At 37.7% G+C, this 288,358-nt stretch overlaps 2 protein-coding genes across 34 annotated transcripts; one reads left to right on the top strand and one right to left on the bottom strand.

The window, feature by feature from the left end:
* The first annotated feature begins 73,999 nt into the window (after nt 1-73,999).
* Smlr1 (small leucine rich protein 1) lies at nt 74,000-81,952 on the top strand. The gene is made up of 2 exons (XM_020162576.2): nt 74,000-74,245; nt 80,985-81,952. Exons 1-2 carry the CDS (start codon nt 74,089-74,091, stop codon nt 81,062-81,064), a joined length of 237 nt encoding a protein of 78 aa, XP_020018165.2. The 5' UTR covers nt 74,000-74,088; the 3' UTR covers nt 81,065-81,952.
* Nucleotides 81,953-85,571: 3,619 nt separating this feature from the next.
* Epb41l2 (erythrocyte membrane protein band 4.1 like 2) lies at nt 85,572-284,758 on the bottom strand. Of its 33 annotated transcripts, XM_074074674.1 has the most exons (26): nt 284,600-284,727; nt 261,138-261,217; nt 226,103-226,142; nt 194,566-195,050; nt 193,106-193,321; nt 173,943-174,047; nt 162,703-162,735; nt 162,070-162,112; nt 160,550-160,625; nt 156,458-156,676; nt 155,203-155,290; nt 150,753-150,905; nt 150,166-150,263; nt 134,450-134,622; nt 129,392-129,561; nt 124,743-124,805; nt 122,809-122,955; nt 121,481-121,582; nt 118,008-118,178; nt 115,867-115,920; nt 115,099-115,662; nt 113,483-113,605; nt 112,528-112,626; nt 110,879-110,959; nt 102,526-102,634; nt 85,572-86,762 (listed from the first exon to the last, which is right to left on the bottom strand). In XM_074074674.1, exons 4-25 carry the CDS (start codon nt 195,034-195,036, stop codon nt 102,527-102,529), a joined length of 3,357 nt encoding a protein of 1,118 aa, XP_073930775.1. In that variant the 5' UTR covers nt 195,037-195,050; nt 226,103-226,142; nt 261,138-261,217; nt 284,600-284,727; the 3' UTR covers nt 85,572-86,762; nt 102,526. The 33 variants fall into 33 exon arrangements, with proteins under 33 accessions (XP_073930775.1, XP_073930797.1, XP_073930756.1 ...); XM_074074696.1 differs by lacking the exon at nt 226,103-226,142; XM_074074655.1 differs by lacking the exon at nt 261,138-261,217.
* Nucleotides 284,759-288,358: the final 3,600 nt, after the last annotated feature.

Below are 288,358 nucleotides of genomic sequence, written 5' to 3'. Positions count from 1 at the left end.
ACTTTGAGGAACATACACTCACACATACCATAAAATATTTATTATGTTTTACTGCTATTTCGCCTTTAGGATTTAATAGACTATACAGCACTCTACAGAATAAGCCACCTGGAGCGCAAGTAGATACAATAAAAACAACCAGAAGCAGAGATGTGACATATTAGGGCTTTTTTATCATGCCTCTGTGCCACAAGAGAGCAAGGACTGCTTTAATTACTAGTCATTTGAATTTTCTGATAGATATTATGGCAAAATTTAAATCTTGTTAATTTACTTTGGCAGCTTGACAACGGGCTCATTTCCAATCCTTTGAGAGAATTGAAAATTTCCCATGCTTCCATTTGAGGTGAGGTGGCACTATTCAGCTAAGAGCACGTGATGGAATTCAAACATTAGTCAGGATGTATTTTTAACCCATCAGAAGCCAAAGTCATATTTTTAATATTTAGAAGAAGCAATACAGTGGGGAAAAAAGCTTATAAAAATTTCACAGTCCAACTTTGATGTTAACAACTTTTTAATCTAATATTGAGCAATACTAACTAATTCTCTTGACTAATATTGACTAAGCTTTTTTAGTTTTTTCAATGGAGACTCCATAACACTAGAAATATCCTTTTCTTCATATTGCCTCCATCCAGGCCCCCAGTTCAGCCCATGAATACTTGGAATTTGAGTGAACTTCACTTTCTTGGGGTGGGGCAGAGATGGGCCCTAGCCAAGTCAAAGAGAAAAACCCAAGTATGAAACAATTTGACAGTGTATCTGTGGATGTTTTGAGAGCTATCAGTGAAGTCTTTAAATATGTAAAAGATTTAAAACTTTCAGGTTGTGTTTTAGAATCCTCACACAGTATGTCAAAAAGGCCTTGAGTGAATATTTATTGAGCATGAGTATTCATCTCAAGGGTAAAAAAGATTCAAAGTAAAAGACATTTTAATTTCTTTTTCTCTTTCAAAATGCTAATTTATCCTTTTCATGGCTGTTGTGTCCATGGGTGGCCCTTTGCATATCAATACCAGACATCTTCCTTAAAAGTCAACAAAGCATAATTTCACAGGATAATAAAAGTAAGTGGTAAAAGATGATCATATTTCCATTTCAAAGTTTTTGGAACATAAGAAAATCAACCCATTAAACCCACAACCAGTGGATGAGTAAGTTTCCTACTTATTCATCCAGTTGGAACAAGGTACTAGCTCCCTGATGGTAGTGTTTTCAATTTGATTCCCACCCTCTCCAGTTACTAGGCACATCTTGATGTAATTAACTATCTGTTCATGCTTTACATTATTCAAAATTGACAGCCTGGAAAAACTGACAACACACAGGAAGAAATGTGCATTGGTTCACCATGTCTGTTCATTTCCTCTTCTGAATCTCTAATCTCAGAGAATGTTCAGCTAACATAGAGGAAAATACTGAATAAGTAAATGAAACGCAAACACAGATATAAATAAATTATAAGTTTTCATTATTTAAACATCAATTTGAACTATGCAAATAAGCTCAATCTGCCAACTTTGAATGATTTTTACTTGATTCTATTTTACTTTAATGTTTGGGGTTCTTGGTTTTACAGAACTGGTCATCCAATTACCAACTCATTTATTTGATGCGATAGAGTTCTGGCCTGAAGAAAAGGCCCTGCTCCCCTTTCTCTAGCTCCGGAAACTCTCAATGTCCTTGCTTAAGGCATCATTTCATCTTCATCTCCCTGAGCATCAGTCTCAACTGGACAGTTCAACACTGTGGCACATAAGAGTCAACCATTGATACTTGTACGGACACTCAAGTCTTCAGCAACCCAAGCCTGTGAGATGATTCCCACAAAATCCCATGTGTATACAGGGATGAACACAGCTTCTGTAATGAGACTGACAGCTGTATTTCCTCTCCAGTGTGGATCTATGATTTTAAAAAAATGAAAACAAAGCAAGGACTGTGAAGAAATCTCAAAAAGTCCCTCACAAATGCAAAGAGACTGGTAATAAATTTAAGAGTTTCCATCTACTTTGCCAGGAATCACTTAAAGCCCCTCAATGGATTAAAGCAGTACAATCCACAGAGAATGCTTTAGGAAAGGTCCTGTTCTTATCTCAGCTATACAAACCAAGGCCCTAAAGACTTACATGATGTATCCACAGTTACCCAGCAAATAAACAAGCATTAAACCAGGTGCCAGTGGTTCACACCTGTAATCTTAGCTACTTGGGAAACTGAGACCAAGAGGATCGTGGCTCAAGGCCAGACTGGGCAAATAGTTCATCTCCAAAATAACCAGAGCAAAAAACAGACCAGAGGTATGGCTCCAGAGGTAAAGTGCCTGTTTGCAAGTGCAAAGCCCTGAGTTCAAACCCTAGTTCCATAAAACAAACAAAACCAACAAAAAACAAGCACTAAGAACCTGGATTCAAATCTGGTGTGGACTCAGAACCCAAGCTCTGAAGCACTATGGTGAGCTACTTTTCTGTGACTGCCTTGTTAGTATCACAGTGGAGTCTGTGATCAGAAGACTTCCAAATTCTTTGTGTCCCACTAGGAAGAATCCATGGCAGCACATGTGGGTGTGAATGGAGTTTATTAAAAGTTAGGGAGGAAAATACAAAAGGGAGCCTGGTGAGATCATGACTCCACCAGAGGGGTCCAGGTAGAATCTGGAGGCTGAGTGCCCCCCTTCTCCAGGTGCTTTTAAAACTTAAGCTGACCTACGGGAAGGGAGGAACCAGGAGATTCTCATCCAGTAACAATGAGTGGAGAGGGGCATGGGTGGTGCCTGGGCCAGGAGTGGGCAACCTGCAAACACATACAATATTAAGTCATATATTTTTTGAGTCCTGAATTCTAGCCTGCCTCAGCCTTACACCAACACTCCCCCCCCTCCCCCTTTTTTAATGTAAGACATATATTCACAATGAAATTCAACCCAGAGTGCCTGGTTAAATGATTTTTTTTTATTTCCAGGTTTAAACCTACTTTTAAAAAAACTACAAAAGTTGAGTTATTTAGTTATATGATAAATGTATCACCTTAATTTGAAAGAATCAAGTCACATAGAAAGCTAGAAAGTTTGATCATCAGAGTCACAGGAAAGTCATAAACTTTTAAAATTTATGTCAGCAACATCATTCTAAATTTAGCTCACAGATGAGTTTCTTCCCTTTTTTGGAAAAAAAATAAAGGCAAGCATGTCATCAGCAGACATGTATAAGCTTAAAACATTTTCATTAAGAATTAGCCATTAAGAATTAACCTCCTCATTTTCTACCTATCATTTGCTCTGATCTTAGTCACATCACTTAATTTCTTAGATCCTTAGGACCTACAGGTTATGGAATGATGTTGGGATAATGTGTATGAAAGACTTACATGGTACCTGCATATCATAATTGAAGTTATTGCAAATGTTGTCATTTTGTTATTAATAATGCAGGACAAAGGTAGAAAGGAGAAAAATGGAGGGGATGAACCAATTCAGGATACAATACATATACAGATATCATAACAAACAAAAATGTCTTTTAAAAAAAATGGAAGACAGGAAGGTAAAACATGTCCCGTCTGGGGGTTGGTATCAGTGGGTGCATGGAGGATATAAGGAAAGGGTATAGGAAGGTTAATATGGTAGAAAATGAAAAAGTGAGACCTGTTGAAACTATTCTGAGAATTGGGGTGGAGGTAAAGGAGAATGATGGAGGGGGTGAACTTAACTAAGATACATTATAAGCACTTTTGTAAATTTCACAATGTACCCCAGTAGAGCAATAATATGTTAATAAAAAATTTTAAATAGCTTTTGGTGAAAAAATAAATAATGCTTTCCTCTAGAGGATGTGTTGGACATGCTGTCCAAGCTCTGTTCTTACTTCAGTAGTGCACTTCTACTCCTTCTGAGGGATTCTTCTTGGCTCCAGGGGGGGGCTGTCACTCACAATGGCCATCCATGCTGACTACTATGGTGGGTTTATGACTCACAGTAGCTCAAGCAGAGACTTACCTGGAAGTCCCAGGTTGTAGGGGATATAAAGTCCTTCTCATACTCTGAATTCAAAATTCTAAGAACATAACCCCATAGCTGTCTAGAATAGCCATATCTTGTTACATGCCTATAAAGGAGCCAGAGAGAACCTGATTATTGACAGGCAGCTAATACAAGGACAGATGTACCTGTATACAGCCTGGCCCTTATCCTTCTAGGTATTGTAACCATTAATGTCACATTCATTGTAGATTTTCAGAAGCTTGCAACTGAAAATCTCCCAATCAAATATGTGATTCCCTCATCCATCTATTAATTATTTCATGCATTTATTCAACAGTTTATTAGATGTCTACCATGTACTAGGTTTAAATGGAAAATCATATATCCACTTCTTGAGACTTAACAAGAAACTGAAAAGCTGGACTGGGCACAAAGGAAAACCACAACCCTGAGCCTGTTTGAATTTTTTTTTAAAGTCTTAGGTTTTAGGGATCATTTAAGGCTTTTGGAAGCAGGACTCAGTCTCAAGCTCCACCTATATGAAAAATAGGATACCAAAGACCGTATCTACTTGTATCTCATCTTTTTAAAAATTTGAGTGCAAAAAGTAACTTGCATTATTTTTAGACTACAGAAAGTACCAGAATAGCATAAACAAGAAAACAAAACCACCCTAGACCACCAAGAAGCAACCTCCATTAATGTATCCATCTATATCTATCCATCTATGTATATCCAGTAAAATTTTTCATTTTGTGGGCAAACTCATTGGTTCTGTATGTTGGAATTATTTTGACCCATCAAGACATTCTATTCCTTTCTCTGCTCTTCTGTCACAACTAAATTAGATGGCAGATGAGGCAGAATAAAGATGCTTCCACTGGATAATCAGAGCAGCATTTTGCCGGACCTCCTCCTTAGGGGCACTAGTTCTGCCTAACTGACACCTGTCACTGGTAATTGCTTATGTTCCGCAGGAGATAATTGGAAAAGCTGCTGCTTGAGTGGTTAAGAATGACACAAGAGAAATTGTCCATCCTAGTAGAACAAGGAGGAGGCAGCAGAAGCCTGGAACATCTAAGTCGTAAGGCTTAACAAGAGCTCCAGCCTCTTCTCACATTCAGAGAAAATCAACTGATCAATTAATGTGCTCCAAAATTAGTTCTACCGGGGAAATGAGTCATTAGTTCTCTCATAGAAACTAGTCCCTCAGTCCTGTTTAGATCTATCCAGAACACCAGGGGAAGTCATGATGTCCAGTTCAGGACTGGGTTAATTAGCAGACATCAAAAGTGAACAATTTTTCAGCATCCTCAGTCCTCACATTCTCATCCCAGTAAAACAGGCATCCCAGATAGCAAATGGTTAAAAATAGGCTCTACAGGCATATCCAAGGTTCGAGTTCCTGAAGCTGCTACTAGTGAGTAAACTCTCTGTTTTGTAAATAGTGGAAAAATTAATACATTAAAGCCTTTCTAATGGTACCTGGTACACAATTAGTGCTTAATTAATGTCAGCTATTCTCATTATTGTCTATTTATCCAGTAACTGTGAGCATGACAGTACAAACCCCAGTACTACCAAAAAATAATAATTAAGTGTTGTGGGTTTATTGCACACCCCAAGGCAAACATTATGAAAACAGTGCAAAAAGTGAAGAAGATATTAATGGAACTATGCTGTCATGAGAATCTTGCACTACATGAAAAGTGGTACAAAACTAATTCAAGTTAGAATGTAATTGTCAAGGATGCTGAGTGTCAGCTTTTTCTTGCGATGACAGATACCTGAAACAATTTAAAAGGTGGAAAGGTTAATTTTGGCTCACAGTTTCAGAGTTTTCAGCCCATGGTTGATTGACTCCATTATTTCTGAGCCATGGTGAGACAGACCATTACAGCAGAAGGGCACAGTCAAGGAAAGGTGCTCACCTCATAGCAGCCAGGAAGCAGAGAGACAGAAGACGGGGCTGGGGACAAAATACACCATTCTAGGACATAGCTCCAGTGGTTCACTTCTCAAACTAGACTCCATTGCTACAGTTTTCACCACCTCTCAATCATCCATTCAATTAGCACCTTCATGATTCAAACACTGTCAATATTGGCACAAGTCTTCAACACATGAGCCATTTGAGACCTTTTATACCCAAACTGTAACAGATGCATATTATCATGCTGGAATAATTCTTTAAGGTAGATTAACTACTACTTCAATTTAATAGTATTTCCATTAAAACTACTTTAAAAAACATACGTAAGTTACTCTAAAAGCAACACAACTCACTGGAAACCATTACAAAATTATAATAGTTTATGTGTATTTTTAACAGAAAAATCAGACTTTCCTCTAAGTTATTCAAAGATGTTCTAAGTCTTTCTCTTTCTTAAAGACTCAGAGATACTCAAAATAATTGGGGTGATATATTTGACTAAAAGGCACAGGCAAAAATACCCCCCCAAACTGTCAAGTTTGACTAGACTTTTGACCTTTCCCCATTTGTATCCTTACAAAATTGGATAAATTTAAAATATACACTTTTTAAAAGTAGAATTTTTTTTTTAATTTAAAAAATTTTTGGAGTAGACATCAAAACTCTTCATGGGGAACCTACCCTGGAAACCAGGTAATATTTTGTGAGTTTGTAGTAATAAAAGTAGTAAATACTTATTGTCTATTATAAACACCAAAGATTAAGAGTTAAGCATAGAAAAAATGACAGCCCAGAGCTTCAAGGAACTCTCCATTAAAATAAGAAAAATTGGGATGGTAGAATGGCTCAAGCAGTAGAGCACCTGCCTAGCAAGCATGCAGCCCCAAATTCAAACCCCAGTACCACTAAAAAAATAAAATAAAATTAGGGGAATAAAACAAATATACGTGTAACTATAGTTCAAGACAAAGGCACAAAAACAAATCCAACAAGGAAATTCTCAAATTTAAAGGAGAATGAGATCATTTCTAGCAGCAGAGATTAAGAAAATCTCTAGGGCAGGGTGGGGGGTTAGGGAGGGGTTGAGGGGAGGGGGGAGAAATGACCCAAACATTGTATGCACATATGAATAAAAAAAAAAAAAAGAAGGAAAATCTCCAGAGCACTTAAGATGAGCATTGGAGGGTAAGCAGGATTGTCTTAATGAAGAGTGGCAGCTGAAACAATGTGCACAAGAGTGGGAAACTATGGAGTGTGAGAGGGGATGGTCCAAATATTCAATTTGTCTCTTTAGTAGTGACCAACAGAAGAATTTACAGAAATAAGGAGGGTCTGGCAGAATCACACTATATTCTTGTGGAAGATCAGTATGGCACATGGGCTAGAGGCCAAAGGGATTACGATCAGGGTTCCATAAAAACATACTGCTCCCTGGAGGTCATAGCATGCCAGAGATTAAACTAGGATAGTGTTGGCTCAGAAACCAGAGCTAATTCCTAGGGATATCCTGCCAAGGAATCAAACTACTGAATGTTATAGACTGAGTGCCACCAAGGTGGCAGGTTCGCATTAGACACTGGGTAGCATATAAAAGTGACTAGAATCTGACTGTCAAAGAGCTTGATACATGTGAAAAATCAAAACACACATAAATCACCAAATCATAACTTTGAATGAACAGATGCTACAGAGTTTTTCCATCTTTCAGGACATGACCTGGTACTGCTTAGACAATGGCAGCTAACCAGGGCAGACTAGGAATAGCTCTACTGCAATGGAGATACACTAAAAGAACAGACTCAGATTCAGGTGGAAAAGGAAGTCTAGTCTGGCAAACTGAAGGTAGAATCCAGAAAGTACAGCCACTAACTATAGGGAAAATCCAGATACATAATCTGACCATCAGGAAATCCTATCTTCAGTAACACTGTGCCCTTCCCTTTATACAGAGCAGAAATAGGGGAATCTAGAAATAGTCAATAATCACAGACATAGCAAAGAGGCAGGCCACAGGGCACTGGCACATTCTGTCATCATGCAGAAGAGCACTTCTTATTGGGCTTGAGTTCAGGGGCAAGTTGCCAAAATGTAAGAGGACAACAGATGACTACAAGGTAAAACCCAGAGAGTGTCTACATCATAGAGATGCTCATCTCACAGTATCTAGTCACGTTAACAACAGGTTCTAAGGCAAAGAGGACAAGACAGGAAACCAATTACCAAAACTGAATTGCAAATCTGAGAATATGTTTGGGAACATAATCATCAAACTGATTAGAACTGAAATCGAAAGTCAGTACCAGTCAGAGCTATTAAAGCTGAGCATCATTCTCTTCTCCACTCCTACACTTCTGGTCAGGGTCTGTCCTAAAGAGTAAGATGAAGTTGAGATTAAAGGAGAGTAAATCATATCAACAAGGAGGAAGGGAGGGTGGTCAAGCTGGGGAGCCAGGGCAAAGTTGGAAGGCAAATGCTGTAGAAGAATCTGTGATTCTCACCCAAAGATCAGAAAGAAGCTCCACTGGGACTTCAGATTTTGTAACATGATAGAGGGGAGAAATAGACTTTCCAGACCACAGAAAATTCCTGTGTGAAGGATGAAGTTATTACATTGCCAGGTCCTTCAGAATGGCTAGAACATCAATGATTTATTTGGAGGGTAGAAGAGAAGAGTGAGTTCAGCAGGATCTGGATAACTAAGGCCTCAATCTAAGAAATTGGGATTTCATTTTATAGGTAATACAAATGCTATTCTGGACAAGTCTGACCACTGTACCTGACCTTTACCTCTCTATCTTGTTTCAAGACTTTCAACCACAGGAATATTTCCGCTGCCCCAGCTGCTCCAATATTGGGCCAAATGGGCTCCTAGGAACTCCTGGCCTGGCCTAACCTCATGTTTCTTCTCTGTCCTACCTGCCCACTCTGATAAGGAGTACCTATTCCATTTCTTATCATTTCCTATCATGGTCTCCCCAGCTACCTTTATCCTTTTCTCCTTTGTCTCTGGGTCTTGACTCTTTTCTGTCAAGGCCTTGTTCCATGGACTGATTTCTGGATATGAGTATATACATTACCTGCCAGGTCAGCCTTGCCCAAGGAAGACTTCCCTTTGAGAGAAATCTTGACAACATTATTGTTTAAAAAGGTTGTGGTGCAATGGAATTTTATGCAGCCATGAACAAGAACGAAATGTTATCAGTCACTGGTAAATGGGTGGAATTGGAGAACATCATTCTGAGTGAGGTTAACCTGGCCCAAAAGACCAAAAATCATATGTTCTCCCTCATATGCGGACATTAGATCAAGGGCAAACACAAGGCAATTGAACTTTGATCACAAGATAAAAGCGAGAGCACACAAGAGAGATATGAGGATAGGTAAAGACACCTAAAAAATTAGTTAGCATTTGTTGCCCTCAGCGCAGAGAAACTAAAGCAGATACCTTAAAAGCAACTGAGACCAATAGGAGAAGGGGACCAGCAACTAGAGAAAAGGTTAGACCAAGAAGAATTAACCTAGAAGGTAACACACATGCACAGGAAATTAATGTGAGTCAACTCCCTGTATAGCTATCCTTATCTCAACCAGCAAAAACCCTTGTTCCTTCCTATTATTGCTTACACTCTCCCTTCAACAAAATTAGAGATAAGGGCAAAATAATTTCTGCTGGGTATCAAGGGGGTGGAGGGGAGAGGGAGGGGGCGGGATGGGTGGTAAAGGAGGGAGTGGGGGCAGGGGGGAGAAATGACCCAAGCATTGTATGCACATATGAATAATAAAAAAAAAAATAAATAAATAAATAAAAAGTTGTGGTGGAAAAACGTCCTACCAGGTGCTTTTGTGTTGATACCTCATTATCTTCTCCAAACTCTGACTTTTACTTGGTCCACTGACAAACCAAAGTGCCACATTAGCCATTTACATGGATTTTATTGTGTTGTACTGAGTGAAACCAATCATATGCCAGTTCAAGCCAGCAAATATAGTAAAAGGGTTTTAAGATTGAAAAAGGACTAGAGGGGTTGGGGGAGCAGAAGAAGCACCAATAAGCAAACAAATAAACAGGCAGAGTTTGTTCATAGGTTTCTGACTGGGAGCCTAGAAAGCAGGTTATTCAGCAAAGAGTTGAGTCATTCTACTAAATATTGCATGACTCTATTGTTTTATTCTCAGGGATGTTTCAGATAAGGCTATGAAAAAGTTTTTATCTTTAAATAAAGATGGAAAAGGGGAAACATCACATAGGTAATATAGGTACCTGAAACAAATTACAAAAATAAAAACTCAGGCTCAATCCTTTTGGCTTAATTAGGATACTACATTTGAGTGTAGAAACATTTATTATGTCCATGAGAATGTCTATGGGCTCTTTAAAAATTCAAAATATTGATTATAAGGGATGTTTTGGAATAAGAATATAAACTATGAGATTCTCCATATCATGAATTGAGCAGTTTGAATTAATGAGCTAATGAGTATTAGACGAGGTTACAAATCACACGTGATCCATCTGGTCACACACTCTGCTTCCAGAAGGAAGTGTGAATACTTGGCTTCTCCTTTTTTTGAATAGTTCTAGGAAAAATTTTCGTCAACAGTGATAACATAAAAATGTGATATTCTGCGCTTCTGATTCTCTGATGAATGAGATACTGTACTGAAAAACAGAAAAAGTGAAATTTAGAAACAGGAACAAAACCCCCAGGGATACTGTGGCAGGAAGGCAAGAAGGGGCAAGAGAGATAAAGAGTGCAGCAGTGAAACAAACAAATTTAAAAAATGGATTTAAGAAATATCACATAGCACCTGGGGTGAGACCAGAGAAGGGTCACCTCTTCCCAGATGTGAAAATGGCCAATGAAATAGTATATGACCACATATGGGACAAGCCATAACCCCCATTTTCTGTGACCTGCTTTAGATAGTATATAAGAAAAGCTCCCTTTGTTCTCAGGGCTCAGCCTTTGGATGTGAATCCACTGAGTCACTGCTGGCCTGCTTAACAAACTTCCTTTCTGAAAGCTTTGGTGTCCCATCTTTCTGTCTGAGCCATCCTACAACATTTCTGAGGGCTCATCTGGGATTCAGAAATAGTGTTTTCACCTCCTTGTAGCCAGCTCAGTGTCCCCAGGCTGCCAGGAGGGCTGCTGCTTCCAGGTGCCACTGGACATGCTGATCTGAGGGGAGGGAGCCTCTCTCCCAGTGAACCAAGGAGACAAGTTTCAGTCACACAAGGGAAAGTCTTGGGAACCAACTTGGGAACCCCACTTAGCAGACTGGTAAGAACCTGGGTTTGAATTTGGGCCTGCCTTAGGAGGCAGAGAGGGAGTCTGATCAACTCCCAGGGACACCTGAGTAACTCCCTTTTGGGATGAAACCATGTCTCTCAGGTTCAGGGAGCAAGATGGAAGTACTGTGCTGTGTGAGAGTGTGTGAAAGTGCAAACCTGAGATGCAGCCCAGCTATGAAGTGAGTGTGGAGTCCCAATCCTCAGGTCCATGGTGAACTCATATGGTCTAGGGTGAGCCCTAACAGGGCCTCCAGTCTGGGGTTTATAGGTCTCACCACAGCTAAGAGATGCCTAAATACCTATGAGGAGAACAGTCAGAGAAGGATGAAGCAAGTGGTGTTATTTGTTTTCCCCTGTATGCCAGAAAGGAGGACCCCCTTACATCCTCTCCACAGCCCTCATCCCTTAGGTTTCTGTCTCTGTCTTGATGTCTGGTAACAGGAGGAATGGGAGGAGGTCAAAGTAAGAACACCCCCTTGGGTGCATGCTTAAGAACTTTAAAAAGGGATTTAATGGAGATTATGGAGTCAAGCTGACTCCCAGCAAACTTAGGACCTTCTCTGAAATACACTGGCCTGCTTTTGGTATAGGATGGCCCTTGGAGAGGTCATCAAATAAGGTCACATTCAATAGTATTTTTGAAGTGGTTGTAGGGGAGCTTGGACACCCAGATAAGTTTCCTTATATTGATTGCTGGCAGGATACAGTCCTCAGTTGGCCTATGAGGCTAAAGCCCCACCTAGAGGAAGCATGTAGGATCATGGTAGCTAGGGTGGCAGGAGCTTCCAAGCCCAGGGGAAAATGTAAAAAGCCAGAGAAACACATATTAGCAGGGGACCCTGAAGAGACCCTCTCTTATGTACCACTGTACTCACCTGTCACCACTTTCTGCCCCTTTGCCTCCACCCTCAGAAGGGGAAGCAGCAGCAGACAGGGAAGTGCCAGCAACAAATGCACCTACAAGGCCAGGCCCAGGAGTTCTTGAGACTGCAACAACCCCACCTTCCTCAGGCCCCATGAACCTCATGCTCACTCCAAGCCCACCAGTCCTCACTCCACAGCTCCCTGCAAGACAGGCCCCTAGGTCCAACCAGGAACATTTGAACAGTCCCAATACAGGTCTAGCCTCCCCCCTGGGACCCACCATCTTGCAGATGTCCCTGAGAGGTCCAGGGCCCAATATATTATGACCAGACAGTCAGATACAAGGAGGAAGGAGGACATTCGTCTATCAGCCCTTTACCACCAGATGTCCAGTACTGGAAAGCATGAAGTAAAGCATGAGTTCCTTTACCTTCCTAATAGCCCCATGGCCTTGATGGGCAGAGACTTGTGTAAACTAAGGGCACAGATAACTTTTGACTCTGATGGCACAGCAATCTTAAAGCTGAGAGAGCCTGAAGCCAAGATTCTAACTCTCATGGTTGTGCAGTAGGAGGAATGGCAAGTCTATGCCTCTAAGAAAGAGATTCCTTAGACGCCTGAGCTTCCCTTTAAGATTCCAGGAGTATGAGCTGAAGACAATCCCCTCCCACCCCAGACTGGCTTGGAACAAACCTCTAGTAGTGTTAGAATTAAAGCCAGGAGCCATTCCTGTTAGCCAGAGGCAATACTACGTTCCTCACAAAGCCCAAATTGGGATCCAAAAGCATCTTGACAGACTCCTAATGTATGGGATCCTTTGACCTTGTCAGTTTCCCTAAAACACTCCCTTACTGCTTGTCCAAAAACCAGGGACTGAAGACTTTAGGCCAGTTCAGGACCTCTGTGCAGTCAACTCAGCAACTGTTACTCTATACCCTGTGGTTCCAAACCCATACACACTTTTGGGCCTTATCCCAATGGAGGCAAAGTTCTTTACCTGCCTAGACCTTAAGGACACATTTTTCTGCATCTGCCTGGCCCCACAGAGCCAACCCATCATTGCCCTCTAATAGGATAGCTCTTGTACTAGAGAAAAGGGACAACTGAGTTGGACTCAGTTGCCACAAGGCTTCAAAAACTCTCACACTGTCTTTGGGACTGCCTTGGCATCTGACCTAAAGACTTTCTCAGCAAGCCAGTATGGCTACATGCTCCTTCAGTATGTAGATAACCTTCTGTTGGCTGGACCAACTCAGGAGGATCGTATGGAAAGAACTCACCTCCTTCTCTCCCTTTTGTGGAAGACAGGACATTAGGTTTCCCAAAAGAAAGCTCAGATTTGCCAGGACACTGCCAAATACCTCAGGCTTCAATTGTCACAAGGACGACATAGACTGGTCCCTGAGAGGAAACAAACCGTCTGTTCCATTCCAACCCCCAACACCCGTCAACAGAGAACTTCTAGGGGCTGCAGGTTCCTGCAGGATCTGGATCCCCAATTATTCTCTCTCTGCAAAACCCTTTTATGAGTCCACAAAGCAGGGGGAATGGGAACCCATGGTGGGGAGAGGAGCAAGAAAAGGGCTTTAAGAATAAGAGGGCACTCACAAACGCTCCTGCTCTCAGCTTGCCAGATGTGATAAAGCTCAACCTCCTATATGTACACAAGAGACTGGGGGCTGTAGGAGTTTTGACCCAGCTGCTAAGTTCCTGGCACCACCCAGTGGCCTATTTATCAAAGGAACTTAATGCAGTTTCCCAACGCTGGCCACTGCTGACCACTGCTGACCACTGCTGTCTTGGTGGCTGAAGCAAACAAACTTACTTTGAGATGAAAACTCACAGTTCAAGTTACCCACTCTGTTTTGACTTTTAGGGACTATAAAGGAAATTATTGGTTGACAAACTCCTGAATGGTCAGATATCAAAACATGTTATGTGAAAACCCATGTATCAGATTAGAGGTTTGTTAAGACTCTAAACCTGGTTACCTTATTGTCAGTTGGTTCAGTCCCTCACTCCAGAGAATGACTGTTTAGAGGTTATGGATGAGGTGTTTTCCAGCCAGCCAGACTTGACTGTTTGAAGGTTATGGATGAGGTGTTTTCCAGCCAGCCAGACTTGTCTGATCAGTCTACCAGTTATCCAGACATTGAGTATTTCACAGATGGCAGCAGCTTTGTCCAGGACAGCACATGATTTTGCCAGATATGCAGTAGTGACTCTGGATGCTGTCATTAAAGCATGTTTGCTGCTGGTCGGGACCTCTGCACAGAAAAGCTGAGCTCATTGCTCTCACACAGGCACTCCAGCTCACTGCAGGAGTACAGGTAAACATCTACATGGACTCAAATATGCCTTTACTACCATTCATGTCCATGGAGCCCTATATAAAGAAAGGGGGCTCATTAACTCGAGAGAAAAAAGTGTTAAGTATGGACAAGAAATTCTGGAATTGCTAGAAGCTGTATGGGCCCCTAAATGAGTAGCAGTCATGTACTGGTAAGGGCACCAGAAGGGGGAGACAACAGCTGTTTGGAGTAACTGAAAAGCTGATAGGGAGTCCAAGTGAGCAGCCCTCACAGGAGGACAAACCTCAGCCTCACTGGTTCCTGTGCTCTTTATCTGAATGGGACCCACAATATACTTCCCAAGAACAGGCTTGGTTTGAGACTGAAGAAGGAAGTTTCCTGCCAGGCAGGTGGTGGAAATTTGCCGATGGTTATATTGCAATTCTAGAGTTGCTGGGTCCCACATTCGTCAAGCAGTTCCATGAAGGAACTCACTCAGGGGAGACAACTCTGGAGACCACCTTGGCCCAGCATTTTTATGTCCCCAAGTTCTCCAGCATAAGTAAGACAGTATGTGAGAGTTACAGTTTATGTGCCAAAAACAATCCCCAACAAGGGCCAAAAGCACCACCCCAGGTGCAAAGTGTTGGAGGAACTCCTTTTGAAAACCTGATTGTGAACTTTACTGAGATGCCACAGAACCAGAGGATATAAATACTTGATGGTGTTTGTCTGCACCTTCCCAGGATGAGGGGAAGCCTTCCCTACTTGAACTGAGAAAGCCTGGGAAGTGACCAGGTGCCAGTTAAAGGAAATCATCCCTTGGTTCAGAATACCTGTGTCCATTAGATCAGACAATGGGACGGCCTTCGTGGCTGAGATGGTACAGTTGGTGGCTAAGGGCTTAGGAATAACTTGGAAGCTACACACAGCCTGCCATTCCCAGAGTTCAGGGAAAGTAGAATGTATGAACAGGACTCTAAAATTGCAATTGGGAAAACTATGCCATGAGACCCACCTACAATGGGATCAGTTATTGCCCATAGCCTTGCTCAGGGTTAGGTCTAGCCCCACCAAACAGACAGGTCTTTCTCCTTTTGAAATTCTTTGTGGGTGCCCACCCCCTTTAGTCAAGGACCTGTGAGGGGACCTTAAGGAAATAGGTAACCTCAACCTGAGACAGCAGATACAGGCTCTTGGGTTGACTCTCTCAAAAATCAGTGACTGGGTAAGAGAGAGACTTCCCATTAGCCTGACAACTCCCACACACCCTTATAAACCAGGGGATGCTGTTTGGGTAAAGGAATAAAATGTTTAACCACTAAAGCCCCACTGGAGGGGCCCTTTTGTTGTTTTAGCTACCCTCACCACAGTTAAGGTAGCAGAGATCATTCCACCACAGCTGAGTGAAGCCACTCCCTCAAATGGGAATGTATCCCTGACCCAGCCTCACCATGCAAGATCACCTTCCAGAATGCCCGTACCCTTCCCCGGCAGAACCCTCTTTCCCAGGAGAAAACAGGAGACCATGAACAACAAGGTGTCAGCCCTGCTCTAGTAACTCCAGAATCTGACTAGTCTACACATGGCAGAGGCTTGAGGAGTCACCCATCTCACCTTTGAGGATGAGTCCCCTCCGTGTTTACTTCTTGCTAGTCTTGGTCAGCTGTCTACCTGGGGACCCCCAGGCCTTGGAGTGTGACTCATGCATGCCTACTACCTGAGCAGGAAGTGTTGTTACCAAAACTCTGGTTGTCCATACTTATTATTCTTGTGCAGGCACAGTTGTTGGGTCGTACACCCAAAACCATACCACCTACTCATTGTGCTCTCATTATGGGCAGTGTATCTGTTTTAATACCATCTATTGCTCCCTGGATCAATGGCTAGAGGTCCAAAGCTTCACTAGCAATGGAGAGCTTATTAGCTGGACACAGGTTTACAATCCCAAAAGGCCAATATCTGTGTACTTTGATGTGTGCCTCATAATAGTTAAAAACACTGTCTATTGACCTCAGGGTACTGGAAACACCTGCAGAGGCCTGGCCTGGGAGAAGGCTTATATGTCAAATGATAAGTATATGTGCCGGGGAGACAACTCTTGACCATGTAATGATGCAAGTTGAAACTACTGCCCACACTGGAATTGTGTTTCATGGACTACCTGGCAAAAGGCAGAACCCTCCACCCTCCTTCAAAAAGGAGTAACAACCTCTAACTGCTCCCTTGGCACCTGTAACCCCATAAATTTTACTATACTTAAGCCCTCAGATTGGAAATAGGGACATAAGATTGGTATGATAAATGAAAAGGGGCTTGATCTCGGAACTCTACTATCCATCAAATTAGTAACTATAACCCATGAGAGTTTCTCATACCAGGTCCTTCACTCCTTTTACAAGGAGGTGCAAAGTGAGTTTCCCATCTCAATTAAAACCAAAAACCTGTTCCTCTCACTAGCTGAGGCCCTAACCCAAATTCTAAATGTAACTTCATGTTATGTTTGTGGAGGAATGAATATGGGAGACCATTGGCCATGGGAGGCAAGAACTAAACCCACAGGAGCCCTTTAATGAAACCACTTTCCCTAGCCATGGGGAGAGTATTTGACTCTGAAAAACCTCTATTATTGGGAATTACTGTTCAAAAAGCCAATTCTCCACCCTGATAGGGGACTTGATCTTTTTGGGACAAAAGTTTTACAATGACACTACTCAGAAGACTCAGTGGTGGGGGGGTCCCAATCACACGGAGCTCCAGCCTCACCTGCTGGCTGACTTCCCTAATTCACAATAGCCTGGAACAATCTGACCACAGGCATGGAGGCGCGGGTGCCTAAGGGGCTATATTGGCTCTGTGGGGAGCAAATTTACACAATCCTTCCCAATGACTGGTTCGGATCCTGTGTGCTGGGCACCATCTGGCCTTCTTTCAAAATTCTTGCTCCCCCTCAGACAAGGTGAAAAATTAGGAGTCTCCATATATGAGGAAAGGGCAAACAGAAAAAAGTGAGATGCCTTACAAATAGAGGACTGGAAGGACAACGAATGGCCTCCAGAGTGGATCGTTCAATATTATGTCCTGCTACATGGGCAGAGGATGGCTTCTGGGGACGTCGCACCCCAATCCATAGGCTCAACCGCATCATTCAGCTTCAGGCAGTGGCTGAGACTGTAACTAACGAAACAGCTAAGCCCTTAAGATTAACCAAACAACTAAAATATCAACACCATCTACCAAAACCGTTTGGCTTTGGACTATTTGCTAGCCTCAGAGGGTGGGGTATGTGGAAAGTTCAATCTGAGTAACTGCTGTTTACAGGTTGATGATGAGGGGAAGGTAATTAAAGAGATTACCCACAAGATGAAAACGCTTGCCCGTGACCCTGTGCAGACCTGGAAGGGATGGAGTCCCAGTGACCTGATGGGGGGGCTGGTTCTCAACCCTAGGTGGGCTCAAGACCTTAATAGGGGCAACGCTCCTTGTCTTGGAGCAAGCCTGATATTACCCTGCCTAATCCCCTGGTACTGAGGTCATCAGGACCATTATGGAAGCCACTCTAGAAAGAAAGACAGCTGCTCCTGTAATGACGCGGTGGAAATACAAACCCCTAGATCTTTGACCCAGAAGTGAGTCTGAGCATCAAAGGGGGGAATGTGGCAGGAAGGCAGGGAGGTTCAGGAAGGGAGATAACGAGAGACAGTGAGTGCAACAGTGAAACAGAAAAATCCGGATTTGAGGAATGCCACATAGCACCTGGGGTGAGACCAGAGAAGGGTCACCTCACCCCAGAGGTTAAAATGGCCAATGAAATAGTATGTGACATGTATGGGACAAGCTGTCACCCCGCATTTCTGAAACCTGCTCTAAATGGTATATATGGAAGGCCCTCTTTGTCCTCGGGTCTCAGCCTTTGGACACGGAGTCTGCTGAGTTGCTGCTGGCTTGCTTAATAAACTTGCTCCCCAAAAGCTTAGGTGCCCCATCTCTCTTTCTGAGCCATGCTGCAACATTTCAAATTAGTATTCAACTGAACTCAGACAATTCGATTCTCCACAGTATTGAAAGACCTCTTAGCAGAAAACAAATTAATGTTTTCAACTTTGGCACACAATATTCTAAGTTTCAGCCACAATATTCTAAGTTTAAGAACTAAAGTTATTTTTTGGATTTAAATAACTATATTTTTGGTTGAAGCAACAGATAGCTAAACCTGACTAGCCGAAAACTAATTTGCTGGAAAGATTGAGGGGTTATTGAATAAAAGCAAGGCTGGAGGCCAGATATGGAAAACAAGAAACAATGAAGGGCTCCCACTGGACAGTGGGAAATTCAGCCTAAGCCAGAGGCCACCACCATTATCACACTGAGATGAGTGAGTCTTTTCCATCTCCAGATTCTTGAGTCATTTTTCCAGGTGCAACATTCCAGAGAGAGAGAGTCTCTAACTGGTCAAACTAAGTCACATGCAATTGCTTAGCTGTAAGTCCAGGGACAGGGAGAGTCTGACTCCTTTAGCTTCCAAAGAGGAAGGGTCATTTCCACCTATGCACCATATAACTGAGGAGCTCCCAAAATGGAGAGTGGGGTTTATTAGTCACTGCCACTGTGACAAAAGGCCTGAGAAGAAGGAAAGGTATTTTTGGCTCATGGTTTCAGAGGTTTCGTTCCTGGTCGCTTGGCTCTGTCGCTTTGGGCCTGTGGTAGGACTATACAGCATGGAAGGAATGCGTAATGGAGTAGGGTGCTCACTCGTGGGAAGTAAATAAAAGAGAGGAAGTGGTTGGAGCACCAATATCCCCTTCAAGGGCACAGTCCTAATGACCTAACTTCCTCCACAAGTCCCACCATCAAAAGTTCCACAACCTCCAAACAGTACTTACAGGAATGAGCCACCTTTAACACACAGGCTTCATAGGAGACAGTCAATGTCCAAACGCTAGCATGAAGTATGACAGAAAAGAATATTAGATATTGAACAGTGAGAAAAAAATCACATATTCGCTACAGTCTACCCTTTTGATCCATATATGCTTTTCCTCTACTCTTTTGGTTCACAATGTTTTTTCTTACCTAATAAAACCAATTATCCCTTATACAATGAAGAATAAAATACACTCACTCCTTTTTAAAAGAAAATAATTAAGTAGTTACTGCATCCTAATTCTTCATCTAGGATCTCTAGTTGTTGTACACTTTTCCCCATGTCTGAAACATGTGACCTAGATATAAATATAACCACAAATAATGCATATGATGAAGTATGGGAAAGAAGAAAAGAAATCAAGGCCGGGCATGGTGGCTCATGCCTATAATCATAGCTATTTGGGAGGCAACGGTCACAGCCCTGGCAAAAAGCCTGGGCGACCTCATCTTAACCAGTCACCTATCATCCCGCTATGCAGCGAAGCACAAATGGAAGGATTGCAGTGCAGGCCAGCCCAGCATAAAGCAAGATCCTATCTCAAAACTAATCAATACACACACCCAGAAGGGCTGGCAGAGTGGCTCATGCAGTACAGCACCTGCCTATTAAGCACAACTCCCTGAGTTCAAACCCTCGTGCCACCAAAAAGGGGTGGAGGCTAAAGTACTGGAGCAATCAAATACAGCAGAAGCCTCGTTTCTGCAAACAACCATAAAGCTATCGCTCCTACTCTTGGCTTTCCTTCTTTGTGCATCCCATGTTCCCTTTCCCCATTCAGCACAGGTTGTAAGCGCACTTGACTTTGTGAAGTTGTCTAAAACTTATTAACTGAGGGAGCTGAGCCCCTGGTAGTACTAGTAAGGCCAACACTTCTTTCTCAATTCTACACACAGTAATATTGTCATCCTGCTGGCCCTGGGGCATGGTGAAACTGAACTGATCAAGTGGAAGTGTGGCATCCAATGCACTAATATTGTTATTTTATCCAAGTAGGAAGCATTTGTACCTTGAGGGTTAGAGAATTTGAACACCCAGCATGCAAGGATAAGAAGTAAAAAAAAAAACAGAAAGAAAAAGAAATTACAAGGTTATTAGAAGTAGTTATCCTTTGATTTTTAAACCTCTAATCTGGCTATTTTGGTCTCAGAGAACCCTAATATCAATCACCAATATTGCAAATCTTTGGGTCAGACCATGTATATCATGCTGACCCAACTAACAATTTCAGAGACAATGCTCATTTTGTTTCTAATAGCTCATTAGAGCTGACTGCCTCTGCCACTCCTGGCTCCTTCTATCAACACTGAAATCAGACAGCCATTTCAATGGTGTGATTCCCTCCCAGAATCCTCATCTCCAGAGGATAGCTCTTTCCAGAAATAGTCTTTCTTTTACCATGTATGGCGGATGATGTTGGTGAAGAGAGTGGATTTTGAAACAGGTTGGTAAGGGTTGTGGTTAGAATATAGCTGGACAAGAGGCTCACAATTGATCATTCTATATTTCCCATTGCTTAAAGTTTCTTTAAAATATGTTCCTTTACTCTATGCTAAAAAATGTTTTCATCTGGCCCAACATTTTGTGGGCCAGTGTTGATACTAGATTGGGTTTAAACAGTCAAATTGTTGGAACCATGAAGTTGCTCGGGCTTACTCCGAATGCAAAATATCCAGTACGTGATCCAAGTCAAAAAATCAGATATTGTTCATACACAAACTCATTCCCACACATATGTCAAGAATTTTTCCTAAAACCTTAGTAAAATCTTGTTATTCTTAAGATTGTCAACATTCCCATCCAAGGAGTGATAAGAATCTTATATCCCCAGGTCATGTTAGGATTTAATTGGAGTCATTCCTCAAGCAAACCAAGGATAAGACAGATGGAGAACAAATTTCTTCAGGCAAGAGATCAAGATTCTTCAAAAAAGAAAAGAACTGTCTTGTCAGACCAGAGAGAGACAATTGTTCCTCAGGAAACAGAAACTCCACATAGCATGGGTTTTAGAGTTACTCAGATGCCTGAATCTTCCCAGGGACCCCATCCCATTGCCCAAGGGCCTCCTCTTTTTTGATCACTGCCTGTACTTCCATGAAAGTGATATACATAGTGACAAAGTTACTCAGTTGATGTCCCGTTTAGAATTAAAATCTGAGTTTGAGTTTTGCCTGTTGTAGTTTTACAGCTGCCAGGATGATGAACTCTTTCATCATGGTTATAGAACATTCCTGAACCAGTCCATGACTTAAACTGAGAAATTTAGGGATTTGAGGTTATTATGCTCTGCTTATGCCATTTGCTGTTATCAGAAGCAGGCACTCATCAATTTTTCATATCTTTCATACTGTTTTTATAGTGACAACATGGTCCACCAGAGCTTTCTCAATGGATCCTTGATTGTAGATGTCCACGGGCAATTGTTCAATGTGTTATCTTATCATTGTAAGCTATGTCCAGCTAGATTGCCACTTTAGGAAAACAATAAGACATTCAGTTCCATCTCTCCCACCTCAGATTAAAAACCAGTCTCTAATTCCCCACATTCCCTTGAAAAGTTACTTAAAAGCTCACTTTCTCACACAAATTTCTGAATAATGTGGTTAAGACACTGTAGTTTCAAATCCTAGCTCTGCCATTAATTAGTTAAGTGATTAATAGAAGTTCACCTCCTTCATATTTCCTCCTTAGTTTTTATGGGAAGTCACTTTGGAAGAAACAAGGTATCTACAACAAACAAAACTAAGTTTTTTATTATAAAATCAAACAGCGGTGAAATCCACTGAGATTATTAGGGATCTGGGTTATAAAATAGATTAAAATATGTAGACGACAGCAATTTAGATAATGTCATCAGTGGTATAACGGAAAAACTGACAAGACAGCATGGCAGATTAGCCTATTTAAAAATTATCTGTCTTGCCCTCAGCTGTAGGATCATCTCTCCTCATTCCCACATTCCTGTGATTTGTATGTGGTCTGGACTTTCTCTCCTTGAGGTTGAGGGTGAAGAGACAGGCAGACAGATGCTGACAGCCCTTTGTGGGGTTGTAGAACGTATTACGGATTGTCAGGAGAAGGACTCTACCAAGAAGGCAACGCTTTAGAAAATTTTTTTCATATCCCAGGCCTATTAGGCATTAAGCAGAAGTATCACAAAGGGGAAGGGATGGACGGAAGGACATAGCCCAGTCACAGTGAAGTTGTTGGTTTTGCTGGGAGGAGTGGGGACCTAGGCCTTAGGGCTTACAGAGCTGTTTCCATTTCAGGTCCTGATAGGCTGAAACTGAGTGGACTTGGGTTCCTGCACGAGGGTGTCAACTGCTCCAGTTCAATTGAGACTGAGGAATTCTTACTATTCAGGACATTTTTCAGGAGATTCCCGGGGAAATCTAATTGATCACCATACTTTTGGAGATCTGTTCACAGAGAAAGGAGCACTTCTCCAGAGTTGTCTGTCCTCAAATGTGGTAATGTACCAGTACAGTCGTCCCCTTGGGTACAGATCCAGAACTGTGTCATTTTCCTGTACTGAATAAGCTCTGGAGTACTTGTGTAACACAGGGGAAGGAGAGCCTGGATTTCATTTTTCTTTTCTTTCTTTTACTCTTTCTCTTTCTTCCTTCCTTCCTTTCTTTCTTTCTCTGTGTCTTTCTTTCTTTCTTTGAACTTCAGTAGGTAGAGAGTTTATGTTGAGTCAGAAAATTAAGGAATGTCATAGTTTTTGCATAACCAGTACTGTGAAGCAATTCCTATTTCTTCAAATTATATTACTTTTTTCTTAAGCCCTTACCATGTGTTAGGCACAACACAGTAATTTACATGCATTATGTCAATTACTTCTCACAACAACCTTATGGCTTGGGTACAATGATTATTACTGTTTACTATTTACAGTTGAAGAAATTTAGGCTTAGATAGTTAAGGAATTTATCCAAGGTCAAACTGCCACATGAAGTGACAGAACCTGATAGATTTTTTGAAATCCACAGCAATATTTGCTAAATTACACTGTCTTATTTATAGACTAAAACAAATGTTGCCAGGTCTAAAATTTATCAAATTAGAGTAAAGCTTTTTTGTCTTTTTAACTACTAATATTCATTATTCACAATGTCCATTATTGTTTAAACTATTTTAATGGCTAGGAAAACCCTTGTGATCTTACAGAATAGTCCCTAGCTTGCTGGAGAGAAATTCACTGATTGGGGTTCTTATCTGTGGTACAAACTTTTATCCTTCTCTGGAAATTTAATGTCAACACATGGACAGAATAACAAGACATATGCAAACTAAGGATGACTATGATTACATTCTAAAGTATCCTTTTTTAAAAAACCTTTATATCACTGTCCTAACAGCAGTGATTACTTCATCAACAACCACACCATCTCCTCTTTGTAACTGCTCAGCTCTTCTCAAAGCAGACACTCAGAGAAAGCTCCATCTCTGGCATGTGCAGTGATTATCACCGTCTCTTTGAGGACAGAAGGGTTCTCATCAGACCTTAACTGCCAATACAAGATTGCCTTATCCATTTGAGAGGCAGCATACATTTGATGGGAAAAATCTCTGAAATGAAGAACTTAGAATGGAAATAGTTAAAGTTTTACAGTGTTCTCAGCTCACTGGTGCATGATAGAGAAATGGGACCTTTCCAGGTCTGCATTCTCAATTTTATGTCACAGGAGTGGAGGGCATTCAAGAACAAGGACATTGACATATCCCAGAGTCAGTGTGTCTTCCTACTTGTCACAGGGCCTTGGAAAGTTAACCTACTCTGAGAAGTTCAGAGCCCCTGAGGATGGGTCTTATCCAGTTGTTCCCTGTGGTTCTGTCCTCATGAATGGGCTTGGGTCAGACAAGACGGATGCAGAAGGTGGGAAGTGTGACTGAAGAGCCAGGGCATCAGGTCAAATGGCTTTGGCAAAAGGAACCAGCTGTGCTTACCAATAGTGCCATGGCAAGTACTGGTTTCTGAAGTAAGAGTGAAGATGTGATACTCAGATCTCCTTCCAGAGAATCTGGCATGAGGAGGGTGGTTGGCCAGCATCCTCCAGCTGCTGCCTCTTTGCACCCCTCACTCCTGAACATGCTTTCCTGAGGGTAGTCGCAGCCTGTGGTAGACATGCTTGGGGCACTCATCCTAGCCACTCCTGCACACTGTGAGACTCTTCTCAAGGACAACTTTGGCTTAAGGACTCCCCAACTGCCAGTCTCTTTCTGAGAGCTGCCTTATCAATTCCTTCTACCTGCTCCTCCTTCCCTCTCTCTTTGCCTGAGTGACAGACCTACAGTATGGCTTGAAGCAGAACTGCTAATAGAAATATAATGTAAGCCATATGTGTAATTTAAAAATTTTGAAGTAGCCACATTTTAAAAGAACAGGTTAAATCAATTTTAATTTTATGCATACATATTTAATGATGTATTTTACTTGTTCCAAGATATTATTTTGATATACAGTGTAGCCCATACTTTTAAAAGAGGTGTTTTAGATTCTTATGTATATGAAAGGTTTTTCCTTCTGTTTTTGTTCTTTGGCATTAAGTGTTAGCCATCCAGAGCATGTTTTGTACACCTCAATTTAGCCTGACCACAATGCAAATGTTCAGTGGTCTCAGGTCATTATGGGCTTCCCAGTGGACAGTGCAGATCCCAAAGCTCAGACTATCACTCTTGCTTCACCCCCCTTTATCTTTCACAGACATCATCCTTCAAAAGCCCTGTCTTAGTATCTGCTTCTTAGAGGATGTGAACTGGCAGAATTTGCTTCATTGTTCCTGGTCCAAATACTACTATCAGATGCAGATTCCTTAAAAACCATCATAATCGTATCACTCTCCTGCTCAAAATACAAGGAAAATCTCTTCACTTCACTTCACTTCCCGTGGCCTCCACAATATCGCTAGAGTCAGTTGTACTTAGAGCTCTCCCTCAGTCACCAGGTCAGTCTCCTCACTGTCCCTCAAACAAACCAGCCTCACCCAAGACTACTCATGTTTTTCCCCTGTCCTAAAATGCTAGTTCTTTCCATTGGACATCTTTGCAGTGTTGCCTATGTGTACATTTCATATTTTAAAATTTTATCTGGATACCACTGGCATATTTATGTGTGAAGTTTTATATACAGATAGATAGATATAGACAATTTTCAGAATACAAAGGAAATATATTAACTTCCCACACTTATTCAACCATGTACATTTACTCAGCATCAACTTATTCAATGGACAATAAATACTGCGGTAAACACAAAAAACAGGAATACTCTGCTATTCCTGTTTTTGAAGTGTGATGATTAATTTTATGTGTCAACTAACCTAGTTTTATGCCTAGTTGTTGGGTCAACCATAAGCCTAGATGTTGGTGTGTGGTATTTTTTAGATATCATTAACATTTATAATCAGTTGACTTTATATAAAGCAAATGACCCTCCAAAATGTGGGTGAGCTCCATGCAATCAGCCAAGATCACAGAACAAAGAAAGAAGGAATTCTGCCTTAAGACTACAGCACAGAAATTTTGCCTGTGTCTCTAGTCCACTGGCTTGCCCTGAAGATTCCACTCCAGATGGCAACATCAGCTCCTGGCTGAATGTCAGCTACACAGCCTGCCTTATAGATTTGGGACTTGCCAGTCTCAACATTCCCATGGCTGATTTCTTAAAATAAATTTCTAGCTAGATGTCTGTGTTCTATAGGTTCTGCCTCCCTGGCGAGCCCTGATACACATGAACATTTTTTTCAGTTGAGGCGATGAAACAGAAAAATGTAGAAAACTAAATAACAGCACAAAGCAACACTGTGTTGCCACAATAAATCAGACCCCACACACACAGGTGTTCAAAGAAAAGACGAATCATAACAGGCTAGAGCTCTGAATGAAAGTCCAAGTACATAAGCACTTTGGTGTTTCAACTTGAAATGGTTTAGAATTATAAAATCAATTTGTTAACATCCCAAACACACCTTTATGAAAAGCACATCCCACATTTGGTCTGTTTCAAGTTTTAACAAACTATGTTTTTGCTGAGATAGAAGGGAGGAAAAACTACTTAAACTCAGGGGAAACGAATCTTGCAAGTTGATAAAAAAAAAAAAAAACTTGCAAAAATTCCCTTGTTAAAGTGTCTTGAGAATACCCTAGTAAGAATTGAAAAGATCCCAGTCTAAATTGGGACACAAAACTGTCGTTTTCCAATGTTTCACAAAAAATTGCTTCATTAGAGGCAATTTTATTTTAACGTGACATTTTTATCATTTCCCCATTTTCCACATCCACATTCTCTTCTGAAAAACATTTTTAAATTTGGAAAACTCAGCTTTACCTTGCCTTTACAACACAGCAGACAAAATTGACATTTGTGATCAGAATCAACTGATGTGATACACAACCCAGAAAACAAGATTAATAAAAAAGCAAATAATTTTATGTGATTCTGATAAGGGACTCTTCTGGAAATTCACACAGAAGTCCTAAAACTTAACGATAAAAAATGACTTGAACAGACCCAAGAACACCCAAGAAGGAAGAAAGTAAAGAGGACAAGTAAGCAGATAAAAAGATATTCATTCAATCCCAGCACTGAGGGGGCAGGGAGGGTTTAGGAGGTTCAACAGCACATGTTATTAAGGAACTGCAAATTTAATACAAACCTTTTGAAATGGACAAACTCCAAAACACTGGCTCCATCAAGTGAGAATGTGGAACAGGATGAACTCCCATTCACTGCTGGTGGTAATGCACAATGGTACAACCACTTTGGAAGACAGTTTGCAGTTTCTTCCAAAACGAAGCATAGTCTTACCATTAATTCCAGCAAGTCCATGTAAGTTGAAAGTATATGTCTACACAAAAAAGTACACACACGGATGTTTATAGCTACTATACTGATTGCCAAAATCTGGAAGTTAACATAATGTCCTTCAGTAAATAAATTGATAAATAAATGTCCAAACAATGGAATATTATTCAGTACTAAAAAGAAAAGCACTATCAGCCTTGAAAACACATGTAGGAAACTTAAAGGCATGCTATTAAGTGAAAGAAGCCAATCTGAAAAGATTACACAGTGTATATCCTAACTACAGGACATTATTGACAAGGCAAATCTGTGGTGACAGTAAAACAAACAAATCATTAGTAGAGCCCAGGCATAAGGAGGAGGGTGCTACTGGTCAAGATGTCCCAAATCTGTAATTCCAGACTTTGTGATAGCCACCAGTGATTGAAAAAGTAAGCTCTTACATGGGTTGAGTTTAGATTGTACCAGGACACCTCTCGGTGAACAGGCCAGTCGGGTTAAGGATTTCCATGAACCCTATAGGTTCTGTCAACCATCTCTCCTCCTCCTTCCCACAAAATGACAGTCTGTAAGTTACTACCTGTATTAGTCCTTCGAAATATGAGCAGGCTAGCATTAAGAGTATGGCTTTAATGTCTCGTTAATGAATTGGCTTTATGTGCCATGTGCCTGGGAAAAGCTCAGCATATACCTATTTTTCTGCAAAATTATTAATAGCTTTCCCTTTTACTCTTGAGTACCCCATTTGGGGCAATAAATAATGTCACTGCATCTGTGAAGGAGGCTAACCCAGTGTTTTAATACCTTATCTAAATGCAGTGAGAAGGAAACAACAGATTTAGAGCTACTGTGTCAGTCATGGCTCTCCAGGAAAACAGAATGTGTAATATACAAAGAGATTTGTTTTCCAAACAAATTGACTCATAGTCTAGAGAAACTGACAAGGATATTAGGTATTGAATGGTATTTTCAGAATTCAAATGGTTTTCCGTTGAGGGACAGCAAAGCAGACAAAAACTTCTGCCCTTGTGAAATGTAGAGTTGGGCAAATATTAACAAAGTTCATGTAAAAAGGGTAGTATTTTTCAATTTATGTCTTTGTCATGGAGCCTTGTTATAACAGATCTATCAAAATTATAGAATAAACATTTATCTCCTTCAGTACTTGCAGTGCTAATCAACATTAGATTCTCAGAGTACCTGACAGTTGACAAATTCACCATATTTTGTCTGTGAAGAATAGCTTTAACACTTCTTGATCTCTTAACACAAATGATAATAACTATTATAAGTGAGAAAGAGAAAACTTAGAATCATTTAAAAATATATTATACTGACCAAAGAAGATAATAGTTTCTCTATATTTTTTGCTAGCTAGATTTTAACTTCATTTTCCTTGATTTTGAAAAGAACATTATTTTTATCAGCATGTAATAATTGTACAGGGGGATACATTGTGATATTTACATATGTGCTTACAATATATCTTAGTTAGATTCGCCCCCTCCACCATTCTCCCTCATCCTCCTTTTCCCCTTCTTAGAACAATTTCATCTGGTTTCATTCCTCTATTTTCATATGTCAAAACAAAATGCATTCACCATATTTACCTTCATTCCCCCTTTCCTTAGCCCACACCCCTCCCACTGGTACCCACTCCTGGAAAGGACCTGTTTTACCTTCCTGTCCTTCATTTCTCAAGTGTATATTGATAGTCCAAGGGGGGGATTCACCTTGGCATTTCAGACATATATGGATTTTTATTTAATAGGATTAATCCCTTCATTACTTACTCTTTATCACCCTGCTCCCCTATTATTCACCAGCTTACAGTGCATTTCATTATATTCTAATCAAATACAGATGGAATGTTTCTGCATTTTTCACTCTCTAACATTCTCTTTTCCTCTCCTACCTTATGTTGTCCCCCCAGACAGACCTACTAATACAACCTTGTTTTCTCTCTTTCTATATATATATATACATATTTATATATATGTGTGTATACTTTGCTTATACTTTGCTTAACATGATGTTCTCCAGTTCCATCCATTTACCTGCAAACAACATAATTTTATTCTTCTTTGTGGCTGAATAATATTCCATTGTGTATATATAACACATTTTCTTAAACTATTCATCAGTTGTGGGTTATCTGGGCTATTTCTAAAGCTTGGCTAGTGTGACTAGTGCTACAATGAACATGGGTGTGCAAGTGGCTCTATCATATCCTGGAGTACATTCCTTTGGGTTTATGTCCAGGAACGGTATCACTGATTCTTATAGTAGCTCTATTTTGAGGAACCTCCATACTGCTTTCCATAGCCATTGTACTAAATTACATTTCCACCAACAGTGTAGAGGTGTTTCTTTCCCTCCCCGCCCCCATCCTCGTTAGTATTTGCTGTTTGCATTATTGATGAGAGCCATTTTGACTGGGGTGAGGTGGAATCTCAATGTAGTTTTGATTTGCATTTCCTTTATGGTCAAGAATGTTGAGCTTTTCTTCATATGTTCATTGGCCATTTATACTTCTTCTTTTGAGAATTGTCTGTTCTGTTCATTTGCCCATTTATTCTATGAGTTATTGACTCTTTGCAGGGTTAGTTTTTTGAGCTACATGTATATTCTGGCTATTAATCCCTTGTCAGATGTATAGATAGCAAAGATTTTCTCTTATTCTGTAGACTGTTTCTTCAATCTAATGACTGAGGCTTTTTTGGTTTCATGCAGTCCCATTTGTCAATCTTTTCTCTTAATTGCTAAGCTATTAGAATTCTATTCATGAAGTTATTATGGATGCCTATGTGGTCCAGTGCATTCCCTATTTTTTCCTGGATTTATTTCACCATTTCAGATCTTACATTAATTTCTTTAATCAACTTTGTATTGATGCTAAAACAAGGTGAGAGACTGGGATCTAGTTTCAGTCTTCTGCAGGTGGATATCCGTTTTTTCCAGCACCATTTATTGAAGAGGCTATTTTTTCTCCAATGGCATTTTGGGCTCCTTTGTTGAAAATCAAACAGCTGTAGCTGTGTGGGTTTGTCTCAGGGTCTTCTATTCTATCCCACTGGTCTTCATGTCTGTTTTTGTGCCAATACCATGCTGTTTTTTATCACTATAATTCTGTAGTCTAATTTAAAGTCAAGTATTGTGAGACTTTGCATTGCTTTGGCTATTTGTGGTCTTTTGTGACTCCATATGAAATTTAGAATTGATTTTCCTATCTCATTGGAGAATGTGATTGGAATTATGGTAGGGATTGCATTGAACATACACATTGCATTTTCACAATATTGATTCTCCCAATCCATGAGCATGGGACGTCCTTCTGTCTTCTAGTGTCTTCATTGGTCTCTTTGTTTAGTGATTTATAGTTTTCACTGTATAGGTCAGTCACCTCCTTTGTTAAATTTTTTCCTAGGTATTTTAAAGTTTTTGAAGTTGTTGTGAATGGTATTTCCTGACTTATTTCTCAGACTGTTCATTGTTTGTATAGAAATGCTACTGATTTTTGTGCATTGATTTTGTATCCTAATACTTGCTAACATGCTTATGAGATTAAAGAGTTTTTTGGTTGAATTTTTAGTGTCTTTCAGTATAAAATAGTATCATCTGCAAATAGGGACAATTTGACTTCTTCCTTCCCTATATGAATCCCTTTCATTTCTTCTTCTGTCTTATTGCTCTAGCTAGAAATTCCAGTACTATGTTAAATAAGAGTAAGGAAAGTGGACATCCTTGCCTCATTCCTGATTTTAGAGGAAATGGTTTCAGTTTTCCTCCATTTAGTATGATTTTGGCTATAGGACTATCATATATATTATTTAATAATATATTATATATATTTATATATATAATATTTGTAATATTTAGAAATGAGCCTTCTATTCCTAGTTTCTTCATGAAAAGATGTTGAATTTTGTTAAAGGCTTTTTCTGATCTATTGAGATTGTGATGTGGTTTTTGTCCTTGATTCTGTTTACGTGTTGTATTAAATTTATTGGTTTGTATATGTTGTACAACCTTGCATACCTGGAATGAAACATACTTGATCATAGTGTATGTTGTTGGATTCAGTTAGCAAGCATTTAAGAGATCTTGATGAAGTATAGAAGCTTTAGAAAAATATAGCAAGAATTATAATTGAAGAAACACGGACCATCTAAATACATCAGTCGCTCAATGTTGCCAAATGTCAAAGTTGTAGGACATTACATCTTGGTTTGGTATAAGGAAGAATTTCAGAGGTACTGTAGTACTATACACTACCTCACATAGTTACAAACTCACACTCTTTGGAAAGGTCTAACTACATCCGAATAACCTTTTTTAGTGATATCTTTTGTAGACAGATGAATTCTACATGACTTCCAAGTTTCTTTTTAATTCTGAGCACTTACTTTAAATAACCAGTAATGAAAAGTTATTATTGCCACAAGAATTATTATTTCATAGTGAACTGACATCACATTCCATACCTGCTTGGGTTGGATAAGATCATATGAGAGGTTGGCAGATGCTAAGACCTGTAAGACATGCTAAGGCTATTCCTCCCAAGACTAAAGAATTCAGTAAATTTGCCAATTGTGAGATTCCTTGAGAATATAACACTGAAATCCTGAGAAGCACCCCAAATACTGAAAGAAGTAAATAAGGACTGGTGGTATGGCTCAAGTAGTAAAGCACCTGCCTAGCAAGCACAAAGTCCTGAGTTCAAACCCTAATACCACCCCAAAAATATATAAACAAGAACTAAAAGAAATAAATATATTTATTCTACTATTTTCGTAGATCTATGACAGAGGGCAATGACAAAGACATAAACTGAAAGATTTAGAGAAAATGCCATAATCTAAATTTAGGGTATTCAGGAATTAGGTATTTCAAAACTCTACTAAAGAAAAATTTTCTCACTGTGAATCTGAGTACAGAAAATACCATTTAGAATTGCAAGTTTCCAAATGCTCAATTATCTCTCTTCTGGTGTTAAAAAATAAATTTTAAACATTTGTCAGTCTTTACACTGTTATTTATCCAACCACTTCATCTTCTCTTGGCCATATGTGTCTATCAAAAACAGCTCCCTTTGCACCTCATGTGGTACACATTAGGAGAAGCAAGCCACTCTTAGCCTGAAACATCTGTGCACTTTTCTGCTGGTTCACTAAGAGTGCAAGGCCCTGACTGCTTCGACCACACCACTTCTCAGGGGGAGGTTTGCAATCTTGAGAAATGAGGGATCATCTCCTAGATGACAAATAGCAGGCTGGCTGCAACTTACTATGAAGGTGGCAGATTCCTCAAGCTTGGTGTGTCTCTCCTCTCATGCAGTCAAATACATGTGCAGTCTCCATCCAGGTCCTCCTGTACCACCCACTGGGTGCAACTCAAAGGCATAGAGCTCTGGCTTCTGCTTTTGCTGTGAATAATAAAATTGTTGCTGTTATTTTTAATCTCAGACCCAGGAGTTTCATATCTTCTACCAGGAGCCATAAAACAGAAACAGGCTATTTGTTAGTTTGTAAAATCTGTTATCACTCATAGTTCTCAATAGTATAATTGAAGAAGTGCTAATAACTGCATTTTTCCTCCCCTCCAAAACTGATCCTTGCATTGGCTCAACCAGATGTTAGCTGTTGAATGGGGGCAAATATTGAAAAGAGAAGATAAGAAAATAATTTACCATCTAGAAGAGTTGGCTACCACTGGTCCTACCATGGAAATTCTGAATAGACTAAAATGGTGGATGAACTCCATTAGCTGTTTCTTGTCTACCTTTTTCAAGAAAAGTGCCAAAGTTTTTATTTTTTTTCTTAACATTTCTTTTGTTAACTTATTCATTTAATGAATATTTTTCAACAGGTCTCTGACAGATTAAAGGGAGAAAATTTTCAAAAAACATCTATCAGGTTAGGTTAGTTGGGATTCTAGCTTTTATTCTATAAATTCACATTCTAAATTAAATGATCTTCCTCCTGTTCTACATTTGTTCATATTCTCACCAAGCCCCTTTTCAGGATCTCCTGAACTCTAGCTTACCTCTATCTTTACTCTTCATCTCTTTATCTCCAATACTAGTGCTATAAATGTTATTCTCCACTAAGATTTTCAAAAATGCAACTCTTACATTATCTACCTAGCTCAACACTCCCCTTACCTGGAGGATTCCCCATTTAGGAGAACCCCCTATATTCATGCAGTCACTTCTATTCAACAAATATTTGTTAAGTGTCTTCTAGCTGCCAGGCACTATTGTAAAGAAGTAGAAATCAGCAGTAAATAAGACAGAAAATAGCCCATTCTAGTAGGAGTAGGGGGCTGGAGATAAACAATCAGAAAGGAAGCTATAGATGTCTGTTCTCAGATATAGCAAAGATAAAACACAGTTATTGAACAGGGGATCCAAAAGTAAAGGGTGTTTAATATTAATTGACTATAGAAAATGCCATTGAGATGATGTTATAATTGATAGGAGGTGAGAGAAAATCAGGAACTTGGTCCCCAGGGGTAGAATGTTCCAGACAGAGGAAACCCAAAGGAATAAGTATCTTATCTGAGAGTTGGAATGGAAAGAAGAGGAGAGATCTGAGAGGTGTACTAGATCCTAGGAGTTCAGAGAGTAGAACAATTTTCAACCTGTCTCTCTTAAATTACCAAATCACCAGAAACCATAGTTCCAGAGGCAATCACTTTTTCTCAGCTTGTCCTTAATGGATACTTGCCAACATTACAACAAATCACAGGACACACTATGTTACTGCATTTTCTCAGCTTCATTGGTGTCCAGCATAGCCCTATTATCAGAGGTAGAAATAACCAAGAAAGCACAGAGAATAATTCTCTAATATGATTAGATAATTAAATATTATTATTGCTAATTAACACCAATGAGCCAGAAAACACAATGTACACATCTGTGAGTCCTGTAATACAGAGAAAAGACAGAAAGGCTGTTTCCTCCAGGCAACCAGCATTAGATCCTGTAAGCGTTTTAGGGCCTTACTAGAAAAAGGATGTCATTTAGAGAGGAGGAGAACAAATTTGGTTCACTCTTTATTTGTCATGGATCCATCTTTCCACTGGAGGTAAAGACAGAGGAACATCAAATACAAGCTGTTCCTAGAAGCAAGTTTGCTAAAGACATTAAAATTGATTCTGGGTCTTACCCAAGTAGTACAGCTACAGAGGATGGAAAACTCTCTTCATATTTTTATTTGTTGCTAAGCATTATCTTAAAAACCATGCGAATTTTAAGACCAGAAGTAATTGATTCATATATCTACTATTTTAATAAAATTTAATTTGGCAAAATTTTAATTTTTTCTGTCTTCATTTCCAATCCTTTACACAGGCATAAGCTCACTTGTGTGTTAAACTGTTGAAATAACTGTTTTCAGATGCACTGTTGTGCTCTTATAAAGATCAAGATGGCTCCATTTCTAGTCAGCCCAGATAAAAGGGACTGCACTGTCTGGGTAAATTCTCATGACAAAAGGACAACTCTACTTTCTATGCATCTGGTTCTCTCAGCAACATAGAAATCATGCAGAACAAGCACTTGCCACTGCAATCCAAAAGCTCCCTCATGTTCAATATGGCAGACTCTGCTGGACAAGTTCCTATTCTTTCTTCTTTTCTATTTTTTGGCAGTACTGGGGCTTGAACTCAGGGTCCTGTGCTTGCTAGGCAGGTGCTCTTACCACTTGAGTCACTCCACCAACCCTTTTTTGTGTTGGGTATTTTTGAGATAGGGTCTGGCAAACTATTTGCCAGGGAGCTGAATTCAAACCATGATCCTCCTGATCTCTACTTCCCGAGTAGCTAGGATTATGAACATGAAGCACTGGCACCTGGCAAAACCATCACTTATTTTGGGTTTCCCAAACACTACCTTAGTACTTTTGGATCATACAAAAGTGTAGCTCCAGAATCACACTATGTCAGCTCTTTGATTTCACACTATAACTTTCATAAAGAGTGGGTTTTGAAAGATTTCATGTTAGAAACATGTTTGTCTTCTTTTTCACTTTGAACTAGACTTACCTATGAAAAAAAGAATCACTATAAACATATTGTGAGACTTGTTCCAAAAAGACATTGCTCTCTGCTTAGCTTTTTCATCTGTTTCATTTTCTAAAAATTAAAGCAAAAAAATGATGATGTAATGCAATGTACCTTGTGGTCTGGCTCAGCTGCCTGGAAAGTAAGCTATATTTGTGGCCCATTATAACAAACATTTCACCTCTGACTATCTGTTGACATCTCTTCCTGCTCTTTATAAATAATTTTCTTTTAATTTCATCATCAATTTTACACCGTTAACTTTTACAAATCACATTAAATCTCTTAGATGCAATGGCTATAACAGATATAATACATATCAAAAGGGTGGTTAGACCTTAGAATATAAAGGAGTAGCTCAGAGAATCAGGAAAACTCTGTGGACCAGAGAGGCTAAGCATTGGAGAAAGGAGGACATTTCTGTAGGAGAAATGCTTAAACAAATTTGGGGAAGAAATCTCTGTAGCAATGAATACATGCTTAATCATGGTGAAAGATCATTAGGGGTAGGAGATGGGGATAATGAAACATGAAGTAGAGAAGACATCAAGGTCAGCTGTAGTGTGCTTTGGATAGCAAATTCATGAGTTTAACTTCCATCCCTAAGTAATTTTTGAGTGAGAAAGTGACTGATAATGTCACCTGGATAATTACAACCAAGATGGCCCATCAATAGATCTCTGGCTCTCTGGAGAATGGCCCATTTGTTGGATGGATGTTGAGAAATTGTTTTTCAATGTTAAATTTTAAGTCCCAGCAGGCTATCTTGGTGAAAATATCCAATAGACAGTGAGATAAGAGTCTGGAGCTTGATACGGAAGTCAGAGAGAGATTTGGAAATTATCCACATAGAAGAGAACAAAAGAAGCAATAAGAGAAGATGAGCGCCCTGGGCTCCTCTCTTTCCACAAACACTTAAAATAACCCAGGGGCTGTGATATACAGGAAGAGAAAGATTAAGTGCTTTTGAATTAGAGGGCTTGGGTGGACAACAGGACACTGAACACCCTCAAAATTGCTGCCTTTTCTCCACACAATAAAGACTAAATTTAGAGTAGTCTTTATTTGCTTTTTACTAGTATTAGAGAGTTAATGAGTTTTTTTTCTTTTCTTCTTTTTGGCAAGGGTGTAATAAATGATGTTGAGAGGCTGACAAAAGAAGAAAATGTATGTTATCTATAAACTGAGAATACAAATTCTTTAGAGACTAACAAAAGAATAAAGCTGCCAACTCAGCTGGGAAAAAAATGAATAGGAAGCAGTGCCTCGAGGTTGTTCAGTACAACCTTATATGGCAAATATTGTCTGATGTCAAGAGGAATAAGCTCACACCACGAGAAGCTACAGCCCTCTGTTAAAATCACTAGAGAGAATGAGAGAAAAGCAGAAAATAGAAGTAATATTGGCACCTTTATAGCAAAGATAAGACCTCTAGGATGTGGGACCCAGATGTTATTAATGAGTGATGTAAGTTAAATTCAAAAATAGCTTGGTGCTAAGGGTGAATTGTCAGAACTGCTTAGCCTGAAATTGGCTGAGTGTAAAAGAGAGAATGTTACAGATTGGGATGCTCAATGTGCCCTGCAGGGAGAGGAACAGTAGAATGTAGGAGGAAACTGGAAAGTAAAGGACCGGATGGATGAATGGCCAATGAGTTTGGACGCCACCTCGTAGATAAGGGAAAGTATCAGAAATTTTAAGAAAAGGATAACAACAGTGCAGGTGCACTCAATTGCCTGGCTGGGGAACAGCAAGAGGGCAGCTAGTTAGTTAGAGGTCCATATATCATGGTGAGCAAAAGCTGATGAGGCCTAAGCTAAGGGAACTACAGCACGGCAAGGGTGGGTAGGAAGAAGATTATTTGATGTTATTCCCTCAGCAGTCATGGGCTTGAGAAAGCAGTTCTCTTGTAATCAGTTTTTGAGTCACATCTCTCTCCTTTTCATGCCATTTTATAAATCAGTCTGCCAGCCATATGGCTTTCTCAAAGGAGAGGAAAGAGGGTGTGTATAAGCAATAACACCTCACTTAGCAAAACAGAACGCAGACTTCCCAGAGTGTGCCGTAGAACTTAAGAAGGGTGCTATGTGTGGGCTCTTTGTGATATTGTCCTCAGTGTTCTCTTCCTTTCAACAGTTTTTCTTGTGATTGTCATGTCCCCAACATATGGGCCCAAAAGCTATATCATCCATTTTTATCTTCTAACTAGTGCTAGCTAAAGCTCTTTACATGCTCCTTCTTGGCACTGCAAGGAAATGCTTTGACCATTGAGATTTGAAATTGAAAACTAAGAGAAACACCAACACTAAGCTCAACCCCTGTATCAGATCGTAAGCACAGTGGAAAGCTTGACACTTGAACTCATGCTGACTGGAGTTGGGTTCAAATTCTAACTCCCCTAAATATTCTTATGACCTTTGCCAGGTCCTCAAATGCTCTAAATCAGTGACATTTGACTGAAAGAGGAGTTGATATATCGGGAATAACATTTGAAGTGCAACTGGCGTGTGCATCAGTAATTCATGTGGCTACCAGCAAAAGAGACCCAGTGCCACTGAGTTTTTTCTCCTAAAAAAAGAAACCCAAAGGTACATAGTCCAGGGCTGGGCTGACAACTCCAAAAATCTTCAGGGACCCAAATGCCTCTGATCTTCAATCTTCAAAGCCACTTCATAGCCAGCAATACTGTTAAGCACAAAGAAGGAAGAATTTATCCCTCTCTGTAAGGAGTCTTCCCAGAAGTAACTTTCACTTACATGTCACCTGAACTCAGTCACAAACTCATACCAACTGCAAGGTGTTCAAATCTAGCTAAAAGTCTCACTTTTCGGTTGGGCACATTGCCTTGGGTTCTCTTACAAAAATAGAGAGATGACATTTGGTTAGTAATTAACACTGTCCACTATAACTTTTATTAAATTTTAGTACCCTTCTCCCTCAATATAAAAAGTCCAACATGGAATTCAATACCATATCTTTGGTTTTATTGATCAGTGATATAGTAAATAGTCAAATGAATATTTCTACATCTTTTATGAAATTATTAATATAGCTTTCAAAATGTTCAGTGGTCCTTGACTTAGGCAATAAATTAGTGCCAGACTAGTAAGTAGTCCATTTCTTCGGAGTAAATGGACTTTTACATTTGTTTTTCCTTTTATCTCATTAGATTTATATTTTTAATTTTGTCATATTTTGTTTTGGCTTGCCAATTTGGATACAATTTTAACATGCTCCTTAGTCTAAATGTTAATTATCTCTTTTTCTTTTACCCTTAGTTTAATAATTCTCATGGCATTTGTTCCTTGGGCTCTTTTGAAACTTAAAGGAGCCTGAAATAACAAATTCAAAGGTGCGGCACTTGTTCAAAGCATTGCTTTGATTGTTCTTCAGCTCCACTGCTTAAATAATTAATTGAGAGTTGAAAAAAACTTAGCTTCTAAGGCACTCTATGAAGAGAGTTTTCATTAAATTAATGTCAATAGTGTCCTCAGATCTGGGAACAAATAAAGAGTTTTTATTCATTTGAAATATGATACTACTGAATAAGCAAAACTATAGTGAAGTCCATTTTAAGGAACATTAAAGCCTTGTAAAACTTTCCAGAACGAGAATTGAATTGTGGCCAAATACTTTTAAGAAACTAAACCTAATATGACAAGAAACAGGAACTGCTGCGTGAATGCATTTAATAAAACAGACGTTCAAGAGAGGGAAAAATATCCCAAGAGAAATGGAAAAACTCATAGGACGAAAAGTAGAATGTGATCTGTGACATGGCTTAGAGGGGAAATGCTGGAAAACGCACCAGTTAGGACTGCTCTCCTCTCCTGAGGACAAGTGAAGACAGTCGCTTTTCCTTTCTCAGCTGCTCATTGTCAGAGACAGCATAGCAAGAAGGGAAGGAGGAAGCCAAGGCAAAAATGAGTTCCGGCCATCTCTAGCTAGAAAGAAAACTGAATTTGAAAATAATCTGCTATTCTGCCTCCCCGCCTCATATGCAAGCCGAATTTTCCACTGCACACTCTGACTCCCTACCACCTCTTGATTGACCTGTTCCCTAACAGACTTGCAGGTGGCCCGTCCTTCATCAACTTCCCTCCTCAAGAAAGTTTTCACAGGGCTGTCTTAACCATCCTTCCAGGGTCAGCTTGAGCCTGTGTTCTCTGACAGTACCTGCACTACAATCTTCTCTGTAATTTGGACTCTGTCACACTTAATTGTATGCAGACTGCCAGCATTCAAGGCGATTTTGCCTATGTTGGTCTTATAGCTAGAAGGGATATCATCTGGGAGAGATATGTCTCTGATGACCTGCTGGGCCTCATGCAAAAGCTAAGCACAAATTGCTGGCAACCGCAGAGAGGGCAAACCAGAACCAGTGCCTCTTTTTATGTGTTTCTCTTTTCTTTTTGAATGACACTTAATATATTCAATTACTAGCTTCCTCCTAGGTAGCAATCTACCACTGACACCTGACCAACTTTTTATTTTCTTGGTGGCTCTCCTCCTTCAGAACCAAAGCAGTAGGGGAAGGAAAAAGGTGAGTTGAGGGCGCTCAAATTTTAAACACTGAATTGACTTTTTTCTAAAGGCATTTGACCTTTGATACCAGCAAAAGAATATTCTGCTTTATCCTGTGGGATTCTAACAGCTACACTGCCATTTTATTTGGTATTTGCCAGGAAGTTTAGGAAATAATTGCATTTTGTGCCCTTTTTCTCCTTGTATCTTTCACCAAATATTTGTTGAACACTATCATATCTCCTAGAAGCCATTCTGTCTGTTGGGAATGCAGTATTGATTAACATAGTCAAAGCTCCTGCAGTGAGTAAAAAAGACACATCTTTTAGGATCCTATAAATATGCTCTTATTTGAGAAAAGTGTTTTTTCAGATGATTGAATACTGGAAGCTTTACACGGCAAGATGAGACAACACTCGCACCTGCTCCTTGTCTCTCACATGTGACGCCAAGACCAGACATGGCCCCCAGCCCTGAACCCCTGGAACCACCAGCCAAAATACACCTCTTTTCTCTAGAATGTACCCAGTTTGTGGCATTATATTAAGCAATAGAAAACAGATTCAGACACTGATCCAGGAAGTAGATAATAAACTTCATTGTAATTCAACATTGTCTACACTGTATTTCTTCATGTAACAGTTGAGTAGCAATTGTTTTTATAAAGAATACAAATGTTGGGGAGTAAAACAAATAGACATGGATCTGGGATAGGACAGTGTGCAGTCTGATGACATTGAGTACATAATTTCAAGTTCAAATGGATGTTTAAAAAAAGAAGATAATGGTAGAGAGTGGGGGTCATACAGGTAATGCTGAAAGCAAAACCTCTCTAGCTCATATATTTCCTTTATTTAGCAAATATTTATTGAGGGCTTACTACATGCCTGGTACTATTTTTGTTGCCTGAGATATATCAGTAACAAAAAAAGGAAACAGATCAAGAGCCCTCTTCTCATGAAGAATCCAGGAAAATTTCATATCAATGAATAGAAGAGCTTGCCAGAACTCTGACAGAAAAGTGGCATTCATTTATTAAAGGTGAAAAATAAAACCCATTCACAAATCAGAGTGAGCTAATTTTGAAATGTAACCCAGCACACTGTCACTATGGGAAGGAGTGGAAGTGCAAATGAACAGACTTCCAGTTGACACAGGAGTGGGGCAACATCTGAGCCCCAAGCCAAATGCCTCAGTGTTTCTCCTCCTGCCAGCAGTACAAGCAAAAACTAGGCCAAGGGAACACTTTTCACTTTAGTAAGATGAGAAAAATTAAACTGAAATGTGAAGAGAATTTCTCTTGTTCTGAAAAAATATTCGAAAGCAGGGCTTGACCCAGAGACAAGCAGTCTTTGATATGGACTTTCCCAAGACAATTCTAAGAAACAGGACTGCTCTGCTTACACAGAGGACAGCCATTAGGTGGGTGACAATGTTACAAGAAGTCGTTCCCAACAACTACTCTTTTATTAGTCTTGGGTGAGGCAGAAAGGCTGCACTGATTTCCTGTGTAAATTTAAAACAAACTGCTTTGGTCTCATTCTTTGTGAATTCTTTGTAGGTGTCAAGTCTGACAAACAAAATAAGAAATGCAATTCAGAGGACATTTCCTTTTTGTATGTGAACTGCTGACAATTACTGTGAGTTAGAGATCATGGTCTCCTCGAGCAGAAGGGGTCCCTTCCTCTATTCCTACTTCCGCCATTTCAATTCAGTTCCTCATAAGCTAAATCTATTGTCACGAGTTCTTCATGCTAATACCTACTTATTTCTCTAGATTCTTCCCTTAGCTCTCCTCAATTGCATTTCCACTTTGCTAACTCCAAATTTCCTTCCCAACCATCTCGCAGTGTTGTTTCTACATAACTTTGCTCAAGTTGTTTCCCCTGTGGATCAGCCCTCCCACCATCTTTTGCCTGGTCATCTCTAAGCATGTCTACACTCAGTGAAGGCCCTGAGGAAGTCTCTCTCATCTCCTCAGTCCACTGGCTACAGGAAGTGGTCCTCCTTTAAGCCAAAACACTGCATGCATTAAAAATTATTTAGTTGTCTCCTCCTGTATAACTATAGCGTTCTCCAAACCATAGTAATAGGAGTCCAGGATATCAGTAAACACATCATGCCTCCAGATCTGGGTACTTATCAACTCCTGAAGCAAATGAGGAGTTAATTTTCAAATACTCACCACTGGCTATAATCCCTGCCAGGGAACATCTTGATTTGGTTATAATTTTATCATCTGATCCCTGCTTATGAGCGACAAGTTACAATTCTAGTCTCCCTCAAATATTTAGCTTTGAGATTCTGTAGCCAGTCAGAAAAATCATGTTGGACAATGAGTAGTTTAAATATTTAAAATATCTGGAAGTAAAATTGCCCTTGCTTATAGGTGTGGTCAGCCATGGTTGCTTGCCTGGGTGACATGCATTGTGATAACTGCCTCAGAGGTAGAAAGACCACCATGAGAGATAAATTCTGACCAGTCAACTGATTCAGAGAGGATTATCTCAGCCTGCCTCAAATTATTCAGTCTTATTGGCAGCATTAAATCTCACTGGTCTTGCATGGTTTCAAATATTATTTGGTGAGTCAGATGAATGGCCTTTCTTAGATCATTCTTAGATAGAGGATGCAAATGGACATGGGTCTCTGATTCAGAGAAGGCTCTCTCAAAGTCAGGTCTAAAGAAATATTGAATGGCTGGTGCTTAAAACCAAAAGTTGTTTGTATGTTGAATAGAATAAAGTATACAAAAATATTGGGAAAGCTGTAAAGCACTAAGTAATTATCACAATTAACTTATTCCTCTCCAATTCTCCCTTTTCTAGATTCTTGAGATGGTTAAAAAAAAATCTTCTTTATTTTTTTAAAACATTTGATAATGATTAGCACAGAGCAGACAATTGAAAAATTATGGAGTAAATGAATTGATGAAAGAGCAAGACAAAAACAAATAAAGATTGAATTATCTATTTAATACCCGGAAAGCAACTCTCACACTGACTCACAAAATCCTCATCTTTCCATGACATAGTTGAACTACACAATCTTGACGTTTTATTCATGAGGTTTTTTTTTTAATTCATTTATTCATATGTGCATACATTGTTTGGGCCATTTCTCCCCCATACCCCCCCACCCCCTTTCTCTCCTCCCCACCTCCCCCTCGCTTCCAGGCAGAATCTGTTCTGCCCTTATCTCTAATTTTGTTGAAGAGAAAGTATAAGCAATAATAAGACAAAGCGTTTTTGCTAGTTAGGTAAGGATAGCTATACAGAGAGACTCCTAGCATTGATTCCATGTACAAATGTGTTACAACCCAAGTTGATTTATCTCTAACTGATCTTTACACTGGCTCCTGACCCCCTTCCCATATTGACCTCTGTCACTTTAAGATTTCTCAGTGTAACGTGACGTGGAGAAGCTTTGTGCAGGCTGGGGGGTCCGGGTGTAAGAGTTTTACTTATTCTTGGTGGTTTTTTTCTGCCAAGTGTGGCTCCAGAGTCTCAGCAAGATTTTTGATTTACGGATCTCGCGCTGTCTGCTTCCTCCCTCTAGTCGCCATCTTGGATCTCTCCATTTCCCGCTTCTGATGTGTCCAGGTGACCTGGCTATGGTCCTGTAGTCAGATTTCACACACCTGCTGGAGCTGTGCAGCCCAAGCAATGTCTCACCAGCAGGAACATGGCAAATATGGCAATAATGAGGTAGGCAATGTGAATCTGTTCATGAGTTTTTTAACCCTACATTCCTCTGACTATGGCTTCCATGTTAACCAGCTCTTCCTTATTTGTTTGTAATTGTCATGATGCCTTTATTCTTTAACATGCTTTCATAAAATGCTAAAATGCCTGTTTTTACAATAATTTCTCACTGGGAACTTTTGAGATATGTTATTTCCTTATAGCATCAAGACATTTAATATTTCTTCTATCAATAAATCCTATATGTACATCACTATAGGTGGATTTCCTCCAGAGAGTTGATTTTGTACAAGCATAGACTCATAGGAACTTCAACCAACAGAGACGGCATATATTGATTAAAAGACCAGACCTTTCCCATTTTTCTCCCCACACTGGTACCCATCCCCAGAAAAGACCTGTTTTACCCTCCTGTCCTTTATTTCCTTTATAAAATATCTATTGATAGTCCAAGAGGGTTTCACTATGGCATTTTAGATATGTATATATAAAAGTTACAATATCCTTGATTCACAGTCTATATTTGACTATTTATGTGTGTATGAAAATCATAAATATTAATTAGTTTCCTGAATGTAAATGAACACCTAGACAGCCTGAGATTTGATACCTTAAAATGCTTTTGGTCAAATATGTATCTTGAAACAGACTCATAAGGCTTAAAAAGCCAACAGATCCCATAGGTTAACACTCAAGTCACAGAAGCAGGGCCATAGGCTGCAACACCCCTAATTTACCAGGACTGGTGACCATGACACATTCATTACACATTACCTGGACCATGTACGAGAGAGGTGTGTGTATCCATAAGAGAGGTGTGTGTATCCATAAAGAATCTCAAAACCCTGTCCTGCCTCCAAGGACTTTATGACATTGTGAAGAATTCTTTATTTAGTCAAATCTCAACTCTGTTGAAGATCAGCAAGCCCCACATCGTGACAAAGGCAAGTGTCCATGTAGCTCTGGTCTATAAAGAAAAAATACATGGTAACTTGAAATCAGAGAAGTAGATAAACTGGCAGGCAAGCTGGAGATCTTGTGATTGTGCAATCAACAAAGGATCAAAGTGTCCTGGTGAACATTTACTTAGGTCATCCCAGAAACCTATGCCACTGCCAGTCACTGTTGTGGGAATTATACATTCTTGTACTAGAATAGGAATAACCACACAGACCACAAAATACTATCAGTGTGGACTATGTTATATTAGCTTAATTCACTCTAAAGCATATAGAGACTAATTCTTCCTAATCTTTCAGAAGGAAAACATTTTCAGTATCACATTTGTAATACCAATATTGAATGCTTCACTTTAAAAAAAATCAGATGGGGAAAATCCCTTGTTACTTGTTTGGTATACTAGTGAAGAAAGAGATTATAATTGGGGAAAGGTAAAGAAAAGTGAACAGAGAATGAAAAGGTGTCAAATACTAAAGAACATTATGTCAGGTAGATTTCCAGTAGTCTGGCTCTGATCACTGAAAGCTACATGACAACAGTTATAGTTGTATAAGAGTCAAATCTCATTAGTTTGTAATTCAGCAAGTAGGAGAAAAAAAATCAATTTTCAGCACTGGTGTGAACAATGCAGTATGCCATTTTATCTGCACAATAACAAGACACCTAATAAGCCCTTCTTTGGCCAGGAATCGGTTGAATAAGACAAGCTGATAATGAGAGGAATTAAATTACTGTTGTTTACTTTCCCCTCCTATTGACAAACATGATCATTGCCAATCTTTCCTTTTCCAATCTTGGCACCTGATGCTATATTTTAAGCAGTCCATTTTAAATATCTGTCATCAAAACGTTCAAAACCCTTTCTTGTTGGCTATGAGATGGTCTGAGCTTTGAAGAAAGCATTACTGAATTCATCAAAAATCTACAGGTGAAGTAGTTTCTACTTCAAAAGAAATACAACTTTTCTAAAGCAAACAAATATGGGAATATAATATTTTCAGGATGAGGAAGAAAGAGAAAAAGGGAAAAAAAGAAAATAATGTCTTACATAAGAGTTAAGATAATGGAAAATGAAAACCACTTTTATTTCTTGGATTGTAATATGTATTAACCTTTTTAATTCATTTTACTTGTGTAATTGGTTATCATGAATTTCCAAATTCAGCTACAGATAAGAAAAATCCAGAAAGTACTCAAGCATTGTGTGGTAGTCTTTCAAGTACCTTACCCACCCATCCCTTTCAAGGAAGTATACTACACAGACAACACAAGGAGAATAGAGAGCTGTCAGTGTTATGCCTGACTCTCCTCCTAAGGACTGGCTGACCTTTGATTTTCTATTTTCACATTTCTAATTGAACTTCTGAGACAACCTTGAACCAGCCTCCCAGGTTCCAGTCTTTTCTCTGCTCACAGTCCTTCTCCATGTGGCTTCCAGGGAGATCTATCCACAACATGCTCCAACTCATGCTACTACCATGACCAAGATATCTGTGGCCTTCCCAAACACAGGATAAAATCCAGCTCCTTGGCAGACCCAGTTAGGTGCTTGACAGTCTAACCCAACTGTTCTTACAATCTTTACCCGCTGCCATCGTCTTTCATCCCTCACACCATCCTATGTGTTCTCTGCTCCACAATGCACCACACATTTGCTTTTATATGTGCTGGTCCCTTGCATGGATCACCCCACTGCCCTTCTCCCACACCTCTACTGTGACATCACAGACACCCACCTTCAAGGTCCTTTAAACCTTGAATCTTCAGGGACACACTTTGTCCAAACACTCAGTCCATATCCCTTTACTTTTAATGCAGGTTTTAATGTTATTCAGGACTGTGAGGCCACCAGATCAGGAGATGATTGCCATTGAAAAGATAGTTTGTTACACTCCCAACAAGGAGGGGCAAACTGTACCATGCAGGGTTACACGGGGAAGCACCAGGGTAGATTAGGAGGCAAAGGGAGTATATTGTTTGCATTTGAAATGTCCCCAAAAAGCACTCATGTGTTTGGGGCTTGGTCCCCAGCTGGTGGCACTATTTTGGGAGGTTCTGGAGACTGGAATGTAGAGCCTAGCTGGAGGAAATGGATCACTGGGGGTGTGACCTTGGGTGCTGTGTCTTGCTCCCGCTTCCTGCCACCATGAGGCGAAGAGCCTCTTTCACCACATCCTCAGGCACCCACGTGATCTGCCTCACCAATGGCCAGAATCAATGGAGCCAAAGGACTATGGACGGAAATCTCTGAAATTGTGAACTAAAATATCCTCCCCAACTTAAATTGTTTACATCAGGTATTTTGTCACTGTGACACAAAGTCTGACTCCTACAGGGAGCAAGGAAAAAATGTGGGTAAGAATTTTACTGTGATCTCTGAAGAAAAGACAAGGCAAAGCAAGCAGGGTTAGGATTGGGTAGTTTTCATGACCTCTGCAAGCCCTAGGGCAAAGGGGCTGGTTCTAGTTTTTTAGTACCTAGCACTGAGGCAATTAAAGCAGAGAAATAGTGACCCAAAAGAGGGAATGACTTGGGGGTAGGTGCTGGATTGGTGAGGTTGCACACTTCCAGGGGACTATTTATTGTCCCTACATTTGGCTAATCCTAAGAAGCTCAGTCTTCCAAAATCAGCACGCCTCCAAGATGTCAAAGCATCAGAATTGCAGAAAATAAAAAGCCACAATCAATACCTCTGTTGCTACACAATGATCTTAGCGCAAACAAGTGAATAAATGAAAGTAAATTATCCTTTACAAACAACCAGAGATAAGTATTGCAAATAATTCCTGTATGTGAACTTCCCCCAAGATTTTAATATCACAGTGTTTAAAGTGATATCTTTACATCTGGGAACATTTGCATATCTATCTATCTGACCATTGGAGGTTCAGTGCAGCTCTGTGTGGCTCCTGCCAAAACCCAAATAAACATTCGAGGACAGGCCATCACGTGTATAAACTGAGCAGCACCTTATATTTACTGTTTAACACAGATTAAATCAATCCCAATAGTAAATAGTCTGTTCTTCCCTTGTATCCTTTACTCAACCTCCCAGGTGAATATCCCTTAGCCACACTCTGCTTTAACAGGAACAATAAGCCAGAGATTGCATAAGACAAAGAAACCAGTTTTTCTGTGAAGATATTTTCCCTTTAAGGAATGAGATTAAAAATATGCAAAATTTAATTGCAGAATAGATCTCTCTTAATGTGCTTGATTGTAACCCATTAAATAAGACCCCCAGAGAGCAGTGTATACATCTGGTGAGGCGGTGATTGGAAGAGAGTGCCATACGATAAATGAGGTCTGAGGACCTGGGAAAAACAGCAGGCTATTGATACATGGTGCTCACTAAAAATAAAGGAGGAGGGGGCAAAACAGATCAAGAAAATCAGGAGGGGGAAAGAAAACAGACCACCAGTCGGTAGAAAGGTCAGGAGTACCCACCAACAAATGAGACCATTCATTAAAGGACTTGGTCAGGCCTAAATGAAATATATTACTTCCATCAAGCAAAACTGGTAACAGGAGCATTAAAATGGTCCTTTCTGCCATTTACAACATCCTTCTCTTTAGGCTAAAGAAAAGCATTTAAGGGTCCAAAGAGCAAATGAGGTTATTCAATAACTGGCAGTACTCTGTTTCCTTCCCTACAAGCAATCTGAGAAATGGCTCCAAAGTCATTAAGACCTGTGGTCAATGAATGAACAATAAACTTATCTCACCAAAACTGCATTTCATGGTTGGTAAGAAACTCAAGACTTCAGAGTAATTAGTTTACAAAGAGACTCAATGTGTGGTCCTTCCTACAATTACTAGGGACTTTCTGGCTCTGTCCTTGTCTTCCTCACTGGCAGCCCACAATCTCTGCCTTTTTCTTTCTGCCAAGGGCTGAGCAAGTACATGTCCATCTTCTTGGCAAGGGTGGTGTTTCTTTTGGGTCTTAGTCAACCAAAACATGCCACTAATGGAAGTCATTAGCCAAAGCATTTCCAGTGCCCTGGCTCCTTCCTCCCATGTCCCTCATCCCTGGCTAACATCTGGGCTATGAGAGGGAAACAGTGTTCCCTCATTTTCCATTTTTGATTTCCACTGAGCTTTTACCTACAAGGAATAACTGCAGCTGAAATTTAGATGACTGTAATGAAGTATTCTATTTTTTCCTTCCAGCTATATGACTGACAAAAATTATATATGTTTAATGTATGCAGCATGATACTTTGATATACTATGAAATGATTGCCATAATCAAGCCAATTAGCCTACCCATCACCTCATATAGTTAGCCCATGTGATTGGGTGTATGTAGTGAGAATACTACTTTCTTAATGAATTTGAAGTATATAATATATTGCTGTTAACTACAGTCACCAGGAGGTAAATTTGATCCCCTGATCCCCAGAACTATTTATCTTATAACTGAAAGTCTGTACCCTTTTAGCAACATTTGCCCCCTTCCCCCACACCTCAGCTTCTGGAAACCACTATTCTACTCTGGTTTTGTTTTGTTTTGTTTTTTTAGGTTAATTTTTTTTGGATTCTATATAAAAATAATAATTTGAAGTTCTGTCTTTCTATTCTTGGCTTATTTTACTTAGCATAATGTTGTTCAGTTTCATCCATATTGTCACAAATGACAAGATTTTCTTCATTTGTGAAGGCTGAAGAATATCCCACTGTGAATAAACACTATATTTTCATTACCCATGCATCCATCAGTAGAGATTTAGGTTGTTTCTATGTATTGGCTCTTGTGAACAATGCTATAATGAACATGAAGATGTATGTATCTTTTTTGCATACTGATTTCATTTCTTTTGGACATATATCCCAAAATGGGATTGGTAGTTTTATTTATTTATTTATTTGAGGAAAAAAAATCCATACTGTTTTCCATAATGATTGTACATTCCCACCAACAGTATACAAGGGTTTTCTTTTCTCTACATTCTTACCAACAGTGGTTATTTTTTGTCTTTTCTTTTTTACTAATAGCTATTCTAACATGTATAAGGTGATATCTCATTTGTGGTTTTGATTTCTTCATATAACTGTTGGCCATTTGTATGTCTTTGGAAAAAAATGTCTATTGAGGTCTTTCCTCCATTTTTAAATATTTGGTATTTTTGTTCATTCAGTGTAAGAACTCCTTGTATATTTTGGAAATTAACCCTATATAAAACATATGGTTGGCAGCCTGGACATGTGACTCAAGTGGTAGAGAATTTGACTAGCAAGGATGAGGCCCTGAGTTTAATCTCCAATACTGCCAAAAATAAATTAATTGAATAAAATTTTTAAAAATTTTAAAAGCTATATGGTTTGTAGATATTTTCTACCTTTCTCTAGGTTACCTTCTCATTCTATAGATTGTTTTCTGATCTGCACAGAATTTTGTAGTTTGAAGCATTTTGCTTTTGTTGCCTATGCTTTTGGTACCAACTCCAAGAAATCACTGTCAAGACCAAAGTCAAGGCACTTTATCTGGGTTGTCCATCTAGAAATTTTATAGTCTCAGGTCTTATGTTTAAATTTCTAATCCACTTTAAGTTGACTTCTATGTTTGGTGCAAGATGACAGTTGAATTTTATTTTTTTCTATGTGAATGTGCAGTTTCTCCAACACTGTTTATTAAAGAAACTATCCTTTTCTCATTGTGAATGCTTAGTGTTTTGCCAAAGATGAGTTGATTTTATTTGTGTGGTTATTTCTGGGATCTCTATGCTGGTCTATATTGGTCTGGTTTTTATGCTGGTACCATAATATTTTGACAACTATAGCTTTATATTATAATATGAAATGAGGAAGTATTTTTTTTCCTAAAGTTTGCATTGGCTATCTTGAGTCTTTTGTAGTTCCATGTAAAATTTAAGATTGTTTTTCTATTTATGTGAATATTTTCATTGAAATGTTGACAGGAATTATATTATTATATTGATCTATAGATAGTTTTAGACAGTATAGGCATTTTAACAACATAGATTCTTCCAATCAATAAACATGGGATATGTTTCTATTTATTTGTGTCTTCTTTAATTTCTTTCATAGTTGATTTGTAGCTTTCATTGTACAAATCCTTCACCTCCTTAGCTGAATTTATTCCCAAGTATTTTGTCCTTTTTTATGTTATTATAAGTGGGATTGTTCATAATTTTTTTGGATGGCTTGTTGTTAATGTGCAGACTCAAACAGCTGATTTTTGTGATGATGTTGTATCCTGATACTTTACTGAGTTAATTTAGTGGGGCTAACAGATTTTAGGGGAATCTTTAGGGTTTAGTTAGGTTATTGATTTGAAATCTTTCTTGTTTTTTAATGTGTTTACAGCTATAAGTCATCTTGTTAGCATTGTTTTCACTGGTTCCACAAGTTTGGGTACATTGCATTTTCAACCATTACTAAGTATTTTTTCTAATTTCATTTGTGATTTATTCCTTGATACACTGGTTGTTTAAAAATGTGTTATAGTACCAGGAATAAGGGTTCATGCCTATAATCCCAGAAATTGGAGGTAGCCTGGGCCACATAGTGATACCTTGTTGCCAAAAAGCAAAAGAAAACAAAAAGAATAAAAGCATGTTGTTGAATTCCTCCCACTTTGTGAATTTTCCAGTTTTACTTCCATTATTGGTTTTTAGCTTCATCCCACTGTGGCCAAAGAAGATACTTTCTATGATAGCTACCTTTACAAATCTGTCCTGGAAAATGTTCCATGTGCACTTGGGAAGTATGTGTACACTGCTGTTGTTAAGCAAAAGTTTCTACAAATGTCTGTTAAGTCCATCTGGATCTGGTAACTGTTTGGCCGGTGGGCAGCCACCCCATGGTGATCAGGGACTCTCTGCTCACTTTCCACTCCATCCCCTCCTTCCCTTCATGATTACCATGGCAGCTCCTGCTGGCAGGCAATGGGTCCTGACCCATATTACCCCGAGCTCCTCCCCACCAAACCTCGACCTATCCCGATGCCCCATAATACCTTAAGCTCTTGACTTCACTCAGGATATAAAAACTGGGCTGCCATTTCTCCAGCACGACTTCTCCGGCCCTGCTCTTTGGGGACGGTGAACCTCCCCGAGAGCACGCTCTCAATAAAGCCTGCTTAAAGCCTGCTTGCTTTGTTATTTGGCTTCAATTTGGCCTTCCCATCAGCGTCAACCTAACAGTAACATTGATGATAATGTTAAAAAGAATAAGCATGTGAAGCTAGGTGTTATGTGGCTAAATTTGTGATGCTAGTAATAATATCAATTACATTTTGCATATTCTTTCACATTATCCCTCTAGAAATTCATTTTCCATATAATTTTCAAAGATATTTGCATGGAAAAAATACAACCTATTAAAATTCTCTGGACTTAAAAAGTTGCAATGGGGGGAAGATAAAGGAGAATGGTGGAGGAGGTAAACTCTAATTATGATATATTTGATATATTGTAAGAACTTTGGTAAATGTCACAATGAACTCTCATCCAGCACAAAAATAAAAAAAAATAATAAATGGAATTATAGCTGGCAGAGAGGCTGAAATAGTAGAGTGCTTGCCTAACAAGCACAGGTCCTGAGTTCAGCCCCCCAGTGCTGTCTAAATAAATAAATGAATTGTGGGAGAAAGGTTGCAATGGGTCTAGAGGTGTGGTTTCAGAACCTCCAATACTACCCCAGCCCCCAAAAAATCTGGAATGGTATCCACAGTACAATTCATCAAGATCAACCAATTTTATTTCTGAAATATAAATACCTAAAGGTAGAAAGGCATTACCAAATTCTTTTTCCTAAAGGACAAAATTAAGTGTAAAAAGAGATTAGTCATGAAATGATTTCAACACTGCTATGAATAATGTAATATAAAATATAGGCATTTTATTCCTCCTCCATTCAATTGACTTATAGAATCAGAAAACATTCTTTAACAGAATATATTTCCCATATAATAGGAAATATTTTTACATATAGAATACTTTTAAACATTAAGTTCCAAAACAGCCTGCCCAAATTTAATAAATATTAAGTACTAATATTGGTCAAAAAAACTGAACTTGGAACTGAACAAAGAGTTACCAAAAAAACCAGTCTCTGCCGTCCAGGAACTAAAATATTAAGTAGAAACTTATTTTAAAATTCTAATATTGTTGTCAAGAGGTACACATGTCATGGAACAGAAAGAGCTGGGAAGGAAAGAATATGGCTCCTGAAAGGTCAGAGAAAGGTTTTGTGACATTTAGCTGAACCTGAAGGTAAGAGAGACAAGAGGAGCTTTTAAAGCTCAAAGTCCCCAGACCCAGCACACCCAGGTAATGACATTTGTGTAGCCCACAGGATAAACTGAGGAAATTCACCACGGCTGGGACAGCCAGCCAGGGCTAAGACTGGCCATCCCAGGGGTGAAGAGACTTCACCATTTTGATCACATTCAGATGTCATGAAAACATACTGGGAAACTGTGTAGAGTTTTGAGAGTAAATTGGTAGCTCTCAATTTTAGCAATGCATTATAATCTACTGACACCTTAAAAAAAAATACAGGTGTCATTCAAAGAATCTCTTGGGAAGCAGCCTGAATATGACAGCCTGTATATCTGAAGAGTAATCAAACAATCCTAATGTGTCACAAGCTCAGAACCACTAATCAAAACTTCCCTTCTTTTACCAGCACAAAACTGGCTGATCACATCAAGTTTTAAAATTAAAACAATAATCATAATAACAACACTGGTGGACAATTAAATATTGAATAGTATAGTATTACTTCCAGTCCTAGCCTTGACAGAGTAACAAAGTATAGAATTATCATCCTGCTGAAATAACTAGAAAATTGGACAAAGTATAGGAAAAATCTAACTTCACATACTGGATAGTAGAGGACTGGAATCCTTAAAAGCAAGGTAAAAAATAAGGTGAGCCCAGGATTTCTGCTGGAAGATGATTGCCAGACAGAGAGGAAAAATCCAATCAGAGCCTGGCAATCTGGTATGCTGAGGATTCAGACTGAAGACTGGGAGGACAAGGTAGCCAGAAACTGCAGGGCAGAGTCCCCAAGACAAGAAACAAAAGGAGAGAAAGAGTTCTGAATATATTTGCCTAAGGGTCCCCTTGCCAGTACAAACCTGTGCATGCTGTGTGGAGGAGCGCTCCTAGTGGTAGACTATTTGCCTAACAAGTGAGAGCCCTGGGTTCAATCTCCAGTGATGTGGAAAACAAAAACAAAAACAAAAAACCCCAAAACAGCAAAATGTATGCATAATGCATAGGGTAAAGAAAAGGGCAAAACACTTTTCAAGGAAAGAACAATTTCCCACTCTTATCCTTTATTCAACATTATACTGGAGGCCCTCGTCAGTGCAATTAAGCAAGAAAAAGAAATAATAAGGATGCAGGTGGGAAGAGGTAAATATGAACAGATGGCACATAAAAACACCAATGAATCTACCCAAAAAAAGCTCTTACATCTAATAAGCAAGTTTAGAAAGGTCTCAGATACAAGGTCAAAAGACAAAAAATTATTTGTATCTATATACACCAGCAACAAGTAATTAGAAATGAAAAGTTTTCAATTCTATTTATAATAGCACTCAAAACATGAAGTACTTAGGGGTAAATTGAATGAAATGTGTACAAATCTGTACTCTGAAAACTAGAAAAGATTACTGAAAGTTAGAAAGGCTTTAGGAAACATTTTTTAATTGAATTCTAAAAATATTCTAAAAAGAAAAAGACAGAGTACTCAATTCAAAGTTGGAAGACTTACACTATTTGATTTTAAAACTTAGTATAAAACTATAGGTCAGAAGGATGGAACAGAGCATAGAATTCAGAAATAGACCAACATGTACACGGTCAATTGAAATACCAACTTAGTGCAACGTGGAAAGGGAAGATTGTTCAACAAATGTTGCTAAGGGAAAAAATAAACTTTGGCTGTTACCTCAGGTCATGGAAAACTTTAGCTTAAAATGTATCATAGACCTAGAAAAAAAAATAGGAGAAATTCCTGATTATCTTTGGTTAGGCAAAGATTTCCTAGCTAAAACACACAAATAATGCATCCTAGGAGGGAAAAATTGATAAATGGGACTTCATCAAATGTAAAAACTTAAGTTCATTGAAACACATTAAGAATATAAAAAGACAAAGTACGAAACAGGAGAAATTATTTGCAATACAAGTATCTGATAAAGGACTTGATTCCAGAATATGTAGGAATTTAATTAGCTAAAATGCATTAAGAAAGCCACAAAATGAAAGAAAAGAAATGCTGGGCAAGAATTTTTAAAAGATTTGAACACTTTACAAAGTGACCGAAAACCAGTGAAAAGATGCTTAACATTGCCAGCCACCAGGTACATAAATAACATCTTTTTATTATATTCTCTTCATTTGTTTTGTTTTATTTTTTGGAGACAAGTTCCCATTATGTAGCGCAAGCTGGTTTCAAACCCACAATCCTCCTGCCTCAGCATCCTATGCGCTAGGATTATAGAGAAATGCCACCATACCAAGCTTTGCTCTGTATCTCTGTCCTTTCTTTATTATTTTTCATTTTTGTTCTTGTGGAACTGGGGTTTGAACTCAGGGCTTCACACTCGTGAAGAAGGCACTCTGCTATTTGAGCCACTCTATCAGCTGTTCTGTATTTTTGATGCTTTGACATCTTGGAACTTTGTTGATCTCAGAAGGACTCTTCCCCAAGAACTAGCTAACTCTCAAAGGTAGCAAACTAACCAACTCAGAGCCCAGTACAGGAGGCAGTTGTGGGTATAGCATAGACTTTGATTTGGTTGATTTGCATGAGAAATGTGTTCACGGGTGAATAGTGAACATAAAAGCAATCTTTTCAATGACAGTTATCTTCTGTTTTGCTGGTCTTGCTATATACTAAATAATACTAAAACCTATATTTTAAAACACTGAAAAAATTAAGTTTGATGAACTGTGAAATATCACAATTTATACCTTGCATGGATACAATTTTTAAAATACAATGATTCCACATGTGCGTGAGGATGAAGAACAACTGGTACCCTTATGCATTGCTGGTGAGATTGTGAATTGAATGCACATTTTGGAAAGCAGTTTAACAGGTTTTTTAAAAATCAAGTTAAACATATACTTACCATAGGACCTAGTAATTGCATTCCTAAGTATTTACTCAAAAGAAATGAAAATGCACGTCCATGCAAAGACTTACCTATGGTGACTCATAATAGCTTGATATCAAATGTCCATCAACAGGTGAACAGATAACATTGTGATGTTTAAAAAGAGGCATTAATTGCTAAAATATGCAACAGCATGGATGAATTATAAGAGTCAGATACAAAAACTTACATACTATAAGATTCCATTTCTACAAAACTCCAGAACAGATCAGTTTAATCTACATTGACAGAAGATTGGAGATTTTTCCTGGTACTGGGGTAGGAAAGATTAACTGAGAAGGACTGTCCTTGTCGTAGGCACAAGGAAAATTTGGGGGCATGATAACCTGTATCCTGATAATTATATGAGTATATAAATGTGTCAAAACTCATTGAAAAATAGACAAGTGAGTTCATTTTACTGTATGCAAACTTTACCTCAGTAAGTTGGTCTTTAGAAAACATTATCCTTGATTTAAAATCAGGTTTTATGTCAGCCTTTATTTATTATTCTTTTACCTATAATGAGTTATTATGTCTGAATACTTTGAAAATATTATGAAGAAAAATAATACATGGAAGCAATTACCAAGACAAGATGATTTTCTATTCTTTTAAGAGTAAAGACGACATCAACAATATTGCTTTATGTGTGTATAAAGAGCCTTATCTCTGTGTACTTTGTATTACTGTGTGTCTATAAAATATTACTTTATTGCAGAATTGTCCTTTGCAAATCTCTTTTTACATGGCTTAATTGTTCATTCTGACATACAGACTCTGTTATCCATCCTCCCATTCTGATATGGAGGAGACTTTTGCTCATCAACTACAACCCAAAAAACACACACCAGCTCAGGAATCCAGGAATCTGCTTTCTGTATAGACAGCTGCCCTGAATCCCCCAAGAGGAGGGCTGGGCACTCTGAGCAGCTGGAGAGACGACCGTGAAAAGAATGCCCCTGTCTCTGCTGCTTTTTAGAGGAGTGGGAAGATAAAATAGGACTGCCAGATGGCTACCGCTCATTACTGCCTGGCAGCATTCAGGGTGAAATGAGAGTAAATTCATCAGCATTCGGGGGGAATGAATGGCAAGAGGAGATGTATATTGATGCTATTTTAGTGCAAGGCAAATTAAACCTGAGGAACTGACAACTTGCATTAATCTCCCTATAGCCCCCAGGAGCCGAGCAAATGAGCTCCTAGTTTCTTTATACAAACAGCTGTTATTTTTCTGTTACTACCTTGGTAAAATGTTCTAGCAATGGCCTGGTAGTTTACCCCTAGTGATTAATACAGACATGCCTATTATGCTTACACTGCTAATGAGAGAATGAAGCCTATGTTGTAGCAATAAATCTCTAAACCCAAACCATGAATGGAGAGCAGGGCTAGCCGACACTTTGTCAGTTATCTGCAAGCACTCAGCCTAAATGAACACTGTGGATTTACTGTTAGGGTACTGCAGAAGTGGCAAGGATCTCTTTTCCTAAAAGGCAACTGAAAGAATATTGGGGGATTGAGGGGGGCTGGTATTTCAATTTATATTTGTGATTACATGTAGTGGCATTAGGGTGGATTATCTTCTTTGTGATATGTCTGTAGGAATAGTACTATCCTGTAGAAGAAGGATTCTCATTTGAAAACTAAAACACCAAATCAGTTAATGGCACCTGAATTATTAATTCCTGCCCAGTTAAAGTTCCATTCTGATGTATCTCATGGGGTCTCTGCTGTTACTTTAGCTATCCTTTTAATATTGCATATGGCCTTCTTTCTGGTGGTCCCTCTGTCAGGATCCTGCTGACATGCCTTCCAGAGACTTTGAATAACCAGAGAGACCAATAAGAGGTCAGCATTCTCCCAAAATTATAGCAAGAAGCACAAATTAGAGAATTTACACATCACAAAATGAGCTGCAAGGCTCTCTGGCACTTTTCTTAGGATTTATTCACCTGGAAAACTTTGAATCTTACTTAGCAGCAGATCTAAGTTGTAAGGTATTTGAAGCTTACACATTTGGAGGGGAGTCCTTTTTAAGAGAAAAGAATACAGAATTGTAAAAACAAAATTCATCCTCTACTTCCCACACACTTCCGGAGTCGAGTACAGAGGTGTTCGTGCAGCAATGTGACCTTTTGTCACTGCACCTTTGAGTCACAACCCCAGGAGTCGGCATGGCGGGAGGGAGGAGTATCTATGGAAGGCATGGCTGTACCACAACAGCTAACGACAACTTAATGGTGTGCAGAAATGACTGCAAACCACATAGACTAAATGTTCCCAACTCACCATCTTTCCCCAAAGCCTTGCCCACAATGTCCACGACTGCTCCAATACTCCATGACACGGGAATGTCACAGAAGAGAAGCTAGAATGGAAAAAGGCAGAGCATTAACTAATTGCAATTAATATAGTTTTCTTTTGTAAAGTTTAAAACCTACTATCATCTGTACATATCCCCAGTGTCACTCTCTGCATCTCAGAAGGGCCCAGGCAAATAGGGGTACTGAAATTTAAACTTCATTGGCTTCATGGTAGATTTACCTCTGTTCTAATCTCTTATTTCATAAACACAGTGATTGGCCAAAACCTACTAGGTAAAAGGAGTGAAAACCTAAATCACCAGGACTTCCATATTGGACATTCTCAGTTCAAATAACAAATAACTTCTTGGTGTGTCAAAGTGCCTCCTCCCTGCTGTAGGTACCAGAGTGCAAACACTTACCTTACAGCTGTTCCCAGAGAACCACCACTCCTAGCGCAGCCTACTGGCAATGACTAGAAACATCTCCTATGTGTCCCCTACCACAGAGAGGATGGGGTTACAAGGAATTCATGTGCAGGTGGATGGCATTCCAATGGTCATTTCTCTATAAACAAAATAACTTTGCTAAGTGGGAGGAGAGGACACTGGAAAACTTCATGAACAATGAGACAATATGGATGCTTCCTGAATTGCTGGGGCCAAGCTGTGCTAACAAAATTTACAAAAACAAAAATGAAAGCCAATAAACCACCCCAAATAGTTTCTCAAAATAATTTGCTCCCTATGTACCTGCTACCTACTTCAGAAACCTGTGTGTTCAGAGCACCTGGACAAACCTCCTCACATTGTACCCTATACCCAGAAGTGTGTTCTGCAGACTCTAATGTCCTGTGATTCTCCTGGCAGAAAGGACTCAGTGGTGCAGTGAATTTGGGAAAGATTGTGTGCTGTATTGTCCTTCAGGATTTTCAAAGCACCTGACCAAATTAAAGCTCTAAGAAACTTTGCTATCATTACTTACTTATCCCAGTACTCGCTAAGCTAATTTAACCATTTTCCAAGCAAAGTTTAATTAAATGTAGTAGAATTAGAGCTTCATGAACCACACATTGGGCACATTTCCTTAACCTGTTTTCAATGTTGAGTTTCTAAATCAATGATGCTCAAATATGGAAGCATTTTCCCTTCATCAGTGTGCCCTACTCACAAAAGGCCTCCTTCCTCATTTTCCACCATGCCAAAAACATTCCCGGTGTAGGATGTTAGTATTTTCTGTTCCCTCTGTCCAGAACTGTTCCTCCAAATACATGCTGGTTTATTTTTTCACCTCATTCAAGTTGCTGCTCTAAAAATAGCTGTTCAGAGAAACTTTGTTATGGACTGGATTGTGTTCCTCCTGCACCTAAATTCGTGTATTGAAGCCCTTACCCCAAAGTCATTGTATTTCAAGTTCAAACCTTAATAAGGTGTTTAAGGGGGAGATTCCAAGATGGCGGCTAGAGGGAGGAAGCAGAAAGCGAGCCTCCTATAGTGAAATCTTGGAGAGATGCTGGCGACACACTTTGCAGGCATAATCACTGAGAAGAGGCATAACTTTGACCCCTCCACACCTCCAGCCAGCGCAGAGCATCTCCACTTCATGTTAAACGGAGAAACCAGGAGGGCCCCTGGGCCGCCAGTCGCCGGCGCCCAGATGGCTTGGGAAGACGTGGACCAGGTGAGCTTTGTGGTACCCCGGTACTCCCACAGACAAGCCTGGGCCAGAGCAGCATAGCCCCCTGGACAGACTGACCTCCACCTGGGGAAAAAAGAGAAACTGAGTAATAAGCAATAAGAACAATAAAGATACGCAGGAAAGAGGGTGGGGTGCACTGAGCTCCGAAGATTGGGGGAAGGGAATCCTTCCTGGGACTGTAAATAAACAAGCCAGGCAGGCTGGAGAGGCTCTGGCAGGAGCGGGGGCAGGGTGTGCACCCAGCAACCAGGAGCGGGAAAGCTGGTGAGAGTGGAGGAGGGAGGAAAACTCCACAGGAGAGGAGGGAAGACCCACGTCCCACGTGAGCTGTAAACAAACATGGTGGCTGGCAGGAGCAGCAGCATCACCCAGTAATCAGGAGCAGGAAAGCTTGTGAAAGTGGCAGTGGGAGGAAAACTCCACAGGAGAGGGGGGAAGACCCACCTCCCACATGAACTGTAAATAAACACGCAGGCCTGACAACGCAGGTGCAGTGTCACCTTTCCCAGTGCTTGGAAAGGGGAAAGCTTGTAGCAGAGGCTCACCCACAGGAGAACTCTGAACAAACAAAGCCTGCGGGGCCAGGTGAGTGCTAAGCTCACCCCAGAGATCTGCATAAAAATGCTGCCAGCAACAGCAGGCTGACAGCAGCGGGCAGGCAAGCCACAGTTGCAGATACCATTCTCAGAACTGTCTCCAGACTCTTTTTTTTTTTTTCTTTTTCTCCCTACCTTTGATGAGAGAACAACCGAATTACACCTGCAAGCCAAAAAACTTACTGAAACTGTATTGCATTTGAACTTGGGACACTTGGTGGGGTTGTGTGTGTGTGTGTGTGTGTGTGTGTGTGTGTGTAGTTTTGTTCTACTTTATGCATCCCCTTTGATGAGACAACTACAGAACAACATCCGAGGCACCATCTCCAGGATTGGAGACTGAGACAGACACCCAAATTATTAAGACTGAAACTTCATTGCATTTGAACTTGGAGGTTTTTTGGTTTTTTGGTTTTTTTTTTAATTTTCTATTTTCTATTTTATTTTAATTCATTTTTATATATAGATATTTCCTTCATTTACTTATTTTTTATTTTTATTCTTATCTTTATTTTTTTATTTTTGATTTTCAATCCTCTCTCTGTCTCTCTAATGCCTGTTCAGCTTACTGTCAATTAGTACACTAATGCTCCCTGTTTATACCTTTGAAACTTTCTTGTCTGAAACCTTTTTCTGCTTTCTCCCTCTTGTCTGTGTATTTGTTTTCCCCTTTTCTTTAACTTCTTGCTTTCCATCTCCACTCACCCTTCCATTCTAAATATTACCATTGTTATTATTACAAGCTAGAAAATACTTAATTGCACACAGTACAGGGACAGTAACAACACCAAAGACAATGATGGGAAGACAGAAAAAACAGGGAAACCAGTTTCCCCACTGCAAAAAATTAGTACAGGAACCAGAGGGGAATGAAGAGAACAGATACTCAGATCCAGACTCCAACAAAATGAAGATAAACTATGCCAAAGAACCCAATGAAGCAAACAAGAATAATTTAAAAGAAGACATACTACAGGTACTCAATGAGAATTTTACAGAGATGATACTGGATAGGGTCAACCAAAATGTACAGGAGACACTCAAGAAATTCCAAGACAACAAAAATAGAGAATTTGAAAAAGAAAAAGAAGAAATAAAGGAAACCATAGAAGCACTGTATAAACACCAAAGTGAAAGAGAGAACACAATGAATAAACTGATAAATGAATTCAGGACAAAAATAGACAACATTAAAGAGGAAACCACCCAGGATATGGAAAACCTCAGAAAAAAGAACGAAACAGAACTGCAAAACAAAATGGAAGGCCAATCCAGCAGAATAGAACAAACAGAAGACAGAATCTCAGAACTTGAAGATGAAATGGTAATTAAAGGAAAAACCAAAGAACTATTAATTAAACAACTCAAGACCTGTGAAAAGAAAATGCAAGAACTCACTGACTCCATCAAAAGACCAAACTTGAGAATCATGGGCATCGAAGAAGGAGAAGAGGTGCAAGCGAAGGGAATGCGTAATCTATTCAACAAAATAATAATGGAAAATTTCCCAAATCTAGAGAAAGACATTCCCATACAGATGCAAGAGGCCTCCAGGACACCAAACAGACCAGATCAAAATAGAACTACTCCACGACATATCATTATTAAAACAACAAGTTCAGAAACTAAGGAAAGAATATTGAAGGCTGTAAGAGAGAAAAAACAAGTAACATACAAAGGTAAACCCATCAAAATCACAGCAGACTTCTCAACAGAAACATTAAAAGCAAGAAGAGCGTGGGGTGAGATCTTCCGGGCACTGAATGAAAATAACTTCAACCCCAGGATACTCTACCCAGCAAAACTATCATTCAAAATAGATGGAGCAATAAAAGTCTTCCATGATAAGCAGAAACTAAAACAATATGTGACCACAAAGCCACCACTACAAAAGATTCTGCAAGGGATTCTGCATACAGAAAGTGAAACCCAACTTAACCATGAAAAGACAGGCAGCACCAAACCACAGGAAAAGAAAAAGCAAGACAGTAGAGAGTAACCTCAACTTAGGTACACACAGTCAAACCTTCAAACAACTAAGACAACTAAATGACAGGAATCACCACATACCTATCAGTACTAACGCTTAATGTTAACAGACTTAATTCACCCATCAAAAGGTACGGCTTGACGAAATGGATTAAAAAGGGAGATCCAACAATTTGTTGCTTACAGGAGACCCACCTCACCGACAGAAATAAGCATAGGCTTAGGATGAAAGGCTGGAAGAAGATTTAACAAGCCAATGGCCCCTGAAAACAGGCAGGAGTAGCAATACTTATCTCTGACAAAGTAGACATCAAACCTACATTGATCAAACGAGATAAAGAAGGACATTCCATACTAATAAAAGGGGAAATAGACCAAAAGGAAATAATAATCATCAATCTGTATGCACCCAATGTCAACACACCCAATTTCATCAAACATACCCTGAAAGACCTAAAAGCATATAAAAAAGCCAACACAGTGGTTGTGGGAGACTTTAACACCCCATTATCATCAATAGATAGGTCATCCAAACAAAAAATCAATAAAGAAATCCAAGATCTAAAATATGCAATAGATCAAATGGACCTAGTAGATGTGTACAGAACATTTCATCCAACCTCTACACAATATACATTCTTCTCAGCAGCCCATGGAACCTTCTCCAAAATAGATCATATCCTAGGGCACAAAGCAAGTCTCAGCAAATATAAGAAAACAGAAATTATACCATGCATACTATCTGATCACAATGCAGTAAAAGTAGAACTCAACAACAAAAGTAAAGACAAAAAACATGCAAACAGCTGGAAACTAAATAACTCATTACTTAATGAAGAATGGATCATTGGTAAAATAAAAGAGGAAATTAAAAAGTTCCTGGAAGTCAATGAAAATGAAAACACAACCTACCAGAACCTATGGGACACAGCTAAGGCAGTCCTGAGAAGAAAGTTTATAGCCATGACTGCATATATTAAAAAGACTGAAAGATCCCACATCAATGACCTAATGATACATCTCAAACTCCTAGAAAAACAAGAACAAGCAAATCCCAAAACAAATAGAAGGAGAGAAATATAAAAATAAGAGCTGAAATCAACGAAATAGAAACCAAAAAAGCCATACAAAGAATTAATGAAACAAAAAGTTGGTTCTTTGAAAAAATAAACAAGATCAATAGACCCCTGGCAAACCTGACTAAAATGAGGAGAGAAAAAACCCAAATTAGTAGAATTAGGAATGCAAAAGGGGAGATAACAACAAACACCATGGCAGTCCAGGAAATCATCAGAGACTACTTTGAGATCCTATATTCAAATAAATTTGAAAATCTTAAAGAAATGGACAGATTTCTAGATACATATGATCATCCAAAACTGAACCAAGAGGAAATTAGTCACCTGAATAGACCTATAACACAAAATGAAATTGAAGCAGCAATCAAGAGTCTCCCCAAAAAGAAAAGTCCAGGACTTGGCGGATTCTCTGCTGAATTCTATCAGACCTTTAAAGCAGAACTGATACCAACCCTCCTTAAACTGTTCCACGAAATAGAAAGGGAAGGAAAACTGCCAAACACATTTTATAAAGCCAGTATGACACTTATCCCAAAACCAGGCAAAGACACCTCCAAAAAGGAGAACTATAGGCCAATCTCCTTAATGAACACTGATGCAAAAATCCTCAACAAAATAATGGCAAACCGAATTCAACAATACATCAAAAAGATTTTTCTCCATGACCAAGCAGGCTTCATCCCAGGGATGCAGGGGTGGTTCAACATATGAAAATCAATAAATGTAATAAACCACATTAACAGAAGCAAAGACAAACACCACTTGATCATCTCAATAGATGCAGAAAAAGCCTTTGATAAGATCCAACATCATTTCATGATAAAAGCTCTAAGAAAACTAGGAATAGAAAGAAAGCACCTCAACATCATAAAAGCTATATATGATAAACCTACAGCCAGCATTATACTTAATGGAGAAAAACTGAAACCATTCCCTCTAAAATCAGGAACCAGACAAGGATGCCCACTATCTACTCCTATTCAACATAGTACTGGAATTCCTAGCCAGAGCAATTAGGCAAGAAGAAGGAATAAAAGGAATACAAATAGGTAAAGAAACTGTCAAAATATCCCTATTTGCAGATGACATGACCCTATTCCTTAAAGACCCAAAAAACTCTACTCAGAAGCTTCTAGACATCAATAGCTGTAGCAAGGTAGCAGGATATAAAATCAACATAGAAAAATCATTAGCATTTCTATACACTAACAATGAGCAAACGGAAAAAGAACGTATGAAAACAATTCCCTTTACAATAGCCTCAAAAAAAATCAAATACCTAGGTGTAAACCTAACAAAAGATGTGAAAGACTTCTACAAGGAAAACATAAACTTCTGAAGAAAGAGACTGAGGAAGACTATAGAAAGTGGAGAGATCTCCTATGCTCATGGATTGGTAGAATCAACATAGTAAAAATGTCGATACTCCCCAAAGTAATCTACATGTTTAATGCAATTCCCATCAAAATTCCAATGACATTCATTAAAGAGATTGAAAAATCTACCATGAAATTTATATGGAAACACAGGAAGCCACGAATAGCCAAGGCAATATTCAGTCAAAAGAACAATGCTGGAGGTATCACGATACCTGACTTCAAACTATATTACAAAGCAATAACAATAAAAACAGCATGGTACTGGCACAAAAACAGACATGAAGACCAGTGGAACAGAATAGAGGACCCAGATATGAAGCCACAGAACTATAACCAACTTGTCTTTGACAAAGGTGCTAAAAATATACACTGGAGAAATAGCAGCCTCTTCAAAAAAACTGCTTGGAAAACTGGTTAGCAGTCTGCAAAAAACTGAAACTAGATCCATGTATATCACCCTATACCAAGATTAACTCAAAATGGATCAAGAATCTTAATATCAGACCACAAACTCTAAAGTTGATACAGGAAAGAATAGGAAATACTCTGGAGTTAGTAGGTATAGGTAAGAACTTTCTCAATGAAACCCCAGCAGCACAGCAACTAAGAGATAGCATAGATAAATGGGACCTCATAAAAGTAAAAAGCTTCTGTTCATCAAAAAAAATGGTCTCTAAACTGAAGAGAACACCCACAGAGTGGGAGAAAATATTTGCCAGCTATACATCAGACAAAGGACTGATAACCAGAATATATAGGGAACTTAAAAAACTAAATTCTCCCAAAACTAATGAACCAATAAAGAAATGGGCAAGTGAACTAAACAGAACTTTCTCAAAAGAAGAAATTCAAATGGCCAAAAGACACATGAAAAAACGCTCACCATCTCTAGCAATAAAGGAAATGCAAATTAAAACCACGCTAAGATTCCACCTCACCCCTGTTAGAATAGCCATCATCAGCAACACCTCGAACAACAGGTGTTGGCGAGGATGCGGAGAAAAAGGAACCCTCTTACACTGTTGGTGGGAATGTAAACTAGTACAACCACTCTGGAAAAACATTTGGAGGCTACTTAAAAAGCTAAACATTGATCTACCATTTGATCCAGCAATACCACTCTTGGGGATATACCCAAAAGACTGTGACACAGGTTACTCCAGAGGCACCTGCACACCCATGTTTATTGCGGCACTATTCACAATAGCCAAGTTATGGAAACAGCCAAGATGCCCCACCACTGACGAATGGATTAAGAAAATGTGGTATCTATACACAATGGAATTTTATGCAGCCATGAAGAAGAACGAAATGTTATCATTCGCTGGTAAATGGATGGAATTGGAGAACATCATTCTGAGTGAGGTTAGCCTGGCCCAAAAGACCAAAACTCGTATGTTCTCCCTCATATGTGGATATTAGATCAAGGGTAAACATAACAAGGGGATTGGACTTTGATCACATGATAAAAGCGAGAGCACACAAGGGAGGGGTGAGGATAGGTAAGACACCTAAAAAACTAGGTAACATTTGTTGCCCTTAATGCAGAGAAACTAAAGCAGATACCTTAAAAGCAACTGAGGCCAACAGGAAAAGGGGACCAGGAACTAGAGAAAAGGTTAGACCAAAAAGAATTAACCTAGAAGGTAACACCCACGCACAGGAAATCAATGTGAGTCAATGCCCTGTATAGCTATCCTTATCTCAACCAGCAAAAACCCTTGTTCCTTCCTATTATTGCTTATACTCTCTCTACAACAAAATTAGAAATAAGGGCAAAATAGTTTCTGCTGGGTATTGAGGGGGTTGGGGGAAGAGGGAGGGGGTGGAGTGGGTGGTAAGGGGGGTGTAGGGGGGAGAAATGAACCAAGCTTTGTATGCACATATGAATAATAAAATTAAAAAAAAAAAAAGAACAATGCAGGAGGTATCACGATACCTGACTTCAAACTATATTACAAAGCAATAACAATAAAAACAGCATGGTACTGGCACAAAAACAGACATGAAGACCAGTGGAACAGAATAGAGGACCCAGATATGAAGCCACAAAACTATAACCAACTTGTTTTTGACAAAGGCGCTAAAAAATACACGATGGAGAAATAGCAGCCTGTTCAACAAAAACTGCTTGGAAAACTGGTTAGCAGTCTGCAAAATACTGAAACTAGATCCATGTATATCACCCTATACCAATATTAACTCAAAATGGATCAAGAATCTTAATATCAGACCACAAACTCTAAAGTTGATACAGGAAAGAGTAGGAAATACTCTGGAGTTAGTAGGTATAGGTAAGAACTTTCTCAATGAAACCCCAGCAGCACAGCAACTAAGAGATAGCATAGATAAATGGGACCTCATAAAGCTAAAAAGCTTCTGTTCATGAAAAGAAATGGTCTCTAAACTGAAGAGAACACCCACAGAGTGGGAGAAAATATTTGCCAGCTATACATCAGACAAAGGACTAATAACCAGAATATATAGGGAACTTAAAAAACTAAATTCTCCCAAAACTAATGAACCAACTAGCAAAAACCCTTGTTCTTCCTATTATTGCTTATACTCTCTCTACAACAAAATTAGAAATAAGGGCAAAATAGTTTCTGCTGGGTATTGAGGGGGTGGGGGGGAGAGGGAGGGGGCGGAGTGGGTGGTAAGGGAGGGGGTGGGGGCAGGGGGGAGAAATGACCCAAGCCTTGTATGCACATATGAATAATAAAAGAAAAAAAAATAAGGTGATTAAGGTACAGCAAGGTCATTTGTGCCCTAAGTAGACAGGACTAATCTTAGAAAAGTTCAAAGAACCTGGGCATGGTGGCACACACTAGTATACTGGGAGGTTGAGGCAGGAGGATTGAGGCCAGCCTGGACTATGAGGTCCTGTCAAAAAAAAAAAGGAAGGATGAGGAAGAGGAGACAAGGAAACACCAGAAACGTGTGTATACAGAGGAACGGCCACGGAAGGACACAATGAGAAGCTAGCTGTTGACAAACCAAAGAAGGAAGTCTTGGCAAAAACCAATCTGCTGACATTCCGGTCTTGGACTTCGAGCTTCCAGAACTGTGAAAAAGTAAATTCCTGCCATTTAAGCTACCACATCTGTGGTATTTTATTACAATAGCCCTAGCAAACTATATACATTTATATAATATACATTTCCTGACAACTCCACATAAAATTTGCACTTTCTACTTTTCTCTCATCTCCTTGTCCTCCTTTCTTTTTCTATAAAGCATTTATCAGTATTCAACACTATATATGTATTTCTGCAAGAGGTTGAGAGTCAGTACAGTGTTTGGGCTCTGGGTTCAAATCCTGATGTTGCTTCCTAATGATTTGATCCTTGACAGGCTATGAAAGCTCCACAAGATTCTCCACTTATAAATGGTCATGATAGAAATGGTTTTTGCTTCAAAGGCCCTGTTATAAGGATGGAAAGAGTTGAAGCATGTGCAGTGCTTGGGCTGGTACTTGGAACCCTAAGAGTACTCACTAACCAATACCTACTGTTGCTTAGTGTCTGTCCCCCAGTGGAACATATGCGCCATAAATACTTTGTCTTATCATTGAATATGTTCACAGCTCCCAAAACAGTGTTTTTGGGGCACATGTCAAGCCTTGTATAAATATTTGTTACCTGCAGATATGACCAATGAAGGCCTGGGGGCCTTTGCTCCAAGTTTACAAAGCAGGAAGCATTTTATTATTTATAACCTAACTCCTGATTTCAGAGTCCTTATTATGTTCACTGCAGGATTGCTGCCAAGTGATACCACTTTAATTGACAGGCTAATGAGCAAAGTTCAGAGATGCAGTTAGGAAACACGAGCCTTCCTGCCAGAACAGTTCACCCTAGGATCGTCATTGTTAGCAATGCTCCATTTCAACAAGATATTTTCCATACAATTAAATAAAGCCACTTCCATTTGAAATTTGTTCATTTTGTAGCCTTTTCTGTGCTTGGGTTTTTGTATTGGTTCTACAGCTGTATGTAATTTGACATCCAGATCTCAGTCAATGGCCCTTTGGCACCTTCTGCCAATGAACTTCAGAACTTTCATTGCTCTGTGGCATGTCATTGCATTGAGTCATTCTTTATGGCTCTGTTAAACACATGCAAAGTCCAAATCAGATGCCTATGGGCTTAGCATTTGCTTCAGTAGGCTGTGTTTAGCTGCGGTAGATTTTTAGCCAGCTGTACCTAAGAGTTCAGTGTAACAGACGGTAAGACAATAGTTTCTTAGGAGTTTTTTTTACTAAATACCGACTTTTGCAAATCACTTGTGTCTTAGATTATCATGTAAATCAACAGTGGAAAATCAAAAGGCTACAAAATATGACCATTTTTTATCATCGGTGTAGATTTTTTTCAGTGATATTCATGATGATTCCTACATGGCAAAAAGCCATACAAAGAATTTTCTTCTGTTACAGAAGCAAATTGCACACTCTGTGAAAACTCACCTCAAAATCTGATAAATCAAATAGACAGATTACCAGTTTTAAATATCTTTTAATAGCTTCTGTGTCTACTATGTGTAACCCCAAGCAACCAGTTTGGTATTGGGATAAGAGCCTTTATAGATAAAAGTTCTTAAGCTTAGAAGGATGTTTTAATAAATTCTAATACTGAATCTACCACAAGTCCTCAGTGATGAAAAAATTGTATATATTAAGAAAACCTTCACACTAGCAATGAACAGTCTGAAATTAAAATTTAAATAGTGATAATCTTTACAAGTGCATAAAAATATGAGCTACTTAGTGATAAAACTTACCAAACATGTTCAAGACTGATATACTACAAACTATAAAACAGTGTTGAAAGAACACTCAAATAAATGAAAAGATACATATGCTCAAGAATCAGAAGACTCAATCTTGTCAAAATACCAATTTTCTCCCCATATTTATCCATAGGTTCAACATAGCAAATAGGTTCAATCCTAGCAAATCTTTCTTACTGAAATCAGTAAACTGTTTCTAAAACTCATATGGAAGTGAAAATAACCTACATTAGCTAAAACAACTTCAAAAAAGAAAATAAAAGTTAAAGGAATAACAGTACTTGGTTTCAAGATGTAATTTAAGGTGACAATAATCAAGACAGTGGTTTTGGTGCAAAGATTAACAATTAGATCAATAGAGAAGAATAGGGAGTCCAGAAACAAAGGCCCAGACAATTAACTTCTGATTTTTGACAAAGGTACAAAACCAATTCAATGGAACTAGATTAGTCCTTCAACAAATAGTACATATAAAAATCTATATGCAAAAAAGAAAAGAACTCTAATCCATATCTCTCATCATACACAAAAATTAACATGAATCAAAATGCTAACCTAAAACTATAAAACTTCCAGAAGTAAACATAGGAGAAGATCTTTGCAACCTTGGACTGGTTAAAGAGTTCTTAAGCAAGAGAGGCACAATCCATAAAATAAAAAACTGGACCTCAAATTTAAAACTATATGCTTTGACAAAAATGTCAATACTTTCTCTTTTACAAAATCAGGGAACAGGAGGGCAGAACAGGTCCTGTGGGGTGGTGGGGCGGGGGGGGGGGGGGTGCGGTTAGTACCAGTGGGAGGGGAAGGAGGTGGTGAAAGGGCATGGGAGGGTGAGAATAGTGCAAATACTGTGTAGACATGTATGCAAATGGAAAAATGAGACCTGTTGAAACTGTTCCAGGATTGCGGTGGGGGGATAAAGGGGAATGACAGAGAGGTAAATTCAAGTATGATACATTTGATATATTCTAAGAACTTTTGTAAAAGCTACAGTGTACCTCCACCCAGCACAACAACAACAACAAAAAAAACCTTTAAACTATATCCTTTGAAAGACACCATTAAGTAACTGAAAATAAATGGCATGGACTGGGACGAAAATTCTTGTAAATCATTTATCTGATAATTGACTTATTTCTCAAATAAAGAACTCTTAAAATTTAATAAGAAAAGAACACAAGGTTTTTTTTCTTAAAATGGGAAAAATATTTGAACGGACTTTTCACCAAACCAGTCACACGAATGTCAAACAAGCACACAAAGGATGTTCAACATCATTAGGGAAGTACATATTAAAACCACATTGAGCTACTGCTTCATATCACTGGAATGGATAAAATTAAAAATTACCATACAGTTACTGTGTACGTGAAGGATCTGGAATTTCATACACTGCAGGTCAGAATATAAAATGGTATCACCACCTTGGAAAACAGTCGAATAGTTTCTTAAAAAGTCAACATATACCTACCAGATAATTCAGTCACTCTACTAGGTAATTACCTCAAAGAAGTGAAAGCACATGGTCATAAAAAGATGTGTACGGAAATGTTCATAGCAGCTTTGTTTTTAGTAGCCTAAAATGGAAACAGCCCAAATGTCCACCAACTGTTGAACAGATAAACAAATAGGTTATCCATACAATAAAATGCTATCCAGCAATACAAGGCAATGTATGATTGAATGAATTTCAAATAATTATGATGATCAAAAAAAGCTAGACAATGAAAAGAGACATACTGGATTATTTCATTCATACAAAATTCTAGAAATTACAAACTGATAGTAACAGATGATAAGTCAGTGGTTGCCTGGGAACTGAGGAATGAGAAACAAAGATGGGAAAAGGACACAAGAAACATTGGGAACAATTGATATATTTATCATTTGATCATGATGAAGGCTTATGGACACATACACACATCAAAACTTACAAAATTGTACATTTTAAGTATGTGCAGGTAATTATATGTCAATTGTACCCCCAAAGAGCTACTTAAATAGAAAAAAGAAAACCTTGACGTCTACCTCAAAGATTATGCTGTCTCAAAATTTGATGTGGGTCAGAATTACCTCAATCAGGAAATGATTCCAATCCTTCTGCAATTCTTGCCTTCTGTCCTGAACTCCATATTCCTACCAGTTTCCCACTGAAAACTTAGCTCTACTCCACTTCCAACTTAAGGCCTACAAAATTCCATATCTTTCCCATCCAAACCTGCTGCCAGATGGTGTCAGGTCTGATTGCAGCACTGCCATCACTGGCCATCACTATCACCTAAGCCAGACATGGCACAGTGAGTAAGGGAACAGGCTGTGGATTGGAATCCCAACTTAGTTATTTAGCAGAGATGTGTCTTAGGCAAGGCACTTACCCTCTCTGTGCCTTGTTTCTTCATCTACAAAACAAGGCTCTTCCTCACAAAATTCCTGTGAGCATTAAATAAGATAAACATTATCTCTATTTATATAGACCCTGACACATAGGTAAAGTGCTCAATGACTGTTAGTGTCACTGGTGATCTCTACCCCTCTCCATTAATCATCCATCAAGAGCTGTTCTTTTCAGCTCTGCAGCATCTTTGTCCCCTTCTCTCTTTCCCCTCTGCTGTCTCCTAGCTGAGACCCCTTATCTTCATACTTTGTTGAGACAGGCTAACCTCAAGTCTTCTCTTTAATCCATCCTATAAAGTGATTCCTAAATGCTTCCTAAACATGTCAGATCACATACATCCACAATCAAAGCCTTCTGGCTGCCCTCCCCCCACACACACACACCTTGTTCAAACAGCATAGTCCATAGCAGGGCATTCCAAAGTTCACAGGCTTTGATGCCTCCCCATTTTTCCAGCTTCAACTCTTAAGACACTCTCTGACTTGAGCCCTCTCTCATTCAGCTACTCCGAAGTCTTCCTTTTCCTCCAAAAATTTTATCTGCCTGTTGCCTTGTATTTGTTGGAAGAAGGCTTCCTCAGCTACCCTTCCCACAGGCTCAGCTCAGAAGTTACGTTTTTAATGAACTCAGCCCAATTCCCGACTGGAATTAACCAGTCTCTTCCACGTTTCCTGTGCACACTGTTTATATCTTGATCTGGGAGCTAACAGCATTGTCATTCACATGTTTTCCTCTTCCCCTTACTCAGCCTTGTTGAATGGAATGAAACAGGAAGAAAGAACATGACTGTCGCCTAACAACTGCCTGCTCATGGACATTCTCTGAAGATTGACATTTTACAAATTAGTATCCTGTTCAAGCTGAAAGAGCACCAGAAATCCATCTCAAAGAAAAGTTTTGTACGAATCCTAGCAGCAACACCACTCATGGGGTTGTGGATCGGGAGAAGCAAATGAAGTACAAAGAATGCAGACTTAATCTTGAGTGTTCTAAATGGTTTGTTCTGAAATTAACATATCTGTCTTCTAAAAGGGAAGCTGTTCCCTGCTCAGAAGGTCCAGAGACCCTCTCCAGTCTTACTATTTTGAAATGAAGGTGGAAACTTCACAACAGGGACTGACTTTGCATGAGCAAAGTCCCCAGTGGAAGAACTTGGGAGGTACTGTCTACCATGGACTTGTCTGCCAGCCACTCACCAACAGCTGCCCAGGGGGTGGGGACAGTGACAGGGCAATGAACCTCAGAAGGTGGCTGCCAATACCCCTCAAAAATTTCAAAACTCTCCAAGGGATCCTTTGAATAGAAAAATGGTTCTTTGGGTTTTTGTTTGTTTTGTTTTGATGGTACTAGGGGTTGAACTCAAGGCCTTGCACTTGGTAGGCAGGCACTCTCCCACTTGAGCCATACCACAAGCTTGAGAAATGATTCTTTTAATCACTTTAGGTTTAGTAGTTTGGCATCTTTGGAAATCTTTCACTAAATTAGTCCAAGGTAACTCAACACAGTTAACAGGTCAGGGTCAACTTTGACATTTGTCAGTTTATTGTACTTTTCCCAGAGACTTTGGAGTTATCAGACAACTTTCATTCAGGACCCAGGCAGGTGTAAGCAGAACAGAGCTGAGAGTGTGAGCTGTGGAAGCAAGCCAAGATGGATGCACACCAAAGGCAGAAAAGAGCCACATCACAACCCACTGACCTGTACCACTTGTGGCTATTATCTATGCCTGTCCCACTCTTAGAGGGCAAGACCCATGACTTACTTTTCAACTCCATCTTACTTACCCATCAACTCCAGAGACTGGATTCTAGTAGAATTAATTAATCATTGAATAAATCAACACATTATTCAAGAAAGTACTCAGTGTGTAATACACTTAGGAAGAGTTTTTACACATGAAAATATCTTGTTTATCCTTCTTTGATACCTGTTGTATCAACTATCAATTTAGTGAACTAAAATTCACTTTTTCTAGGCACAGATATTAATTAGCATGACTATTAAGTAATTTTTAACTGAAATTTAGGAAATGTAGAAAAAGTTGTATGCTATAGTAAAAATGAGGTTGCTTGAAGTCAAGTACTTCTCATTAAACTGAATAGAAAGAAATCTCAACTTCCTGGGGTCATTCCCACCCCTGCCAGATAAAAACACCACTCTAGAAGAGCTAGGGAGATTTACGTTCCAATTCCTCTACACTGCAGCTGAGTTACAGAGTAACCTGCCAGCAATCCTCTCAGAAGTCATGGAGCTATTTAGATAGAGCAAAGTCCACAAAAAGTTCTGCACAGATGTGCTGAGCAAAGGCCAGAAGAAAATAGGTGCAGACTCTGAGCAGCACAGCCCTGGTCCTGGGCGGGAATCCCATGGTCCCAGCCGGATCCATGCAGTTGGCAATGACCCCTGTGCTGTCAGTCTTCTTGAGAGAGCTCCCTGGTGCCTTCCTGATCTTCGGGGTCTTCCTGCCTGTGACTTTGCTGCTGCTCCTCTTGATTGCCTACTTCAGGATCAAACTGATAGAGGGTGAGTATGTAGCCACACAAGGAAGGGGTTAGATGTGATTTCCCACAGCTCATCCCTGGAACACACCAATGCACCGCCAGTGTTCTGGGAGGCCTCAAGAAACACAGATTTTTGATTTGTAGGCCCCTCCCCCTTAAAGGTCATGGTGAATTGGGCAAAGTTTGGTCCTTTTAGCGCTGTAGATTGTGTGCCAGGATGTGAAGGGTTGCTATGGAACCCCTCTCACAGAAGGTCAAACTGTGGGCCAACAATTTTGACATGGAGTTACTTGTGTAAGGCAACAGATTCACAGACATTAGAACACTGTGGTGTGCCTTCTCTATGTGACAGATGTATATGTGCATGTGCCCGCGTGCATCTATGTACCCACGAGTGTCTATTCAGACACATCAAGGAAGTGTACACTTCAATCATGGTTGTGTATATACTTCTTACTCAGCCATTGAACTTCTAGTCAGGAAATGTTCCAAACATTGTTTGGCAAATATAAAGCCCTAAAAGATATTTGATGTTTGTGCAAAATTTCCACGAGAACACAATGATAAGGTATTAGAAAAGGAAGTAAAAAAGAAAAGAAGAATGTACTTCAGGAAGCTCCTAGTGGTTTGGAATGGGTGTTTGGGTCCTGTATTGAGAATGCTTATTCTGACAAAATTAATGATACTGGGCTATGACTTGATAGACTACTTGTTACTTCTGTACCCAGTAACTATTAGATATCATAAAGCTTAACAGCTATTTCAGTAATATCAACAAAAATCAGCCTATTTCTTAATTTAGATGATTCTCTTATTAAAGACACTAAATCTGAAAACTCTTCCTCTTCCACAAAAAATTGCCAAGTTCAAGCAATGCCTTTATGTATACAAATAATCTTAAGTGACTAATACCATAATATGTAACTTAAAGTCCAGCAGCAGAGCAATTAGGGATGTTTGTGTCTAGGGCAAGATTTAGACTATAGCGAGATTTAGAGGACATGGAATATATTACAGGATCGCATGTTATCCATCACAACTTACTCAAAAACCCTGTAGCCTTTCATTTTATTTGTGTCTCCTTTTTATGAACATCTCTTATGTTGGGTGATTAAGTTATATTCTGTCTCACTCTGTAGGATTCCTGTGATAAATTCTTTCCTAAACTGTTTATCCTCTACTGTTCCAAGTCCTGTCTGCTGGCTGTTGCCACCCAGTCATTGATGACTGAGCCCCAGAAAAAAGCCTCCAAACAGGAAGAGAAAATCAGAAATCTCCAAAATCCTAGGTACAGCTTTCCTTTAGTATTCCAAACTGGTTTAATGCCCAGCTGCTGCTGACCACTGTCAGTAACACATATCCCAGGCTCCTACGGACACTGTGTGCCCTGGGAAGAAGAAAATGGATATAGCTGTCACAGCAGGGGACTTGCATACTTCACATAGTTCCCAAGTTTTATCTGTGGCTGTATCTTTGGCAAGATAAATTTTCAGTATCTCAAAAATGTATCAAGCATGAAATGAGGCAAAGACCAAGTGAAGATAGCCTTATGGATTTCAAAGTCTCTTACTGGCTGTTGTTCTCCAGTTATTATAAATCAGATAATTCTGTGGGATGTCTGGTAATTGATGCAGACTCTGCAAAAGAGGGCAGAACTTGGGAATACATCTGTAACATAAAGCATAAATGAGCCTACAGTATTTTATTTAGATACTTAGATAATTCTGAGGTATATCAGACACACTCCTTCAAGATTCCCTAGAAAAGCCAACTTGCAGTTGGGAGTGGGGCCTGGCATCCAGAAGGGATGGTACAGGGGAAATACAGGAAAACTGCTGGTCAATCACAGAGCCAGTCCCCAATGTGTGCACATCACTGTGACTATTGCATGGTGGCTCCTGTCTTCGGCACATTCCAACCCATGTTAGTTGTCTAGAGATGAAGTCATAGACAAAAATTATACCTTAAGTTTACAACCCAACAAAATTGGAATGCTCCAAAAGGATTTGGATGAAGGAAACAGAAAGCCCCAAAGAACTATTCTTTCATCATACTTCCTTCTCCCTCCATCACTCTGAATTCTGATATGCTAATGAGTTTATCCTGACACCCAGGCTATCTCACAACTATAAACCTGTTCCTTCCCTCCCAAAGCCTTGATTTTTGCAGCACAGGATCTAATCCAAGGGACAGCAAGAATGTCAACCCCACATGATAAGGGCCAATGTTCATGGAGTGGAATCCTTTAACCAACTTGAAAGCTTGCTCCAAACTTGCACACTACTGGACAACAATAGTTTGGTCTTTGTTTTTTTTTCTCTTTCCCTCCCCTTCCCTCCTCTTCCTTTCCTTTCCTTCCTTCCACAGATATTTATGAATGTACTTTCTTTAGTCAGTTTTATGTTCCTACACCTGAATACTACAGACTGGGTAATTTATAAAGAAATTTGCTTCTTACAGTTCTGGAGGCTAGGAAGCCCAATGTCAAGTAAGCTCATCTGGTGATGGCCTTCTTGCTGGTAGGGACTCTGCAGAGTCCAGAGGCAGCACAAGGTGTCACTTGGCAAGAGAGGTGCATGCAAGAGACAGAGCCAATTTTATTTTTATAACAGATACACTGTCTTTAATCCATTAATCCAACCATGAGAGCAGATGTCTCATGATCTAACTGCCTGGTCCCACCTGGTCCCATGTCTTAATACTTCAGGTAGGGATTAAGTTTCAACATGAGTTTTGGTATCAAACCAAACCACAGCATTACCATATACCAGGGCTTGTTCTAGGTACTGGAAGAGACTTTTACTATGGGCTTTCTGGACTGAGAGAAAACAAAAGGAAACCACAAAAGGTATCTGACTTCATCTAGAAGTTAGAGAGTTGCAAATCTGTTTCTGACCTTAGCCTCAGTCAATGTCTAGTCAAGGGCTAAAGAATAACCTGCCACCTCTCCTGAAGTCTTTTCCCAAGCCTCAGAGCTGAGCTCTCTCATGAGGCAGGATCTTTTAAACAGCTAATGGGCACTCCAAACAGCGGACTGAGCCACCTCTCCATTGTCACCTATTCTGCTGGCTCTCACTGAAGTATGCCCGGAGCTCCCACACTATAGGTAATGAGTATGGGAGGAGTGCGGATGTGGAAGGCACCATTTCTTATGGCATGGCAAAGATCTGTGTAGCAGTCACTTAATGCAATGAAGGTCTTCAGGCTTTCTGTTTAAAAATTACAGTTCTTTCTGCAGACATTTTCCTAAGGATAAATAGTAATATTCTCTCTCCAGTTGGAGGGTAAATGAGATCCCTTGACCCAAAATAAAATACTGCAAATATCTCCATTTAGCAGCATTAATCTTCCAACCAGGGCTACAGCAAGTATAATCATTCCTTTTTTGTTCCTATAAAGAAAGGGACATTGACAGATTAAATGACATGTTCACAGAACCCTACAGTCCTGCATTCTAAAACAGAAAACCTGCTTGCCTGTGTCATACATCCTAGACTGTCAGACAAAAGAGCCACTTTAAGATGTGACAGAAAGCATGTGGAGGTATTATAATCACTCAGAATTAATCCCTACTCTTCAAGCCTTAGCGGGTAATGGTGCATGTAAATTTAATACGTACAGAATATCAATTTTTCTCACAAAGGAAGGACAAAAATTCTCTACTATCCTGCACTCTTCAGACTGTTGTCAATTGTCTTGAGAAGTAGCTCTTGGGGCCAAGGTCTGAGTCTTTATTTTTCCATAGTCAAACCTTCCATCAATCACTGCAATGGACATTTTACATCTCCCTGGGTCAAAGTTTTGGTTATCTTATCTTGCTAAGTCCTGAGATTCCAAAAACCTCTACTTCCAGTACCACCCAGCCTACAAAGTATCATCATTCTAATGATGCTTAGAACTTAATTGTTCTGTAAAATAACCAATGTTGCCTTAAATAGTCATTCTAAAAACAGTTGGGGTGGTTGAATGTCTTAAAGTTTGTATGGAGTCAAAACCAAATAAGGGAAGCTAATTGATCAGGACCTGGCCTTCAGCAGCTTGCGTTCTAAAACTGACAGCTAGTGCATTGAAACTATACAGGGTGGCTAAGCATCTTTCAGCAGTCAGCAATCAAAAGGAGAAGAATAATCGTATGGAAAGAGCAGAATAACTTAAGACTCAGCAGAATGAAATTGTAAAGAGCTCAGACAATACAGTCAAACCAAACAGGGTTTAAATTTCAGCTCGGCAACAATGGCTTCTCTACTTAATCCTTGAAGCTTCAGCTTTCTCATCTATAAAACAGAAATAATGCAGGCAAAGCTGTAAGACTGGTGTGGGGATGAAATGAGGTGGCACATACAGCTCTTAAGGTCCATTCTGAACAACTGTTTTTAGCCCTACTGGCTTATAAATTCCAGGAGGTCAGTGTTCGTGTCATTAGCCATTATTAAAATTGTCTTAGAAAACTTAAGCAAATCACCCTAGGTCATTCACCTCAAAATCAGTACAGATAGGTTTTTAACCCTGGCTGTCTGGCTCTGAGCTAGCCCTCACAGCTGACTACTCCTGAGTACTAGACACCAGATATATGCTAGATCTGCCGAATAGTTTGAGTCCATCTGGCCCAGGAAAATAAACTTACCACCAACCTGAAAGCCAGTTGTGGGGAAAATTTTAAGCACGGCAAGAATTTTCACAAAAGCTTTGACTGATTTGATCGATTTATCAGTGGGAGTAATTATTATTACTAATGGTGGTGATTCTTCCATATGAAGATTTACCCCTGAGTCAAAGAGATTGTATTTCTTCATCCATGACCCAACAGGGAAAACATCTCACAAAGTCAGGTGTTGTCAAAGCCACCTGCCTTAACAGACCCACTGAAATAAAATGATGGCCCATCTGCCAGCTCTTTTAGGAGAGGGATAAATTATTTGATTTCTTTTGCTGTCTGCATGTACCAGCACAGACACTTTATTCAGTGAATGGAGACTCATAGGAGCTGAGCTTCCTCTTATTGAATCTATTCTAATTCTCCACTCTTACAGTTCTTTTCTTTCAATTTCATTATGCAGGTCACCCATTTTCAGCTCTACTATTTGTATCCTAGTTGCTCATTCAAAGTATCTGTTATTCCATTAGCCACTAGTAATTCAGAATAAAAGAGAAAAAATTACTCTTATTTCATTGAGTTCACAGTCTATGCCACGGGCCCTCTCAAAGGAGCATCTTTGAAATAGCAAGAAACCTATGTGGAAAGGGAACATAACCCAGTGGTTGGAAGCATGTACTCTGAAGTCAGACTGCCTAGGATCAAATCCTAGACCCATCAGTTTCTGTAGTCTTGGAAAAATTGCTTCTTTTTGTTATCTGTCACCTATGTGGAAAGGGAACATAACCCAGTGGTTGGAAGCATGTACTCTGAAGTCAGACTGCCTAGGATCAAATCCTAGATCCATCAGTTTCTGTAGTCTTAGAAAAATTGCTTCTTTTTGTTATCTGTCTGCCTCAGACTGCTCATCTACAAATTAAGAACAATAATGGTAACCAACATATAATGTCAAGAATTAGATGACATGATGCACAATGGGCTTCAGTGTATCTGGCACACAGCAAGTTCTCAACAGCTATTGACTGTTAATATTAAATCTTGAGCTTACGTAGCCTAAGGATGCCATCATCTAAGCATATGGACCCACTCCTGAGTAAGATAAGCATTTGTAGAGGCCTACAAGGATCCAGGTCAGGGAGGGTACATGGCATATACTGACCAGTGGTCTATGTCTGTAATCTCAGCACTCAGGAAGCTGAGGCAGTAGGATTGAAAATTCAAGGTCAGCCTGGGCTACATAGGGAGAACCTGTCTAAAAAGCAAAAAAAAACAGAAAAATCAACCTAAAAGCATATATTTTTTTTAATCCCCCATGAGATTAGCAAAGCAGGATCAATGACTTAGTTGTATGTGTTGGTGACGATAAGGGTGCTTTGGGGTTTTTTGGACAGGGGTTACTTGGGTTTGAACTCAGGGCTTCATCTTGCACTTGAGTCACACTTCCAGCTCAAGAGGAGTTTTTGATGTACTTCAGGATGATCTCAAAGAATACATGTGGGACTTCGAAATCCCAGAGTTAAAGATCAAACTTGGTTATTACCAGAGAGGTGCTAGTTGAAGCTATAGGAGCAGGCATGAATTCACAGAAAGATGGCACATAATAAAAATCAAAGGGAGGAGAATGATGGACATACAGGCAGAGAAGGGTTCATGTCAAATGCTAAAGAGAAAGACTTTGGGACTGGAAAATGCCATGAGATTTAGTAAATGAGAGTAATTAGGATATTATTGGTGAGTTTTAATTCTAGTAGCTTTAACAAGGGAGAACACTAACTGGACTTGTCTAAAGATTGTAAATGCTCAAATACATTTTGGGCAGGAAGAAGCAGAAACCCCGTTTTGCTCATTTCATATCCCCAACTCCTGACCTATACACATGCTTAATGAAGGCTACTGAATGTAGGGGACTTAATTAAATCAATCCTTAATCTGCCAAATATACTTAGCATGTAACAACTTTCATGACAGTAGTCATTCGCCCACTCCAACAGGGACATTCTTTACAAGTGGCTGAAGAGTTCCTACAATAGGACTTGCCCAGCAGTTCTGGGCTTCTGTAATTCACTAGGACCACCAGAGTCAGAAACACTTGCCAGTAGACACTTACAAACTGCAAAGGGCTAGTGGCATTCAGCTGTCTCCAAATTATTGATATTTTTCCTTTCAGATAATGAAGAACTATCTCAGATTCCTGATCGGCAATTCAGACGCAAGGATGGCTCCTCCCTGTACCTGAGAAAGAAATGAATGTGTTTGTTGGACTGATCAATGGCTAAAGCACAATGAAGTCCTACTGTTCACAGAGCAATGGTCAACAGTTTAGCTAATAAAGTAGGTTGGTAAACTAGAACCACAGTAAAAACAGAAATGATATCAAGACACTTGCTCTAAACTGCATTGACAAGAGGCAGCAATTATCCCTGAGGACTTCTGTGAGATGAGGCTTCAATGGTAGTTCTTCAAAGTACCAAGAACATAACAATTTTCTTGGATATACTCAATAAACTGGGCGCATAACTTTTAAATTTTTTGTGACTATTTTGAGAGGAATATCTAAAAAAGAAAATTCTTAGGCATCATTACATAATTCCATGGAAGCCCACATTATTCTGACATTAGGGGTGAAGAAACCCTGGGAGAGAGCAAATGAAGAGCAAAAGACTTAGCGAGCAATCTGTACATCTATGCAAGAGTCCCTCCACTCGTTCTTCTAGGAGCAACTCTTATATAACGCCATTTCAGACTTCAGTTTTGGACCTGAGTTTGCATCTATCCTTTTCCCAACTGCTTTTACAAGCCATCAGGGTGAAAATGCACAGAACAAGTCTCAGTATTAGGTATGGATCACACACCAATGTAGCTCCCAACATGGAGCTACTTGGAAATGTTGACAATTTGGTATTGGGGAAAGGAAAGGAGAAAAGAATGTTTATTATAAATTCCTGGGGAGAATAACTTAAGTCTTTGCTTGTAAAATCAAAACATCAGGATGCTATTTCTAAATATGGGAAGAAGTCAACCTTTCAACAGAACTCTTCTCTTTCAGTGGGAGCCCTAAAAAGTCAACACAAATCATTGAAATGAAACATTTAACTCAAGGTAATAGTAAAAATAAATTATATTTACTACTGTGTTCTCCATTTTTCTAGTTAACAAATGTTCAGTAGTTCCTAAACCTTGGCTATATTCCAATTTTCGTACATGACTCTTTAACAGGCTGTTGATTCACTTTATCGTACAGTAAATTTGGTCACCTGTAAAAAATGCACCAATTTGGTAGTGACAGTCATATGACTGTGTGGATAACCAGAAGCCAAATGCCTCACCAATGACAGATACTTTGTTTCTTCACTTCAACCCCATCCTAATATTCCTCTTAAGGATTCAGTGAGCCGAATTTGCACTTCTTGCATAATGTAATTAATTGTTTAACTGACAACATTCATTTCTCCATTTCATAGCACTCAATTATGTTTGCTGGGGCTTTCAGACTGAGGTAATTTATAGCAGTGTACATACCATATGGAAGAACTAACACTATTCTTTCAACTCTTGGAGAGATCTCTTTTTAGCCCTTGGTGGAATCAGCTTATGTAAAAGTGCTTTTCTTCAACAGAAGGTGTGAAAGGACACACCATGTTCCCATCTCTGGCAGCTGCTAGGCAAATCTGTGGCTCAGCCATCAGGATTTGCTCCATCTTCCTACAGAAACAGGAATTTCGAAGCCTGAGTTGGGCTCTGATAAGTGCCTGCCTACCAACTTGTTGTTGTGATAACGGATGAGCTCTAAACATGCATTTTCTGCAATACGCATAACCAAGTAGTTTGAAGCAAGGCATTTCTTTTGTTGCTGTTGAACAAAGTGAGAGTAAAAAAAATTTCCAATGAAACTGATTCATCAATGCTCTTACATGTAGCAGGAACATGTTGGTTTTCCACTGAGAAAAGTTCCAACAGGTTTCATTACCATCTGTGTAAAGGCACTGCTAACAAATTTGTCAAATCATCTATGGAGGATGGCAGCTGCAGTCATACCTTTACCTTCTTTTATTTACTTATTTTGATGGTACTGGAGTTTCAACTCAGGGCCTCACAACTTGAGACATGCCCCCCCATCCCCTGCCTTCTTTCCATTAGGTTTTAGATAGGTTTTGCATTTTTGCCTTGACTGGCCTACCTCTGCTTCTCAAACAACTGGGATTACATATGTACACCACCACACACAGCCTACACCTTTGCTCTTTACACGTTCACAGTCCAGTTAAAGATCTCATTTAGGGACTGGCGGAGTGGCTTAAGTGGTAAGACGCCTGCCTAGCAAATGTGAAGCCCTGAGTTCAAACCCCAGTACCACCAAAAGAAAAAAAAAGATCTCATTTAGTTTTCACTGCTGCTGAGTTACATGTGTTACATATTCAGTTCCATCCCGTGCTTCAAAGCCTTTTCCCCAGGGGCGAATGCTCCCACAAGCATTCCCACCCCCAAAAGTTCCTAATCTTACTTCTCAAATTCTAGTATCTGAGAGAATTCCCCAATAGGGATAATGTCTTTCTAACTTGAGACCTTCAGTAAAATATTCTAAGGGGTACTTTTAAGTGTAGTCACATTGCCTCTTAACTATTCAATGAAATTTTACCAAGGAATAACTTTTTACACTGCTAACCTAAGGCTGTTAATGTCTCGCATTGACTGGGTTGGTAATTGGGTATTGCCAAAGAAGGCCTATCAAAGATTTGCAGAGGTGAACTGTAAGTTCATGGCCAGTCCACATCCTGAACCTATATTGTTGGAAAACAGAAAATTGGGCATGGAAGGGCACACATTTTGTTCTCTGAAATAGCATTTGCAATCCCTTTATTAAAAAAAGTTATAATCTTGGCAGGTAACAGCCCCCCAGCACTTTCTATTAGCAACTGGGAAGTTAAGAACAGACTTTCCTTGAAATCTTAGGATTCTTCAGAAAAACTAAATCTTAGAAATGAGAACTCATAACTCAGAATTCATAATGCAAACTGCACTTTGGGAATCAGTTTTCTGATATCCTTGTTAAAAAAAAAAAAAACCTTTCAATGCTCATGAGATTCTTGCTTCCTGACTCTATAATTAGTATGCTAACTGGAAGAGAATCTGAGTTCATCACAATATAGCCAGTGGCATAGACCCTGGTATGAGTGATAAACAGAACAAAGCAGGAAACATGTGCTCAACCTTTTTTCATTTGCCTAGGCACACCTATATCCCCAGTTACTCAGGAGGTGAAGATCAGGAGGACTGTAGTTTGAGGCCAGTCTGGATGAAAAGCTAGATAGACATCTCATTCTCAAATAAGCTGGGAGGGGTGGCATGTGTCAGTCATCCCACTTATGCAGGAGGCTATAAATAGGAGGACTTTCTGAGATAGAGCCCAGGGAAAAATGAGAGATCCTATAGTAAAAATAACTACTGCTAAAAAAAAGGGCTGGGGTCAAGGCTCACGTGGTAAAATGCCTGCCTGGCAAGCGTGAGGCCCTATGCTCAAACCTTGTACTTTCATAGTTATTAATTACCATCAAATAGATTAGGAGCTTTAAATGATTCCACTTTAAAAAAAAAAAAACAAACCTCATTGATCTACTTCCCTATTTGCTCTATGTATCATTTGGGGTTTTGGAAGCCCAGTTTGCCAAGTGAGACTATGATATCCTGAGAAGTCCTTTTAAGAAAAACATGGCTTTGGTGATGAGGTCACACATGTGATAATTACCAACACTGTTCTAAGTGGCTTCTTGGGTAGTCAGTTCCCATAGGTGCTTTTGATGCTGTTCTTGTTGCCTCAGCTGATGAAAACTGAGCCCTAATTGAACACTGCATTGCTTAATTTATTGGTCCTGCAAAGACAAATTTTCCTTTTGTCATCACTATTACCTTTAGAGGTAAGGAAGTAGATGGTTCCCAAAATCCCCAGGGAAGATCAGTCTAGGATTTAAATGTGAATGTATATGCAAACCTTCTGAGAAGAAATGTATTTACAGAATTGTGTTTGGTTCCATAATAGTTCCAAGGCTTGGCTTGCTGAGCTAGGCTTCTCCAGAGAGCTGTTTTTGTAACAATTATAGAGAAAGTGAGAAAGGCCTTCCACAAGTTGAGAGATAATTTAGAGGGAACAGATCTCAAAGAGAGTTATGCAAATTATATTCAGGCACTCATTTTAAATGACTACAGAAATTCTACATAGCATTTCAAAATGAATATACCCTGTTGACCATTTTCTGTATAATGTAATAATGTTTTAAAAAGAAAACTAAGCTCATAATCTGCTGTGCCTGATGACAGCTCCCCAGTAGCCATCTCAGTTCCACTTGGACACAGCCCCTGAGCAGTCTGCTTTCCTGGACATTAAGACACTGTGGACACCAAGTAAAGTAGGACATGAAGCAGAGGAGAAGATTCAGATGGCATGGCCAGAAAAACAGTCCCTGAAAGCAAAACAAAAACTCTACAAAGAAAATAAGCAAAAATATCCTTGGAGAATTTGTACAAGCTGGTTGTATTATTTAACCAGACAGAAGGAATCTGGCATGTTGAACACTAGATTTACAAACTTTCAACATTGCTTTCATCATTTCCAATCAGTGATGTTGGCAGCCATCAAATTATAAAACAGAGCTGAAACAGAACTCGAAAATGTTACATTATACTAAGTGCTAGGACTTCTGATGGAAAATAGCACTCCAGTTTATTTTTTAGAAACCTTATAAAAAAAAGAAGTGACAACTTTAGAGAATAAACAAACTTTATTTTATAACAGTATTACAGAAAGCAAAATGTCACTTAATACAACTTAAAACTGCTATAAATCTAACATCATGACTATACACAGGGTCAAAAGCAGGGGAAACGTTCAATACAGTTAATAAGTCCCTATCAGGTCTCTGGTGTCAGTTTTAAATGGTATCACTTTCTTATAATCAACAAAAAACCACCACAGCCCCTCAAACTGGTGTGAACCATCAAATTATGTGAGATAAACCTGCTCAATAACAGAAGGTCAGTTTTACATGTAGACATTTAATAAAAAGCAAGTATACTACTCAAGTGTTCAAATAATAGAAAGTATTGAAATTTGACAATGTTAAGAAAGAAAGCACTAAGATTTTAAGCTGCCTGGATTTTTTAGTGGAAAGGAGGAAAGCTTGCTTTGTCTTCCCTCCATTCTGGAATGCTGTCGAAGAGCATGTGTCTGAGAAGCACTGGCACTGTGGTGCAACAGGGTTGCTCAACACAGTGCATGGTCAGTGAATTTCATAATTCTCCAGTCTGGAGATTCCTGACTTTCTACTTAAAGTAAAAAGTCATAGGACTGGAAAGTCAAAGGGTTCAATATAAAGAAACATCCCTAGTGAAATTCTCGAACATTAGAAAATTTTCGATATAAGAAAAGCTTTTAATCCATATTAATATTTTTTCATACAGTATTATTTACTGCAATCTGAAAATTGTAAAATATTTACTATAAGAATTTAATGGAAAGAATCTGGAAAAAGGAAAAACACTATCTAAATTAGTCAGAGTTTCCTTTCCGCACAACAGCACCTGTTCAAGTGAACAGCACCGTACCAGCTCAGGCTGGCTTTGTTCACTGTCATTTGAGTAAATGAGTCATAAAAAGCAGGTAGTTGTACACAAAGTAAACAGGAAACAAAAACAAAACCCCTTAATTAAAAAAAAGAACCAAAAATATTTAGAAGTGGTTATGAAACAAAATAATATATTAAAAATACATGGGAACAGTACAGACCAGAGCTGTTAAGGTAAGGTTTGGTGTAGGCATTTTAATTCTTCAGGCTTCTGGTCACTGTTACCAGCTGTAGCACAAATTCGCTGGAGTAGTGGTGTGGTGTTAAGACTTGGAATGATCAAAATTCTTCAGGTTCATGAAGTTGAATGTTGTTTAAAAAATGACTTTCTAGGAGAGAAAAACAGACACAAGACTTAAATTTCCAAAACCAAAGGCTTGGAAAAAAATGTTAAGTAAGTTTCCATCAAGTAATTAAGTTACCTGTCTAGGTCTACAGTAAATAATATCTTTACCAGAAAACAAGCATGAAAGGCTATTCCATACTTGAGAACCTTAAAACTTGTGGAGAATTGCCAAGTACACTAGAACTGGCAAATAAGACTACACTGAAAAAGATTTAATTAACACAAAACAGGGACAATTTATTAGTACCGTGGTTCTGCCTTATCCATTTTGTCTTCTACAGTTTCCGTTGCCCGAAACTGTGGTCCAAAAAATATTACAGGGAAAATTCCAGAAATAAACAGTTCATAAGTTTTAAATTGAGGACTGTTCTAAGAAGCATGACAAGTAAAATCTCACCCCTCCTACCAGTTCCTAAGTCAACCCTCTGTCCAGCATATCCTTGCTGTGTCTTCTGCCTTCCCATTAGCAGCTTCACAGCTGTCTCGTCCATCAGGTGAACTGTAGTGGTAGCACACAGTACTTGCCTTCAGGTAACCCTTATTTTCCTTAATATGGCCAGAGAACCCACACTGACAATTTAGATATGCCAAAGAGAAGCCCTCATGCGCTTCCTTTAAGTGAAAAGGTAAAGGGGAAAAAACAGTACACATAGTTTTCAGTACTCTCCAGTTTCAGGCATCCATTTGGGAATCTTGGTACATACCCTCCCTTGGGTAAGGGGAAACTACTGTAAGAATAAAAAAGAGAAACTAATAAAGGTTTTAAAGCTAGATTCAGAAAGGGGAAAAAATCAAAGTGTACTTCATTTAATAGAAATGAACATAAAAGGTGCTTTTAGGTGGTGAGAATGGGGTAAGAGGCATGGAAATAGAAAGGTACACAGTATTATGACATTAAGATAGACATATATGGGGGGAAAAGGCACGAGTGAATGAGAAGAATGGGTTGGTGAAGCACATTATAACAGAGCTAAGTATGGGTATAGTGAGTCACGGAAATATTAGGTCTATTCATTAATATTAGACCAATAATTCTGAATTTGATCATAGAAAGAATTAAATCAGAAAGAGTACTCAGACAAAAAGACCAACTGGCAGTCTACTATAGTGAACCATACCAGAGTATAAGAGCCAGAGAGAGGCAAAAGACAGCTCCAAGATCCAAGGGGGGTGGCCAGTTCATGCAGGACATGATAAGCCCAGGAAAGGAGACTACAATTGTTTCTCCTTTGGTTTTGAGGAAGGGTTTTGCATGCCTGATTCATGGTTTGAAACCATTGCTGTGGCTTCAGTGTAGTGAACGGGCAGAGAACAGCAGAGGCAGAACACTAGTCAGGAGCCCCTGCTGCAGGAGGAGTGCAGGCTAGATGCAGAGGATGTCATCATTAGATGGTGAAGACCTAGGCTTGAGTTGCTGCTACAGAAATCAGGTGGAGTCAGAGTCAGAGTATGGTAATTAAGAAGGAAGTATCAGAGAGGGTTAGAGAGTCTGGGACCTCTCAAAAAGAGGGAGAACATAATGGGCTCAGAGCCTGAGTGATGCATTAGTACTATGGGCAGAGATATGGGAGTCAGCACAAAGGGATCTAAGTAAAGCCAACAAACAGAACTAAGTCTCATGGGAGTATAAGAAAAAATGAAAAACACAGTCTTGGGGAAGTCTGCTATCAGAGGAAGGTAGACAAGAAAGAGGACTGAAAATACAATGGTGCACTGTTCCTGAGACAGAAGCCGGTTTTAGGAAGGCAACTGTCTCATCTTCTAGGGCTGGAGGTGTGGCTCAGGTAGTAGAGTTGCCTGTCTAACAAGCATGAATTACTGAGTTCAAACCCCAATGCTGCCAAAAAAAGAAAGACTGTTTCATCTTGTATTTCAGGTTTGTCGGAAAATTTGGCAAATGTTGAATTCTAGGACAGTAGAGAGTGGTACTTGATGTCCTTTTCAAAAGATAATGGTCCTACAGTCAATTAAAATGTACACATTTTTGGTCAGATTAAATTAAGTCTTATTTTTAATGAAAAAACTCTTCCTTATCATTGAGATGTATTATAGATAATATAGCATCTTGATTAATCAAGTTCATTATTTCCCACCCTGGGGTCTGCCTTGGGCTATTTCATTACTCATTAATACTTCTGCAAGATGCTAGGCAACAGAAAATCAATGGAGAAGTCTTTTTTGAGGTTAGCAATTAGGAAGATAAATGTGGGGGTGGGTGAGGGGAAGTGGACAAAGCTACCAACCAAACTGCATCGGGGATATCTGAGCCCTTTATTCACGCTACTTATTCTCGCTCTAGTATCTGTCTGCTCTGCTTAGTGAATTTACATCATTTGTAAAACAACTACCATTTTGCCACCATTAAAAAGAGCTTAACCTGTTGAAACAATATTTTGGATACAATAGCTTAAATATGTTATTAAAATAGAGAACAACAACAAAAAAGAATAACTCCTGATGTTAGCAGTCCCTGACAACTCACAGAGGAACAAGGTTAGACTTTAGTCTCCATCTTTACTAGGCTCTGTCACTTTATGTCCTTGAAGCTTTTTTCATAAAAAAATACAAATTTCACTTTGTAATCAGTCACAAATTTGTTAAGAAAAGCTAAAATAATTTGTTTCAAAGCTATTACAGGAAACTCGGAGTACACAGGAAATTGAAAATGATAAATTTTTAGGGGGCGGGAGAGGGATGGGGCAGCAGTACTAGGGCTTGAATTCAGGGCCTCACACTTATTAGGCAGGCACTTTACCACCTGAGCCTGATAAATCTTCATCTAAGAGAAAACCTTCAAAATTTACTCAGCTAAATATAGAGAAGAAACAATGATCCCATAAACTCAAATGTCATTTATATCCATTTATTCACTCTAGAAAGCATAACACTAACTCTTTTCTGGTAGTATTACAAATGATAACTCAGATGTACTCCTAGTATTCCAAACAGCTTTCAGAATCAGAGGAAATTACACTTTAATGTTAAATGCATTTATGTTCTCATTCTTCAAAAAGCAGTAAATGAAATGTAACTCTTATGAGATACTGTGTGAATCAGAACACCTAGATTCTTCACTGCTCTGGATGAATAGAGAGGAACTTATTAAGTTTTTTGTTTGTCTGTTTTGATGGTACTACAGTTTTCAGGGCCTCAGGCTTACTAAGCAAGCCTGCATCTACCACTTGACCCAGACCCCAGCCCTTTGTTACTTTAGTTTGTTTTTAGATAGGGTCTCACACTTTTGCCTGGAATGGCACCAGATCTGGTAGGACCATAGACCTCTTACCTCTGACTCCCAAGTAGCAGGGACCCCAAACATGAGCCACCATGCCCAGCTTGTTTTTTGAGAAAGGGTCTAACTTTTTGCACAGCCTATTCAAATGTCAACTCCCCATCTCTGCTCTTCTGAACACGCACTACTATGCCCTGCCCATGTGTTAAGTTTTATTTACATATCTGTGTATTTTTTATTATTCTTGCACTAAAACGTATTCCTAAATTCTAAATATTTAGCTTCTGAACTAGGGAGGAAAAAGAAAGACGGATTCACTAATTTCATTGATACACAAGCATTAGACATTTTACATAGTTGTCCTTTGTAAGTATCACTTTCTTATAAACCAGATATTAGGTATGAATGATTAATCACATTACCCAACCAAACTGAAAACTAGACACTGGATTGTCAGGGAAGAGCTATAAAAATTTCAAGAACCTATTCTTTTCCTTTCTTTTCTTTAAGCTTAAATTCTACCTCATATTTGTAGAAGTCTGGACATCTCTGCCAATAGAAATTGATGTGCATTTACAAGTATTAAATAAACCTGTTTTCACTTTTACAACATACCTTGAGTTTGCACAAAGTCACAGCAGTTATTTATGGATTATAGTTTGTGTATTAGAATTGTGGTCAAGTAAACAAAAAAACTTTGGGCTGTACAATGTCTACATTGACACTGTATAATGACTACAATCATGCCCCCCAGCCTGTGTCCCCCTCCCCTTAGTCCAATGCATCGAAGTACTCTGATCTCATCTGAAAAGCACAAACCTTAGAGTTTCAAGAGACAAGAGGCTCATATATGGATCGCAATTGACAGCTCTCTACTTCACAAACTGATTTAACAAACTAAACAAACTAAATTAACTTTAAGCAGCATTTTACATAAAATTACTAGAAAAATTGCCTGTAAATTGTAAATCACTCATCCAGAGAGAAGTCTGAATAAAAATGCAAAAATATGGTTTTTATAAAATAATGCAAGAAAATGGTATTTCAAATTAAAGAAGATTCCATTACCACAGAGCAGTAATATAATCAGAAATTTTGAAACAGAAATAAAAATATTTATGTAAGACACAAAGCAATTATTTCCTAAATAAAACTAAGCTCTGTGCACTTGGGTATAATGTTCAATTTTAAATATGCTATTTAGTAGATTTGACAGTTATGTTCATGCTATGCTTTTGTTTTTATTCTTTTGTTTTCAATATATGCTGTTTGATTTTAAACTTTAAACAGAATTTGCACTGTTTACATTGTAAGAATCCTAGACACCAAAATTCAAGTGTGCTAAATTTCCATTTTTAACTCAGTAAGTAGTCAATTGTTAAAATATTTCTATGATATAGACAAAAGTATAGTCTACAAAGTGCTGCAAAGATTCTTTCAGAAAGTCAGAGTCCAAACTGGTTTCACAACCATCCTAAAACACTCTTTGCCCTTTTCAGGGTGCTGACATTTTCACCAATGGGGCAACAATGGCTGGCTGCTGCTGGCCTCCTAGCACAGGGCAAAGCAGCAGCAGCAAACTGTATGAGGAGTCACTACACTTTTTTGTTTTTTGAGATAGGGTGTCACTAGGTAGTTTAGGCTACCCTCAAACTCTTGATCCTCCTCTGTCTCAGCCTTGTGAGTGCTGGGATTACAGATGTGTACCACCATGCCAGGCCAAATCATAGTACTCTTCACTCACAGTAAGACAGAAGTCACTTTTACTTAATATCCCTGATGAAACAGAACAAATTATGAATTTTCTTACATCCCAATCCTTGAGTACCTGTCTTTGTAATATTCTGGGTGAGATGAATCGCTGAGTCTATATACACTACTTTGCTATACAATGAAGTGCAATGATGTCTAGATTGAAAGTGTTTGGATGAATGTGTGAATTGAGTTTTTTCATAAAACACTTCTTTTTATTTGAGAGAATTATGGACAAACTATCACTTTATGATCCCAACTACTGTACCTCTTCCAGGATGTAATACAGTTAGAATCATACCATATAATATGGTCTTTTCAGACAGACTTCTTTCATTTAGTGATTACTTTTAACTTAAATATTCTAAAATGTCTCAGCTTTTAGTTTAGAATGATAAATCTCAATAGGTATAATTCACATAAACAAAAGTTTCTTGGCCTTTTCAATAGGTTTTAGGAGTACAAAGTGGTCTTGAGACCATTACGCTTGAGAACTGTTTATATAAAAGCTGTGCTATCCCTAAGCTTTTGCTGTTTTCTTTTCTCAGATACCCATGTACCTGGTGAACAAAGAAAGGGGAAATCACATCTGGTGTCTTTTTCTTTTTAGTAAATGCAGCTCATCTACTAGTGAATCAGCAAAATGCCACCCCCTTACCCTGGTTTGCTGGAACCCACCAGTCTGCTGTTGGCCCTAACTTCTCATAAGACTCTCCTGGGGCCCTTGAGACCCATGCCTCATATTTAGGCCCATTCAGGACCACACTGACCCAAGTCCTGTCTTCTCTGAACAAGTTATGTTACACACAATGGCAGACACACTAACACAATTTCACTTCAAAGAGAAAAATTCAGTTCAATGTTTTACTAGAATTAAAGGTAAGCATGTTTACTTTTAGGAGATTTAATTTTGAAATGTTTCCACAAACTGTTTTGTTGTTTAAAGACTTATGTTTTATCATGATGCACCTCATAAATATGTACAAATACTTTATACCAATCAAAAATGAAAAAAAGTTACAAATAAAAAAAAAATTTGTGTTTTTCTTTTACATAGCTGAAGCTGTCTACCCTCCTAAGGAGGTTTTTCCAAGAAGCACCGGCCTTTCCTCCACGCTCTGTACAGTCTAAGCATTTTTCTTTTTGATTGTTTTTTTTTGCTTATTTGTTTTTTCTTTTAAGCCGCTCACATTCCTGTGCCTTTGAGGAGGAAAAACTGAGGAATCAGTGACCTCCTCAGTCCAGTCACATGGTTTCTCTTTAACGCTAATCATAATTTTTATGATAGAATCTTTATGCTCAAGACATTCAAATCACTCAAAGAATTACCTCCTTGCAGCAATTCCTGAACATTCTGTCAAACAAAAACATCATGCATTAGTTCTATCTTATAACTTGTTATAAGCAAAAGAATGAGAGAAATTTGAAGATTATTCTACTTTTCACTCACATTTAAATTCACTGCTTTTCTTTTTCCACCTGTATATTTCCTCACAGGCAGGACAACCAGAATATGTTCTTTTACTTCATTTAAAACATGAGTATTTTACAAAATACGGTTTTACTTGTCTGCTTAGCTTTTTATTGAAGATGCAACTTCAAACACTCATTCAAAATAAATTTTTCTAGAATGAATCAAATACATTGGTGGAAGTTTATCTAGACGAATCCCTCTGCAAAGCCCTATGCAGTGTGGAATCTAAATAAATGAGTGCTTCAGGCTCTGCCACTTACCAACTATGGAGGGGACTTAACCTCACTTACACCTCAGAAAGGAACTAACAGATAATAAATGACAAAGATCTGGACACAAAACTGGACACAGAATAGGCAGTCAGTAAGTGTTAGCTAATATTATTTTTATAGCTCTTCATAGTTCACTGCTTGGTTTGCTTCTAAATTAAATTTAATCCTACTCTTAAAGATAGGGTACCCAGTATTCTTTCCCCATTAACAACTGTCTGAGTGGCTTACCGGGTACTTCATTTAACCTAGCATTCTTTCGATCAATATCACTATTGGCAAATTATCACTAAAGGACAGTGGTGACAATGCTATTCCTGTATCCAAACGTCCTATGCAAAGATCTACAAAGTAATGTCTAACTACAGTACTAACATGGAATGTAAGATCTGAGACTTGCCTTCCACAAAACTTTCCAGTTCTGTTGGGAACTGGACACACAGTCCCAGTGTAGGATTTGTTCTTCCTGATATCCATCCCATTGCTTTTCTGTATCTCTTCCCTCTGACCAATTTCCACTCATTCAGATTCTTCCCAACACTCTGCACAGATGAGCTTTCTACCATTTTCGGGGGGAAGTTTTTCCCAGTCTGCCAGTTTCTCCTGTCAATTGTCACAGCCCTTTATTCTAGGCTTCTCTTCAAACATGCCTGTTCCTATGCTTTTCTTGCTCATGCACACAGTGAGTTTCACACACACACACACACACACACACACACACACACACACGTGAATCCAAGAAAGTAACAAGACCAAGCTATAATGTACGGGTAAAGAACAGAGGCTTAGAGAAGGAAACCCAAAGAGAACTGTACTCTGTCTCTAGGAAGAAAGCACTAATTCCCATATTCACCATTATTTGTCTGCCTTTTTTTTTGTTTGTTTAAGAGGAAAAACACTGGGTTCATTTTTCTGTTCTCTTTTGTTGATTAGCTGTATCTATGATATCCCATGAGAACTCTTATCTCTTTAAAATAAGGCATTGACGAAGATTTCTAAGATTGGCTTAATACTTGGCCCTAAATCTAGTAAGGTAAGGTGTTCTCTCAAATCTTGTGGAAACGCAGTATGAAAGTATTCTACAAAATCTTAGAGCTTCTTTTAAGTACCAAGTGGACTATGTAAGGTTACACTGCATACTTTATTCTAGGTAAGCTTTCATCAATCTTAGGTTGAGAAGATCAGTAGAAGGCAGCAATGGGAAAATGTAGCCACCAAAGCTTGGAAAATGGTAACAAAACCTATAAATTTTAGAACATCTTTGAAACATAGATGAACAGAACTTGAATTTTTGCTGTACTTTTTATTTTTAGTTAAAAAGAAAGGTTAGTGAGAATTCATCTCCATATCCACTTTTTTCACTTACTATTTGAACAAGCATGGACAAAATCGCTTCTGTCGAAGTTAAATAAAGATAATAAAACACTACTCCATATCCCTGTCAGTCAGTCAGTCAATCAGTCAGTTCCTTTGTTTCCTGTTTGTCTGTCTATCTCTCTCCAGTCCAAGAAAAATATACTACGAGCCACTAACATGAGCCACATATGCATTTCAAAATTTTCAGAAGTCACATTTTAAAAAGTAAGAACATGCAGACTTCATTTTAATATAGTCTATTTAACCCACTATACCCAAATTATTTCAATAAGTAACCAATAAAAAGATTAGAAGTAATTTACTACTTCTTACATATTTGAAATCCAGTAAAACTTTACACATACCAACACATTTCAATTTGAACTAGTCACACTGGAAGTGCTCAGGAGCCACAGGTAAATACTGGCAACTATGTGGGGGGCAGAGCAGGACTAGACTCACTGGCTTTGATACTAACCAGACTATTTTGATTCACGAAAGGACCAAGATGTTCTTGGGATTGTAACCCTCATGAGGACAGGAATATCTTAAAATCAACCCCCCCACCACCACACACCTACTCACACACACTAACTGCCATAGCAAAAGTCTCTCTTTCTGTCAACCACATTTACAGCTTTAAAAATTGTTTCTGGGATGCCTAACGGAAAGGTCTTGAGACACATCTATATCTGGCTTTAGGCATGAGTGGCACTTTCTGACTAAGTTTCAGTGAGCTACAGCAAATTAATCCAATCTCTAGAATAATTTCCTCATAAATAAGGTCAGAGGGGACAACAGTGCTGGATATGCAGCTTAAAACTAAATGTTCTTTTAACTTTCACACTCTTACTAAAGTCATAACTGTTGTCAGGTGGGTAACTTATGAGCAAGGAGCCTGGGCACCAAGCACTTCAATGTGAAGGGCTCGTGGAACTGTGGGGGTTTGGAGCTCCCTAGTCTAGGGCAGCAGGTCCTACTTAGCTTCACTCTGTAGCCAAGAGGGAAGCAGGCTCAGTATTTCAGAACCTTTGAGTTTCTTAAGATTGCTTGGTATCTTCCACTTTTAAACATTAATAAGTTAAAATTCCAAAGCACACTAGGCAAACCCAAAACACAACAAAACTCCAGACATGGCCTGCATGTCTCCTATCTGTCAGTTTTATCTTGTTCTTCTGCCCCACTTTTGGTGTCATGTTTAATTCCTAATAATAATGAAAAAACTGGGGGGACATGCAGCATTTGTGACTAACAGGTAAATAGCTATAACAAATTTATAAGGGATAAAGACAATAAGCCCCTGAATAGACGAATGGATGAAAGATACCGAAATACAAGTTTTATGTAAGTGTGTGTAGAATGTGAGTGTATGTAGTACAACCTCACTAGTAATGAAAAAAATACAGTAAGATATGTTCTTTCCTTCCTCATGACTAAAAAATGGGGAAACAATGTTCTTTCTTAACCAGATTGGTAAAGAGTTTTTAAATGTTTTATACTACTTAGTGTTGGTAAGGGTGTTGGGAAACAGATGCTCAAAAACTGCTAGTGGGAGTCTGTACTTTTAGAACCTTTAAGGAGGGCAGTTTGATAATATGTCAAAAACTCTTGGTGGCTCACCAACTCTTCATTTTTTTAAAGACACTTGTCCTAGGGAAACAGTGAGATTAATATACAAAAATGTACACAGAGGTATTATTTTTGCATCTGTTTATATCCTTGTGAAAACTGAGAGATAACTTATATGCCCACTCAACAGGAGTTATTTAGGTAAACTATCAATGAATCCATCCAGTGTCTGTTGAAAAAGATGATGTTAATAACAAATAACACCTACATGTACAGGGAATTGGGGGGAAAAACAGGATATGTAACAGAGCCTACATCCAAGTAGACAGGTATGAATGTGTTAAGTATGTGAGCACACACACTGTGAAAGGAACAACCTACCTCTGAGAGTAGGGACTTAAGGGTCACTAACATTTTCTACTGTGATTCCTTTATAAAAAAATTGTAATTTTTCATTTAGTATCAGAAAAAACAAATAATAGTTTCATTTGGAAAAAACAGTCAACAACAACTGTTTCTAAGAGCAAACCCTGGGGAATACACGATGAGCTGATGTTTCTATGTGTATAGTAACAGTGGCACACAGACATCTTTTGTTGGGCAATTTAAACATGTTTTAACTGGCTCAATGGTAATTCCTGCCAGATTTGTAAATGTTACGTTAGAACAAACATTCCACAGCATTTTAGAGTAAAAACTGTGCCTAAAACTCACTAAACCTAAACTGGCTTTTATTTCTTCATTTTAGGTGTGTTTAATCTATATTGCAAACTAAACTACAATAAGATGCTGATTTTAGATATGAGGCTAGAATAACTAAGGAAGCAGAAAAACAGGCAATATATTTGATATGCCTGAAAAACTGCAGCTCCAGAGGCCAAGAGACTTCACTTGTTCTTAAGAATGGGTGTTGCACACCGCCCCCCCCCCCCCCCCCCGCCTCGCCCCAGGCCACACGTAAATAAATGGCTTGTGATTAGCGCACATATCACATGATTCAAATTACAGATGTCATCATGAGTACAAACTGGGAACCCAAGCGTAATGTGTGCCTTCCCTGCTCTCCCTGTTCCCTCATTTCCATCACTCACAATAGTACCCTCTGGTCCAGCTATTCATGATTTTGGACTGGTCTACAGTATGAGGTTCAATGCTCCTGAAATTGCCTGGAATAACCCCCTTCTCTACTTTCTTCATAGAACAACTTCTACATACCTTGATGCTAACATGAGAAGACATCTCTGACACACTATTCTGATTTAGGAATATTTCCTTTTCATTCCTACCATACCAGGTTTAGAACCTATCACAAAATTTGAAACTATTCTGCTACCACCAATTTATTGCCTTTATTTATTTGATACTTCCATAGTAAAACAGTAGCTGATACCAGTGAGCACTCCATACATATCTGCATAATGACCAATGTAAGAATGGATAAAACAAGTGAATGAAAGAGCAGCTATTCTTCCATCCTCTCATCCCATCACTGCTCACTGCTCTCAGATGAAAAGGAGGCTCTCTGTTCACTTTTTGCCCGACATCAATGCTTATTACTCCAGGAGTTGAGAGCACATCTGAGGGCTGGGTTCAGAGTACCTGTGATGCCAAATGAAGCAGAGTCATGAGCTCCCTCCTGTCTTATGACTAAGACTACACATATCATATCACCAAAGCCTGGACCCCAATCCTCATGATTAGGACTGACTGGGAACACCATTCCAGTGGTACAAGATTGCTAATATTTTGTGTCCACTTGAGGGCTCACAAATATGCATTTGGGATGAACTAGCAGGAGGGAATAGCCCTTGAAAGAACATAAAGATTGAGTGAAGTGCTCATCTGAAGTGTGTGTTTTCTTTTTAATAGAGTTCGCATTGAGCTCCTCCTTGCCTCATAGCTGCTCACCATCAGCTGAGAAAGGCAGACTTGGGAGGTTCTTCCTCTCTCTGTAGGTTGTTCTCTGACCATCTTTGTTTGTTCCTTCTATCCCTACTTTCAATTTTGATCAAAAGCTCAGTGCTACCCCAAAGGGCAAGGGAAAGTCAGGAGGGGAGTTTTACCTGCTTGAAAAAGGGAGAGAAACAAATATATCACAAATAGTTGTTCTTCTTTTCTGACTTTCGGACATTGTCCTGGTCCTACTCTTTGCCCTGGCTCACATGCTACCTGAGTGGGATTCTGGCAGAGCAGTCAAAGGGGCAGCTGAGGTAGGACACACTTCCTAGCTCTGACAGTCATCAGCAAAGGAAAATTTTCAAGAGGGACTGCAGCCCATAGGGAGCAGAAATGCTAAAATCACTGAAATACTGAGGTGATTCCCATTTCTCCTCTACGCTTCAAACTCAAGATTGTTTCCCAAGTAGTAGGCTAAACTTTGGTAGTTCAAATCCCTATTTGTTCTCTCATCACACTTTATTTCCTTCACAGCACTTGTTGAATTTGCAGTTATACTCTGTTGATTGTTAATATTCACACCTCCCTTCCTGGAGCATAGCCTCCTCTAGGAAGGGGGCCAGGCTCATTTTGTCTACCACAGCATGCTCAATACCTAGCCCACTCTAGCATACTTGAACATTTGTTAATATCTTTTGAATGGATAAATGAATCTTTCCAAATGTATCTAGTTTGCTCACTTTTTATGTGAATTTACACTTTAATTTCCTAAATACATTTATCAAAGAATCTCATAAAAAGCTAGCCTCTGGGCAGGTAAATTTCAAAAGCTGTGTGTGTGTGTATAAAAATATATGTGTGTCCACTACAAAAATAAACATGAAGTACCTATGTAATTCATTTAAAAACTTAATAAAATGCTGTAAGTGAAGGTGAGGATATTAGTAAGGTTTTAATTTTCTCTTTCAGTGATTAAAGAATAAGTAAGTGATGCATAATATTTGGAGGAAAAAAAATGCCCAGTGTTCTCACTTTACCTTTGTATAGTACTCACTTTTCTACTTATCTTGCTATATCCTTAAAGTGATCCTATTCAGTTAAGACAGGCAAATGTAGCATCCCACTGACTTGCCTAAGGTCATCTAGTTTGCTATTTGGTAAGATTAAAACACAGTACTAAATCTTCTAACTCATAGATAGGTAAGAATATTCTCACCCTTCCATGCATAAAATCACCAGGGAAATTCACTTCAAAAATAAAAAGATCAACATTCACCTATAACACAGTTCTTTTATTCAGGCAACTGAACATGATTTTCTAAAATTTAAAAAAAACTTCTGTTTATAAGCCCATTTAGTACCTAGTGTTGAAAACAGTATCTAAAGAACAAAGGTAGAATGGAGAAAAATAGAGGAGATGAACCAGTTTGGGTTATAATACATTTATATATGGAAATATCACAATGAAACTCCCCGTATAGCTATCTGAAACAAATAAAAATGCCTTTTTCCAAAAATGGAGAACAGGAAGGTAAAGCAGGTCCTGTCTGGGGGTTGGTACACCAGTGGGAGGTGGGAAGAGAAAAGGAAAGGGTGTAGGAGGTGAATATGGTGGAAATATTATGTATACATGTATGAAAATGGAAAAATGACACCTGTTGAAACTATTCCAGGAATGGAGGGAGGAGGATAAAGGAGGATGATGGAGGGGGTGAATTCAACTATGATGCATTACAAGAACTTTAAAAAATGTACCCCAGTACAACAATAATAAAAATAAATAAAGCAAAGTACAAGGAATAAAGTTGTTAGATACAAGATCAATAGAGTCATTTGTATCTAGGTAAGATTTATAAGACTGCAACTGGCTTTAAAATTATATAATTTTACTGAAAGGCAAGTCATTTTTTCATGAAGACTTAATATTATAAAACTATACTAACTACTCCCCACACTGAAATGCCAAGTAGAGGCAATTCCAAATTAAAGAACTACAGGCTTGAGGATATAGCTCAGTGATAACTACTTGCCTAGTATATGTGAGGACCTGAGTTTGATCCCTAGCACCACAAAAACCCACAACCAGGAATCTGATTCTGAAATTAATATGGAATAGAAAGTGCCAAGAATGAAGACAAAAAAAAAAATGGGGACACATCCTACAGATGTTAAAATCTTTTATAAAGATACAGTAATCAAGATAGTCTGGCACTGGAACAGGGATAAACATGTGGATTGAGTGGAAATAATTGCACTAGAAACACACTTCATGTGAGAAACTTGACATAGGAAACTACAAATAAGAAGGGCAAAGGATGAGTTCTTGAACAAACTGCAGAAATGCTGCCTATGTATAAAGGAAACAAATGTTTTCCATCATACAGAAAAGACAATTTCAGATGAATTAAGGATTGATATATGAAAAACAATGTTGAACTTTCCAGAAGGAAAATATTTTAATACCTCAGAATATGGGAAGAACATAAACCATAAAGGAAAAGCTTCACATATTCAACTATATTATTAAATGAAAAAAACACACTACAAACCTGAAGATATAGGCAGCACATAAAATTGCAAAGTATTAATATACAGAATTTATCAAGAATCAAAAGACAGAGAGAGAAAGGGAGAGCATGAAAAAGAAAGCAAGCAAAAGCAGGTAAAAGAAGCAAATAAACATATCATAGAAATATTTTGAGTTTTCTGGTTCTTTATATTTTCACAGAAAAATATCAATGGCCAATAAGCGTATGAAAATACGTTAATGAAGGAAATGGAAATTACAATCACAGTTATACAGCATCTCATAGCTACCAGACTGGCAAAAGTAAAAATTCAGGGGAGGCTGCGAATGGTGGAGGCCCTCCGTCCCTGTGGATAGAAGAGCATGTGACCTTGCAGTGCAAGGTGGAAGATGTGTGCTCCATGATCAAGCCATTTTTATATTATCTACCAATTAATTGATCAATGTACCAATTACTTTTTTAAAAAGTAATCTCACTATACAGCCTGTGTGATAAGACCTGCCTTTCAAAGCTATAACAGATAATTGTGAATAGGTAATTATGAAGAGTAAAATTCATTTCACTAAGAATTCTTTAGTCGTCACACAGAAGCAACATGTAACTAATCTCCTAGTTTTGGCCACTATGATCTTTTGCTAGCATGCATAAAATGTGATAGACACCTTTGTAGGTAAATCTTTGTAGATATCTCTAAGAAAAATTCTTAAAAGTAGTTTAAATATAGGCATGTTTAATATAAATGTTTTGAGATATATTCTGCCAAAATGTCTTATAGGAAAACTAACTTTTTTCCTACAACCTCCCCATCACTGGTTAAAACCATAAGTTTTACAAAATTTACAGGTGAAAACTGGTCCACTGAATTTTTAATTTGTATTGATTTACATAACAGTGAGGCCAGATACTTTTTTGTTCATTGCTCATTTTTCTTCTTTTTTTTTTGGACAATACTGGGATGTGAACTTGGGGCTTCATGCTTGCTACCCCTTGAGCTACTCTGCCAGCCCTGTTCACTTAATTTCTCTTACTCCTCTGCCCACATTAGCTGAAATGCTTAAATCTTCTTAATGACATATTAGAGTTAATATTTTCAGGATATTGATAATCCTTTCTCTGCCAGATATATTAAGCTTTGTCATATATCATTTACTTTTTTTTTCCTTGGCTCAACTAAAGTTTTCAATTTTTACATAATCGGAAGTCTTTTCCTTATGGTTCATCCTTTTTTTATTGTTGTACTGAGTGGAGGTACACTGTACAGTTCATTCTTTAATTAATGTCTAGATTTAAAAGATACAATTCCTTTCTGTGTGATCCCTCTTACTAAAAATCTGTCAGTATGAGGTTACAGAGCTTTCCTCAAAGGGTCATTGCAAACATTAATAGAACTTACACTAACATGCTTGATAGAGAGGGAAACAACACATAATATAATTGTTAGCAGCCCCTAAATATATTGCAACTATTGACCTTACATATCCAACAGGCCAAAGAGTTTATAATCAGATATACCTGAACAGATTACTTGGGAATAATAGTCTAAAAAGAGTAAAAATAAGTCTAAAGAAACCTCACACATACAACAGGAAACAGAGTTACCAAAAATGAAATTACGTTTCTCAGGATAACAGAATAGTCAGAAGAAAGGCTGCAAACATAGGCTCTCTTACCTTATTCTTCCCCCTCCTCCGCCAACTCTGTTTCTTTGTGCACTACCACTCTTGTGACTGACATGTCAGGGTGCTGCTCTTTGGCTTCCCTGATTGCCTGAGCCAGCGCCTGGCAGGTTCAGAAGAGAAAACAGCCGTTAGTTGAGGAATAAGCTCCACCTCAGAATGGCAAAACACAGGCATACTCATCAACTGCAACTCAAGCTCAAAGCCAAAATGGTATTAATTCTTTATTTAAGGAAGCAGGAGGATTGGAGCTGAGTTCATTTCAGAGAATGCTTTTCACATTCTCAAACTTCCCATTCCTCCAGTCCCTTTCAAGTGATGATACATGTAGGAGAACAGCTTGGCTTTGAATCCCAGGTTTGTACTCATGAGATCTGAAGTAATGTAGCTTATCCTCCCTGGTATGGAACGGAGCATGCACAACAAGCAGGCAGAGCAAAGCAAGGCCCAGTGGTGCACACCTGTGGTCCTAGCTACGCAGGAGGCAGACATACGAGGATCTCCATCCAGACAACTTCAGCTAATTAGTGAGAACAAACTAAACATAAAAGGACTGGGGGTGTGGCTCAAGTGGCAGAGTGCTCACCAAGGGCCAAGGGCCCTCCACCCTCCACCCCGCCAAAAAAAAAGAAAAAGAAACCTGCCAACTAAGTTTCCATAAAAGAATGCCTCTTCAATGAGCCAAAACAAGACATTTCTTTTCCACTGTCTCAGTCAGGTGAAGGGTTTATTCCATTATTAAGATTCCTTTGAATGTAGGCAAGGAACTAAGAAAGGTGTCTGTCAATAATAGTAAACTCACACATGATCAGCATCAGTTTCCTCATTTAATTTAAATAGTTCTATCATTTCATTATAGGCTTTAAGGAAAAAGTAAACCCACTGTGAGCTTCTGGTAACATATGAGAAGCCACAGTTATTTTACTCAAAAAAGTTTATGCCATCTTATATTTGATGATCTGACCAGTTTTAAAATAACTGAAGCACATCATACAAAAGTGATACATATCCTCACATTAGCAGTCCAGGCTACAGCATCATCATGGTTTTTGTTAAGTGAGGAATATCTCAATGTGATGCTTATGTTTTAGATTGTGTTATTTACATTTGCTATTTACATTTGCCTTTCTCAAGCAGCACTACCTAGATTTAAGTTTTCTTTTTTCTTTCTTTTTTTTGGGGGGGGGGGAAACTGGGGTTTGAACTCAGGGCCTACTTCTTGAACTGCTCTACCAGCCCTTTTTTGTGATGAGTTTTCTCAAGACAGAGTCTCGCCAACTATTTGCCTGGCTTGCCTCAAGCTGTGATCCTCCTGATCTCTGCCTCCTTCCTAAATAGCTAGGATTGCAGGTGTAAGCCACCAGCACCCAGCTAGATTTAAGTTTTCAGGTGAAATGGAGAAACAACGGCTGTGAGATCACCCCAATATGTGTTTCTACTATGCCAATGAAGGTGAGCTCCTGCCTAGCACACCACAGAATTCAGTAAATGCTTGTTGAGCATGAGTCCCAGAGAAAAAACTAAGAATCTAGGTGGCTCTACCTTCATGTCAGAGAAACCTCAAGACTGCCCCAGTGGATAGCAGCAGAATAAATCCTCTCTATGGGAAACAGGAGGCTTGGTTTCCACGTGGGTAATTATTTTCCATGATAAGCATTACTAGTCATCTCCTAGACATCCTCACTCCTAAGTTAACATTTAAGGTCAGAGCAAAACTCTAACCTTTAATGACGTTGAAGGAATTTAAAAAAATTATTATGAGATATATAAATATAATCATGCTTATAAAAGTCAAAATATTGAGGACTAATTTTCTGTTTAGGCATAAAAAACATCCATTTCTCTATGATCATGTGATAGAATAATGTTGCCATTTTGTGAATCAGCCAAAATGGCAGCCCCGCCCTTAAATTCCCGAGCTCTAAGACAGCCCCACCCCTACCAGAGACTACTGTGCATGCACTAACTTCCTTACCCTCCCCCTTCTATAAAAGCCACTGCTCGCCCAGGCTCGGGGCTGCGCCATCTTTTCCCCGGCCAGCCTGGCAGTTTGGGCCTGCCATTAAACTTTGCTCTATGGACGTGAGATTTTTTCTTGTGAGCTTTCTTTGAGAGCGGCGTTTTTCCTAATATTTGGTGCTGAAACCCGGGATCGCATTGAGTTCCCAGCACTGACCTTGCTCTCCCGGCTTTCTTCTGGGATCTGAGCTGCTTTACTGGGGACCCCTGATCCTAGAAAGCGCCACTTGCTCACTAGCTCACACAAGTTCCTCCACCCCAGCGTGCCTCCAACCGCCATCCACCACCAGCCAATCTTCCCTTAAGGTCCACTCTCCCTCAGTGAGTCCTCCTCACACACAGAGCTGTGGTCTCTCTCATTTCCTCGAAAACCGTAGCGTTAGGTCGCAGCTCACTCTTGTCCCAGGAACTGAGTTCCCCACTTGGGACTGTGGACCCTCCAAACACCCCCCCCCCCCCGTAGTGAAGATGTTCCTTCTGGGGGGTTGTTTTCCACATTTCTCTCTCTCTCTCTCTCTCCTGAGGACCTAATATTTCGGGGACACCCGCCATATCTCTCCTCAGGTCAGGCCTTCACCATGGGAGTTGGACTGTCCCAAATTCCTTCAGACTCCCCAGTGGGATGTCTCCTGGCCAACCTTGGGCCCCTCCGCCTAACAGCTGATCTTAAGCCACAAAAGCTCATTTTTCTCTGTAATCAGGCCTGGCCCCAATATCCATTGGACAATGCCTCCAAATGGCCACTTAATGGCACTTTCAATCCCAATATTTTAAGGGATCTATGCAATCTCTGTGAGCGTGCTGGTAAATAGAAGGAGCTTTCCTACGTCCAATCCTTTCCCTATCTCTGCATCAAACCCTCACTCTGTACTTTCTGTTCCCCTGCACAGATTCTATTAGCCTGTAAACCAGTTTCTAAATCAGCGAATTCCTCTCCCAAACCTCCTCCTTCCCCATGTAAGCAGAACTTCTTGCACTGCTTACCATACCTATCTCCTCCTATCTTCCTGAAAAACATTCCCCATCATGGAGTTAAGCAAGCCACTCCTTGCCAATTCTGGCCTCAATGCGGTTCCAGCTCTGGGAGAGCTCATGCTCTCTTCCTCTGGGGTGAGACAAAGCCTCGGATTTATTCGGTGACCGGAGAGTGGAGGTTTCGTTTCCTGAAAGCCTGCCAGTACCAATCAATGGGAGCAACCTAGAGACACAGGTGATGGCTAATCCCTCAGGCATGTGTCAAGCCTCCAGGCTCTGCCTTCCCCTCCCTACCTAAGATGTCAGCGCACCTTTCTGCCTCCTCCATGGTCTCACCATGTGTCCTTTGTCTCTGTCTGCCTTCCCCTCCCTGGGCTTACTGGGACCCTGCCTCCCATGAAAAACCTGTAGCATGGTACCTTATGACTTAAGTTATTCCAACTAGTTTGCCAGGCCTCTCAGTCTAAAGTAACTTTAAATCAGCTGCTTTACAAAAGTGCTTACAAAAACCTGCAGCTGCCACACTCACGCTGCAACTCCGCCCCCACAAAGGGAGGAGGGAAAGCAAACAGGTGCACCTGTGCACAGGATGCCAGCTCCTGGACACAGCAAAAACGCCTGCCATAGCTAAGAAAATCCATAGAGAGGATCCAGTACATCCTGGGCCACCAGCCACAAGTGGCGATGGCTGAAACCCACTGTCACTTCCCCTAGAATAAACGCGCGCAGAGTACACAGGAAGGGGGGAGGGGCGACGGGCCGCAGGATCAGGCCTAGGCAGTCAGGGTCATTTGTCCCAGGTGTGTGTAGAGGGAGTGGCCTTGCACAAGTCCTGCTCCTAGCCCCATCTCACACCTCAGGGCATCAGACCCAGCCCTTGTAAGCCAATTATTAGCTCAAGGTTATAGTTCCAGAAATAACAAAATAGACATTACTGTGGTCTCTAAACTTCTCATTTAGAATTTTCTATACCTTTGGCCTCAGCATAAATTTTTCCCTCCAAATATTAACACCAGTTGTCCCATATGGCACTGTTACTGGCCTGAAATGCCCTCTGAATGCCCTTCTCTAACTTTATTAAAGAGGCTGCCTGCTGTTAGCTAAAAGACAGGATCCTAATGTTTTGTTCTTTCTGGATGGGACCTGCATCTTCTAGTCTTCTGGCTGGTAGATGTTGGAAGCTTTGTACTGAGGCCTGGCCTCAGTATGCCTTGGGTGACCAAGAGAAGTGGCTTTCACAGGGCTCCTTAAATTACAATAGACCTTTTCTATAAAAGTAAAAAAAAGTAAACTGAGGTCCCCTATACAAATTTCTACCTTCTAAGTCACTCCAATACTCAGAACCTCTTAACGAGTGCTTCCCTCTTCAACAGGCAATGGTAGGAAGAGGACAAATCGTATGTCCCCTTCCAGTTATCAGATCTAAGGGAAATTTAAAAACATCTAAACAGCTGTACTGTTGCCCAAATACATTCAAGCCTTTATCTCTGTGACTAGACCAGACTCTTATCTCATTGGAAAAGCAATGGGTTCGGGCCCAGGCCACTCAGGTTGGAAATGATTATATGGCTCAAGCAGTAGAGTCCTGAGTTCAAGCCCAGTACAGAAAAGTAAAAAATAATAATAATATTTGGGGCTGAGGAAGTAGCTCAATGGGAAAATGTCTGCCCAGCATGTGCAAAGCCCTGGGTTCAATTCCCCAGCATTACCAAAAAAAATTAAAAAATGGTAAAGAAGATAAGTGGCATTAATGTCACTTCAGCCATCTCATAGTGAAAAAACACAGTTTAACCTAGACCAGATCCCTCATTCTTCAAGTGAGGAAACTGAGGCCCGGAACAGTTCAGAGACTTGCTCTCCAGAGTGTCAGGTGTCAATGTAAAATAACAACTTTACTTTACAGCAACAACCTATCAGAAAGCATACCACGGTGGACTCAGAGTCACAGGTGAGAGAGGTTCTCCTCAAAGATAAATTTCTAACAGTCAGTCCCAGATATTTGTAAAAAACTCAGACTGTAGCTGAAAGGAAAAGTCATTGAACCAAGTAATACAGCTAGCCATGTCTGTATTTATGGCTATGTCTGTATGTCCGGGACCTTACTAACAGGAGAGAAAAAGATAAAGAGACACCATGGCCTCATTGCTGGTCTCAGAGAGGGCCCCACCCGACTGGGGCCTGTATCCTGAATTTGCTACCGTGGTGGACAGGAGGGGCACTTCTGCAGAGAATGCTTAAGGGGGGACATCCTGGGAGACAGCCCCGCCCCTAACCGGGACCCTGCCCTCTGCAAGGGTAACCACTGGAGGTCTAAGTGCCCCCGTCAACAGATAGAAGACGAGGTGCCACCTTCCTATGGATTGATGGGTCCAAGCCTCCTGGCCACACTCCACTTCTTGGCATCAATGATGAAGAGCCATAATGGCAGAAAAACAAAAGGCCATTTTCCTCCTAGACAGTGGAGCCCATTTCTCTGTTTTACCTTTTTCTCCTGGTCCCCGGTCCAATGACAAAAGTTATCAGTTCAGGGCAAATCTGGCCAGCCCCTCGAGTGCTAGTTTACCTGGCCTCTGGCCTGCTCTTGAGGAGATCTCCTCCTCTTCTGTCACTTTTTCCCCATAGTACCAGTGTCCCTGCTGGGACGGGATTTACTATCTCAATTAAAAGCTCAAATTCTCCTCCCCCCAGGCAGCTATCTCTGCTGCCCCCTCCTTCAAGAACAAAGAGATTCCACAGTGTGGACTGATGAGATGAGTGTAGGGTGAGCCAGGATGGCCCTCCCTATTCAAATAAAACTCAAAAATCCCTCACAGTTTCCACACCTAAAACAATATCCCCTCAAGCCTGAGGGATCATGAGGCCTTATGCCTATTCCTGAAAACAACAAGGGCTACTAATTAGTTGCTCCAGCCCCTACAATAAATTTAAAATTCTTATAAAGTTAATTTTAAAATACAAGTTACAAAGTAAACAACTGGAAAGGATATAGATAGGTAATAAATGTATTTTTTGAGAAGTTAAAGGAAAAAGGAATGGTTTTTTGGATGAGAAGGGATTTTGTAAAGAAGGGTTTGTCCTAAAGATTGTTTCAAATAGGAGGGCTAAAAACAAGCCATCAAAGGGTTTAGTATGTTATATAAAGGTCTAAGTAAGTTTTAAAAGTGCATAATAAAAAGCTTAGGTGTGTGATAAAGTTGAATATAATCTAAGAGTTCCCTAAAAGATTTTTAGTGTCATGTCAAACTAAAATCAAATCCTCTATGTCTATGAAATAACAAGGTTATCTTAATATTGTTCTGCTCTGAGTAACATCTACAAAAAACCATTACAGAGAAAGATTTTATCAAAGAAATTATTTGTGTTTTCTGCTGATCTTGTCAAGCTTTAAGTACTACTAAATCAGAGTTCATTTACATATTTGCTTATGTATCTTAAATGACCACCTTGTAACAGTGTTATGTTATACTTTATCTAAATATGGTACAAACATTTAAAAGGTTAAAGGTGTCAATTTATATAAAATAATGAGCAAAAGCTCTCTTTTATCCAAGAGTGTTACATTTAAATCCTGACAGCCCCTGCTTCCCACAGGTCACCTACCTAGGTGTGGCCTTAAAGGGACAGACTTCTCCCTGAGTCATAAATGCATCAACCCAATCTTCTGTTTCCCAACCTCCATACCATAAGACAGCTTACAGCTTTCCTGGCAGTTATAGGATTTTGCAGAATTTAGATCCCTAGGCATGTAGTCCCTGAACAGACACCTTTTTTTGCTCCTCCTAATATTCCTATTTGGGTCTTAGATAATGTATGGCCACCCATTTCTCTCTCTGTAGTTGGAGGACTCTTGGAATCCTCTAGGGAAGAACATTTCACAGTGGTTCTCCTGGCCAATGCCCATCCTAATGCCTATGTTTCTTGCTCTCCTATTCTTAAGCTTCCTCCCTTGTATCACACTGCATGTCTGCTCTTGCTAATCAAAAGTTTAACCAGTTGTACCTCCAGGGACACCAACGTCTCCAAAACCGCCCTGAAAACTACTGTGAAGGCCCCACCAGGACACCACAGGAGCCTGAGGATCCTGCCCCATGCAGCGCCCCCTGCCAGCAGGAAGCAGCTAAAGAGATCGATGCTTCGCCCCAATTCCTGATCCTCAGCCCCTACCCTCATCATTATTAAAGAAAAAATGGGGGAATGATAGAACAATAATGTCGCCATTTTGTGAATCAGCCAAAATGGCAGCCCCGCCCTTAAATTCCCAGGCTCTAAGACAGCCCCACCCCTACCATAGACTACTGCACCTGTACTAACCTCCTTCCCCTCCCCCTTCTATAAAAGCCACTGCTTGCCCAGGCTCGGGGCTGCGCCATCTTTTCCCCGGCCAGCCTGGCAGTTTGGGCCTGCCATTAAACCTTGCTCTATGGACGTGAGATTTTTCTCGTGAGCTTTCTTTGAGAGCGGCATTTTTCCTAACATCATGTACGCAGCCTTTCTCAAGCAGGCAATAGTCTTCTATAAAATTTTCTTTCCTGAGCCCACTACTGTGCTCAAAGCTGGGTCCCTATCATCTGCTACTACTCCCCAGCAGAAGTGATCCGTTGAACAGTTCTTTTCCTTTCTTTCAATTGTTGTAAAAGGAACTTGTTCTCCTTTTAAAAATTAACTCAGAAACAAAACAAAATGAAAACTTTTCTCATCAACACTTGGACTGCAGTCTAAAATTAAAGCTGCTCTCCCTTTCTGTGGCAGTTCCATTCATTACCCAAATAAAGCCATACATTCTGTCAAACTTCGTGTTAGAATGGAAGCATGGCTCTGATGTAAAAAATTCAGAAACAATGTAAATTATCACTTTGTAGGACACCTTACATTATCTCCTCCTCCCTCTTTTGCCCCAATAATAGTAATATGGAAAAATATGTAGCATTAAATAGCTCAACTTTTCTTATGCTATAAAATACTTGGAAAATTCCTACAAGCAGGCCTAAGAAAGCTTAGTGGCTTGTTTTGATTGGAAGCCAGCGTCATTAAACTGTCATTCATATTTAAATCTATCTGATGACTTTCTTTAAACCAGACCCATGTGAATACCTAAAGGTCACCAGAAATCCTCCAGATTATTTTGCATGGAAAGCCAGAGGAAGATAAATTGCAATCTATGCTTTGTGCTGAAGCTGAAAGGACAGGTTGTACCCAGACTATCAAGTGTCTCTATTGCATGCCTAGGAATTGAACTTCACCCAGGAGGCACAAGAAGAAGGTGTTTACACAGCGGTGTGACATGATGACAAATGTAAACCTGAGCAAACAAACAAGGTTACTTTCAGAACTAGAACCCAAAGTCTTTACTTACCTGGTCATGATCAATATCGGCATCTCCTGTGATCACAATGCGTTTCTCAATTCTTGTTTCAGATATCCCACCCTTTACAGTCTAAAGGTTATGGAAAAAAAAACAAACAAACAGCAATCACAAAAGCATGTATACACAGAGAAAAGAAAGATGGAGACCACCTTGACCTTCTGATCATAAGACCATGCACACCAAATGGTGGAAGACTGATTTTTTAGAAACTTTCTTTGCTAAATTTTTAAGTTCAATAGAGAATTCTATTATTAAGGTTATAGCATCCATAAATATCCCCTAACTGAAAGCAACCCTAAAATTAACTTATCAAGATTTATTTGAAATTAAGATGGGGAAGATGCCATTATTTAATTCGAGTGATTCCACTGGGATAGTCTGTTACAATTTCTTGCATTTCTTCACCCCCAGTTGGTCAATTTTTGAAAAGGAGAGTAGAAAGAAGAAATAATTATATTCATAGTTATACGAAATTCAAAATTTAGGTTTGGGAAACTTGTTTGATATTATAGTTCTGATTGCTTCAGATTAGTCCTACAAATGCATTTAGCAATTTCATTAATTTGGCTTAATGCAATAAAAAAAATCAAGTTGGATTTGGTTTAAGATAGGGAAGACAAATCAAGATTTTCACTAAGTGTTTGATCTGATCCATCACTTCTACATGCAGTTGTGCACATGGACATGGAGCACAGCTGCACAAAGACTGTGTAGAGAAAGACTGGGGGAAGGAGACCCTTGGCATATTACAAGCTCAGTGTAAGCTAAGAGCACCCGGGGCACACTGGAAAAGGTCTAGGAGACTCTCTGCCTTAAAACAGACAATGAGCAAATACCACACAGTCCTGTAAAACATAAAACCAATATCCACAACTCTGACAAATTTGTACACTAGTCACAGTGATGGCATTTTACTATGAGAAATAATGTTGTAGAAGCTGACTATGGTTTAAAATGAGTGACACCTGTATTTATGTGGCATTTTTTTAATTCATTAAGTTTTGGGCTGTTTTTTTGTTGCTGCTACTGAAACATGGAGTGAAAAAAGTGCAAGGGATATATTTAGACCATTAAGCACTAATCAAATGTGAAAAGTAGAAGCAAAAACTGGAAAATAAGACTTGAGTTAGAAACGTGATGACTTTAGCACGCATCAGAAGCATCTGGAAGCTTTTTAACATTCCCGGGTTTCAGTAGGCCTGGAGTGGGCCATGGTATCTACATGTCTTAAGTTTCCAGATGAGACAGATGCTGCCAAGTCAGGGACAACAACTGCTTATGTAGTGTTAAACATTTAGAGAATGGTCTTGGAAAATGCCCAAATCAACATACTCATTTCTTAAACAAACGAGAGAAATTTTACAATGTTATTAAATTATCTTTGCTCTTGTAGCTGCCTTAAATATAGCTATTCATAACATATTTTTACCCCCTGTACTTTATAAAACTGTAATCTGGCTTGAAATACATTTGCCAGTGGAGCCTAATTTCTTGGATACTTCAAATAAAGGCATTTTTATTCTACTGGCGCCACCAGTGTATTACTTGGAAGTGTGAATAGTAGCAAAGAAACAATTCAGAAAAGATCCTGCTTGCCATGTACATCTTCTACCTAGGATTCCCCTGGACTGCTTTACCTTGGTGATGTGTGTGGTTGTTGTCGTTGACACAGACTCAGATGTGATGGTTTGTGCAGTCAGTAACGTGCCAGAATCACCACCAGCACCACCGTCAATCTTTGAATAGTTGGGGGGAAAAATACAAAGCAATGCTTAACGTCCATCATGTAAAAAAAGACCCCACCCCATCAAATATGCACCTTCTAAAACTTATGCAGTCAGCAGATGATGCTATCAATCTGTCCTTTGCATGTTGGCAGTGGTAATTTACAGTCTAAGAGAGTGGCTGGCATTTAAAACAGAGAGGCAAAAGCCTAAATGAACACAGAGAAGCAAACCCTGTGGGTAGAGAGAAGAGGAAGAGGAAGAATGAAAGCTACAAGGGAAACTAGAGAATGTGTCTGAAGAACATTTGCAGAAGCTAGAAAAAGAAGCTAGAGAGCCAGGCAGAGAAGTGGCTAGAAGTGCTGAGTTGGTTTTTTTTAAAGCACAGGTGGGTAAAAATAAATAATCCATATTTAAGCGTAGATCCCACATAAACACAAATTTCTTAAGCTTGGGCATAGTGGGGCATTGTTCTTATGTCTGTGATGTGGTCAATATTCTCATAAAGGAACAGAGGTATATGAGTCAAGTTTAGAAAGTTTCCTCTTCACTTACTGCCAGAAAGGCCTAGATTTTCGCGTTATTTTCTTGCGTCAGTGTCAGGAAACAGAGATACATATTTGGTGATTAAGTGGTTAGGCTATTAAAGTGCCGTATTATTTGCCCCAGTAAACTCAGATTCTATTGCTTAGTAATTGAAAAGTGTATTTTCAATTACACTTGTCTAAAACATGCAGTGCTTCTGGATTATATACATTAAAGTATTATATATAAAATTAATCAATATTAATTTTCCTGCTGAAAATAGGAAAAGTCATACTATAAGCAAAAAAGGAACTCAAGCAGTACTAGTCTTGAGCTTTTGTACCTGTGGAGACTCGTATGTGATGGTTTTGGTCTCAGTTTGGACAATGGGGACTTCCTTGGTGGAGATTTCTGTCCTTTGTGAGGCATCAGAAATTGTTACCATCTCTGTTTTTACCACTGGTGGCTGAGGTGGAAAAGGAATGGAAAAATAAATCCTAGAGATAACGAAGTAAAAGTGCTTAAAGGAACCTTCAAAAATAATTGAGAAAACATATCCAAACACACACTCATGCACAAAAGAAAAGAGAAAAATCACATTTGAAAATATCCCTTCTGAAGATGGTAGTTTTGGGGGAGAAAAGCAAATCTTAGTCTACCTAGCTCATGTGCCAGTTATGGATTACACTCCTAAAATAATATTGTACCATGGGGGAGGATGGCAGGTTATTGTCCTAATACTTTTTAAAACGCTTAATGTGTACATGGGTGTAATGCTCTGAACAATTTAAAACATGACAGGTGAGGTTCACACTACAGGACTATAGTCCTACAAAATACTATACTACTTTCTTTGACAGAAAATTCCCAACAGGTTAATTATTGAAAGAGGAAAAACTATATATTAAGTGAAGAAAATAACAGTTCAGTGTTCATCTAGAATGTCTTCTCTGAAGTAAAATAGAATGTTTAAAAGTAAAATAGGGAAAGTCCATTTAATTATTCCAAAACAAGGTGACTTCAGGATTTTCCACACTATTAGAGAGCGCAAATATGAATAAATCCCTACACCATGTATGTTTTAAAATCAAGAAACATTTCCATGGAAATTAATCTTCCCTCAACCTAGCTAACATTCAAATGAAAGACACTGTACCTAATAACCAGGACTTAATCTAAGAGGAATCTGAAAAGTTCTCTGTCATGGAAAGAAAAGGAAAAAAACTCATATCCAATGTAGATAATCCACAAAACGTATCATTAAATTACAAACAGTCTGGAATTGACTGAAGGTCACCCTCCTATTGAGCATTTAGCTCTGTCTACCTAGAAAGAAAGGAAAAGGCTCTTTACCAAATCACACAATCACTGAAATTTAAAAAGAGAAATCACAGCAGCACTCAAGAAATAATGCTCTCATTACTGCCGGATGCTGCCTTCAGAGCATCATGATAATTAAAGCCTGCTGTCAGATCTAAAAATCTTTAGTTGAAGAGTGACAGAATGAGCCAAAAAGTCAAATCCAATCATGACAAGAGGAGCACACACTCACATTGACCATTTTTTTCAACAGTACATAAACATTTTGCTAATTAAATCAAGGAAAAAGGCATTCAGTGTGAGGAAGCAGTGCAAATAAAGACAGAAGAGCTGGTAACAGCCAAAACATGCAAAGAAAAATTTATATATGAAATGGAAAGAAAAATTTATGTAGTGGTTGTAGGAAAGTTTGCCCTACAGGTGATCCAGTTGCAGTAAAGAAGCCAGAAACCATGAACAGAGCTGGCAGAAAATCTACAAAGCATTGCTTTCCCCCTTCTTCCCATGAGAAAGAAAAAAATCAGATTCTTGTTGAAAAAGCTGAAGGAAAACTGGGAGGACAGGTGGAGAAGAAAGGCAGGTACTTCCCACCTGAGAAGAGCTTTACAGTGTAGCTCTGGCTTGGGACTCTCAATTTACCTCTGAACAACAAATAACTTGTGGCAAAACATCAATGTCAACATGAGACACCTCTCCGTTAACTTTATGTTGCTCTTCCTCTGTTTCTTCTCTCATGCCTTGCTTAACAGTGCCTTCGTTTACTCTCTTCTCTGTGGAGATCTTCTGGGCAACTACATTTTCCTGGGCCATCATTCCTACTGTGTTTACACTGGCACCAGCATGTCTGTTTGGGCTGGCTTCGGGCACCAGAGCCTCCCTCTCTACTACCTTGACTGCTGGGCTGGGCTCTTCCTCCATCTCTTCTTCACACTCCTCCTGCTCTTCCCTTATGGTGCCTTCTGTCACACGGTGGTGGGGCTGGTACTCTCCCACATTTTCCTCCTCACTCTCACTGCTGCTGCTGCTCTCAGAAGACAGGGAGGTGGAGTCTTTTTGTGTCACAGGCTCCACCTTACGATTCTCCCCAGGAACACTCCCAGGTGATATCTCTTTACCATTCATTTCTTCTGTGATTACTCTTTCGTCTTTCCCAACCTCTGCCCGCTTCTTCTCCTCCACTACATTCAGAGTCTCATGTGAACTCTATACAAAATAAAAAGATGGATGAGGGAAAACAAAAATGTATAAATAAATAAAAACAGTGGAAACCCAAATTAACTGATGGCAGATTCATGTCATGGAGAAAAACAAGGATGACTGTGATGGCTGACTGAAAGGGAAGAGGGGAAACTGTGAGGGGGGATGAGAGACATCAGGCAATGGTGTTAACATGGAAAATGGGAGAACCTTAACAGCATCCCTGGCTTCAGTGCAAGGCCCTTCTGACGCAGGAGCTTGTGTCTGCGAAACAAAAAGCAACCAAGGACACAAAATCAATAACATTTTACCTCAACAAGCACCAAAACAGACATCTGACACTGCAGAAGGCAGAACAGCAAGAGTCAACATCTGCAGAAGCCTTTGCTCAAGGTCAAAGAGAGGACAACTGAGACAAATGCCAAAAGCTTACAAAAAGAAAAAGAAAACAAAAATTGGCCAGAATCTTTCCAAAGAAATAAAATATTTTCATTATATAGTTACATCTATAATCTCCGCTTACATAATTAAAAATGTTTTTTTTAAACAGAATTATACTAAAGCTTACTGATCATCTTAAAGGATACCTTTGAACTTTTAAACCTATTCTACCATCATTTTTGGTTTTAATTAGACTCCAAGTCTAACTTGTAACCCTAATTCTGAAACAAACAGCATCAAGGATATGACACTTCTTTTGGTGGGGGAAGGGGACTTGGCACTTTTAAAAAATAGACTTGATTAGCAAAATTGTAATTGGCCTCAGATAGCTATTAACACAAAATGTCCATTTAAGAGATAGCTATTATCATCCCAATTTGTAATATAGACCATCAAAAGGGGTATTACACATTAGGAGGGTATCAATTATAGCCCCAAGTATTTTCTCTTAAAATTTAGCTTCTTTGGTAGCATCTTTGAAAGCTAAAATGGGTCAAGTTTATTATTGGAAATGCTCATTTCTAGCCCCTATAGAAACCTACTTCTTAGAAGTAATTTCTTCTATTTGAGTAATATATACCCAAATGTTCAATAAATAACTGTTGACTGAGTATCTTAGTAATATGAGTTATCATGCTATGGTACTAATAGCTCAGGGAGAAACTTATTTTTACAGAGGAGTTTATTTCTAAAGCTTCAAATTCCCTGACACTTACTTTAAAAGGCTACTTTACATAGTACAAATAAAGCACAGCAACTTTTCAACATTTAGTGGCACTACTACCAATGGTCTAATTTGAAAACAACTCAGTTATAGACAGTATTCCCATTTATTCAAGAAGGCATCGCCCATGCTGGATACAGAAGGGAAGTGTGCCCCTGGATATTAACTACTGTGGAGTTGCAAAGACACTAATGACACTGAGCTGATTCTTACGATAGCAGTATTTTACTTCCTGAGCTCTACCAACAGGGCACCCAGAGCTAAAAGTGCCAGATGAAACTCTCCTCTGCAGCACCTACCAACATACACTCACAGACTCTCTGACCTATTCTATTAATACCTCTCCTGTCTTTTTCTTTTTGCAGTAGTGAGGTTTGAACTCAGGGTCTTGCATTTGCCTGGCAGGCTCTCTATCATGAGCCTTTCTGCTTCAGGCATTTTGTAACTAGGGTCTCACTCTTATGCCCAGGCCACCCTGGACTATGGTCTTCCTATTTGTGCTTCCCCATGCAGCTGGAGTGACAAGTGTATGACACTATACCCAGCCACTGTTTGAGATGGGGTCTCATGAAATTTTGCCCAGCTGGCCTTGACCCTCAATCCTTCATAAGCAGGTAACAGAGAACTATAATTATTTATGAAATCCTTTATAAATAAAGGTATCAAGTGAGCAACACTTCTAAAAAAGTTGCAAGATTATTACAGGTCAGTGAATTATTACTTAACCTCAAATGGTGGGATGGGTTCTTCCAAATTTAGGGAATCCCTTGGGGTCATTCAAAAACAATTACAGAGGGCACTTTAAGTTTTCCCATATAAATAGAACTTTAAAAATAACAAACCATCAGAAAATGCTTGGAATCTAGGTTTTAAAAACTTTAGTTCTACAAAGCATGCTTAGCTTCTGCTTGGCTGCAACTTTCTTTTCACTTAACAGCTACAACTCTGGGCCTTAATAGTTTAAAATGGTTCTTTGAATTCAAGCAGTTTTTTGACCAAAAGAAGTAAGAGAAACATCCAACCTATTTCATTTCCTCATGTCCAAATTCATCATTTCTTGAATGTTTCTCCCAGGGAGGGTTAATTTTACCAATGAAAGCACTGGTGGGAAAAGTGCCTTAGTAACCAAAAAATGAAAATCACTCTTATGGGCTTTTAGTAACAGGGGAAACAAAGTAAAATGCACCTCAGGCAAGTGTGAGAAGAGCGAGGAGGAAAGCTTTTCTCTAGAGGGTGCTTTAGAGCTCACAACAGCACCCTCTGCTGTCCATGTGATGGTTGAGGGGAAGGAGGCTTTCATGTTATCAAAAAAGCCCTTTCCACTAAACAAAATTGATGTTATCTCCTCTTCTAGGCTCTAGAGAGGTCAGAAAAGGAAGAGCAAAGAATTAACAACACATCAGAAAAGACAGTAGTGACCTATTGAAAGAAAGGAAAGGTTACATATGAAAGAATAACAGAACAGCATAAAATAAAATAGAAGATGAGAAGATTGTGAAGATTCTGCAGCAGGCTTAGGCGGAAGTTTACCTAAATGCCAGCTTTTCCACCTTGCTTTACCACTTTGTTAGCTATAACGTACAGAAACTAGCTAAAACTCTTAATTTATCACTGAGACTTTATCACTATGCACAACCTTCTTACCCATCAAATACTATTTCACATATTCCTGAGCTAGCTCATTGGCCTTCTCCTGTATAGAATGGCCTCTTCAGTGTCCCTTACACTTGAAATGCTTCTTCCTGTGCTAAAATCTGGGTGATCTATCTTCCTGCTTGCAATGCCCATCTCTATGCACTCTGGCTTTTCTGATTTTGCCATCTCTCTGAGGCCCAGTTAGTCCATATTCTGTGTAGGGCCTTCCATAACCACCTGAGCTCCTATAATCTCTTAAGCATATGACTTTGTACAAGAAACACTCTTGACTGCAACATACAGTAATTCCCTCAGACATGCTAAGTATGCCATGGAATGAAAATACTGTGGTTTTGCTTGTTTTCTTGGCAAAGAGAAACAAGAAAAGGACAAACCCAGGGCTGAAAACTCCACCTGCAATGTAAAAAAATCACTAGTTCCTAAAAACCATTAAGGCAAATTAACACTGACATTTCTGGCCCTTAAAACAATGGCTCCTAACCTGCCTAAGGGACATCAGGAAAGCTGAGATAAGTCCTCAGAAACCTGGAGTGCCACTGAAGAGTCACCATGAAGTTCCCCTCAAGTCAGAATGGTAGAATAATTCTTAATAAACTCCACTCATCAAAGATCTTAAAGAAAAAACAAATGCATGACATTTGCAAGATGCCCCTCAGATAGTAAGCTAAGACGGGTGAAATGGGGGAGGTGGGTAAGCACTTGTAATAATAAAAAAAATTAAAAAGTGCCTCTGGACAATCCATCTCAGTTACAAATCCCAACATTACACCTCCCCCCTTCTCTCCCAGGGGATGGGGGGAGGGGGGGGAGGAGGAGGGAGGAAGGACCACTCCCAGTAAGACACCAATGGGGAATTAAAATAAGTGCCATGCATTGAATTACTAAATAAAATATATTCAAAAGTGCCTTAAAACTACAGTCTACATGATCCCTATTAGGCTCATGAGAGAATACTTCATACAGGTTGTCATAATTCTTAAAATACATGAGAACAGTTATTTACTTATTAAAGACAAAACGATTCCAATTTTCTATTCTACTCTCAAAATTGTTCATATTTAAGTCAAAGACATTTTGAAAGTTCAGTATGTTTTTTTAAGCAAGAAACTACTACTGCTTTTTCAAAATCTATAAAACCAACAGTACAGGAATTTGGAAATTTTAGTCATTTATTTAGCTCTTTATTTTGCATTTCTGTAAGGATTATAATTCAAAGATAAAAAATCCTGAAAAAAATCAGTAACAAAAGACAGGTATAATAAACACAGAAGTTGAAAAGGTATTTTGTTAAATTCAAAACATTCCAGTAGAATCAACTGTTCATGTATTTTCAGTTAATAGTAGTGATAAGCTACTTGAAAAATATACAATGTTGGTGATCAATAAGTATTTCTTGGGTCAATGCATGAAAATAATTGTAGTTAGAGCAATCTATGTGTATGTCTAACAAGTATGTATTTTCCTGCACGTGTTAGAGAGGAACAGTCCAGAAAGTGCAGTGACTTCAAGTTCAGATGAACTATCTAGGCACTTTTGCTGTAACATCACTTTACTCTAACTTCTACAAGATATTTCACATTGTGTACTCCTAAACCATGAGATCCAGAAAAATGGTCATTTTAAATGTCACCAAATTCCAGTCTCCTCCTGCAAGAAGCCCAAGAACATCACTTGAAGTGTGATCAAATAATGCCAACTGACCTGCTTCTGGAAGACAGAGCTTAAAATACACAGCGTTTCAAGGAATATGATATTCAAGTTCTTATTACGCACATGCGCTAACCAGCTGTGGATTTCGGGCTGACCTTTAAAGTATATAAATAAGCCATGTGCTTGACTCTATGACATGATGTCTCTCATCTGCAGTGTTCTGCAAATATTCCATCTCAACTAGACCTCGAAGTCCTGAGGGAATTTCCATGAACATTCTAATGGATACTCTTGTCTACTTTATGGAGGGGAAATACTTTTTTCTTATTACTGTCCCTGTTCTCATTCAGTCCCTTATCCAGTGACAGAGGAATTTGTTTGACACGTATAAGATTATATCACTAATCACCTTAAAAAAATTTCCAATGACTTCCATCGCTCCTGTAATTCTAAACTATGAGTCTTTAAGTTGCTGATGTTACTTGGGGTCTGACCTCTTTCCTCCCTTTGTGCTTTTCTTGTTCACTAAGCCCTTGTCATTTGGTATTTCAGTTCCTTAAACTAGGTCTGGTCCTAAGCTATTGCACTTGTTCTTCCTTACATATGGAAAACTCTTCATAGCACTACCTCCTTATCATTAAGGCCTCAACTCAAATGCCATCTCCTTCTGGCCCTTCCCAATTCCCTTCTAACACAACATAATATTTTACCTTCCTAACACTTCACAATCCTTGAAATCGTCAGATTACCAATGTACATATCTGTTATCTCTTCCACTAGTCTAAGCCCTCCCTCCAGGCTGACCTGCTGGCTAAGCAAAGAATGAGAATGTTTAGGCAATGGGAAACTAGCTTCCTGACTAATGTCAGGCATTCCATACACACAGAGGCAGAGATGAGAGGCTGCTATGGTGCATCAAAATATCTTTTTCTAATAAAAACCTTAAAATGAAAATTCAAAAGGTTTCCATAATGTGATTAGTAAACTGGTAACCTATATAGCACATGTACTTTTGTTATTTTAACAGCACCACAGTGTTGTCCAGTGCATTTTCATATGAAATTAGTTTCCCAACGTCAGTTACATATATCAAATTAGGAATCACTTACCACCTAAACTGGTTGATATTTCTGGTTTTTGAATTTTGAAATAGAGTGCTTATAGAATATGGTGTTTCCTCACCCAAAGATCATATGCCTCTACTCATGAGTTCAACTTTTTAAACACTCAAAAATCATTTAAAAAAAAAAAACTTAGGATGACACATAAGGAAAAAAAAGAATATCTGTGGCTGTGGACAGAAATATATGGAAAGGAAAAGCAAGAGTAGATCCAAGGATGCAAGGTGAACACCTTGTCTGCCTCCTGAGCTTTTTCTTCAACTGTCCATGTTGTGGCCATCAGGTACTTCTCCTTCACGGATAAAATATCCTTGAAAAGATGGTCTCCTTTTCTCTATTGTTTTAAATAGACATAATCAACAAATAAGACACATAAATCACACCTAAGCCAACATAAACATAAAATAACTGTGTGGGTCAGTAGAAGAAACCAGAAAGCAGCACATAAGGAAAGGTCAACGCCTTAGTAAGTCATAAGATGCTGTTTGTTCAGAAATGCTCTAGAACAGATTGCTGAACTGACTTTATCTTCAGAAAATCTGAAAATAAGAATTTAAGTGGTATCTAACTTTGTAAGGCCCTACCACACACGGTGTTTTAATCTTCATGTTTTCAGTTCAGCAATTATTTTTATTCATCAGTTCCTCAAGTGTTTTCAATGTCACAAACTTAGAAACTTAACGTTACTAAAAGTTTTCCTTTTTAAGGAAGGGTGAATGAAAATAGCATTAAAATATCTAAATCAAATGCCTATAATTTGGCAACATTCAAGTTGCACTTGACACTGAAAGGAGAAAGATGAAATTACAGCGTAACATCTCTGTATACTCTTTAAAATTGCAAATTAAATACAGGAAGAGCCCATTCCATTCTTGATCAACCACAGAAGGGATCTGGGAGCACCAGAGAGGAACAGAGAGATATAGGAATGAGCAGAGATTTAGGGAATATATTTTAAAGGCAATACTTATATTAGTGATGGAGAAGTAGTAAACCAAGGAAAGAAAGAAGTGTGGAGAGATGCTACGGTTGAAAATACTTTAAAAACACTAGTCTACAATTATTACTAGGAAGCTTCAATATTAAGTCATAGTTATACATATATATGTGTGTAAAATTTTACAAGTTTTCAACAGAGCTAGTCAGTATTTAAAGATAACTTTTAAGTCATTATCCTTACAATAACAACTTTAAAACATCCTAAGTATGATTTTCATTATTTATTAAGTAATTTCAGAAGTCAATAATGAAGAAGTTTATTAAATGCAGTTTTATGTAAGTTCCTAAGCTGTTTTATAAAACAATTTATTACTACTAATTTACCTAAATAAAACAATGAACTTACTCTGAAAATATTCCAGGAATACTTTGAAACTCATAAAATTTATACAGGAACTAGGTCAATAAGTATTACACAGTTAATAAATATTTAGTATTTTAAAAAATTGTTAGCAATTACAAAAAATTTGTAACTTCTGAGAATCAATGTAAGACTAATAATCTGAGTTTTACTCAATAACTGAAGTGAGGCATATAACCAACAAATAGCTAGTGACATACCCCTTGTGTCTGTAGGGATAAAGATGTGATACGTCGTTTTTCCCATTCATTAGGGCGCGGCTCTGGTGTGGATTCCATAAAATTGCGCTTGAGTTCACTAATGCTAGCCTGATGTTTCAGTATGTCCTCCTGGGCCTTATCCAAGTCCTAGCAATACGTAATGTAACAAGGGGGAGAGGGGAATCCAAAAGGAAAAACCCAGTAGGACAAAAAAATAAAACCAAAAAATAAGACAAAGTAAACTTATAATAAAAAAACATAGTAAAGCAAGAAAAATGCCAAGTCTCAAAAGCCATATTATCACCTAGGAATAGCCCTCACATGTTCGTCAAAATTTGAAAATAAAGCCAATGTGCATATTTTATGATTCATACTTAAAAGGACCTTTACTTCTTCTCTGCTGAGAATTTTTAAAAGAATTATTGACATTGTTAGAAGGAAGCAATGGAGGTGATCATCAAAATAGCTAACAATAGTGCTTCTTTCCACACAACATTTGGATTGCAGCCTATGACTTTGTTCTCACTAAAACTGCATTCTGTGAACACAGAAAATCAAAGTACAAAACAGAGAGAGATAGACTTAGAAGAACACTTTGGCCTGAAGAGAAAGCCAGTCCAGGATCATCCAAAAAAGAAGAAAAACCAAGGGTTGATTTTTGTCAGAAAATTCCACTGGTGGCTTTTAATCTTTAAGGAATAAAAGTAATTGCTTCCAGAGGCTGCTTCTGTTTGGTCTACAAAATACTGATTTCATGTAATGTCAAGCACAGAAGTGGGGCTAAGCCCCTCACATGCCAAAATCTAAGAAAAACTATCATGTTGATTTTCAGTGGAATAGACCCTGCTGAACGGTGTTTGTTGGATTTTAATTTTTTTTTAGACTGGCTCTGGTAAACACTACATGTGGTAAATTAGTGTTCAGGAAATGGTTTTCACTGAGTTTTAAATGTTTGCATGTATTTCACACTCACAAGGCTACCTGTAGATTGTAACTTTTATCCCACTCCCAAGGAGCAAGTCTCACACATATGATAAAATGAGATAATCGTGTATGTCCAAGCGCAAGCATAGGAGCTCATCTGCGAGCTTCTATAGCCATTTGCAAAACTCATCAAAATCTTAAAACCTTTGCATGGCATGGAGATGACTGTGGCTTGAGATCAGGCACATTTCTTGCATTTGTTCAAAGCAATGTTATGTATTATACTTTACAGCATTTTAGTAAGGTAAGCAAAAATACATTTTCAGTTACCAAAGCTGCCAAAGCAACCAAACGGATTAGTCAGATTACCAAGAGATGCAACTTTCTACTTAAAACACTGCCACCTTCTACCTTGAGAAAGCAAAAATTGTTCTCGTGTGACACGGGGAACATATTTTTAAATTCCTAATTGAGTAGTTAGGTTTTTTCTTTTTCTTCTCTCTTTTCTTTTTAATCAAAACAATTCCATTAATTAATATACTCTCAAATAGAATATTTTAACTGGACCACATTCCTAATCACTTGGATTTAGGGGGGAAAATGGGCATAAATCAAGTCATATGATTTAATGTCAGATCAACAAATACCTGCCTGCTGAATGTGTGTTAAGGATGGGATTATGTTACTTCAGATTCTGTGCCCTAGAGATAACACATGAGGGAAACAGGTTTACTTATAGAACTTTAAGACAACTGGATAAACTTTATTTGACTGAACAGAACCCTTTTTTTTTTCCCAGCAGTCACTTTGAGAACTTCTAGTAGATGTATCCTTACCTAAGCCACTTTAAAAGAACCAAATTGGGCTGGTAACATGCACTCCCAAGTTGAATTTCCCCATGCATTTCATGCACTGTGCTTGAAGAGAATTGCCAGCCAGCCTGTGCGTGACCTCCCATCCACAGCAGCTTGGCAGCCATTAGGACAGTTGTTTTCTTAGATCATACAAACCTCCAACATTAAATTGCTATGTCTGACATAAATATTATCCCCTTCTACTCTCAAGGAATTTTTCTGTGAAATTAAATCACACACAGGGGGGGAAGGCAAATAAACATAAATGTATCAATCAGCAAGCACCAGAAACAACCCAGAGTTTGACAGTTAAGACTTTAAAAGAGGCATAAAAATCTTAAGAACTTAAAACCACAACAAACAAACTCACAAACTCTGAAAGTGCATTCCACTACCCTCCCCAGCCCTTCCCCACAATAATAATGGCAGGCAGCAGCCGCCACATAGTCAACTTTAGGGGAAAACAGCCACCTCCTCCAGTTGTGTTTCCTCTTCTTCCATCTTTGCCTGAAAAGCCGCACAGCAAGTGGCCAGAAAGAAGGGGAGCATTAGTGGGAACTTTTCCATCAGTGCAGAGAAGCTGTGTTCAAACTTAAGTGGTGAGGCAGCATTACCAACCTTTATTGTTTGGCCCTCAGAAGATGCAGAGTATTAAGCCACTTTGATCTTTCTTCACCTAGTGTTGTACAAATGATGGAAATGATCCTTTGCAAAGATGGAATGGAGAATGGAAGCTTTGCTCTTTCTCAGTCCCTAGATTATGCTTTGCATTTGAATTTTTTTTTAACTTGGGAATGAAAATATGAGAGTGCAAATATGGCATAATTCAACATGTTCTATTTTGAAATGTCTAGATCAACTAGGAATGGTACAAGGTATCAAATTTTACGTTGCCTCATCATTATTAGATTTTTTTTTTTTCTTTGGTGGTACTGGAGTTTGAACTCATGCTTGCTAGGCAGGCGCTTTAACACCTGAGCCACTTCCTCATCGAATTTAAATACAGATTTCTTTCCTCTGAAGCAAAATTGCTTTATTTAGTTACTTTCCTATTAAAATGGTATTTAAAAGTAATCTTGAAATATTGTCTTTTCCTTCAAAAAACTCTTTAAGAATAATCTTTCATAAGCTGGACATTTCTCAATAATTAATGACCCAAAAGAATTAATCTGGAAGTTTAAGAGTAATATAAACATTGAATAAGTTTTGGCACCAGGAAAAGAATGGCAAGAGAGAAAAATATTGATTCTGCAGAATCAACCTTTACAGGTTAATTCATACCACACAATCTTTTCCTTCTTTGTTAGGATAACAGTGCCAAATCTAAGAGTTCAAAATGCTTACCTTTTTAAAAATTTATTTTTTCAGCAATCATTAAAGTATTTCAAGCAGGGATCTTAAGAGAGATTTTTTTTTTTTTAGTCACAGGTGAAAAATGAGACAGACTTATTCAATAACCTATTAGAAGAACCATCTTTCAATTCCTTTATCAACATTTAATTCTCAAAATGTTGATTTCTGGTATTTCTCAGGTAAACTTAAAGAATTATGGTTTCTTCTATAATACATATTCATTTGCATTTCTTCACATTTTTCTTTAGATTTGCTCTGAATTTTGAGATTTACTCTATGTATTAATAGTATCCCCAAGATATGAGACTGTAAATACCCAGACCCCCTTTTTTATCAAAATAATTGAAAACCTGCTGCACATGTTGACAATGACTTACTTGTAGTGCAGATGTAGTATATTTTAAAAAAAGAAAAAGATGCCTTATACAGGAGTAAAAATCCTCAAACCAGAAACCTAATTTTAAATAAAAAAAGCATTAAAAGGCCCAACCTTAGTGTTGTATTGCCTAAACTTTCAAAAAGCTAGGCTTTATTTTCATGCATATTTGTTAAAGATTACAGAATAATATCTTCCTTATGAAATACCTCATGGTGACTCTTTTATATAATTTCATGATTTAGGGTAGGAGGGAAAAAAACAACACTAGTTAAAACTCATCTGTCTGGTACCCAAATGTTACAATAATAGAGACAAAGGTTTCTGAGATCAGATCTACAAATGTGAGGAGTAAAGATTACAGATACAGCCTCATAAATGCAAGAACAAGCTTGGATTTTGAACAAGAGAAGTAACAACACTAAGAAGCACTGCTAATACATGTCAATTACAATTACGTCTACTATATTCTAAGTTCTATTGCAAAAAGAAAACTCTCCATCCTTAAGGAACAGAATTTACATTTTTCTGCAAAATAGCCAGATCCACTGTGGTTTAAGGACAAAACAGGGTCTCCTCTCCATTACAGCTTTTGTTAAAAATCTAGTATGATCTAGATATTTATAAAATAATCCTATTGCTTTGCCCTCAATTTAGAATTTGTGGACTTGGTAAAAGGACTACAATGCATATATACCTACATTTATCTCTCATGCACTAAATTAATGTGTATATGAAGATGTGCAGATGGTATTATTTTGAGGACAATCAGTAAAATTTATGCACATGTTTACACTCTGTATTAGGAAAGGGAGACAATGAAGTGTAGTTGGGCTGATTTCACAAAAATGTAGATTATGCGAGACTATCAGCAACCACTTCCTCTTCCTCTGTTTTGTCATTCAAGTCACAGTCATAAAAAACATTAGAAGAGGTGGCTTTGGCCTCCAGATAGCAGAGGGCTAGAGCCAGAGGAAGTGCAAAGGTGAGAGAAAAAGGTACGGACTGAGAAGCAGAGAGAAGCAGCCCAAAGATGAGAATAAGGGAAGGGATGAATGACGGAGAGGTGATAGGGACATAGTGCTGGACATCAGGAGGGAGGAAGGGGACCCAGAGCTTGGGGAGGCTGGGGAAAGCAAGGTACCCATCTTCATCAAGGAGAGCGGGAAAGCCAGGGGGAAAACATTTACAGAAGCTGAAGAAGTAACCAAACTCAGAATCCTTGTGGTCAGCCTCTTTAAGAGTTTTCCCATGAACAGGCTGAGGAGGGGCTGTAACAGGATCCAAGTCAGAATCCGGTGTGCCAACCTCAGTGTCCCCTTGCTCTGATGTTTCACCTGTGGAAAGGAGCTCTACGCTGTCTAGTGTGATCTGGTCAGCCTCCCCAACAGGGTCTTCCTCTGAAATGTCTGACAGCAAGTCTACTTCAGGGACTGCCAATAGGTTTGGGGAAAAAGATGAAGTACAACGGATGAGTGGTGAATGTGGACACATGCAAACAGTCTATTTTCAAGAGCAAACCCATGATTGAATATGAAATTTCACAACAGATAGATTCAAGGATAAAATGAATGCAAAGGGAAAGAAGAGAAAAGAAGAAATAGGTAGTTAGTGAAAATTTTACTCTCAAGCAGTCACATTAACAGTCATAAAAATGAATTAAATGATCCATTTTTAAAGGAAAAAAGCTGGTTGCATATGGATCCTATGAAACTCAAATGGCATTATTTTACTCTTCAACATGGTTGCTGACAAGATATTCAAAGCACCAACAAAAAGCCACCATAACCAGACATTTGCTGATTACTAGCAAGATTTCCTTTGGAATTTAAAAGTATTTTTTGTCCTTAAAAAAATAAAAAACAAATTTAAGTAGCTAGATCTGCCAAATTAAAAGCAGGGAAAATGGAACAGAAATGACCTAAAATGCTAAGTTCTTCTGATTCAGATATAAGCAGTCACTTTTCTGGGTGTCTCATTAGTGTAATTATTTTTTAAAAAGACAATCTGACAAGTTCTGAGCAGTTGATGTGATATCATCATAATTCTGTTGTTATTAGCTAAATAATTTTCAGCCAAATAATTTTTCAACATGATAGTCACAGATCCTTTTAACAAGAGAATACAAATGAGTTGATGTAACCTGCTATATGAAGCACTTGTCCTTGTGGCATAAGACAGGACCCCCATGAGACCTCCATGTTGGGTGTCAGGGACGATAGATACAGGAATTCCTACAGAAATGGAAGTTACTTCATCTAGCAGGTCCTTTATAAATTCATTTTGTATGTCTTTAAATTTTTCAATGTTAACATTTAGAAAACATGATAAATCAATAGTATGGTTTGTGTGTGTGCTCACTTCCAATGTTGCATGTAAAAATGCTGCCTTTCGTGTAGCTATGGAAAGATATATAAAGAACTCAAAGGCTCTCCATAAATCAATACTGAAGTGACTGTACTACCCACGATGACATTACAGTGATAATCTTGAGAACATAATATAGGTTACTTCTTTGTTCAATATGGTGCACACACAAAATGAAGCCAAAGGCAACACTACAACTTCTCACTATTCACAAAAAATTAACTTTTTGCTTAAGAATTTCTTCATCAGTTATACATTATTAAAGAAAAACATTTTTTCTATAAAGATCACCTCAGTTCATGTCAAAAAATTCAAGTCAACATAATTAAAATAATCAACACAGAGGCTACAGTTTTAAAACTTATTTGTAACAAACCAAATACAAATTTCAAAACATGATAGTTCTACAATTTGGTGATTTTATTTGATTGATAAGATGATTATTAAAAAAGGCAAGAAGGCCAGTGAATTACTTACTTGCACTAATATAATTTACCTTGAAACATCTTGCTTTGGACAACAATCAAAACAAGGTGAGAGATCACATTCCAAACTAGCAAGAGCCTACACATATTTAAAAACTGGGAACATCAACATAGAATAGAATGTGATAAATTTTAAATATTTTATTTCTGAAATAGAAAACACAGCAGACAGCCTCTAGCCTAAGCACATGTTTGAAACCACACGCTGTAGCAATTTGCCATACCTTTCCTTCAATGAGTTGCAAATGTGAAGCTTTAGCTGGACTTCTGACATCCCTCCGGCCGTCCCCATCTTGTATCATGGCAGTTCTGACAGCTTCAGGGCCATATGCTGAAACCTCCCCAGCGCCAGAAAAATCCTTCATAAAATTTTGGTCCACAACACCAATGGGAGCTAGTTCAAAGACAATTTTGGATTACCTTAGGACCTTCATCACTTATGAAAAAGCTTACCCTCTCTTAAATAAACAGGCAACAGGAATACTACTTGAGTTCTGAAAAGATCAACTCGTTTTTAAACTTTTACCAAATTCTAATGATATTGTGAATATTGATCCAGTGAACTACACCAAATCAGATTTTTGAAAGGTATCTTCTGAACATGGGACTGGCCAGCAGGTGGAGCTCCAACACCAGCTGAAACAGGCCAAAATGTCAGAATCACGATGTAAACCAACACTTTCATTCTCTGGGGCCTCTTTGAGCTTTTCTAGGTTGTTTTGGGTCTGTCCATCCCTCCCCCCAACCCTACCGAATTCACCTATTACAAAAATAACTATTTAATTATTAAAATTATTTACTTCAGCAAATTTTAAGAAGTCCTCCATAAATGTTATAATGAAACTCCTTAAACAACAAACAAAACAAACAAAAAAAGGTCTTTTTTTTTTTTTTTTTCCAAAATGAAGGACAGGAAAGTAAAATAGGTCTTGTCTCGGGGTTAGCACCAGTGGGAGGGGAGAGCACATAAGGAAAGGAGATGAATAGGAAAAATGAAACCTGTTGAAACTATTCCAGAGGGAATGGGGATAAAGGAGAATGATGGAGAGGGTCCAAGATCTAAGCACTTTTGTAAATGTCACAATGTACCCCCAGAACAACAATAACATGCTAAAAAAAAAAAAGTCTTCTACATAGAAACCTTTAAACCCCAAAAGACAAGTCAGTAGATGCTAAGGATTTATATGTTCATTTTTCATTTTTCTAACACCTTTCCCAAACATCTCAACCTGACCTACAGTAAATGTAATACTATACAGACTCCACCACTACCCCCCATACTAGCAAACCTGGTCCTTATGTGCTCCTTTATCTCTCCCATAAATGGGCAGAAATGTGTATTGAGTTAAGGTTTTTGTCATATTGCAGAGCAACACTCAGCAAGGCAAAGTGAGTAGCAAGTGATAACCTCTCTCCCCACTCAGAGTTCCTCCCCAAGCAACAAAATTCCTATGAGGTCCTTTCACTTGTACAAAAAGTGCTTTACTGCCACCCTGTGGCTTGTTCTGGTACCATGCCCTGAGGGAAGCCAAGTAATCACACAAATGCTTGAGACTTGAAGCTCTTGGAGGGTAGGGGCTACGTGTGACCTGCTATATTGGACTTAGAAAGCATCAAACACTTTCAATCTATGTATCACAAGATTCCTCTTAATCTACACTTCTAGCATGTCCTGCCCAAGATGTGCTTCTTTTCCAATCTTGCCTTTCTTCATCAAATGCTACTCTCACACTTGTACCTATTTGCTGGAGCCATGTAGGCAGAAGTCTCCCAGAATTATTCCCTCAACACAGCAAGTTCAACAGGGTCCTTGGATATACTTCTAAATGTAGTGGATTCTTTCCATCTCTGCTTCTACCACTTCCCCTTTTAAAATTGCCAACCTGAAGTACTTATACTTATGAAAGCCCATACCAAATCATTAAACATTAAAATGAACTCGTATCTCATGTCTTTCATTACGCATGCTTATTTTTAGAGCTGATGTTTTTTAACTTTTGACAAGATTTTACTGTTTCCCTCTGACAGTGTATGGCTCCGCATAACTCTTTAATTTATGATTATGATTTCTAAGCATCCTTTACATGCAGTCAGAACGTACTGCAAAATGAGAAAACCTGACCTAGAAATGACTTCAAATGTAATGTGATGAAATATGAATATCAAATTACAAGTTACACAATGAAATTGACAAAGTTGTGTGCATACTTTGAAATACTTATTTCAGTTTGCAATTTTCTCTTTGTATCTCAGAGCCAATAAATGTTTTCAGATCTTAAGAGATTTCTGTAGAAACCTGAGAAGCTTGTGGGCTCAGGCACTGAGCCCAACCTATGGTACCAAATGACCAACTGGCCTACTCCCACCCAAGGTAAACTCACCATATACTCTCGCCTGCACTACTCTAGTCTACCTCCTTCTGTCTCAGTCTTTTCTAATTGTTCTCTTGCACCAAATGATTTTTCAAAAAGATAACATCACGATCCTATGTGTTTGCATAAATATACACACCCCACATTTTTCTACAGCATGTAGAATAAAAACCATTCTCTACCATGGCCTGCAGGCCCTACGTGACCTGACCGCAGCCCACCATCCCTGATGATGAGCTCTGATCAGGCTCATCTTTTTTGTTTCTAGTGAGCAATCCTTTATCTTAAAACTTTCAGCCCTGCCACTTCTGCTGTCTCAAAAGGTTTGTTGTGAATGCCTGTTCTTCTCATGACTGCCTCCCTCTCATTGTTCAAGTCTATTGAACTAGTTCTTCTTTGAGGAGGCCTTCCTTTCCTGATTAGCCCATTGAAGTTGCGGCCCTGCTTATTGTATTTTTCACTTTTAGAAAAATCACTGCCTCTACCACTCCCAAATGCATGTTGGTTGTGAGTTCTTGTAAATGATTTGCCTCCTTTTTGGTTCAATTTCCTACTCTCAGAGTCGTCTCACTGTTTCAAAACAGCTATTCTAGGTTTTGGTTTTGTTTTATTTTGACATTTGGTATTTAGGTATCACATTGATTTTTACTTTCCATGTAATCACAAAAGGATTTGTTTAATTTGCCAAACTTTAAAATATATTTAAATTATTCTAGCTTAACTTTAAAAAGTAAACAGAAAAAATAAAGCCCTCACATATCAACAATAGAAAGGAAATACTGAAGAAAAAACAACAGAGAAAAAGCTTAGAACCAAGTCACAAACTTGTTTTGCTTTGGGAGAAGAAAAAAGAGAACATAAGCCTAACCAAAGAGTTCACTGGCTGTTTGGTCATGTATTGGCAAGAAAAGCCTCCTATTTTTCACAATAACACAATAATCCTTTTGATGACTTGCCCATCTGATGAATTACAGGGTCCAAAACACAAAGGGAAAAAATAATAGATTACTGTGCCATGTTTGTTGCTTTTCCTTGTAAAAATCATTGTTTTCAGATACAGACTCCTATAACCTTCTGCACTAATGGCCTAAACAAGATGGTAGGTTTCCCTGAGCAGGGTTTATATACCACAATGAATATGCACTGGTTTATTGCTCTTTTTAAACACTAAAACTAGCAATATAAAAGTTACAGAGCCACACAGTTTAAAACAAAGGCTGAAAACAGACACTGTTCCAGAAAAAGGAATGATTTCTCTCAGGGCATTAAACAGCAGTGATTACATTTATTTGATACTTGTATAAATCCTCTGTGGTTACAGGCAAAGCTTGAAAATATTTACATGGGCTGGCACATTAGTTAGATTTACTAGGAAAAGTACTCAGTTGTTGACTGATATTAATAATTCACTAAATTTAAATCTCTAGATTTAGAAATGTGGACCTTCATTTGAAGCACAAGTCATGGTCCCCTTGCATATTTTTATGTGGCTTCATAAAACTATGTGGGAGATTCTGAAGAATCAAGATTTACTAACTATATATACCAAAATGCCCACCAACAGATCCTGGGAAATGTCTTTGTGGGTTCATCTGAATCCATTTCTCCTATTTTTTTCTAGGAAAAGGAGATCAAGGTCAATAAAGGCCAGTCCTTCACTAATGAAAGAGGCTTTTTATCTATTAGTACATGTGTGGTCTATTTTACCTAATTACTTACTTGTTCAAGTTCATATTTCAGAAATATATCAAGTAAGTGATAGTAAAATAAAAGTTTCAAATATATTATTACTAGAAATATAACCAATAGTTTTCTAGTGAAAATTGTTTTGTCACATAGAAAATTAACTATGTAAGCTGGGAGAAATGGCTAATGCCTACAATTCCAGTTACTCTAGAGGTAGAAATCAGAAGCCATAGCAGTCTGAGGCTAACCCAAGCAAAAGGTTAGCAAGACCCCCATCTCAACAACAACAACAGCAAAAACAAGCTGAGCATGGTGGTGCGCGCCTATCATCCAGCTATGTGGGAAACAAGGAGGAGTATTATGCAAGACCCTGTCTCAAAATTAAGCAAAACAAAAATGGCCAGAGGCATGGCTGAAGTGATACAGTATCTGCCTACAAGTTCAAAGCCAAGTTTAAACTCCAGCACTGACCCCACCAACAAAAAAAAAGGAAAGAAAAACTAAACTATACCAAATTTTTTTCTGTTTTGTAGAAAGAAAACGGAAGTCTTTCATAAAGCATTTTAACCTCAGCTTTTCACCTCAGCTTTTGTAGGAAGCCTACTAATAATCCCAAATTGACCAGGCAATAAAATAGAAGCAAGATCAATTTACTTCCATGTATACTTTACATAAAATGACACACAGCTTATTAGAATTCCAAGAGAAAAGAAATTACATTTATACATATCTCCTCTTAAAGAACAAAGAACACATTATATTTCCTTTCTTTTTGTTAAAATACTGTACTTAAAACTAATCCCTTGGGGCTGTGAATGGCACCTCATACTCTCGTAAGCTTCAGTACACCTAACTCAAAATCTGATGATATTTGAAATGTTTTACATTCATTTGCATTAAGGTTCATATGCTAACATACAAAAAATAATCAAGTAAAACCATGAAAAACGCATTCAGCAAACATCACATGAACACAAACAAGAACTGTTAAATAAACATTTGTGTGCACTAACAATACAAAGAAAGCATATGATCAGAATGACGACTTGAAAATGCTACAAAATTTTTTTTTTCTGAGAGCAATGGCATTTTGTTTACTTGGGGAAAAAGCAGTGTATCCTTCTAGGATATGTCTAATGGTCTCATTAACTAGACTCCCATTTTCTCACCTGGCTGGACTAGAGAAAGATGAATGGAACCCAAAATGATTATAAATGTGTTTACCTCCGTCTAGACTCCTGGAGACCCGTTTACTAGAAGCACGCTCAAAGTGTGGTGCTGGCCTGTCTATGAGGGTGCTTGCCTGACGGGTCTGTGCTTGGGTGCGGCCACTATAGCGGAATTTAGACCCTAAGGTCAGGAACTTGGACTTTGGTGGCTGCTCTGGAGTCACAAGCCTATAGGGAAAAAGAATGGAGAGCAAAATTAAGACTTTATGAATGCTACCCAAACTTTATAATAAAAAAGAATGTTATTTATAAATCTTCCTACATATGCAGCTTTAATGATTGTGATGAATAAATCCACATTCATGTATTCAAGAATGTTTTTCTCAACTTGAGCAAAAGAGCAGCTGCTCTCAGTGTGTATTAAGGGTTATTTATTTGTATTAGCTTAAATCATTTACATAAATACATATGTCTGAATTCTTGCTTCTAGCTGTAAGTACCAAGTTAAAAATCCATTACCATTAATAATTCTTAATATTTATGTCCTATTTCTGCTGGAAAAAAACATCTAGCTCAAGAATCTATTCCATCAAGTGATTCTTTCCCAAGAAGAATGGAACTCACACAGTGGATCTGTAAAAATGACTAACATCTTTCTTGCCAACATAATTCTGCTGTGCAAGCCTTGGGTTCACAACAAATGAACTCAAACTTCCTTCACGTCAAATTCTTCCAGACTCATGCAAAAGCATGTTTTCCATAAACAAGCCAGTTTTTAGATACAACTGAAATTACCTTGCTGTCATTATTTGATCAAGAGTTGATAAAACGTCTTAACAAAAGATTATCTCAAAGTGCTTACACAATTTATTAAATAAGACTTCAGCTGGCAATTTAAGAATATGGAGAACTCCATGAAAAATTTTGCTAAGATTTTCCAAGAAAAAGTCATTTCTTAAAAGCTATTTACCACTTTGCCTGACATGTTGGCTGAAGCCTGAATCCTAGCTACTCAGCAGGTGAAGACTGAGAGGATGGTGGTTCAAGGCTAGTCTGGACAAAAAAAGTACATGAGACCCCATCTCAACCAATAGTTAGATAGGGTGGTATGCCTGTCATCCCAGCTACACAAGGAGGCACAAATAGGAGGATTTCAGTTCAGTACTAGGCATAAAATGACACCCTACCTCAAAAATAACCCACACACAAAAAAAGGGCTAATGGAGTGGTTCAAGTGATAGGTGCCTGCCCAGTTCAACCTGAGTTCAAACCCCGTACTACCACAAAGCAAAAAGTTCTTTACCATTTCAAGTATTTCTAGACTCTTTACACAATGTTTTTTAAAGAAAGATTCTGCTTAGTGAGCAATGAACAAATCCAAGCCACACAGACACATAGTCATAGTGCTGCACTGTCTTATGTCAGGAATTTAGGGAACTAGGGAAGTTGGGTTACAGTCTGACACACTGCAAGAACTAGTACTGAATAGTAGAGTATTAATTTAATATAGCATAAAGTAATTTAAAAAACAGCCATCTTTTTAAGTGAAGTTGCTGGGTTTGTTGTGTTTGTCACTGAACTGTGAAGACAACCTCTCATTTATATAAGCTGGGATATATAACTCAGTAGTCCAATATCTAAGTCCAAGTGAGAAGAATTCTACACAATCATACTTGTTTTTGTTAAGATGATGGTCTTATAGTTGGTTGCCATTTAAATGCATAACAGAGTGATTATCCACTAATGCAATTTGTAGAATATATTTTACAAAAAAATATAAATCCAAAATTACATCACAATTCAAAAAAAGGAAACTTATAAACTAGATGGATTTTATCTAATTCAAACTGGGATGAATTCCTTTCTTCTCTAATTGACACTGGAAACCACACATACAAAGTATTAGCTTATAGATAATTCCCTGACAACAAGGAAATTCTTAAGTAACTGAGCTGCAGTTAAAAAGAAACAAATATCAAAATGAAAGAGGACTGCACAAAGATATTAGCTTTGTCTAAAAGAATTTTTTAGTGATTTAAGTCAGAGGTAATGTAAATAAATTTTCTAAGAAAATGTAGGCCAAGCCATAAAATACTTTAATAATATCACTTCAAGATCATTTAATTATTTTCTTTTGGTTATACTTTCATTTTCCACATCAGACTTGCAATAAAACACTATCTCCATAAAAATAAGATCAAAACCACCATAGGACATCTGTCCACGGTCGAGACTATAAAAAGTGTTGACTTTTGCAGTATATTAAAGGCCTTAAGTGAGATGATCTAAGTAATGTGTCAAAAAGGAATTCAATTTTCACTTATTTTATGGCTTAAGCAGTGTATTAACATTCCAATTTATAAATCACATCATTAATTTTTGTTGAAAATAAACATTATAAGGAAAAAAACAAGCATAAATTACTAAAGGGAATCATAACTAGTGTGTACAGGTTTCCACAAAGCTCTCTACGATGTAGCTGATAACACTAACATATATGAATTACTCTGGTTCTATGATGTCATGTTTAAGCGGCAGTTTGGTATCTCACTAGTAGAACTTATATCTCTCTTGTTCACATACTTGTAAGAACAACAAAAGCAGTGAGAAAAAGACACTCACTATGGATATAACTGGGCAGTAGAGCACAGCAGGCACCCTTAGGAGTGGTAGGATCCACGTTATCTGGGTTTGAATTCTTTCTCCTCCAGTTACTACATACTAACTTCTCTGATACTTCTTTTCTATCTTTTTTTTTATTATTCATTTATTCGCATGTGCATACATTGTTTGGGTCATTTCTCCCCCCACCTCCTTCCCCACACTACCCCCCCTCTCCCCCGGGGCTTTCAGGAAGAACCTGTTCTGCCCTTATCTCTAATTTTGTTGGAGAGAGGACATAAGCAACAATAGGAAAGACAAAGTGTTTTTGCTAGTTGAGTTAAGGATAGCTATACAGAGAAATTCCTAGCATTGCTTCCATGTACAAATGTGTTACAACCCAAGTTGATTCATCTTTAAGTGATCTTTACACTGGTTCCTGATCCCTTTCTCATGTTGACCTTTGTTGCTTCAAGGTGTCTGTATTAGTTCCTGTGGAGTGGGGACATCAAACGCTTTCATGTTTTGGGTTTTCTACCTATTTGCCTATCTCCCGGATGTGCTCTCCCCTTGCCATGTGACCCAAGTCCAACAATATTGCTGTATTTGCCCTAGATCTAAAGAGCACATATGAGGGAGAACATACAATTTTTGATCTTCTGATCCTGGCTAACATGCTCAGAATGATGTTCTCCAGTCCCATCCATTTACTTGCGAATGATAAGATTTCATTCTTCTTCATGGCTGAGTAAACTTCCATTATGTATAATTACCACATTTTCTTGATCCATTCATCAGTCGCGGACATCTTGGTTGTTTCCGAAACTTGGCTACTGTGAATAGTGCCACAATATACATGGGTGTGCAGATGCTTTTGGAGTAACCTGTGTTGCATTTCTTTGGGTATACCTCAGGAGGGGATTACTGGATCATATGGCAGATCTATGTTTAGATTTTTAAGAAGCCTCCAAATTTTTTCCAGAGTGGTTGCACCACCTTACATTCCCATCAGCAGTGGACTAGGATTCCTTTTTCCCCACATCCTCACCAACACATGTTGTTGGTGGTCTTTTTGATGATGGCAATTCTAACAGAGGTGAAGTATAATCTTAGTGTGGTTTTGATTTGCACTTCCTTTATGGCTAGAGTTGCTGAGCATTTTTTCATGTGTTTTTTGGCCATTTGAATTTCTTCTGTTGAGAAAGTTCTGTTTAGTTCAGTTGCCCATTTGTTAATTGGTTCATTGATTTTTAAGTTCCCTGGTTATCAGTACTTTGCTTAATGTAAATATTTTCTCCCACTCTGTGTGGTCTCTTCAGTTTAGAGAACATTTCTTTTGTTCTGCAGAAGCTTTTTAATTTTATGAACTCCCATTTGTCCATTCTTTCTCTTAGATATTGAGCTGCTGGGGTTCTATTGAGGAAGTTCTTGCCTACACCTATTACTTCCAGAGTGTTTCCTGCTCTTTCCTATTCTAATTTTAGAATTTTGGGTCTGACATTAAGGTCCTTGATCCATTTTGAGTTGATACTAGTATAGGGTGATAGGTATGGATCTAGTTTCAGTTTCTTGCAGATGGAAAACCACTTTTCCCAGCAATGTTTGTTGAACAGGCTGTCTTTTCTCCAATGTATATTTTTGGCACCTTTGTCAAAAATAAAATGGGTATAGTTGTGTGGATTCATATACGGGTCCTCTATTCTGTTCCATTGGTCTTCATGTCTGTTTTTCTGCCAGTAGCATGCTGTTTTTATTGCTACTGCTTTTTTTTTTTAATTCATATGTGCACACAATGTTTGGGTCATTTCTCCCCCCCACCCTCACCCCCGCCCCCTACCTCTCCCCCCGACCCCCTCAACACCCTGCAGAAACTATTTTGCCCTTATCTCTAATTTTGTTGTAGAGAGAGTATAAGCAACAATAGGAAGGAACAAGGGTTTTTGCTAGTTGAGATAAGGATAGCTGTACAGGGAGTTGACTCACATTAATTTCCTGTGCATGTGTGTTACCTTCTAGGTTAATTCTTTTTGATCTAACCTGTTCTCTAGTTCTGGGTCCCCTTCTCTTATTGGCCTCAGTTTCTTTTAAGGTATCTGCTTTAATTTCTCTGCATTGAGGGCAACAAATGCTAGCTAATTTTTTAGGTGTCTTACCTATCCTCATATCTCCCTTCTGTGCTCTCGCTTGTATCTTGTGATCAAAGTCCAATCCCCTTGTTGTGTTTGCCCTTGACCTAATGTCCACATATGAGGGAGAACATATGATTTTTGGTCTTTTGGGCCAGGCTAACCTCACTCAGAATGATGTTCTCCAATTCTATCCATTTACCAGCAAATGATAATATTTCGTTCTTCTTCATGGCTGCATAAAATTCCATTGTGTATAGATACCACATTTTCTTGATCCTTTCGTCAGTAGTGGGGCATCTTGGCTGTTTCCATAACTTGGCTATTGTGAATAGTGCCACAATAAACATGGGTGTGCAGGTGCCTCTGGAGTAACCTGTATCACAGTCTTTTGGGTATATCCCCAAGAGTGGTATTGCTGGATCAATGGTAGATCAATGTTTAGCTTTTTAAGTTTATTGCTATTGCTTTGTAATATAGTTTGAAGTCGGGTATTGTGATACCTCCAGCATTGTTCTTTTTGCTGAGTATTGCCTTGGCTATTCAAAATCTCTTGTGTTTCCAAATGAACTTTAGGGTAGATTTTTCAATCTCTGTGATGAAAGTCATTGGGATTTTGATGGGAATTGCAATTAAACATGTAGATTGCTTTTGGTAGCATAGCCATTTTTACTATGCTGATTCTACCAATCCATGAGCATGGGAGATCTTTCCATCTTCTGTAGTCTTCCTTGATCTCTTTCTTCAGGGGTTTGTAGTTCTCCATGTACAGGTCATTCACATTCTTTGTTAAGTTTACTCCTAACTATTTGATTTTTTTGAGGCTATCGTAAATGGAATTGTTTCCATATAATCCTTCTCAGTTTGTTCGTTGTTGGTGTATAGAAAAGCTAAGGATTTTTGTAAGTTGATTTTGTATCCTGTCACCTTGCTAAACCTGTTTATGGTGTCTAAGATTTCTTGTGTAGAGTTTTTTGGGTCTTTAAGGTATAGAATCATATCATCTGAAAATAGGCATATTTTGACAGTTTCTTTACCTATTTGTATTCCTTTTATTTCTTCTTCTTGACTAATTGCTCTAGCTAGAAATTCCAGTACTATGTTGAATAGGAGTGGGGATAGTGAGCACCCTTGTCTCATTCCTGATTTTAGAGAAAATGGTTTCAGTTTTTCACCATTAAGTATGATGTTGGCTGCAGGTTTGTCATATATAGCCTTTACAATATTGAGGTACATTCCTTCTATTCTTAGTTTTCTTGGAGCTTTTATAATGAAGTGGTGTTTGATCTTCTTGAAGGCTTTTTCAGCATCTATTGAGATGATCAAGTGGTTTTTGTCTTTGCTTCTATTAATATGCTATATTACATTTATTGATTTGCGTTATGTTGAACCACTCCTGCATCCCTGGGATGAACCCAACTTGGTCACAGTGTATGATCTTTCTGATGTGTTGTTAGAGTCAGTTTGCTGTTATTTTATTGAAGATTTTTGCATCGATATTCATTAAGGAAATTGGCCTATAGTTTTCCTTTCTGGATGTGTCTTTGTCTGGTTTCGTGATGACAGTAATATTGGATTCATAAAATGAGTTAGGCAATGTTCCTTCCCTTTCTATTTTGTGGAACAGTTTAAGGAGGGTTGGTACTAGTTCTTTAAACTTCTGATAGAATTCAGCAATGAATCCATCAGGTCCTGGGATTTTCTTTTTTGGGAGACTCCTGATTGCGGCTTCAATTTCGTTTACTGTTATACATCTATTCAGGTGACTAATATCCTCTTGGTTCATATTTGGATACCATAAGTATCTAGAAATCTGCCCATTTCTTCAAAATTTTCAAATTTATTAGAGAACAGGCTCTTAAAGTAGTCTGTGATGATTTCCCAGATTTCTGTGGGGTTTGTTGTTACCTCCTCTTTCGCATTTCTGATTTTACTAATTTGGGGTTTTTTTTCTGCTTTCTCTACCTTTCTCTTTTTTCTCCTTCTTAGTTTTGCTAGCTTTACTATTGTAACTCAGCTAATACTACATTACACATAGTACAGGGAAAGAAACAGTACCTAGTGCAACTATGGAAAGACAAAAAAGGGGTGGAAACCATTCTCCCCCCAAAAACAAATCAGTACAGGATTCAGAGGGAAATGATCCAGACTCCAACAAAACAAAGATAAACTATACCAAGGAACCCAATGAAGCCCACAAGATCACCCTGAAAGAAGAAATCCTGGAAGTAATCAACAAGAATTTCATAGAGATGTTACTAACATGGTCAACCAAAAAATACAGGTGGCACTCAAGACATTCCAAGACAACAAAAATAAACAATATGAGAAAACACAAAAACAAATAAACGAAATCAGAGGAGCCATAAACATCAAAATGAAACAGAGAACACTATAAATAAGAGATAAATGAATTAATGATGAAAATTGGTAGATTCCAAGATGGCGGCTAGAGGGAGGAAGCAGAAAGCATGCCTCCTAAACTGAATTCTTGGAGAGACACTGGAGACACACCTTGCAGGCATGCAGGCAAAACCACCAAGAAGAGGCAAAACTTTGGCCTCTCCACACCTCCAGACTGCACAGAGCATCTCCACTTCACGTTGAACGGAGAAACCAGGACGGCCCTCGGGCCACCGCCAGTCGCCCGCGCCCTGACAGCTTGGGAAGACAAAGACCACAAGGTGAGCTAACTGGTACGCGGTACTCCCAGAGACAACCCTGGGCCAGATCAGCATAGCCCCCTGGACAGACCGACCCCACCCAAGGAAAAAAAGAGAAACTGAGTAATAAGCAATAAGAACAATGAAGACACGTAGCAAAGATGGTGGGGCACACTGAGTGCCGAAGAGGGGTGGAGGGGAGATAACAACAAACACCATGGAAGTCCAGGAAATCATCAGAGACTACTTTGAGAACCTATATTCAAAAGAATTTGAAAAATTTAAAGAAATGGACAGATTTCTAGATACATATGATCATCAAAACTGAACCAAGAGGAAATTAATCACCTGAATAGACCTATAACTCAAAATGAAATTGAAGCAGCAATCAAGAGTCTCCCCAAAAAGAAAAATCCACGACCTGATGGATTCTCTGCTGAATTCTATCAGACCTTTAAAGAAGAACTGATACCAACCCTCCTTAAACTGTTCCACAAAATAGAAAGGGAAGGAAAACTGCCAAACACATTTTATGAAGCCAGTATTACACTTATCCCAAAACCAGGCAAAGACACCTCCAAAAAGAAGAACTATAGGCCAATTTCCTTAATGAACATTAATGCAAAAATCCTCAACAAAATAATGGCAAACCGAATTCAACAATACATCAAAAAGATTATTCACCACGACCAAGTAGGCTTCATCCCAGGGATGCAGGGGTGGTTCAACATACGAAAATCAATAAACGTAATAAACCACATTAACAGAAGCAAAGACAAAAACCACTTGATCATCTCAATAGATGCAGAAAAAGCCTTTGATAAGATCCAACATCATTTCATGATAAAAGCTCTAAGAAAACTAGGAATAGAAGGAAAGTACCTCAACATTATAAAAGCTATATATGACAAACCTACAGCCAGCATTAGACTTAATGGAGAAAAACTGAAACCATTCCCTCTAAAATCAGAAACTAGACAAGGATGCCCACTATCTCCACTCCTAGTCAACATTATACTGGAATTCCTAGCCTGAGCAATTAGGCAAGAAGAAGGAATAAAAGGAATACAAATAGGTAAAGAAACTGTCAAAATATCCCTATTTGCAGACGACATGATCCTATACCTTAAAGACCCAAAAAACTCTACTCAGAATCTCCTAGACACCATCAATAGCTACACCAAGGTAGCAGGATATAAAATCAACATAGAAAAATCATTAGCATTTCTATACACTAACAATCAGCAAACGGAAAAAGAATGTATGAAAACAATTCCATTTACAATAGCCTCAAAAAAAATCAAATACCTAGGAGTAAACCTAACAAAAGATGTGAAAGACCTCTACAAGGAAAACTATAGACTTCTGAAGAAAGAGATAGAGGAAGACTATAGAAAGTGGAGAGATCTCCCATGCTCATGGATTGGTAGAATCAACATAGTAAAAATGTCGATACTCCCCAAAGTAATCTACATGTTTAATGCAATTCCCATCAAAATTCCAATGACATTCATTAAAGAGATTGAAAAATCTACTGTTAAATTCATATGGAAACACAAGAGGCCACGAATAGCCAAGGCAATACTCAGTCAAAAGAACAATGCAGGAGGTATCACAATACCTGACTTCAAAATATATTACAAAGCAATAACAATAAAAACAGCATGGTACTGGCACAAAAACAGACATGAAGACCAGTGGAACAGAATAGAAGATCCAGATATGAAGCCACACAACTATAACCAACTTGTCTTTGACAAAGGAGCTAAAAATATACAATGGAGAAATAGCAGCCTCTTCAAAAAAACTGCTGGGAAAACTGGTTAGCAGTCTGCAAAAAACTGAAATTAGATCCATGTTTATCACCCTATACCAAGATTAACTCAAAATGGATCAAGGATCTTAATATCAGACCACAAACTCTAAAGTTGATACAGGAAAGAGTAGGAAATACTCTGGAGTTAGTAGATATAGGTAAGAACTTTCTCAACGAAACCCCAGCAGCACAGCAACTAAGAGATAGCATAGATAAATGGGACCTCATAAAGCTAAAAAGCTTCTGTTCATCAAAAGAAATGGTCTCTAAACTGAAGAGAACATCCACAGAGTGGGAGAAAATATTTGCCAACTATACATCAGACAAAGGACTGATAACCAGAATGTACAGGGAACTTAAAAAACTAAATTCTTCCAAAACTAGTGAACCAATAAAGAAATGGTCAAGTGAACTAAACAGAACTTTCTCAAAAAAAGAAATTCAAATGGCCAAAAAACACATGAAAAAATGCTCACCATCTCTAGCAATAAAGGAAATGCAAATTAAAACCACACTAAGATTCCACCTCACCCCTGTTAGAATAGCCATCATTAGCAACAACAGTAACAACAGGTGTTGGCGAGGATGTGGGGGAAAAGGAACCCTCTTACACTGTTGGTGGGAATGTAAACTAGTACAACCACTCTGGAAAAACATTTGGAGGCTACTTAAAAAGCTGGACATCGATCTACCATTTGACCCAGCAATACCACTCTTGGGGATATACCCAAAAGACTGTGACACAGGTTACTCCAGAGGCAACTGCACACCCATGTTTATTGCAGCACTATTCACAATAGCCAAGTTATGGAGACAGCCAAGATGCCCCACCACTGATGAATGGATTAAGAAAATGTGGTATCTATACACAATGGAATTTTATGCAGCCATGAAGAAGAACAAAATGTTATCATTAGCTGGTAAATGGATGGAACTGGAGAACATCATTCTGAGTGAGGTTAGCCTGGCCCAAAAGACCAAAAATCATATGTTCTCCCTCATATGTGGACATTAGGTCAAGGGCAAACACAACAAGGGGATTGGACTTTGATCACAAGATATAAGCGAGAGCACAGAAGGGAGATATGAGGATAGGTAAAACACCTAAAAAATTAGCTAGCATTTGTTGCCCTCAACGCAGAGAAATTAAAGCAGATACCTTAAAAGAAACTGAGGCCAATAGGAGAAGGGGACCGGAACTAGAGAAAAGGTTAGCTCAAAAAGAATTTACCTAGAAGGTAACACACACGCACAGAAAATTAATGTGAGTCAACTCCCTGTACAGCTATCCTTATCTCAACTAGCAAAAACCCTTGTTCCTTCCTATTATTGCTTATACTCTCTCTTCAACAAAATTAGAGATAAGGACAAAATAGTTTCTGCCGGGTATCAAGGGGGTGGAGGGGAGAGGGAGGGGCCGGATTGGGTGGTAAGGGAGGAGATGGGGGCAGGGGGAGAAATGACCAAAGCACTGTATGCACATATGAATAAAAAGAAGGAATAAAATTGACAATTTACAATAGGCAATATTAAAGATGGTATGACCCACAATATGGAAAACCTTAAAAAAAAAGTATGAAACAGAAATACAAAACAAAATGGAAGACCATTCCAGCAGAATAGAACAAACAGAAGACAGAACCTCAGAACTTGAAGATGAAATGGTAATTAAAGGAAAAACCAAAGAACTATTAGTCAAACAACTCAAGTCCTGTGAAAGGAATATGCAAGAACTTACTGACTCCATCAAAAGACCATACCTGAGAATCATAGGTATTGAAGGAGAAGAGAACCAAGCAAAAGGAATGCGTAATATATTCAACAAAATAATTACAAAAAATTTCCCAAATCTAGAGAAAACTATGCCCATTCAGGTACAGGAAGCCTCCAGAACACCAAACAGACTTGACCAAAATAGAACTACCCCACAACTTATTATCATTAAAACAATAAGCACAGAGACTAGAGAAAGAACATTGAAGACTCTAAGAGAGAAAAAACAAATAACATACAAAGGTAAAACCATCAAAATCACAGCAGATTTCTCGGTGGAAACCTTAAAAGCAAGAATAGAATGGAGAGAGGTCTTCTGGGCCCTAAATGAAAGTAACTTCAGCCCTAGGATACTCTATCCTGCAAAACTATCATTCAAAATAGATGGAGCAATAAAAGTCTTCCATTATAAGCAGAAACTAAAACAATATATGACCACTAAGCCAACACTATAAAAGATTCTCCAAGGAATTCTGCACACAGAAAGCGAAAGCAAACAAAACCACGAAAGGCCAGGCAATACCAAACCACAGGAAAAGAAAAGGGAAGAAAGGAGAGAGTAACATTGATTCAGCTGCACACAACCAAACTCTTAAACAACAAAGACAACTACATGACAGGGATCACCACGTACTTATCAATACTAACTATAACGGACTTAATTCCCCCATCAAAAGACACTGATTGGCAAACTGGATTAAAAAGAAAGATCCAACAATCTGCTGCCTACAGGAGACCACCTCATTGACGGAAACAAGCACTGACTGAGAGTGAAAGGCTGGAAGAATATTTACCAAGCCAATGGCCCTCCAAAACAGGCAGGAGTAGCAATGCTTATCTCGGACAAGATAGATTTCAAACTTACATTGACCAAATGAGATAAAGAAGGACACTCCATACTAATAAAAGGGGAAATACACCAAAGGAAATAACAATTATCAACCTATATGCACCCAACGTCAATGCACCCAATTTCATCAAAGATATTGTGAAGGACCTAAAAACATAAACTCCAACACAGTGGTAGTGGGAGACCTTAACACCCCCTATCACTAATAGGTCATCCAAACAAAAAAAGCAATTAAGAAATCATAGAACTAAATCACACCATAGATCAAATGGACCTAGCTGATGTCTACAGACTATTTCATCCAACCTCTGCACAATATACATTCTTCTCAGCAGCTCATGGAACCTTCTCCAAAACTGATCATCTCTTAGGGCACAAAACAAGCCTCAGCAAATATAAGAAAATAGAAATAATCCCCTGTATTCTATCTGAGCACAATGCATTAAAACTAGAAATCAACAACAAAAACAGCAGTAAAAAACATGCAAACAATTGGAGGCTAAACAACACATTGCTCAGTGATCAACAGGTCATTGATGAAATAAAAGAGGAAATTAAAAGGTTCCTGGAAGTTAAGGAAAATGAAAACATGACCTACCAGAACCTATGGGACACAGCAAAGGCAGACCTAAGAGGAAAGTTTATAGCCATGAGTGGATACATTAACAGGTCAGAAAGATTTCAAGTCAATCATCTAATACTATAGCTCAAAGTCCTAGAAAACCAAGAACAAGAAAATCCCAAAACAAGCAGAAGGAGAGAAATACTTAAAATAAGGACAGAAATCAGTGAAATAGAAACAACTAAAAAAGGAAAACCATACCAAAAAAAAAAAAAAATCAATGAAACAAAAAGGTGGTTCTTTGAAAAAATAAGTAAGATTGACAGACCCCTGGCAAACCTGACTAAAATGAGGACAGAAAAAAATCTGATCCTTCTTTTCTACATGTGTAAATGTAAATAACAGAACTGCCACATAAGATGTTTTATAAAGATTAAAAGAATTAAACTGTACACAGCACTTAGAATCTTAGAATGATGACAGTCTCTATGAAATGTTCAAGCAAGGGTAACAGGTTTCTTTCTTTTTTTTTTACATTTTTTACTATCATATTATTATTGTACTGGGGGTACATTGTGACATTTTAAAAAGTTCTTAAAATATATTATAGTTGAACTCATCTCCCCCCCAGTCCTGGAATAGTTTCAACAGGTCTCATTCTTCCATTTTCATACATGGGCACACAGTATTTCCACTTCATTCATCCTCCTACTCTCTTTCCTTATATCCTCCCCCTCCCACTGTTACCAACCCCCAGACAGGATCTGTTTGGTGTACCAGCTTTATTACCATATTCTTATTCCACTAATACTAGTCTGGCTGACTGGCTATCAATTAATAGAAAAATCTGTTTATTTTTTAATAGCTTCAATCTGCAAACCTGGTAATTTTAGAAATAAAAAATTTATACTATTTGTGATAAACTGAAGCAACAAAATCCACTGATCCAATTTAACATAGTCTATGGATACATAATGATTTGTCCTTTCTGTATTAAACAAACTGTTTTATATAGCTTTGGAAGTGCTATATAAGATTTATAAACATAAAAATATTTTTGTTAACCATTATCTCAAAAGTTGGCAGACGCAAACTCGTGTACTTTTAAATTTGTGGCATATTAGCAAAAATAGAGGGAGGGACCTGAGGCTTTGCAGGGCTAACACATCTCAGAAACCCCTAAGTATAAGAGGTCAAATAACAGAAAAATGAGAAATGTGGGGCTTAGCCCCAGAGCCAGGTCCTTACTGGAACAAATAAGCTACCAGTATGAAGCAATTAATTGTGTCTAACAGCAACAAATGCTCAATGAATGTTGGCACTTGTCATTTCCAAAAGGATTACTGTTTCTATCACCATTTTTTACAGAAAGCCTGCTTTCTTTCCTGTACCATAAATATTCTTTACTAGCTGTATAAGGCAGAGTTATATTGTCTTGAGGATGAATCTGTTATGGCTACCAAGAGAAATTACAAACTTTTCAAGGACTTGTATGATCAGTATAACTCAGATGGATTCAAGTATGTTTTGAGTTATATTTCTCCTTTAAAATAAGTATAGTAAAGTAGTTCTGAAAGTAGATCTGTTCAATTTAACTTCAAGGAGTAATTTATGTTCACTGATAATTTGCTATCAAAAATAGCACACTATGGTACAAAACAAAGAATGATGATGGTGATAAAAGTATTGTCATACACCAGAAATGGTTGTAGGTTTATCACATAATCTCTTTTAATTTTCAAACTATTATTAACATCATATATGGATGATAAAAGTGAAGCACAGACAGGCTGAGTAACTGACCACAATTACACAGCTAGTATGTGATAGAATAGCATCAGAAACTAAATCCAGAGTAAAAACGCTAAAAACAAAGGGTCTCCATATACATCTCTATAGATTGCAGTCAAAGAAGACAGAACAAATTAAAGTAACCAAACTATTTGTCAAAAAATATGCCCTTGAAGAAAAGTACAAAAGGAGACAGGACAACAAAAGATAATTAGCTTGGGGTGGCAGGGGGTTGTCAAAGATCTTCTGGAGTTTTTATTTTGTTTTGTTTTTTAAAAGAGTTAAACATGGGCACGTTTATTGGCCTAAGAAATCAAAGGCATCCACTAGAAAGTATACAACTTACCAAGCAGGATTCTTTTGGGAGGTACAAACTGAGGGATCAAAGAAAAAGATTAACTATCCCTTCCTTAAGATAGGAGAGGATAGGCACTGTGGCTCACTTCTGTAATTCCAGCTGCCTGAGAGGTGGCAATCCAGAGATCATAGTTCAAGGTCAATCTGGGTAAAAAATTAGCAAGACCCACCTCAACCAATAAGCCTGGCATGATGGTATGTGCCTGTGATCCCAGCTACACTGGAAGCATAGGTAGAGGATCACAGCTTGTGGCTCACCCTGGGCAAAGACATGAAACCCTATCTGAAAAATAACTGTAGCAAAAAAAGAGGTGGGGGCATGGCTCGAGTGATAGACTAGCAAGTGTCAGACCCTAAATTCAAATTCCAGTATTACCAAAAATAAAGAGAAGAGAGGTGGTGAAGACACTGCAGACAAGGGAAAGTGATGCTAAATTAGGGACAAAAGAGAAAGAAGACAAGGTGCATGTAAGGGAGAATACTGATGACCTCCAGCTTCTCCGAAGATTGTACTGCACAACAGAGACCACCTGAGGAGAGAGGCAAGTATATTACTAGGGACTCTAGAAGACTTCGAAAAGACTGAGTATTTGGGATGGCAATGGAAAGGAAAGGGCTGATTGACTGTTTGGAAGCACTGAGCCTCTCTGATAATGACCAAAATCATTATCTGTAATAGCATTAATCCACAGTTGTGCTGGTTTTTTGATTATAAAGTAGTGCTTACATTACCATAGGAGTACTAATTAAGGTAGCACTGAATAACATAGGTACAGAGAGATGAGCCAGGACACAGGATTGATCCAGCACCAAAGACTGGTATTCAAAGAAGGTAGGGGTTTGAGGGGATTTGAACACTCCTACAAAACAACATAAAGGACAGATCACAGGTCTAGGCTAGCTTGAGAAAGAAGTTAAGCCAGGAGCAGTTGATAAGAACAGCTACATCACACCCAAGATGAGTGATGTGGGAATGGATGGCAGCAGGTTGGGGCAGTATGGTGGTGGTAGAAAGAAAGGTGGTGACAGTCAGAAAACAGAGACTGGGCAATGCAGAAGCAGATCACAGCCCAGGCTCAAACTACAGAACAGGACATAGAACTGGACTACATGTGACAGCCAAGTTACCCTAAAGAGAATAAGAACCCTAAGGCAGGGGATCAATGTACTTTCCATAGCAGCCACTACCACCGCAATCCGTAGAGGGCACCAACAGCATTTCTTAAAGTTACCTGTAGAAAGTATGATGTTCCACGCACACCTTCCACAGCCTTTTAGCAGCCCGATGATTTGGCAGTTTGAATCCAATGGTGCTCTCAAACTGTTCCAGCTGGAATAAATCCATAAAGCAAATCAGCATAGTTCCTTAAGCACTGACTAGAAGCTACTGATGAACACGGACTCAGTTGTTTCCGCAAATTAATTCTTCAGAAAAGTAAGTATTAATGTGTCTAATATAATCATGCAAAATGAATTTTTTCAGACTATAAATCTATTTTCTATGAAAAGCAAGTATAAACTACTCACATAAATGGACTATTCTCACTGTTCACTAAAATGAATTTATCACCTTTCTATTGATTTCTGCCACCAACAAAAAAAGAAGCTCCCACTATGTGCCAGGCATATGTTACTTTTTTTATTCTGTACAAAATGTAGTGGTTGTATAATAGGAATATGCATATACAGCTTTTTCCATTCAGCAACCATGACCTTTATACCATAGAACAACAAAGAATAATTCCTTCTCTTAAAATAGAAATGAATGCACTAAAAGGAAAGCATTGTAGCCATCTAATCAGTACAGGACATTGCTTACCTCTGCTGGCCTAACTTTAATGTAGAAGTTACTGCGCTTATAGGAAATTTTCAGGATTTTCGGCCAAGCAAAACGATTGATTCTCAGTCTGTCTTTGTAAATAAGGAGTCCATTAGCACACACGCCCAGCTTGATGTCCACACCTTCTGAGTCCTGCCAAGCATAACCCATTTAACCACAGTTAGAACTAGGACAGTTATATAGACAGGGGGTTAATTACCCCCTACAATGATTGGGAATGCCAATTTAACATGTTTGTATTTAAATGTTAGTGACAATACACAAGTTAATGCCAATAATAGGACACATGTATATCTCAAATATGTTATCTTCAGAGATCAAGCTTCATTTGGCAAAAAATTATGGCACTATAACTATAGGACACGGTATTCTTCAAAAAGTACAATTCAATTATTTTCAAGCTCTGAAGAGCTAATAGGGAAGAAAGGAAACAGAACTAGATTTAGATATCTTGAAGATATGGAAGATAAAATGTTTTCCTAGAGGCCATTCAGCCCACAGGGACAGTCTGTTGGCATACCTAAGTGTCTTCAGACATTTTACCTTTAGCAAGCTTATCTCAGATGGATTATGCTGGCTGACATATTAAAATTATACCTATACTTTGCAAAATACCAATCCCTCACAGAAAACTTCTCTTCTAGGATGATAAGTGTTGAAATCTCTGAATTCTTTCAAGCAATTTTTAAGTAACTTAGGGAGTGCTGACATCAGGTTCTCATTAAACATTTCTTGGGCTGGCATATTGCAAAGGACTGAGACAACTTTTGAGGTTATTTATAGTTTTCTTTCCCCAGAGATTTAATTTAGAATAGATGACAGTATAAAATAATCACAAGCCTGAAAGATTTTTTAAGTCAAATAAATTTACAGACAAAAGTGGAAAAATTGTCTCCTCATATTTAAAGTAGTGCTGAAGATTTAAGATGCATAATATTTCAAAACACAAAAAATAATTATTTTTCTTTAAAGGGAGAACAACCTCATTCACAATGTATAAAATTGAAGAGATATTCACATTTTCAAAAATCATAACAATGTGGAACAAATTCTCACACACAAAAAAAATGGCCAGAGCTAACACCATATCTAGTCTAAGTCCCAATTTAATAACACAGCATTTTTCTTTCCTAAGAACAATTTAATACAATTTGTATTAGTTTTAAAAACTAAAAGTACAGCACTAAGCAACTGATAACAATTTCATTCTCTGCTGTGATACTTGAATAATTCATATGTAAGTACACAAAATTATCTTAGACCAATGTGAACAGGTTTTAAAAATCTGACCTATAAAAAGCTTTACTCATCTGCATCTGGACATTCACAGCTCTCTCTAGGAATAGTGGGAAAGGCTGGGTGCATCAAGCAAGGTGCCCAAGCAACCTGACACTACACCCAAAGGGTGTGTTTTCCTGAGGTATCACTGCCCATGGCCAGAGGCAGAAGGAGGGAGATGGCCTGAGCCAACACGTTCTCACCATAACTGGGAAGGAAACCCTCATTTGAAACACAGAACAAAGCCATCTCTAGTCTGAAGCAATCTTTAGACAAGACAAGGAAACTATTTTATCTGACTTCAAAATAAACACCACCTACACACAAGTAAACTGGGTGATTCATGGTTGTTGCACATAATTACTTTAGAATCATCAGTATTTGTGGGAACAGAAATTACAGATAAAGGGTATGAAGTCAATGGGGAAAAAAACCATCCCTGTATCTTCCATGTCTGCAATCTGACATTTAGCAAGTGTCAGAGCAGCAACACCCCACCCCTCATTGTCTTGTTCCCTGTCCCTTCAAAACACTGTCAGTGTGGATGCCAATAGGAAGCCAGACCCACTGTTTCTGAGCAGGTTTACACGGGTAGAATTCTTATATGAGATCAAGGAAAAGAAGGGAAGGCAAGTCAAGGTATTTCATACCCAGATTCTCTCCCTATGTGGCCACATCAGGCTGGCTGTGCCCTTCTGACAATGGCTCCTCTAAAGACTCTCTCCATCTACATTCTGGCTACCACTCTCTGCCCTTGCACCTACTAAGACACCTTTTTTGCTTAAGAAGAGGGCCACTGACACCTGCCGGGGGAATTCTACTACTTTTGTGGCTTCCATGACCCTTTGTCAAAAATTCTTCTATTGGTAACACTCTTACAACTTATTCTAACTTGAACATGCCATTAAGAACTCTTCAAGTAGCTCATGCCTGTAATCCCAGCACTCAGAAGGCAGTAGGAGGACCACACGTTCAAAGCCAGCCTGGGCTATACACAGAGATGCTATTTTAAAAAACAAAGCTAGGGATATAACAGCTCAGCAGTAGAGCACAGCCTAGCATGTGCAACGCTCTGGGTTCAATCCCCAGCAAAACACACACATACACAAAAGAAAAATCTCTTCCAATAAAAAAGAAAAAAAAATCGATTTCAAGGCAATGAAATATGTTTTCACTTTCTGAAAGCACAAAACTAGCTGAGCATGGTTAATGCACACCTATATTCCCAGCACTCAGGAGGCAAAGACAGGAGGAATGTGAGTTCAAAGCTAGGGAGACCCTGTCTCAAAAAAAATCACACACAAACAAAACCCCCAACAAAACTTTAAACTACATGAAAAGTTCTTTTGAATTGTTACATATTTTTTTGTCCTGTAAGTCAGAAATATCTTTCTTATCAAATCAGTCTAACTGGAAATAGAATAAATGAGTAAGTGGTTCTTTGAAACTTTTTAGTATTCTGTTCCCAACTACAGAGCAAAAACCAACATCAAATAACAAGTAACTAGAACTTGAGGTACAGCTCAGTGGTAGAGTGCTTGCTTGCTTAGCATGCATGAAGTCCTGGGTTCAATTCTCAGCAACTTCTCTGCACTCCCCCAAAAAAGAATTACATGTGTAAGATAACAGGGTTTAAAGAACAGAGACAAGCTAGGTGTGGGGCCTCTTTGCTTCCAGACCTGTTCTTCCTCTCTCTCTTATTCTTGTTTCTTGGTTAACCTAGTCTGCTCTCATGTAGAAATGAGCTAAGAAGGAAAAAAAAACACTCAAGGGTTAGGAAGATTGTAACTCCTAGTAGGATTTATCAATTGCTATCAGGTAGAGAGGATTGCTTAACAATATGTGACATTATGCACGCTTTTTTGTGTAGTTACAAACATTCAAATTTTAAATAAGATGGTATGTGGGAAAATATTTTTAAAAATTAAAGTCATATAGCATCTAGCACTTAAAAATGACATTATCATAGATTAGTTACTGCTCATGTGAATTTACAATTGCAAGTAAAATTGCAAGCAAAAAATAACAAAAACAGTAACTAGTAATATGACCTCATTTTAAAGAGGCATGAGAATTCAACTGCTCTGAGTTTTTAAAAGGAATGCAAGAAAATGTATCAAAAAATTAACTATCTCTGCACAAATAACTTTTATTTTCTTCCTTTTGCTTCTATTTTCTATGATGCATATTATTTTGTAATAGGAAAAATACTTTTTAAATACAGGAAGCCACTAAGGAAAAAAGAGTACTTTGTAAATATGAAATGTGATTAATAAGACAAAAGAAAGAATAATTAATCTGAAGTCTAGAAAGGGAAGGTATCTTTTACTAGAAAGCTTTCCTGGAGCCTTCTCAAATCATATAATCTGAGCTTCCTAAACTCTGTTTGGGGATTGGCAGGGTTGGTAGGTTTTTTCAGTATGTTGACTATGGAAGTACTTTGCAAAACCAAATCTTTCACCTGGCCTCTTTTTTCTCTTCAACTCTCACCCACTCTGTGATCATATAAGCTTAGGATTGGGAAGTAGGGATGCTGGGTTACTGGCATCCTCCCAAACCAACCCCACCATCATCTAGTATATGTGTTCATTAACCTGTTCTTTATACTCAAATTAGACTGAGGTGCTTTATCACCTGGAGTCTGGGCCAGACTACCTCTCACAAAGAACAAACCATACCTACAGAGAAAATCCTGGGTCCAGGGCTCCTTCTCAACCCAGAAGCTAGAAGCTAGGGGTTAAGTCATATTTGTGCCAATTTGTGCCCTTTTGTGCTTGCTAAGATCTGCTCTGTTTTTCTAAAACAGAGGTGGGAAAGGGAGCTGGCACAGAGGCAACACTTGACCTAGCAGAAGCTGGGACACAGAATGATCCAGGATAAGAAGATAAAGAATAAAACAGGCTGACAGTTGAGTCTTAAAAGAACCTACAAAAGGTTATTGATTAAAAAGACTAGATAAAGAAGGAAAAACTAGAGGGAAGAATAAATGATTCCTCCCTACAACCATGAACATCATAATTAAAAAACTTTTTCAAAGATGTTTGAGTGATGACAAATTGACTGTTTCCAAAGTGAACAGCTCTTCTGAAACTGGAGCATTCTCCAAATTTCAGTCAATAGACTGGAATGATGTAATTCTTATTGCATTTACCTTGGCATGATGAAGGTCAACACCATACATGGAAAGCCGTTTTGCATTTTCTAAGAATTGAGAATCAGCTTGTGCTGGAGATAAGCCCCTAAGAACCAAAAGAAACAGTATTACCTCACTGTAGACGTAAAGCAAATGCGCTCACAATGGGGAAGGAGCATGTGAGCTTGGACTAACACAGCTAAGTTTGCAGGAAAGCAGAAAATAGGTTAGAAGACTCACCTTAAAAAGGTGAAAAGAGGATCTTAAGATCCTCTAATCTTAACTTGCTCTTTTCAAGGAACTAGACCTCTACCTTATACTCATCTATCTTAAAATGCTGCTTTTGATAATTTCCACTAGGGAGAAAAGCTCCAGCAATAATGAGTATAAGGTAAATTAACTGAAAATAAAAAGCCAGTGTTTTCATCCATCTAAAACAAATTCTTACACGTTAATTTTATTTTGTTAGGACTGATCATAATGAAGATCAGGATTACTTGTATTTGATTTTTATACCTATGGTAAACAACACATTATATTCTTCCCACACATAATTATTCCCATTCCCATCTATTCCCCAACTAAACAATTTTTAAGCTTTTAGAAGACAGGATTATGTCCCATTAGTGTCGATATATTCCCCATGGCATTTTGGCACCTGACATTTCAAATTAAAATTTTAAAGTGGCCAGGTACTGGTGGTTCACACATATATAAAAGTAATCAAAGGGTGCATGGTAATGAAGTAATTTAAGTAATCTTTATCTAAACCAAAAGAGCATCTTCTGTGGAATATAGAACCACCTGAACATTTTAGTCACTACTCCTACATCTTCACCACTCACATTTCTAATTCAAATCTGGAGCAACATTACCTCCCTGGCTTTCTTATCAAATATAGTAATAAAAAACATTTAAAGGCAAAAGAAGTGTAAAATAAATGACAAACAAGCACGTGGGTATGTTTATTTCTTGTGTATGTGTTAAGGAATGGCACTGCGGGTAGGGAGAAGGAAATGTTGTATAGAAAAGTACTTTTTTTCCAACAAATGAAGGCATTTGGCTTCAAGAACAGAACTCCTCATATTACAGTCATAAAAACAAAGGACATCTCAAGGGTTATTTGCTGTCCTGATCAGTCCCAAGTGAAGCTACAAAAGGTAAAACTGGATAATACCCCCTAAACTGCTCCAAAGTTGAGTAAATTATTTAAAACAAACTATTTAAATCTGTCAAGGCCAATCTTTCTCCAGCAACCAAGAGGTCAACAGACCTGTGGGTTTTATGCAGTTCTGCCACTTTCTCCTCCAGCTCCTTAGTCTGGTTGGGAGCAAACTGGAAATCACTGAGGTCAATACTGCCTTGCTCTTCTGGGTCATAGTCTCCAAGTTCAGCCTGTAGTGTGTAGGATCCCAACAGGGCATGAGTAACAAAGGAGCAGGGCAGGCGGCCAGAGGTGATGTCCTGCCGGAGCTGAAGGCACAAGAAGTATCTGTAAAGAGCAGAGAAAAGAGTGGAGGAGAACAAATTTAACACCATAGCACTCATAATTCCTTAAATTCTAATATTCCTTTGAAAATAAATATACATTACTGGCACTCTTCATATCCATAAAAAAACAATTCCTTATAAGAAGCCTCACCTTGCTCTTTGGAATCCTAAGCTTGTAGTTTTATTTATAGTTGAAACTAAGTACAGAAGGCTAATTAAGAAAATGGAATTTCTAAACTTAACTTTTGGTAATACTTAGCTTATGATTACTGTTGCTGTAGTTTTGTGAGTGAAATAAAAATTTCAGCCATTTAAACTGTCTCCTTGAATTTAAAATTATAATAAAAATTAGCACACCTCTCAAAAGTTATAAAGATTATGAAATATAAAAAAACACAAGTCTTCATCATTTGTTTAAAAAAAAAGCTCAATTCGTCCACTTTGATCATCTCTGCTTTTTTTTGGGGAGGGGGCAGGTGGAAGAACTGAGATTTGAACTCAAGGGTTCTAAAAGCAGGTGCTCTACCACTTGAGCCACACCTCCAGTTTATTTTCCTCTGGTTATTTTAGAGATGGGGGGGGGTGTCTCACAAACTGTTTGCCCAGGCTGGCCTCAAACTATGATCCTCCCAAGTAGCTAGGATTACAGACGTGGCATGAACCACTAGTGCCCCATCCATCTCTACCTTGTTCATACTAATTTCTTCTTTTTCTGAAATTCTTTTAACGACAATTATAACTAAATCTACTTTGAAGCCCTTAGCTGTACACTGACTTTAATATAAAGAGGCAGTTAGCTCCTATTAGTAGAAAAAGTATGCAGTTTAGAAGTCAGGAAAAGCTGACTTTATGTAACTTAGAGAGAGTTTTCTTGAACAGGTATGGTGGCGAACACCTGTAATCAGCTACTTGGTAGGTGGAGCAGAAGGATCGCATTCTAAGGTCAACCTGGCCAAAAGCATAAGGCCTTGCCTGAAAACTAAACTAAAAGCAAAAGGACTGGAGGTTTGGCTCAAGTGGTAGAGTGCTTGCCTAGCAAGCACAAGGCCCTGAATTCAATCCTCAGGAAGGGGAGAAGGGGAGTTAGATGACTTGCCTGAAACTAATTTGCTGCCTATAAAAATGGGAAGAACTACCCTCCTTTGAATCTAAAGGTAAAAGTTAGACACTATTCCCAGTGCCTGGGAATCAATACCTGGTAACTACAGTAAAGCATAGTAACTATATAGTAACGTAGTCAATGATCCAAGTGTTTAACTACACCATTATAAAAAAAATTTTGCTTTGCACCAAATTAACATACAAAAACATGTAATTTGTATTTTTTTTTCAGCCCCACTATTAACTCCTTTTGGTGATATTTAAAAACACCTGACTTCTATTCTTGAATTTCATCCCTGGCTAAAGTCACCTTTGACCCCTCTGAAATAAATGGCAGCATCCTCATTCTTGGAGAGTTTTTGGGAGACTGTTATTCCTACTGATAACAGGCCATCTTCTTCCTGTGGACATTTTTGCCTGGCTTGGGTTTTTAGGACCCAATCCTCTTCTTGCTCTCTACCCTCCACACTCAAGTGAGTTCCAGCCTCTAGTCCAAGCCTCACTAGTGATGAATCAGAAAGCAAGCAAATCTCTCATCACCTGGCTAGTTCAGTTCATTTACACCTGAATTACCATCCAATCTATCATCAGACAGGGCAGGGACTCTTCATAGTCCTACAGTTAGTAAAGTACTTGGCCATACTTTGTAAATAATTTTCTGAAGAGAATAAAAATCTTCCCACAGTCCAGGTATTTTCATGCATTGCAGGAGCTGTTTTTAAGGAAGATTATATCTCCTTGACCCCCTAGAACAACATGAACACAAGTATACTTACTTTAGAAAAACAAATTTTAAATTGAGTCCAGGTTATCCTCAAATTCTCTGACCAATAACAGTACAAGTTCTTTACATTTTATGACACTTTGAAAACCTGAATGCAAAGTTTCCACCCTGTTGCTTCTTTTTACATTATTTTCTCTACTTCTCACATTGGTTTCTTTCTGTTTTCAAAGCCTAAGTCCTAAGAACTTCAAACAAAAACTGGCAAGAGCTTCCTGAGTTTCCCAGCTCCATTTTCTTCACACAGCATGAGAAAGCATTCTTCAGACTTCGTTCTGAATGATGTTCTTGGCCTCTTCTTAAGTCTACCCCACCTTCTAAATGTTCACTCAAGTCACAATGCAAATTTAAATCATGGCAGTTGGGCTGCCAGGTCCCAAATACAAGCAGGTGGCTGGTATACCTGCACTACTGAGGCTTTAAGCACCAAAGCAGACTATCAGTCCTCCCACAACAGAGGAAGCCTGCTCAAGCCCTACTTATATGGAAAACCAAAGCACTTACAGACACCATAAAGTTGCAATCACCACAGTATTATCATCTCCTAAACAAATTACTGCCAGGAGGAGTGTATATACAGAAAGGACACTGGGTCACAAATCCCCCTTGCATGCACTGTTCAAAGACACTCTTGCAGTAAAGCTCTATGTTCTCCACATGCCAACCTGTCAGGGTTTTTTCTCTACACAGCTCACTATGCTGTTTCAAAAGCTATCACTTATTATTTACTAGCTGAAGCTAATTCAACCATAGCATAATTTGAGTATTAGTAGTAATCAATTAGTACAGGAGCACATTCCTACTTAGCACATTCCTTTAGTAGTAAAGGAAGAACAAACAAAAGGTTCCCTATTTTTTCAACCTCAGAAAGAAATCTCTAACATTCCTAACTCTCATGGATATTATATACTTTTTAAGTAAGTGTACAACTCAATGAACAAACTGACATAGCAGAAAGCCATCACAGGCACAGGAACCAGAAACAAGTACAGACCTTCTTGTTTTCTAACAGTACACACACTATACACAGCCTTCCTTGGCAGTGTGAATAACCTTTGAAAAATATTTAAGAATCACCATTTGTACTTTTAACAAAGCTAGGGAATCCTATCATTCACCCAGTCTACAGGGCTAAGAAGTCAAGGCACTTGCTAATTCACAGAGTTCCTTGGCTACCACTCAAAGCTTCAGTCACACTCATGATCAGCAAATGCTGCTCCTGAACTGAATTTTGTATTTGCAACTTAAGCATATGTTCCCATAACCCACATAACATCAGAGGAAATGAAAATGAATCAGCCACTGGCTCTACATAAGAAATTCTACTCAGTTAGTTTTATAGGTTGTCTTATCTATGGGGGAAAGGGATAAAAATGAGAAAAAAATTACAAGCTCAATTGGCTTTTAAAAATAATTTCATTATGTACTAAATGTAAGAGTAAATACAAATGTACATCATCTGTATGAGGCTAGTACACAGCACACTTGGGTTATAATAATAATAACCATCTTAGAATTAAAATCTGAAATACTAAACATCAGTGTCTTTTAAAAATATAACAAAGATGGGCTGGAAGTGTGGCTCAAGCAATAGAAACCCTGCCTAGCAAGCATGAAGCCCTGAGTTCAAATCCTAGTACTGCTCAATAGAAAGTTAAAAAATATAATGAAGTTGCCAACAATATCATTTAAAAAATATTTTATTACTCAAATATAATGAGAAGAACTAAGAAAAAGTAAAATTTCTCAAACTGACAACATTTCAAACTATCTGGGGAAGGAATTCATTTCTAGGAAAACATAGTCTACAGCAATACCACCATGAATGCACCCGAACTCATCTGATTTCAGTAGCTAAGCAGGATCAGGCCTGGTTAGTACTTGGATGGGAGAAAACTTACAAAAACATTGATTTAAAATTCAATCCATGCTCCTAGGGCACAGAAATAAAGAGTTAAGGAAATATTCACTTTTAAAAGCAAAAAGCAGTACCTGGTGATATCTTCAGTCAGTTGAGAAGGATCAGGAGGATAAAACTTCACATTAAAAGTGAACAGCCAAGGAAGATCTGTAATTATGTAACATCATGGTTATTTATCCAAACTACAAAATGACTATTTTGATACAGTACAGATTTATTCCACCATCAGTCAGTTTGCAGAATTTTCTTATTAATATCATTAATATCATTTATAAAACAAAATGAAACGAAAAATAAAATCGAAAATAACATAGGCCAAGGCAGGAGGAACTGAGTTTGAGGTAAGCTTGGGCTACAAAGCAAGTTCAAGACAAGTTGGGGATACACAATGAGACCTGGTCTCAAATAAACAAGTAGTAATAGGGTCACTTTTTAATAAATATTTACTGGCACATACTTTGTATGGTGACATATTGCACAAAAAATTTAATATATACTCCAAATAAATAAATAGTAATAGGGTCACTATTTAATAAATATTTACTGGCACATACTTTTTATGGTGATATATTGCACAAAAAATTTAATATACCCTCCATGTAATGGTAATGAGATAAGATTTGCTTTACCCACAGGCTCTCCAGTTCCTAAATACTCTCCAACCTTTAAAAAAAGTTAAAACAAGACATGGTGATACACACCTATAATCCCAGCACTCAAAAAGTGAGGCAGGAGTATCTTGAGTTCAAGGTCTAGAAGCACCGGGGATATATATAGCTCAGTGGTATAACACTCGCCTAGTATGTGCAAGGACCTGGTATGATCCTCAACACCATCAAAAACAAAACAAAAAAATTTCCCACATTGTTGGGGGAAGGGGAGTAATGATCAAGTGATCACAATAGTTATTCAGATGATTATTAATGAGCTATGTGAAGGAAGTATTTCAAAAGATCCTAATGAAGGGGATGTACAGTAAAACTTATAAGTAGTTTAAGATGATAAAATTGTTTCCCAAATTTCATAGAGTAGGTGTAGATATACTTGTATATAACACATACTTTGCTGTATTTGTCAGCCATGAAGAATGACTGTCAACCAACCATGTCATGAACTATATAACACTTTTATTTATACATTAACATTAATATTTTGCTTTTGTCATGTTTTTGTTGGCTTAGAAGAAAAAAAAGTGTGTGTGTGTGGGTAGATAACAGATACCACTAGTCTGAATTTTGCTAATAACATTTTTAACCATATATAAAAGGTTGTGTGTATAAGTTATCCAGTTCTACACACATTTGAAGACTTCACAGGATCTTTCATTTGTGGACTTGAAAATTCTTGACTCTCATGCTCTTGTTCAATGTGCTTTTTTGTCCTTCTGTCATCATTAGCATACTACCTTTTCTCTCACTCAAAAGTCAACAGATCTTCATTGGATGCTACTGTGCACACACATGTACTTTTAGAGAATTTAAGCTCAATATATCACTATTCTACTCATAAAGTCAACCTATATATTTTATGAAAGATGGAAATAACAGATGTAACAATTAATAATTTTAAAAAAGATTATTTAAATACTCACTTCGAAGTTGTCTCTTTATTTCTTTTGTGGGATCTAGCCAGTTCTGCAGGCAGGGGGAAAAAAAGGTTAATTACCATAAGGAATATCCCAGAAATCAAAATAGAAGTGTTTACAGTTCACCACTTAAGTGTAAACATGTTTTAATAAAGTCCAATTCAAAGCAACTTTTACTTATTAGCAATTTACTGGGCTGTCAGTTTTTTTTTTTGGGGGGGGGTGTGTGTGCGCGCACACACATTTGTAATAAAATAATTACATACTTTTTAGTTCCATATGTCTCATTCTCTTGGATATGATAATCAAACACTAATCCAAATGTTGAGACACTGAAGCATTGTACATTGCCCCACTCAAACACAACCACCTCAACTGAAAGCCAGCTCTTCCTCTTTCTTTAGCCTCTTGGCTCCTATAACTGCACCATGCTAAAAAGAAAAACTGCCAGACTGAAGACAATATTGTCCTTCCTGTCTTAAATAGAACATCCTTTTTGCTGGGCATGATGGCACATGCCTGCAATACCAGTACTCCAGAGTTGAAGACAGGGTCTCAAAAACAAACAAAAAGCAAACAACAACAAAAAGTCCTTCTTTTAAGTTTCATTTGAAGTTGGAAGTCAAATAAGAAACTCACTTTCATGTGTCCTTCATTTCTGCTCTGAGAAAGCTAACAGGAAAAAAGTGTTAGGAAACCACCATATCATAAAGTCCCAAAACAAACCCAACATGAAGCCTCAGGTTCAAACCACCTGAGGACATTTAGTCTTTCAGACTGTAAATAAGAGTCCCACAAAAAATTACATGTTTTTGTTTATTTTATTCACCTTATTCAGGACATTAAAGTTCATTCACCTTACTAATATACAAGAACAAGTACATTTGTAAGATAAAATAAACTGATGTAAATAATTGATTTTATAATAAATAAGTTTGATTCATTCTAAGTATTCCAAACAATGTATTGTAACAACTGTGCTTAAACAGAATTTTATTTTTTTTTCTTTTTTTTTTCTTTTATTATTCATATGTGCATACAAGGCTTGGTTCATTTCTCCCCCCTGCCCCCACCCCCTCCCTTACCACCCACTCCACCCCCTCCCGCTCCCCCCCCCCTCAATACCCAGCAGAAACTATTTTCCCCTTATCTCTAATTTTGTTGTAGAGACAGTATAAGCATTAATAGGAAGGAACAAGGGGTTTTGCTGGTTGAGATAAGGATAGCTATACAGGGCATTGACTCACATTGATTTCCTGTGCGTGGGTGTTACCTTCTAGGTTAATTCTTTTTGATCTAACCTTTTCTCTAGTACCTGTTCCCCTTTTCCTATTGGCCTCAGTTGCTTTTAAGGTATCTGCTTTAGTTTCTCTGCATTAAGGGCAACAAATGCTAGCTAGTTTTTTAGGTGTCTTACCTATCCTCACCCCTCCCTTGTGTGCTCTCGCGTTAAACAGAATTTTAAAGCAAACAAAATATTCATTGTTGCACAGGAGATAATAATAACCTACTATCTTAAACATATATTGAAATGGTGAAACAGACTGAAAGTAATAACACAACATGCTTTGAAAGCAGAGCTGTTTGGACTGCCCTGGATTTTACTGTGCCATTCATCGTCTGCCTCTGGGTAGCAAGGATCCAAGGTGTGCATGGCGCTGTTCTAACACTGGTTATATTCAAACCTCTCAATAAAGAGCCATCAGAGCATGGTCCAATTTTATATTACTGGTGTCCCAGCTGCATGGACCATTGAAGTAAAAGACCAGTGGGTCTGTGTAATGGATCCTCCAGTGCCACACCAGGGAGCAGCTCTAATTCTCCCCTCAGCAAAGAGCCTGGCACTCAGTTTCCATACCCTGCAGCTGCTGTCCCACCCTACAGCTGGTTCACAAATGGGCAGCTATCTTGAGTGCACAAGGATGAAAAAACAAAGCAATTTCTAGCCCAGACTGGACAGAGGCTGGCAAGAGGTGAAAAAAGGTTAAATGTATGGCATTTTCATCCAAGAAAGTAACAACCAGGCCAAGAAAAACTGAATCAGAGATGACTGGTGCCTAACTGGATTGAGAAAAATAATTCCCTTAGACCATCAACACAAAGAGAGAAGAGAGTAGAAGGAAATTGCTGGTCTTAAGAGACAGCCTTCCAAATCTTCAGTGTCATTAAGTATGAGTTACTATAGATGCTTTCTATAGAAAAGCAACAAAAGGCCTCTCTGTTCTAGAAGATGGCGAAAGCAACATCATCTTCTATAACCCCAAGGACTAAGCCTGTATTCACAGCCATCTGACACGTTCTGTTCTTACCCAAAGTACCAACCAACGCTTTTTATAAATACCTGACAGTTTCTACAAAGCATGGTGAAAGTTGGTACAGCACTACAGATCCTGGATTCATAAGTGGTCAGGAACCAGTCCAATTTAGACTGCCATCCTCAGGACACTTTCTATAACAACTGACTTCTGGGATATACTGACAGTTGGCATGGCTTCTTATTTCAGACCCCTACTCAAAGACTAAGTGAACCAAGTTTAGCCACAGAAGAAATGAGGCCTACCATTTGCCTACCGGACTTTTCCCTTTCCTAACCACATTCATTTCCATGCTTGAAAGCTCCATTTTTGTCAAGAAGGAAAGACACCTTTTCTCCTCCCTGAGTCTACAACTTTGTAAGGACTTGGATAGACCATATTACTAATATCCTTCTGGGTACAGTTGTTTTAGGCAACTGGTTAAAACTAAATTAATACCTGTTGATTGATATCTGCCCATTGCTGCCTCCTTCCTCTCCATGTTCTGGTCATCTTAAATAAGAAGTTATATTATTTTATTAGATTTAGTTTTATTTGAATAATTATCTTTCTAGTACTTAAATCAATAAAATCATAATTTTATTGACTATCATCACAAATTCACAAAAACAAAAATGTTTTAATGTAACTATAAAAAACACAATATTATTATTATCAATTACAAATAAATAGTAGACACAAAACTTTTATTTTTATTGCTGGCTTTGTTTTACAACCCTGAATAACCTACAACTCATTGTGTAGCCCAGGCTGGCCTCAAGTTTGCAATCTTCCTGCTCAGCCTCCTGAATACTGCGAATTACAATCATGTACCACTGTGCCTGGCTGACATAAAACTTTTTAACAAATAAAAATTAACTTCTCAGGTCTGTCACTTGAGCAAAGTTGGATGGATGAAGCAACAGACACAAAAAGGGAACGAGAACAGAGAATGAGAAAAATGATAGGGGCAAGTGATTACACACAACCTGGTGATGCATTATGGTACATCATTACCATGTTTTAGACTTAAAAGATCTGGCTGCTACAGCCACAAATACAGACTTAGGACTAAGAAATACATGAAGTCAAATTCTGACTCTCTGTGGCTCTCAGTACATTCCTTGGCTCCCTTAAGCCTCAATTTCCTCAGCTGAAAAATAGGAATCACAACAGCTACCTGACAGTTATTTTCAACCAATTATTTATTCAAATGCTCCTGAAGAATGAATATGCATGCAAAGGATTTTATCCTGTGCTTTTATAGTTGAGGTTTGTTTGGGTTTTTTTGTTTTGTTTTGCTTTGTTTTTCTTTTTTTGCAATACTAAAATTAAATTAGTTTATCCCCTTTTGTTACAAATCCCTTTTCACATTTTTATTTCTAAAAGCGAGGTGTTACAAATATTAAAGAACTTCATATTTATATGGATATTCTTACAAGAAGTTAGTAAATTAAGACTTTGGCTTCATAGAACACCACTGCTGTATTATGGGCCAGATGAAATCAAAACTCAAATTTCTTTTCCTGAGAAAACTGTCTGGCAGTTATGGGCTGTGCTACAGTGAAGACCGTTCCCTTCCTGGAGGTAGAGATGAGACACAAATAGCATGACCCTTCCCATGACCGTAATCACTGATAGCCTGTCTATTTACTTCTATATACATGCTAAGGTATTTTTGCTAAGCTTCTCAGTTTTCCTGATGATATGGATCCATCTGGCAAATGTGTCAAAAGGCAGATTTACCCAGGGCCCACCTGAAACACTCTCCAAGGACAGTATCTGTGAGGCAGCAGCTTTAGTGACAGCTCCAAGAGATTCAAGGTCAGGCCAAAAGGGGCATTCTCTTGGTGTTTCCCAGACTTTAAGGTATAAGCAACAATGCAAAACTCAGAAGAGCTGACACCCTTGTCATATTTCAATAAAATCTATCTTGGTTTATTAAAAACAAAAAATAAGAAGCATTTCTCCAGTTACTTAAGGGCAGAAATGTTTACTTGTTCAATCTGGTGTCCTTCTCAACTTCCCCAGCCGACCAATGTAGCTCAGTGGCAGAACACTTGCCTACCATGCACCAAGGCCCTGGATTCAATCCTCATACTACCAGAAAAAAAAATTATATTCTGAATGAACCTCAGGTAAAATAAGAAATTAATAAAAAGTTACAAGAAATCCTGTAACAGGCTTCCAACAGAAGTAAACTAAAATTAAAATGTAGTCCTACTGTATTAGTATTATTAAATCACCTTAGAATATAAAATCAGGTAGTGACAAACTCACAATGGAGAAAAAAAATGTTATCTTTCTTTCACTAATTTCTAACTGAAATTTACCATTACTGTTGGTTGTGAATATAGCAGAAAAAAGCTGTAGTTAACACCAGTAGTATTTCTTGTTACAAGAAAGCAAGACTATTTTCCCACTACACTTCAGTAGCTACAGATCTTAAAATACCATTCATACTAACAAATACTTTGAAATCACAGTTAAATTAGATTACTGATGGACTGATATATTAAAACATACCTATTACTTTATTCCAAATTTTACAAGTACACTGGCTTTCTTTGTAGCTCTATATGCTTCATTATGATTATACATTTAAAACACTGTTCTTAGAAGCAGTCCCACAGAAATCCACTAGACTGCCAGAGGAATCCATGGCAAGAAAAAGAGGTTTAAAAAACAAAAACAAACAAACAAAACATCTTGCCTTAGAGGGCTATGAGATTTGTTGTAACTAAGCAGCAGAGTAGTTCCAGCATAGAGAATAGTTGTACAAATACATATTTTTGTTAAAATCCTTCTATCAATTAATTAGACAAACTCCTTTCCAACTCTTTTTAATTTCTAACAAATCTGAGGGTGAAGAGACCTAATTAACCATTAGTCTTCAGACAGCTCCCTACAACAGTTCTCAGGAAAAGTATGAAAAATGTTTCTCAACTATCATCTAACAACAGAAATGTCTAAAAAAGCCTCAAAAAATATATGGTCCAATTTTCCATGCAGAATAGGAAGGGCCTAACTTTTGACTAAGTAGCCATGTATCATTTGCTCACTTTCAGGACCATGAACCAGGTGGAGTTATTAAATGAGGGTCTCCCCTACTTCCTAGGCATCTTTGAGATTTCAACTCCTATAATTCTCTCTGCTACCTCAAAAGAACATTTTATTCCCAAATTAAATTCCTAGCTACTTTGGGTGTTTAGGAATCACCCAAAGATCAATCCAAAATGCAGCTACTAATTCAGCAGATCTAGGGTAAGAGCTAAGAATTCTTCATTTCTAACAAGCTTTGAGGGGGTGTTCAACACTTTTGGTCCTTGGACTATTCTTTGGAGTAGCATAGCTCAACATTTCTTTTAATGCAGAAATTCTTGTCCATTTTCTGAAAGCCAAAAGGAGAGACATTTTTAAGACCTCATCAGGCAGACTCTCAGCCTTCACTAATAAACATGCTAAATGTTGACAACTTTCTGCAGAGAGACTAGCACAATACAAGTTCCACATTCCCAAATCTATGTCTGTCTTTCAACTCCCAAATTCACTAAGCAGCTATACTAAAGAACATCAAGACTCATAGCCTTTTCATTCCACTTGCTAACTACTCACACCTGACAGAGATAAGCAAATGCAGTCATCAATCACCACCATCCTATCAGCAAGTCTCAATGAGCAGTTACCCTTAGCAGGGCTCTGACCATACCAGAGCTGGATAACAACTCAAGATACATTCACAAAATCCATTTTCTAGTTACGATAAAGAGTCTCTCTTTGAATAAATTTAGTCAGACTCCCCTGAATCCTCTTCTCAATTAGACCTTAACTTTTGGATTTCTGGGCCCATCTATACCTCATCCAATTTTAGTAGTATCTCCCAACAAGTTGGTTTAGCCAGAATTCTCCACCCTCAATATCTAATCACCCTAAATATCTGATTGGGTTCTTCATCTGTCACTATCCCTCAGGCAATGTCGGGTTACCCTGGCCTACATTCAGCAAGAATCCTGTCAAATCATTTGGCCAGAATCCATGTAAGTTGCCTCTTATTATGGTTTGGATCTGAAATGTTCTCCAAAGGCTTATATGTTAAACGCAGCAATGTTCAAAAGGTAGGGTTGTTTGGGGGATGTGATCAGGTCATGAGAGCTCTGACTTCATAAGTGAAGTTAATCCACCGATGGGTTCAAACTTTGATGGGCTGTTTGGAGGTGATGGAAACTGAGGAAGTGGCATATAGTTGAACAGAGAGGGTCCTTAGAGTCTACATCTTGTTGCTGGTCTCTCCTGAGTATCTCTCTCACTCCCCCACCCCACCCCCCTGCTTCTTGGCCAACATGAGGTAAGCAGCTTTCTTCTGCTATGTTGTTTCTGCCTCACTACAGACCTCAAAGCAATGGAACTAGTTGATCATGGACTTACAATCTCTAAAACCATGAGCAAAAATAGACCTTTCCTCCTTTGTTCTTCTCATGTATTTTGTCACAGCAACTAAAAAACAACTAACACACCCTGGTGTTTACCTTTAGCAATTTTCTATTCACTGACATCCACCATACATACTCTGTTCCTTGCCTATAAATTCTCACTTTTCCTTGCTGTATTCATAGTGTAGCCCAAACTCTCACCTACTGCAAAACCTCATTACAATGGTCCTTATAGCTATTGAAATAATGCTGAGTAAATTCTGCCTGTTTTAGCAAGTATTAGAAAAATTTTTCTTAATAGTTTCTTTCCCCAAAAAACTACCTATTTATTGCTGTTAATTCCCCTTCTGACTAGAGAATCCTAAGATTCCACAGTTAGAAGTTTTTCCAAATGCTTAGACATGTTTTCCTCACTTGATGTACTACAATTTGGCCAGGTGAGAGAATTAACAAATTCAACCCAACTCACACTGTATTACCAAATGCTGAAAGTATAAAAGGAGTTCTGACTTAAATCTGCATTTTTTCATAGGCATTAATAGCCCTGAAAGAGACCCCCTTTAATATATACTTCTGCATAAATTAGGTCTAATAGAAATCTACACATAATGCTGGTGTTGGGAGAAGTTACAGGCTTTCTGTATCACAGTGAACATTCACTATACATCTGGGAGCATGTGGGATTGTAAAGTTTAACTGGGTTGAATATAGAACTTTATTTGAAAATAGTTCAGATACACAAAGCTGGATATTAGAGTTTTTAGTTCTGTTTCTGAGGGAAAATGGTCTGGCTATCAGACAACTGTTTTAATTAATTTTCATAAAGTTAGCTGTGGGTATCAATTACACGTCTAATAAGCATTTCTTTCAATATGGCTTTCAGCAAAGTGACATTGTAATACCTGCACCAAATGCCAAACTCTATTAACATCAAAAATTCAAGACAACTTAATTTTCCCTTTAAAGAGAATCCAAAACCCTCAATGACAGTCCCATTTGGACATGAATACAAGAACTACATGGACTTGGAATTCTGTATATAAAAGAATAACACATTGCTTGATTCCACATAATTTTAACATTTTCCACAGTAAAGTTTATATAAAAATTCTCAACGGACATTAAAAAGTTCGAAAACTAACGATGTCACATTTTCATATTCAGAATGATCTGAAAGGCTTCCAACTCAGTGTCTCAACCATGAAGATACAATACTATAAAGAAACTCAAAGAAACTTGAGATTCTATCTCCATGGAAAATTTTCATAGAAAATATTCATGGGTTTGCCTCACCTTCACTTTACAATCAGTTGAAAAAAATATCAGAAACTGTTACTAGCATGCATTCAGCATGAAAAGGAAATAGGCTATAGGTAAGCTCAGTGACAGAACATATGCTTACCATGCATGAGGTTCTGGGTTCAATCCTCAGGACCAAAAACAGACAAAAGAGAAACTTAACATCCCCGTGTCCTATTGTTGAAGTTACACGGATTTCAAACAAAGCAGGACTGATTAAGCTAAATCCATTTAATAGTAATAATCTTCTGTGGGGCGGGAGGAAACAAAGACACCAGACAAATCTCTATTGGAAGCAAAAAAGATTTTTTTGCTGAAATACACTGAGGAATGGCTCTTGTCTATATTGCAGAAGGAATAAAAAATACACAATACGAAAGCTACAAAAGGACATGAATCATACATAAGTAATTATATTGCTGAAAAGTGAATGTCTCAGGAAGGACACTCCACTCTCAAAGTCCTTGAGTTAAAATAATGCCTAAGTATAAAATGTACATCTAATTTTTAAGCACCTTCATCTGAGAAAATACAAAGTAAAATAAGGAATTCCTTAAGCAGTACTGACAATGAGAAAACCTACCCAAGCCTATCCTTATCTTATTCTCTGCCTTAATGACCTTAACCTCTCCTTGACTTCAGCCATCCCCTTCCATGGCCAAACCCTTTATCTTGTCACCACACAATTCTTTTATTAGAATTTATCATCCCATTTTCAGATGCAATCATATGTTAATGAGGAGGAAGGGTAATATACAAATTAAGGTTTGTACTAACGGTGTTGATGACAGAGGAACTGTCAATTCCCTTCACCTGAGTTGAGAGCAGGCAGGGTGATAGAAAACAGTTAAAGAAAAGCTCAAAGGAGGATACGTAAGGTGGCTCTTAAGGGAAAGCAGGCATTCAGATAGCAAATGAAAGGGAAGGACATTCCCAATGTAAAGAATAATATGTACAAGCAATACCAGCAAGGCTCATTTTTGGTGGTACTGGGGTTTGAACTCAGGGTCTCACACTTGCAAGGCAGGCATTTTACCACTTGAGCCACACCTCCAGCAAAACTCATTTCTGGGAGAGAAATTTGGTATATATGGAATATGTATTTGTGTGTGAAAGATCACTGAGAAGTAAAGCTCAAGTATACTGAGGTTATATGACCAACTAACGAAAAATCACACCAAAGGGGTTAGACTGCATCTATTGAGTGATTCTAAGCCAGAGAATACCAACATCAGACAGGACCATAGGGGCCTAGTTATTCCAGCTAACCCAGAGGAAAAATCCAGCTAAGAAGCTACTGAGTAAGTCAAAGCAAGAGTTGTCAGAGACCTAAACCAAAGCAAGATCTGTGGACAAAGAAAGCAGGAAAGAGATGTTAGCAGAAAAGAGAACTGTTAACTGATAAGCAACAGAAGGGGGTAAAGGGAAGGAAGAACTGTGGACTCACTCTTCAGGGAACAGATGTCATTTAAGGGGAAGATGACCAGTTTGCTTTTAAACAGTGGAAGGTAGTGCCAGTAGATCATTAAGTATATATGGGTCTGACAATCCTGTGTAAGATATAGTCAAGACACATTTTTGGGTGTTAAACTTAAAAAAGTGAATCTTATTCTCTAAACACCGCTTATTCCTATGCAAAATGAATGTTCCAGAAATGCCATATTGCTTAATATAGTTTATCCCATTTCTAACAGAACATGTTATTCTACATATTGCAGAAAATACTGAATTGTCTCCATACTTTATAAAGATTAAATGTTTCAGTGAATGTACCAATATGTAATCTCAGAAGGAAATCCAGAGATAATGACAGCCAAATTCCCATCACTTTCTCTCTTACCTTTGAAGGCCAACAGAAAAGCATGAATGCAAACACTATGAAGCTCAACTTACAATTTACAGCATTAAAAAAGAGAAGTGACCCAAACAATGTATGCACATATGAATAAATTTTTTAAAGTACCTAGTTTATTTAGTCGAATGTGCAGTTGCTTCTAAAGAATACTCTGAACAGTTCTAATAAAAACACACACTATTCAGCAGGAAGGCATGGAACTTAATTGCCTTTGGTCTAAATATAGAATAAACCCACAAATTAGGTATCCAGGATTTAAAAGTGAGCAAGTAGGGAACATTAACATATAATTATCATCCTTAGTAGCCTTTAATTCCATTAAATTACATGTAAATACAAACAATGATGGCATGTGAAGAAAATAACAAAATTCACACTTATGTTCTTCTAATGATTGTTCTCTTCTACTGAATGTTAGATATTGGACAATAATTCCTTTCACCGTGACCAAGTGCTCTAGACATCACCAGACAAAATGATGATAATGGTGAGTCTATTTATCCATAGCCACAATAAAACAGGCTAAAAGGGCTTCCTCTAAAGGATGCAACTCTGGGCCAAACTTGTAGTCCTCACTCCTACATTCAGCATCTTCTCACACAGTAATTCCCAAGACTCGGAAGGTGAAGCAGAAGAGAAAAAGCCCTTTTCTGCAAGCATAGTAGTGCATGCCTGCAATCCCATTTACAAAGAAGGCATATTTAGGAGAATTAAAGTCCAAGGCCACCATGAGGCCAGCCCAGGCAAAAGCACAAAACCCTACCTCACAAACTAAAGCAAAAAAGAACCAGAGCTGTGCGTCAAGTGGTAGAATACTTGTTTATTAGCAAGTATGAGGCCCTCAGTAAAACCCAAGTACTGCCCCCCAAAAAGAAAGCCCTTTTGTTAACAGGGAGGGAAGGCTACAGGTTAACTCTGGCTCTGTCAGACTGGTTAGTATTTCTATCTTTAACTTACTTATAAAATTGAGAAGCCCTGAAGTGGCCTGGAATTAGCATTAACCATCAGACCCATCTGATGCTCTTGCTTAGTACCTTGGGAACCTAAAATGATCTCCACACTCCTGATGCCACGGCAGGGCAAACAGCACCTTCAACTCACACAGGCACTACACTCTATCCACCAAGGCACTATCTCCCTGTCAACAAGTACACCTGGGTACTCTTACTCTTGACACTCCTTCCAATGCACCTGTTTTCTGGCATGCTTAATGCATAGTACACAGGTGACTGCACATCTGTATGTTGACAAAAATCAGCAAACTTGACTAACCACTATATAAGGCACCAAAAGTCACATAGCAGGACATGATTGAGATAATACCATTCTTAAGTCTGTTGTCTTTATGCTAGAGCATCCATTTTCCCACCATTAAAAACCATTTACCTCAGGCAGGGCCTGGCATGGTGGTTCACACTTACAATCCTAGCTATTGGGAAACTAGGCCCCTGCCAGGGGTATCTCACCAGATCTCCACCTTAATCAATAAAAAGTTGGGTGTGGTGGCCCACCTGTAACAGCAACATCCTATTTGAAAGCAGAAAGGGCTTGGGGTGGCGTTCAGGTTTATAGAGTACCTGCCTGGCAAAAGCAAGGTCCTGAGTTGAAACCTCAGTATTCCCAAAAGTAAACAATAAAAATAAATAATTATTTTAAAAATACTTTTCCTGCACAAATTCATTACATGACTTGACTCCACTAGGAGTTCAAGAGCTAAAACTTTAACTTAATTTTAAAATTGATTCTTTCAGTCTCAAATAATTAACACTGGAAAAGACATTCCATACTGCCTGTTCATGATATGTAGAAAGTTCTCATGCACACATGCTCACAATGCCAACTTATAGGTAGCTGTCACACAGATAATCTTAAATTTCTACAATGAATATGTTAAAATAAATCATAATAAACACATAAGTTATCTTAAAGCTAAATTTTATACTGAGATGGAACTGGTTAAGAAAATATAGTACCTTCTAAAATAAAGATGAAAGCACTTACTTTTTGCTCAGAGTTTTCCTGAAACAAAAGTCCAAAGTAGTCCTTTTCCAAGAGGTTGAGGTGTTCACACACTTTGTCAAATACTACTTGTCCCTTAGCACGCTTCTGCAGAAAAAGAAAGAATCTTTATTTTTCAAGCACTAAAGATTGCATGATTTACTACAACTTAAAAATATAGTGATTTTTTTTCATTTTAGCCCTCCCATTCCACCCACACATGCAAAGTATAAATTCTGAAATGAAAACATGATCAAATGCTCTCTGCTTTATTGCTACTCTATATAAATAGAACTAAAAAGGCAAAATACTGGGGGTTCATTTATTTTTAAAACAGTATAAAATGTGTTCAAAGTGCTTCTCTCGATACCTAAAGATGATTCCTGACATACCTAGAAAGTATACTTCCCCAGGAAAACTGTTTAGTCCTATTATTTCATGTAAGTTAATCTATCAACACTCAGGTTTGGTTTTTGTTGTTGCTGTCCCATAAGTTTTGAGGAACACAAGTTTTTTTGATGCAAGCTACGCTTCTACTCACAGCTTCCTGGAGCTGTACGTGGCATTCACTGTGTAGGATGTATTTTTTAAGTAGGAGATTATAGAACTGGAACAATAAATCAACTGCCTCTAAGGATTCTGGATTTCACTTACTTTTGCCTTAAATAGCTTTTTTTTTTAATTTAAGAAGGTGCTGTGAACAAAGATGTAAAAACCTTTGACAGCCATAGAAGCAAAGCTCATTGTCTACTCAGTGGCAAAACAAAATCAACATGGTGACTCAATTACAATTGTGATGCATACCCCTTGAACACCTCCACTACAAGATCCAGTCAGACACATGCCTCCTCCCCACACACACTGACTGGACTGCCAGTGAAAACAGAACAAGCCATGAGACTCCTCAATCCCAAAATAAATGCCCCTCACTATCAAAATATTTATATGTTTGTTCATTCACTTGTAAAATTTAATGTTCCACACAGATACACATCTTAAGAAGAATCTGATACTTCTATTAGTAAACCTTTTATAAAACATTTCTTTTAGAAATAGAATTACATCATCAAATAGTAAAGGGAAGGAGAAAGCCACACAGGTTATATTACCTTGAGCAATATACTACCCACATCAGTAGGAATTCACAAATAGGATTTAGCATTTGATTAAATTACTAACATAGACATATGTTTATATGTCTATTATAGTTAAAATATATACAAATAGAAATAAAGAATATTAAGATTCTGTAGGCCAAAAGTCAAAGTCCTAAATATATCTCTATTAACTACAAGTTATGTGACCAGTGGCAAAACTCAACTTCTGTTTGCCTTAGTTTAAACAGCTGTGAAGCAGGGATATTAGAACCTGTCACAAGGTGTGTGGCAAGTACTAAATTATAATACATAATGATCATTTATGATGTTATTTGAAATTAGAAATATTTAAAAGGAATATTTAACAATGTCTATAAAATACATACTTCACTTCAAAGAAAAAATACATTCCAACATCAGCTTAAAGTCAATTTTACTAAATCATATCTTCTCACTGATTCCCATGTCTAAACAGAACTATGATCTCCTGAACAGAATTCCTCTAAAAAACTAAGATGACAACAACCACAAAGCTCATACCCATAATTTGATGTTGGTACACTGGGCATTACACCAAGCACCAGCATGGGACTGGAGTCATACCCAGTTCCTCCATCATTCAACATTTCGTGAGCATTCTATTAATAGACAAGTGTGACAATGAGGAAACTGCTTCATCTCCTTCTCTGTAAAGTGGTATCTCTCAGGTCACTGTGAGAGTGGAATTAACTCAAAGAAGCAGGATATGACAAAGTGCCTCAATCAATCATAGCTGAATTATGATCCCAAGTGTTCTCTCACTAGTCCACATCTAGCAAAAATCAAAATACCTTCTAGATGTCCAAACTGCTCCATTCTCTCTTTCCCTCTTTGAGAAGATATTTTAAATAGCTGACTACAGACTTATTACCTAAGGATCTATTCAGCATTTCCACCCTCCATGAACTCAAATTCTGTCAGGAAAGACAAAAACACAACAAGAAGGCACAAGTTGAAAGATGTGTGTACAAAGTGTGATGGGAATACCCAGAAGGGAATGAAGAACTGTGTGTGAGAAAAATAATAGCTTCACCAACAATGTGACATCTGAAGTGAATCTTAAAGGAGGAAATGATTTTCTAAGGTTATTTAACAAGAGTTGTTTTTTTATTTGCATGTTTATTAAATCCTCACAGAGTCCATTTCTGTTCAAAAGATACTGTAGGACACAGCAAGATGAAAGAGGAAGGCATTCATAATCAACAAGCCATGCATTTAGATGGCGAGGTACACTGTCCACTTCGGGTGGCCAAGGGGGTTACCAAGCTAGAAGGCTAACTAACATACACTGACCCAGAATCTAACAAATTTCAGTTCCTAAGGAAAAAATGATGAGTAAGAAATAATTTCCTGACCTCAGGAAATTTACATTCAACTGGCAGAGACAGAAAATAAATAAGAAGCAAAGAAAAAAAATGCCTATGTATCTACCACCTTAAAATGGTGATGAGAAAATTAAATGACGTTAATTTAAAATGCTTGGCACATCTCATGAATTCATTAAAGGGCTACTGAAATCATGGGATCGTTTTGAACTTTCCTAAAACTGATCTTAAATGATTAAAAACCTTCACAGTTATTTAATCTAATCATCTTATTTAACAAATGAGAAAACTAAGGTTACAGAGAGTTTAAATGATCTAATTTTCCAGCCTGACATTCTAAATTTCTTTTAAAGAATTAAATTCTTATAAATGTTAGTATTTTATACTTCTATCCAGGAAGGCAATTTTTTTCTTATTTTCTTTTTTGTTGAGTCAGGATCTCATTACTGTAGCCCAGGCTGGCCTCAAACTCACAATCCTCCTGCCTCAGCCTCCTAAATGCTAGAATTAGAGGCAGTCACATCACTGGGATTACAGGAGTGCATGCCTGGTCATTGGTTTATTTACTGATAAGCAATTTGAGTTTTCTTGCATGAAAGGACTAAGAATACCCATTTGTTGACCAAGCAAAATAACAGACATTTTGCTTTACAACTTGCACCAAAGACAACAATACACATAGCTGGTTCATTAGCTGTGAAAGCAACTTGAGAGATTGCCCCAGGTAGGATTCCACTAACTTGCCAAAATATATCCAAAATTCTTTCTTTATCTTGATAATTTCCAAGGTCTAGTTCTGCTTCTAGATGAATCTTCAAATTTTCCTTTCCTGCGAAAACTATTCCAATCTCCTAATATTTCACCTTTCTCCTTTAAGAATTTTATTTCATGTCTGGCACTTATTCTTATATTTTACCCCTTTGATATTTATTACTTCCAATGGCTGAGTTGTGTTTTTTTTTTTGTTTTATTTTCTTTTTTAAGAAAAAGGGTATCCATACCTCCTGAAATAGCATCTCACTGACTAATTGGCTCACTAATAGGCCAAAAGCTATTTATTGGACAGAATGGCTCATGTCATTAATGTCAGGCAAAAAGCTGGCAAAAATGAGTTTGGAATTCAAGCCTCCTGGCTCACAATCACACACAATCTCCTGGACCCTAGTTCGTGGCTATCAACGCATACATATTCAATGAACTAAACACACACTGCCAGTTAGATTCTGGGAGTCCAGCCACAGACCTACATTTTATTTTTGGAATTCTATATTGCAATAAACTCTTCGTTGGCAAATGAGAACATTTCCAAACACTTTGGGGGGAATGAGAGTCATGACATAAGCAGAAAGGCAATCTGCCCCTTTCTCCCAAGAGCAGGCCATGGTCTTAGGTCCAGTAGGGTTTTTTAGTCTTTATGCGTTACTCCAGTTTTACTGTTATTTTTCCTTACGATATGAAGCACTGTTGTCGGAGGGCGGGGAAGGCAGGCAGTACTGGGGTTTAAACTCAGGGCTTTGCACTTCAGCCATACCTCCAACTCTGAAGCATGCCTTTGCTTTCTATCTGTTCTTACAGTAGAACCTTTATAGAGTAAAATTATGTCAATCTCTGTTCTAATAATGTAGCACTAAGTTCATCAAACAATAACAACCATACCATTGCTCATAAAACTTGGCAAGCATATCTCAAAGTGTGAAATCTTATTTTCTATAATAAATGCCAACAAGCTTAGCAATATATTTTTCCCACATGTTCTTCCTAATCCAATTTACAACACTGATCAGCAATATAAAATCAAAGAGCTGGGGTTTAAAAAAAAAGTCCTTTGGTCTACTTTTCAGGTATCAGACTTTTGGGGAAAGAAGAGGCAAAAGACTAATACATTACAGACAAAGGAGAAAGACAAAGCAAGATGATCTAGATGGGTTTAAAAAATCTTTTTTCAAGGACTGAAGACTTTTGGGAAGTTTCTTTAAAAAAAAAGTAAAAGAAACTACAACAGACCCAGCTAAAGAGAGGCAGGTTGGAATCTGAGACACTGAGCAAAGTCCTCCATGTCTGTGCTGTTATTTGTGGCATTCATTATTGAAGCCAAAATATGACATTTCTGGAGGCTTCTCAACTTGGAGGAATTTGTGCAACTGCTTATCCAGCAGATTGCAGTGGATGCCACACACTACTGGCGTTTTATAAAACACCATCACTGTCTCAGTGTAGGTCCCTCCACACTGCAGTTATTGTGTGCTGAAGAGCCGGTGATGGGAAATGCACAATGCAATCCATACATTACAGCCCAGAGCTCTAAACTACACTGTGCAAATATAAAAGGCCAAGGAAAGAAAGGTATGCACAGAGCTAACATAACAACTGATATATTGTTATATTGGGGAGGAGGAGATCAAATAAAACTATATGCAAGAGGAAAGAGAATGTCAAATAGTCTAAGGCCATGATTTATCAGATTAATTCTTGTTTTTACCAATCTGAGTCAGCTGTCAAGCTACCCTAACCCGGAAGTTCATTCAAACCTCAGCAAAATCCCAGGCCAGTGATTCTGTATATATGTTTAAAACACAATTCCCAGAAGCAAATGAATTATTTATGGCAAAAAAAGATTTTTCAGTGAAGTCTACCTCATCATTAATGAGTATTAAGTAAGAAAAAACTTTTTCAACTATTCAAAAAAGATAAATATGTATTATAAACAAAACAAACATATACATGTAGATATATATTATTAAACAAAATTATCAATCAAAATATTTTAACAAACTAAGTGCAAATTTTTAGTTTTAAAAAATTTTAACTCTTCAATCTTTATAACTATATCCTATATTCTAAGATAACTGTAGTTTTTCTTTCTTGCAATCCAAGAGTCTTCAACAATTTTCAGGACACAAGAATCAGCTGTTAGATGAGAGTGTGCCCACAGGGAAAACTTCGATTTCCACCCTACCAAACGGGTGCAGGAGGCCATTCCTCTCAACTACATGAAATGTAAATATTCATATGCAAACCACACAAAGAATGATACTTATTTTTAGCTTAAACAAAATAATGATAAATACCCTTCAATTCTAGTGTATGTCAGATGCTCAGTCATTCATAAAGCAGAATTCTGTAGACAACCCTTCAATGTCTTTGTTTGGTAATCAAAATTTACTGTTCTAGCATTGTAGCACATGAGGAAGAATTATCTCAATCTGCATTTGCCCTAAGTGAATAGCTGCTTAGTAGCCTGTAATTTCCATGTGCAAAAATCCAACTATATTTCTACTTCTGGAGTTTATTTCAGTACTAGAATAGGTAAGTTCATCTTTCACATTCTACTTTGTTGTAACCTAACTGGTTTGACCAATGTCTCTCTTCTGACTCATCAATAAGATAAGTTTTGGACTCTAAAGATTGGTTTATCCAAAATTTAAAAGTATATTATTTTTAAAGCTTATAATTTTTGTTCTTACTTTTAAAAGAACTAAATGAAGCTTTATTTTTCATTCAAAGCTATTTTTTTAAATCACAAAGTCAATGTGAATATATAAGTGGTAGATGTTTATGGTTAGAGCCTTTGCAACTCACACAGTTTTGATGGTGTATTTTTTTATTTTATCTTAGCATATGTTCACAATGTATCTTAATCAGATCTACCCCCCCCATCATTCTCCCTCATCCCCCTTCACACTCCCTTCTTAGAACAATTTCAACAGGTTTCATTGTTTTCTTTTCACCCTGTTATACCCACTGGTACCCACTCCTGGCACAGTACCTGTTTTATCTTCCTGTCTTTTTTTTTTTCATTTATATTGTTAAAGGGAGTTCACTATGGTATTTCACACATGTATATATTACACTTTATTCAGATTAACCTCCTCTACTATTTATTATCACCCTGCTTCCCTATTATTCAACAGCTTTTAATACATTTATTATGCTATCTTCACACACCGATGCAACATATTCTGATACTGTTCACTCTCCATCATTCTCTCTTCCTCTTCCACCTCCCCTTTGTCCTCTCAGACAAACCCACTATTACGATCATGTTCCCTCACTTTCTCTCTCCATACATATACGTATGTGTGTATATGAGATCACATATGCATTTACGTTTACATTTATCTTTTAGGTCTAGTTTCCACATATAAGGAAAAACATTCGACCTTTAAGAGTTGAGTATTTTCATCAAAAATTCAGGAACACTGTTAAAATTCTGAAGAAATACATAAAGGGCTTAAAAATATAATGTACTAATAAGCATAGTTAATACTTATCAAGCCCTTACTGTATATTGGGCATTGATGGAAAAAAAAAATCACATCCAGACAAATTCAGCTGCCAGTGAAGAGTTAGGAAGTAGATGTCAAATGTATGAACCCAAGCAGACAGTACAGTCTTAATGCAGGGTCTCCACTCCCCCACCACTAGGGAAAACTCGCTACCATCCATATTAATAAGGACCTATGTACCTGTGGTTTGTTTTTTTAATTAGGCTACTTATAGAGCAGTTTTAGGTTCACAGTAAAACTGATCATGAAGTATACAATTTCCTATATATCCACTGCCCCCACATATGCCTAGCCATCCCATTATCAACATCCTCCCCAAAATGTTGCATCTGTTGCAACTAAATTGCAATGACACAGTGCTCCAGCTACTCAGGAGGCATAGGTAAGAGAACTGCAGTTTGAGGCCAACCCAGGGGGGTGGGAGGGGGCACAAGACCTATCTGAAAAATAACTAAAGCAAAGAAGGGCTGGACGTATAGCTCAAGTGTTAGAATGCAAGGCCCTGAATTCGAACCCCAGTGTCACCAAAAAATAAAAAATAAATTGTTAAGCATTATTTCAGAAACCACAAGCAGCAAACTTCCTTAGGCTAGCACATTCTCTGTAAAGTATTTGCTAGAATGAATTCTGACATTTGATTCACATAGGCTTCCTATACCATAGAAAACAGCTTATTACAGCATTCCTATTTGATTCACATTAAGTTGTTGCTGACAAGACATATGGAGGGAGATATCAATATGGCAAATAGGTAATGATAGCACTCAGCTTAAGTCTCCTCTCTATGAATAACTAAACTGGTACAGTATCAGACTCACACTCAAAACAGTTAAGATGGCACATGTGCAAAGGAAGCACAGTGATGAGATACAGTTTGATTAATAGGAAGAATAAAGATTGTCTTAAGATTTGTGTCTTCAGAATAAGAGTCAAAAACAAAATCCTAACCAGAATTTTGCCAACATGGTTTAGAGTTTTCACATAACTGTGTTGTAAGTGTAATTAAATATCAAAGTAGCAACAGGTTACTTTTCAATGCTTTAAATCACTGAGTTGCCTAGCATGAAGAAATTCTTTTTCTGAATGATGCAGTCCTTCTCATAGATTATAGTTAGATTGCAATTCATCTTTAAGCTCCAAATGTTAGCACATTTGCTACAATGCTATAAATACTAATGATAAAATTCTGTCTATGTTTTTACTAAGCCACAGAGCATATGCAAATTCCTGGGAAGCAGTGGATGAAAAGAATGGTGCCCCTGTTATAGGTGTTGTGACATATTAAACACCCCTGTAACAGGGAAGAAGAGGAGGAGAATCGGCAAAATTTTCTGACAGTTGGGAAATAAAAACTGTCAGTGACATCTTCAATGTGTTCAGAAAAACAGACCAAGAGTAGACAGAAAGAGACTATAAATAAAACAGTAATAATAACAGACTGATTTAGAATTCAGTGGCTTTGACAAAAGATATTTTTATTTTTATTGGATGAGAGAATAATTATTTGATAAATCTTGACAAGATTTTGAAATTTTTTATGCCTATGTATTTTAGCAGATGAGAAAAATGTGCCTACACAGATTTTTTAAGTACACATTTTATTCTGAAACTGACCTTTCCCACCATGTTTTTAACACTTCTCCGCCCTGAAGTAGTTTGCATTCCAAAATAGAGAAGTAATCCCAAAGATTTGGTTCCTGTTCTACTACCAACCTTTGATTAAAGTAAAAACTTATTAAGTGGTGAACTACCAAGGAGTTAGTACACTTGGAAGCATGTATGAGAAATGCCAGTAAGAGAGGGATACTGTCTTCAAAATGATGTCAACATAGTTACTCGTAGAAATTACTTTCAAGTGTCAAAATTGATGCTTTCAAAATGCCATTAATTCAAGGACAAAAAATACAGATGACTCAAGGACAAAAGGAAAGACAGTACTTTGAAATTCAAACTTGAAAAAACAAAGAATATAGAATTTCATGACTGTTTAGAAATGAAAACCATATAGTATCATTCATATTACTTATATTCTCAAGTCCAACTTACACCCAACCAGCAATCAATGTGCTTCAATATAAGTGAAAAAACTCTTAGCTTATAGGAGCTGCATTCCCCTCTAAGGCTATGAATGCCTAAAGGGCCAAGACCACAGGGTCATACTGGCTTCAGTATTGCTCCAAGCCTAGAGTTTCACAACCTTTTGTAGAAATGTAATAAATTGTTTTCATTTATTTAAAGCCTTGAAGTATTTCTACAAACAGGCTACTGCTGTCTGTAAGTATTAAAAAGCAAGGCAATGGTGGAGGGGGTAGACTATATACTATGTACACATACACATACACACACACACACACACACACACACACACTCATTTACTGACTAAGACTATACACTATGTACACATACACACACACACACACACACACACACACACACACACACACACTCATTTACTGACTTCTTTTTTAAATTCAGAGGATGGAGAGGAAAACCAGGAACATAAACAAGCAAATGCTATCATTATCTTAGGAAAGAAACTTACAAGAAAGTAATAGGAAATAAATCAAAAATTACTTTCTATGGAAAGTGATTTAAGCAAAGTCCTACAAAATGCTCTGTGGGGGAATAAGAAGGAAGTTCTTTTTGTCAAGGAAATAACAGCAATCCAGGTGAAGAAACAATATAAGCATGAGAAAAATCAAACAATATAAGAGCTTAGCTGTTGTTTAATACAATACAAAAGATTCTTTCACAGGACAGCACATGATTAATTACCAAACTAATGGTACAAATTTAAGTTCAGAGAGGAAAAAAAGAACATCCTGAGAGCTAGATTTGAACTATATATTAAAAGCCAGGAGGAATCATATTGATGGGGAAAGCAACTTAGGATGTATGAGAAGACCAGTGTGACTGGTATGGGAAAGTGCATAAAATCAGCAATATCCAATCAAAAGCTACCCTGAGGTCCTACCCAACTGCCCTGAGCAACCATCTAAAAAGTGGCTATATTAACAGGCCCAATCAGGTTCTGCAGTGGTGCGCTCCTTCAAGCTGGATTAAAATATTCTACCACTCCCATGGCAGAGCACCGTTTTCTCACTTAAACAAAAATTAAGTCACTGAGTCACTGGATAGAGTTTCTACCTAAAATCCTTATATTTTTAAGCTAAAGAGATAAATGGACAGACACCTGGGTAGAGACATTTCATCTAGGCCTACCTTGGTACAATTTTAAATGGCACATATTATATGCCAGTTATATTACTCCCAGCTCACAAGTCATATATAACTGTTATGGTTTTATGGGATTTTACAGGGTGGGTCACAACTTCCAGACTCTCTGCAAGTATGTAGACAGCTGAAATCATTTATCTAGTCATCCTAATAAGGGTCAGTACTACAGTCTAAAAAACAGCCCTTGGGAGGTGAAAGCAGACAAGTAAGCAGATAAATAAAACACACTAGAAAGCAGTGATCAACTTGGATTTCTGAAACCAGAACTCAACACAAGGAAGGCAAGAAGACCTTGACACATTCTGCTTTCTGATAAACACTTTATCACCAGAAAGAATACTGTTGAAGAGAGCTTACATTGTGATAGCCTTACTCATAACTAAGGGGGGCAAGGGGGAAGTGGTTCTGACATTCTTATGTGGGCAAAAACAATGCCCCCAATTCTCAGACAAAATCAACACGTGGGAATGATGTTCAAATGCCAGAGGAAATGTGATCAACTCTAACTCAGAATGCACATTCACTCATGCTTCCAGAGGCTCAGGAACTTTCAGACTTATTTTCAGACTTTAAAAGATATATACAGATTTATCAGCTATAGTAAAACCAGTTCAACCCTAGAAATAGAGGAAGTAAATGTTTTCATTCTTATTTTGCAATCTGAGAATAGAAGAAAAGACAGGAAATGACTTTCCCAAGACATACAAAGAGTCAAATGAAAAGTAAACATAGATCTCCTGACTTTCTAAGGCTTCCACTAAGCTTTCCCGTATTTTTAACTTAGAGGAAAGAGCCCCACTGTTTCAACACACCAAGTGTATAAATGATCCAACAGCAGTATTGCAAGAGTCCTAAAGCCACACCCCTGGAACTAGCATGCAGAATACAGAAGACTCACTAAGATTCTCTACAATACAAACTCTGGTACCAAAGGAACTTGTCACATATCATTCAAATAACTCAATGAGATAAACTGACATATCAAAAAATAAAAATGTAAGTTTTTTCAATAAAAAACAATAATCCTCAAAGTAAGTTTTTCTCAAAAAAGTTTAAGGTTCAACTTATAAATAGATGATAAATAATATAAAATGTAAACTGCAATTTTTAGTGACAACAATGAAAAAATACCACAAAGATTTGAAACAAATACATAAGGACAGACTAGGCCTGGGGGTTAAAATGAATGTATGACTTAAGAGATAAAACTATTGCTACCTAAGCCCAAGTAACATTAAAGTCAAGCCAACTCCATAGGCTGTTTTCCTAACTTAACTATAATCATTCTCTGAAAATGCACTGTTATCTAATATTTATGCTTATTTCTTATTTCCACTTTGGGGAATCTGGCTAATCTGTGTGGCCTTCTGTTATTGACCTACACTTTCTTTCCTGGAAAGAACAGACTTTAAAGATAACAATCAGTTTCTGAAAGCAAAGCTATATAGGCTCCTTCTGCAATTATCTTTAATTCCTGAGGTTCAAGAGCAGAAAGAACAGGCTCAAGTGATCCACAGAAGAAAGAATGCTAAAACAGGAAGCCCTAAAAAGTAGGAAGAAGCCAAGTGCAGTGGTGTATGTCTCTTGTCCCAGGTACTCAGGAGCCCGAGGCAGGATTGCTTGAGCTCAGGAATTCCAGGCCAGCCTCTGGAACATAGTGAGACCCCTATCAAGAGACGGGGTAGATATATGGAAACATACACCTTATATATATTTTTACACAAAAATAGTATATAACAACATCTATCAATACATGATATTATATATTCTATATATGTATATCCAAAATCTTATATCTATACAGCAGAGTAATCTGGGAAGCAGGGTATGTAGGACAACAATCAAAAATACTTCCCAGAATTTTGTTTCCTGATTTTAAAAAGTGTTCAGTCAATATAGCAGCATTACAATAAATCATTTAAAAGCACTGACAGATCAAACAGCACTAACTTACCCAATGCTTTAATTATACCCAATAAAACTGCCACCTATAAAGACCACCAATGTGTACCCTAACCAATGCAGTGAATAAAGCCCCCTTGAATCCTAAATGACATCTTGGCCTTGACAGGTCTTGTGTATCAATGACTTACAGCATCTGACCCATCTCCCAACTCCTCTTTCACTCTATGGATCAGTTTTAATCTTCTCAAAGTGGCATTTGAGGTCATCTAGAACCTTGCCTTATTCCATAAGGTCCCTGTGAATCAGGCCATTCTGTCTCCTCATGACTTCCTGCAGAAGCCATGCTTCTAAAGCCTTCCTTCTACTGTTGAAGGTGCCCGAAGTAAAGATAATCCAGTCTTCTTCAGGGAGCATGTCATATAATCTAAAGGTCTGATTAAAAATTATGTATGTAGAGAAGTAAATATAGAAGGGATATAAAGTATATGTAAAAAGGATATATAGAGAAAAAAGAAACACTCATCTAAAAAGCCACGAGAAATACAATCTTTACTGTCAAAAAAAGATGGAATCTATTCTCCCATGCCAAATAAGAGTGCTTACTTCTCAAATTATGTTTACCTCCTTGAGTGCTCACAAATTCATTAACAGCTACAGTTTCCCAAGACATATTTCCCCAAATAGTACTCAGACACTCATTTCCGGAGTACAGCTACAGAAACACAGATAAGCAGCATCAGCATATCACCCAATCTATCTGAGGTCAGTACTGGAACAGGGAAACACGAGAGCACCCAACCCTGTGACTGTCCTCTGAGCTCTACTCCTGAAGAGGAAACAGAACAGATGTAATGAGTAGCAGACCCCAACTAATAATGATACTAAGTGAGCTGAAAACCAAAATGGGAAGGAAACTTAGATAAAGGGACATTAATTACAAAATACAATGCATAATTTCTGCACTATTATAACAGCTATTAGGATACTGATAAACTATGTCCTATGTTTAGATATAAACCCACTGCTTAGAACTCAAATAAGCTGCTGTGTGGAAAGCAGAGTATGAGAAGTCTAAGAGAACTTGACATAAGCACAGCTGTGCCCAATCATCTGCAGGCTGAATTGGCATGGCCCCAGATGTGGAAGAGGGTAATGGCAAAAAGCAGCACAGAAGCTTTTCCTAAGATGCTTACATTCAGGTTTCTCTTGTTACAATGTAATGCCCCCCACCAGAACTGTTGCTCCACCTCCTTGTTTGCCACTGTATAAAAAAGACTCACTGATGGAGGACGTAGTTTGGCTGCTGGTGAGGTTGGCTGCCGCTGATGACACTGCTGGCTGCTACTGCTGATGCTGCTGGCAGCTGCTGTTGTGTGTCTGAGAGTCTAAGGACTGAGAGTTTAGGAGTTATGCTGGAGATGAGAGGAAACATGGGACAGTGCGAGTTTAAGGTCCAAGACTTTAAAGAATAGAAGAGAAGAAAGGCTTTAAAGAATAGAAAAGAAATAAGGTTTTAAGAATAGAGAAAAGAAGGTTTTAAAGAATAAAGAAAAGAAGTAACGAGGCTATTGTGTGTCTCCATCCAAGCACCCAGCACACCTGACCCCAGCTTTCTGCATGTTTATGTTCTATCTTTTGTCCTTTCTGCATCTCCAGTCACCCCGAGTTAGGTCAGTCAGACAAGTTCGTACGTTCACAGGACTGCTGGTACACAAAATTTGCTGTGGGATAATATCACTAAAGTGATCAAATTCCATCTTGCTTTGTACTTGAAAAGGAAAAAGGTTCATTCAACACAAATGTTCCAAAGCTTATTCCATGATTTATTGTCCTCAATTGTTAATTCTTATGTCATATTACATAATTGCGTACAGAAAACGTACTACGTAAATTAATATAAAATACAGTCTCTTATGTTCCCCCACCTGCTTTAATTCTCAGTGGATTAAAGAACTAAGCTGCTGCTTTTAAGATTGGATACTATCTCAACTCTGCTTTGGGCAACATACAAGTTGATTCCCTATGAGTGGTAGATCATAGAGGAGTAATAGTTACCTAGATAAGAAATTGCTGTATTTTGTACAATTCTCAAATGAGATTAGCCACCTGATAAATGCATGTTAAGCACGATGGGGAAAAAAGGAGGCAGATATAGTGATTAGTATTAGATATTAAGTCAAATGTAGCTATACAATACTTAAAGATGACTTCTAGAAGAATAGCAGTAAAGGGAAGAAAGAACCAGATAACCGAAACTTACAGGGCAGTATACAGTCACATATCTCTGGTAATATGAAATAAATGACCTAAATTCACTAGTTAAAAGACAGAATTCTCAAGTGTAGTTTAAAAAACATGTCTCCTCAAAGATAAAAGGACACAATCTTTAAAAGCAAAGAAATGGCAGAAGATGGTACAGACAAATCCTAACCAAAAGAAAGCTATACCAGTAATATTAATATCAAATAAAATTAAAGGTATTATGATTATAAAAGTGAAAATAATCCAAGAATATGTTGTTCTGAACATGTCTGCATCTAATAATCTATACTCAAATTTTATACAGCATAAATTTATATGAATAGCATGAAAAATTATCAAATCAACAATCACAGACAAATTTTAATATACCTTTTATTAATCAATAGGGTAAGCAGTTAAACAACAGTGATAGAAAACATGACACATGAAATCAATGCCTGATCAAGAGAACAGATACAGGATAGGCAAGGTGGTTTAGGCCTGTAATCTCAGCTACACTGGAGGAGGAAATAGGAGGACTGCAGTTCGAGGCCAGTCCACACAAAGTTAGGAGACCCTATCTGAAAAACAAACTAAAAGCAAAAGGACTGGGGGTGTGGCTCAAGAAGTAGTGCACTTGCTTAGTAAGCAGGAAACCCTTTGTTCAATCCCCAGTTCTGCCAAAAAAAAGGACAGATCCAGCAAAAACCTGTATCCACAATGAGAGGGCACCATACTTTTCCAACTCAAAAAGAACTATTACAAAAACTGACTACATGTTATGCTTCAAAGTCACTCTTAAATACAATAGAATCTCTATTAATTTGATCACATTCTGACCACAGTGTAATATAAAACTAGAAATCTGACAAAACTCTTGCCACAACACACACATACACATACCCACACACAACAATGCACATACACCTTAAAACTTTTAAGTCACCTATAAGCAATCCAGGTTCAAAAATGAACCACAATGAAATGAGAAAATAGTAAGAACTGAATGGCAATGAAAGAAAGCACTGTATTTCAAGCTTAGGCAATTAATAAAAGGTACTTGAAGAGAAAATTAGAACCATAAAAGCAATTGTTTAAAATATTAAACTCAAGAAATTAGGAAAAGAGAAAAAGGAAACAAAATGTAACAAAATAGAAAAGATACAGAGAAATGATTAACCAAACCAAGATGTTGGTTTGAAAAAAATAAATCTATAGCAAGAATAATTAAGAAAAACAAAAAGGTAAATGGACAAGGTGGGAATACTACGAAAATACACTTGCCAATAACTTGTTGAATTAGATGAACTAGATAGTTTCCACCAAAAATATGAATTACTAAAACTCACTCAAGGAAAAATAAAAGCAGACCACACGTATTAGGAAATTAAAAATAACTACCCTCAACCCTCAGTCATCTCCCTTCATCCCAGACCAAGACAGTTTTAAAGGCAACTTCTATGAAATTTCCAAAGAGCAGATAATCCCTAATTTACCCATCCAAGCTTTTCCAGAAAATGGTAAGAGGGAAACAACTTTATGAGGACAGTGTATAACCCAGATAACAAAATCTAATGAAGACAATTTGATAAAAGAAAATTAAAGATAATATATACAAAAAAATCTTAAATAAAAATAATATAAAACAAATATAGAATTACCACAATGAATTGGAGTTTAGATTAGAAATTCAGATAGCTTAGCTTTAGGAAATATTAATTGTAAGTAATATTAGCAAATTAGAAAAACATATGGTTCTCTAAGTTAATGCAAAAAACACCCATTAAAACTAACCACTTATTCATGCATGATAAATCTTAGAAAGTAAGGAAAGAACATCCCTAATCTGAGATAGAATATCTAGTTTTGAAAATCTCTGAGCAACTCTACAAAACTAAAAACTTATAAAAATATGCTCATTCTCATCTTTTGCATATGGTGTCCCTGTTTTCATAATTTCAAATGATTCACCACCTTCTTCTATAAAATCAGTCTTGATCATATGACTTGCTTGGCCAATGGAATGTAAGTGAAAGTGATATTTACCACTTACAAGCAAGATTCAAGAACCACTCTGCAGTTCTGCCATGTTTTATTTTTCTTCTTTCATGAGACCAGATTGTCCCAAGAAGAAGCTACTCCTTAGGACTTGGTCCCAATGAAAAAATAACATGGAACAGATATATATAAGCAATAAATTGCTATTGTTCTTTTAAATCAAGAAGATTTGGAAACTGTCATTACAGTATAACCTAATGACAATTAACAGTGATCAAAAATGTAAATTTTTACTGAAATATTATTTTACACAAGACTGGTGAAGTCTCATAACAAGAAGTATGGATGACAATTTGGTGAAATCAATCTTACTGCTGGCTTGACATGGCATGATCATTTTGGCAATATCTTGGAAAACTGAAGAAGTAAAACTATATCTCATCAACCTAACAATTGCACCAATAGAACGTCTATCTGGAGGAATTTACACAGTAAACATAGTCTAAGTAAAACATGGACTATTGCATTCACAGAATGAATGAAACCATACCTGATTTGGGAAATACATACACTGATTTAGTCATTTTAAAGGAATACCTTGCAGTTGTTAAAATAATAAAAGTAGATTTACACTCAAAGAGCAAGAAGGAAATGATAGGAATGAGAATAGCAATATCTTTAATGTTTTATTTTGCTCAAAAATAAAAAAAAGATCTAAAACATGTAACAAGATGTTGATATGAGATGGAAATTTTTATCATAGATATACAAAAGTCAAATCTATTATTTTAAAATATCTCCCAGTATCTTTTTAAAGATAGAGAAAATATAGCTTTAAACCATAAAATACATTGGTGATAGGGATACAAAGAATCTCTGAGGTGCTGGGCATGGTATACACCTATAACCCCAGCACTTGGGAGATAGGCAGGAGGACTCTGAGTTCAAGGCCAGTCTGAGGTACATAGAGAGACCCCATCCCAAGAAAAAAAAACCCATAAAGAAGTGCAGAGAGGAACAAGGCATTCTAAGCCATCTCAGTAATCCTATATGCTACACAGGAAGAAACTGGAGTCCAAAGAGGTTGAACAAATGATTCCAGATCACATAATAAGTGATGAGGTTGGTTCTCAAAGATTTAGATTCCCTAACTTCTAAAACTTAAAGGACAGTCAAGGGACATCTGGTCAAATACAATGTACCTGAGTCAAGTTCAGAAAACAATTCTAATATTTTCCTTATGTCCCACACTCTAACCCTGAGAGTGTCACTCTCCAACTCTCCATTCCCTTCTTTTCTCTCTCTGGGACAGGAAGGGAGTGTTGGGAAAAGGAGAGAGGAGAGTGTTAGAGGGGAAGATGAAAAGCAAGCTTTTAAGAATTGCTATAATGTGCATATGTCCCTACAAAATTCATGCTGAAACCTAATCTCTACTGTGGTGGCATTAAAAGTTCGGACCCTTAGGAGGTGATTTAGTCATGAGGGTAGAACCCTCATAAGAGACTGAAGGGAAGGCTGGAGGTATGGCTCAAGCCACAGAGTGCATACCTAGCAAGCATGAAACTCTCAATTCAAACCTCCGTACCACCAAAAAAAAAAAAAGCTGAAGGGAGATGTCTTGACTCTTTTCCCCATGAGAGGACACGGCATTCTCCCCTTCCGTGTATGGATGCAGCACAATGGTGCCATCTTGGAAGCACAAAGCAGTTCTTTACCAGATACTGACCTTCTGACACCTGATTTTGAATTTCTTAACCTCCAGAACTGTGAGCAATAAATTTCTATTGTTTGAAAGCTAAGGTATTTTATTATAGCAGTATGAATTAACTAAGAAAGGATTTTTAATTCTTCTTTGCTACTCCTTTTCTTTAAAAAAAAAAACTGAAGTATCAGAACAATTATATATAAAATGAATGAAATATAGGTATAGAAATCTAATAAAAAGATAAAGGACCATGAAATATTCAACTTAGTGACCTTAACACTTTGCAAAATAATAAGTATTCAAATACACAATAAACTACTTTTCCATTAGATGGACACAAGATGTCTTTACCAAGCTGAATACTTTCATGGTTAAAGTGTAATTTCTATTTTAAAAAAGAATGCAAGGAAGTAAGGAAAAAATTTTAAAATATTTAATAAGACTAAAGAAAAATACTAGCTCATAGTTTAAACGAGCAAGATAGTTCCCATGTGTAGCAGCCCAACTGTGTAGCTCTATAGTCAAGTTCATGAACTCTAGAGCCAAGTTGTCAAGACTGGAAGCCTGGCTCCACCACCACCCAGCTATGAAGCTTTGGGTAGATTACTTAGGCTCTGTAAGCCTCTACACTACCCATTATAACACTGGGAATACCAATAATGATAAATACCTCATATAGATTCCTTTGAGACAACCCATTCAAAGCACTTCCCACAGTTCAGTAAACATTAACTATTAGTACATGCCATGTAAAAATGTAACTTAACTGTGAAAAGCAACAAATTTTCTGACATAAAAGTTGTATGGTGCTGGGGACTTCAAAGATTACGATGGCTTCTGTCAGCGTCAGTGCTAATGGATCATGTTTTGCAAATCACAGTTTAATTAAATGAAACAAAATGAATGAGCTGAATTTAAAAAAACATTTTCTTTCTCAGGACAAAAGTTTTTTCCTGAAATTTCATTACTCTGAAAGATCAACCTAGAACTATATATCATTTCTCCTCAAGTAAAACATTTAACATCCAGAAGTGATAGTCAAAATATTTAATGCCCATTCAGAACAGGCATACATCAGTGCACAAAACCAGGGTGAGTGAGTGCTCACTGGCAGTACATCCTCTAAGCTTATTCTGAGGGTCAAGAAATACTGTGTGAAATGCAAATGATGACCCTCTTCCATGCTGCTGTTTAAATGTAAACTTGCAACAAACTGGCACATGGGAACTTGGTAAAACAAAAACACATATTCACTGGGCCATGCTACAAATAAAGGGGAGGCTATTTCCATTCCACAAAGCAAGACAGCTCGGCACTCGGCTCCTGGGCTCACCTCCAGGTCACAGGTGTATTCCGTGCCATCCAGCAGGATCACTTTACACTGCATGGTTTTGGTCTTCTTTGTAGCTTTGAGAGAGGCCTTCTCTGCCCTCAGCTCATTGGTCTGCACCTCCTTGGTCTCCCTTTTTGCTACTTCTCCTTCCGACTTGTCACCCTGTATTTCCTTAACTTTCTCCACTTCTCTCTCTTTCCTTACTTCTTCAGCAGGCTGCAAAAGAAAAAAATTAAGTTCATGCAAAAGCTAATCAATTTGGAAGATAACCTATTAAAAGGAAAATCTTTTTTGTTTTTGTTGTTGTATTTTGCTGTGCTAGGGATCAAACCCAGAGAGACTCACACATACTAGGGAAGTGCTATACCACTGAGTCATATCCCTAGCCCCAAGGAAAATCTTTAGGAAGAGCGGTGACAGCTGAGTGTGGTGGTGCACACCTGAGATCCAAACACTGGGAGACTGAGACAGGAAGATCATGACTTCAAGGTCAGCCTGTACTACATAGTACAACTCAGTCAGCTCAGCTAAACAGAGAAACCCTGTATCCAAAAAACAAAAAGAGTTGTGGTCTGTGTATGGTGGTTCATGCCTGTAATCCAAGTAACTCAGAGAATCATAGTTTGAAGACAGCCCAGGAACCCACCCCTCAAAAAAAAAAGAGTCAAACCCCTTCTCAAGAAATAGGCCAAGTTTGGTACTTCGCCCCTGTTATCCCAGCTATGCAGGAGGTATAGGTGGGAAGACCACAGTCGAGGCCAGTCTCGGGTTGAAAGCAAAAAAGGTTAGGAGTTAGGAGTGTGGTTCCAATGTTAAGAGCACTTGCAAAAAACCCTAAGTTCAAACCCTAATACCACCAAAAAAAAAAAAAAAAAAGTTGTGATCATTATTCTAACCACTAGTAGCTTAACATTGAAGACTTGAAAGTTCTGCTAAAAAGTGTATTTCCCTTCATCTCCTTCTATTGCCAATCTTCTCATTTTGCCAAGTTGATTTTGACATTGAATGAATAAAAGAAAACTACATCTCAGCAGCAATAATTTAAGTATCAAATAGAATTTCTGCACACCATGGCAAAACCTAGGCTCCTTTAAACAACCAAAAAGCACACATATCATCTACTATTACTACCCACTTCATACTTCAATAAATCAAAGAAGCATAAAAGGCATCCTATTTAGGAGAACTGGGAGGAGTCCGAGAAATCTTTTTAACCTTAACAGGAACCCACAGGAACTTTTTAATCATTTGCTATAGATATAGACATAGGATTTTCGCTTTTATTTTGGAAATGTTTTTAAAAGCAATGACAGAAGAATTCTGAGGTAGAGAAATTCAAGACCTACATTCCAGATAAATCATGCCAAAGCAGTATCTCAACACAAGAAATCTGGAAATAATCCAGACAGAGCAAGCCACCCCCTTTTCTTATGTGGTTATGTTCTCATTCTCAAGCACACCTGTGTCTCAGCACTGCTCGTGGGAGGTTTTTCTTCCTTGACTTCCACCTTAACCTCCTGGGGTTTCCTCTGAGTGGCTTCCTCAGCATCGCCCTTGGGCTGTCTCTCTTCTTCTGGAAGGGAATCCTCTTTATCGAAGATCTGTTCTTCCACAACTGCTTGGGTAGGCTCTTTTTTATCTCCTCCATCTTTGGCCACTACTAAGTTATAGGACTTCTGTTTCTTAAGCCATGGGGGTATGAATCGTGAAATACCCCTGCTCTCAGATGGATCCTTCTCTCTCTTCCGGTGGCGTGGACTGCTTTGGCTTTCAGCTGCAGGAGATGGCTGGGAAGCTGTTTCCTCCTCTGGCTCAGGTGGCTGATTCTGCCGATCTTCTGCTGCTTCTCTAGTTTTCTCCTTGGTCGCATCTACACCCAAATGGTCAGAGTCCTTCTTTACTTCAGATGCAGAGCCAACTTCAGTAGTCATGGTTACAGCTTATACTGTAACAAAACAAAATCAGAGAATAATGTTTTACAGACTTTTCCAATTTTAGGCTGGTGGCAAGGAGAAGGGAAGGGGAAGGAAGAGTGGGAAAAGGAACAGCAGAGATGACAGGGACAAAACACTCGTTAAGAAGGAAGGCTCATAAGCACAAGAGAAAATGGAGACCACTCTCTAACTTTTAGAATTCTCTGTCAGAGTCACAGAACCAAAGCCAGCATCACAATAGCATTAACTGATTCTCTACAGCTAGAGCTTAAAGGGACCAAGACTCAAGAAGAGCATTACTTTTATCTGGTTTCAACTAGTTATAAATAATAACTAACTCAAACCGACTCTTTAAAGAAAATTTCTTGTCTCTGGTAGACTTACTTGGTATCCTTTATTCTGTATTTTGGAAGTATTACCAACAACATTAGGAAGTAGTGAGACACATTTCATACCTTAAAACAAAAACCTAGAAAAATACTAGACATTATAAAAACAAATCTTAAATAATCAGATGATAATAGCAAAAAAATGAAATCTGGAACAAAAAAATATGTATTTTTTTGGGTTTGAACTCAGTGCCTGTCATTTTTTAGGCATGTGTTTTAGGCTGCCACTTGAACCATGTCTCCAGCTATTCTTTGCTTTAGTTATTTATTTTTCAGATAGGGTCTTATGTTTTTGCTGGAGCCAGCCTCAGACTGCAATCCTCCTACCTATGCCTTCTAGTAGCTGGGATCACAGATATAAGCCACCACACCCAGCTTATTTACTGAGATGGGTCCTGTTAACATTTTGCCTGGGTTGGCCTGGAACTGTGATACTCCTATCTTTTGCTTCCTGAGTAGTTGAGATTACAAGTGTGAGCCACTACACCCAGCTCTGCTTTCCAGTATTAAATCTTGTAACCCACCATTACTGTTCCAGTGTAAAAGTTAGTCTTCAGGGAAAAGAATTCAAATCACCATCAAACTTTCAACTCTTCATCCAATTGCAAATACATTTTTCTTTCTGTGTATTTGAAGGTCCTAATCCCCCCAACCAAATAAAGATACTATGGGGTAAATATATAAAATGATTGATTTTATCACAGCTAATGAAAATAAAATTTAAATTAAACCTAAAAATAACTGGCTGACTAAATTTTACACAAGCAAAGAGGGACTTTTCAAGAAATTTAAATTAAACCTAAAAACAACTGGCTGACTAAATTTTACACAAGCAAAGAGAGACTTTTCAAATGTAACAAACCAAGGGCACAAAGGAGAACAGGCTGGGCCTCCGAGGCAGCAGATCAAATGGGTTCTCTTCTCTCTCCCTAACTGGTGTATTACAGTGCTGGCACCCTGTCCAATGGGTAATGGTGTAACTATCTTCTAAGTGGCACAAACTTGAGTTATGTTTTTTTGGTTTTCTGGGTTTTTTGCTGACCTTGGGTTGAACCCAGGACCTCGTGCATGTAAGGCATGTACTCTACCACAGAGCCATCTCCCTAGCTCCCATGAATATGTTTTAAAAAGAAAAAACTAAAGCACAAATGTTTTAAAGCATATCTGAGATATAATTCACACACTATAAAATTCACCCTTTTAAAGTGCACAATTAGTGCTGTGGAGTACATTCAGAAAATGATCACCACTAATTCAACATTTTCGTCATTCCAAAAAGAAATCCTGAACCCTTTAGTAATCACTCTCCATCCTTCCCTCCCCCATTCCTCTATTTTCAATTTGCCTAATCGGGACATTTCAAATAGATGGAATTACAAAACACATGCCATTTTCACTTAGCATGTTGTCACAGTCTGTCTATGTTATAGCATGTGTCAGTGCTATATCTGTTTCTTTTTTGTGTGGGTTATACTGGGATTTGAACTCAGGGCCTTGCACATGCTAGGTAGTTGCTCTATCACTTAATTCACAGCTCTGTTTCTTGAAATACTACTCATATCTTCTAAAATTCTATATCTAATAAGGGCCTATTAGCTAGAATATATAAAGAACTCATAATTCAACAATAAAAAATACCTAGTTTTAAAATTGGCAAAGGTTTTGAATAGAAACTTTTCCAAAAACAAAACTCAAATGGCTAATAAGCACACAAAAAGATGTTCAACCTTGGGCCAGACCTGGTGGCACATGCCAGCTAAACAGGAGGTACAGATCAGGAAGATCACGGTTCCAGGCCAATCCAGGCAAAAAAAGTTAGTGAGACCCAATCTCAAACAAGCAGGTGTAGTGGCATATTCCTATTTTCCCAGCTACTGGGGGCATAGATGGAAGGACTTTGGTCAGAGGTTGGCCTCAGGCATAAAGTGTGAGACCCTATCTATCTGAAAAATAAAGTAAAAAGGGATGGGACATGACTCAAGTGGTACAGCACCTGACTAGCAAGCAATGGCCCTGACACTTCAACCCCAGTACCACCCAAAAAAAGATGCTCAAGTTTATTAGTCATTAGGGAAATGAAAAGCAAAATCACTGTAAGACTACTTCACACCCACTAGGATAGCTACAAAAAGAGAAGATAGTAACAACTATAAGTAAGGATGTAGACGTTTTAGAATTCACAACCTTGCTTGTAAGAATGTAAAATGCTATGGCTACTTTGGAAAACAATTTGGCAGTTTTCAAAAACTTAAACACAGACTCACCATGTGATCCAGCAATTCCATTGCTAGGTATATATCCAACAGAATGGTCATAACAGCATTATTCATAACAGCAAAAAAGGACAAAAGAAAGTCAACAGCACAAATGCCTACCAACTGATGAATGGTTAAAAAAAGTGTCATGTCCATACAGTAGCCTTATACATGCTCCCACAGGGACAAAGCTTGAGGTTTGGAGGTACAAGAGGTTATTTTTAAAGGCAATGAGAAGTCACACAAGAACCTTAAGTGGAGACACAATGAAATCAGATCCTCATTTCAGATAGCCTTACCCAGCGATGAAATACAGGATGAGAGAAAAAGGTAAACAGAAAGCCATCCAGAAGATTGTTGCAATAATCCAGGTATGGTTCTGTACTAGGGCAGATGCAGTGGGACAAAGGAAAAGAAATGAATCTTGTATAAAAATGTACACTGGAAATGATTTGGGGTCTAGACTGTATATAGAGAGGAAAAGAATCAAGGAAAGGTCCCAGTTGTGTTAAACTGAGGGGATGGTATAACTATCCATGGAAATGGGATATCCAGGAAAAGTGGGTGTGGTCAAGACGTTAACTTGATTCTAAATTCACTGCAATGGAAAAATTGGTGGAGATGTCTAGTTGGCCACTGGACACAATAATACGTTTTGAAGGAGGTTGGACATGCACTAACAATACTACTTAGGAGCTGTGGTCCTATGGATGGACAGCTGCAAGCACTGGAAATACTGGCATCACCTACGGAAACAGTCTCACTTAATCTTAAAGGATCCTGAAGGGCTGACAGAGTGGCTCAAGTAGTAGCATGCCTGCCTACTAAGCCCAAGACTGAGTTCCACCCCCAGTATTGAAGAAAAAAAAAAAAAAAAACATGAAAAGAAAAAGAAAAAGAAGAAACCTTAAAGGATCCTAAAAAGAATGCTTATCACAACGGCAATGTAAGGAAATGCAGCGGAGAAGGCATGTGGGCCAGAAGACACATATAATGAACAGGAAAAGCAGGGGAGCAGTAATGTTCTTGAGATTTGTAATGTTATAAAAAAGGGATCTATCATACCCACATGTCCAATGTTACTTTCTATTCTTAGATATTTAAGGTTCAAAATCATGTCTTCCATCAAGAACCAAAGACATTTAAACTGGCTCCACATTGCACAGAAAACTTTTTTTTTCCCACCTTTACTATGTCATTTTCCACATGCTATTTAAGTGGAGATTATTAATTACATTATGAAACAACCAAAGCTGATTTCTGGCATCTCTCTAATTACATTCTGAGAATTGAGTAAGTATCCTGGTAAAATTAAAAGCGTCCCACACTTGTGTAAGCTAACCAAGATAATTGGCAGTTTTCTAATTATTCTGGATATAAAAAACAGCCTAGGGACCAATCAACTAAAGCTGATTTGGAGCCAAATATTTTAGAAGCAATGAAATATAAAACTGAAGTTTCCACTATTATGGTAAAAGCATGAACAGTTGTTTATACTTTAATCATAAGTGCTTTAATCATACTGTGTCAGACACCATGCATATAATTTTTGTGCCTCAAAACATCCTATAGGATAGATATTATCTCCATTTTGCAAGTAATAAGTAAGTGACTTGTCTAAGACCACTAAACGGACAACCACAGAGCTGTGTACATGCCTTCTCACACATACTTTAGAAAATGCAGTCTAAGTCCCATTAGGCAAGGATGTTGTGATTCATTCCAGAACCCATGGTCTACTCTTCAGAGAACATTCAAGTCAAATTTTTCAAATAAATACAACATTTAAGTATTTTTGTGATTTGCCATAAATAGCTCTACTCCCCCAATATGAAATTTACGAATGAATTTTCACAAGAAAAATGACATTTGAAAGTTATTGCTTGGTTATGTAATCAAAACTAAGCTGAAGGAAGAAGTTGAAAACAAAGTGCTACCGTAGATAAAGAGCACAGATAAGTTACACAGTTGAGCCTCACAAAGTAGCCCTCAGCAGTATATACAACATTAAGTCTTACGAACCCCAGAGCTGATGAGTGTTGCACATCCAAATGGAAGTCACAAGATAGAAAACAATGGAAATGGCAAACTGGATTATGAATATGCAACAATAAGGATAAATGTGATGATATATAAATAAGCAAATCTTAAAATAGCTTCAAGAGTTCAACAGAGCTCAAAATCAAACATTCCTTCTTTGTTGATAAGACGGTTTCTTCAACAAATTACCACCATCAAGAGAACATGATTATGGCACATCCATTCACTGTAATTATCATGCCTTCAACTCTCAGCATTTTAGATGTGGATATGCCTATAACTCTACTAGCCAAGAAATGAAAACTACTATGCAGCAGAATGCATGCATTGTCAACATAATGAAAGCCCATGAAGACCAAGATCTTTAAAGATGGGCAATAATGATTATTGAATGAGTAGGATTCAATTATTTCATCTCATACTCATTTTATTTTATCAACAAGGAAATCAAGACTCAGAACAGCTAGATTTGCCTAAAGTAGATGAACAAAGCCAAAACAAGAACTAAGGTTTCCCCAACTGTAACAATGCTAATAGCACTAATCTTTAATTATCCTCAAACCATCATTAGCATAGTTATATAATATACTAAGTAAAGACTTTTCTACTTATCATCAACCAAAAAGAACACTGCTGTGAACAGCCAGCCCATTAGATAAGCATGTGGTTTTGACACAATTACCATGTTGGTATGCTCCATCTGGGTTGGCAAAAATGTTCGTTATTGTGACAGCCCCATGAGAAAAAGCATGCATCATTTAACATGCTACCAAGCAGAAAACTATCATCAACAGAGGACCAGAACTGCTTAGGTAAGGACCTGCATTACAAAAAATCATTCTTTACACTCTAGGCTTTAAAAAAAAAGGAAGTAAATCCCAACTGCTATCTCTATCAGTAGTCTAAACCAACTACCATATAATTTTATGCTACTTAAAACACAAGAAGCAAGGCAAAACAGACAAGATACACAACTCTGTAGTCACAAAGAGCTTCAAGTAAGGGGTTCATGCTAATTGTTGGGTTCAGATGTTTCCTTAAAGCCTTAGAGAACTTGGGCTACTCTGCAAGCCCTTGTGGTTCAGACCACACAATCCGTGGGCAAAGAACAGGGTGCACAAATACTAGCTGAGTGGGTCCTGTCCTCTGAGATCAGAAGCACTATGAAGTCTTTGGTTTCTCAAAAGAACTTGAAGCATCATTTAAAGACCCAAGATTTACTAAATGGGAAAATACAAATTTCTAAACACCAAAAATAGTGGTGAGGGGATAAAGGGAAGCTTTTGTTCAAACATTGAGAAAGACAGAAAGCTGTATAACTAAAACCATAAACTTAAAAACAATCTTGACAATATGTGGACAGTTCTAATTCAACCGTTTTCTAGATTTGACAAGACTAGCTTCATCAGCTATTGTCAAAACTAGATAGAGGATCTGTAGCACACCTTGCTGATATACACAATCACTTGCTTATGTTCATTTCCCCAAACAGCCACTAGCACAAGTGAAGATTCTCTTAATACCTATCTTCCATTCAAGCATAAAATATGAGAAAAAAAATAATAGTAACCCTCTGGGCTCCGGTGGCTCACTCCTGTAATCCTAGCTACTCAGAAGACAGAGATCAGGAAGACTGCAGTTTAAAGCCAGCCCAGGCATAATAGTTGGTGAGACCCTATCTCAAAAAACCCTATCACAAAAAATTGGGCTGGTGGAGTGGCTCAAGGTGAAGGCCCTGAGTTCAAGTCCCAGTACCGCAAAAAATTACACACACACACACACACACACACACACACACACACACAGAGTAACCTAATATAGGAGTGATTCAGCAGCTACCTAACTCTACTTGGGAAACAGTGGAGTGATGCTTCTTAAATGAAGCAACATTTAAAAAGAGGAGAAGTGTGGGGGCGGGATATCTGGAGAGGGAGAAAGAATTTTTTAAAAAGGTAGCCAGAATAGACTGCAAGGGCTGGGAGTATAATTCAGTGGTAGAAAGCATGTTTACCATGTGTGAGGCTCTGATTCAATCTCTAACACAAGACAGATAAGAAAGAAAGACAGAGGAAGGGAAAGGGAGAGAAAGAGGATATAGGAAGGAAGGAAGGGAAGGAGAGAGGGACAGGGAAAGGAAAAGAATGGACTACAAGTCCTTTTTCTTCTAGGCTTAGTTTTCTTAATTATCAGATGGTCTAGAGAATCCCATACTCTCTATTCAAATAAGTACAAATACATTTCAAAGAAAGTATTTATCAGTTTGTGCTATCTATATAGGAAGAATATAATAAACTATTGCGTACTTATTTTTAAAGGGAAATAAAAGACCAATAAGAAAGAAAATTTCTGTAAAGATAAAACTAACATCTGGTTGAAATTAAACACACACTTTTAAAAGATATGAACTACCAAGTCTTTGCTAGTTCAAGTTTAGACAAGATCAGGTTTCATGCAGATCATGCATTTCTTCTGCTCTTTCTCCTTTTTTAACAGAATACATATTTTATTCAATTGTCCTCCCCTATCCACATGTGTGCAAGACACTGGCTCTAGGATGGATCACAAGGGTAGGTTCTGGTGGTTGAGAGCAATCATGGAATCTCCCTCTTCTTGCCACGAAGACATGCAGAAAGTCTGTTGGTGGGCTTCTGGGAAAGGATTGCTCCTTCTCAAAAAAGACACAAGGAAGAGACATAAAGGTAGACCCCTTTGCTACTGCAAACAAAACTCTCAGAAATGCCACTGAATCCATTGAGGAAGAAAGCCTTAGAACATACTCACCCATAAGAGGAAGCACTAGCAAGTCTAAGAAAAAAAAAAAAGATCACCCCTTGATCATGCCACACATGGTCTGGTCCCATGTGGCTGAAATGGATTAGCCAAAGGTTTCTGTTACTTGCAGCTAAAAGCATCCTAATAGCTTCGGCATATTCTGAAGAAAGCATCAGAAAATAAGCCTTTAGAAATTAGGAGCACATAAAGATCTCAGGTCACTATTATTCCCCACTAACTTTTATGACCTTCACACTAAGAACCAAGGTTGTCAAAATTTGGGAGATTTTTCCACACATGCTTCATTTTTTAAAATCTAGTATGAGATAATATTAGTAGAACAAACCATTAATTCTTTAGCAATTCCAAATAGGAATGAAACAAAAAATAAAATCTTAACAGTTCAAAGTATAAGATTCTCTTTCTTAATATAGTGTAGAGAGGGGTATATCCAATAACAACCAAGGTAAGTGCTAACAATCTAACTTGTTGCAAAAAGCCTCTGCTGGTCTCATTAAAGACAGGTCAAAAGAGAGATCTCTGTCAAGCAAAGCTTTCTCCACAAACAACTAGGGCCACCTTAGTAATCAATACTGTTTCCTAAGTAAGAGCTACAAAGCCAAAAGCTGTGGATAAATCACTAAGGATCCCAATACTGGACATCATTATTCTCATACTCAAAAGTCATATAACTTTTATAATCTGGATCACTGGCCAATCCAACTGCACAAACCAGTAGAGATGTTGGAGACATCCAAAACCCTGCTGGCTCTTTATCAATTATACATGCTGAACTATGTGGCCAGAAATACTGGAGAACTGTATTTGTTCAAATTCATTCTCTCAAATGCAGTCCCAATTTTGTGTAATGGCCAGCACTGGAGCTACATTCTCTCTATGAGAAGTTATGCGTATTTGGATAAAATAGCACAGTGGTTTGGAGATCAAGTCTGAGAAACCAAATAGAACAGAATTAAAACTCTTGCTCTGCCTCTTATTGCTATATAACCATGAACTAGTTATTTAGCCTTGCTGAGTTTCAGCTTCTTCATTAAAAAAAAAAATAGATATACTATATACTTATTGGGTTGCTCTAAGGATTAAATTACATGCTACTTGTAAAGTAGCTGGCACAAAATAAATTGAGAATACATGGTGGGTCATTCAGCAACAGGGATGCTGTGAGAAAAGGGACTGTATCTGGTTGCTCACTAAAAGTAATAGCAATAATACAAAAAAATAACGATCATGATATCAGCTACTTGTTGAATACTGCGCTATAATCTCTGCATGTAGCAATTCCATTAATCGTCATAATCTTTTAAAGTAAGAACTAAAATTATTCCTAGGTGAAGAAGGTAAAAAGAGGATAAATGGCTTGCCCAAAACTACCCAACCAATAAATGGAAGAGTTAGGATTCAAATCCTGTCTGGTTCCAAGACCAATCCCAAAATGACTTCACTGTTATCAGCACCTAGCATGAGACCAGATAATAAGTTGTTTTATAACTGCTTTATAATCATTAGCAACATGTTCTGAATCTCTCTCCCCAGATAAATTTCACTGACTGTCAGTATGCTGGACTGGGTAAGTAAGTATCTTTCCTCATCTTTCAAAAGAAATGTTGGGTACTTTCATAACATATGCACCAAACATAACTATTACAGATGAAAGACTCTTCTATCAGTCTGAGAGGACACAAGTAGCAAGATTAGCCTTAATACGTAATTAAACCACTTGTCACTCAAAAATTTAGTAATTAAGATTCAGAAATTACCACTAGTTTGAGAAGAGTCATGTTTTGTTTTGTTTTTTTAAACTATCAGAAAGTCACACAGTGCTTCCTTCACTAGACATGCTGGTTAAACATTGAAAGTACAAATAAGTATCATGTTTTTTGAAGAGTACTAGTTCTCATTCTCAACTGTATTTGGTGGAGACATATTTGCTGTCTAGCTAAACTCAAATAACTTGAATAAAAAGTCAAATAAAGTAACACTGGTTATAATTGACTCAACATCAACAACCCAAAACAAATTTCATTTTTAATTGTCTAGGCTGATCAGCCCAATATAGGAAAATGTGGTTAAAAGATGAGCATGAAGTTAACAGAAAAAAGAAATAAAGGGGACAAAGAGATATAAAAGGATGTTCACTTAAGGCATAGTAAAAGAAATGCAGCTAAAACTTCCTAATGGAGACATCCAAAAGTTTAATCATGTAATCACTAAGCAAGGTTATGAGAGGCAGGGTCAATCTCAAACAGCTGCTATTGGAAGAGTCAATTGATACAGACCCCGTGGAAGTCAATTAGCCAACAGCTATCAACATTCCAAATGTGTATATACTTTAAACTAGTAATCCTACTTGTGGTGTTGGATCCTATAGATACATATACAGATATGTAAAATAATTATATAGACTGTTCATTCACTACAGCAATATTTACAACAGCAAAGGACCATCATCTGTCAACAGGAGACTTTATATCACATTCATACAACAGAACACTATACAGCTATGAAAGAAAAAATAAGAAAAATTTCTATTCCAGATAAGGAAATAAAGTCAAGTTACACCGTTGAGTTCAAAAAAATCAGATTCAGATAGTATACATGATCCACTACCTTTTAAGTTGAAAGCAAAGTGTGTTTGTAAAGAAACTAGGGAGGAATAAAATAGAGTAACACTGATTACAGGAAATGGTGCATGGCACTTGGTAAATGAGGTACAGAGGTTCAGATGTAGGAGACTAAGTTTTTACTGAGCTAAAGTTTTCATAAACTGAAGTACTTAAATGCTTTATTAGGAGAACAACATTTATGCAGTAAGTGAAAGCAGTTTGGCTGGCCTGCTTTCTTGGAGATAATCCAAATGCCTCAAGTGACTACTACAAGCAACCTTTCCGTCTCACACAGCTCTAGTCAAACAAATTAACAATATGAATACAGAAACCTTCCAGTCTATTCCAGCTCAGCAAAAGCATTAAGACAGCCAATAACAAAATTGTTTCCCCGGCATGTTAAGTTTAAAACTGTCTTTACATCAAAGAAACTGATTTCTGCTAGCCTCCAACTTACGTCCATATAGATTGCTTTCTTAAGGTAATACAAGCTCAATACCTAAGCTTTTAGAGCAATATCATTTTTAAAGATTATCAATTATTGAGAAAAATACATAGCTCCTGAGAAAACATATATGTTATCTTATCCTTCTGACTTCAGCGTGGAGCTGAAACAGAAAGGAGTCTTTCTCTAACAATAATATTGGTGTATATGCAGGCAAAAAAGTGATTATTCCTATTATATACTGTAAGAGTAGGAACAGGGCACTTGGAAATAAGAGTTTTCTGAAACTTGAGGACTTTTTTTTGTGGGGAGGGGGCGGTAACAGGGTTTGATCAGGGCCTCCAGCTTGCTAGGCAGGAGCTCAACCACTTGAGACACTCCACCAACCCTTTCTGTGTTTGGGTGTTTTCAAGATAGGGTCTCTGGAACTATTTGCCAGAGCTGGCTTCGAACCACAACCCTCTTGATCTCTGCCATCTGAGTACCTAGGATTACAGGCGTGAGCCGGGCACCCAGCCCAAGAACATTTAAAAAAAAAAAAAAGGACAAAATAGAAAGTGAGGATTCTTATTAAATGTGTAAGCTAATCACACATAAAACACCCCCAATGTCTTTCAGCAGCTTCCTCTTCATTTATAGGGAAAAGCAGACACAAACTGGCCTGACAAGTACAAGGATGTCATCATGTTTCCTGTCCACACCTCTTCCCTGCCCAACATCTGCTATTGTGCTCCCGTAATGAGGACGAAATGTTTGGGAGATGAATAAGTACATGTTCCCAGTGCAATGTTATGCATCCAGTAGCTTCTCAATTAGTATCATTTATGATGTTTCTAGTAACTGGGGGAGCATTTATTTGGACCACCATCATATAATGATCTATGAAAAAGAAAAACACACTAATGGGCAGTTTGTTCCAGTGAAATCACAACCAAAAAGAGCAAGGCCAACATCAACCATCTCCAGGTTCTAGGTAGTATACTTCTTCTGAGGTCATCCCAGCTATCCTAGTGTAAGATCCTCATCAAAGTCATACCCACTTGATATCAAGTGATAATCTACAACCAGTCTACTATGAATTCTGTGTAAATTCCCTCTAAATTCTGTATTTACAAAATAATAGCAGTGCTTTAGGACGTTCTTCCCAAATGAGCTAATGATAAATCCACCAAGGTTAACTGTACAGGATAAATGCACAGACTGCAGACGCTGCATTTTAATAGGTCATAAGACAAAACCTTGTCAAACTCAATCAACTCGCCACACTATGACAAGTCCACCAAGCTGTAGCCTACCCTGAGCTCATACTTTCAAATCCTCTTCTCTGTAAGCTTTGGAACGCTGCAGTGGGCAGACATAAATACTTAAATCTTGTTTAAACACAGAATTCAGTTTTAAAATTTTGATCATTAGTACTTTTGCCAGTTTCACATATTTATAGCACTACCAAAGAGTTATACCAATGCAGAGTATGTATTGTAAAAAATAAATAAATAAATAAAACTGTAAGTTGAATGATTCTTACAGCTTGGGTAAACAAATCCAAAGTCTGACACCAGTTCACAGGTCGGTCCATCAGCAGTGTTAGAATTATGGACCTTCCAGGCCTGGAGTTATTACAACTTTCCCTTCGGTGGGAAAAACTGTTTTAACTACAGTGGAATTACAGACATGCCATTTAGAATGCTATAAAGCCTTTTTTTTTTTTTTAAGTATGCGTACTGTGAGCACAGTAATTCAGTTCAGAACTACCTTACTTAATAAAAACTTCAAATAACTACTATTACGTGGTGGTAGCTACAAGTTTCTACTTCAGTTAAATGTATTCTTGGAGGTAAACTTCTAGAAGCTCAACATTTGAAGAAATGATTTGGCAGAGGACCCTGCTAGAAAATATGCCAGGCATTCAACCTTCAGCATCCAGAAAAAAAAAAAAAGGAGCAAATCTAATGTCAAAGTTTAAACTTTTGTGATCCTGCCATAATGCTAAATCATTGATATACCATATAATCTTCACAAGAACATTACAAAACAGAAAGGGGGCAAGTGGCAAGCAATATCACTAGCATCACCTCAACAGCTACCCTATATTCGCTCCCCACACTCAATTTGCCAATAATTTGAAGAGACAATTCTTGTGTGTTGGAACAACAAATGAAAAACATAAATTTCTCAAATACACATGTACCCCAAATACCATAACTACTTCAGGGTGTTCCCTGCAGTGTCAACAAGTAAAGAAGAAATTTTAAAGATCATCTGCTAAAGAGGTACTACTTTTTATTTTGTTAGGAAGCAGCACTGAAACAGGTTTTTTTTTTTTTTGAAGGAAGATTTTGTTGCAAATTTAATGTCAGACTTTGGGTGACACTGAGTTTTCACATTTCTTTAATATGACAAGGTTAAATATTCAGTAATAAAAGAGGCTGACACCTATCTTTATTTGAACAATATTTACTTAAAATGGTAACATCTAAACAATGTACAGTTCTTGATAAATGTTATGGCTACTAAACTTAAAAATGCTAAAAATTATGAATTTAAACATTCACCAGCTATAGTACTTCTTTTAATGAAATGAATTAAGGTGAAAATGAATGAAATCTGTCATCCTTTAACATGCTAAAAAAATAATTACACAATTAACTTTACATAAGCTTTACAATGCTCTAGGAAATAATTAACTTTCATATAGTTTATCATACTGTAACACTGGAAAAAATCAGTTGTGAAACAGTAGGACAAGGACAAATATATAAAAATAAACCAATCAGCTTCATTATTCTCATAGGTCAAATCTTGAAACAGCTATTATGTTAAAGATAATCTGCCAAAATTCAGTATTTGTCTATAAAAATGCAAACAAGTGATCTAAAATTAAACTCTGGCAACTTTAAAAAAAAATTTTTTTTCATAGGACCTGAGTCAAATAGAACTTTGTCACAGAGTACACATACCCAGATTCCATTTACTCAATACATTAGTATTTTCCAAATTTCCAGTCTTCTGGAAGACTAATCACACTTAGCAAACTTCCTTCACTAACAGAAACAAACAAGCATATGCCACAAAACTCAACTGCCCAAAAGAAATGTTCAGAAAGAATCTCCCCTGGGTGTACATACGCAGCCTTCAAGTACACCCAGCCCACTGTCTGCTGGTTCCTTTAGTCTTCCGATGGAGATCGGGGAAAGCTGATAGAAACCCAATGTCCAAGGGCTTAATGAGCAAAACCGGCCCCACCCAAGTCAGACCCCGCAGGAGAAGGGCATGCTCAGTAGAAAAGCCCAGCTTGGTTCCAAGTCACTTCATTCCTCGGCTAGAAAATTCACATGGTTCACAGAAAACAGTCAGTTTCCTGCTGCCTGATCTATCCAAATAAAGAGTCCTCCTACATAAGGGCTGTTTTTAATGACAACACTGTATTCATATAATTTTTGTAATTTTACTGAGATTTTTTTTTCTCACTTAGCTTTTATGGTAACGATTTTTGCTTTGCTTTGGATTTCTCTCAACTTTGTTTTTATTTTTTCCTCATTTTAATCTCCCCAATGAACAGTTGCCAAAAGTATATATATACAGCATATAATCAAATCACCTTTAATTATTTACTACCAACTGTAGTAAAATACATTTTCAGATCTAGAAAAACCACACATATACATGCCTCAGTTTTCAATATATAAAGATGGCATGCCTATTTTGACTCATTTGTATAATGTCTATTCATTTACATCATATATAAAAATGGACACTTGTTTTAACCTAGAGCGTGTATACCATGATATAGGTATAAAGCTGGTAAGTCCCTGATTGATATTGTCAATTCTAAATTGAGATATGACTGAAAGTAAGATAATCTTAAATCCATCTGTCATGTGAAAGCCAAGTAAAAGTAAAGTCACTAAAGGAAAATGTGTCAATTCTAAGATCCAAAACAATCTGCGAAATAACTAGCCTTCCTTAATTCTATAGTGCTAACCCAAATGTCATCTACCAAACAGTACAGAAAAGGTAAAATTTCCTTTATAAGATGACTTAGTCACAGTAAGTTCCAGTAGCAACTCCAAAAAGATCAGTCTCTATCAAAATGCACAAATAAGAAACTTTTTATAAAGTCATTTACATAATGAAAATGAACTTCATTATTTACCATAAAGTTTTCCCTGGATCACAAAATGGCATTCTGCTCAGTTTTTAGTAGAGCCAATTTTATTAGATTCAGAATATCATCCTTTATTCACATTAAGTTATTCCTACTTTTTTAGATAAACATCTTTAATAAATATTGGTACTATGATTGCAAATTTGTTATAATATACTTACTTGGAAAATAGTATTGGCTCCAGACATTGTTTTGAAACACACTGCACTATGGAATCCTGAAGTGTGAGAAACACTGACCTGTATAGCACTGGCTCCAAATGAACTGAATACTGGTAGATCTCCAAGCTCCAGCTCAGATACTTCTTATCATCCCTGTGCCTACTGACCTCTTCTCTTAACCTCCTACTGCTATGGATTTAACTGTGCATTCCCTCTCCTCCAAAAATTCCTGTGTTGAACTTAATTCCTAATGTGATGGCATGTGGAGTTGGGGGCTTTAGGAGATAATGAAGTTTAGATGAGGTTGTAAGAATGAGACCCTTGATGGAACTAAAGCCCTCACAAGAACAGACACCAGAGGACTTATGCAAGTTTGCTTACTGTCTCTCTTTAGCTTTCCTTCTCCTCCCATTTCAACAAGATGACAGCCATCGACGAACCAGAAGAGCCCTAACCAGAAACCCAGACGACACTTTAACTTAAGACTTCCAGGCTCCAGAACAGTGAGAAAATAAATCTCTATTGCTTAAACCACCCAGTCTATGGTATCTTGTTATGGGAGCCTGAGCCTTTTTTTCTCCCTCCTTGACAGACCCGGGGTTTGAACTCAGGGTTTCTCTCTTACTAGGTAGATACTCTATCACTTGAACCATGCCCCCAGACCTTTTTTGCTTTAGTTGTTTTTCAGGTAGTCTCACACTTTTTGCCCAGGGTCAGTCTCAGACAGTAATCCTCCTACCTATGCCTCCCCAGTAGCTAAGATTACAGGTGTGAACATAATTGTAGAACCCAGTGCACTGGCTTTAAAAGTAAAGACCTGTTTCATGAGACATCTGGATCTCATAGTTTAAACAGAGGTTAAGAGAAATAAGAAACATAGTGAGTTTTGTGGCACTGTGATTTAGAAATCAAACCCAAAGAAATTAAAAGAACTCACACATCCAGTAAGTGGCAGAACCAAAATGTACACCAATTTGGTCCGCTTCAAGGTCAGGGAACCTTTTTGTCTCTATAACCTTTATTTTAACATCCTTGTTTTCCATATAAGTAAAATGAAGCCAGAGAAATGAAATAACTTGTATAAATTTATCCAGTGATTTATAAGCAGAGAAATAAACAGCTCAGGTCCAATGCCACTTAAAATTATTTCCAGTGAGATTTTTAAACACATTCAAGTGCACAAAGCTGAAATACCCACAATGGTCTTAGTACAAAAAAAATTGTTAATATGGGTTTATATCTATTGTATGTATCTTGAGAAAAATCAAAGAAGGTCCTATTTTGATATATCATCATAAAACGAAATTTGAAGGTTTATCCTCAGAACTTTTTTAATATTCAAGGGAATTGGTTGTTAGGGTGAGAAATATTTCCCTTTTTCTGTGCCGTTTTATCTTAAACCTAGGGTAACTACTTAACTTTTTAAACTGTCTTATCTCTGATTTATTTATTTGTCTATTTCATTTAAAATAAAATTAAATAAAACGTAGAAGAGCCAATTATCTGAAGGGGTCAACGCATCGCTCCAAAACCATAAGGAACACAAACCCTGACTCACAAACAAAATTGTCAGTGCCACAGAAATGACAATGAGTAAGACAAGAATTCCTTTCAGCTGGTCCATCTCTATTTAGCCAGCCTCATCTAAAGAGGTCATTTGTCCCACCAGGAAAAAAAGAAGCAGACAATGTAATTTCCTGGCATAATCCTAAATCCATGAAAGAAGTTCTCAGAAATTATCTTTTTAGTATTATTCTACTGATTTTTATAAGGACTCCAATCTTCCCATCTACCAATCACCATGCAAGACTACACTTCCTGAACCACATGACAAAGTTTTACAACTCTTCAAAAGAATGAACTTAGCCAGACACCAGCAGCTCACGCCTGTAATCCTAGCTACTTGGGAGGCAGAGATCAGGAGGATTACGGTTTAAAGCCATTCCAGGGGAAATAGTTCATAAGACCCTATCTCGGAAAAAAAAAACCAGAAAACAGGGTTGGAAGAATGGGCTCAAGTACTTGCAGGCAGTAGAGTGCCTGCCTAGCAAGTGTGAAGCCCCGAGTTCAAACCCCAGAACCACCCAAAAAAATAAAAGGATTAACTTCAGCTAGTTGTTAAAATTTTCTGAAAGTCTATACTTCATAGAATCGTTGCTACCACTGTATCTGATATCAGCAGAAAGGAGAGGGAAAAGAAACTTTTTTTTTCCACTACTACCTTGGCTCCAGGGCACAAATTCTACACTGACCATATAACCATCATAGTTTAACTTCCCTCAGGCTCTAAATCCAGAATAATCTGAGGATGAGTCATCTACAAAATTTCTTCTCTACTAAACACTTTAGCAATGTTAGATTCACATGTTCAATTATATCATAATTATATTTCTTAAAATGTATTATTAGAAATCATTACAGACTCTGGGAAATATACTGTATGACCCTAGATTTTTATAAGGGGTATGGAGAGAAAGTAGGAGCAGGTTGGCAAGAAGAAAACAAAAGAACAAAGGAATAAAAATCTGTAATCAAAAAGTTACTGTTGTATAAACATCTATAAAGTAGGACAAAGGTCTCAACACATCTTTTTCTTTTTTAATTAACCACAAAAGTCAAAAGCATCACTTTTTAAATTATACAATCAGACTAATCCAGCAGGTACTTAATAGTGTCTTTTTCTAATTTATGGCCATCAAAAGTCAAAATTACAACAAATTCAATTTAAAGATCTTAATTAGCTTAGTTTTGAAGGGGGAGGGGAACAATTCTAGAACTGGGTAACACCTCATTCTATAGAATGAATGTTCCAACAAGCTAAGCACAGAGGAGATTGGCTTTACAGAAACAATAAAAGGGCTAAACAAAGCAGAAACAGAGCAAAAAAAATGAATTGGTCCTCTCAAAGTTACTTTATAGAGTTAAACCACAGGGAATTTCCTCAATATACGAGGGTTTTTGTGGTTTGTTTGTGTTTGGTTTTGAAAACCAGACCATTTCAGAATTCAATTAGATTACATGGCCCCTAGCCTAGAACTCCATTCTGGTTTTAGTGTGATCTGCTACAGGCTAGTCCAAAAAACATTTACCAAGTTCCTCCTTTGCATTAGACACTGGCCCAGTCCCTAAGGACCTAGGGAAGATTCTTTCCCTAATAGTCTGGAGGGAATTCACAGTACAGCAGGGAAGACAACACATAAACAAATCATTATGCCACATGTGATAAGAGTTCTAAGAAAGACACAGGAAGGCACAGCAGAAGTGGTCAACTCCCTTGGGAAGACATTAAATGCTTGCAATGTTTAGGCTCACTCTCATACTCTAAATGAGCAGTTTCTGGGAGGTAATCGTGTCACCTACGTTGCCTTAAAGATTAAAGAAATAAAAACTAAACTACCTATCACAAAGGCCACTACATACAAAGCAAAAACAAAAACTATAATACCCTACATATGAGAGATTAAAATGGAATTTCTATAGAATCAAGGAAGTTTAGAGCCAAAAGAAAGCTCAGTTTTCATGTGCTCTACCCTTTGCCTTTAATAAATAGGGACTCTGAGGCTTAGAAGTTAGGTTATTTATCCAGATTTCATCGTGAATTAGTGGCAGATCTGGCCGGGCTAGATGTCAGATTATAAGTAACTATGCAAATTCCTTCCCTGTTACAGACTGCCTTGCCTGGGTAAGGAGGAAAGAAGAAGACCACTGTGAAGGAGAAAAAAGGGAACTGAAACAAACAACCCTGAGACCAGAAGTTCAGCAGACCTAAAATGCTCCCCCAACTTTGATCCAACCTGAAAAATCCTATATCCAAGAAAAATCCTATAGATCATCCTCCTTCCCAAAAAACTAAAGGGGCCACTGCCAAAAAAATTATCTACTCTTTCCAACCTGAAGGAATATTAAACTTAGACAGATAATATTCTCATGTTGCCATTTAGCTAACTACATCTATAAAATGAAGGAGAATCACTATGACAGCTGCTGATAAAGGGCTAAATACTAAAATGAATGCAAGTTACAATTAAACACAGAATTTCAATGGTCAAAAATTTCACCTAGCTTTTCCCTTAAAAGGTTGAATGCATTACTATGCTTAATTGTACCTTTTAAAATCAAACATTAACATATAGTATTCTCCTACTGATCTATCATTTTCCTCAGTTTGTGGAAGGAAAACTGCTTTCCCACCCTAACCTACGTCCCATAATTTTCCTTCATTCTTTTCTCTCCTGGCTTCTAAAACAGACGAAAGGCCCTAAATTAGAACCATGCAAACATAAGACATGTCAACATAAGGCTCATATGAATGTTATATGAAGTTGAACACTGCTCCTCGGGAAAGCTAGGGAAATGTTAAGGTGTATGTAATAAGCAGTGCCCAGCTTCAAATGGAGGGCATCTTGAGGAAGTGCAACCCCATCTGGGGCTCTCTTCACTTCAGCTGGATCACTGTTACTCTTCTGCCTGCATATGCAATCTGCAGTGTTCTGAGCACTTGTTTGAGAACCCACCAGTGTGCTTCTAATTCTTTATAGCTTTATTAGCTCTCCATAATTTAAAACTGTACTCTGGGGCCTGGTGCAGTGTCTCAAGTGGTAGAGCACTAAAAGCCCAGAATGCAAATCCTAGTACCACCAAAAGTACTCTGCTCACATCTTTCTGTAGTTCACTTCTAAAACTTCACACTACAAATATGAGGGAATTATGGAAGAAAACCCTAACCACAAGCACTAATATGTTCTCAATCCACAGCCCCATCTACCCAAAACAACACCCAACAATCAGGCCAGCATACTCACCTTGGCCTTGTTATATGAGATCTTGATTTTAGCTCTGTACTTTTGGGTTTGCTAAGGTTTACTCATCCCATGAGGAACTTCTCATTGCTTGCTGTTAGCTGTTGAGCATACAAACCTGAGTAAAATGTGGCTCCATCAGTGTAAAAGAAGGGTATTTGACTAAATGAATATATTACAAAGAGGATAAAAGCTACAATGTAGGCATAAACAATTTAGCAATAGATATGGGAAGAATGCTTCCCAAGGTGACATTTGAACTGACCTTGAAGGATAAGAAGACACTCACTGGACAGATTATAAGTGGGTATAAGTACACTCCTCAGTGTGGGAACAGTAAGAGAAGTACACAGAGTCATTAAAGATAAATGGGTTGTAAAGAACGATGAGTATCTACCTCATCTGCCTGGAACACAGGGTAGGGAGTAGAGACGGGAAAAGGGAAGCAACAGCCAAACAATGCATGATCATATGCTAAACTCAGATATTTTCACTCTATCTTGTAGGCAATGGAAAACAATATTAACTTTGTATTTCTGGAGGATTACTTTGGCAGCCATGTGAAAACAAATGATACAATGAAAGGAAACTAGTTAAGCTGATGCTCCAATGATCCAGGAGACTAAGAGCAACAAAAACGCAAATAAAGAGAGTACATAAATATTTAACAGCCAAAATGAACAGGACTTAATAGTGAATTCGATCATGAAGAACAAAATTTTCAGGTTCTGGAACTCAAATCTGAAACAGGACTTCCAAAAAGAGTAAGAAATAAGCATGAAGGAAAAAAAAGCTTTCTCTTTCATGGCATTTGGACAGAAGTACCTATGTGATATGCAGGTGGAAAATGGGAAGGCTGAATAGAGATGTGTATCAGACTTAGAACTACCTGATCAACATTGTTACCATAGGTGAATGAAAACCCCAGGCAAAATACAGTTAGGAAAAATGCTCATACCCAGGCAGAGAGAGAAAGCAACCTGTCAAGAATCAGCATAAACAGCCAAAAAAAAAAAAGTTCTGGCAAAGGAAGACAAGCTAAAAGAGTGGCCAACAGGGACAGACATTGCTACAGGTACCAATAAGGGTTAAAAACTGTCATAAGATTGCTGTTAACCTGAAAGAGCAAGCTCAGAGGGAGAAAAAAACCAAATGGCAAAAGAAAAAATTATTTCAAAGGAGTGTTAGAGGAAATGAGTATACATTAAATTCTAAAGTCTATCAGTGAGGAAAAGGTAGAAAAAGAGTAAGTAATAACTACCAAAAATTTAGGGTTGGGGAAAGAAAAGGGAAGTTTGAGTTGTTTTGTTTGATGCAGGGTTTTTTGTGGAAGAAACAGAAAGTAGAGAGAGGTTCAAGACACAAAGAAAAAAGAAAGGAAAATGGGCAGCAAGTAATTCAGAAAATATGAAGAAAAACAGATCAAATCCACAAAAGAGAATTTAACACTAGGTAGCAAGAAGAACATCCTTACCCTAGAGACCAAAGGAAAAGTAATGAGAAACACAAATGGTCTGGGAAAGGAAAGAGTTTAGGAAACTAGAAAGGTAGGAATGAACCTGAACTCCCATTCCCCACCTTAAATGACTTTGAAGCCTTTAAAAAGGCTGGAGCCATTACCCCCCAACTCCCCTTCTTTAAAAATAATATCACCAAGGGGTCTTCTATATAATATATAAACAACTGGTCAGTCATTGAACCTGTGAATTAATTATTGCTAAATTAAACCTCTAGGCCTGGAACAGAAATAGCACACCAACCTAGCTAATGATGACAGTCACAACACAAATTAAATCCAGGGAAAGAAAACAGGTGACTAAAACCACCAACAGGCCTATAAAGAACTTAGTTGTACAGTACCAAGTGGAACAATCAGAAGAAGAAAAAGGGATCAAAACCACTTTCCTCAAAAAAGTAATTCAATACAGGATTCAGAGAGAAATGAAAAAATGGATACCCAGTTCCTGACCCCAACAAAACAATGATAAACAATACTAAGGAACCTAGCGATACCCACAAAAACACCCTCAAAGAAGAAATCTTGCAAGAAATCACTGAGAATTTCATGGAGAAGAAATGTACAAGATGCACTCAGGAAATTGCAAGACACCAAAAATAAAAGAACATGAAAAGACACAGAAACAAATAAATTAACTCAGAGGCACCTTAAATAAACACCAGCGTGAAACAGAGGACACTATAAATAGACAGATAAATGAATTAAAGATGAAAATAAAAACATTAAAGAGGAGGTGACCAAAGATACAGAAAACCTCAGAAAAAAGAATCAAATAGAAACAAAGACACAGTGAAAGGCTACTCGAGCAGACTAGAACAAGTGGAAGACAGAATCTCAGAACTCAAAGATAAAATAGAAATTAAAGAAAAACCTGAAGAAATGTTAGTCAAACAACTCAAGAGCTGAGAAGGAATATGCAAGAACTCACTGACTCCATCAAAAGACCAAACCTGAGAATCATGTGTACTGAGAAGGAGAAGAGGTCCAAACAAAAGGGATTCATAACATATTCAATAAAATAATAACAGAAAATTTCCCAAATCTTGAGAAAGTTATGCCCATTCAGGACACCAAACAGACTTGACCAAAATAGAACCTCCCCATGGCTTATTATCATCAAAACATCAGAGAATAGAGAAAGAATACTGAAGGCTGTAGAAAGAAAAAACAAATAATATATAAAGTTAAACCCATCAAAATCATAGCAGATTTCTCAACAGAAACCTTAAAAGCAAGAAGGGCATGGAGTGAGGTATTTTAGGCATTGAATGAAAATAACTTCAACCCTAGGATACTCTACCCAGCAAAATTATCACTTAAAATAGATGGGGCAATAAAAATCTTCCATGAAAACAATATATGACTATCAAGCCACCACTACAGAAGTCTCTACAAGGAATTCTGCACACAGAAGATGAAAGAAAACAAGAGGACAAGAAGTATCAACCACAAGAGAAAAGACAAGGAATCAAAGAGTAACACTGATTCAGCTGCACACAATCAAACCCTTAAACAACAAAAACAACAAAATGGCAGGAATCACCACATACCTATCAATACTAACAATGAATGTCAACATTCAACTTCCCCATCAAAACACACCTTTGGCAAACTGATTAAAAAGGAAGATTGTTGTTTACTGGAGACCAAGCATATTGATAGAAACAAACATGGGCAAAGGGTGAAAGGCTAGAAGATTTACTAAGCCAATGGCCCCCAAAACAGGCAGGAGTAGCAATACTTATATCTGACAAAGTAGATTTCAAACTTACATTGATCAAATGAGGTAAAGAAGGACACTTCATATTAATAAAAGGGGAAATACACCAAAAGGAAATAACAATTATCAATCTATATGCACCCAATGTCAATGCACCCAATTTCATCAAACATACTGTGAGGACTTAAAACCACCTACAGACTCTAACAGAGTGGTAGTGGAAGACTTTAATACCCCTCTATCACCAATAGAGGGGTCATACAAACAAAAAAAATCAATAAAGAAATTCTAGAACTAAATCACACCAAAGATCAAATGGACCTAAGCTGATGTCTACAGAATATTTTATTCAACTTCTGCACAATACACATTCTTCTCACCAGCCCATGGAACTTTCTTCAAAACTGATCATCTCTTAGGGCACAAAGCAAGCCTTAGCAAATATAAGAAAAGAGCAATAATCCCCTGCATTCCATCTGATCACAATGCATTAAAACTAGAACTCAACAACTAAAACAACAAGCAGAAAATACACAAACACTTGGAAGCTGAATAACACATTACTCAATGATCAGTGGGTCATAGATGAAATAAAAGAGAAAATCAAAAGTTCCTGGAAGTAAATGAAAATGAAAATATGACCTACAAGAACCTATGGGACATAGCAAAGGCAGTCCTCAGAGGAAAGTTTATAGCCATGAGTATATATATTAATATTATATATATCCTTATCTCAACCAGCAAAACCCCTTGTTCCTTCCTATTATTGCTTATACTCTCTCTACAACAAAATTAGAGATAAGGGCAAAATAGTTTCTGCTGGGTATTGAGGGGGGGGAGCGGGAGGGGGTGGAGTGGGTGGTAAGGGAGGGGGTGGGGGCAGGGGGGGAGAAATGAACCAAGCCTTGTATGCACATATGAATAATAAAAGAAAAATGAAAAAAAAAATTATAGCATATTAATCACCTACATGAACTTTTTATGAGTTCCATCTTTTTTTACACTTAAGACCTACTCGTATATTTTGTTACCTTTTAAACATTGAGGTTTCATGCCTTTTTTTTTGGAACAGACCTTTAGGACAAACCTACAAAATTCCTTTTTTTCATCCAAAAACATTTTCTTTCCCCTTTAACTTTTTTCCCCCAAAAAATATACCCAATACCTTCCTACATCCTTTCTACTTGTTGACTCTTTTTTTGTCTCTTTTTTAACTTGTATTTTAAAATACCTTTTATAAAACTTTTAAATCTGAATAAAATTTTTTTCACTAAGAAAAAAAAAAAAGGACAGAACAATCTCAAATAAATGACCTAATGCTACATCTCAAGCTCCTAGAAAAACAAGTAAAACCCAAATCAAGCAGAAGGAGAGGAATAACAAAAATAAGGGCCAAATTAATGAAATAGAGACCAAAAGAACCATACAAAGAATCAACAAAACAAAAAGCTGGTTCTTTGAAAAAATAAACAAGATTGACAAACCCCTGGCAAATCTGACTAAAAAGAGGAGGGAAAAGACCAAAATCAGTAAAATCAGAAACAAAAAAAGGGGAAATAACAACAAACGCCAAGGAAATCCAAGGAATCATCAGAGACTACTTTGAGAACCTATATTCCAATGAATTGGAAAATCTTGAAGAAATGGACAAATTTCTAGATACTTATGACCATCCAAAACTGAACCAAGAGGATATTAATCAACTGACTAGATCTATAACACAAAATGAAATTGAAGAAGCAATAAAGAGTCTCCCAAAAAAGAAAAGTCCAGGACCTGACAGATTCTCTGCTGAATTCTATCATACCTTTAAAGAAGAACCAATACCAACCCTCCTTAAAACTTTTCCAGGAAATAGGAAGGGAAGGAATACTGCCTAACTCATTCTATGAAGACAATATGACACTCATCCCAAAACCAGACAAAGACACATCTAAAAAGGAGAACTATAGGCCAATCTCCTTAATGAACATCAATGCAAAAATGCTCAATAAAATAATGGCAAACCAAATCCAAAAACATATCAGAAAGATCATTCATCATGACCAAGATGGCTTCATCCCAGGGAGGAGGGGTGGTTCAACATAAGCAAATAAATAAATGTAATACAGCACACTAATAGAAGCAAAGACAAAAACCACTTGATTATCTCAACAGATGCAGAAAGAACCTTTGAAAAGATTCAACACCACTTCATGATAAAAGCCTTAAGAAAACTAGGAATAGAAGGAATGTGCCTCAACATTATAAAGGCTATATATGACAAATCTATAGCCAACATCATACTTAATGGAGAAAAACTGAATCCATTTAAACCTCAAATCAGGAAGGGGACAAGGGTGCCCATTCTCCCCACTCCTATTCAACATAGTCCTGGAATTCCTAACCAGAGCACTAAGGCAAGAAGAAGTAATAAAAAAAGATTACAAACAGGTAAAAAACTGTCAAAGTATCCCTATTTATAGATGACATGATTCTATACCTCAAAGACCCAAAAACTCCTAGACACTATAAACAGCTTCAGTAATGTAGCAGATACAAAGTCAACTTATAAAAATCAGTAGCCTTTCTATACACCAACAATGAACAAATAGAGAAAGAATATAGGAAAACAATTCCATTTACAACAGCCTCAAAAAAAAAAAATCAAATGCCTAGGAGTAAACTTAACAAAGGATGTAAATGAACTCTATAAGGAGAACTACAAACCTCTGAAGAAAGAGACTGAGGAAGACTATAGAAGATGGAACGATCTCCCATGCTCATAGATTGGTAGAATCAACATAGTAAAAATGGTTATACTACCAAAAGCAATCTATACATTCAATGCAATTCCCATCAAAATCCCAATGACATTCATTACAGAGATTGAAAAATCTATCCTAAAGTTCATTTGGAAACCCAAGAGACCACGAATAGACAAGGCAATACTCAGCAAAAAGATGAATACTATAGGTATCATAATACCCCATTTCAAACCATATTACAGAGCCATAGCAATAAAAAAAAGCATGGTACTAGCATGAAAACCAGTGGAACAGAATCGAGGACCAAATATGAATCCACACAGCTATGCCCACCTTATTTTTGACAATGGCACCAAAAACAAACAATGAATAGACAGCATCTTCCACAAATGATGCTGGGAAAAGTGGTTATCTGCCTGCAGAATACTGAAACTAGAGCCATGCCTATCACCTTGTTCTAGTATCAACTCAAAGTGGATTAAGGACCTTAATATTAGACCCAAAACTCTGAAGTTAGTACAGGAAAGAGCAGGGACTACTCCAGAAACAATAGGTACAGGCAAAGAATTCCTCAGCAGAACTCTAGCAGCCCAGCAACTAAGAGAAAGGATGAACAAATGGGACTACATGGAATTAAAAACTTCTGCATGACAAAAGGTATGGTCTGTAAACTGAAGAGACCACCCACAGAGTGGGAGAAAATATTTGCTAGCTATACATCAGACAAAGGACTGATAACCAGAATATATAGGGAGCTTAAAAAACTAAAGTTCCCCAAAATCAATGAAGCAATAAAGAAGTAGGCAACTGAACCAAACAGAACTTTTTCTTTTTTTTTTCCTTTTCATTTATTCATATGTGCATACATGTTTGGGTCATTTCTCCCCCCCAACCCCTAAACAAGAACTTTTCAAAGGAAGAAATCCAAATGGCCAAAAAACACATGAAAAAAAATACTCACCATCCCTGGCCACAAAGGAAATGCAAGTCAAAACTATACTAAGATTCCATCTCACTCCTATTAGAACAGCTATCATCAAAAACACCAACGACAACAAATGTTGGTGAGGATGCAGGGGAAAAAGGAACTTTTCCCACTGCATTTCCCACTGCTGGTGGGAATGTAAGCTAGTACAATCCCTTTGGAAAACAATATGGAGGCTTCTTAAAAAACTAAACATAGATCTGCCATATGATCCAGCAATACCTCTCCTGGGGATATACCCAAAGGAATGTGACTTAGGTTATTCAGAGGCACCTGCACAGCCATGTGTAATACAGCACTATTCACAATAGCTAAGTTATGGAACAGCCAAGATGCCCCACTACTAACGAATGGATTAAGAAAATGCCGTATCTATACACAATGAAATTTTACTCAATCATGAAGAAGAATGAAATCTTGTCATTCACAAGTAAAAGGATGGAACTGGAGAACATCATCTTAAACAAAGTTAAGCAAGGCTCAGAAAGCCAAAAAATCGCATGTTCCCCCTCATATGGAGACTTTAGACCTAAAACAAAGCAGTAATATTATTGGACATGGGTCACACACTAAGGGGAGAACTCAAACAGGAGGAATAAGGAAAGGTAGGAAAGCCAAAACTTGAAAGTGTTTGATGTGCCCACTGTAGAGGAGTGAATAAAATAATCTTAAACTGACAGAAGCCACTATGGGAAGGGGACTGGGAAGTAATGAAGAGGTCTGGTAGAGATGAATCAATTCAGGTTTTAATACACATTTACATGGAAGCAATGCTAGGAATCTCTCTGAATAGCTATCTTTACCTCACTAGAAAAAATGCTATGTCTTTCTTAATACCTCTCCAAATTGGAGAAGAGGGCAAAACAAGTTCTGCCTGGAAGCAAGGAAGATGGGAGAGGAGAGTGGGGCGGGGGAAGAGATGGCACAAACAATGTATACACATATGAATAAATGTATAAACAATAAAAAAAAAGGCTGGAGAAAAACTTAAGTTTAGAAAAGAGGGAATTTTGGAGAAAATATGGCTGATGTCTTAGAATATAATCAACAGTAATTCTACCAGTATTTACATAAATATATGGCTCAAAAGAGGTAAATTGAACAATATTCAACTAGAAGAGTCATTAGTATCTTAAACTTTGCAAATTTTGGGATTCCCTACATAATCTTTAATCATTTAACACATTAACTTGACTTGTAAATCAGTATCTATTAAATTACCCAAAAGAATATAATCAAATGAGTGTCAATTTGATTATCAATGTAGAAGCAGAAAAGAAGCTAAAACTAACTAACCAAACTTACAAGGTTTGAGGAAGGGTGCTTTCATCATGACTAAATTTATTTTATGAGATACAAAAGCTATAACTGTGATTTCTATTCTTAAACTATGAAGCCTGTGTCCTAATAAAACGTCAGTTTAAAACACAAGACAATGAAGACCACCATTACCAACAGCACCCCATAAGAACGTGAAAGATTATAAAACAAAACTCCTTTTATAGAGTTGAATCCTTTCCAGGGTGGGCCTTTAAGACATTCTGACAGCACACACAAATACTGTATCTGGATCAAACCCAAAATGGCACAGCTGCAAGACATCTTCCACTGAAGTTGTAACAGACTCAATAGTAGTTTCTTCCTTTTAGCAAGAAAGTCTATAAAAAAGCCAGAAGCAAGGGTATTTTCCCTCTACAAACTGTTCAATGAAACCACTTTCTCCTGACCCAAACTGTAACTCTATTTTTAAAAAAACTAAAATACTGTTCCAATCTTAATTTGCAAAAGCACCTCTGTATGGTTTCCATTAAGAAAAATTCCCAAGTAAACCAAAACTATAGAAATCAACATTCTTAAAATTGTAATTCATCATCATCTCAAACAGGAAAATTTGGATCTACAGTAGCTGAATTTTTTTCAAATTTCTTAGGAGTAATCATGATAAAAAAAATCAGATAATTAGTATTCATATTCAAGATATCTGGATATTTATGACCAGTAAGAACAAAATATATTAAAGACATCTTAAAAATCAATTAGGAATAACTTCAAATCAATGCTTTACTGTGATACATTCACTGCAACTGTTTTAACTACATTTCTATAGCAATACCAACAAATTATTCTTATACAAATACTTCATCTGTAGCCAAAATGGAAACTAAAGGAAGAGGGGGAGGAGGCGAGAGGGGAAGGGAAGGGAGGGGAGAGGGAGGGGAGCGGAGGGGAAGGGAGGGGAGAGGGAGGGGAGGGGAGGGGAGGGGAGGGGAGAGGGAGGGGAGGGGAGGGGAGGGGAAAGGGAGGGGGAAAGCCTTCCAAAACTTCATTCCACAAACTTCAAAATGAAAGGCTTAAATATTTAACAGTTACAGTTAACCACAAGTGCAGATATGCTCATGCTTCACAAGGGAAGTTAATGATAGAGAAGGTATAATTCTATAAATTGTTTGACAATTCATTCTGAATAAGGACAAAACAAGGAAATGAAGTAATTAGCAACAAATTACTTACTTGGGATATTATCTACAACTCTAGAGAAACAGAACGGGAAAACTTCTGCCAAAAAAGCAGAGTATTCAAATAATCTAAAGTCAAAAAATAAGAAATTTCTCAGCTTCTTTCAGATTTTCAATATCCCTGTTAGTGAAGTGTTTTAAAGTGAACAAAATATTTTACAATAGACCTCCCTGTTTTGTAAACAAGCTCTCAGCTTTACAAACATCCTCATCTATGCTTCAAAATATCTGTACATAGAAAAATATCGAGCTCATTTTATACTCAAAATGACGCACAGAGAAATTTAAAAATTTCCTTAAATGAGCATAGAATGAGAAATTACATAGTGACTAATCATCAGTCCTGGAGTCAGAGAAAACTGAATCTGGATTCTGTCTTGACATACTAACAACTATGTTTGAGGTAAATAGCTCATTTGAATCCAAGTCTAGTCTCTGTAAGATAGTCTTAATGTTACACCACGACGCTTACCTAACTTCCTAATTATACTTCACTGAACTCCAAAATGCAGCCTTTATATAAACAGTGTCACCTACCTATTTCTCACTTTTGCACGTAAACTTTACCACACATAGGAGAATTTTATTCAACTCTTTCTACTGTTGGAAACTTTCTCAAAAATACGTATTTTTTTAGGAAACACATAACAGAAGGGAGGTGTGTGGCTCAAGCAGTAGTAGAAGTGTGAACCCCTTAGTTCAAACCCCAGTATCACAAAATAAAATAATAAAATAAGAAGCCAGAAATACATGAGGAACACTGCAAAACAACTGAAAAGTAGATCTATCTACATACATGTGGACACACACTTGGTATTTAATGTTAATAGCCTTTCTTCAATGCATTGATAATTATTAGGAGACACCAGAAAAATATAAATAAAAAGCCTTCCTATAAACTTTTGAGTAAACTATAAATGCATTTTAAGAAAGGATATGTCTACAAGTAATACAAAAACATAGACCAGATTTCCCAGTTACTGATTTCAAACATCCTACCCAATGTCTCCTTAAGTAAACCTCACAGTTCTGATCACATTTTTTAAAAGATATAATCACCAGATTTCAGAATTTAAGAATGAGAGAATAAAAACAATCTGAAAGCTGGGCATGGTGGTATGCACCTGTCATCCCAGCTATGAGGGAGGCACAAATAGAAGGATCAATGCAGGTGGGTCTGGGCATATGGCTGTCTCAAAAATAATCAAAGCAAAAAGGGCTGAAGGCATCGTTCAAGGAGTAAAGCGCCCACATAGTAAGGGCAAAGCCCTGTGTTGAGTTCAATCTCTCAGTATGCAAAAAAGGGGGGGGGAGGAAGGAAGGAAGAAAGGAAGGAAGGAAGGAGGGAAAGCGGGAAGGAGGGAGGGAGGGAGGAAATAAGAACTTTGAAAGAAAGGTTGAATTGTCACACTGGGAAAGAGAAGCAAGAGCAGTAACAAATGAAGTAAAGAAGCAAGATGCACAGATGTTCTGGGAGATTCAGGAGAGTGAGAAGTGGTGAGCAGATCACTGAATTAACACTGTCCCTGAATCCAAGTTACACACAAAAAAATCAGTCACAGGTAATGCTGAAACTGCTAGCTGGAAAGATTGTCCAGGACTCTGAAGGCCAGGATAAGAACTGTGGCCTAAAAAATACAGGTAAGATAGAGTCAACAGGAAAGTCATGTTGGAGACGATTAAGTGTGGATTGGTGCTAGTTCAACCAAAAGGTCCCCTGTGATCTTTTGTTCAATACTGTACAATTCAGAGTTCTATCCAACATTAATTTATTTTGTCTTAAGTTTTACTACAAGATGAGATTATGGATCCATATGCCTGTATTTACTAAAGCCAAGGATGTGAAAACCACACTACTGCTTTAAAACTTTCTTTCTGATTGGCTCACTTGCAGCCCATTACAGATCTGTAGGATAGCATTCTTACCAGTTCTCCATACGAAAGTGAAAGATTTAGGCACTTCACTCTGTTGGTAAAGAAAAAGGATTTTCGTAAGAGTTAAAACTATATGTAAATATACAAACATTGCATAACAACATGAAATAAAATGCACATTGTAGGTCATTTTCCTAAAAAAAAAAGAATATAGGTGAAGAGCTCCCTGAAGATTGTTTTCTTTTGGATAGCAGTTCTTTTGAGATATATCACCCATTCTCAGTGTGCAAATCAATAGTTTTTAGTATAATCAGAGCTGTACAACCATTACAACAATTTTAGGTCATATTCATCACTTCCAAAAAGAAACCCCAAACACTTCCTAACTGATTGTATGAGGCTGATACTACCTCCACACAATCTAGAAAGACAAAGGATCTTATACTACAACCAAGTGGGATTTGTTACAGGTGTACAAGCTGGTTCAACAAAGGATAGTTACAATGATAAATCACATTAATAGAAATGAAGGAGTAGGGCTGGCAGAGTGGTTCAAGTGCCTGCCTACCAAACACAAGGCCCTGAGTTCAAACTAGAAATGAAGGGGTAAAAAGCCATGCATGATATGATCATTTTAACAGACACAGAAAAACAAAACACTTGACAAAAACCAGTATCTTTTCATGATAAACGTACTCAACAAAGTAGAAACAGAAGAAAACCTCATTTTGATAGCAGCATCTATAAACAACTCACCCCTTTGACATTATACTTAATGGAGAAAGAATAAAAGCCTTCCTCCTTACATCAAGAACAATTTAACATTTCTGTCTTCAGTGAAATTTTTGTCCCCAAGGAAGGCAGGATTATAATTTTTTCATAACAGATTGAGTTGGTGTAGTGTATTCTTGGCTATCAAAATAGTCACGTAGTTTTGGGATTGAGTTGGTAAGTATTCACAATGTATGGAAAAGCATGACACAGACCATACGATCTCAGTTACCTAAAATGGATCATTGTGTGTACACAGGATTTAGGACAGTCCAACTGTACTGCTTGTGGCTATGGATATTTTGTTCTTTGCTTCATGTGTTTGTTTCCTGTAATGCACATGTTAACTTAATAAAGGTTATTTTAAAAACCTGAAAAAAAAAAAAAAAAGAACAATTTAAGGTGTCTTTTCTTACCACTTCTATTCAACATTGCACTGAAAGTTCAAGTCGGCAATTAAGCAAGAAAAATAAAAGTATTCATTTCAAAAAAAAAAAAGCATCTAATAGAAAAGAAGGAAATTATCTCTACTAGCTCAACAGAGTTGCAGAATACAGAAACAATATATGAAATTAACTATATTTCTACACAATGAACAACCTGAAAACAAAATAATTCCATTTAGCTTCAAATAGAATAAAACACAAAGGAGTAAACTTCATCAAGGAAGTATAAGATTTATACACCAAAAACTAGAAAACATTGTTGAAAGAAATTAAGTAGAAAGACATCTGTTTTCATGTATTCGAAGATTTAGTAGTGTTAAAATGGCATAATCCCCATGTTAATCTACATATTTGATATAATTCCTATCAAAATTCTAGCTGTTTGTATACAGAAATGGATAAGGCAATCCTAAAATCCTTATGGAATTGCAAGGGGCTCCAAATAGCCAAACTAATCTTGAAACAGAAGGACAAAGTGAGAAGATTCATATTTCCTAATTTTACAACTTATATAATGCTGAGTAATCAAAACATTATGGTAGTAACATAAAAACAGACATACAGATCAATGGAATAGAATGGAGAGTCCAGAAATAAGGGGAACAAACTTTTTTAAAAAACAGCACTGGGACAACTGGATATCCACATGCAAAAGAATGAATCTGAAACCCTATCTCACACTATAGACAAAAATTACTTCAAAATGAGTGAAAGTTCATGAATGAAAGGCCTAAATATAGGGAAAAAAACTGTAAAACTCTTAGAAGGAAACATAGATATAAATCACCATGATTATTCAGACTAGGCAATACATTTTTCAATATGACACCAAAAGCAAAACAACGAAAGAAAAAAAACAGAATTGGACTTCACCAAAATTACACAAACACTTGTGAGTTAAAGGACACCATCAGGAAAGTGAAAAGACAATCAACTAAATAGAGAAAGTACTTGTAAACCACAGATCTGATAAAGGTCTAACATCCAGAACATATAAAGCATTCTTAAAATTAAATTCAAAAAATTGGCAAAAGATTTAAACAGACTTTTCTCCAAAGAAGATATACAAATGGCCAATTATCAATGAAAAAAATGTTCGGCATCACTAGTCATTAGAAAATGGAAATCAAAATCATATTAAGACACCTCTTCAAACCCACTTCAGGGTGACTATTTTTAGAAAAAAGGCCAGCCTTGGCAAAAAAAAGTTCACAAGACCTCATCTCAACCAATGGCTAGGCGTGATGGTACGTGCCTGTTATCCCAGTTACTAGGGGAAGCACACATAAGAGGACTGAGGTCCAACCTGGCCCAGGTAATAAAGCAAGACCCTACCTCAAAAATAACCAATGCAAAAATGGCTGACAATGTGGCTCAAGTGGTAGCTCACCTGCCTAGCAAGCATGAGGCCCTGAGTTCAATTCCCAGTACCATGTCAAAAATTAAAAAGCAGAGATTATCATTTTGAATAAAAATGCAAGACCCAATTCTACATATTCTACAATCAACCCACTTGAAAGACAGGGCTAAGAATGAGTGAAATATTAAGAAGAAGCAAATTGTGATGTAGAATATGTTGAGACGGTAAAGAGATGGCCCTAGATAGTAAAAATGAGGTGTTCTGTTTAGTGATCTATATATAGTGATCTATATATAAGTCTAAACAAAGACCAGATAATAATATAAATAAGTGTTACCCTGTACCCAATGTTTAAAGCATACAATTGTATGTCCTAAAAGGTGCTTAGAACCTAACTAATTAGACAAATTAACTTTAACTATATGGTATAATATTGGTTCAAGTCCATGACTAGAAAACACCAATGGCTTTGAACCTAAAATATGTTGATTTATGCCTATTTTGCCCTTATTTCCACCTACAAGGTTAATAACATTACTTATGTTAATAGCAATAAGTAATTACTTAACACGTAGAAGATTATTAATAATAAGTAATTACTTAACATGCAAAAGATAGCTATCTTCTACATGCACACAAAATGCTACTGTAATCATATGGGGGGAGCTTAAGTGGTATACCAAATAAACAGTTACAGGATCTTAGAGCCTTCACTCATCCCCAATTATATTCTCACTCATTCCCAATTATACTCTAACTTAGTAAATTTAAGCTAAAAGACTTTCAACATGTCTAACTCAGGCTTCACACAGTAGGAAGCTCTTATTAAACATCTATATGTTTTGCTTACAATCTAACACTCCAATATTTTTATTCCTTAACTCCCAAAATACTTATTCTTTAAAAAAACAATGCATACAATGTGATTTGAACTTCTAACCCAACCCAAAAGTTTCTGCATGTGTACTTCTTTCCAGCGGTTTTTAATAAAGTTTTTAAATTGTGGCTCAAAATCTTCAATGAACACCTTGAAAGTATTCTTAGTGCCACAGAAGGTAGAAACAGTATAATACATACATGCTTAACATGTTATCTTTGCTTTGTTTCTCTTCACAAAGAGAAATTTAGTCTTTGTAAGGAAAACCAGAAAATATTTTTCAAACTTTTATTTTGAAAAGACTGTGAAAAGTTCACATCCATGGTTATGATTTGTTTCTCTTGGATATAAACATACACCCACCCACTGGCTTCAGAAACCAGAAATCCTAGGAGAGTGATATTTCCTGGAAGTTTCAACTGGGAAAAAAAAAAAAAAAAAAAAGAAGTATCTTTTCCAAGAAGGACAGCTAATAGTAAATAATACAAATGTCCTTTTAAATTAATAACAATTTATAAAAATACTACCTTACACAAAAGACATACTCATTCAACAAGTATTTCTTGAACAACTATCAAGAGGATGATTTGCACTCACACATTTGATTCATGATGAAGAATCAATCAAATATTATGCAAAATGATTCAGCAAGAAAAAATTATGTGTCCACAGTTTTATAGAACAATTCCTGGTTCCCAGCTCCCAGCATGCCTCTCTTTACCACTAAACAGTTAGTGAGATTGGCTGTGTCTCCAAGTAAGCAATCAGATACCTAGCAGCAAAGACTACAATCTTACATACATATCCTCCACAGCCTAACAGACATAGTACCTGGCATGTATGTAGTAGGCAGTTAAAGGAACATTTGATTAATTGATGTGCAAGTGCATCTAATTCATTACGTAGTAACAGCTACTATTAAATCCCAGTGAAACAAACAACAAAAAATACAATTCAGCACAAGTATAATTTCTCTGTCTCCCACTTAGTTGTGCATTTTTTATTTCTACTATTTCTACTTATCAATTTGTCTTACTGTGAACCTAACAGTTCTGTCTTCTTACTCACCTTTGAATCCCCACTCTGGCACACAGTTATGACAGGGGATAAATATGTTTCATACTAAACAGCAACAACAACTAAAGATGGTTACTTAAGTCAACATTCCCAAACTTCATATTATTATTATTATGCAGTATGTGCAATGTGTTTAACTGGTAATGATGAAATTTACTATTACAATTAAATATTTGATCCTAGTCACCTTTATAGTAACATTTAAAAAAAAAAAAGAACAAAAGAAAGAAACTTCATGGCACCAGGTATTATTGTACAGAAAAAAAACACAAAAATCCCTATTAGAGTTCGAAATGTCATCTAACAGCTACACATAAAAGAAATATGAAATAAGGTTTTCTTGGGCCAAGAACATAAGGGATCCTCCAGAAAACCCAACATATATTTCTAAAACACAGATAATTGTAATTATGATTCTTCCTTCAAAAGTAATATGGCTGGAATATAACTCAGTGGTACAACACTTGTCTACCACGTGTGAGGCCAAGGGTTTGATCCCTAGCACCACAAAAATAATAAAATACTAATTTTAAAAAGGTCTCCAGTGGCTCCTGTAGAGCCTACAGGATGGAGACCAAATTCCTCAATATAATCCTCTAAATTCAGTACAGGCTGGTTCCAATCCAGCTTTACAGACTATTTTCTGCTTCCCATTCTCATTCCTCATACCCCCTGAACGCCAGCCATACCAGCTTCCTCAACATGAATCTTCATGCTTCCCTGTCTATTAATGCTGACTTTCATCTAGATGGTCTACTTCCCTTGTCTACCCTTGGAGGAAAAAAAAAAAAAACAATCCACCCAAGCCTCCAGGTATAAAGGTTAAACATATGGGCACATGATCAACCCTAACAATAGCTCCATTGCTGACTTTTAAGCCCTGGAATACCCAGGATGAAACTTAACTTGTAGGGATTCCAATAAAGTTACTGCTAAGTACATGAACTAAAATGAGCTAAGTGTCATGTAGCCCATTTTCAAGATGGCTCTGAGATATGACATAGAAGGTGAAGGGAATCTCTCTCAGTGGACACAACCACAAACAGGAAATCTGATCAGTAATCACAGGGGACAAGCTGAAGCCCACAGCAATCACTACTCTCCCTTACCTAATCATTTACCCATGAACCACACAACCAACTATCTACAGAATGTGATATGAACATGTAACAGGGAAAGGCAGGGCAGAGTACATCCTGTAGGAGACCTAACACTGGAGCTCACCACTGACAGTGGCTGGAAACAGAACTGGAAGTGTGAACAGTGCCTGCAGACTAAGTTCTATGAGACAAGACACTGCCTCTAGGTACGGCAGATCAACAGGGCATCATATATGCACGTATACCTTAAAACTGAACTCTGACAAGGAAGGGTATCTAGTGACTATATGCACTGCAAAGATACACACATTTATATGTTATACCTACATATGTAGAAGTGTGTATACATACATATACCAGACCAAAGGGGTGAAAATGAAGTCCTCTTAACAACTTAGCTGCCATTCCTAGCTTCCCCTTTGTCTGGTTTGCCTAATCCTTTCCTCATGCCCTTTGGTCAACCCTATTCTAATGATTTTGAGTAGATCTATTCAGTTTAGGTTCAGTCGTTGGAACCATCTCATATCCTCCCTCCCAATTCCTTCCTATCTCCTTCCATCAACTTCTACAGTTCTAATTTAATCATATGAAAATGCTGGATGAACTTTAAAAAAATAGCAGTTTTAACTAGATAAGGAAATCTGTTTTTTCTTTATATCAAATATAAATATTCTTCTTACTGTAGCCCAGGATAAAATAAAGAAGCTGAGGCACTTGTTCTCTTACATGGAGAATTGACCCAAGAACCAACCACCAGTCACATTGGAGAATTTCCTCCCATCTATAAACACCTGGTTACACAAGGATATCCATATAAAGAGTTTGTTTTTCCCATAGTTTATTTTAACCAGATCTGTCCTATACCAATTGTGTATTTACCTCTAAAAGAAACAGATGGAATACTGTGACACTGACATGGGGCTTGGAATCATATCAAACTAGCCCAGCTGATGCCCAGACATATATAAACACTGTAACCCCTGTGTACCTCTGCCCAGATGACAAAAGTTGGGTTACAAGAGAATCGGCTCTTATTGAAAATCAGTGAGCCAGGGCAAGTATGGGCTTGTGTGAGCCGATCTTTATTTCGAAGTGTATTTTGCAATTACCACATAGATTTGCTACACGTCTATAATTGTGGAAAACACTCAAAATGATAAGCCTATTCCTTTCTGGCCATACCTATAGGCAATCAATGTACACACCTGCTACTAATTGTGAATTTTTAAGGAGTCCATCCAATGAAAGACTGACTGTCCTACAGATAAACAGTTCCAAAAGTAAGCTCACTTTAATACTTTTCGGAAACACATTTGCCCCATCTTGCCAAAGGAAAATAACTTTAAAAAGAGAATGTTGTTGGTTTAACCAATATGTACATATTAAAAAAAGGTAACCAAAAAATGATAACTGTGGTTATTCCTGAAATACGGGCCCCAGGAAATTTTGCTTTATTTGTACATTTCTGTTACCAAGTTTAATGCATTTAACACATGCTGTTATTGCATTAAGAAAAAAATGTAAAGTCCCTTAAATTAGTGTAAGGTTTTCTCCCTTTATTTCTTTACAGCTGCTTAGCAATTTTAAAGACAATACAAAACAAGACGAGAAAGTACCAGCAAACTTATAATAAACTGGTACTATGCCATGTGATACAGATTTACCTAAAACACAGAAGTACCATTCATACTGTTACTCCTAGAGCTTGGCCCCAAATACAAGTCACTGGACTCAGAAATACATGCTTTCAGACACTATTACATCAGGGAACTTTTTTTAAGTTGGGTTTTAACTAGACTCAAAAGAATGAAAGGAATTTCCTGGATTTTTTCAAGGCAATTTCCCAACAGATTTTTGTCCCTACTTCTTAACACAAGGATTAAAACCACTTAGCAAATTAGAGTACATACTGGCCACTTAACTGTCACTAAGAACATATAAATTAAGAGATCTTTAAAAAGCAGTACACATCAACAAAGTCTTAGAGCTCAGACTCAGAAGAGGTTGTTTTAACAGTTTCCAATGAAGTCAAGTCAAAAAAGCATTGACCATCTGAAGTCACATCTAAGTGCCCGAGGAATACAGTGTCAGACCACACAATGAACATATAACTATCAAAGACCAAGAAAGAGCCTTTGTTTTATTATCATATGACAAGTATTACTGTCAAGTTTTCTCTACAACTTCATTAAAATACTAAGCACAAAAGGCACACAATTTAACACAACACAAGAACAGGGACCTATTTTCCAGAACTGCAAAATGGCACTGGTAGAATGTCTCAAAGGGGTGACAAAAACACTTCTTTAACCCTAACAGAACAATGTTTCCACTAACATACTGCAGGGCTACTGCATTTCAGAAGGGAAAGGCAGCAAAAATTAACACAAAACAAAACTAAAACAATAGAGTCTATAGAGAAGAATTAAAAGAATCTATTAGGGCACTAGTTTCACTTATTGTGACACACAAAAGTAAGAGAGCTAAATGTCTTTTAAGAAACAGTAATTGAAAATATTACATTTAAAAAGAAAATTTTACAGAAAATTCAAATAGTAAAATTAGTTATCTCCACTGAACTGAATTTTTTAGATTCATGAACACTGTATTCCTATAATTCCCACTGTTGAGAGGATAGCTAATAAACAAGCTATGTCAGCATTATGCTAAGCAAACCACCTGTAACTTTTTATTTAATGTCTCAAGACCACACTATAAAAAATGTACCATAAACACCTCCACTTTACAGATTAGGAAATTAAGGCCTGGAGATATAAAATGACTAAGCATCAGGCAAATCTGAGTTTCAAGTCCAATTCTTTCAACTGACCAGAGACTTTGACATTCTTTCCAAGATATTTTTACTCTGAATTTCAGAACTATTGGTATAAAATAATGTTCACCTGGATTAAGGATAAACAATTTTCAAAAATGGTTTAAGAAATTTCCTAAAACAGCATACAAAAATGGAACTAGAAGTTTAATAAATTGGGAGTAGATGGAGAAATCAGGATACTAACCACTAAGATTTTTAAAACACTGTTAAGAGAGTACTTAAGAAATGCCTCAGGATGGCTGAGGTAGCAGCTCAGTGGTATAGCCCCTTGCCACGCATGTAAGTAAGGCTCTGGATTCCAGCCCCCAGCATCAAAAACAAGGTATGACTTAGGAAAAAACAAAGAGAAGAAACGACAAGAATTGAGATTAGTTATAAAACAAAGTAAGTAACAATATATTCAATGGAGAAAGTTCATAATCAGGAAATAGGTTTACCTGAAGTTTATGTACTGAGCCTATCAATGACTTCAGTATTGTGGAGGGAAAACTTCAGTCATGTTTAAAAAACAAAGACTCTAATCAATGTAAACAAACTAGTAAATAAGTTACCTTCAAGTAAATTTTTCTTCCTATGACTATTTGTCTCTCAGAAATTATTGGACAACCCAACAAATCTTCAAGTCCAGTTCTGATCACATCATTCACATTGTTTGGAAAACCTCAGGGACTGCACTGACTGCAGAAAGCAAACCCAAATTCTTTCACCTGAAATACAGAGTCCTCCAGGCTCTGGCTTGACCTTCCTTTCCAGTCTTCTGCCCAGCTCTGCCCAGGATGAATGCTATTATTCAAATGGGAAGAGCCACTTAAGTCTCCAGACTCACTCCTCAGACCTCTTCTTTTAACCAGTTGAGCAGAATGCCTGTCATCAGCACCTCCAATGGGTAGAGGCCACCTCCACCAGGCTATGAACTTGCCATTTCCCTGCACTCCCAGCTTGATACCATCCTTACCTACTCTGGGCTCCACAGCCTCCTCTACCTCTCAGAGCTCAGCAAAGTTCTCTACTTTAGAACACACCAGACTTATGCATCCCTGTATTCTTCACATTATTTTGCACATTTTATGTTGGACAGAAAGAAATGAGGCAAAAAGAAGAAAAGAAATTCAGCACAGCTGTGTTTTCAAGCAATTCTGGGCATCATGATCTTATTTTTCTATTATCCAAGATAATCACCTTAAAGATTCAATAAGGTTCTTATTAAGCAGCACTCTAACAGAACAAATATTATTTTGACACATTCATAGTTAAAAATGTCATGTCATCTCTTATGACTCACATTAAGAGACTATAAGAAGTATATGATTTATTATCTTCACCCTGCGTGCTTGTTTCTCATGGGTTAGGACTAATTTCACAATTCCTTCCCTATTTTCAAAAAGGTATTAAATTCTTAAAACAAAACAAAATCAAGAGGGAACTAACAATGACTCTGAAATAAATCCTAGAATAATATTTTTGGAGAGAATAATAATCCTTCTGAATAACATTAATTTTAGATCACATTAAAATAGTTTAGTAAGAAGCCGGATACCAGTGGTATACACCTGTAATCCTAGACACTTGGGAGGCTGAGATGGGGAGGATCAAGGTTCAAGCCCAGCCCCAGCAAACAATTCATGAGACCTCCATCTCCAAAATACCCAGAGCAAAATGGAGTGGAGGTGTGGCTCAAACAGCAGAGCTTCTGCACTGAAAGCATGAAGCCCTGAATTAAAACCCCAGTCTCACCAAAAGATATACAATATATAATAAAATAAAATAGTAAACCCTTATTTTACAAATATTAAAGAATCTAAAAATTTATCCCGATAACAAAGATCAGCTTTTTAAAATATCCTGAAAAAAAGGAAGAAACACCTCTCCTGGCAAAGGGTATCTCCCAGGTATTTCTCATTTACATTAACATGCTAAATCGAATAAGACACTGAGTTCATGTTTCTGAATGAATTTGTTCCTCAGTTTTCTCCAATGCAGCTAGTTTTTTCCACTTTCTTCTCTCTACCCTCCCTTCCCAGTGTACCTCACACTGTTAAGCTTCCAATTTCCTACAGAGGAAAACACAAATAAAAATGTAAATAGTGAGTGCTTTTTCAAAAACTACAGGAATTACTATAACCTCTCATCCAAGCATAACACTTCTCAGAAGAGGGTAGGAGGATCTTCCTTTCACCATTCAAATTGGTAGTGAAATCACAGCAGAGACAAGAAACAGTCAGAAAAGTGAGGACAACAATCCAGGCAAGCAACAGCTGTGGCTATCACAACTAACCCATAAAACAAGAAATGTGCTAACATTTTATTCTTCTGAAACCTCTCAAGTAGAATTTCCTGCAGTAACCTACAAGCTTTGGGCCACTGCTAAGTAAAATACAAGCTCATTTTCCAGGGAACATGGCAACCCAATTACCAGCCAGCCAAATTTGTACTGTATCTCAACTAGCTCAGTAGCTGGCATCTCTATTGCCTTGTCTTTATGTTTGCAGCATGGAAGCACCTGTGGGACAAAATTTATTCTGTTCTAGGAGAATGACACTGTAAAATACAGAAATGCCACTGCCCCTCACACTATCAAAACGAGCATCCCAAGAAAAACACCAACTCACATTTATGAGTAAGAGAGTCACTGGGTACTCACAGAGCTCCTCAGAACTCACACTTGCAGCCCAGGTCTGGGATTACTTCTACCACCTTGCTCACTGGCACCCTACAATCCAAGGACGCCTGGCTTAGGATAAACCCCTTAAGTAGCAATGCTGACACAATTCAGTCCTGGCGCTTAAGTCAGAGGTGGCCCAGCTCTGGGTCAGGAAATAACTAGATTGATACTAGAACCCAGAAGAAAACACAAATATCTTTAGGAAGTATAGTTTCTTTTTCCAATTATGAAATTAATTCCCAAGTCATTTTACTCTTTCTCATGCCAAACAGATACGTAATTCCAAATGACTTGAACACTATGCATATCCATTACTATCTAAATACAATGAATAATAAGTAAAGACTACTCAAGAGAAATGAGATCACATTCAAGCAACACAAGAAATTTTTTGCACAAGTACATCATAACTACACACATTTCCTTTTTTAAGGAAAAGTGTATACATCACACAAATATGCATAGCCCATAAAGGGATGGGGCTTTTCTGTGCAGTTCATGGAACCACTTACATCTTCTATATCCTGACACCTCCATGGTGAACAAACTGCAGGGTGGGAAGGGCTCCAATGTCTACTCTAATAGAACAATGTCTACTGTAATAGAAGCAGCTGGGAGGAGGGGTTGTAAGCCATCAGTCAAAAAGGAGATTCTTTATTACACGGAACAAACTTTCTAGTTTAACACTATCGAACTTAAGTACAGTGTTGTAAGAAATACAGAGTGCTGCCAGAGAAAAAAGAATTCTTTCTAATTCTGTTTCTTCCTACTTTATCTAGACATTCAGGCAAATTTCTGCTATATTTCTCCAACAATTAAGCTGTCATTTCTAGTGGAGTTTCCCCACCCACCCCAATCGTTTTTTAAAGCTTCTGGAAAAGAACCAAAGGTATAATCAACTTTACCAAACAGTATTCAGATTTAGTCTCCACCCTAATATTTGGCCCATGTGTCGTTTATTTCTTCATCTCTTTCTGTTCTTCCTTCCTCCCCTTCTTTCCCTACCTACAACAGAACCTAGCAATTAAGTTATTCACTTCCTACTCCTTAGATTTCAACACTACAATTCTCCATTCCTCCCATCCTAACTATAATTGTTCTGTCAAAATAAAGCCAAGAAATACACAAATTAGTCCATAAGTCTTCAGGCTACAGAAAGTAATATTCTAAAGGCTTCCTGTGGAGGAATTTTTCTAGGAAAAACAAAAACTGATGATTCTCCATTACCTACTTGTAAGACATTCTTCCACATCTCACCAAACTGTGACATGACCTCAGCTGTCATGTATGGTTTCTTTGAGATTTTTTCTATGGTCAAAGTGAGATGAGGGTAAAGCTGAGGCAATAATGACTGCCTCAGAAAGGACATCTAACTACCTGTCAACCAAAACAGCAAGTATACCAGACTTGCTTATTCTCAGACAATCCTTAGACAGCAGTGCCAGCATGACTATGACCTCAGAAGAGGCCATGTTCCCTTACCTAAACTGGGAATAACTGCAGCTCCTGGAACCAGTCATACTGAAAACTGACAAAGTACTCTACTAGTATTATGAAATCGAGGGAAAGTGAAGGGGAGAAAGGAAGAGGCAAGGCAAGACAACATCCTTGCCCTTGAGGAGGAAATCTTGAAAAGTTAACCTTAAAAACTGAGTCAAATTTCAAGACAACAGTAGAATAAGTCAAAGTATGAGCAATTGCCAAAAGAATTATGCAGCCGCAAATTCTTACAGAAATTCAGCAAAATAAGGCAAATACCTTCCAGAGTAAAGGAAATTTGGTATATGAAGTTTTAATTACTTTGCCAAAACCAGTTTTTAAAAGTTTTAAGGGATTTATTGGCTTTAACATGGCAGAAAAAAAAAATATGCTAATGCTAAATGTAAAACATCCATTTTCAACCCCTACTCCTTTCAGGTTCACATCACATAACTCTAAAATAGCAAAATCAACTACATGATGTTTTCACACCTCTCCGAATCACTAGGGTCAAATTAACAGCTGTATTTGGTGGTCTTAATTTTTCATCCTCAAAGTTATAATAATGTGAACTAAACACTTTGGGTCAACAATCTCTAATTTATCTTAGAACACAAAAATACTTCGCAAATCCTCCCCAACCACTGAAGTAAAACACCCAGAATGCTGCAATGAAACATATTGGAATAGGTGGAACCAGGTCTAATCCCAGCTGTGAAAGTAACAATAACAACAAATCATTTAGCTTCACATTACTAAATCTCTTCATCCATAAAATAAACGAAAAGTAAATTAATAATGTCTTAAAGTACCTCTTAGTTCTAAGTTATACATTAAACACACACACACACACACACAGGCCAGGCATGATGGTTTACACCTGTATCCCAAGTACTCAAAACTGAGGATATAAAGATCACAGTCCAAGGCCATGCTGGGCAAAACTGCAAGATCCTATTTGAAAACCAATAAAAGCAAAAAGGGTGTGGCTCAAGTGACAGAACAAATAACTAGCAAATATGAAGCTCCAAGTTCAAACCCCAGTACCTCAAAAGAAAAAAAAAGAAAAAGAAAAAATATGTGCCATGGCAAACTGTACACAAAATAAGATTGAGTGAAAAAAAGACATCAAAACCAACATACCTATATGAAAGAGTAATCAAAGGAGTGAATTTGATCAATGTACATTATATGCATGTATAGAAATATCACAGTGAAACCCCTTTGTATAATAGACATTAACTTTATAAAACCAACATATAGTCTAACTCCCACTTTATGAAATGTATACAAACATGCATTCACTAAAGTACTTATTCCATAAACATGAATGTAGGGTACAAGGATAAAAACAACAAAATATTAGCAACAATTATATCTGAAGGTAAGAATACAGCTGGCTTTTATTATTTATGCTTCTTTGCATTCCAAATTTTCTTCAATGATCACATCAACTTATCATTAAAAAGATCCAATCTCTTGAATGCAAGCTTGACATTTTGAATCAGAGTTCTTTAGCCTCTATAAAATAAGGTGGAAATCAAGAATTGTCTCAAAAACATGGAAAGTCTAGTCCTTAGTTGAGGGGAAAAACAGAGGAGGAAACTGTTTTTTCACAGCTACTTTTCTGGTGGAGTCTGAAATTCACACACACACACCCCCCTCCCAGATTTCATACTTATTTTCACAACAAAACCTAACGGTAGTACTCAAAACAACATTACTTTTTCTTTTAAGCCTGGGCAAATCACATCAGAAAAAGAGGAGAATAATTTGGCACCTGTGGCAATGATGTCATTATCAGCCATGGTTCTGAACTCTCTGGAATACAGTTTACAGCTTGAATCTCTTAGCCCACCCAATGCTGTTTAACAAACACTCCCTTCCTGGCCCTAGAAACCTCCCAGTCACTGGGCTGTGCTCTGCTTGGGAAGTCCCATGTCTAGAATTTCAGCTTTAAAATTTTTGTGGAACGCAGCTACAAAATACTGTCAGGACCATCACTGAAAGAGCAAACGTTTGCAGCCCTAACTATTTACTGCATGCCTATCTCTAGACAGTCCCTGAGACTCATGACAGATCATATTTCAGAAGTCTCATTTGGTGTATTTTTAGGAAAACAAAAACAAAAACACTATAGTATGTATAGTGCGGGCTTGCTTGGGGGTTGGGAAGCACAGTAGCGTGGAGGGGACACAAAAGTGAAGCTGGGATGGGAGCCTCAGCCTATAAGATGAAGCTAAGAAAATATAGTTATAGGCTGTCTATGCAGATAGAACAATTGAAAGGGAATGATGGTTTCTGGCATGAAGTTAAATACTCAATAAATGTTAGCTATTGTTATTATCATCTTTCCCCAAGAAAAAGTGTTATGTGTTATGCACCTGAAAGTACCTAAAACGTAACCATAAATTTTAACAACACTTCTAAGGAAAACATATAATAAGTTCTAACTGAAACACTGCTGCTCTGCAGAGGAATAGGTGACACCTTCTGTATACTCCAGACAGTGCAAAAAAGAATCTCTAAGCCATTGCTCCTCCAGAAAGCTCTCCTCAATGCAGTGAGATACCTACCACACAGGGGATTGGGCCCTTGAACTTTGACAGAATCTCAAAGATGAAAGAATCTAACTAAGCCTTTGCCACAATTTCCCACTGCTCCTCTTCAAAACTCCCTGATCACCTCTCCCTCCCTTTTAAGAGTCACAGGAATAGACTTGCCATTTTAGATACATATCATTGGAGATCTGCTTGTTTGGTAGTCTATTGTTCTTTAAAAAAAATAAAGTTGTACTTTGCAGACCCATTTTGTCTCATTTCTGTTTTAGCTGAAGAACTGTATCACATTTAGAAAGTAAAAAACTTAAACATGGGGGGCCTCTTACTTCCCATTGCCAACACCTGTCTGTACCACCCTGCCACTGACAAGTCTTCATTCCCCTCCCCTCCTGAAGTAGCTGGGCTCCAAGAACCACCATTACATTTACATCTTAACTCTTTTGTCCCTCTCCAGCACCCTGTTTTATGATTACATCTACCAGACTTGCACCCAGGCATTCAAACAAAAACAACCACAACAAAACAACAAAACCCACCACAGTAACTTTTCTCAATTTAAATTCACAGCTGCAAACTTTAAGAAGACCCCAGATATCCTACCAAGTTCCTTAGTCAACCAATATCCCCACTTTCCTGGAAATTAACTTTGCATCTATTAAAAGAAGAAATGAGCAATATACATACATATATATATACACACATATATATATACATATATACATACATGTATTATCTGACACTAAAAATTGTATGTTCCTTTTGTTCTCAGCCATAATTACAGCTATCCTCCAACAAGGAAAATCCACCATTCTGTTTAACAAACTCTGTTACCCAAGAACAAATAAGCAACAAAAACCTTGTCATTCAGGAAAAAGAAAAGACAATCTGCCCCAGTTCATGGCTGAGTTCTAATATTAATAAGTTTAAGGATATATCCACTAAACCAAAGAATATTTATTCTCAAAAAGTAGTTCTGTTTTCTCCCCTTTTGTGAAAATGTTTGGTAATATTTATCATAATTCCCTTACCAAATTAGCCCAAGTGTAACTATGCCCTACTTCTCCAATCACTGTCAGGCATAACAGTTTATTGTCCAACTATAATTTGTTCAACCATGCAAACACCTGTGCATTCAGGCATGCTCAATTTGCAAGGGTCAAGTCCAATGGCATGGCCACAAGTGACAAGTACCAGTGTCCTGCTGGTGGACCTTTCACTGAAAGAAACTCTTCTCACAATCATCTCCAGATTGTCTAAACGCTTTTGTGTAATTCAACAGAAAAATAACAATATAAAGTTGCTATTTATTCTAATCTGTGACACTAATATACACAAGAGAATAAACACTGCCATAAAATGGGGGTATCTCTCTCTCTCTCTCCCTCTCTCAAGCCAGTAGAAGTGAAGGCTAAGAAAACACTTCTGCCCTACAGGACTTCAATCACTTTAAGACGCAGTTCTTCTTGACAGAACACACACACACACACACACACACACACACACACACACACACCCTATAAGGAAATCTAGATTTACATCCATATGCTAGGAAACGGACAGTATCATACTCAAGAACATAAAAAGGCTGCTCTTTAGATCAAGATATCTTCTTAGCTTATAGGAAGCTCAGGCGAAAAACATCTTTTGGATCTGTGGATATAGCCAAGATACAAGCCTGCTAGCCTCACTCTTCCAGACCTCCAGCATCAAAAAGAAAGTGCACACACAAACCACACCAATATGGTCAGGCTAACGTTAACAATTCCTACACCTCACTTACATAGGGTCCTTCCTGAGCACGCTGGCTTTCAATCAGCACCCAACCATTTTCCCATTATTCAGTTTTCCACTTGCAAAGGTGTTTTCTTCTCCTTCTCTTCTACCATTGACTTACTCAGCATTAGGGAATAGCTACTATGTACCAGCACTGTGCTTGGACACCACAACCTAGTAAGCCCATAATTACAATCCACTCTGAGAAATGCCTACTACATAAAGAAATATGAAAAAATAAATAAAGCATGAGAATAGAAGATGGGGTAAGGTAAAACTGGAGCCAAAACTGGAGGAAGGGAAAAAGTAAAGAGGTACAGACGCCCCCCTCCACCCAAGCACTTGCAAAAGCATCAAGTACAACGACCACTACAGGCTGCTTTCAATGTTTTGCATTCAATCAAAATCGAAAATGTTAGCCCCAAAACTCATGAGGTAAATAAAACACAAGAAATAAATTTCTCTACTAACAGGGCAGATAAATGAAAGATACTGGATTCAGAGGTTTTTAAACATCTCATGTATACTCTGTATTTCAGTTTAGAACACTTGACTATAGATATGTACAGACATATATATATATGTGTATGTACGTATGTATGTATGTATATGCATATATCACATCTCCAGTACTCAATATAATTCTCAGAGACATCCTAAAACCGTCATCTCAGTTAAAAGTGCATTAAGTGGGCTGGGATTTACCTCAGTGGTAGAGCTTGCCTAGAACCAAAAGAGAAAAGACAAAAAAAAAAGTACATTAAGTTAAATTCTTCTTTGGTAGCTATCCCTTTCCTTCTTTTACTTCTCTTCCACCCCAAGTCAAAGCAGTTTATATACCACTCGTAGGCTATCAAATAACCATGGTTAAAATAATGACAGTGACTAGTTTAAGTGTGATCTCCTCTAAGTGGGAACGGTAGAAGGTCAGCATGTGTTATTTAGCTTAGAGCTGGGTGAGCAAACAGATGCATATCCTCTTCCTCTATCAGCTGGAAGAAAAAAAGAATGTGCCCAGTTACTACTGAATTGTTTTGTTATGAGAAAACCTCATAAAGTCAGAGTTTCTAAGGAATTAGATTGGCCTGGGGCTAGATCAGAGTTTCTCAGCTTCTGCAGCTTTGACATTTTGTGGTAAGGAGCTATCCTGAGGCTGTAGGAAGTTAACCCCTTCATACTAGATACCAGTAGCATGCCCTCAAGTCATGGCAATCAAGTCTGCAGCCACTGTCAAAAGTCTTCTAGAGAATCACCCAGCACCCCCACTGGGGTTGAGAACCACTGTGCTAGATTATAAGCATAAGCAAGAAGAAAAAAACTGATGCTGCTATTAAGAAAAAGGTTTTATTTTAACCAGCTTATTGTCTGCATTTTAATGAAAAGCTAATAGATGATCTTCAACAGAACAAAAATATCAAAATTAAGACCCGCAAAGTAAAGCAAAATCTGCAACATTTAAGCAACAATGTGACTGAAGATAAATGCTAATTCAAACTATAAAATTTTATTATGTAATTAAGTACACAGATGCTGAGGTATGGTGAAAGCTACACCTTAGAAAGAGCTTAGTGAAAACATTGAAGTTAAACCAAATCTATCTTCACTCCACATATCCAAGCCCATTCTGTAAGAATAATCTTTAACAGACTTTTATTCTACAAAATGAGTATCTGTGACAGTAACTACTTTCAAATAATTAGGAACAAACTACACAACACCTTCCTGTGATTTGTTTCCTTTAACCACAGAGATAAATGATATGTAAGGACATCATCATCGTACCTGGAACACTAATAAATGGCAATTAACACATAAGCATGCTTCTACTACAAAATGGAACACATTTCCTAAGTGAACCTAGGGGAAAAAAAAATTAAGAACATAGACAAAACCTATTCTTATAAAATACAAGCCTTACATGCCAAGATCTACCCTTACTTTTAAGGCAAGAGAAAAATGGATTAACAACAAAGCACATGGTTATAATAAAAGTGAAATATAAATGCTACCTTTTGTTTTGAGTATTACATCATTTCCCACTTGTACTAACTGAAATATTTTTCCCAACTTTTATACAAAAACATTCACAACAACATTTCAAGAGGTTGAGATTAAAATTTCACTTTATAAATTTTCCACAAAGCCTAATTAACTAGTAAAAGGGGAGCATTTTCTCAAATACCTACAGGCAGTTTGGAGTTGCTGTTTTTGCCTCACAAAAGTTGTTTTCTAGCCACAAACTACTTCAAATTGTTCAGACCTTTTGGCAGCTACACTGGAAACTGCCCTTGTCACCCTTTCTCCCACAGAAATGTAGTCAATTCCTAGGCAAGCCCATCTCTCAAGGCTACTTGCTTTATGGAGCCAAACGCACACAATTTTTCATTTAGCAATATAAAAGAGTCCCAAATATTTTGCATTTTTGTGAAGAAAACTGAAAGCAAGTCACCAAAGACATATGGGCAGAGCTCCTTATTGAATCAGCTTCATAAAGTATGCTATGCCAACATTTGAAATTTATAGGGCATTTGGAATCAAGCTGTTTCTGTTTTATCCAAATCTTCAAAGACACAATAGGCAATATGTGAAGCCATTTCCTGACACTTCTAATTATGCCTGGCTTCCCACTATTCTCAACCTGCTATGTTTCATGTAAGCAGTTAAAATAAGTGTGATTTAAGGGTAAAAAAATATGTTTTTTAATTGAGGCAGCATACTTACCATTTCTTCCTCTTGAATCTGGAGCTTTTCTACAATCTTGTAGAAAAGCCATCACATAAAGTGTGGCATACATTATGTGTATGTCATCACATAGAGGTAGCTGGGCAAGTCACAAGATGAAGTTAACGATCCTCTCAGCTTTTTATTCAGGTACACAAAACCAACCCACATTTTTTTCCTTCCACTGTTTAAGAGGAGAGGAGGACAGGAGGAAGTAAATTACACAACAGCTATAATATATTTAATTTCTAAAAATAAAGTCAACAGTGGCTTTTCAATACAAAATTAAAGACAACCTTTTGAAAACAAGGAATTCCTCTGTATGTCATTTGGCTTAAAATATCACAGACCTATCATTTATTAAAAAGACAAAGAAGTCCAAATGGTTAAAAGGCATCTGCAATCACTCACAAAATGAAGCTGGATACTTCCATGTCCTGAAAGAATCTAATATCAACATTCAATCTGTGAACCAAGTTCATAAGTTCACAGATGAAAGAATTAAGAAAGAAAAAAAAGAAAAAAGAATCTGCCCAGTATTTTCCAGGCAACATTTCTTTTTTTTTTTTTTCATTCACTTTTTTCATTTTTTTAAAATTTGTTTAATTATTCATATGTGCATACAAGGCTTGGGTCATTTCTCTCCCCTGCCCCCACCCCCTCCCTCTCCCCTCACCCCCTCAATACCCAGCAGAAACTATTTTGTCCACGCAACATTTATGTCTCCAAAGATGACCTGTAACTGCAAACATGTTCGAATAATGATGGCAACTTTTCCAGAAAGGGACAGTATCAAAAACTGTCCAAAAACCACACACACAAAAGTGATAAGGGAACCTTGATTCCATTACACTTCTCCGCCCACCCTACCCCACCCCCAAGTACTGAGGCTTGAACTTAGGACCCACACTTTGAGCCCTTTTATGAGATGGGGTTTTTTGAGATAGGGTCTTGCGAACTATTTGCCCAGGCTGGCTTAGAACCTGATCCTCCTGATCTCTACCTCCTAAATAGCTAGGATTACAGGCATGAGCCACTGGTGTCCAGCTTACACTTTGATTTAAAGGAAGATAATCCAAAGAGTATTTTTCAGTTAGAGACTAACATAAACACTAATTTAAAATATGCTCGCATTCAGGGCTCCTTTTAAAGGATACACTTAGAATTATTCCAGCAAAATGAGTCCTGTAGATGATACAGGGAAGAAACGTGGAAGGCAAACCAAGAAATTCAAAGGCTACTAAGGCTACCAGGTAAAAAGGACCTGGCTTGCCTATACGTAGGTACAAAAAGGAACACCTTGTTCTTTCAGGTAATTTTTCTAGTTTAAAGTAGATAAACTGCAGATTGGAGCCAAGGGCTAATGTCACATGCTTTCATTCACTACTTGCCTTAACTGTTACTAAAGCAGACTAGCTTTCATCTTCATAAACAAAACAGAATATTTGAAAGATTTCACATTACTATTTATCACCTTGTCATTATCTTCAAAGTACATCTATAATTGTTAATATATTTATGTGTTGGAGGTTTCCTCTGGTGGGGCTGAAGTTAGTGAGTGTGTGCTGTTCAATACTGGCATAAATGAGCCTGTAAGATTACTACCAAAAAAGTCACACATTTAACTCCACATATCTTCACGAAACTTTTTTTTGAGTAAGTAAACAAGTGTCACCAGAGTTATCCAGAGGTCTAGCGTAACAAATCCACTGTTTGTGAATAAACAATGTGGCCCATGTTGGAAAACTTCAGCATGAGAAAGATAAACCTCAGGTTTGAAAGATCTGAGCTACACAGGCATCTAAGGAAAACCTTTACTACTGTTACATCTTTCATTTCCCACATTAGAAGCCTCATCTTAAAATAAAATTGGACCTTTCTAAACCACAAAAGAGATGAAAAACAGAGAACTGGTCACTGACTTGTCAGTTCTCAGCCGGACCTCCAACCTCCTTCAATTAACATTTACTTCGCAGTTAACTACATTAACAGGCATGCTGCTAACACTGAAGAGCAATAGAGTCAGCAAGAGAGATGCCATTTATTACCAAATGGATTCCGTTCACATCTGTATTTATACATCAGCTAAAGGCATTCATATGCTTGTTTGTGTGCTGTTTTTTGTAAAAGATTTGTTTGGTTTACTTTTATGGCAAAAAGCGCTGAAGGCCCTTTGTGTATTTAAATGAAGAGCACTGGCTTCAATAAAGCCAGCACTTTCTTGAAGATGGGTTCCAACTATGAATCGTCTATGTTTGTGTGCCGGAAGGGGTAAAAAGGGCAGTTTTCTGTGCTTCTGCCAATGGTTGAACAATTCTCAGTAACTTCAGGCTAGAGAACAACTTTCCTGAGAAGAAACTTGTAACTTCCAAGCTGGTTTGGTATATCTCTACAGAACTGGTTTTTTTCTTCATTCACTCTCATTTTCTGTTACACTTTTTCCTTTCATGCAATTTATAATCATGTAAAAATCCTTTCATGCAATTTATAATGATCTTATTAGTGAAAGTGTATGAAAATAATACTTAACTGAAAACCCATTTGAGCACATGTGTAACTTTTGAGTGTTAAAGTCTCTCTAGTGTTTTCCATTCATAATTAACACAGGGTATATCCAATTAATCATAGTATATTCCCTTCTGGGAAGTTCTTCCTGAATTCATCTTGCAAATATTTATTAAGTACTTAATAAGGGGGAAAAAAATCAAATTCCATCTTCCCCCTCTTCTTCTCCCTCTCAATGGAGAAAAACATAAAGGTTAGATTCTGAGGGGCCAGAGAATCTGTTTTTCATAAATTCACTGGATGCTTCTTATGCATACCAAAATTTAAGAACTATAGTCACAACAAAAGTACAAAATGACAATATATCAGTAAGCTATTACTTACTTAAGACCACCCACCACTGGAGCTCAATAGAGTCATTTTAGTTATACTTAATATATCATTTTTTCCAAAAGCTTATTTGTAGATGACTTACTCAGGAATAACTCTGTTGTATATATGAAGAATAACTAGACATCATATGTGTTCAGAAAAAACTATAAAAATACTATAGAAAGAACTAAATTATAAACCAAAAAAAAGTACTACTGCTTAATGTGAACAAGAACAAAAATTCTGCATGACCTATTATCTCATTTTCTGAGATAATAGAAATGACAATACACATGAATACGTTGTACAAAGTGCTTTAAATTTTTACAACATTTTACCACTGGACTAGAAGTAGCTCAGTGGGTTTTTTTATTTATTAAATTCATGTTTATTTAAAAATACATATCAGTGCTTACTCTAAATATATGGATTATTACCTTCACAGTACATAGTATTTTTTTTTATTTCCTTTTTTTTATTATCATTGTTATACTGGTGGGACACTGTAACACTTACCAAAGTTCTAACAATATATCATAGTTCAATTCACCCCCTCCATCATTCTCCTTTACTCACCTTCCCCCTCCCCCAAGTTTTAATATACTCAATAGGTAAGAGCCTGTGTCAGGAATAAAATAGGAACTGAATTAACACTGGCTGGATTTTTTTAATGAATTTTTAGGATTCCAGAAAAATTCACTGATCAGTAGAAAATAGCCAGCATGGACTGCAATCCTTCTAATTATGATTCCTGCAATAGCCAGGATGACAGGCACATCACCACATCCAGCTTTTTCTATTGAACTTCTTATACCTGGGCTGGCGTGGAACTGTGATCCTCCTGGATCTCAGCCTCACACATATCTAGTATAACAGGCATACCACCAGCCCAGCTATTGGTTGAGACGTGGTCTTAGAACTTTTCCCCCAGGTTGGTCTCCAACCATGATCTTCCCAATCTCTGCCTCCTGAATGGACAGGATAGGATTACTGGTGTGAGCCACTGGCCCCCAGCCATGACTTGTTTCATTTTAAGATTAGGTTTTTCTACATTCACAAATGCAGCTCAATGCAGCTGATTCTTTTTAACTCCTACATAAACTCAAGGTAAAATAAAATATCCTTAGTTTTCCTAATTGAAAAATAGGTTGTTTCCAAGATTTTGTTGTCATAAATGTGTCATAACTACATCTTCCATGTCTCCTTAGAGCACTGATACAGGACCCTCTAGCACACATTCTTAGTAGAACTACTAACTAGTGTAGTTTGGTCAGTTTTACTTGATACTGCCAAACTATTCTCTGACATGCTTGTGCCAATTTATATTCTAACAGTGAATGATTATAATAATTTCCTTATATCTTCTCCAACACTTGGTATTTTTAGACTCATACTGAGTCTAAAAGCAGTTACGTAAGTCTGTTTTAACTTGCATCTTCCTAACTACTGTGAGATTCATAAGCTAACTAGATATTTGAGTTCCCAGTTCTATGAACTGCTTACAATTAATTACCTTCTATTTATTCTTTGTCCAAATGCTGTTTTCACCTTACCACAACTTAACAGCTACAATGAACCCCTATGCCTTTAGGATAAAATTTTAATTTCTCTAGCTAGTACAAAGGCTGTCCTCCAGCTGTGGTACCATCCTTCAGCACTCACTCCAGTCTTGACATAGCCTGTACTCATTTTACCTCCATTCTTTTCCCACATCTTTTTTCTAGCCAATTCACCGATTCTTCCCAACTTCTTCCTTTACTTAAATTCCTTTAGGTACCCCAATGATACACATTACTGGTCTTAAAATTACTCTGTATCTTTTTTTTAATCTATCAGGTTCATTATTCTAACTCACTAAATAAGCTCAGGCACAAGAATTCTTATGGCCCTCATTTCAAACCATATTATGTAAGAGACTAAGTGGACAAAAGAAATGGGAAAAACATTTTTTCCTAATGACTAAAAAATACCTGATGATAAACAAGCACTAAAAAGTTAAATTTCCTAATCTATATCAGGGTTGGGTTTACAGTGTTTTGTGATTTATTTTTCCCCCTTCCTGCAAACCAGAACTATATTAGGCATAACTGATTGCTTTAAATCTGAAATACACTTAAGTCGTAACAGCAAGGCCTACAATTTAGACTCACACCTAAATGTCTCTCACCCACATCTTAGCACGTATTTTAACACAATAAAAGCAAATAAGACAAATAAGCTTCCTTTCCACGGGGCCAGACCCCAGCTTTGGAGCCAACTATTGGGGAGAAATGGTGTCATTGTTTTCAGTGCAGCACAGCACAGGGAGCTTTTTGGCTCCCCCGGAACACAACAGATTGGGTCTCACCAGGCTGTTGCCTACGAAGTCACACAATTACCCATTACCTCACAAACCTGGGAAGACTCAAATGTTTACCAAAAACATACAAGGCCAATGTTGAATGTAACCAATGATTAACAGTGACTACTTGGGCCAGACATCATTAAGACTGGCATCACTCTAAAATGCTTATGTGGACATTACATCAGCAAAAAGTGAAATTCCTGTGTGGTTTTTAAGTTCTTACCCAAGTATTTATTGCATAATAAACACTTGAGGATAGCAAACTGTTCACCTTTTTTTAAAAGAATGAAGAATAATCTATGAGACTTTTAACCTTCATTTAATTTTAAGGCGCTTAAGTGACCAAACCATTCCATGTAATACCAGGAAACACGTAAATCAATTATGAAAATTTTTCATTGTAATACTTTACACTCTGGGGGTTGAGGAGAAGAAGAATGTGATTTCCTAGGTAAATGTGCTAACAACCAGCAATACCTTAAGTTAGTCCCCAAATGGGAAACTTCAATTTGTTGAAACTGGGACTTGAACTCAGGGCCTCACATTTGCTAGGCAGGTGCTCTTACCACTTGAGCCACTTCACCAGCCCCACAGTGAGCATGTTTGACTTCCCCACTAAATTAAAAATTATGTGAAAACTATTCATTCATGTTTCCAGCAGCTACACAGTATCTCAAAGTTCAACTTTCTGCTCATAACCAATTTTCAGTAATTTATTCAAAGCTGCCAGGAATTATTTCTAAGGAATGTAAAGCAAAAATTTTCTACCATAACTTCTATGGTAAGTGCTTATGCAACATAATCAACTAATTACTTAGTAGCTGCTGAGATAATTGCAAAAGATCTGACAAAAAAAAAAAACTTGTTAAAAAAAAAAAGCCAGCATTCTAACGTGTTCTGTTTTAAAATTAGGCAAATGAGTTTAAAATTTTAGAGCTATAATTCATGAAATAGACTGTCCCTGCATTACTGCTCTGAACAAAGAGATAATGGCAAATCACCTAGTAACATTATCAATCACTCTAGAGCAACATGAGAATTACTGACACCTTCTAAGAATATTAAATTTGTTTTAAAATACTATCACTGTAAGGGACAAAGCAATCATTAGGTCCCTTAGAAAAACATACACCAAACAAGGCTTTCATGGCATGAGCACAAAGAATTTGCTTCTCTGTGTACAGAACTAATTTTCTCCTTCTGAGACTAACTGGTCATGTGCTATTTGTCACTAATGGATTGGGTCATCCTTTAGTGTAATGATTTTGCTCTCTAGGGAATAAAACAATAAGGTAAGATGTACCAATGTCTGACGCTCAGGACACACTAGACTATATTAAAAGTTGACTCTTACTGGCTTAATATTTTTAAAGGAAAAATTGTTAATTTTAAATGCATAATCAAATCATTAAATATGAATCAGTGCCTTGAACACAAAAATACTGTATTGCCTAAGTACACATCCTCCAATGAAGGAGCCCTCAAACAATACAAGTTTTTGTGTCTCCACAGTCATTAAGGAGAAAAGTTATGTGGTGTCTAAGCCATAAACCTAATTATCTAAATATATACTAAATTATACCGTTTCATGGAACCTTCTTTAGCGCACTACAAGTACACATTTATATTTTTTTCTTCATTATTGACTTCCGAACATGCTTACATAATCACATGACTCAAATGCTTTAATTATTTAAAGCAATGTTTCTCACACTGAAATAATCTGAACTTGCTATGTTTTTATTCTGTGTCCCCAGTTCTCCACACATGCTAGAAGTCTTGTTGCACTTTTGAAAGGATGGTTTATTTGAGAGTATACCATAAGGCCTACTCGACTCAACTGGAGAGGGTTATAAAGAATTCTACAAAGCTACCCCAACTCTCTTTAATGATCAGTTCCATTTATCAAACAGCAAGCACTTCAACCTCCCCACCTCCTAATCATTGGTATCATCAGTGATACCAATGGACAACAAACAGTGAGGGAGAAATCTTAAAACACTTTACATTTGCATGGATATTTTCCACCCTAGTACCTCTCTTTCCTTTCCAAAATTCTAGTAAGAAAATACAAGACTTTTCCTTAATTTACCCCTCCCATAGGCTACACTTGCGAAAAGCACCAAGCAAATAATAAGGCTTTCTGTTCTGCTTAGGACCGAAAAGCATTAACAGTTTAGTGTTTACATTATAAAAACTGAAAATAAAGTCCCCCACCACATTTGAACATTTGTGAAAAGACATTTTTAGTAATTTCCATTTGTCAAATTCTGAAGAATCACCTGGGTAAACAGTACTTAATCACTGTCCTTTCAAAAGCTAAATTATTCTACAATCTCATTCAATGGAAATGTTTTTAAAACATGGAGAAAAGTATAGAGTTATCACAGTTCTATTTTTAAATTGCCAAGCTAAACCCACAAATTAACAGTTCATTTTCCCCATGGAACTCTGAATGTGACTATGAGTCACATGTCAAAGAATGACTTAAATTTTATACATTTACTTTGTAAACTTAGAGACGCCTGTCAAATTACAAAGCAATTGCCTAAACATTCCAGTGACATTTAATTGCTACCGAACAGCAGAAAGCTGATCTTTAATAGGTCACAGCTGCTGGTACAACAATACCTGAACGTCTAAACCAAGATTTGACTATTCTGAGCTTGTGTGTAGTAACGAAATTCTTGGGGGTTAGGCGACACTTGAGGTTTTTTCCATGCAGCAGCACCATACTAAACTTCAATGAGGATAACAAATGTAGTGCATCCACAAACACATACATGCTCAGTTATACACACTGAAAGCCATTTGGAGCCATTGTCTGCATTTCTTCAAGTACTTCAACAAAACACTCAGGACTTTATCATTAATTAGCTGCTCTCTACCAGGAGCTGTGCTATACATATGTAAGTTTACACCAACTATATGAGAAGTCAGAGGCTCAAAAAACTGAAGCAACTTAAGGAACTAACTGAGCAAGAAGCAAAGGCTGTGTGTCCTCAAGGTCTGGCCCCTTCCTTAACCTCTGGGCAGCTCAGCCTTTCATAAGATATGGGACCCACAGGCCTCGCTGCCTGAGCCTCCTGCTCTCACTACTGCCTCTCCCAGCCTTGGTTTAAAAGTATTCCAAAGCAACTGCTTGAGCAGGTGCTCCACAAATTGCCAAAATAATATTAACAGGCTTTACTGAAATTTTTTTTCAATTGGTTAAAAGGCTAAAGAAAGCAAAAAATTTGTGACAAGTCATTTTTATGTACTCTTTCTTCAGGTGTCAATAAGGTTCAAGTAAAATGTGCAGCCTTCCCTTTGTATTTCAGATCCTCAAAAGTATGTCTTCAGCATACACTGCATTTCTAAATAGGCAATTTCTCAAGCACTTACATCAGTATTAAACAATTTTCTTTATCTAAATCAAGTTAATCTGAACCATTTATATAATGACGCTACCAAGTTCACCATGTAAAAATGTATTTGTAGTCAAACATAACATGGGCAGAGTAATAGCTACTAATAAATGAGATCTTCTCCCTGTGAGCACTAAAGGCTCTGATTTATTAGAAAGTTTATAAAGAATGTTCAGCCATAGTGGTACATGGCTATAACCCCAGCATCAGGAGACTGAAGCAGGTGGATCATGAGTTTGAGGCCAGCCAGGGCTACAAAACAAGACCATGGCTCAAAATAAACAAAACCAAAACAAGTTTACAGTGAATGATTAAAAAAAAAATTAAAAAGCAGTACAGTGCTAAATATATAATAGGCACCCTCCAAAAAAGCAAAATGACTGAATAGTTAGTTGGCTTAAATACTTAATTTAAAAGCATACTTACTTAAATGTCCTTTTGGATAATGGGTAGAAAAGTAAGCAAACAATTAAAAATGAGAAGGCATACAAAGTTTTTTGTTTTGTTTTGTTGGGTTGGTTTGTTTGTTTGTTTGCTGTACTGGGGTTTGAACCTCTGGTCTCACTCCTGGCTAGGCAGGCGCTCTAACCATTGAACCACTCTGCCAGCCCTCACAAAGATTTTTTTTAAGGCCATAATAAGAGTAAACTACTTAAGTGATAATGCACAAAAAATGCCATAGAAAGAGCTGACTGCATACCCCAAACTCCAAAATAACCAAATAGATAGAAAATTCAACTGAATAGGTTTATGCCACTAAGGAAATTGAAAAATACATGCTTTAAGTATTCAAATTATCTTTTTAACAATTAAACTCAACTCATGGCTAAGGTTACCTCTCAAAACTTCCTAATTTCCTCATTTAATTATTTTATTATATAAATTGTCACTAAAAAGAATTTATAAATATAGAATCTGAAAATGTAGAAGTACAAATATCTATAGCCAAAAGAAATAATCCAACCTACAAGATAATAATTATATTCACTCTAAAATGAACCTTTTGACCAAGAAACTCTCTAATGTTTCTACTTGAACTTTTTCTCCAATTTTAAAGGCAGCACTTAATGAAGTACACAAATGAGAACTAGAAAAAAAATTAGGAAAAATATAACATTTTCCTCTTTAAGTGTAACAGAATGATGGAATGATTTCTTTTTTCTTTTTTGTCTTGGTACTGGGGTTTGAACTCAGGGTCTTAACACTTGCTAGGCAGGCACTCTACCATTTGAGGTACTCTGCCAGCCCTTTTTTGTGTTGAGTATTTTCAAGATAGGGTCTCATTTTGTCCAGAGCTGGCTTTGAACTGTGATCCTCCTAATCTCCCTTTCCTGAGTAGCTAGGATTACAGAATGAACTACTGATGCTGGACTAGAATGACTTCTTGAAGAAGGTGTGGCTATATATCACAACGGTTACTTACTCCAAAGGAAATATTGTGTAAAATGAAGAAGAAACAAGATATTCGTTTAACCTATACAGAAAATCTTAAAATGGTTTCATTTCTAAGACAGATGTCCCTAAAAATACATTTAGAGAAAAAAAACTCAAATGCTTAGCAGATAAATCTATGAACCAAGTGTACATATCAGATACCTATACACTATCATACCAAGAACCACAGAAACAGCCATTAGACAGTAGTACAACATAGTCTTACTAAATAAGGACTGCACAGGTCGAGTGCAGGCCATAAATACACATTTCTCTAAAGAAAATAAACAAATGGCAGAATAAGCACATGAAATGATGTTCAATATCATTAAATCATTAGGGAAATGCAAATCAGAACTAGAATGAGATGCCATTTCACATTCATTACTATGATACTATTTTTAAAAAAAGGAAAATAAGTGTAGGCAATGTTATAGAGAAACTGGAATCTTTGTGAACTGCAGGTGGGAACATGAATATAAAACTGTATAGCCACTGCAATTTGGCAATTCCTCACAAGAATTACTGTATGACCTAGCAATTCCAAATCTAGGTATATACCCAAAGGAACTGAAAGCAGAGACTCATACTTATGCATCAATGTCCATAACACCATTCTTCACAATAGCAAAAAAGTAAAATAACACAAATGTCCACCAACAGATTAATAGATATATTAAATGTAATATATACATAAAATGAAATATTATCCAGCCTTTAAAAGGGAAAAAAATCTGATGCATGCTTTAACACAAATGAACCTTGAAAGTAACATGCTAAATGAAACAAAACAGAGGAAGAAGGCAAATATGATATGATTCCACCTATATAAAGTACCTAGAAGAGGAAAATTTATAGACAGAAAGTAGAATATGGTTACCTAGGGCTGGGGAGAGGAGAAGAACCAGGAGTTATTTAATAGGTACACAATGAAAACGATCTGAAATAGTGGTGATGGTTTACACAACAATGTGAATATTCACAATGCACTTACAAATGATTAAAACTGGAACTCTTTTTTTATTACTTTGTTTTGAGACAGTGTCTCACTATGTAGCCCAGGCTACCCTGGAACTTAGATTGGTCTCCCAGCTCATGATTGTCATGCCTCAGCCTCCTGAGTGCCAGGATTATAGGAGTGCATCACTCTCAGGCAAAAATGGTAAATTTTATGTGTATCTTGTGCAGTTTTAATGTGTCTTTATGTATATTTCAGCACAATAAAAATAAAACTCAAGGAGTAGCTCTACTGTCACCAACAATTAGTTGAAGACATACCACAGAAAGTGCTTATGACTGTTAAAGCATTTCCTAATAAATGTGGTGAACCATAAGTCAGCATGCCAGTTTCTGAATACTACATTGCATGATTTAGTATTATTGCAAATTGACACTAGAAACCTGCTCTCTACTAAATGAGGGAAATGTTAATTATGGTTTCATTTCCACTAGAAACAAACCACAAATTAGTATCTGAGACCAGTTAAACACACTGGAAAAGAGGAAAGGATAATAAAATCCAACTCAATAAAAGAAATAAAAAAGAATTAAGCTTAGCTACTTTTCTAGAACAATATAACTGCTTAATAGTAAAATAAGGACTAGAAGAACTCAAGTCTCTACTCTCCTAGGCACTGTTCTTCATGCACTTAGTTTAGCTTGAACATATTACTTACCCTCCCTCTCAAGTCTCAGACCTCATTCATTTTAAAATGGTATTTGAATATCTTGAAAATTGTATTTCCAAGATCACCATATAACTCTTGAATCTACAGATGCAGTCCCATACTCTTAATCACTAAAGACTTAAGCCAGCACAATATTCTATGAGGATTAGAGGAAGACTATAATCATTTTAAAAAGAAAAAGGAAATCAATGTGCCTAAACAGCTTAAGGGTTTTGCTCTCCCAATAAGCACAAAGGACAAGAGCCTCTTCACACTCTACTGCATGACTACAGAAGCACAATAACCCACACAGTCCACATTCGTCACAGAATGCACTTGCACAGCTCAAGCATCCTACCAAATTGGCAGCCCACAGTAAAAGTACACAAAGTTCAAGATCTTGGCTGACCTCTCTTGGTAAAAAGACTATCCTACACGGAAAGGTATTCATTAATACTCTTGTAGAGTGACAGTCTCAAGACTACTTAAATAAGGAAATACCAAATACAATAATGAAAGAGGCCAAAAATGACAATGTGCATCTGAGATCCTACCAAACTTACAAATAAACATGTAATACTGTTTTGACCACTAAATAAGGAAAGTTGCAAAATTCTGCTGCCCACATCATTTCACTGAAACTTCAATCAACCTCATATCTTTGTCCCCTTCTTAGACCTAGTGCTTAAGTGTAGTCCTACACTTGAACTTCACCTCTCACCTTCTGTTCCTTCTGCCACCTTACATTAATACCGTGACCTTTGACATGTGGTCAAAAGTTATATATCTTCCAACTGAAGTCAACAAGTATTTACTGATCTCTTCTATGATAGATGCTATAGAGATACAAACACATTAGTGACCTATTCATTGTTATCAAGAGCCTTAGAATCTAGTGGGAAAAAAAGATGTTTATATGTAAAATACTACAAGACAGGCTACATGAGCCTGGTTCTGATCAGATCTGAATTCAAATGAACTTTTAAAGACTTTACCTCTCTATATTCTTGGCTCAAGTGGTACAGCATATATACGCATGTCTGTGTGTGTGTGTGTGTGTGTGTGTGTGTGTACAAGTAACATACTTACTTTACATATTATATATTAACTTACAGATACCATATATATATATGCATTATGTGTTACATATATACACATCATATATAAATTTATAATGTATATTACATATACTCGTATATATTTATATATTACACATACTTATATATATTTATATTACATATATTAACATATAATATGTATTTAGATATATATATATACAAAAGACTTTACCTCTCCTCACTTTAGTTTCCTTAGAGAAGGCTCAAAGAAAACTGCAGAATCTGGGCTACATCTTAAAAGAAAACACCTTGTTAAAGTGAACAGACATTAGTTATAATCTGAGTTGGAGGCTAGTTTGCCTTGTACACAGGAAGAAGGAGTAAGAAATCTTTTTAAATGTCAAAATCTTAGCTTTTTCATTTGTCAGTTAAAGGACTGCCCTAATTTTCTACAGCTCACATTCTGTAATTTAGTGTAGGCAGGCAAAGTAAAAGGAGGAGTTCCAAGTAGTTTATAGAATGTCTTAACATTCTGAAAAGCATACATCTGTCAGAGATCAGGGAAGAATCCTCTGGATAGAGCATAGAATCCAATGGGGTGGGAGGGGAGAGGATATGAACTGTTTATTTTGACTTACCCCATAGGTCAAGGGAGCTACTAGAGGTTACAGAGTAGGAAAGTAGCATAGTAAAATAAGAATAGCATCTCAGAAAGCAGAAAGAAGCCAGGCGCTCTTGGCTCACAAGTGTAATCCTAGCTACTCAGGAGGCAGAGATCAGAAGGATCATGGTTCGAAGTCAGCCCAGGCAAATAGTTCATGAAACCCTATCCAAAAACCCTTCACAAAAATAGGGCTGGTGGAGTGGCTCAATGTGTACGCCCTGAGTTCAAGCCCCAGTACTGCAAAAAAATAATAAAATAACAGCATAGTGGCAGACTAAACAGGGAAATGAAGATTAGGCTATGGGGTGGGAAATGACAACCAAGCCCCTGAGTTAACTAGAAGCATTAGCTTAGAAAAGCCCCCAAAAGTCTCTAAATTTCAGTTCCTTAGTAAAATAAAACTATCTCTTCTAACACTGCAATTTCATGATTCTATGATTCTGTTACAACAGATTTTGGTTAGGATCCAGGATTTATTTTTGTTGTTTTGTCACTATTTTTGGATTTTGTCTTTCTGCCTGTAAAATCTCAGATGATCCTAATGTACAGTCAGGACTGAAAACCACTGCCTAGACAAAGTGGTGGAAGGGAAATACAGATGTTAAGAGTTAATTAATAGGACATCTCTGAGTAGGCCAGAAATAACAGGATAGGATTCTGGGGTGCTACAGAGATGAGCTTACTTAGTTACAGACTGCAGGCCCTCTTGTCCACTGAAAGGGGCAAGAAGGAAGTGAGAATGGGAAAGTCAGTGTTGGGGAGAAAATCAGAAGCTGTCAGCGAATCATCTCCATTTCTGCACTTAAGAAATCTGTTTCATACTTCCTTTTTTCTATTTCTTTTGCCCCCTCCACCGACAATGTCTTCTCTGTTCAATTCCTAATGTAAACTGCAATAAATGGTGATACACATTCAGAAGGACAAAAAAGTTTCAATTTCAGCTATAAGTCAACTCCTACTGCTAATAGCAGGAGTTTCTATACCATAGAGCATCAAAATCAGTTAATATATTCACTTTTCCAAAGCAAATAAAAAAAAAATTAGTAGTCTGTGTTGGTCATACTTCTTTGCTATGACAAAGTACCACACTAAGCAATTTAAGGGAGTAGATTTATTTTGGTCAGTTTCAGTCAGGGAGGGATAGCAGTTCACACCATGGTGGCCAGGAAGCAGGGAGGGGGAAGGGAACTGGGAACCAGGTATAACCTTCAAAAGCTCATCCCCTAATGACCTACTGCTTCTAGCTAGACCCCATCTCCTAAAGTTTCTATCACCTCCCAAAATAGCACCACCAGCTGGAGACAAAGCAGTCATACATGAGCTTGTGGGGCATTTCATATTCAAGCCATAGCATAGTTTTTACTTCTTTACTTCACTTAATAGTTTTCAATCATCCCACAAACAGCTGCAGAATGCTTTATTATGTGCCAATCATTGGGAATACTCAAAATAAGGTTGCTGCCCTGGAAAAACTTAATGTAGTTAGAAAAACTAACACTTTCGGGATCTTAAAATCCAACCTGGTAAATGCCATTAAACTGGGAAGATAAAAAAGACAGATATATTAACTCTATTTATGGGAATCAGAAAACACTCCACAAAAGAGCTGACATATGAGCTATTACTTGAATAATATGACTCACTTTCCCAGGAACGAGGGATTGAAAGAACTGGCTTAAAAGCATATAAATAATTTAAGAAAAAAACCCAAGAAAAGTCAGCCTGAACTATTAACTTTTATAATTTCCTTTTACAGAAATGTTATTCTTCTTTATACCTTACAAAATGAAAATATTTCAGTATTATGATATATTTTCAGGGGAAAAACATCTTCAAAAATGTCCAGCAAATATTTCAGAAGAGTAATGGTTTTACCAATAAGAATTATGTCCTTCAAAAGTATTTCATGTGTTAAAAAAAAAAAGATAAAACATATAAATATACATTTAAAAATAAACACAAACAGAATTACCAATAAAAATCTTCATTAGGAGTTAGCCAGGCTCAGAAGGCCAAAAATCACAGGGTCTCCCTCACGTGCAGACTTTAGACCTAAAACAAATGCAGCAATATTACTGACTTGGGTCACACGCTAAGGGGAGAACGCATACAGGAGAAATAGGGAGAGGTAGGAAACCCAAAACTTGAAAGTGTATGATGTACCCACTGCAGAGGAGCTAGTATAGTAACCTTAAAACGACAGAGATCACTGTGGGAAGATAACCGGGAAGTAGTGAAGAGGTCTGGCACAGATGAACCAATTCGGGTTGTAACACACTTGTGCATGGAAGCAATGCTAGGAATCTCTCTGTATAGCTATCTTTATCTCAAACTAGCAAAAACGCTATGTCTTTCTTATTACCTCTTATGTTTTCTCTTCAAAATTGGAGAAGAGGGCAAAACAGGTTCTGCCTGGAAGCAAGGGGGATGGGAGAGAAGGAGAGAGGGGCGGGAGGTAGGGGAAGAGATGGCCCAAACAATGTATGCACATATCAATACATGAATAAACAATAAAAAAAATCTTTGTTAGGTCACAACTACACAGCTTGTTTCTCACATAGCTATGTATGGTACATCTTCGTTTCGATGTTTTGATTTTTTATTTACTTGGCCCTAATCTGTTTTAACAGAAGCAATTTTATCATATGTACTCCCTGTAAGATACCTCAAAGTCTCTGTACGGTGATGTAGAAACTACATGACTACCCCTCTATACATGCATATAAAAAGCAACACATTTCTGGGACCCAATAAGGGACAATCCAGCACACATTAAAATGGCACTAAAGAATGTAGTAATATCACAAGTGGGAAAGAAATAATGAATCAAACTACTCTGACTGCTGTCACCATCTGGAAAATTCACAAGATAACTTTATTTACTAGAATTGACTGTTCTCACAGATTCTGCAGCTTAAGCAATTTCACATAATGTTTAAGTGCTGGTTCTTTCAAAATAATTAATAGGTTTTGTACAGTTACAAAAATAATCTTTACATACCAACCATGCCCAAGAGGCATGAAAAGAAATACTTCAACTGAAAATAAAGTGTAATTACTAATTTGCTCCAAAACTTAACTCATTGGAAAATAAATACAAAATTCCCAGTGTACTACTACTTTCTATTCTTGGAGAAGAAATGATTTTTCAAAGCACATCATTTTATTTTTATAGTATGGTATGCAGCTATACTATGTGTACCGCTGCCCAACAACATTCAGTAAGGGTTCAAAGTATTTAAAAACTGGCGGTTCATATTCAATGCTTAACAAAAGATTCAGGTTAGTGACTACTGTGGACACAAGGATAAAACTAAACTACCTTTATTCTAGAAAAGGACTATTGCTTATGAGATGAACATTATCCACATTAAACTTTACATGAAGAAGACAATTTACAAAACAAACATGTTTTAAAATGTGAAGACACTGACTTCCCAGAGGTCTGGAAAAATAAGTATTATAACTTTATTCCATTACAATCCATTCTTCACAAATCCAGTCATACATTTCAACTCTTGATGCAACCTCATCTGTTTACTCAAATCAGAGGAAGCAAAGCTGCCTGCAGGAAACACGGCAGCAGCTTATTGATCCAGCATCACAAGGCTGACCAACTCCTTATGGAATGTTTAGCTATGTTTTTTGTTGGAATAAAAGGCAAAAGGTTAGGATGCAAACCCCTCCTCGTTTCCTCTGAGGATGGACATCTTAACTTTGGAATATTTTGGAACACTCATTTTTTCCAAATCCGTTAGTGTGTGGCCCAGGAAAATGACTATCAAAATAGGAAAAAATTTACGAAGATGCTGATTAGAACAAAAATCTGACAACATGCAAACTCCTGCAATATTCTGTTCCAACAATGACTAAATAATGAATAATGTTAAAAGTTCTAAAACATCACAAACTTTAAGTGAGAAGTGGCCTTAGAAATCATCTTCCACCCTGTTTTATTGTATGTTGATGTATTAGGGCCTTGGTATTAAGATTTTACTCTGCTCTATGGTACTTTTTATACTATAAATACATTTTATGCTATGGCAAATGGAAATTTGATGCTATTCTCCAAAATAAATCTTACTGCCTTTAAATAAATGTATCCGTTGTTTTCAAAGTTTGATAGTCATGTCAAAAGAAAACAGAGCTAGTTTGAAGGAGCTGGCCAAACCTGGGGAAATGTCAACATCAAAAAGAATGACTGGCCAAGTGTGGTGGTATACACCTGTAATCCACTTGGGAGGTAGAGAAAAGAGGATTGCTCACCTGAGATACATAAGAGTTCTAGGCTAGGCTGTTCCAGTATGGGCTGTACACAGCAAGACCCTATCTCAAAAAAAAAAAAAAAAAAAAAAAGAAGAAGAAGAAGTCTGAAATCCACTGAATATACAAAAATCCGTAAGTCAATAAAGATACTCAAAACAGAGAAATGGGCACTGTTAGTCAGCTTTACATTACTGTGACAAACACCTGAAACAAATCAGTTTATAAGGGAGAAAGGTTTATTCTGGCTGAATTTCAATCCACAGTCAGTTGGCGCCACTGTTTTACGACCTGTGGTGAGGCAGCACATCATGGTGGGGAGCTTGTGGTGAAGCAAAGCTGCTCAGTTACTGGCAGCCAGAAAGCAAAGAGAAAGAAGGAACTGCAATTGAGGGTTCCAATATCCCTTTCAAGTGCACAGCCCCAATGACCTAATCAGACCCCCACCCCACCAAAGCACCTGGCAACGGAACCACAGACTGGAGACCATCATTAGTAAATAGGTCTTTGGGAACATTTAAGATCAAAGCCATAGCATAGGAGAAAAACAACTTGAGGTAACTATTATACCAACAGCTTCATCTGAAATTTGGTAAAGGAAAAAAACTACACGCTGATCTTGCCTTTCAAAAGAAAAGAAAAAAAAAAACTGTACTTCATGGTTATCAAATACCCCACACTGATAAGGGAAAGAAACTTTGCACAGAAAATTGCAAGCTAATAAAAATAAAGGAACAGAAAATTTTTCAAAACCCATTTCAGGGTTAAAATTTTGGTGTTACAGAAATTGTAAAGATTGGCCACGTGCAGTGGCTCATGCCTGTAATCCTACCTACTTGCAAGAGGCAGAGATTAGGGAGGTCCTAGTTAAAGACAAAAAGTATGCAATACCCCATCTCAACCAATAAAAAAGCTGGGTATGGTCATGTGCATCCCAGGTACACGGAAAGCACATAAAGTAAGAGGACTGGGGTGCTGGCCAGATGGAGCATGCAGAAATGCAAAACCCTATTCAAAAAATACTAAAAGGAAAAATGGTTGGGAAGTGGTTAAAATGGTAGAGCACCTGCGTGGCAAGCATGGGCACAAAAAAGAGTTGTGAAGATTGGTTGCCCAACAATGTGAATGTACTTAACACTACTCAATTATAAACCTAAAAATTATCGAAAGAGTAAATCTTATGTTATGTGTATTTTACCACCATTTCTTTTAAACTCCCATTTTATCACCATTTTGCTACTCACTTTCAATGAAGTAAACTGATTCTGGTAAAACTAATTAATACTACCATGAGGTGGAAGACTGATAAAGACATTTGTAAGATGCCAAATGTCTCACTCATTTCAGCACATACACTGATATGAAAGGGGAAAACATGATTTCACAATGGGGAGATCTGTCATCACCTTAATCAATTTCAGTTTCATTAATGAGATAACTACATTATGTGGCCCTCATATGATGTAATATGAAGTATACAAGATAGCTTTTCAATACTCTGGCCAAAATGTTTATTCTGAACTTAATCAACCCTTCAGATCTAAATTTTACTTTACAGAATAGAATACAGTGAGCTAAATACAATTACACAGAAGCAGTCAAAACAACTCAGGAAAAGAAAAATTTTAAAAGTTATTAGATCATATTATATCTCTCCAACAGGTCACTATCATGAAAAGCTAATGAAATGGAGGAGGAGGGACTATTTTAGATTCTAAGAGACTTACCTAACATAACCATATCTAAATGCAGTCTGTACTCCACTGCAGAACACTGATTTGACAAACTAAAAGACATCATGGGGATGACTGGAAAGATTTTAATACAGCACAGATATTCGATATACTAGAGAATGATTGCCAATTAAATATTATAATAACAGTGCTCAGGTTAATGGAAAAAGCCCCTTTTTTCACAAGTATATAACAAAAAAGTGAACATGAAATTTCATGAGGTCCATAATTTAAATTACTTAGAAAAAGTTAATGAAACTCATCTAGGCAATAACCATCAATGGCTCCCAAAAACCATCAGGTGAAAGCTTGATGGGAAACTTTGTAATAGATGGATTAATCTAACTGAAGCCCTTATCAGTCTTCATCTCCTTCCAATCCCTTAATGAGATGCAAAAAAAAAAAAATAAAGACCAACAGCTACAAGAATTCTAACCCACTCCACCCACTCCCTGAAATCAGTCATGAACCTAACGAAGCCTCAGATTTGCCTATTCATTTGCAGGAAATTCAGAAGACAGAAACACATTAAACATCACCACAAGTGTGAATGCAATCAAAAAATAACAAATGCATGAAATTCTACAGGACAAATACACTTTCTTCACTAATAAACTAGAGGAAAAAAGAAGAGAAATAAACTAAATATTAAGATATTCAAGAGACAATAGCAACCAAATGAAATGTAAATATTATTTGGATGTTAACTTGAACAAAACAACCTTAAAAACACTTATGAAACAGGGATATATGAACACTGGATATTTAATGATATTAAGGAAATATTAAGTTTTTTAGATATGACAATGGAATTGTGGTTTTCATTTTTTAAGTGCTTATCCATCACAGACATATTAAAAAATATTAATATGAATGAGTGGGGAAGGACACAGGTTTAGATGGCACATTGATGAAACAAAATTGGACATATGTTGATATTAGCTGGAAGATGGGTACACAGGGATTAATTTTACCCTGTGTTTCTATATGCTTCCATCATACAAAGTAATTTATTAAAATAAATAAAGAAACATAGCAGGAAGTCAGGGAACACAACCTAACTAATCTCAGCATCTTCATCTAATCAAGTCTATTCTTACACACTACATAATGAACACCAATCAAAATAAAATATAACAAAAATTAGCGGGTGGGGGCAGGGGGAGAAAATTTTTTAAAAAAAGATAAAAATAAATAAATTAAAAAAACCCAAAAATTAGCAAAAGATTTACCAGCATTTACAAAGGAAAGGAAAAAGAGTAAGATCTATGCTACATGCTCGGTAACAAATGTCAAAAAAAAAAAAAGATTCCAGTGAATAGCATGTAATACTACCCTTAACCTCTCAGTGATGGCAGGGAACTAGGTAATGAGGATCTGGATATTCATTATACTACTGTCCTGTTTCTACATATGAAAATTTCCATTAAAAAGAAAATTACAAATATCCTTCAAAGGAACACTGCAGAACACCATTTGATTTCCTATTTATCTTGGTTGCTTTCTGACTTACCATCTTCCCATTTTAATTCTGCCACTGAAGGGGGAAAAAAGCAGTCACTAAGGATACTTGCTTACTGGGTGGGAAATTTAAGCAGGCAAATTGAAATGTTTCCATCATTGTGCCAGAAAAATCAAGACTGAACTGTAAAATGTCTCACTTTAACTGAAAACCTGGTTTGTGGTCCAGAGAATTACTAAAGCAGCTGCTTTCTTCTTTTCTTTTTTGGACATTAAGCTGTGCTAGAAACTCCTGGGTAATTTGTTTTTGAATGTGGTGTTTGCAGAGAATTATCTTCCCAAATTTCTAAGTGGTTCCATCTGTTCTTACGGGGCATTTGGTTTAAGTTGATTCCAGAAAATGAAGAAAAAATCCAAACATACTTACAATTAGTTTTGGAATATTCGTTGAGTGGTTTTTAAGAAATAATAAGACCAATGAAGTATTAACAGGGGAAAAAGTGAACTGGAATCTGATTTAAGGGAAAAAAAAAAGCTGTTGTTTATACCATGGAGGAACAAATTATGCTTCAAATATCAAATCAACAAAATAAAAATTGTGGGAACAATATGGAACAGGAATCAAATTTCTTCAATTAAAATAATTATAATGAAATATAAAAAAAGTAACTAGAATCTACATATTTTTTAAAAATTAAGAGACCTATCGCTAATGACAATGTGTGAACCTAATTTGGATCCTGGTTCAATAAAAAACTATGAAAGTAGTGGGGGGTGATAGCACACACCTGTAATTCTAGCACTCAGAAGGCTGAAGCAGAGGATCTCAAGTTTGAGGCCAGCCTGGGCTATTATAATGAACCTGTCTCAAAAATAAAAGTATGAAAATGAGAAAGTTATCACAGTGACTATATGATGAGATTACTGATTTATTGTTAATTTTTATTATTTATTTATTTTATTTATTATTTAATAATATTTTATTATTGTTAATTTTTAATAAAGGTATTGTGATTTTTTTCAAGAGTCTAATTTTTAGAGATGCATGCTGAAATAAATGTAGATGGAATGGCAGGATGCTTGGATTTGTTTCAAAATAATACAGGAGAAGAAATCAGTATGTCAAAAAGACATCTGTGCTCGTAACACTATTTACATAGCCGAGAAATGAAGACAAACCAAGTATTCATCAACTAAGGACTAGGTAAAGAAAACGTGGTAATATATGCCCCCTCACAGAATACTATTCGGGCCATAAAAAAACAATGCAATCCTGTCATTTGCAACAACATGTTTGGAACTACAGACTGTTATGTTAAGTGAAATAAACCAAGCACAGAAAGACAAGTACCACATGACGTCACTCATATGTAGAACATAAAAAGTTGATCTCATAAAAGTTCAGAGTAAGGAGTTGGTAGAGTGGTTCAAGTGGTAGAGCACCTGCCTATGTCTCAGTTCAAACCCCAGTACCGCCCAAAAGAAAGTTCAGAGTAAAATGATACATACTAGAAGCTAGGGCAAGGAGGACTAGGACAGGGTGATCAATGTGAACTAAGTTATAATTAGATAAAAGTAAGAAATTCTTACACAGTAAGTCACCTCACACATAACTTTACTACAGGTAAAGTTAAGTGCAGTATATGTCCAAAAACTCAAGGAAAGGAGTTTGAATGGTTTTACCTTAAAAAAATGATAAATATTTGAGGGGAGATATATGCTTAACGTGACTCAAACATTAAATAATATATGCATGTATCAAAATATCACATGGTACTCCACAAGTATGTGTAACTGTTATGCTTCCACGTATCGATTAAAATAAATTTTAATTTTAGGGCTGGAGGCAGGGCTCTAGTGATGGGAAGCTCAAGGCCTTCAGTTTAAACCCCAGTACCACCAAAACCAGCACTTAAATTTTTAAAATTAAATAATTTTTAATGTTTAAAAAATCACTGGCAAAATTATGTTGGATAGGAACAAAGTTAAAATTTCAGTAATAAACACTACCACAGACCTCCCCCAACTAAGCTTTCATTCCTAAGTTGCTATAAAGATACCAAGAAAACTTTATCAAATGTTTTGCCAAAATCCTACACTATTTCACCATAGAGACAATGAATAAGTCACAGACATCGTATATGAATTATGACTTATTTCAGAGGATCTGAACTTCTTAAGAGAAAAAAAGTCTTTCCCGATATTATGTAGTAATTAGTGGAGTAAGTCTGGAACTTGGGACTAAAACAATTTTCTTTCTACCTTCTACTCCTTTCAGAAAAAAAAGGGGGGGAGGAAAAACAGAACCTGATACCTGTTTTGTTAAAATTAGGAAAGCACTGAAGACTCAGAACAAACTCCTTGGACGGCCTACAATCCTGACCAATAACGACTAGTGTTTCAATAATATATCTGCCTCTTCAAGGTACTCAATGGGAGACACAAACCTTCACCATTCAGTGGTACTTTGAAGTACTGGCTTCAACAACTCCTTTGTGACTTGTCAACATTCCAGATGGACTCAACATTCCATTTTAAAAGGTGGAGGAAAAGAAGGAACAGACATTACTGGTCACCACTTTATTCTCTGCATACTAACATTTTCCTTCTTCCCTGTTTTACAACTAAAGCCAGACAAAGAACAGGAGCGGAATATCATTAACTGTTTTCAAGTTTCTGAATGAAATCTAGCCACCGTTCCCCCACCCCATCAAATTATTCCTTAATGCAATACCTGTAGTATTGGCTCTGGTTGAAGATAGTCACCTCAGAGGAAGCAGATGCAAATAAGAACAGGGTTTGAAGTATACTACAAATTATTAGGAATAATACAGGGTACTAGTTATGACTATACGCTCTGGAAACCAGACAGCATAGGTTTAAACCCCAGCTCCGCCATTAATTAGCTGAATCCCCCCCAACAAGTTACTGAAACTTGTGGTATCTCAGTTTTCCTCTAGGATACCTAGAATAACAGTATCCACTCCACTAAATTTCTGTGCAAATTAAATAAATACATGTAAAAGTGCTTATAGAATAGTATCTGACACATAGTAAGTATCAACAAATGGCACTTCTTATTGTCACTTCATACTTCAATGTCTTTACTAAGAGATTATATTAAGTAATTACATGTAACTGTTTGTCAGTTGTGGCCAATGATTTATATAATGATCTCTAAACTAGTACAAGATCAATCAATGCTTTTCCTTCTGCAGAACCAGACAAAACCATATGCATAGCAAATTGCTTTGATTTTATAGTAACTGTGTAGCCTCATTAAAATTCAGTCAACTAAAAAGAAACTGCACTTGATCTAGTTCTAACATACTGCCAAATGAACCATACTAGTCAAAAGACAGACAGAAGGGAGGGAAGAAAAAAGAAAAAAAAATCTAAAAGCATTCAAATTTAGTATAAATATAGGCAGGAATCTGGGAATAAATTTATATATACAAACATTACCTAGAAAACATACTAAAATGGGAAGATCAGTTCAGTTCAGGTTTAGAATTTGCTAGGGTCTTTTGTTGGTTTTTTTGTTGTTGTTGTTTTTAGCAGTGGCTAAAGCTTTCCTTATATCCACAATGCTGAATTCGAGCAAAATTATTTTCAGTGACTAAAACAATATTCAGATATTTATTCCAAAAACATGACAACTGAACATGTTATAAATGAACTACTTACTGTTACTCTAAAAAAATCAGTAATGAACATGGATTTTAATTTAGAGACAAAAAAGTACATACCAAAGGTAAAGGGGAAAAAGGGCTCAAATGAAACTATATTCTGTCTAGAATTTGCTTCCAAATAATATGGGTGGGTAGTGAAGGAAGTCAGGGAGTAGAAAGGAAATATATATGAAAAAAGACTGGCCACCTGCTGCTACCTGTTGAAGCCCAGAGGGTACATGGGCTCATTATAGTACTATTCTCCTTACCTATGAATATATTTTAAATTTTCCATAACAAACTTTGAAAATAAAAATACTCTTCTATAACTGACAATGATATACTTTCTTACCAAAAATAAAGATAAAAATGCATTTCAACAATTAACTAGATCTAGCAAAAATACGGCCTCAAGAAATTATACACACACACACAAAAAAATAAGGCCCTTTAAAAAGAACTACATTATCCTTCACTGCTATCCTCTGTGCTGCACAGAGCAAGTAACACACACAGATCACTTATCTACAGAATGTTCTAGTCTCTACCCTCAAGTCTTTCAACTTTAGCTCGAAACACTGAGGATGAAAGTGAACTGGCGCCAATTAGATTAGAACCACATCTGCACTACATATGCAGTCCAAATCTACAGCAATTCATTACAGGCAAAAGTTAAGAATATCTTCAACATACCTTTATTTTCTTCCTGTTTTCAGGTATGGAAATTTGGGGGAAAGATGAGTGTTTTTACATTCCCATATGTTGCATAGTTTAAAACAGACAATCTTGGCATAACGGAAATTAAGAAGCAGTATTTAGTGATGTAAATTGTAATGGCCTAGATCCAAAAACAGTTCTGGCTACAAGCTCATAGATAAACTCTTGATTTCTTTTTGGACAGATCCAAGTCATTACTCCACACTCTAACCTTTCCTATACACATTTTTTTCCACTTTATTAGAGGGGGAAGTTTCCATTTTTCTCCTTAAGTGAATTAAAGAAAGCAAACTTTTCAAGATAGATGTTCTTAGCAGATTTTTTACCAGAGTCTAAAAAAGCAATTAAGCAGAGAGTACTGGGGAAAAGTAAGATTATCATAATAAAAATGGGCTCCAAAAACAAAGGCTGACTATGAACCATTGTCTAGTATATAACCACTGCCACATTTGCTTTTCAAATACTTGTGAAAGTATTTGGCATCATTTTCCAAGAATCCCATGAGACTACTACTTCCTTGTTTTTTCAATAGTATTTCAAAATGTTGACACATTTATTGAACTATTTTTGGAAGATCTAGCTCTGTCTACCTTCAGGGATCAAGATACAAATATATAAAAGCTACAGGACATCACTTTAGCTGCAAAACTTGGCAAGCTTCCTCAGTTCTCCAAGAAAACTTCAATTGCTACTCCATTAACAGCGAAAGAGCACAGTGTAGAGGGAACAACTCTGGACACAGGAGTCTTTGGCTTGGCTTGAAGCTCTGTTACTACACTGCTGAATGACTGTGGGTATACTTAACCTCTTCCTGACTTGCTTTTCTTATCTGTCAGACCCAAAATTGTCTTAAAAATCAAGTGACAAAATGTTTTGAAGACTTCTGCTGAAAAAGAATTTTAACTTTACAAATAAAACATACTTTTTAAAAAGGAAAAAAACAGAAGTCTATGCCATAATATCTATTAGGAGAAAAAATATATAATAGCACCATGATTAATGAAATCACATTTTGAACCTAATCAATGCTTTTCAAACTTTACTTATTCATACACCTATTTTATAATTTTTGCCAAATTCTATATTAAGCCTTTTATACTTGTCTTTAAATCAAGTCACTTTAAAAATACTCACTTTGGCATTAAGCAGTCATCAATGATATCATACTTATGAGGTATCTGTATACTTTTCTGGTGCATACTGACATACATACTTACAGATTAAAAATAAAAGATTTAGTCAGGCCTGTGGTACACAACTGTAATGCCAACACAGGAGGATCAAGAGTTCAAAACCAACCTGGGCTACAAAGCAAGATCCTGTCCAAGAACAAACAAAAAAAGGCTCATCTATATAACTAACACCTCAATCATTTAATACACTATCACATTTTTGGGAAATACTGTCCTTATCTATTGCCTGCAATACCTTCTCCATTAATAAATAAAGGATTTGAATTTATGAATCTCTTTTCCACTGGGCAACTTAAGCACATATACTCACAGCCATCAGAGCTTCCTGGAACTTCCTTAGACTACAAAGCCATTACCAACACACTACCTTATTCAGAGTCTCTTTTTTTGTCTCAACAGCTCCCAAACCCCAAAATCCATACGCAAGAATCCCTAACATTTGTACCTTCACATTACTATAAGCCCAACTCATTTACCTGTTACCTAATAATGAAAATTTTCCATCCTAACAATATTTAACAGGACCCACATAATTTAAAGACTGATTTAATCTGCAAATCATTTATTCAAAGAATATTCAAATTTATATATGGTAACCATGTGTCACTTTAAAGTCAGACAAACTAAGACACTTATAAACTCAACAGTAAGACTGCCATTTCTGATAGTCATAGTCACCTAATTTGCTTTTATTCTGTATTTTTTAAGTATAAAATATTTGTTTAAACTGAACCAATCCTTTAAATATTACAAGAAAAAAATAATACATTTACTGAGCTCTTCCAAGAAAACACAATGTTATTCAATGACTTACGAATCCTTCACCTTCATTCACCCTAAATATTGACTCAATCCCCTGATTTTTTTGTTTTGTTTTTTTGTCTTTTTTTCATATATAACTGAAGTCAGCAAGTGGCACAGAAAAAGAAATACAATTTTATTATGGCTACAATTCTTACCAAATGTTAAGTACCACAATAATCTTGTGAATTTTATTTTTAATCAATACAAAAACCCTAAATCAGGTGGACTGAACAAACGCAACACTAAAATGACAGCAAGGAAGTTTAAAAAAAAAGGTACAAATAAGAAAAAAAAACAAAACAGGAGGGGTCAGGCTAGCAGATGAGATATGCCAACAGAATTTTAGAAGATGGAAAGCAGATGTACAAAATAACTGACTTAGCAGGGTGGAGGAAGCTAAAATCTGAATGGCTACTTTGGGAAGACTACAAGGAACAAGATGAGTGTTGGAAAAGCCCTGAGAGCCTTAGGATTGTGGGTTCCAAGTACCTGTAAGGGCAAAAGAGAGTGACAGAATTGAAAACAGCAGTAGAAAGGCTGCCAAAGATGCCTTCAAACTTGGGGAGCAAAGTAATCACTAATTTAGAATTCTACACAGTCAAACTATAAAAACAATCAAACTGAGCATGGGAAAAGACATTTTAAGACATTCATGGTTTTAAAAATCTTACTTCCTGTATATACTTCCTTGGGCAACTCCTGGATATGCTCATATAAAAGAAGAGTTAAATTAAGAAAGAGACATGGATCCCAGAAGACATGGAACCTTGGAAGAGAGGAAGAAGGGAATTCCCAGAATAAAGCTATACAGCAGTTGCAGAGATAAAACAAATCCAGGATGATGTCAAGACCAGGGAGGATGTCTCCAAAAACAGAAAAAAAAAGAATGAAACTGAGGGATTACTTCATACTTTACCCTATTGGCAGGAATTTTATAATCCCCAACGTGGTTTAGAGCTGAATCAAGAATGGATACAAACAAAATCAAGCAAATGAGGAAAAAAAACAAGGCTAATCTTAAGGATAAAATAAAAAGTTGTAAAAGGGAGGCAGAGTAAGATAGGAAAAGTTTAGGACCCTTATAATACATATAACTTAATATTGCATTTTGGACTGAACATTTTTCTCTGAGCCTTCTTTTCAATTGCAAATATGTACAGATTATTCAAATCACCACCATCCTGGCCCAGGTACCACCCAAACCCCTCCCCACGCATCAATTATCTGTGATCAAGAAAAGCCCAGGATTTTCCCCTCCCATAGGTTAGTGCATGTTTAAAAGCAGCTAGAAACAGGAAGAACTCTCTTTCCCTGCTTCTGCCTCATACCTGGCCCATCACAACTGCTTGTAACTTTTTTCCCTAACCTTTAATAAACTCTATTACCTCCCTCACTCTATCCACCTGTCCTGCCTAGATGCTTCCATGTGGGGCACAAAGATTTTGAGAATCTTCTCATCAGACACTGCATGAGCCTACAACAAAAAGTGTGTGAAATCAAAGCACTTGACATGACTCAGCTTTTAAGTCTGTCAGGTGAAGAACAGAAGAGGGGAGTATGGGTCTGTGTATGAGAAGAGAGTAAAAAGAGGCTAACCCCAGTCAAGGAGTAATGTCAATACATATATTAATTAAAATGTACTAAATCACAAAACAGGCGCAGGCACACATCCACAAGATGAAAGAACAAGTTTTTTCCATACTCATTAACCAACAGAAACATCAATTTAAATAACTATCCATGTACAATAATACTTTCACAAGAGCTGAGTATGTACAAGGTCCTGGGCTCAATCCCCAACACTGCAAATAAATAAATATCTGTGAAACTAAACTTTTGGCTTCCTATATGTCCCCTTTTCTCTTTAGAACATGTAAGCTTTTAAATAATAAAGCATAAAAAATATTTTGTTATTTTTCAGGTTAGGAGAACATAGATTTAGATACTTCTAAAAATCACAAAACAGGAAAATCATGTTATTCAGAGACCAAAGACACCAGACATAAAATCAAAAGTACTGAAAGTCATCGCCTCTGGGGAGCAGAAAACTGTCAAAAAGAGTTAGGGCACTGGTGTGCTGCTTTGCCTTATAATTCCTTAAGTTATTACGTAATTTACTAAATCATACAAAGTACTCGAGGGAATGACATTTGCACTGTAAATTAAGCAGTAAAAATGTAAAACCACATGAAGAAAAAACTGATGGCAGGGGGAGAAAGCCACATTTCAGTTTGTTGTATTTTATGCTCTAGCATATTTTTCTAATGTTGAAAAAAGTCAGACTTGAAACATTACACACAAAATAAGGCAAAGGTACTTCCATCCAGCATGATTCAAGAATCACACACACACTGGAGGTGTAGCCCAGTGGTGCACTTAGGACTCCAAGTTAAATCCCCAGAATCAAAAAAGTAAAAATAAAGATCACACAACTAAAAGCAGCACTCAGTAGTAGTAAATTTAATTCTCAGTGCTTCAAAATCACACCTTTACGAAAGAAACTAGAGACAGAAAATCAGCCGGTAAAGCCAGCCTGTCTTTTACAAAAATTAAGGGCTACAGATGCCAACAAATTCCAACAAACTGGGCTGGGAGTGTGGCTCAAGTGGTAGAGCACCGCCTGGCAAGTGCAAGGCCCATGGTTCAAACCCCAGCAAAAAAAATAAAAATAAAAATAACTGGGTGTTGGTGGCTCACACCTATAATCCTAGCTGCTCAGGAGACAGAGAGCAGGGCAAAAAGTGTTATGAGACCCTATCTCGAAAAAACCCATGACAAAAAAGGGTTGGTGGAGTGGCTCAAGGTGTAGGCCCTGAGTTCAAGCCCCAGTCCCACAAAACATAAAATAAAACAAAAATTAAAATTAAAAAAATTCCAAGAAACTTCAAATTCCACTAAATAATACTATCAAATAATTAAAAGGAATTACTGGCCCTAGTAAACAGCTTTAGCCACACATAAGCTGGGTGGGTGCCCTTGAGTAATTTATTCAATTTTGAAGCCTCAATTTTCCATGTGTAAAATGAAATAACTGTACACCAGCTACTCCAAACGTTATTATAAAAAGGATTAGGAATATTAACAAGTATCAATCATAGTGCCTACTGCCTACTTTATAGTAGTACATAAAGTATATATAGTATAGTGCTCCAAAACAGTTTTCTTCCTTTTTTGAACATGTTTATTGATTATGGTTGCTTTCTGGCCTTAATGAATTACTTACAATGGAACCCAGAACAAAGCCAAACCATGAACATAAATGCATTTATCCATGCTGTGACATCAACAGAAGCCTGAAGGCTATAGGCAAAAAGCAAGAAGTATCAAATAGGAGCCTACACCTATGCAATAATCTTGCAGAAAGTGAGGGAGGGAGATGAATTATATCAAGCCTCTAGATCCAATTACCAGTCTAAAGAAAATACAGGAGAGATGAACAGGTTAACTAAATTACAGGGCTGTAATCAGTAAATTTAAATTGTAAGAAATCACATAGATCAAGTTTCTTCAAGAAATTGCAAGGAAAAATAAGAGAAGGGGCAACTAAGTCTTATTAGTCTTAAAAGCTATGTCAATGAATTACAATATGGAACTTAACTGGATCTTGACTCATAAAAACTTTTTCAAAAACCGACACTTGCAGAGCCAAATGTAGTGGTACACTCCTGTAATCCCAGCACTCAGAAGGCTGAGGCAGGAGCACAGAAAGTTCAAGACCAGCCTAGGCTACAGGGCAAAACCCTGAGCTATAGAGTAAAAACTGTCTCAAATTCAAACTTGAGACAATCAAATATCTTAACGCTGACAGTTGGATATTTGATGATAGCAAGGAAATTTTAGGGTGATGATGATACTCTGGTTACATTTATAAAACAGCTGTGTTCTTCTAGAAGCTAAAAAGGAAAATCATGATGAAAGCAACATTAAAAGAGCTTTTCAAATAGAAAGCATAAAGGAAACAGGACTTATACACATCTCAAGCTCCTGCCTAGGAATGTGAACTTTGACCACTCCATCCTTTGAATGCAGGCAAAAAATAACTAAAATGACCAGAACAACCAGATAATTACACTGAGCCCAGAGCCTCAAGATGAATATCAAGAGGTTACCAGACTTTGTTTTATAGACATTTTTACTAGATATACACATTATTTTCTTTATCTTCTAACATTTAATAGATAAGTCAGCACTGCTTGTCCTTCTAAGTTCCCACTTTCCCCGCTTACTTCAAGAACACTGTCTCTGTAAGCCTGTGTCCTTGCAAACTGCAATTCCCAAGACCCCAAGGAAAGTTCTTTACACTTTCTGATTCTGACAGACAGATACATAATAAAATATTAAATGAATTTTAAAAATCTTAAAAAAAAAAAAAGCTAAATACTATACCAACAGGGCACAGTGTAACACTCAGAAGTGACAGGCTTCTGAGAACTGAGCCATCCTTAAGAGCCACAGTCAAGAAGTCTAGAACCAAACCAGAAAGAAAACACCTTCCCTACGTTATTGAGTGCCTACCAGGCAATGATTAATGCATACCAGGCAATGATTAATGGGTTCCCTAAGCTATGACTCCCATGGTGACTCCGAGGTCATTCTTCACAAATGGGGAGACAGGCAGGAAGTAAGTACTGGCTCAAGAGACAGAAAAGCCCAACTGCCAACAACACTCATTTCAAAGTTATACAGAGCTAGGTCTTTTCGCATCTTTCAATCGATATTTAGCTTTAAAAATAGTCTAAAGAAGTCAGATATCTAATGCAAATTAATGAAAAGGTCTAGAGGAAAAATGAAAGGAAATGGAAGAAACTAAGACAATGTAGGGAAAGAATTACCAGTGCGAGACAGTGTGGGAACTTCTCAACTCTGGCTAATAGTCTTTCCAAATGGAGAGTATGGCCCGGTGTTGCCAACAGCCCTCAAACTGTCCAGTCAAAAATAAGAATAATTATGGGAAATCCTTTGATTTCTTAATGCCAGCACCTAATTCAAAGTTAAAATGCTACACTGGGGGGGGAATATGTCTGCCGATGTATTTCACATACACACACACACAAAAGATAAAGTAGAGTTATAACACTTACAATGTAATGCCATATGCATTAGTTTAAACATCAGTAAAAATTCAACTATTAGCTCTATTTCAGCAAGCTTCTGCAGTTATGGAGAGAAGATATAATACAGCATAAGCACTCATATTTTATGCTCAAAACCGGTTACCGCTAGCAATGTAACAAAAACTATTACATTCTCCCTGTGTTATTGAGATTCAATTCCAACATCTTTACAATACATATGCTCTTTTGTACATTACCAAAAAAAAAAAGATACAGTGTGTTAGGTCCAGAGTTTTCTAAAAGTTCGAAAATTCAAAAGAGACCGTACTGAAATAGTTAAAAAGTAGTTTTAACTTGTTTTTACCAAAGGAAATTCCAGTCTCATATCAAAGACTGCACTTCCACACAGATAATTATTCCTGACTACTGCAAAAAAAAAAAAAAAGTGCTTACCACATATTCACAAGTAACCCACTAGGTCTTTTTCTTTTCTTAACCTAACAATTTTCACAGATGCCAGGCACTATGTGAAGCATTTTATAAGCATTAGCTCATTTAATCCACATCTAACTCTGTAAGCCAGGTATGATTTTTAACCCCACAGAAAAGGAAAGGAGGCTTTGAGAAATATTTTACCAAAAGTCCCTGGTATAAATGGCAGCCTAACCAGCACTAAATAGTATGTGGTTGTTACTGATCCCCTCTAATCAACACTTCCTCCAAAGAAATTTGTGAGAAAATAAAAACACATTAAGATCACAAGGTAAGACTATGAATGACCAAGATTATATGAGAATTCAGTTTAACCTCTACAAATGGGTATGAGGCTCAAATAGAGAATTCAACTGAATGGAAGTAAGTACTATCAGGCAGGGGAGGTGGAAAAATCAACAATGAAAGTACAAAAGGATAACATGAAAAACAGAGGAAAATTAAAGACTACCTCTTAAGATAATTCACCTTTTCTGTTTCCCAAATTATGTCACATTCATTCTCTCCACCACCCCTCCCTAACCTCTTGACCTCTCACCTCTCTTTCACTCACTCATCTGCCCACAAAAAACACCATTTGACTTACAGTCTCAGGTAGTTTAGGAACCCTTGAGGTCTCCACCCTGAGCAACACCTTCCCTACCAATAGCAGTACTGATGGATCCGACTCTATAATCCTAGCTACTTGGGAGGCTGAGATCAGGAGAGCGAGGATTTGAGGTCAGCCTGGGCAAACAGTTCAAGAGAACTCCATCTCCAAAAATAACCAGAGCAAAATGGTCTGGAGTTGTGGCTCAGGCAGTTGATCACCTGCTTTGAAATTGTGAAGCCCTAAGTTGAAAGCCCAGTCCCACCAAAAATATAAATAAATAAATAAATAGCTCCACTCCCTACCTCAGATCCAGTCTGAATTAAATCATCTCAAAGCTCCCTTATGACTCTCAAGGAAATTAATCTGTGTTACTGTTTTTAACAGTAGCCTCTTTCGGTTTTTTCTGGTACTGGGATTTGAACTCAGGGCCTCACACCTGCTAGGCAGGTGCTCTACCACTTGAGCCACTCCACCAGCCCAAACAGTGGGCTTTTAGAATAAAAAGGAAAAGTACTATAGCAAAGTATATTACATTTAAATGTTATACCTTTGAACTACTGAGATGTGTACAAACATTGGCAGAATATAGGAAAGTAAAAGATCTGAGTAAACACAGCATTGTTGTTGTCCTAGTGATGGGTCCAGCTCTGAAGCTCATCAAGAGTTATGGAAACCTGAATTTAGGGCTTAGAAAAGGTGACTGACAGTTGTTAATCAGACCTCAATGACAAGTCTTTAAAAACACAATAATCCCAGAAAAAGGCATCTGAAGGGAATGTAAGTCTTTAAGTGTTATTCTTTCAGGAAGGCTGGAAGCCAGGCCGTAATAAAAGCAACGCAAGAGGAAACTTGCTTTTCAATTATACCATAAAAGATTTAGTTTACTTATCATGAACTTCCATACCTGACCTAGGCAATAAGGCCCTATAGCTGAACAGAGACAAAATCACTTTGGAACACTTTCCATGCCCTCTGATTCCTAACTGAGAAAGAACTAAACCATCCCTGTGATGCTGGATTTAGTTACACATGCCAAATTTCAACTTTGCTATCTAAAGTAAAACCTTTAGATCACAGAAAAGATAGTTTATTACTAGCATAAAGATTATTTGGGAGACAACCTACATACATCAGACCTTAGCTCTAATATGCTAAAATGAAAAAATACCAAAAGGAGAGGTACCTATGAAGTGAAAACATGTTTAATTTTAACAATAATTGAGAATATATGAAATTAGCTCAAAAAAATTTCAATCTCTGGGGGAAAAAAATCCAGAAGCAGTACAAAGGCATTCACAGGCCGTATGACACCTCGTCTGATAAAGGGATAAGAGATACTACTTTAAATAAGAAAATTCAGAAGACCCCTGAAATTCTCATTAAAATAAAATGCTATCTCTCAAACCAGGAAAACAATGTAATTATCTACCCTGCAAGACATGAAAAGCACATGTGTAAGGCCAACCACAAAATAAGGGGGCAGGGTTTGTTATTTGTTTTACAAGGGTTTGAACTCAGGGCCTCACACTTATTAGGCAGGTGCTCTACCACTTGAGCCACTCTGCCAGCCCTTTTTCATGTTGGATATTTTTGAGATAAGGTCTCTTGAACTATTTGCCAGGGCTAACTATGAACCACAATCCTCCTGATCTCTGCCTCCCAAGTCATTAGGATTACAGGAGTGAGCCAGCAGTATGCCATCTTTATTACCTACATGGTATTTCTACATCAACTATAACCAGTTTCTACAAAGTCAAATCCAATTTTCAAAGAATCTTTACTAAAAGTACTTCAATACATAAAGGTTCAATGAACCAGTTCTTCAAAAATTTATTAAGTACAATGTGAAAGTACCCCACCTAGCAAATATATGTAATATTCCCTTTTCTTCCATATGAAATACACATGCACACACTTATAAACTACCAAAAGACATTAGTTATAACTATCAATCATTTCTAGATGATATTATAGATGACTTTCCTTTCTTTTCTGCTTTACTTGTAACTTCTAAAAAAATTATACTATTACTATACCATTTATAGCTAATGTGGATGCCATTCCCCCATAGTTAAATGACACCAGGCATTGGCTGCATTGTAGATTTTAGTCTAGAGCACTGCCCAGACAGAGGAATGATAGAAATGTTATGAATATCAAGCTGCTGTTTTATGCCAAAACATGGCATTCCCAAAGGATGCTCTGTCTAGAATCTGTGGGGGAATCATACATAAATCTTCTATTTACTCAGGACTTCCAAAGTAGCTAGAAATGTTTGTGTGTTGAAGGGATGAGAACAAGTGTGGATTTGCTGACTAGTAACAGTGCAGCCCTGAGATTCCAAGATTCTATAAAAGGGCAGCAAATTAGGGTTTGGCTCATATTTGCTGACTACTGAAGCCAGCACAAACATTTACTTGAGGTTTTGAAATCTGTAAGGGTACCCAGTGGTTAGGTACAGTAATTCTGAATCTAAAAAAAACAAACAAGGCCACTGGAAATGTTTCTAAATAAAGGTGGGGTGGAAGAGGTAGGTACAATTTCCTTTGTTTTCTCCAAGTAAACAATACAGATTTCAGAAATGCAAAATGTGACTTGATGGTACTAATTAATCTCTATAAAGTTTTATTGCCTTATTTTTAAAAACCAGCAATTCATATTTTTCAAAAAAAAAAGTCCACCAACAGCTTTTAAAGAGTATTTCAGTTCAAAAAGAGAAAAATTCCATGCTTTTCCGTGGAAACAGAAACAAAATCAAATCTCCAACAATATTTAGCTGCCATCTAAAATACAAACCCCACATTCCTAAATAAAACGGCAAAGATACAACCTTTATGGGTCACTAGCCACAGTAATGTGAGAATAGTGATTTAGAGCACAACCTGATGTTAAATACAACTATACAATATTACTAATTACAGAGAAATTTTACCAATAAATATTTTGGTGGAGGCTGCTTTGTCATCTTTGCAAGTATTTTTAGTTGAAAGCAAGTGGTTGTTGGGTAGCACACGTGGACATGGTTCTGATTTTTAAATATCTATTTTTACATTCTGGTCACTGGTTAGGTTTTCTAAACTCAATTCTTTAGAACCGGTAATTTGGAAAGGGTAAACCACAAGAACGTTACATTAAGAAGCAAAAGACCTAACAAGCTCACCAACTCAGATCAGTGAAGCTAAACTGGAAAGCTGAGTTCTCACAGATCTAATGAGGGGGCCTGCTAGTCACTAATTTCTGAGGAACGTGTGATGTACGTGAGCAAACTGTACTAACGCTGTCTCAAAATACAGCCAGAGCTTCTGAATTTCCTAGGTTTCTTCTTGAACTTACTTTCTGGTTGGCCTCTCTTCAGATTTCTCCCTACATCTCCAAATTTGTTTCTTTCTATTTGGACTTAAATTTCAAATTTTAAAGCTAGGCGGGGTGGCTCAGTGCCTGTAATCCCAGCATTCAGGGAGGCTGAGGCAGGAAAGTCAAAAGTTGAGGCCAGCCTGGGCTACACAGGGAGACCCTGGTTTAAAATGGCCAGACCCTAGCTTAAAAAAAACCAAAAAATCAGATTTTAAAAATACACAACCAATTGTTTCAAAACATTCCATGGCAGTTTATTTTTTACACAAAATAGCAAATATTTTATTGAAATTAATGCTAAATTTTTTTATAACTTTTTATCTTTTCAAACAATCCTTATCCAATTTAGATCTCAAAAAGAGTTTAAAGGTTGGTGGCTCAATTCAGCCACACATTTTCTTTGGAAGGTTTTTCCACATATGATGCCCTACTTCTTTTAGCAGTAAAAGATTACAGAACTGTTATGCCCAGGTTTTTCCTAAAGAGGAAGGTTTTAAGGGGAAAGGAACACTCCCCTCCCATTACTGTTAATGAGCAGCCTCTTGTTTTCAGCAGTCAGTCTGCACACAAGACCACTACTGACTTCAGTGGGAATCCTGCCCAAGAAGTGAGAAAGACAGAATAGGATTAAATTAGCCCTAAATCCACACCATTGTTCCAAGCCATTCCCATCTGTACAGTTCTCCAACAACCTCCAAAGACTAGATATCTGATGGTTTGATGGTGGCTCTCAAATTGAATTGTAGAAATGATCTCAGCTCTAATAGGTGACACAGCATAGCTCTTTAAAACTAGACTAGCAGCCTGATGGATGGACTCAGTTGGTCCTTACCACAATTCAAGATTGCATTGCAATACAGCCCCAGAACCTACAAAAGGAAACTGAAGCCCATTAGTCCTCCTCGTTCCCAGGAAAACCTGTGCAATGACTGGGAACTCTAAATCCCATGCCCACAGCCAAGAACTTGACTCAGTTTCGCTCAAGTGCTAACCCCAAGAAAAACTATGAAAGTTATAAAATATAAATATAAAACAACAGTGACAAGAGAATCCCACCACACATGTGCCATTTTACAGACACGAACTTCAAGGAAGTGAGAAAAGACGTGATTTCAAAAAAGAGAAAATCTATCTACAGCTCCTCTGGGTTCCACTCTCCCTGCACCCACCGTTAGGGCGACAGGAAAATTTAATGGACGGCGTCCTGGGTCTGTAGGGAAGGCTCCACACACAGACCCCTTCCAAAATATACTTACGAAGTGGGAGCCCCTCTAACCTCATCAAAAAAACCTCTTTGCCAGGGGCTGACACCTGGAGAATCATAATGACCCAAGTCCACCGCAGACGTCCCGGTGACTGGGGACATCGTGACCGGCTGCGGATGGGGTCCCCGAACGCCTCGTTCGACCCCGTCGGCCCGGTTATTGCTCACCTAAAACTGTCCCCACTTCTCTGCCCCTGCGTCGGAGAAGAAAAAGAAGGCATCGGTGGTAAAAGCCGGGGCGTAGGAATTGCAAGGCTCGGAGAGGAGAACACGCGTCCTCCCCGCGGCGCCCGGGGACGCAGGCGGCGGCGCGGAGGCGGGTGGCGGGCTCCGGCCCACGCCAGCCGACCTGCGCCACGCGTGGAGCCCCGCGCCGCCCTCACTGGGTCCCACAGCCCCCACGCACGGCCGGGCCTTGATTCCCGTCCCCACACCGCCCTCCCGAGGGGACACGGCCGCGGTCCGGCCCTGCAGCCCCCGCGCCAGGATGGAGTCGGCTTCCTCCGCTGCGGCGCCGCGGGGCCCAGACGCGTGACCCGCGGCTCCCCGCGCACCGGAGGGGACAGCGTGGTCCTCACCATGTTCCCCGCTCGGCTGGGAAGGGGAAAGGGGAGAGACGGAGGGAGAGGGGAGAAGGAGCTGAAGGGAATCTCAGATCCGGACCCCTCCCCCGCCTCCGGGCCAGCCCGTCCCGCCACCGCTTCCTGCCCGGGACCAGCTTCCCAGCTGCAGCCACAAGGAAAATCCGAGCCGCCCCTCAGCTCCTCAGATACTAGTCACCCGGGCCGAGACCCGCACCCCAGGCCCTCCATTCCACAGCCCGCATTCCTCCTTACCCCCACGCCGCACCCCAGGAAGTCGCTCTCCCGGGGACCCCTTTCCGCTCCTGTCCCAGCCGCCGGCCAGCCGCGCCTGCCTCCTCCCTCCGCTAGGTTTCAAATTGAAATTCCCTGGCTGGGGCCGTCAGCGCCCTCGGCACACCGGCCCCGCCCCCTCGTGGCGGAAGCCCCTCCCGCGGCCCCGCCCGGCGCGCCCCGGGCGCGGAAACCCCCGCGGGCAGGCCACGCCCCGGCACCCCAGGCCCCGCCCCGTCGGCCGGAGTTAGGGGGCGGGGCCTTCCCGCGGGATTTGCGGAGCTCTGGCGCTGGGTAGCGCGGTGCAGGCGCGCGTTTCGCCCTCCAAGCAGCTTGAGATGATGACAGCTAATGCCTGTGAACAAGGCGTTCTTACTGTGGACCCTGGCCTTAAATGCCCTCTCAACTTCTAAAAGTTCTTTCTTCGAAGTGCATTCACTGACTAACCTTCACTGGGTTGCCTGTTCCGTGGTACACAGTAGAGCAGATCCACGAGACACAGAATGAAGGGAACTGGGTCCCCCCCAGTCTGGAGTGAAAGAACGGCTTTCACAGAAAGAGCTTGAAAAGGAACCATTTATTCCTCCTGCGGGAGGGACAGGAGGGATTGGGGAGACCCTGTGGAAGAGGGGCCTTTATGCTCAGCCCTAAGAGTAAGTAGAGAAGACTGGGAACCTGGATTGCAAAGTATGGCAGAAATGAAGTGTCTGTAAATCAGAAAACCGTAAGTCAGAGTCAAATTGTAGAAACACACACACACACACACACACACACACACACGATACCCTCATCCGGTTCTTTTCTTGTGTGTCATTATATTGCTGTTTCTACTTATTTCAGCTCTTCTGAACCTTTGCATGTTGTTCATTTGCCACCTCTTCTCTTTTGCTTCCTCCCACCTCTACTAAGTTCTTTTGTGATTCCACCTCTGTCAAAGTCTAATGAAACCTCTGTAATGATACTTTCCATGGTTATGCTTCCCAAGTAACAAAATACACTCACATATTTTATCATTTGATCCTCACAATAATCCTATGTAAAAGGCAGAGCCAGTATTATTTCTACTACATCAACAAAAAAGTTGATCACAAAGAACCTCCTTTGTACAATTAATATGTGCTATTATCTAAAAAAATAAAAAGAGTTGGGAAGATAAATTATTTGCTCAGGTTTTTCTAATGAACAATAAAATTAATAATAGCTAACATTTATTATGTGTTTTATTTGCTGGGCATTATTCCAATCCCTTACATATGTTGATTTACTTAATCACAATTTCATATGTCAAGTACAAAAGTTACAGTTGATAATGTATGCTAACACAGAGTGGAATCCTAATTGCTCACATTCTGGATAAGAAGAGCTAGAAATTTGTGGAGTCAGTTTTTTGGGTAAGAAGAGCTGGAAATTTGTGTAGTCAGTTTTACAATACTGTCACAAAATACCTGAGATAAACAACTTATAAGGAGAAAAGATTATTTTTGTTCATGGTTTCAGATGGTTCCGTCTGTGGTTATGTGGCCCATTGCTTTGACCAATAGTGAGGCAGACATTATAGCAGGGAGCTCATAGTTAGGCAAAGCAAATCACCTCCTGAAAGGTGGGGAGCAAAAAGAGAGAGGGAAAGAGGCTGGAGTTCCAATATACCCACCCCTCAATGGCACACCCCCATGATCTAACTTCCTCCAACTTGGTGCCACATCCAAGTCCACCACTTCCCAATAGCGCCATCATCTGGGGACCATGTCTTAACACATGACTTTTTGAGAGACACTTGAGATCTAAACAGTAACAGAATTTTATGAGGATTTTATTATACATCTTGAGGCAGATTTACATGGAAACTAATGGAACGAAGTTCAGGATGTCTTGTTTTCACAAGTCTGAAACTAATTTAATACTTGTGATTTTACATTTCATTTTGCATTAAAAGGAGTTCCTAAAGTCACATAAATTTGCTTTCTTTTTCTTTTTGAAACAAGGTCTCACTGTGTTGCCAAGGCTAAGCTCAAGCAATCCTCCCATCTCAGCCTCCCAAGCATCTGGGACTACAGGTGTGCACCATAGTGCCAGGCTGAGTCATAGAAGTTTTAGAGACCATCCAAACAAAACCTCTTTAAAATACTAATGAAAAATAATGCGATAAAATATAACGCTATTACATCTTAGAAAATGATATCCCTGTAGTATTCTCTATGGAAGTGCATGAATCAGTTCTATGTGCCACTTTTTAAGATGAATATTGATAAGCTAAATTATATCCATAAATGGATGATAATAATTTGATAATAGAGGAATCAGCAAGATTTAGCCTGAAGAAATAACTAAAAGTGATTAAAAAGTTATTACCAATCTCCAGCATGACAAAAAAAAACCCACAAGTTATTACCAAATATGTAAAGACTATTGTGTGTAAGAAGAGTTAGACTGTGTTTTGGACACAGACTCACATAGCATCAACATTTCTTTTTTTCAATAAATTTTATTAGGCTATATTCATGATACGGGGGGGGTTTCATAGTGATAATTCCAATTAGACTTATATTGTACACTGGTTACATTGCCCAATCATCTCTCCCCTTCAGACCCCTCTCCACCTCACTTAAAGCAATTGCAGGAGGTTTTCTAGTTCTGTTTCATATAGGTATATGAAGTCCATCTACCATATACTGTCACGTTAATCTTAGTTCACCCTCCCTCTCCCACTAGTACCCCCTGATACACACACACTGTGTCTATTTTACAGTCCTGGTTTTCAAAATTAATATTTAAGTTGACATTCAGAGGGGCGTCTCCATGTATGCCCTTTGTGGATGTGCTTTACTTTGGTCTGTTCAATCCCTTACAATACTCTCCCTTACCCCTTTACCTCTCAGCTCCCGTTTTTCAACATCTTCCAGTACACATTCTTATATCCTCTACCTTCACATCTTGTGGCATGCAATGTTACTGATGCTCCATCACTTTCTTTTCCTTTCCCTCTTTCCCAGAGTTCCATAGAGCAGTTCCACTGTTACAAACATGTTCTACAACTGAGTTTGCATGTGATCATGTTCATTTTTGTGTATATGTTTTTCTTGGATCTATCTTCCACATATGAGAAAAAAACATGCATCTTTTGTATTTCTGATCCTGGCTAACTTCACTTAACACAAAGTCCTCCAATTGTATCCATTTACCTTCAAACCCCGTGTCATTATTACTGTGGTTGAGTAATACTTCATTGTGTAGCTATACCATAATTTCATGATCCATTCATCAGTTGTAGGACATCTGGGTTGTTTCCAGAACTTAGCTATTGTGAATATCACTGCAATGAACATTGGTATACAGGTTTCTCTACTCTATCCTGTTTTACATTCTTTTGGGTAGATCGTATGGCAGTTCTATCTCTAGTTTTTTGAGGAATCTGCATACTGTTTTCCATAATGGTTGTACTAATTTGCATTCCCGCCAACAGTGTACAAGGGTTCCTATTTCTACACATCCTCACCAGCATTTGTTGTTGTTATTACCCTTGATTATGGCCATTCTAACTGGGGTGAGATAAAATCTAAGTGTTGTTTTGATTTGCATATCTTTTATAACCAGGGAATTTGAATACTTCTTGTATTTACTGGCCATTTGTTTTCTCTTCCTTTGAGAATTCCCTATTTAATTTGTGTATCCATTTCTTCATTGGGATGTTGATTCTTTGGGGGCTGAGTTTTTTTAGTTCCCTGTAGATTCTGGATATTAGAC

This window comes from Castor canadensis, chromosome 1 (assembly GCF_047511655.1).
Source record: "Castor canadensis chromosome 1, mCasCan1.hap1v2, whole genome shotgun sequence".
NCBI classification, from domain to species: domain Eukaryota; kingdom Metazoa; phylum Chordata; class Mammalia; order Rodentia; family Castoridae; genus Castor; species Castor canadensis.
The sequence above is the reverse complement of the archived record's forward strand: the minus strand, read 5'-3'. Positions and strand labels throughout refer to the sequence as shown.

Excerpts from the sequence above, each read along its gene's own strand:
- Smlr1 (XM_020162576.2), top strand. The coding sequence starts at position 74,089 with ATGGTCCCAGCCGGATCCATGCAGTTGGCAATGACCCCTGTGCTGTCA. Across the intron at positions 74,246-80,984 it reads CAGGATCAAACTGATAGAGG|ATAATGAAGAACTATCTCAG; the intron begins GTGAGTATGTAG and ends TTTTCCTTTCAG.
- Epb41l2 (XM_074074649.1), bottom strand. The coding sequence starts at position 195,036 with ATGACTACTGAAGTTGGCTCTGCATCTGAAGTAAAGAAGGACTCTGAC. Across the intron at positions 115,663-115,866 it reads AAGCCAGGGATGCTGTTAAG|AGTTCACATGAGACTCTGAA; the intron begins GTTCTCCCATTT and ends TATTTTGTATAG. Across the intron at positions 110,960-112,527 it reads CAACCACACACATCACCAAG|ACTGTAAAGGGTGGGATATC; the intron begins GTAAAGCAGTCC and ends CATAACCTTTAG.